Here is a 224988-nt window from a genome sequence, read left to right on the forward strand (position 1 = left end):
ATGTTCTCTCCAAGTCCTGGAGCTCATGGACATGCAATGTGTTTTACACACAACATCCCATTCCTCCTCGGAGATATGTTCCCCAAGCTCCTTTTCCCATTTCTCTTAAATATTGAGAGATTAACTAGTTCTGTATAACATTAAATCTTTGTACAGACCTAAAATTACTCTGCATTTTCCCCCCTCATATGCTTTCTGAAATATCTCTATTACTTTGTTTGTTATATCAGTTTTTATCTTCTTTTCAAAATAGTCTCTAGTTTGCAGCTATCAATAGTGATCATGATGTTGTCTTTGATGTGAAATATGTAGGATTGCAAGTTAACAAGTTAGTAAAGCAAAGAATAGGATGCAAGACCCTGTGTCTGTGTAGCAGAGCTAAAGTTGGTTCACTGGTCGATAACTATTCCTAATATCATTATCAATAGAACTCAAACACAAGTAATAGAATCAAAACATCTTCATAAAAGTTAAATGGTTCTATGCATAGCATCAGGTTTCACTACTATTACCAGATCCTTGATGTCTTGAAATAGTTTGGTTGTTTTCCAGGCTTGGGAAGCTGCTGGCTTCTATGGCGTTCGCCTCTCTGTGCTCGCTCTTGTTGGTTACATTCTGCAGGCCGGGGAGAAGACGAAGTAGGTGATCCAGGAGCAGTCTTTCTTTATAGTATCCTGGTTGTTCCCTTGTCCAGACCAGAGGAGCGGGTCATTCGGGTCTGTGGTGCTTTTCCTGCTTGTTGAGGAAAAAGCACAAAGAGGTTCCGCGAGGTGTCATTTTCCAGGTCTCGTCCTGGGGAAACTGGTTGGTCTTCTGTGGTTGATGGGATGCTGGGTGCTGGTCTCTGGATCTGGGGGAAGCTCTGACCCTTGTGTTTGGGTCAGAAGAGGATTTTAGGGTGTTGAGGCCTTTGGTTGCAGGCCTCTTGGTGTTAGCTGTCAGCAGAGTGGGATGCAGCTCCTTTCTCCCTGGTGTTCACAGAGCAACAAGCTTAGAAGAGTCTCAAAGGTGGGGGCATTCCAAGGAGTTGAATCCTGGGGCACCCAACCAATCTGTGACTGGCTGAGCTTGGAGGCAGTCAGTGTCACTGAGGGGGGGGGGGGGGATTTGCATGGGACTACAGTATCTGCAGGACCCCTTGCTGGGTGAGATGGTCAGGCACATTCCTAAATCAAACTCCACATGTCACAACCTTATATCATGACAAATGAAGATCGTCTTTCCTTGGAAATGAATCAAATTTTCTGTGGTCTTAGGAGATCCAACACATACTATTAAAAGAGGCTCAGTGGTCAGCTTCAATTCATCTCCACATATAATTTATTCATTACTATGTGTTATTTAACCTTTTCTTATCAGTGTATAAAATATTCATTACATTCATCTTTAGAATATTAATTAATTTATTATCTTTTCATTTTATTATAGTGGCATTTCAACTAATTTTATAAACTGAATGGAAACAATAGAGGCATTTTCATTTTGAGTCCTTGAAACGACTAATGACATAAAAACTGCCAATAGTGTGAACACTTTGGCCATTCGGACTGTAATATAGCCAGTAACATAATGACTTTCCAATAATGTAATAAAATAGTTGAACATTTTTCACAACTATAATCAAGAGTATTGGAGAGTTTGGATCTTCAATGAATGAATATGATGACTATCAAAATACTTTTTTTGATAAGCAAACTGCAGAAAACCTGCAAAAAAGGCTTTCCCCCATATGAAATTGAGCTATATTTATATATAATCACCTTATTGGCTACAGATATTACTTTCAAGGGATTTGTTTAATGCAACTGCAATCATGTAACAATTTCTTGGCAAAATGTTATTACAGTTAATGGTCGCATATCATTTTACAGTATTGGCAAGTTATTATCTTATGGGCTTTATGACAGCAAAAAAGGACAAACATTACTTTAATGGAAGTATTCTGCAATTGGTTGACAGCCCTGCTCTCGCACATATCAGTACCAGTGGTGTGCAGTCAGGGGCAGCAGGGCTGGCACCGCTAGCCCTGTCAAAAATTATTTTTCTTTTTTTTTTATAATTAAAAAGTGATTCTGGAATCTGTGTTTGGAATCAATTAGTGACTTCAGCAACTTTGTATAGAAGATGACTGATTCTAGTGTGTGGAGCGCAAATCTCCTATGTCCTCTAAACGCATCACATCTCCTTTCCTCTGCTGGGGCAAGCAGAGGAAAGCGTTGCTAACCTCTGATCGAAGCTGTGCGCTGCTATTGGGTTAAAATGTTGAGTGACTGACAGTCAGCTTATTGTAACTTCTGAAATTGTGTGGAAGTTGAATCTCAGCTCACACATGATATTGTTTATATAGATATCTGAATGGTAATCTTCGTTATAAGCCCCATGAGTCAGCTATTCACCTTGGATGTCTAACCAGTTCGTATTAGTTGTATGAGTCATCTTAAAGGTTTACTTCAGCTGCACTTTTTCATCTCACGTTTACAGAATAACGTCAATCGATCAGCCAACTGAACAGAACGTGGACAGAGGAAGAGAAACTGAGTGAACCTGATGACATAGCAAAACTTTTTTTTTTTTTGGCAGCTTGTAGGCAAGACAAATACTCAAGTTTTCCTTTCCATCATCCAAACTTTAGATAAGTTCACTGCAGCCTACTTTGTGTGTGAGTGGGCAGGTTTGGACTGACGGCACACTGCTTTGTCTGGCAGGCAGCCTGAAGGCCGGGCTGCCGTGGTGAACTCCTCACACCGACTCTGACAAACAACATGAAATTGAATCTGATCTGTTCTGTAATGTCAAGGTAGAATCTGTTATTGTGAGCAGTAGATTATAGTTTTTATGCAAAAATAAATTCATCAGCATAAATCTCTGAGCCATTACAAAACATATCTTCAATTAGAATGATAGCATTAACTACGACAAATGATCTAATGATGATAAACGATTATATTTTTGAACTTGAACGTCATGGCACCTTTCCAACTCTCATGCTGGACTTCCAAATGCTTTTAACATTCACAAATATATTGTTGCTACTATAGCTTGTGTTTAGTAGTTTTAATTTTAATAATCTGGTAAGTATTTATATACATAGTCTGCCACTGATGTAAATGCAAAGCTCATTCTGATACTCTTACAATAAATATATGTGTAGGAATGTTTTTTCATGAATATTTTTACCCTGTACTTCCTATTTAAGGAAAATAAATTGAAATCAAGCTGGGAAAAGACATTCCCCCTGACGAGGCCCACTTCAAACTTTGAAAACCACTGGATTAGTGGTTTCCGTCTTCTCCTTGGTGGATGTGCAGTTCTCCCGATACGAGATTGAAAGAAGTGTTTTCAAAGCCTGCAGGTCAATGTTGTGTGTTCTCATTCTGCTGTGTGGCGCTTCCACTGTGACTGCATCCCTTCACAAAAAGGTCATGGCATTTTTTTGTGCATCTCTCCATTTCTGTACAATTCTGTAAGATGTGACATGTACAGAGGGACTGTGAGAGAGAGAGAGAGAGAGAGAGAGAGAGAGAGAGAGAGAACCTTGCACAGTCCTCTCCTTTCGTTTCAGACTTTGAACGATGCATCACTGCCTTCCTGTAGCCGACGCCGCTCTTGTTCCAAATCCAGCTGTTGGTCATTTTCTTTCAAGCGGCAAACAATTGAGAAAACCGAGAGCTGACAGGCGTCCGGCCGCGTTGAGTCACTGCCATGAAAAATGCACTATGTTTAATGGGAAAGTGTGAAGTATGAAATCTCAGGGGCAGGCTGCGGCGTGATGACATCAGTGCCCCTGGTGGGACTCGACATGTCATGCTCGACACTCATCCGTACACGTAGAACATGATGGATTTGGAGTTGCTGCGTTTTGGGTTGAAACTGGAGAGGAAATAAGGTGAGGAAGTGTTAAAGCAGCAGAGAAATAAATTATCATTATGGCAGCTGCTGACAATCATAGACCGGCAAGTCATTTGGCTGACAAGTGTGTTGGTGGTTGGCGGGTTTGTGGCACAGTGTCATGGGACTGGGACAGTGATGTATTGCGCACCCATCAGACTGTATGCTCATTTATTACAAACAATAGCATTGCAGCAGGAATTGGTGTGTTTCACTTTGCACTGTCTTGTTGGCTGTTTCAACTTTCAGTTTTGCAAACTCATATTTGTTTCCATCTTTGGTTTTTATCAGTAACATGAAGCCTTTTTTAATGTGTTAATCGTGGTAGAGCCAACATTATACCTTATTTCTGTATTTAATCTCGTAAAAGACCAATTTTTATTAAACATAAGGTTGCCTGATAGAAACTATATCATTACTCGTCATAGAAAATTGGCCTTTGGTAATGCAGCAGAAAAGCGACTGTGAAGACCACGTTTTAGTGTCAATAATGGTTCTGCGGTCTTCTTAGTTGTCCAGCTCCAGTCAGTGTTCATTGTAAAGCTGATATTCACAATGACTCATGCCCATAATGACTATAATTACAGGCAGCAAAGCCCCCACAGGTAAGGAGTGTGCCCTTTCCACAAATTATAGGTTGCTATTCAAAGTGATTAAAGGATATGAATGTGATAAAGTGCAAAGATGGAAGTGCTGTCACAGAGGAGCAAAGGCTCCTTCTAAAAGCTCCCTAAAAGCATCCAGGCATTTAACTTGTGCTGAGGGCAAAAGTTTGGGTCTTTACTTGAGACACCCTTGGAAGTTACTAATGCAAGTTTTATAAACAACTTTGCTCGGCATCCTCTACACATGTCTTGGCTGTATGAAAAGGGTTGTCCTTGCTGTCAGCCGTTGATTAGCCGTCCGGCGTGATGTGGACATGACTGTCTCCCAGTCTCAGTGGGAGGTCGGCAGGACTTGATGGATGTCTCTCTTTTGAGATTGCACAGCACTGTGGAGAAGGAGGAACCAGCCCCTGTTATCTATTCATGCTGTGTTCCTTTCTGCGCTGTCTAAAACGGAGCAGGACCTCCCTCCACAGCAGGACTCCATCATTTCTATATAGAGCTAAGCAGGGCATAAAAGAGAATAAGAAAAAAACACCTCTTCCATTTCTGATCCCAAAGCACCTTTTAAGTAAAAAATCCACTTAGAACTTGCATAAGTAGACATGGGGAAATCTCTTCATTTCCTACACAAGCTTCGAATTTGAGGATAATCTTCATAGTGCATCGTAGCGGGATGTCTGTCTCACAAAGTCTGGGTACTCTCTCTCAAAGCACACACAGAGAAATGGCAAAAGAGACAAATGCACACACATATACTCTCGTATATTAATTTGCAGCAACATGAAGGCCCCCAGACACACTTTTGTGCACAAACTCCTTCACGTCAGTGAGGCTGCAGGACAGTGTATCGTATTAGATATGAGAAAACAAAGAAAGTAACGACCCATTGAGAAGGGGAAAAAAAAAAACACGCTTGAGTTTTCCCTTTGCCTTTGCATATTCCTTCGTAATTCTGGCAAGACCACGGGGAGATTGATGTGTCTGTCTTTTTCATACCTTCTGTGACTGCTCAGTGAGGAACCCAGCTCCACAAAACTAGCCAAATTCCTAAATGATGAATGCACACTAGTGTGTCCACTGGGACAAGAGACGAATCTAATATCAGCCCGGAGAGGAGGTTGATATTGAAAATCATGTGGAATTTCGCCTGGCCCCATATTGGAAATCTTTATTCTAATTGCACGGATGAATTGAATGCTCTGTTTTGATAAATCCACTCTGCCACCAAGGGAATTGTATAAATGAAGCATCACAGATTCTTTTGTGTTTATCTGCATGTGTGTGTGTGTGTGTTTGTTTGTGTGCCTGCAAGTCATTTTCATACCGGTCCTGTGCCATTGTTGATTGCTTGTTTACTCAAGCAAAAACTCTGCTCACAATGTTAACATGTAATATAAATGGAACTCTGACAAGATCTTCCACCCACTTATTACAACATATCAGATAAGTCATAAGAGGAACATTTTTCAAAATATCAGTCACCATATGGAGGAATGGGAGACAGCATATCAGTATAGAAAACCATTTTTATTTCTCATAAGGCTGTCCTGTAATGTACTTATATCTACTGGGGGATAACTATGTTTCGCAATTGTGACTAAGACTTTACCACTGTCATCTGGAATAAATCATTTCGCTCTCTCTGGCGTGCGAGACGAGGCTCTACGTGACAAAATATCTCGCCCATGACAATGCTCCTCAGTAGCAAGTGACATCTGATTATGACTGGAGCTTCTCTCTACCTACTCCAAATCTGCACTGCCTTTTATTGGAGAGTTCAGGTTTTTTTGTTTTGTTTTTAGTTTAGTGCAGCTTTCATCTGAGAGGCAGTTCTGTACAGTGTTTTCCTCGTTTTAACAGAAAACTATGCACTTTTTTTTTTTTAGCTTACCCAACAACATTGCTGCTTGACAAAAGTGACAAGAACCATCTGTGGGTTGATACACTGCAGAGCAATCCTATACACACTGTATTAGGACAGCATCCTCTGGATTATGTTCAAGGGCTAATCGATATTCCACCGTTGGGATTGAGCTCCAAACAGTCCTGAATATATTTTTCAGATTCTTGGATCTGCCATCTTATTAGTCATGTATTTATATACTGTATGTGTACATATACACAAATTATCTTACATACAAAGAAAACAGGTGTTGATGGATTTACACTGGACATGCCCACCAATAAAAGTCCAAATGTCCATCCTGGAGGATGAGGAAGAGGTCATTTGGTCGAATCCAGAAGCCTCTCAAAGATTGTTCATAAGCTCATAGGCTGTCAGTGGTTTGCTGGTACTAGAAATCCAGTGTTTTTCAGCTGAATCACCTCTGTTTAGCCCCAGCAAAGCCATCCAGCTCAGGGAGCGAGTCCACTACAACAGAAATGAAAGGATATCAAGGTAATTTCCCTCTTTTGTGTCCTTGATTCTGTTATGTTTGTATGAGCTCCAGGCAGGCGGCAAGAATGCGTTCAAATAATGTTTTAACAACCTCTAAATAACCCCCACTAAGCTGTTTCAGTTTTTGAAGGAGGAGACACAGTGAGGAAAAAATAGAGAGCAGGTCGCAAACTGGCCACAGCTGTGTGGAAGAGGAGTCACCAACATGGGGCTCATTGATCAAACAGGGGATTAGTCTGGTTTCAAATCCTGGGCACCACGCGAAGCAAAGCTGTTTTATCTGGGTGGATATCCTTTCTGTAGTCTCAGGTAATCCAGTCAGTACCCATGGATGTAATAGTTTTAGTCCTTTCGGTGGGAAGAGGAAAAAGGGTACATGAGGGGAAGAGCCTGATGCGCAGCCGGGCGACGGGAGCTCTCTGTTAGGTCCTGGGATGAATCTGCAACACATAGGAGGAAGAAGAGAGGAGAGAAAACACACATACACTTAGATGGAACAAAGACATACCGGAGTGTGAGGATTAAACCCAGAGGAGTCATGCCTTCGCGTTTTTCCAAAAACAAGGGGATATTTTTTTTTTTGAAGTAAAGACGCTTTGTACAGTCCTGTCCTACCTTCTCCTAAAAACAGACAGAGATGTGAGTGGAAACCTTGACAGAAATGAGAAGTTGGATTTCTCTATACAATAGAAATTACTGGGTAACCTTTTCTGTGTTTTCATGCTGTGCAAGTCTGCTTCATACTTACACTTTGTTGTATTTATAACTTTATCTTAAAACAATCTTTCAAGCTCCTCCTACTTCGCTATTCCTATATCCTTCTCCACCTTCATTTGGACCGTAACATTAAGCCAGCCAATCACAGCGTGGATTTTCCTCCAACCTGATAAAATGACTTTGGCTTTGGTTAAATGGGTTCAGGGCCCCCGCTGTGGAGTCTGAGCTGTTTCTCCGTGACTCTGGTTCAGGGATTCTAATTCAGCCTCAGTTATAGACCTGGACACATTTCAATGGTGCATCGTGCAGCCTTGAGACTGTTATTGAATGTCCTGCTTTTCAGTGTCGCGCTCAACCCAAAGATCAATACAAATCGTGCATGATGTCTACAGCTGTTGGAGTTGTTGAGTTCATTGGCCTCTTTTAACTATCCGCACAATAAAAACATGCAAGAATTTCATCACTTTATCGCTTTCATTTTCCACTTATTTTACATCAGAATTACCTGAAGTCCCTCACCCACTGTGGGGCCAATTAGAAATCCCGTAATTCTGTTCAACTAAGACGTGCAGGCGTGACATTTTCAGCAGGCTTGGCAGGTGGTAGCCAGGTGTGCGGATTTGATTATGGAGGTTTGCACCATGGCATTGGATTAGCTTTAGCACGGAGCTCCAATATGTTGGACATCATAGATAGCCAGCCAGGAAATTCACCCGACCTTTATTATGTGGGTAGAGTACTGCCCACCTGTACTCGACAACCATATTGTGGATTATTGTGAGACTATTTGAGGCAAGAGGTATTTAATTTAGCCACGACTCCAAGTGTGTCTGTATTCATAATGCAGCGCAGGACACTGCTGATACCGTTTGATTTGACAGAATAATTTGATGCTCTGCAGTCCTAATTTTATTGGGTCAGTTATTTCATTTTGAAGTCATATTCGTGGTATTGTTTCCTCAGTTCTCAATGAAAAGCTGAGGCTCTGAATCATTCACACAAGTCAAATAGGATTAGTAGCTTGGTCCTCAGCCTTCTTGTAAAAGTGGAATTTGCCTCCCTCGTCTCTGCCAATTGTCAGCAGGACCTTAAAATTGTGTCACATGAATTTAAGGCAATTAGTTATAGAGGTATATCAGAATTACTGGATATCTGAAACACACAAGCATCATGCATTGTATAACTGGAATTGACAAGCCTGGTGACATACAGTTGGATGAAAACTTACCCAAGTAAGTAAATGATTTTTGATGCTGCAGTATAATTTGGAACATAACCAGTATGCCTGTTGCATCTGATGCTTGGAAAAAATAGAAGTTTGAATATAAATTGAAAGAAATAATGTAATCTCATGTTTTAGCTGTCAGACCTAGTTCAGCTTCTCAGTATGAAAAAGGTGTATTATGAAAAGAAGTTGTTCCTGGACTTAAACAATTATACTTTCTTTTAAATAACAGATGGCTTTCGTGCAGCTTCAGGAGTTAGCTTGCCAGCACTGTTGCTGATATATATTTTTTCTACATAAGTATGTCCTTAAATATACTTGTTGCTACTTCAGGTTAATATATCTCACTTGGTAACACACATTGTGCAAAATGTAAATTCACACAAAGTGCATTGCAGTACAATGTGCAAATGCATCGAATATCAGTACATTACATTTTTATGAATAGGCATAAATTCTGTACAGCTTGTTTGTTTGCATTTTTAAAATAACTGTCACCATACTTTGGCATGGTGTGACAGTTAATTGAAACCGTTTTACAGTTTTCATTGGACAGACTTAACATGTAATAGTGCTATCAGGACATGAGATGGTTTTGAGTCAAATGAAAAGTGAGCTGGGAGTTAGAATATATAGGTTTTCCTTCTATCTATTCTTTTTTGGACCCTCTATATTGTCCTGTATGTTGAAAGGTCCGTTTGAAAGCTCTAGAGAGCTCACACAGCTATAAAAACCTGTCTCAAGCATCCTGTTCATTATTTTTCATAGAAAATTGAGGTTAGATGACATGTTGAACCAGATGTTATAAAACCTGTCTGACACAGCCTTCCTAAAGAGGCAGCAGTGCTGATGTATTCACTGTACCGACTGCTTGGCACTGTTTAGGAACCGCAGCTGTTCTTCTGTTTGCTTTAAATAGCTTTCACATTGTTCTTCTGGGTCTTGTCAGTGTGCTTTTTGCTGTGAGAAATTTGCTCTTTTTTCCCTTCCTATCATCCTTAAAGAGTAGTCCTGTGGGCTCATCTGTCCGGCATTTGCATCTGTATCATCTACCTCCTGGCAACATTTTAAAATTACCTTCGCCAGAACAGGAGCAGTAACAGGTAGCACCGCCGAGGATGGCTCTCTGTCTCAGATGCAATTCACTTGAGGTTTGTTAGCAGAAGAAGAGGGGCTTGTATGCAAATGTTGTAATTTCAACCCACGTGAATGTGTGACTAACAGTGTCCTTTGTTCTTTGTCGTCCTCTGCAGCTGAGCGGTGCAGCAGGTAGTGGCGGATCGCTCAAGGATTTTCTGCCTGTCCCACCTCACTGGCAACTTAGGCATCTGCATTCTAATTTGCGGCCTGCATTAAGCTGCAATTTACCAAGACTTCAGTTAGTAAAACGACCCAAGGACAATTGCCGAAGCAAAAGAATTCATTGGAAACACAACCTCTCCTTTCCCCCTTTTTCTTGTTTAGTGCAGAACAAATCAATCATGCCGGTAGAGAAACCTCTTCAAACAGCACCCTCTAAAAACAGAAGACTCCAGACAACAAAATACATCAAGATCCATTTAATGTGACATTGACAATGGGAAAAAAAAGAAGAAAGAAAACAAGTATAAATTAATCAGTAGATCTTGGAATGAACTCTGTCAGCCTAAACCTGTATAATATGTCATAAGGATGACAATGGGGGCACTTTTGGGACTTTGGGTTGCATTTTCAAGCTCAAAGTCGCAGACGATTAACAATTTTAGAAATAAAGCAAAACCCTTTCCCACCATTTGTGAACAATTGTCTATTTGTCATCATGATGACTGCATATAGGGCTGAAGGAGAAGTGTTGTCAGGCAGAGGTGGAACACATCATTCCGGAGTGAGGTTACACTGTGCGTGGCACGACCGATTCGAGTTCATTTTGATCAAATGCAGTGTGCCTTCCAAAGATTTGACAAATGAGATGGTGATGCATCTGCCGGCAGGTCACGTTTACTCTCAGACTATCTCAAAGATGGGTTACATCCCGTCAGAGAGTGTTATTTTGCTTGAAAAAGTGCACTGTGCTCTTTTTAATAAGGGACATGTGGCTCTCCGAAAGGCGAGTGAATCTTGTCGGACAAGCTGGTGTGGAAAAGTGGAAATGATGATGGGATAAAAAGACGGATCCACTTACATTCATTGCTTTGCACTCACTAATCTCAACAATTTCACGCTCAATAGTGGAAATGCTGTATTTATGCTTTAAAACAACTATAATACACAAATAACCGGTTATGTTGCAGTGTGAAATTGTCACAAAATGTGGCTGAAATGTATGTAAAGTGTAATGAGGGTTGTAATAGGTATCACATTCCTCCCTTGATACTAACAACATATTTACATTCATTTCTGTACATTAACAGTTAGTCTGTGAAATGAGCATGATTTGTTTTCCTCTTTAAAAAGGAGGAGAATCAGAGAGAGAAGATTTTTATATTACAGAGTCCCTCATTCTCCCCATCTCTCTTAAGTTGTATAATTGTTTGGAGGGAACAGAAATGGACTGATCTATTTAGCCAGTGGAGCGGGTAATGCGGATCTATGGTGGGCGAGTGTTTTGGAAGATGCTCCCCAGCCTCGCTCTCACTGTGACTTCCACAAACAAAAGGGCCTGCCTTGTCTGCTGATACAGAACAGGCAATGAAGGGCTCCCTCTCTGAAAGACATAAAGAAAGAAAAAGAAGAAACATAGGTGTCAGGAAGTAGATATTGTTTGGCTTCCTACTTTTCATGCCAATTTGTTTTTCAAGAAAGATGGCTAAGAAGTCTGTGTATGTGTGTGTGAATGTGTACGCGTGCTGTCCCGCAGTCTCTCGTCTATTTTCAGAGCAAAAATGAAACACGGTAGGTGACAAATAAAAACACCCAAAGTACATAAAAAAATACTGCAATATGATTTTGTGAGCTTCTAACAGGACAAATACAAATAAGGCAATTTGGCCAGAGAGGCAGGTGAATGAGGAATGTTGATTAAAAAAGAGAGCAGAGTGCAGGATAAAAGGCCTTTCGTGTAGCCTGTGGGCTATGCTGCGCGCTGATAGCTGCTTGAACAAGACCCTCAGAGGAGGATCCGGATATCAAGTGGCCTCTGATAAGAAGCCCGCAACCACACACACACACAAAAAAAAAAAAAAGCAGGCCTGCCCGGCAGACTCGCGCGTGCACCGGCACAAACACCGACGTATCACACACATCAAACGAGGACGTGCATGCACAACTCGGGGCACACACACAGAGGAGCATGTAGCATGTCACAGATTAGTGCCTAATGGGATTGGCAGACCGGTGTAGGCCACTGTAATCAAATCCGCAGTGACTGATAGCAAAAAGCAGGACATAGAACAAAGGAGGCAATGAAAGGAAACAGCACTGATCCTGCCATTACACACTGATCACAGACAGCAGGCTTCTGCACCGGAGTGGACCTGGAGTGTGACTTTTCACTGTAATCTATGAATGTACTACACGGCACAGTTTAGTGGCACATGCACCACAATTTTCTGTAGAAAACACGGCAACTTCCTGATTATTTATGCGTGTACCGCTTGTGCTGGGTGATAAATATTTACAGTGGGTGGCAGAGCGATCAGTATTTGTGTCACGCCTGCCTAATCATGCACAGCATGTAAACACACACTTGATTATTTCGCACAGAGTATTTGGGTTAATGGGAAGTCATTGAACATGAGTTGGTCCCACTCCTACTGCCCGACACTCAAGCAGTGCTCACAGTAATGAGAGAGAGAAAGCGAGAGAGAGAAAAAACATCTGAAGAAAAAGACTAACCTTTACAGAAGCAAGAATGCAGCTCAATTTCTGTTGACGCATCCTCTGCATTTTGCTTCCGGAAGCTAAAAAGGGGAGTATGGCTGGGTGTTCTGCAAAGAGAGGGTCAAGAAAAAAGGACACGTGTGTATTGCGTTGAAAAGCAGCTTCAGGCCTGACCTAATGGGCCCTCTTCTGTTAAGAGTTCATTAAGAGACCATAGCTTTGGCCTTTTATTTTTTTTCCCCCTTCTGTGTTGCAGGAAATTTAGTATAGGATCAAAGACAATTATCTCTCAATGTTTATTTCAAATTGTGCAAAGGACTGAATAAAGAATTAGAGATGCATTCTTTAAAGGGAACAAAGTGCTACACCTTACCTTGGCAGGCTGGCAAGACGACATTCGATCAAATTCTGTGGGAAATTTCTAAACCTCTGGGGGCAGTGATGGGCCTCTGTGAAAGCTTTATGTCTATTGGCTGGCATATAAATCTACATTACAACCTTGGGAGGCCCCGTGTGGTCTAACCTTCATTGGCTGCTCCCTGTTTCCCTTCCATCACATTAGTCTCTGCCTCTATTCATAGTCATTGTCGCCGGGCTCTAAAAGGGAGGAGGCGGGGTGGATCAATTAAGTGAATACAAATCAGGTGATCAACCTGTCACCGCCGGCTTCGAGAACTTAACTCCCTTCATTATTTTTGCATGCTGCATTCGGAGTAAGTTTACTGAGCCGAGAGGCAGCGGGGGGAGCAGAGTGGCCGTTAACTTTATCTCTGAAAGGAGTTGAGAGGAGTGTGGCCTGAGGCAGAGCCCACCTGTTTGTTTACTGCCCACTTTATCTCTACTCTTTACTACTATGGCCCCTTAGATCGGCTGCTTTTACCCAACAGGACCAATCTTGTTATACAAGTAGCTCAGATGTGCTTCCTCATTAATCTCCATATGGTAGGATTTGTGCTCATCCACATTTTAAGTGCCGGTTCTGTGTACGTTTCATGGATCGGTGACGGCAGAAGCAGCAAGCTCTGTTAAGGCATTTATACAAAATACTTTGATACAGCTAGTTGAAAATTCTAATGTGGGGAGGTTAATTATGGCTCTGTCTGGTGTGAGTGTCCAGTGGTGGGACATGCGGATACTGTTTGAATATTGTCATCAAAAGATGCTCAACCGTACCAGAACAAGCATATGCACAAGTGCATATGGTTTCAGTTTGTGAGTGGAAATGTGCCCGCGCAAATGGACACTGAGGTGTGTGTGAGGTCTCACCCTTGTGGTCTTGATTTTGTTCCCAGAGGAGCACATCCATCCAGAGTTGTCGGGCAAAGTCTTACACTCTTCCCCCTCCAAACACGGCTCCATCTCACACCACCACTTCCCAATTACAATGGACGCTGCAAAGGATGAACAGAGTCATACACAGAGGAGGTTAGTTCAATACACGGCTGCTGAGCTCCAAGTACTGGAAATGAGAAGAAAAAGATTCAGAAGTTTAAAACATAAAAATAAACTGGGTTTAAAGGTACAATCAAATGGACTTTAAATGAGCATTAAACCCTAAATAAATAATAATGACTCACAATTTAAAAACATAAGGATTACACTGTGGAATGTGGGAGAAATCACACATGCAGAAACTTCCCACGCAAACCCATTTTATGTTCATTTCATACGCAGACACACTTTTATGTGAGCGCACGTACACGAGCACCCACACACTACATTATGAGCATCTCCCGAGGAACACCCAGCCGTGTCTGTAAATGAATGTTTTTCCTCCTCTTCGGCCTCAGAGCAATTGTATCGTTGCTGCATGAGTACTTTTGCTGTTGACAATAATGTCTTGTACCCACAGAAATTAATCATTATTTTGTTTTGATATAGCTGCATCGCATGTAGGGGAGCAATCTCATTTTTTAATCAAAACTAATTGCCACTCATTAACATTGACTGGATTCTTCCTCCAGCTATTTGACAAAAACAAATATGTTCTCATCTTCTCATCAAGATCTCCCTCTCCCCACCTTATTTCTCCAGCTACTGTGTGTGTGCGTGCGTGTGTGTCAGTTCTTGGGAAAATTCTAAAAATATAGTTGTTCTGTTTGAGGTTAGAAGAAAATACCCTTCATGAGATTTGAGTCACCCCTGAAGAAAGCCTCCAGACATCATCCAGAGGGTAATTAAATAAATAAACTGTTGTTTATCTACACTGTATGCCCATCTAATTAACTTACCACAGTACATATGTATTTAACCAAATCTCCTCTTAACTGTGTGGTTTACTGACTCAGTAAAAAAAATATCCTCCTTCAACCTCGAGATTTCTGATAAGGACTTTTAAAGAAAATAGAGTTCATCTCAAACATCTACATTCTCTAAAATATGATGCTAGAAACTGTTAAGGTTACATAAACACAATATTTTTGTTGTCAACAAATATCTCCAGCTTTGCTTCAGCTTTAATGGCCATCTGCTATTTTAGAAACGCAAAAAAAATCTACAAATAACCTATTAATGGCTATCCATAGATGGAAAATATACCTTCAAACTGTTCAAAAAACACAATAATCAGTCATTTACCGACCAATTTCTGAGTTTAGTTCATCTATCAGAGAAAGTTGCTCCACTGTGCAACAAGATGTGACAAACATTAAGACTTTTTTTCACCATTCCTTGTGTGGCCTGAATCGAAAATCTTTTCAAATGAACAAAATGAAAGATAATTAATTTGCTTTGTTACATGTACAGCGATTCAGTCCTTTATTAGATACTTATTTTAAAACAAACATTCCATAAAATTTTGACAAAATGTACAGAGTATGTCAAACGTATAAAAATGACTCTTAAGAGTAAGAAATGAACTGAGAATGAATTCCCCTGTATAATTAGTCAAAGCCCATTTTGCTGTGACTAGTGGAAAAAGACTTTCCAATTTTCTTAGCAGAATCTCTGTTTTACTTAGTTCTATTTCCAGAGGTGTTTTTATGGGCTTAAAGCAGGACATTGGCCATTCACAGGGCTTTTCTTGAAGCCTGTTTGCCACTTAACTGCCACAATTTGCATCTAGTTGTCTATTTCTATCACGCAAAATGCAAGAACATCCCCAGATAAGCAACAATTTTTAAATTACACTAAATTTGTATTTCAGGTTTGGTCCTTGAATGTTGCAGGATTGTTACACTATCCAAGTGAATTGGGTCAAAATTTGCCTGGAGTTTACATTCCTGTCGCAAGACACTCGCTCAGTGTTCGCAAGAGCTTTTGCCAGATGTAACTGGTGCTTGCGAGTATCTAGCAAAAGATGTGCAAATGTTATGTGAGACAATTGAGAACTCATGGTCATATAAATGAGATCTTTCACTCCATCAGTAAAGACTTTGTCATCAGAAATTAAGCAAAGCAACACTAACAAAAAGTGTCCAGAAGCAACTGACTGAAGGCCTGACCTGGATGAAAACCAGACTCGCAAAGTGAACATTTTTTTTATTGCATTTATTGATGCATGGAAATTAAATAGGAGGATTGTTTGAGATTTATGTGCAACATCTTTGAAGCCATTTTATGAAAGAGACATGTTTGTACAATCATGTGACCGCTGAGGAATTTGCAAATGTTTTGAGATATTTGGAAACTTTTCAGCGTTATTGTCCATTTAGATTGAAAACCTTACACCAGTCTGCCATCTCAATTGTGGAGTAGCAGAATTTTACAGTGGATGAACACTTTGCTTCCCTCAGCTGACATTTAACCGTCACCAGCCCCCATGTCTCACCAGCATTATCTACGTTACACTACCAGATTTACAATTTGGGTAATATTTGGCAGGGGACGAATGCCACTTGGTTTCTTTCTGAGAATAAATTAATTAAAGCACGATTTGTCCTTTAGTTTGATCTGACCAGAGAGTTTCTCTCAGCCTGGGAGCTTTAAGTTGTTTCGATACGTTTATTTCACTGAGGTAACGCTCCCGTATGGCCACTTTGTGGTCCGGCTGAGATTGGTGAAGTGAAGCAGTGATCGTTATCCCCTCTGCAAGTTATGGGGTACTAAATGTGGACCGATGAAGGGAAAAATATAGGCGACATTTTGACATTTCCAAATAAGGTTAGATAAGAACAACACTCAAGGGCATGAAGGCACCTCGACACACCTGACAGCACTCTTTTTAGTTGCTTCTATGTATATTTTATCAGCTGTTTTGTTTGCTGTTAAATCCATACATCTCAGAGAAAGTTCCTCATTTAGAGTCACAGCACACGCCTGCACCGCTCCTTCAAAGTCAAATTCAGTTTCATTTATTAACCATGATGTTTGAAAAAAGTTTTTGTTTTTCTACTCCTCCTTTGCAGCGTTCAGACGGCAGATGGGAAAACTTCAAAGCATTTTCTTTCAGGTAAGTCATCTGTTCCCCCAACAGGTTCTTTTTTTTTTCTTCCTGCAGCCAGTACATTTTTTAAAATTTACGGTTAAAGTCTGCAAAGAGCATCTCTCCTTTTATCCTGTTGACGTAAAGAGGATGTGAAGGTCAAATTACTGTATAGATGCGATGAGCTAAACCAGTATCATTTCATTTTCCAAACCATTTCTTTTTTCTTAACCGCTTGGAGAGAAAAAAAACCCCACAGACTTTTCTTTGGTCTACAGCATTTGTTGCCAGGGTTACAGACCAACTACCAATCAATTGTGAGCGTGAGCAACATGCAGCCTCTAACTGATGGAAGAAGACTGTTAAAGTGCAGTACCTGGCAGCACAGAGTGTGCTCACACACACACACACACACACACACACACACACACACACACACACACACACACACACACACACACACACACACACACACACACACACACACACACACACACACACACACACACACACACACACACACCCACTGCTATTCACCGAGTTCTGCGTTTTGTTGCTTCCTGCCCTGCTTTTCTCTCCGTGAGCCTCAAGGATACTGAGGATGCCAGAATGAGGGCATCCACTCACCAGTTGTGAATCTGGCCTTTGGCTTCCCCGAGGGCTGTTTACTTTATCCACTAATTATGTGTTGGGCCATCATCCACTGTGCTCCCTCTAGCCTTTTTCCCCCCTCTTACCAAATTCTCATTCATGAGCTAAATATGCATTTCACATCTTTAATCATGTTTATACTGAGCTGTGTTCCAGGTGCAACAGCAAAACTGTGCAGGAAGTCCCTTTTAAGTGGAAAATTATGACACGGCGAGGAGTTGTGTTTAATAATCTCTATTGAGGGATGTTGATGTGCTACTGCTGCATCTCTGTTTAGCTCCATTCCTCTCAAATCTGGCGAGCGAGCGGAAGAATGGGGGAGCAAAAAGTTGTTTTTCATTATACCACCAACCCGAGAAGGATTTATTTCCAGCAATACAAATGCTGAGTTCACTCGAAATCGAAAAATGGTAAAGTGGTACCTGCAAAACAAAAATCTATTCTTCTGAATGGAACCAGAAAGAAAGGGGAAAAAATGGGACTGGGAGTTTGAAAGAAAAAAAAAGAGGTTGAAGATTAAAATGCTGCCTTGCATGAGAGCCGCTTTGCATGAAAGTTGAATGATATTACTGTACCTTGCAGAAGTGAATGCATCTCATTCTTCATCCTCCAAAACAAGTACACATGAAAAATAGATCATGTGTACAAGTGCACAGTCTAAATAAAGGCTGTCTTGAATGGATCAAGGTATTCCTTTGATAGAATTCTTTTTTTTTTTTTTTTTTTCACATTTCATCTGTTTGGCCATTGCTTTGCTGCACAGTGTTAATAATTATCAAGCAGTTTCTCCCATCAGGTAAACAGTCCACTTTTCATTCTTGGTTATTGACTTTCAGCACTTGTACTTGATAGATTGTACATTTTTTATGATTAGCAATTTAAATATGTGAAAATCAATTTCTACAGTGATAGCATTAAGTGAAGATGTATAACTGACGTATTAACCACTGGCAGACGCGGCAAAATATCCCGAGCAATGAAGGTCAGTAGTGACAAGACAAAATAAATGTGTGTGAATGAGAGGGAGGCAGTTGCAATGGAGTTTGGAGTCAAGTGAGTGGAGATGAGTGTCAAACCTGATGTGTGACAAAATCAGCAGGAGTGGAAGGGAAAGTTTACCAGACAGAAGTGAGACCTGCTATGCTGTTTGATTTGAAGACCATGGCTCTTTGTAAGGAACTGGGAGCTGCACTGGAGGTGCAGATGGTGAAAGTTAGAGAAGTCAGGTTGAGATGCTGGGACATATATTTGACAAAGCATGTTAGAGATGGAGCTACCAGGGAGGAGGAGAAGATGGAAACCTCAGGAGATTCTCCTTCTCATACAGGAGATAGAAATTGAGATGGCAGCAGACAATCCAGTGAGGTGACCTCTGAAGAAACTTCCATTCTAAGGAAACTTCCAAATACTTGTGTAAAACGTAGGACCATCAACCTGAGACCCAGTCAAGACCAAAATCAGTCAAGTCAGGATTAACATTAAGATCCGAGACTGAGCTGTCCAGTTCATGGGGCGTTGGAGCCGATCCCAGCATACTGTGGACAGGTCACCAGTCTGCCACAGGGCAAACACAGAGAGAGGCAAGCACACACTTCATCACAATTTACATCGCAATTTAAGCGCATCAATTGACCTCACGGCATATTTTTGGACTGTGGAAGGAAACCAGACGACACAGAGGAAGCCCACACGGCGAACATGCAAACTCCACACAGAAAGGCCCCAGGCCATACCCACGACTATCTTGCTGTGAGGTGACAGCGCTAACTACTGTGCCACCATGCAGCTCATGACTGAGCCAAGTCCTTGAAAGTCTAAAGAACATAGAACACTAGTTAAAAAGTGACTCTGGAAAAAAACAAAAACAAAAACCTACTCAGTGAACCAGTTTACCTCAATAACAGGAAGACAATTCAGATTTTTTATATATATATAACTTGAGTGCAAAAGCTAAACTGAACTGACTCTGGGCAAAGGCAGAGTACACTCTGGACAGGTCACCAGTTCATCACAGGACAAACAGGCAAGTAAAAGAATCATTGGTTAATCTCAAATGCATTTTTTTTTTAAAAGTTGTATGTGCATTAAAAACCTAATCCTATAAATTGTCATCAATCATTAGGAACAAAAAAACGTGAATCAACTTGGAACATCGGTCAGAAACTAAATAAATTTTCTGAATAACAAACGTAATGGTAATGTCAATGATAATGTTCCATTATTCAAACACTGAATCACATTCTTGAATTCCTCCGAACATGGGAGGTTTTTGAAAGTATCTCCCATGATGTTTATTAATACAGCTTTTCCTGTTTGTTTTTTGGTACTCGAGCTGTGTGCTGTATGTGGAAGTGTTATAAAACATATGCACAGTGTACTTATTGGGAATGCACATCAAAGCCCAAGACTATGAATATTCAGCTCGGACATAAATCTAAACCACACTTTCAGGCAATGATGTGTTTTTCAACATAACCCTGCATAGTGAGCATTAGATTTAACCTTCATTCTGCAAAAAAAGCCATTTTCACTCAGACAGTTTTTCTTTTTTCATTAATTTTTCACAGGACAGAAGCTTCTCTGCTCAGTCTTTATTACTAATTTTACAGCATTTCAGGCCTGATGTAGAAGTCAGTGCAACGAGAGAACAGACTAGACTGGACCTTAATTTGAATTCAATTAGGAAGGAGAATGTGTAATTTTTAACAAATGTTAAATAGGATATTTCATTTTTGGGACATACTAATATTTTATTTTTGATATCAAACATGTGCCAATAACTGATGTCCCCAAAGGTATGGATATGAGTCTGACTATCGGAAGTGTGTCCTGCCTTGACATAGTCAGCTGGAATCTGCTCTTGTACTCGTTCAAAGAGCAGTGAAGAAGATGGATGCATGAAATGTGTGTAATAAAACACCAACATACGTTAAAACAACTTCATTGGCATAACATTTGTCTTTTAATAATGCAGAAGGCTGCTTTATTAAAATACCCTAAAAACATAACTGTGTAAATTCATGAGCATCTATAAACATAATACTGGTAAAAAAAATGTAACATAACATTTTAGTAATGAAATTTGAATGGAAGCCAAGATGCATGAACAGTTTATGCATGCTTATATGAAATGAATGTGTACACATGGATGCATATGTACGTACACATTTATGTATGTGTCGATATGTATGCATGAACACATGTGGTGTGTGTGATTTATGGTGGATGAGTGTATTCTGATTTCCACCACCACGACCACGACCACTACGACGGCAAACCTGTTAGTAACCATAAAAACCAAAAGGTCTTCTGGGAATACATTATACCTTGTTCCATGTTTTATTAATGTTCCTTTTGGATGTTTTCTTTTAAAAAAAACAAAAAAAAAACAACCAAAAGCTCAAGCAGGTTTTTGGAGCTGTATTAGATCCGCAGTTAATTAATATTGAGGCAGTTACGCATCTAATTGTTCAAGTGAAACCTGAATGAGCAGTGACTATAAAACACAGTTCCAATATTACTGCTCAAATTTAATCTTTGCCGTCATTATCTTTATTACTCCATTTGAAAGACTTATAAAGCTTGTCTGAAAACTCTTAATGACCAACATTTTCTTCCAATTACAAGAAGAAAAAAAAGGAGATTGACTGAAACCTTGAGTGTTCATGGCTGTTCTCAGGCCAGGACATCTGGCTTTGACCTTGACCACTGGAGAGGAGCCATCTCTGGGCTGGGATCCATGCATCACTCTCTGGTGACCACTGACCTCCAGCAGTCGTTTCACTTAACTACTCCCTGTGCAATCGTCAGCATGGAGGGTATAACCTTTGTTCCAACATCAGCAAACTTTACTCCTCAGTGTCTGAAGGGGGGTGGGGGGGGGGGGGCTTACAGCTGACCGTTGTCCTGAATCTCCCTTTCAGATGAACTTTCAGACCCATGTGTATACAAGATGAAGGTCCTTGATGTAATTTAAAAGACCGGCACCAATTAACACAACTCTCTCATGTAAGCACAAAGTCACTGCCGCAGGCTGTCAAAGATGACAGATGGGCTCGGCATAATCAACAAACAAGGAATGGAAAGAAAAAATGTTTGATTCAAGATGTTAGCAATGTAGCAGGCAGGAGTCTTTATCTTTGATGGACAAACAACTGAGAGGAGGACTTGAATTGATTGAAAAACATGAAGCGATGGACCCTTTTACAAGTGCATCTGTCAGATCAGCGGTGAGTGGGTTTTGTGATGGATTGAACTCACTGACACATTCCTGCCAGGTAGCAGGATGTTTGAACACCTTGATGAATGAGAAGGAGAATTGATTTCTGTCTGTGTCAAAATGTGAGGATGTGTCTGTGGGCTCAATGAATAGTTAATGTTTTTGGTATGCCTTTTTTTTTTTTTTTTAAACTTAAACTTAGAGCGACCACACAATGCTTGAAGCACTTTAAATTAATTCACAGCAAAGCAACAGCTTCGTCACTACGTCAGCGGGTCTGAGTATTTTTTTTCTGATGAGATGAATCACTTAAATCACCACTGGTGAAGAAGATCTGAACCTGAAGGAAATGTCACTTCAAATTCTGACATTTTGCTCTTGAGCTAAAATGTACAGTTTGGGGAGAAAAGTCAAACATTATTTCTTATTCTGTACGGACTGGTTCAAATCCAACATATGTAAGGGCTGGTGAGTTTTAACTGAAGTAAAACATCGACCAGAGGCTTTGCTGGCCAAGCATATGGCTAAAGTGGGTTGCTGCAGTAACTGAGAGGGAAAAGCTTTTCAAGCATGCATGCAGCAGACACGCTATATATATATATATATATATATATATATATATATATATATATATATATATCATTTTCACCTGCAATTGTGCAGTAATACTATATACAGTAAAAATCAGCTGTGAAATGTATTGTATTGTGTATTGTGTTTCTGAACATTTAATCACATTGGTCTGAATGTTTAAAATAATGTTAGAGTTCTTTGACTGTAAAAGCTTTCACAGTCGCTTCCTAGATGTATCAATGTATGAATGGATGATTGAATAAATGAAAACAAAGAAATAACACAATCCTCTTGATCTCCATTTGCATGAACGAAAAGGAGTAGGAAGAAGTAAAAACACATTTACTCTTCCCCTTCAAACACTCCTATATTTCTATCAACCTGGTAAGACAGCTGTAAAATGCTTAACAAGCCATACTGGCTATTTTAGTTTATCATAGTCTAGTTTACCCATTTCTTCTTGTGTATTTGCCAAAGAGCATCAAAGTTGAATTGTTTCAAATGCATATGCAGCTGGATCCCATTTTTATTGTTAGTACACTTTTTGTATTTCTAAAAAACTATTCAAAGTGTTGTGAAGAGATGTGCTGATTTTCAAGTTTCTGAAAGAAGTTCAGAAAGATTGATGTTACTATTGTATTATGCAGGACTTCAGATGAGCTTCTGTCAGCTGAAACAAGCTTTATATTCCCTCTCAATAATGAACTCTTGAACCAAATTTAAAAAAATTTCTGATTGGCCCGTTGACTTGCAGCGTTAATTGCGTTTAATTTGTCTGGTTGTACTTCCTGTTACTGCTCAGCCTGAAGCAGGTGACCAAACAAGGAATGTTCTTGTAAAAAATCTGGTTTGATATGCAATTGACTCTAAAGTCTGAGCTTTCAGCTTATAGCATTACATTTAGAGTTCACCTCTGCAGCCTACTCTACATTTTGATCATGTTTAGTTCAAATATTACCTGTAAAATCATAAATGTGATTGAAAATACAGAGAATTGATGCTTAATAAATATTACCGCATTGAAATAAATTGTATTCTGCTACAAAATCCACTTAAAAGCAAAAACAAAATTGAAACAGTTTCTCCGACAAATTGTGCAAAGTCTTCATGCACAGCGAACAAGTTTTGCTAAAAAAATACAAAGCTTTTTCATGAAATGTGTTTAATGTTGTGCTTATAAAGTCATCACTGCAAATTATTCTTCTTGTGGGAAACACTGATTTAGTTGTTTACAACCTCCCCGAATATTCAAAGGTAGCACAAAAAGGCAAAAATATCAGCCATTCATCCCTCTTACAAGTGTGTAAATGAGAACATGCTGTACAAGTGTTCCTCATTTAAAGCAGGGAATCTAGTGAACTTGTTGGTTAAGAAAAAGAAGAAACCATCTGTCTTAATGAGACTGCCGTACGTGGGCAAGTATTGCGCAACAGCAGTAAAGTACTGGAAGGGGTCACAGGAGCGAGGAGCAAATAAAGCAAGCGTATAATTACAGGAGGATTGAGATGTGGACCCCTGACCCAGGGGTCAGATTGGGAGAGTCATTATTCTGCGTTAATCTTTGGCCCTTTCAGAAAACACAGAGCCGGGGTTTGATTAGCCAGTCAGAGAATATTGTTTAGCTTTCTAATCACACGGCCTTTCTGAATTGCTGAATTAGTAATAGATACGGAGAAACCTGCAGACTTGAGGGGGACTGTCTTTTTGTGTATTTCATGAAATAAATTCTCCACAAAAGGCTTTTGAGCTTGTATGACCTCAGTTTTAATGGGATGAAACTGGAATTATTATAGTTATTCCTCTACAGAGAGAGATGAATACAAAAGCTGATGCAACAATAAGGACTATAGCATGGAGGTATTTGATACTAATGTTTTACAACATCTTGCATTTTATGTTATGATCCATTATTGAGATAATTTAAGTCCCCCAAACCATGGCTAATGTCAGTGTTGTGCCAGTTACTGAAGGTTAGTGCTTGATTTTACTGATCAGATACTTGTTTAAAAATAATCATCATATGTGGTACCAATTTGGATGTCAGCACAGTTAAGTCTAAGTTATCATTCACTTATTCGGCCAAATCTGTTCCACCAGAGGGTCAAATCTAGCCATGAGAAGGACATTACAAAGTCTCCAAATTAAAAATATTTATGTAATTTCTTGCTTTTCCTAATTTATTTAGTTGGAACTGTAGTCTTCCAATAATAACATAGGATCAAGCCAAACACTGAGACCAGAGCTGATACATCAGTGATGATACATCATTGAAAGCTCCCTATCTTATTGATGAAGAAGCATGAGCATCACAGGCGTACTGCGAGGGTTCATTTGCAGCATTTAACAGCCTTCAGCATGCATCTATTTATCAGTTGAGGACATGGTTTATTCACCTTCACTAGATTGACATTGTTATAGATGGCATTTTGTTAAATTGCTCTCATCCTTTGGAAATATTATCAATTTGTTCATGTTTCAAAAAAAAAATGTATGTAAATGTAAACTTTTTGCATTGAGTTGTTACTTTGCCATATTTATTATTTATTAATCAGTCTCACTCAAGATTAAATGGACTTGTCCGGGGCTCCTCTACTAAATTGGCTGGATTTCAGTGGTTCATAAACAGACTTGTGAATGTATGACAACTTGATAAGGCAGCAAAAAAAAAACGAATGACTGATACACTTCTATACACAACCAAGTCTTTATATGATAAGATAATGTGTATTTCAGGGTGTTAATTTGTCAAAGCTACAATGGATAGAGGTTGATGGTTCAGGATTGTTGAGGAACTACACCAAACAGGACTTTAGCAAAATCTGCTAGAAACAGCAGCTCCATCTGTTTTTCATGTATAGGTGTAGTTGTTAGTTGCTAATAACTCATTATTTTAACAAGTAATTTCTCTAATGCGGGAAACATAAATGTGTTCATTTTGACCCACCTGGTGACATGTTCTATAGATATATTTCTTTACTTCTCCTGAATAACTGCAGACATTATACTCCACCATCATAAACAGACAAATCATGTGATGTTGCTTAAAGAATAAAAAGTGGAGCTCGCAGAAGAAACAAAACTAAGGGGACCTCCCGCCTCCAGCTGAGGGCCACATCCTCACCCCTCGGGTTAAAGGTCAGAATCTAATCAGGTCATTGTTGGTGGGAAGGCGCGGTGGGAAGTTGGGCTGAGATGGAGAAGGAGTGATTATTTTCCAGTTCTCCAAAGAGGAAAAAACATCTTACCCAACACAGGAGAATTTCAGGGTTTTCTTTGTGAGTGTGTTTGTCAGTGCAAGAAAAGAGCTATTGTTTTCTGTTTTTCAGTATAACGTGGTCCTTCTGTCTGGCCCCTCGGGCACGAGCTGTGGCAGGTTTGCAAACTGCCAATCACATACAGTAACAGAAGGCTCAATATCAGCACATTAGAGGAGCTGAAGTATTCTACTAGAAAGATGGGATGTTCACGTAAAATTGCTCTGGATTTTGCATCCATACATGCTCACCCTGACCAGATCTATTTTCAGACATACAGTAAATCCAATGAGGCAGATCTATCCTTTCAATATTGAAGATGACCAAGGCCTAATAAAGTGATACCACTCGAACATATGTCTAAAATTCTGACTCCACTCATAATGTTTGACCAGTAATGTATCTACATAAACTGCTACACTTATTGCCCCCCTTCGCCTCACCGCTGGATGTTTCTCAAATGTACCATGACAACCTGTCATGCTCTGCTATAGACGCCTGCAGCCAAACAGAAGGGTTCATTCCCCATCAGTGGTCAGCAGCGAGCGGCCATCTGCGTGTGTCTCTTGTTGGAGGAGTTTAGCGCTAGCAGCTACATGACAACACAAAGCAGTGTCATACGTGCATGTTAGGGCATAGGCATGCATGTGTCGAGTAAGCGAACCCATATGCATGTGTGTGCATGTCCGAGCTGTGGCCGAGGAGCTTACATGTCTCATATACTGGGATAAACGCAGTGGTGCGGGGATGAGCGCCTAATCTGGGTGCAAGTGATTGGTCCGGCGAGGCTTCGGAGATATGAGCGTTTGACTTGTTAAAAGGGATGTTCTTCACTTGGAGCCTCGTTGGCCCTGACATAACTGGGACATAATTCTCCTTGTCAAAGCGAATAATCAATTCTCACTCTGAGGATAATCTGACAGCAGACCCCCGCTGAGCATGGCGCTGGCCGTCGTTACATTAATAACCGCCAAAACAGTTACCAGTAGCAACTGAAGTAACCCCATGTGGCCTGTTTACACAAGTCAGTAAACACCCGACAATGAGGGCGCTCTTCTCTGTGTGCTTTGATGTTGGAGTTCGATGCAAATGACCAATAATACAGCACGTTGGAGAGATTGCCTGCTTCTGCAAATTTGGCTGGAGATAAAGAAGCATTCATTCCCCCAGGCTTCGTATGAGCATCCAAACATAATGACCTCTGAAGATGTACTTTTGAATTGTTCTATCAGAGCAATGGCTATTCTTTTTTTTTTTTTTTTCTGGGTACATAACCTATGTATGGTACAGTGGCAGCAGGTGTCCCCCAGGGGGTGTTGAGATGAGCCGGGCTGCGGCATCGTTCCTCATCTGGACGGTACATTAATAACGCGAGGACCTGGGGAGAAAGCTCCATCTGGGCCAGGCTGGTGCACTGCTGAGGGGAGAGACCACTAACTCCACAAGTCTATAATCCCTCACATAGTGCGGAGGAAGCCCGAGGGGATCAGTTTACAAAACACACAAACTTTTAGGTGTGGCTCTTCATGCGGGAAGCACAAAGGCTTCATTACTGTGCTGAAGATCAGTTTGAATTTGAACACTATATTTTGTGTCTCAATATCTACAGATGATGTAAGTCACAAAGGGAGAAAGTTAACCAGTGTGTGAGTTTGCGACAAATAAAAACAACAGCAGTGACAAGAGTGAACTTCTTGTTTTTAAAAAAAAATTATAGTAATTTAAAACTTAATAATTCAAAACAACTTTATAACAGGATTTTCACATTCTGGTTCTGTTATTATTTCTAACATTAGTTTTTAGATTTAAAACTTTATATATATATACACACGTTTAAATTGTCTTCATCACTTGTATTATTCCTAAAACATTGTGTAATTGTGAGAAGTGGTAGTTTAGAGGTTGGAGAAGAGAACTTGATGTGGAGTAAACGGAGGCTGATGTTCGCTGGTTTGATTCCTGCAGCCTCTGTGTTACTTTGCAAGTGAAGGTGCCATTAAAGTTTGCTTTGTATTGAGACTGTAGACATTTTATGTAGTACTTGTTAATTTTTGTGAAGATATGGACATTTTGATCAAGTCTACTCTGCTCAACAACAAAGAAAATTTTAAAATTTTAAATTTAAAGGTCATAAGGCCACTATTTTATGGGTCTAGCCCCCTCAAGTTGAAACTGGGCTGTATGTCATTCCTGAATTCAACTTTGATTGAAATCCCCGCATTAGAGAGTGTTTCTGATCTGCTAACATTTTGGGTCACTGGGATCATCTGATTGAGACAAGTTTTACATAGGATGATACTTCTGAAGCAGTTTAAACTCCTCGCTCAGAGAGTCACAGTAGTGACACGTTGTAACAAACCTCTGCCTTCAATGTGTATCACTTTTGGGGGAAAAAAAGGCTTTACTTTAAAAGCTTTAAATAATATATAATCATTTTTAAGAATTGTATTGAGAAAATTATTTGTCACTGAAACCTGCATGATATAAGACAAGTTCTCCTATCTTGTACCATTAATGATCCCACCTTTGAATTCACTGTGGCAAATATAGTATATTTTAACAAAGCACAGACTTGTAATGTGTGTATGCATACAGCCGATTCCAAAAACTTTACTTCATTAAATTTTAAAACATACTTTTACTTGTAACTACTTTTACATGGAACTCGACCTGAGGAAAGAAAATGAGCACCTTTTTTTTTTGCTGCTTTTGACCATACGAGCTGGACTGAAATGCCTCGCCTTCTTCCTCCTCCTTCCATTCAGTCTTGAAAAAAAGATCCCCCTAATTTACAAAATGGTGTGTGTTTGGATCCTCCGACACTCCTGACTACAAATGAGCTTTTATAAATAATCATGCAATTCAAAATATTCTATATGCCCTGCAGCCTTTATTCTGCACTGGGTGTTAAAAGCAAACACACCAGTTCACCTCCAAACAGGTGAAAAAATACGAAAAAACTGGAGGATAATTCCCAAACTAATGGAAAAATTAAAAACTAAACAAAAATAAAAATGGTCACGTCACTGAATGTTGTTCAATGTTGTAGTGGTGCTGTTCAGTGGCTTGTCATCTCCATTTTTATTACCACTCCTGCTATAGGTGCTTGTTAATCAATACGCTAACAACGAGGATCTGCTCACAGCTTGAACTTGGGGCATGGAAGCATGAAGTGTTTACCCCTGCCCTCAGTTCCTCCACCTCCACGTCTCAGCCAGCGCTTTATTCATTTATATGTCTCCGTCCAACTTCTGCCGACAACTTCTGTGGATTTTTCTCTTTTCATCTCAGATGAAAAATACATCGGGTGATACCTTTTTCATCATTGCATTCAGACAACATTTTTAACCTCCAGGACCCAGGTGTTAATTTAGTTGTGAGGATGATACGTCTCCGATTGATGTGAAGGCTTTCAGGTGCTATATTGAGTTTGTCTAGGCCACGTACGCTTAAAGAAAAAAACACAGTGTGAGGCGATATAAAATGAGTCTAAACTCTCTTGTCTGCGAGGTGATGTAGGGGAGTGATTCGGATTCACATTCTTGGGTATTTTTGAATGTCGGCTGTGGCTAACCAACCTTATGAAGCCGGCTGAGCAGGCCTGTCTGCTCTCTGGTGTTAACGCGCTTCATAATGAAGATGTTTTGGTGTCATGCCTTTGCAAGAGGGCAGTCAGAGATGACTTTGATGTTGGTTGAAGGTGAAGGTGAAAAGATCGAGATGGAGGAGCAATGAATAAGCTCTGTGGAGTGAGAAGGCATCACAGTTCTGTCTCAGTAGGCTTGTGACTTCCTGTCAGGTTTTGACCCCCCCCTCCCTGTATGAAGCTGCTTCTGCCTGATTGTTTTTCTCAGCTGAGGTAATTCAGGTGCACTAGCCTGGAGCTTCCCTGACTTGTGTTTATTAGTTATTCATTTCTATCAGCCTGTGATGCCTTGGGCAATGTGATCTGCATCGTGCTCCCGGTTCAGGTGTTCGGCAGCCCAACTGGATCATGCTCTATCTCTCATGACGCCCGGCAGCACAACACCGAGGGGGTTCTTAATGGATGACTGTACCTTTGTTATTAGGAACATCACAGGCACGACTGAGGAAGTTATATTTGAATGAGCTGCAGGATATGCTTTCATGTTTGTTATAGCCTGTGATGTGTTGTGAAATATTATGAACAAAAAATTAATTCAAATTTTAAATTGTGTGGCTCTGACGTACAGGTGAGAGCTCTGTTGCACTTGCTATATTTGGTTAGAATCTGGACTTTTTGTAAGCACTCCAGGTTGAGAGACATGCAGATAAGGTTAATTAGTGGCTCTTTGTGTGTGTTAAGTATCTTTTGTTGATCCCGCTTATTCATTTGACCCTTTATTATACATCTACTACACGTACATATGTCTGTCTGCCTTATCTCTATCTCTCCTTCTATCCCCTAACCCCAGTCAGAACAGCAGAAAGCCACCACCTCTGAGTCTGGTTCAGCCAAGGTTTCTTCCTTTCCACTGTTGTTTTTGCTTTATCAAGTGGAATTGTTAATCATTTCTAGTCACAAGACAAACACCCCCTTTCGGTACGATTTGGGTTTCCACCGCAAGAATTGTGGATTTTACGGAATTAACCACTCCAAAGGTTGACGCCTTTCCGTCACACTTCCGTTGGGGTACTCGGGACCACAGAACAGGTCTGATTTTGAGGAGCTGTTTGCTGATTGGTCAGTGATTAACTACATGCACTCAATATTTTTATATGTCAGCTGTATGACAGATTCCTCTGTTGTTAACATATTCAGTTTTGCACCATTTTTAATTTTATTTTTTTTAGAGACCGGGACTCAGGAGCAGACGCTACGGCCATAACCGATGCACTACCGAGTCCGCTCATCATGTCACGTCGCTGGCCGGAGCTCTGATGTGAACTTGACGACTGGACTCAGACAGTGTCCACACATGGTGTAACAAAACAACTCGTGCAAAGCAGACTATGTAAACAACAACAGCAGAGGATTCATAAGGTCCAGATCAGCCACCCAGGTTGAGATTACTGTTGCAATGTCACATATACGCGGAGCTTAAACCCGGCGTCATTTTAAACGAACTTTCTGCAGAGGAAACACACACCAGATTCGGCTCCGGTTACGCTTTGCCGTACTGCTCTGTTCCATCTCTATACTTTTTGTGCGGTGGAAACGAGGCTGAACTGAACTGAACTGAACTGAACTGAACTGAACTGAACTGAACTGAACTGAACTGAACTGAATTGATGCGCAATGGGTTGTCATGGTGCAACACTGCTGGGGATCAGCGGTTATGCTCAGGGCCCCAAAACTGCGAAACTCTGATTTCAAGTCCAGTTTTATAACTGTGTTTGGCCTGTGTTGGACTGGCAATGTTTCATGGAAACATTCATTATCATTCAGAAGAACGACACAGAACCCTAATGGACAGCCAGCTTTTCCATTATTGTACAACTTATTGACATATTTTGGTAACTTATTATTATATGAATATAAATAAGATTGTCCATGCTGTATTTAATTTAAACAAACTAAACTGAAGTGATCATACTTTAACATAATATTTCATTTGGGGAAATTCCTTTTTCAACATTGACCCATCCTATTTCTAGGATGTGATGAGGAGTCACATTAGGGTGCTCCAGGTCAAGATGGAGGTCAAGGTTCTTGCTCAGGGATCCACAGTGGTGACCTGTTTTGCTGTGTTAAGCTAACCTGCGATCTCAAGTCTGCTTCTCTCCCCTGACCACTGCCCCCATTTAGATGATATCCATGTTCATAATATATGCTTGTTCTGACTTCATTATGTTCCCTTTCAGCAGTGCATTTGTTGTATATATCTTATAGCCAGTATGCTCTCAATTAGAATGTTAATTGTGTACAACAGCATACATACTACAACGTGATAGAAAATCAAAGCCTAAATGGGGGAAATCTTAATTCTGTTTTCTATTATCTAATAGTAGCAAAACCATGTCAAATAAATATTTGATATCACAGAAAACTATTTTCATATTTATTCACTTGTAATGATAATTAACAAATAATCCTGAGAATATAAACTTTGCTATTGGAATGATAAAGTTACATGTAAAAGGTTCAACTAAAACATCATTACAGCTTGGTGAGATCAGATACATATTTTTGAGATCCGTCATTGAAACAATTGTGTTTTGACATAACACCTGTGGGAAAACTCAAAATCAGACCTAATCAAGCTCATCACCTGAGTGTACCCCCACCAGGGAAACATTCAGATATTGCCTCAAGTCTAAAACACTGTATCACGACAACTGATGTGTTGTCTGTAAAGTCAAGCAGATAGTTACTAATACTGCCCCATAACTGTTGTTGTGTGAGAACAAAAAGGGCTCTTGTTCACGCTGACAATGAAAATGTAAATGAATAAACGTGCAGACAACTGCAAATTGCCGCTTTGAGTCAACTAATGTTTTAAAGTCTCTCAGGTTTCGTTCTATATTTTAATGTGATAGGCTCAGAATCCCTGAGGCTTCCTTTTTTCATTTAGATTTGTTTATGTAACATAATCCTGTAATCATTTATTTTCTGTTTTTGCCTCCAAATGATTTTGACATAAATGCATTTACTATTGTTCTGATAAACAAATGGATGAAGTGCAGAATAAAGGAAGTTTCTCAAAACACGATGCGTACTTTTGCATTGCGCATTGTCTCTTGAAGTCACTTTACATTTTTTCAAGTCCTGAAAGTATTTTTCTGCAATAATCAGTGTCAAACACAAATTTTCCTCTAACGATAAAAATATATAGTGAAAATCCTCTCACCATCCACACAGGAGGGTTTGTTGCGTGTCGTTCCAGCCACTTTCCCTGGTAAACAGGAGCACTTCACTGTCTGAGAGCGCTCCTCAATGCGATTCTTGTTACAGCACCGGTGAGCTGCGATCACCTCACACGTACCGCCCTCTGTAGAGACAAACACACAGACATTAGGAGAAAGCACGACACTGAAATCATATTGAAGCCGAAAGGTCTCGCAAGCTGCCGTCAGCTGGTTGTACACATTTTTTTTATATATTAGAAATAATACAAAGAGCGACAATGATTTGAATGAAAGATGGGCTCAGGTGAACCTGACCACATCTCGGGTGAAGCAAGCTGCAGTACAATCACTCGGCACTTACACTGTAAGTATGCGTAACAAATTGGCCCTCAAGGCTTCTCAATTATGTCATCTAATTGCCTCTCACTCAGCGCCAGTTGTTCTCACTCCATACCAATCAGCCCACTGTGACTCCTTCAGGAACATCACAGTGTCCTAATATTGTGCCTGTTATTCATATGTCGTCAATAAGGCTGATGAGAGATGAATCATTATGTCCCAGATTGTCAGTGAAGACTTGACAGTCATGAGGATTTTAATATCTAATATATTTGACTCATATCGGGGTACCATAACACTCCTTGGCTGTACAATGTGATACGATAAGGTATTAACGCCAAGGCAGAGGTGACATCAGTCAGAGCAAATGCAGTACAATAGGGCCCCCTGTGACAAAAGAGAGTGTCAAAAAAGTCTCTGAAAAGAGAAGGCGATATGTGCCGATGGCAGTAGTGGGTCAAAATAACAATAAGGAGGATTGCCCAGGGGAGAGTGAGGGGGTGATGGAGCTGAGGGACATCCTGAAATGAGTGAGACGGGCAGAAAAAGAGAGCGCTAGAGGACAAGGTGTGTCTGGTTGCCAGGGACTGGCCGTGCCAGTGAGTAATGAGGGAGCCACTAGAAGTGCCCCCTTCACACAATTATAAAGCGTGGGGCTAATGCAGCCAGCGGAGCTGCAGGAGAGAGGCCCTCCATCACAGCTCTCCCCTTTCCTTACGCCCCAGGAAAAACTCTTTATCTTCCCTTGACAGCCACCGCAACAGACACCAGCGTCCAACAATTAAACTGGAGCTCATCCCAGGACAGGAGAGAGGCGAGGCGAGGAGAGGAGAGTCTAACTTATTCCCTACAACATACACGGCCGATAAAGAACAAAAAACAGACAAGAACTAATGCCACATTTCATCTTGTTTGCGCATTACGTTAGTGGGCTCCACCAAGTTTGAAAGAGAGCATTCTGTTCCGGTGAGAAGATGTATTTTCTTCCACTGGCATGACAACAACTGGTGTGTGTTTCTCTCGATGGGGTTGGTTGTGCAAATGTTTGAAATGGCTCGGGTCATGAATTACGAAACGGAGCTTCCAGCAGCCCAGACAAGTTTGGCAACAGTTTTCTTCTCCTATTCCCATCAATGTCTGCATTGGCCAGACCAAAGGACGACCAGTTTCTGGATTAAAAGGCAAACATTTGCAGTCCTGCCGTACTGTGCTGTCGTGCAGTATTAATGTCACTCTCTCAACGCTTGTTGTTTTATATTTCTGGGCAGGAGGAAGCAGAACACAGAGCGTGAAAGTACCGGAAAATTCCCCAGAGAGTGCTAAAACTCCAAACCCCACAATATGTTGGCCCGTTGAATATTTTACTGACAGCTGCCTGACCTACAGACTTACTTTCAAGTCAAAGGCGATCACTAAATAAATGAGCACTTAAAGTTGCATCACAGAATACTGGATTGGGTTCAATCCCTTCAGCTTGTTACGGTTCCTGATTGGAAAATGCTGAACTCTTATTAATAAACATAAAGATAATTTTTTTTTTTTTTTTAGCAAATTCACACACCTTGTTTGAAGGCTTCATACAGGGAGAACAGTCAAGGATAACTGTGAACATACATGATGATCACAGCTTAGCGAGTCAGCAGTAGCAAAGCTTCATAAGCAGACTACAAAGGCCACCTTGAAATCTTATGCAAAACAGACCCGTATGCGGGTGTCAATAATTGTGGGCATGAGGTAAAACCAGTGAGGCTCAATCTCTAGATTATATGCACCATAAGCATTTGTCATTTGCTGCATTGCACCATTAACATGTCTCAGGACGTTCTTTATTTTATATTTAAGCACTTGTTTTGAGCAATTATTCAACTGCATGATCAAAATAAATTTTTTATACCACTATATATATATATTCAAAATGTTTAAAAATGTTTTTTTCTTTATTTTAGTGTAAATAAATATCAGTCTTTTAAAATTTAATAAACACACATTTTCACAATATTTTTGTCTTTTAAAAAAAGCTAAATCAAAAAAAAAAGTCACATGTCAACAATATGCCACTTAAAATGATCCTTCCTGCTGCAAAACACATTGAGGAGTCAAAATGAAAATATTCACTTTCATTATGGTGCAATAAATGAATCAATACTGTGGACCAGCTTTTACCTGCTTGCCATATATTTGATAAGCTTGCTTTCAATGTTATTTTATAAACCTATACCAAACATATAATTTTGTAAAGATTTTAGAAGTTCTAATAACCTACAATAAGACTTGGATATACTGATAATTCATTCTTATACAGCTTTGCTAGCTGTGGTATTGTTCAAACTTTTGACTGAATACATTTGTTGGAAGGTCATGCCATATATATTGTTTTCCTTCCAATCATAAGAAGGATTAGTAGAATTGCTGCTAAATGGGAGGCGTATCCACCACACACACACACACACACACACACACACACACACACACACACACACACACACACACACACACACACACACACACACACACACACACACACACACACACAGGAGTGGGTTGCAGCATATCTCATTCATGTGATAAGGTCCAGCCATCAAGCAGGTGGACGTTAGGCGTGATCGCCATGAACCATCTGCTCTGCGGAGGAGAGAGGAGTGTAAATGAGTTTCTGATGAATCTACTGGGCCAGTCACTAGTGCCACTTAAACAACAAATAGCCAGTTGGACGAGAGATAATCCCATTCAGGTAGCTGGAAGCTCTGGGTGAATTAAATGACCATCTATTATCCGTGCATTTAGCTGTTGGTGTGTGTGTTTGTATGCACGGGGTATCTTGTGATCTATCATAATTGACACTGTCTGCTCAGGTTCACAGCAGTAACTGTGTGGGCACTGTGGCGTAAGCATGGGATCACAAGAAGCTCAGGCTGCGCCGTGATGGATGAAGTGTTCGGCGCCTGTCAGGTAGTTGAAGGGGTTAAAGCAACCCGCGAAGATGGAGTGGGTGGCGGTGCACTTTAGCCTTTGGTGAAGGGAGGTGAAGGGCATCAATGGGACCATCGACTGGTCATTTTTCTCTCTGCGGCCTACAGTGACAGCAGCCATTAAATGACTGGATGAGGTGATTATGTTTAAGGAAATCAATGCTTCATTGTTTCCAGCTTAGCCCAAAGGCCAATTAGAAGTTGTTAATGAGAGAAGGCTCTAAAAGGGGGCGATAGATAGGGGAGCAGGAATGGGAGCACGAGATAACAAAGCCAGCTACATGTTTTTAAGTATTTTCAAGCAAGTCGATTTGCGCACACAGGGAGACACACCGGCACTTTGTTAAAAACCTTAACAAATAAATAACAGAAACACATACTATATAAGGATATACAGTATATATATGTAAGACATGTTTTTAGAAACACTGGACTTATCCAACAAATGTGTCTTCCTAACAAATATAACACAGATGTGTGAAACACATTTTAGGCCATATACAGCACAAATTAATCTTGAGGGGGCCGGACTGGTAAAATACTGTTGAGTTTCATAGTTTAATGAAACGTTCTGGTACAACATACAGTGAAATGTCCAAATGTCCTATAGCTGTTGCATTATGCATGTTTTTACAATCTCACCCTGACACAATGGCTTAGAGGCAACTTTGATGGAAACTAAGCTTTCATGGCAGCGTCTCCGATATATCTCAGCATGGGTCTCAGTGTTTTATTGTCTCCGCTACTCAAAATAAATGTTTTTTGAAATAAATCAATGTCTTTTTGAGGAGTGGTCTAAGATTTCTTTTAATCTGCAATATTTTCTCAAAATGTTCACCAGACATTTCAATAAAAATGGAACCTGATGTATTTGATCACAGTACAGAATTAAATCCAATTGCAATGTAGGCAATTCTAATTGTAAAATTAAAACAAATTAAAATACAGATCAATAAGCGTGAAGGTTGCAGGCCTTAACTTTTTTTAATGTTAAATATTTTACCTTGCACACGCTTTTTATGGTCTATAGATCTAAAAAGATTGGACTTTGAAATACATTTATTTTATGGCCTTCCGGTGCAATCGCTATGAGAGGTAAAACAATTTTATATCCTCCTGCTAAAATTATTTAGGAAGACAGGGTGTGTCGACCATGATGGGTTAGATCCCTCCCACCGCCCTGTGTAAATCACACACTGGAAATGATCATGTTTTGGTACAGCAAATATTAATTTGCAGGAGAGAGGATGGGCTGATTCCCACTTGCATGTACACCACAGTTTCAGCCTAAATGCTTCCTCATATCAGAAGTTACTGGAGCTTATGTGACAATTTTTGGTTGCTGTGAAGTACATAAATGTAGTTAAAATAAGTGTAAAATTCCTTCCACTGTATTTTCTGCAGAAACGGACTGAGGACGTGTATCATCAGTCACACAGCCTAGAATTACTGCTGTCACAGTTACTGAGGATCTCAAACAGACAGAGAAACGCTAACTGCAGGAGAGAGTAATTCTCCTGGAGCCTCCCGGCATGAGAGTGTGCGAGTATGTGACTGATGGGCAAACTGCTCAATTGTAGGGCTTATGTTCTGCTTTAGTGGTGTTATTTCATCTTTAATTTTACATGAGAGAAGGTTTCAAGGATGATGTCTCTTTGCGCAGGACTGAAGTGTGTAGTCCCTTCAGGAGTGGTTTTTAAACACACTCCTGAAAGTTCTCGTCCTTTTTGTGGTCGATTTAAATTTGAGTTGATAAAGTCAACCAACTGGATTCATTAAACAAGAAACAATCAAGAAACACATTTTAACTTTTAGTTATCCGTGGTGGAGTTTAATGTATTTAATCCTTTCATTCTCTGCTCATTATTCATTATAACATTTACAGAGGCGAACGTGATGCAAGACAAAAAAGAAAATCAAAACACTGACAGCAATAGATTAACATCCTGTGGTTTTCAATAGAAGACTTTAAACTGGGTATGGTGTCTCATTGGTATCTAATGTATCTGGTTGTGGGAGACATATGCTCAAAACTGTAGGGAGTCTCTACAGCTTACAATTTCACACAAGTGCCTATTTTATAGGGGAAGAGCTCAAATGATCTTCCAATTCATCCTCATTATATCATGACTGACATAAAAAACAGTCGTAAAAATGTGTGTTTATCAAAAAAGTAGATGAAGAAGGCAACTGGGAGATGTTAAATTATTCCTCCTTTCACTTCCTTATTTCTTTTTAACCTCTAAACCAGGGACATTAAACACATTTGAGTTCAAGGGCTACCCTGTGCCATAATAACCTTTAAATTTAAACTTTACAGTTTTTGTTTGTTGTGACGCAGGTTATACATGATGGAAATGTCTATTTTCGCAAAACCAAAGATGACTATGGAAAATGATGATCTCAACATAAAGCCACTATTACTCAAACCTTCTGATGTAAACAATGTCAAAAAACCCAAAACACCTCTATAACTGTGATGCATATTTTCTGTGTCCACCACTCTTAAGAAATCTGGTTTATATAATCAATGTTTTCTTGACATTTTTACCATTTGCTTGTTGTTTTTGGACCGGGGCCTTATGTTTGACACCCCTGCACTGAACTCCTTCCTGAGTTAAAATGGTTATATCGCTCGAGCTGTTTTCTCTCGTAGGTTTTTTGGTGTGTTTTTTTAATACTAACCTTACATTGGGGACATCATCATATTTGTTTACTTCTGAATTCTCTTGTTTCTTCCGAATTGATAGTTGTAAATCAATGAAGATCAAAGAAAACATCACTGAATAGTTATTCTGCACATTGTTGTATGTCTTTCACTTTGATTTTGGTTAGCAGATCTTTGATGTTATGTCGTAGTATTATTTACAGTTTTACTTTGCAAACAATACATTAAGTAGTTGCATCATGGTCTTTTACAGAAATCCAGTACACAATGTATTAAAATTTGAAATGTTTTATTTATTTTATAATGGTGAATAGTTTGTCATTTTGCGTAGTTTAAACAGCTTTTCTTGTTCTTCATATAAACAGCACACGAGGGCCTTATTCACACATTTATGTCTAATAGTCATGAAAAATCCTATAATCACCCACTGGGATTGAACTTCATTCATTTTAAGAAAGTATACAAATACTTTGATGAGTGCCCTTTAAAGGGTTAAGCTAATATTCCCCAAACACTGAGGTGGCAGGATGAACTTTGGAAGAAAACGGCTGAGAAGGAATTTGGACTTAGTTGGTGTCAAGATGCCTCGAAACAGACATCTCGTTAAATGAAATGTGAAGATTCTTTTTTTCTTTTCCTAAAGTACATTTCAGTACACCTTCCTACTTCACTTGAGCAACAGTTTCTTCATTTTTCACCTAAGTTCCTGTGCTCTTAGTTAAGGAAAGAAAGTGTGTCCTCTTGCCACCACTGCCCACGCAAAATCCAGGAGGACATCACCGCTGTGCATATAGTCAAGGTCACAGCAGCCTGGCAGTTTCTTCTTCAACAACAAAAGACTTCAAGCTCGCAGGAATCAAAGTGACAGTTTCTTTTTGTCGTCTGAGTGACAAAGAGTGCTGGCAACTTGATGGTCGTTTGATGTGACTGCATAGGAAAATGTTTGTGAGGGGGACAAATGCTGGTACTTGTGACAATGTCACCACACTATGCAAAAACAAACGCTCTCGACTACACCTTGGCTCGGCTTCAGCGTCAACAAGTATAATCTATGCAGAGTGGCCAGAAGCAGTAATCACTGGCTCGCCATCAGCAAGCATTTCTGTCACCTACTCTCCAGCTCTCTTTAGCTCCCTCACATCGCTTCCCTCTTACTGCTGGAGTTATTAAATAACGGCATATGGCTGAGGAAAGGGACCCGGCAGTCGGGAAAACTTAAGCCTCTCAAGGACTCGTCACAACAAGTTAATCAGTACACACTTGCCGTTTCCGCCCGCGTGCTCAACGCCTGTTTTGTTCTGCCAGGCAGGCAGGTGCAGCATCAACCGCAGTCCATCTTTCCATCCAATTTCTCTCCCTCTGTGGGCTTGTTGTTGTTCCTCTGCACGTCTGTGTAAATGACAGCCATCCACTGCCTGAGAGCTTCTAATTGTCAATTTACATCTCGCGTGGCCCCCGAGAATTATGGTTCCCATTGTCAGTGAATAAATGTGGACATGTGTAAAGCTGAGAAATGTAAATTTGGCACCAAGTGTTTCCTCACCATGCTGCTGTTCGATATACTGCTGAAAATGATGCACATTTGGGAAGACAAAAGAAGACTCTCGCATTCTTCAGATGCCTGTTTGTTAACAAGTGAACAAAGTTACTTTGTACTGTGTGCCACAGAAGTCAATTCAAATCCTCACAAAGTTTTATCAAGAAGCAGATTGTTTATTAAGTTGGTTTATTTCTGTCAACATCTCATGCATTATGGAAAGTAACTTTTTTTGTTTTCATCACTTATGATGCTCAGTTTTCAATGAGACGTATTTCATTAGATTTAAAAGTTGTCAGATTTGTGTGAATTTAAAAAAAAACAAAACACTGTTCTGTTTGTCATGATTTGCTTTATGTTTTTGGGGATTTGCAGAAACGGGGAGGAAATGGCTATTAATGATTTGTTTGAAGAAGAAAAGGCATCAAAGTGGCTGAGAGCCAGCTGTCCCGCTGCATATATGTTTAATGATGCTCATCAGAATTTAGCTTTTCATTACTAAAACATCAAGTTGAAGCTTCTTGAACAACCCCCTGATTACTTAGGATAATGTTTAAACACGTTACAAAGCACCGTCAAGTGGATTCCAAATGAAGGCCTCAGAGGCTGTGCCAGTGAACAACTTTTCATGTCCTTCCTTTTGGCAGCCGATACGTTTTACATATTTCAACAGAAAACACACAACCCTCATCAACAGCAGACATTTCTCTACTTCACGAACAGCACTAGTGAGTGAAAATAGGTCCCTGGGAGAAGTAGAATTAAACCTCACTGCAATATTTTGTGGCGCAGAATAAAAAACCTGTGATGCAAATGCTTGTTGAATCACACATTTTGGAGCATTGAGGATATACACTAATCAGCCAGAGCAAAATAAAAGCCAACAGATACTGTACATTTTTGTTGTGTGCGTGTGATTCTTTATGCTCGGAGCATAGCACAGATGGTAACTATGTGTAATCCGTAAAAAGACAACACAAACTACTTTTGTTTGGATTGTGATTATTCTTCTCTGTGTAAGGGTGATAATTTTTTTGACCTTTCGAGAATTAAATCGTCCACTCAGGCTTGAAAGCAAGCAGCTGGAAACAGTGCAAAGTGGTGTGGCTGTTTGGTAGCTAAACTGCACACTACACCTTCAGCATTCATTACAGTGAGGCACACTGAACCAGCACATAACTGTAGGAAAAAGACCATCTGGAAAATGGTGAATACATGTGTTGCTGACCCCAGACAACGATTCCTGTATGATTCATTGTGTGCAATAATGTTTGCAATGTGATTCATGTGTGCCGGGTCTTGTATTTCTTATGCATTTGTGAATGTACCTTTGCAGAGGCATGCACAACATGCAGGTGTCTCATTGAGGAAACCCACACTAACATGCGGACCACAACATTTCTGACAAATTCAGTTTTACTTCAATGCTCGAACGGCAGCCACTTATTCTCACTTTGAAACCCAAATACCAAATGAGACACTCATTCCATACATTTAAAGCAGTGGGAACCTTGCCAGCTTCGACTCCTCTTCTGGCACAGAGCACCATTAAGGATGGCAAATACATTTATCTCAAGCATTGTTAACCATTGTTTATCCAGTCCTCAATAAACCTATTGACCCACATGTCACTGATGCATCAGGAGCTGGAGTGGATTCACCATTTAATAAGTGCCCATCAGCACCCTATTGCAGTGATCCGCACGGTTTCTCTGACCTCAGCCAGTGTAAAGGCTTCAGGCTGGTTTCTCTCTGACCCGTCTGTGGCCTGGATTTTACTTTCCTCTAGAGGCGGCATCACCCACAGTAATAGGAGTAGACAAACAAGTGGACATAGCGGCTATAGTAGTGCCTGGAGCGACCACAAACCTGAGGGAGAGAGGGGCGGCTAAGGGGAGGAAGATGCTCCAGAGCTCAAGCTGACTGACAGGAACCACTGACCCAGCTATACAGGAGTCACACCAATGAATGTTGTTTTTTCCCCCTCTGCTGGTATGGCTTACTTCTGAACCTGGCTCGCCTCACATAGAATGCTGAATATCTCACCAAAACAGATCTAACTAACAGAAACCTTCTGTTAAGACAGGAAAAAAGAGAAAAGTTATTCATAATAACATGTAAATAAGCTCCAGTTTAGTGAATGAGAAAACTACGATGCAGCAATTGCACCATTGGTGGCAGTAGTCTTGACATCTTTAACAGGTAATTCGATTAGTACGAATAATAAATGTGAGGTGCATGCTGGCCACAGCCCTGGTCGATTCTTAATCACCTGTATGGGTTTCCTCTCATGGGCCTGTATGACTCCAATGCTCACATCTTTATGGTTATTAAAGTTAACGATTGCTGCGTGCCTCATTTACCAAGGCTCTATCAATACCAGTTCAGCACCATGAAATTACCCCACTCCAGAGGGAGCAGCATGACAAACCGGATTAAGAGGGGCTCTGTAATACCCTGGCATATATAACTCTCCGTGTCATGGACCGCCGCAAGAAGACCCACTGCCAAGCTCGAGCCCTGCAGAGGGAGGGGGGGATGTCATCTACAGGGGCGACTGACGGCCATTACGGCTTAAATGTCAATTCAAGCTTTTATTATCCACATTGTTGTTCAGAAAAAAACAGTGAATGGGTGGGGGGGAGGGGAAAGCAAAGGCAGAAACAGAAAAAGAAAGAGAAAACACACACAGCTTTGGAGAAAACACATTAAAAGTTGCAGAAGTTACCAGACAGATTGATGGAGGAAAAAAAAGAGGAGGTGGGGGTGATTGTGGTAAATATATGCAGGATGTAACCTACTTTCGTGGTCTTTCAGGTGTAAGCATAACTTTGCTGCGTACTCTTTTATAAATGCGATTTTGTAAGGACAAGGGCCTTTACTGCATTTTAATACGGCATCAAAATGAATGCATGCAGTAAACGCAGAGATAGCTTGTATCTCGTCACTTACATCCTGCTTATCTTCCCCGGTGACAGGAGGGCGAAGCGAGAAATACTGCCGTGCAGCAGCAAAAACACAAGTGCAGAGAATTTACTGTACCCTGTCACACTCCTATAGATGTAGTCGGCAAACATCTATTCATCACATCTCGTTTCTGCCTTAATTCCCCTTGTCTGTTGTGTGTCTGGACTGGTGCAGTGACAAGCTGACACAGAGAGTGAGTCCAGGCCGGCAGATTGCAGCTGTACCTCTCGGTGTTTTACTGCACTCTGCAGTACAGTTAGCGGTGCCTGACCTCTATTCAGTGTCCATATGACACAGGTCACTGCTCAGTCTAAATGAGAGTCGGATGGAGAAATGAGTAACTAAATTGTCCATTCAAAACCACAAAGCTGCCTTTCTGAAGCACTGCATGGAGCAGCCTTCAAAAAGTGACATTACCTGGAGAAAACAATTGGACACTGCGAGCCCTGCAAAATGGCCTGGATAGTGGCCGTGAGCTTGAGTTCACCCCCTCCTATTAAGAGGAGGAAAATCTGAAAAGGGTGAAAAGTTACAGAATCCTACAGAAGGTCGTTCGGTGCAACACAGCAGCTGCATGGCCACAGATTTATTTCAAATACTTTAAGGCAGTAAATGACACATTGCAGGAGGTGTGATGCTGAGAGCATGGTGGCTGTATGAATCACGACACGCTGGGGAGTGACGTGGCGTGCGGTTTCTCAGGTGGCATGAGGGTTCAGGCGAGGTCTTTCTGGAATTACACACAGTGCATTATCTAATCTGCATAATGCATCGGCAGGCGCTTAACATCAAATTATGGATGCATGCAAAAACTTTCCCGGAGTAGAATATGGAGAGAAAGAGCACTTTACTGTGCAAATAATCTGCCTACTTTGTGTAAAGCTGAGCGATCGGAGCATCGCGTGATTTCACATAAACCCGGCCCCATATGTAATATATGGTAATAAGCTCATGTCCCTCTCACTGGCGTGTTTGCATGTTTTAATGCTGCCTGCAATTTTTTTGAATTAATTTATTTAATTGCAAACCCTCACAGCCACAGACAACATTTTGAATGCACAAGCACGAGTGCTGTACAAAACCATTACTACATGCTATTGTGCGAATGTCATTATATTGTCATGCAACTGGTAAACGTTGATTTGTATATGGTCAAAACCGACTGGCCTCTTTTTTTTACTGCTATTTCTGTATACATGCCAGAGGTGTCTTTTTGAACAATGCTGAGTGGTTTTACATGCGTTCCACGATCCAGTGCGTGCGTCATTTTATTTTATTTCCCATGTCACCCACTGACATGTATGTGATGGAGTGTTTTCAACCGTGCGCATTATTAAAACGGATATTGGCTTTTAAATGATGCATTTGTGAGATGATAATTGCATGGCAGAGCATTGATCACTTTCCCAAAGACCAACCTCCAAGTGATGATCAATTTAAGTAAGGCTGAAAAAAGAGAAAGAAATAGGAAAATCAACGTGTTAACCACTCATCTCCTGTTTGACAATGCAGAGTAATGATGCCAGACTCCGTGTTTAGCAGCTGACCTTGCTGTTCAGTGGCATCAAGGACGAGAAAGTGCTGCGGACGATGAAAAGAAAGGAGCATGAAGCTGTCAGACGGAGATATAATCTATCATGAGTGAAGAAATTTTCTTTTAAGTTGCTCTGTAACAACTAGGTTTTTTTCCTTGCCTACTGGAGCATAGGACACACACTCCAGTATCAGCAAGATCACATTTTTTCATCTTAACTTAAAAGACATGTCAATTCATATAATTATATGAATAAACTCAAATACAACCACTGTTTTTCCGATTTCTTTGCCCTATCTTAATGATTCTGAAAAGCTGTCTATTTCTTGCAATGAGTGGTTTTGATTACATGAGTTCATGTAGAACCATTAGATTTTTCCATGGGGTTTGCACAGAGTTAGTCACTTCTTCAACAATCATGTTTATGTTATATCATTATGGGTAACGGTGTGAAACAGAACTGTTTTATAGCAATATTTGACTCCCTCCTCTTCAGTTGTGTGTACGATCCAGGACAATAATCTGAACACTTATGGGAAAATGATGGCCTTGACATCTTAAGTGTATCCAAACCACTTTTGTTTGAAGTCAGTTGTTCTTCCAGCTTTCTGAAGGTGATAAACCCTGGACAAGTACACATAATTATTATTATTTCCTTCACAAGTTTACGCACTTCAAGCTAAAGCAACATCATAGAGATGCAGCCAATCCTGTACATTCATAACACAATTGATTAAACGTAATTATAGGCAGAGACTGTGTAGAAATGTTTTGATGAAAGTGGTTCTCACTGCTAATACATGCCATCCTCCGTGGTGTTTCTCCACTATAGAAGCCAATTATCTCTCAAATAAAAGCTTTGTACATAGTGTACAGCAGAGTTTCAATCACCATTAAAAATACAGAAATGTACACAATGTAAAAAAGATTACCGGGAGACCAATCACACGTCGGACACTGACAATCCATTTTTGTGTTACAGAGCCCTGAAATGGTTTAGCAACCTTTTTTTTTTTTTTTTTTTTCACCTGTGGGACAGAATCACAGCTATGACAAATGACTAGACGGGAGACGAGAGATGGGGAGGGGGTAAGAATTAGAGGAGAATGGGAGCGTGGTTATTTGCAGACTCTGAAATCGGAACAATATGAAAACTGGAACACAATTTGGTATCAGATTACTCACAGCGATATCCATCAAAACACACAATTCAGTCACTCAATATCATTATGGTCTGGTTGATAAGCTTTTAAGCTGGAGATAACATCTTGATGTGGTAACCCAAGTGGGAGATGAGCCTCAGCGTCATCTATTTCTTTTGCTGAGGCCACAACAAGGAAAGAAAAAAAAATACTCACATGCCAGAGCAATGACTGAGCGGATTCATTGTAAAAATGATTGATGAGCTTATCGTTAAGGAGCTACAGTCTTGCCATCCTACAGAGATGGAGACAAAAGCAAACTTTCCACACTCTTGACATCTCTTTGAATCAATACTCTTCTCTTATGAAAGTATCTATTAAGAGCACCGTTACATGACTCACATGTTTTTTATCTATGCTCAGGGATAATACCGCAATCAAATGTTTTCAGGCACCTGTGGTGTCTTATCAGGCATCACAACAGCGGGAGGACACTGAACTGACTTGCTCGAATGATGGAGCTCTGTGGAGGACAGAAAAAAAAAATCCTCTAACTTTCACTTTTCCATTGTGAGTAAGAATGATTACTTCATCTTCCCGAGCAATTCTCTGCAGAGGGGAATCAATCATAAATGGAAATATGCTTTGATTCAGTCACAGAAACTATCGCCTATCTACGAGATTAAAATCAGCCATAATGAATGACGCAGGCTCTTGTACCCATTAATTATAAAGATTGGAATCATGACTCTGTTTTGAACTGTTGCCTACAGAGACTCTCAAGGTCACACTCTGTTATCTCAGAAAAAAAGAAGATATAGACTGAGGTAAAAGTAAAAAAAAACAACCCAAAACTCGATTTTCTTGTGCCTCGTAACTTACTGATGTAAACTTATTGTGACAAAATGACCAAATGATTGTCTTGTATCAACATACAGTGTTCACATACAGTACTTGCGTTCGCCTTCTATTGCTTTATATCTGTGAAGACCTTAAGTTCAGATCAAATGAAACTCTGAATCTCCTCATCAGTCTTGCTCTTACATACCTGTAAATTTGATCTGTGCCACCAGGGTGGACTGTGAAATCGTGTGGCTGCACATCCAATTGCCACTGAACTCAGTGTGCATACTAATGCAAGCACGACGCATGCAGTCAAGCTCTCTGATGGAAACAGAGAGACAGAGACAGACAGACACACAGAGAGAGAGAGAGAGAGAGAGAGATAGAATGCTACCAGAGAAAATCTGTCTTCAAAGAAGAATAAATATAAAAGGAAAAACTGAATTGTGTTGACATTTTAGACAATATTTTACCCACAGAGAAAAGTGAGGTTAAACTCAATTTACAGGTACATAAAGGTCCACCTGAACTACATTTCCACACAAGGATGTACCTGTAATCCACAGACTGGAAAGCTATTGGCAGGTATGTGACTGGGAAGCTGCCAAAAGCAGCAGTATGCATCCGATTTATCCATCATGTCCACTGCATCATTTCCCTGGTCATTGCCTGTGTACTGGTGGTGCACACCAAGTCGTGACTGTGGGGATCAGAGCGAGGAGATAAGTGATTGTCTTCCTGCAGACAGACACCGCCTTGACAGGCAGCATGGAAAAGAGCGTGCGCACTGCACTTCACTGGGTGCTCTTGCTTTTCTCTCCATTCCGTCTCTTTCCATCCATCCATCCTCTCATCTGTCCATCCGCTCATCCATCCGTCGCTCGCCAAGGTAGGTCAAAAGAAAGATCCTGCCTAGCAGCTCATTCCTCACTCTGATGAAGCCGCTTGTTAGAGACTTATCAGCTCCTCTCTGTGTCCACACGCACGTGCACACATAGCCACGTGCACGCGCATGCACAAACTACAGAGCACCATCTTTCACTGTAATACTTTTCTCCAGATGTCTCCATTTCAGTTTTCTCTCTGACTGCCTTTGCTTTTCAAGTCCTCGGTCTCTCATTAAATGTATCTCCCACAGTGGAGTGCATGAGTCAGGTGCGCCATCTGACCGGACTGGAGTGTGACGTACTCAGAGAGGGCAGATCACACCTTGCATCGGTTCTCATTACCCCGAGTCACCGACCAGAGGTCAGGGTTCTACACCGGCCCCTCAGGCTGGGAGTGGCCGCAATAAAACCGCTTATTTGAGACTGTGAAAAAGCACCGAGATGCAGAGAGGGGACAAAAGTGTGTGCCTAAATGAACACTCTCCAAACTACATGTTGTGATAATTATTACAATTAGTCCTTGAGGCTGTCATACAAAAGAAGCACAGAACATAAAAATGGTAATGTTTTCAAGTGGCACCAAATGGGATTGTGCCGCTTGTCTTTTGCTTGACACTGTTGCAAAGAAGTGCATCATTGATTAATTTCATCGGGGGGAGTAATTTGTACATTAATTCTCGCATTATTGCAACGATCTGTCAACACCTATGGACTCTAAATACAAGAAAATGCAATAACGATATCTGCCAGCTGTTTCTTGCACACAAATCAAATTAGAGTGCAGCTCTCAAGGCTCAGCAACAGATGGCTAATCACAACAAGAGGGGAGTAAAACCCCAATAGTTACTGTAGTATGGCAATCATCTGTTTATCTTCATGGACAGTATGAAGTGTTAAAAATTATTTACCCATTTTCTCAACTGATGCCGTTTTGTGGCAGTAAACTGCTGCACACATTCACCGTGACGCACTTACTCAAACATGTTTATAGTGTCTCCTATCTGTCTTGCTCCAGCCGAGGCAGATGCCAGCTCCTTTCAGGGTAGAAATGTCTTAAGACCCGCCTGCTTGCTTTGGAATTCAATTAATCACCTTCAAATTTGGCATTCTCTGAGACTTTTAGACTCTGTGAATTAAAAAACATTTTAAAGAATTTTTTTCCAACATCACAAATGGAGCCCAGTACACCTTCTCTGGCCTGCACACCTCTGCTGGCATCAGCTGGGGAGCTGTGAGAAGAGGGTGTTATGTGGTGAAATATCGACTGTGATGTATTGTCAGGTTGAGTTTCTTATCTGCACATTGTATATGTAGCAACTATTTTGAAAACATATCTTCCAGAACAATCTATGAAGAAGGAACAAACCTGTCCATTCTGATCCTGGCTGATATCTGCAATGGCAATAGTAGTGTTTTCGCGCTGGTCTTACCTTCAGCTAGCGGCTTTGGTTCGAAGGCACAGATTCTGAAGAATTAGTGGGGAATAATTCCTGTGTGAGGCCATTTAAAAAGACTGTTTGGAAAGGTTTTGGCCAAAATTTGAATTCAGTTCTGGTCAATATTAATATATCACCTGATAAAACGCAGTATGGGAGTTCTTTTTAAGTTCTGTCGAAGTAATCCTTTCTTCACCATCTAACTACATTGCCACATACAACCTCAGTAAACAGGTTCTAAAACGACAGGATGTTGGAAACATGGACTAATGTTTGTTAGCTCTGCCAGCCAATAAAAATGCAGCATCAGCCTGCACTGAAAAACACAAAAAGTCTTATATCAATCGTGTACATTTTTTCCAAATAATTGCTTTAATTGACTTCAGATGGATAATAGGGTGCACAGTGTCCAGATCTGGTCTGAAGACATGCTTGTTTTGTTAATTGATAACTGATACATGATTGGTGAGTATGTGTGGTAGTACCTGTTTCTGATGTTAACCTTGTGAAGGACTGTTAAAGAACCTTGAGTGGTGATCATTGTTACAAGTCAAATAAATGCAATAAACTGTTCAAAGTGTAAATTATGCTGATGTTGAATGTGTCTTAGTTGTATGGGTATTTGATACACTAAAAACTAGTAATTAAAAAAAATGTAATGTATTGTTCCTTCTAACTAAATATTCCCTTGGAGATTATTGCTATAATTCTTTAAATAAATCGTTTTTGTTTTTTTTTAATAACTGAGACCTGGACAAGGTAGCAGCCAAATAAAATTGAGAGTCAATAATAGTGAGTTGTTTTGATTTCAAGAGTAAAAGCAAAATGTTATTATAATTCATCCTGAAGAAAACCTCAATGCTGTACAAAACCCCATGACATCCATGTGTTCATTTTGCAGACATTTCAGAGGAAACAAAGGATCCAGGGATCAGATTAAAGGATCAGCAAAGTGAACAGGCTTCATCCTCTGGTGACCAAGAATATCATTACATGATTTCATGGCAAAATGCATCCAACAGATTTCAAGATATGTCAGATAGCTATTCCCTCGACAGCCATAATACTACAAGAAAAATCCTTTGGTGGGTGACTGATTTACATTTGACTCCTCAGACTATTGTAATTGTTCATATTTGCGTTTTCTTATCCATGATGGAAATAACCAATAAACAAGTGAATGCATTTTTCCGTTGCAGCTCAGCGAGAGTGGCAGATAAAAAGGATGAAACGAGAAAAAGAAAGAGGCATTTGGATAAGAAGACAGATGGAACAGGTTGCCAGCCAGCAAGCTCACCATACTGTTATGTCTTCTCATATAACTCATCACAAGGCACATCCTATTCCACCGTTTCTTCATCAAGATGAGAGTTCACAGTGACCTTGTCAAAACTTCAGGTAGAACTTTTCTTGGAGGACACAGCTTGATGAAACTTTTTTCCATTGTATTTGTTTCCTGTCTCTTTTAGGACACAAACAGGACCATGAATATGGGTCAACCCTGCAGGAATACTGAAGACTATTGATGTACAATCTGTTTGCCGGGAATGTGCTGCTGTTAAACGTTTTATTCGAAATCATTACATCAGATCAAAACCAGAAAGCCAATGGTCCCCCCCCCCCCCCTTCGCTAGTGCACATAAACAGGAGGAGGAAAGAGCTACAGTTTTTCTTTTTTGGATAAAGTTTCTCGCAGCATTTACCTGTCAAGAAGTAGAGAGCCTAAAGGGAGGCTGGAGAAAGCTTTAACATCAGCTATCGTGAAATCACCTGTCAAATGTCTTCTTAAACACATCATTCCTGACATGCACTTTAGTAACAGTGGAGCCTTGGAGAAGACACACTTTTCTCATGAAGGCCCATGCAACCTCTCTTGAAGGACACATAGAAAATTGAACACATTGGTATTTCTCAGCTCAGTCAAGCAAAGCCTCAAACTATCGATCAGCGCATAAAATGTACTGTACTGTAAAAGGCATCCATAACTGTCACATGCGACTGAGTGTTGGCAGAACATTGGATAAACCCAGCAGAAGCACTTTGGTCCTGCGCACGTCTCATTGCTCGGCCAAGCCAGAGTTCCTTGTCATATTATGAGATATTTTCCTTTCTATTGGAAGGCATATGGATGGACTAATTACGGAATGCTCCGTTCTTTGCCTCAAAGTGCCCCCAGCTCCAGGCCATCGACTACAGTGGCCAGGTAATGAGCTGAGCTTGCAAGATAGGAGCCAGCGTACGCTGCTGCAGGCGACGCCCAGCCAAGACCTCCAAACTGGTGAGACGTGTTCTTTCAATGCGTACGGCGACGCGCAGCAAGGTACGGTGCGCTGCCCTCACAGCAAAGCACTGTTCACTCGGTGTTAATGAATCAATCAATTTCTCCCAGATAAATCACAGTGAACGCCTTGCAACGGCCAACTGTCACCATGATGAATTCCTTCATTTCATGTAATAAGCTAGCTGGGAAGTGATTTATCCCTGTTGCGCAGGCGGCTATATACCGCAGTGGACAGAGGCGAGAGATACAAAATGAAGTGTAATATGTCATTGAAATATTCCTCATGCAGTCGGTGAATGAGGTTGAGCCATAGGAAAAAAACGACTAAGTTGAAAATCTCGCCGATATCATAAGATTTCACTCAATCGCCAGTTGAGGCAGCCAGGTGGGATATTTGGTAGAGAAACTGATATTGTGCTGCATTATGGGCTCCTGGAGCAACTGTGGGCCAAGCTGCATTTCCCGACATCATACATACAGCTTACTGACGATTGCCTCGTATTATGTGCTGAGCTTTTCAAGGTCTCTGTTCTCTGTGCTCCTTATATTTCAGAATGAGACATGGATAAGTGGGAGTAAGAACTACATTCTAATGCTATTGATTTCCTTTTGCTCCACCTTCATTCAGGGCCAAGATTAAGAGCTGTTGTGATTTTTTTTAAATGCAGACCTCCACTTTGGCTAAGTAGTCTCTGCGTGTTAATCAATGTAAACCACTGCCGAGCTCAGAGCATCACACAGAACAGCCCCAGCCCAGTTTATTTTAGAGGACGAAATAGTTGTGCTAATCCTGGTTAAGTGAGGCTATTACCGGACCATCTATCTGCCATCTGACTTGCACAAAGTTAGAATACTACATCTATGGCCAGCAGCTCTTATTAATATGCATTATTTTCACTGGACAGATGTTTTGATCTCTTTTAATCTTGGGCGAATCCTCCCAAGCTAATGGACAATCTGTATTAATAAAACTGGCCACATCCATAATTGTTAATCATATTCATATTAACACTGCTGAAAGACTTATACTGACCAAACCACATTGACGATTCCATTTGCTGAAATGAAAGCAGGCTCACGGCAGTTTTCTCCCTGTTTCACATTTCTAAAAACTCCTCGCTTTAATTCATGACTCATTAGAAATCTATAGAAGTGAAAGTAATCATGCTGGTTCTCAGATATCCGCACAGCCAGATAATTGGAATCGAGACATTCAGTAGAAAGTGGTCAGCAAATGAAAATAATATTAGTTGGTGAGGATTTTCAAAAGACATTCCACAAGTCTTGCCCCAACTAATCTGTTCCAGCTATGCTTTGACCCCAAAAGACTTTTGAAAATATCCACAATGTACTCTCAACTGTTTGCCCTTCCTAAAAATAGACTTTCTAAATTGAACCCACCTTCATAAGAGCAGAGAGCAAGAATTTTTTCACTCCCCTTCACCAAAAACTCAAAGTTCACATACTAAGCCCCTCAAATTAGCCCCCGAAGAGCCGTCCAACCCTTGTCCTCGTCATTAACACCACCTTTATGGTGTCGTCTGATAATTAATTAAAAATAAATGAGATATTCCCTGAACTTATGGGCTGCAGAAATCGAAAGGTGATGCAGAAGGCTGTGCTTTAACGACTGAGGCAGGGTGATAATTAAGAAGCTGTCACAGTTTGTTACCTTGTCATTGCATGTGTGTGCGGCGTTGGTGGTGGGAGGGGGGGGTATGTCTGCTTGTATGTGAATGGATCCAAGTCTCCTAATCTCTTAATATGCGTTTGAGGTCTCATTGGGTTCAAAGGTTGCCGTTTAATTATACTGCTGGCAAATACTTAATTTTCAATTATGATGGCGCCAGGGAGTTAACCTTGAAAGAGGACAACTCAGAGACAGGCCCTGCTAACCTTTTCAGGGATGATTTTTATTTTTTCTTAAACACTGGAGATTGCCGGTGCAGCTGATTTGCATGGGGCTGCAGCATAATGGAGGTCTTGTGTTGGTGACCCTTTTTAGTTACGACTTCAGGGGTCATGGTCCGGGGACGAGCTCTGGCTGTGAAGGAATCTGCCTTTCAGTGGGGCAATTAGAGCACACTACAGCACACACAAGCAAATGTTTGCTTTCACAATAATTCAATTCAACTTTATTCATAAAGCACCAGATACAACACAGTCATTTCTAATAACTTCTCATAAAGAGAGACCAAAGCAGTTGTTTCAATACTGACATTCCTCTCAGGAGCTCTGTTATCTTAAAAGCTAATATCGTGACAATGTAAAACAAACTAGTTACAACAGTCCCCATAGGTTGAGGAGCCAAACATGGTCTCTATCAGCTTTTGCCATCTTGGATATTTATGGAGAAAAAAATCTGAACCAAATGTTTATTTGTGCACAAGCTTAAAAAAAACATGAGCAGGGAGCAATGCACTAGGAGTTACGTGGTAAAGACTCGCCCTCTTGTCTATCCATACCCCTTTTTGATTCATTATTTTTAATACACAGGACAATAAAATCTATTTCACCAAGGCACCGATGACAGCTGCTTCTAAAGCAGATTGGACCAAAGAATGTTAACTAAGGCCCCATTTTTCAAGTGAAAACACAAAACTTTTGCAGCATTTTGGATGTCTGTTTACACAACAACAGTGCTTGGACTCAATGAAAATGTTTTTTTTCTGTCAACAGCTCCCAAGGTGGAACTTGAAAATGCTCTGACTCACAACTTTTCTAAAACACTGCTCCTGCACATAGTATATAGTTCTTCTGCACATGCGTAGATGGACAATAGCAACATCGATATTCTCCTGGGACTTGGTAGTTTGCTATTTGGCCGTAGTAACAATACAAGTTGGTTGTCTGTCCATACGAATGTCTGTGTAATGCACCATTGTTAATGTTTCTAGTTAATCTTACTGTTAATGTATTGTTCTCTGCGTGCATTTGTGTGTGGTTTTATTACAAAAACAAACAACAGCACCCACCAGTGGCCCACATGAAAACGACATTGATTTCAACATTTACCATATCCGTGTAAAAGGACATCGTTTTCAAAACTGCGTCGACATGAAACGTTTCTGAAACAAAAACATAAAACTGATGTGTTGTAATTTGAAATGTTGCTTAAACGGGGCCTGAATGTCTTTAGAATTTAAGTGAATGAGCTGTTGCCCCACACACATTGAAAGTGCAATTTAAGCAGGTCTACCAAGCAGGCTCCCCATCATGCAGTTTGTTTGTTTGTCTCTTTGTTTCACACTATGAGTAAATACTTTCGGCTCAATGAAATGATTTCATTTTGAACGACTGACTGATAAGCCATGAATCACATTTGTTGAATGATGACAGGTAGAGGTGTTTACCTCGGGAGTAGAAGCTACAGTAAGTGTTTATTTTGTCCATTAATACAGTTTTTATGAAATTATTAAATTGAATTAATATGAGTGTGCTGGTCTCCATCACTTAGTTGACAGATGTTGCACTGTTGGCAGGCAGGCCAATGGCAGCTAACATACTAGTTAACCCAAATTGGATTTGAGTTATTAGCTCCAGTTATGAGCTCCAGTGCTCTATGACCTATAACAGGATAAAACAGGATGGATGGATTACAGCTAAACATCATAATCCATCATAATCCATCATAATCCACACCATAAAACAGCATAATTCCAATCTGTCTCAAAGAAAACGAGACAAATAAAGGAGAAATTAGTGCTAGGAAGTCAGAAAATAAACTAGATTGCGCAGTACAGCACCTGTTGTTTGAGTCATAATTTATAATCAACTTTTCTCTATGGAAGGTGACCTGCAGTGGTAAAAACTGTGACTCAATTAAAATGCCTCTTGTTTGAATTTAAGTTGGAAACAGTTGGCAGGAACTGAAATGCTGTCGTGTGGCAGGTTTCACAATGTACCTTTAACTTCAGCTCAGTTCAGTCACATCAGCCGAAAGAACAACGTCCAATTGGCTCAAAGTGGCAGTCTTTCTTGAAGGTTTGGCTTCAATGTACGGTTGAGGAGTTTGGGGCTTAAAAAAAATCTCCGGCAGAAATGAAACGAGCATGATACAGAAACTGTCCATTTTTGTTTCCCAAATCTTCTCTGAGAAGCAGCCAACAGACAGCCCTCAGCAGGTTGCTTTCCTTGGAGCAGTTGGCATGGCTGAGTCCAAGCGGTGGAACGGTCTCGCAACACAATGAGCGATGAAATGGTTCCCAAACCTGAGCTCCGGGCCTCTCTCACGTCCCTTCTTCTCGGTCTCTGTCGGCTGCTCTCTCTCTATCTCTGCTTTCTCTTTTGAATACTCCATTTCAAGTGAAAGGTTCCCTTGTTCTCAGCATGGAAAAGCAGATGCATGTGGAAAGACAGTTTCTTTTCTTTTTCGTCTCCGGGAGAAAATGAGCCTGTTTCTGGCATCGGTGCAGATTGGGCTTTCTGCTGCTTTCTTCTATTGAGAGCAGGTACAGTATGTGAGTGCCAGTCCTCAACACTATTTAGTCAGACATAAAGATCTCCCACATGGTTCTCTCAACACCAACCACCTACTTAAGTTTTACTTGCAGAGACAGACGAGAAACTGCTTGGACATCTGCTGCTCATTCATCATAAAAGTACTTGCTAAACAGGAAGGAAATTACAGAGGAACACAATCCACACTGAGTAATGAAGAGAGGATGAAGAGGAGGAGGAGGAAGGAACTAGCCCTATTCTTATTGACTGACTCACTTTTGTCATAACTGAACCCAGTCATCCTTTCTCTCTCCTTTCTACACACTCCTGAATAACACCTACACTTTACCACCTACACTCATTCTTAGGTGACATCCGTCTACATCATGCAACACAATCTGAACACAAACAGGAAATCTTGGCATGGCTATTGAGTAAGTGAGACTTTTTATATATGTAGGCTCTGAAAATAGTAGTCATTGGAGTGGTTGCGTGGTATCTTCTTACTTTTCAAACCTTAATATAATTTTCTCATGGCTCCTGTCAAAGTCACAGATGTTGAAAATGTTTATCCTCCATAACAACTCTTCTAAATGAAATCACAGGTTCAAAAGGGCCATTGGGAGGATTTTTTTTTATTACTTTAAAATTTTAGAAAAATGTATTCAATCATTTGCAAGTTGATATTTCGGTAAATCATTATTTCTTCAGCACAGTACAAATCACATTTTCTGGAATTTAATCCAATGTTATTTTCAGTCATGCAAACAAAAAAGAACACTCAAAAACCCATATTATGCCACTTTCTTTGCAGGCAACAGGAAGACAACGTTAGTGATCAGCTGAAGAACACAATGGAGCATTTTGCAGCTGAAGAACCAGGTGGCCTTTTTTTTTTTTTTTAAAGACTTCAGCTTCAGAGAGTAAAATATTCAGACTTCTACTCACCAGGTGGTCAAAATATGTCCTCAAATGTGTCTGCTGGATGTATAAGCCTTCAAATACTACTTTTATGAATCAAAATTCATTATTATCTATGTTAGCTAAAAGCCCTGCTTTTTTGAGGCTAAAAACTTTATTCTAACACTGATATTTCACTTTCAGAGCCTCATATCAAACACAATAACAATAACTTCCTCAACACACTCTGCATATGCCATGGAACCTGGAGTGACTTCAAAATCCTCAACATATCTTCCACATTTGAGTACATTTGAACTTGCCAACCCTGTATTTACACTGTCCTCTCTGACAGAAGCTGTGCACCAGTTCTCATTTGGAGCACAATTTCACTCGAAGATCTGCTCTGCTAAGTACAGCTGGCACTTAGCCAGAAACATTCAAGTATGCTTAATACAGCCCATGTTTTTGTCTAACTTTGTCTCAAAAAAGTTTGTCGAAGCTAAAAAAAATATGGAGAACGTGTATATTCTTCTGGGACACTTTCATTGCGTTGCAAATGATTGAGCAGACTGCTGCTTATTTCCTTTCTCTGTTACTTCACTAACAGGAGAGGAGATATCGAGGTTCTGCTGTCTCTCTGGCACCCTCAGACAACAACATAGACCTGAATAGCATACTGAACATGAGGCATGAGCTCAACAATTTAACATTTTAAGGTAGCGTGTTACATTTATAACGATAACAGTTAGTTATTCAATTTTAAGGGAACCTTTTTACTTGTTCCATTTGTGGTGCATGAGAGCAGCTATTGTCATACTCTGTCTTAACTCTGTGAGGGGAATTTCAGCTTTTGCATTGCGAGAAACTGCAAATAAACAGGAGTGTTGTGAAATTGTAACCTCCAAAATGTCACAAAGCTTATTCCATAAAATATCTCACATTGCTGTATCCTCAGCCCTTATGATGTAATAGCACCCTTACTCACCTCTTGTTTTCCTTCTTGTCACTAGTTCATAAATCTGCTAACATCTAGACTTTAGAATATATTCCTTCAATTAATCGAAGTAACTTCAGCTGACTCACTGAGTGCTGACAGCACTGTTAACGCATCACAGAAACACTACAATGATCCAAATTTGGCCACAATATTAAGGCCCCACTTACACAACGTTTAAGTGAAAATGCATGTTGAGTTTCCGTTTGAGAAAAGTTTCATGTTGACACAGCAATATTATGCTGTCCACTGGACACCAGATCTGTGATTTTCTTGCACAAGACTTTTTTTCTTTTTCTTTTGCAACTCATGCATGGAAATCTGCAGTAGTGTGAAATGTGAAGAGGTAGGGGGTCTGACAGTATCTCTCTTCAACTGCAAATTGAAATGTACTGTTTAATACAATCAAAGCAAATAGCTGGAGTTTGACGGCGAAGCAAGCACACTGATGGAGAAGGCTGTGTGGGTGGTGGGTTCTTGTTAATTTCCCACAGAGGTTTATCGCTGGGTGTGCGGAGCATCCCAGGGAGCGCTCGTTTCCTCCTGTTAGTGGCTTAATTAGAGATTCAACAGCTCTGGAGAAGATGAGAGAGTGCAGAAGAAGGGAAGAAGGGCCGATGTGGTGCGAGATTGAGAGGGGTTACTGAGCAGAAGCACCGTCTGTGCTTGTTCTTCAGGCACAAACTCCAGTCCCTTGTTTGTACTGGATTAATCAGCAATTGTCCTACAATTGAGAGCCAGAATATTTATTCTGCAGACATGCTGATAGCACTAATGATGATAATAATAACAACAATAACAACAGTTGAGCCTCTTGGGAGAGCCTTTTCTGTGGGCATTTCTTCAATAATTATACGATGCATACCCATAATTCAGCATTAATGTGTTTAGAAAAATAGCGGAGGCTGAGAGGCAGGTTATACAACCGGGGGAGGATGGAATCTGAAAATAAACCAGGCAGGGCCTACATGAGGCTATACTTGCTGTGTATTTAAGGGATAAAACAGCAGGGAGGCAAAAATACCCACCTGATAAATGTGTATTTAAAAAAAATAAATAAAAAACCCAACACAAATGAAGCTCTTGGTTCAATGAATGAGCCTATAGGACCAGCAGCTGGTGACCCCTACACTGAAATCACATTAAAAGACCCAATTGTTTTTATCTCATGTTTGGCTCATTGAAGCATATGATTGAGGCTGGTCTTCCTGAAGCAGCAGTACTCATTGTTTTAAGACCACATACCTGAGTTATGAATGTTTCATTCAAGAGTGAAGATGAACTGGCTCAGCGAGAACCTCCCCGAGAATGGAAAAACTCATGCATGCTAATAATGACCTTGGAGATCGTGGCAAATGGGAAGGACCATAAAACAGAAACCAGACATCTTCAGCCGGTCAGCGACTGCAGTGGGAGGCTTGAGTATGTTTCTTCTTTATGTTTCTGCCTTCTGTCAATCACTCTTTGTTATTGTTAGCAGCAACATAGGCTCTGCAACAAGCCTCCAAAAATACAGAAATCACATGATTGGTTTTGACAAAACCAGCACAGCTATAGATCCATCTTGTTGACTTGGAAAACATGTGGGAATATATTTTGCTGTAGTGACATGCTCGCCTGTCACTCCTCAATTTGGGAAAGATTTGTCAATGGAGCATGTGCTGTAGTGGGCCAGGTCAAGTCCTGCTGTTCCCCAGTGAAACATATGCATAGGGGGGAGAAAATCCACAAAATAAGCTCGTCTCGCCTTTTTATTTATCCCAATCCGATGCCCCCATTTCCCTCGCTGTGGGGAGAAACTACAGACGTACTCCATGTAAGGAGTTAGGAGTAGAATAGATTGGAAACGCAGTCATCCATGTGCCAAGAAATGTCATGACTGCAGCAAGAAAGTGATGGTGCGACATGCTTGGTGCAGGAGGTGACACAGATGGAAATTCCCATTGGTTGCCTTGTAATGTTGGGACAGTGGCTGTGATTTGTGTTCGGTGTGACACGCAGGTAATTTTGTTTGACTAGCTCTTTCAAAGGCACACACAGTTCTTTAAATTCAATGTTACTCCCTGACGCCAGGTCCCATCCGCTCTGAATAGTCCTCCTACCATGAGCAGATTATGATTTGTGGTGAACTGAGGCACACTAGCTGCTTAATGGAGTCGAACAGGATGGAGGAGTCTCATTCTCATATGCCGGTAAGAGACATATGCATTCATGGAGGGAGACTGATTGAAAGAAAGGGAAAAGAGAAAGAGAGGGGGTGAGAAGGAGGAACAAGGGAGACAAGACAGAAACGGAGGAAGGGAGGGATCCACTGGGATGTGTCAAATGTTGTATGAATCACTAAATGCTTCCTGCTCTAATTGGCTGTATTGAGTGCATCAGCGTCCCCTGTGTTGGGGGCCAAATGCCTCTTATTGTAACTGTGTGTGTGTGTCTGTGAATGTGCCGGTGTGTGTCTCACTCCCAACACTCACAGCGATGGGGATCAAAGGATTGCCACTGAGTATACAGTGAGTCATGAGGTGATATTGTCAGCCTCGCTAAAGCTCAGATCTTTGTACGCAAACGTATGGCAGAGCTCAGGGCTAGTGCACAAGCGATCTACAATGTTTTATTCCAACAGTTGAAAGCCGGTCATCGGTGAACAGACATTCAAAGTGAATACCAAAGGCTCTTGTCCACGTCCATTACACAGAACGGGCGAATCAGACAGAAGTGCTCAAGTATGCGTGACAAAAACACAGACAGCCACGTGTTGAACCTCACTCTAACTGTTTTGAATTTCCACATCTTTGAAGCACAAATAAGACTCATAAGAATCTTACAAGGAAAAAAAAAAGATTCGAGCAGAAAAAAAAAATGCTTCAGGTTTAACGGTTCTGACTAATGGCTTTCAGTGACTTACATCACCATTACATCACTTTTACCAGACACTTATTAAGTATTCATGGATTCTCCAATCCCGACATTGTTAAAGTAACCATAATCTTCCTGCTGCCTGTGCAACAATTGAAAGTGACAGAGAGAAATGCAAAACTACTCGGCGTGGAACTCAAACACTTATACTTTGTGGACAAGAGATGCAAGCAAAATGACAGTATCTATGAAATATCATAATCAAATAACATCTTGGGGCAGCCATGCATTTATCAATTGTGTAATATATTCATGAATGTACAACAAATGCCATATTCAATGATTTTTGCTATAATGGACTGTATACCGAGTTGGACAGTGGTTGCTAATGTACATTTAAACACTGAGACTGCTTGTGATAAATAACTATTTGCTGCAACATTTTGATGGCTCGTATTCCATATTTTAATTAACCATTGCAGGATTTATATAATGGCCTGTTGGTTGTAACCGAACTTCATCTACTGCTGGTGTAGAAGACTGTTCACAGATCTTACATAGAGTCTGTAACATTACGTTATGAAACTTCTTAAACCATCTCGTCTCGCGGTCAAACATAAGGCCTGTGGGCCAAAACTGACTGGCCCACCAAACCACTAACCAAATTGTAGTGGACACAACACAACACTGAGACCTGAGCTGAGATATTGGTGACTCTGCCATGAAGGCGAGCTCCCTCATTCTGCTTGGTGAACTCGTCCATGGACAACTCAGTCTTCAGTTGCTTGTTAACATGTCGGCAGCCTGCTTTGTGACATGTTAACCAGCTGCGGGGCTCATACAGCAGCATCGTTATTGATATCAGGGCCATATAGCATATTTTTGATGGCTTATTAAAGGTTTTTGTCATATTTTCCTCCTCTGAACTGCCGTAAGATATCTCATGGTCGCCGCCATCTTGGATGTTTTGCGCTCTCCTATTGGACCAGCAGCTTCCATGTGACTCTGACGCAGCACGCATGACAACAATATCCTTACGCTAGTAAAATTACTACCGACTTTGATGATAGCATACTAGATACATATGGACATATACTAGATATATGAAACATATATTAAATATCAAATTGAAATAATATGGAATTTTATAGTTGAAAAAACTGACAAAACAACTTTAAGGTTTAAATGTAATTTAAATTGTATTAGGACAATTTGTTACTGGACCGACTCACTCGAGATAAAATTGAAAAATGTGGGCCTTGACATTAAATGTGTTTGACACCCCTGATAATCCAAGGCCATGGTTCTCAACCTGAAAAAGGTGACTTGCCTCCTTCAGGTCAGTGGCGAGCCCTTGCCCCAAGTGGAGGAGTTCAAGTATCTCGGGGTCTTGTTCACTAGTGGGGGAAAGATGGAGTGTGAGATCGACAGGCAGATCAGTGCAGCGTCTGCAGTCATGCGGTCGCTGTATCGGTCCGTCGTGGTGAAGAAGGAGCTGAGCCAAAAGGCAAGGCTCTCGATTTACTGGTCGATCTTCGTTCCTACCCTCACTTATGGTCATGAGCTTTGGGTCTTGACCGACAGAAGGAGATCCCCGATAAAGTCGGCTGAAATTAGTTTCCTCCGTAGGGGGGCTGGGCGCACCCTTAGAGATAAGGTGGGGAGCTCAGTCACCAGGGAGGAGCTCGGAGTAGAGCCGCTACGCCTCCACATGGAGAAGAGCCAGTTGTTTCGGATGCCACCCGGACGCCTCCCGAGGGAGGTGTTCCGGGCATGTCCCTCTGGTAGGAGGCCTCGGGGCAGACCGAGGACACGCTGGAGGAACTATGTCTCCCGGCTGGCCTGAGAACACCTTGGGGTCCCACCGGAAGAGCTGGAGGAAGTGTCTGGGGCGAGGGAAGTCTGGGCAACCCTGGTGGACTGCTGCCTCCACCACCCGGCCCCGGATAAGTGGTGGACAATGGATGGATGGACGGACTCCTGATATAGTCTGTCTGTTTTGCCTTTTACAAAAGTATACCAACAAAGTGCCATCTTTAAAACAGGAATAGTGTGTTATTTTCTAAATTTTTGGTATATTAAATGTTACAATCATCTTCTGTAGCCCAACTATATTGACACAAATTCAGATACTATATCAACCAGGGTAGCAGGCCTCTGTTTAACCCCCTTATCCTAAAAAAAAAAAAAAGAATATCCCATGCAAACTTTCCTTCATTCTCTTTTTGGTCAAAAATAAATATAGCTCAATCCCTTTGTGCCAAAGCCCTTTTACTGTGTTTCATTAATTACTAAAACATTAGCGAGTATCACTGCGGCTCTGGGTTACTTGCATATGATTTATGAGGGCAAACGATTCAGGTTTTAGTTAGTCTATACTCCAGTGTGTTGAAGACTAAAAATAGTGACAATAGTTCATTTTTTCTTAATTCATTTATCTGTTTTCCTACATAGACTTGCTGTCATTTTAGGAAACTATTGAGCTATTCTTGTAAAAATAAATGTAACTGTGTTTTTGACCATTTTTTAAAGATCCATATCTTTTGCAGAATCCCACAGATTATCTCTACAGCTCTCCCTTTACTTCTTTAATTTGCCCACAAAAATGGCATCAATCACACAAACTCTCACAAACATACAAAAGCTTTTTCGAATAGAAAAGAACATTTTTCAAGTTTACCCCTGACTTTGGAAAGCATATTTGATATGTGCAAATTAGTGCTGTCAAAAAGAATGCGTTAATTTAATTAATTGATTTCAAATGTTTAACTTGTTAAACATTTTTTACGTAATTAAAACAATTTTGTTTACTTAAACATTTTTTCTTTAAACTCCCTGATAGGTGCGATGGTATGTGCAGCATCTCTGGGCGCAGCACCGTGACAACGGAAAGCGAATGTGGCAGATTCCCTGTTCTCATATCAACATGCAGCTCCATCAGCCGTCACAGTGGTGGTCTTGTGGAATGCGGTGCAGTGGTCATGGGGGCATGTGTGTAGGTGTAGGATCAGAGGTTGCATGATAGGAAAGCGTGTATGACGCTAATGCAGCGCACACATTCTGATGGGCAAGTGGGCAGAGTTCTCAAATAAAAGGAGTCACATTTGCAAGTGTTTCGACCACAAAATCCTCATACCTGAGAACTGAGGCACATCATATAAACTGTATAACTGTATCTGTGCAATTTGTTAAAACTTGAAATAAAAATAAGAAATAAAATCCACAACATGAAAATTGGACAAATAACAGAGGCGTTTGACTTCATATTTCTAGTATTTCTCAAAATGTTCAAACTTTCAGTGGTGTGGAATAAAGTAAAGTATGCAGCACTGTTTTTGACTATTGGTTGGCCACAGTTGAAGGAGTGCAGGTGATTGAAAATGAAGACAGATTCAAAAGGATATGGTCTAAATTGGAGACAGAGAGTACCCTGTTTTTCTGATGGCCTTGTTTCAGTAATATTTTCTGTTGTCCAGGTACAGATGAATCAAGGGAAAGGATTTGTTGCTTTCATGAGGCTGTTTCACCGCAAAACATAATTGCTCAAATATTGTACTGTAGTGCCTCTGAATGAATAAAACCAAAATTTCAGCTTACAATAAGCCCACAGCGCGCACACACACACACACACCACACCCTCCCCTGCTTTCTCTTGTTAGACTAGTCTCTTTATCTTCAGCTAGACCGCAAATAAAGCTCTGAGCAGCAGAAAGACAATGATGCGTCATCTGTGGAATATATCAGCCGTCAAAGCTTCACTGAAAGAGTCTGTCTGTGGTGGCAAAGAAGTGAAATCAAACTGCAGGTGAACGTGATTCAAACAGCGAGTTACAAAGAAGATGCAATCCTTGCTTTCTTTGCTACCCATATCAGTTCAATGATTAAAAGTCAGTCTAATGACGACATGTGAAAAACCAAACATGATAAATTCATAGCTAATCATATATCATTATTGCAGACATTAAAAGAAATATCACAGATGATAACTGAGCCTCTGACTCATCGGAGCATCTTTTTACAAGACAGATTTGCTTTTGTTAGTGCTAAATAAACTGCCATTTCATTTAAGTTCACACAGCGCATTCAACTTGAGCACAGATGGTACACAGATTGCAATATTTGAAGCGCACAGACGATGGAATAAATGTAGTCCCTGCCTGAATGTCGATAGTCAACACGCTGAAGTCACTGCAAAACTGAAACAACTAAAAACATGGCGACAACATCAGGCATATCCATGTGTCAACAGAACACATGATATACTGCGAGATCCAGCAAAGAAAGTGGTGAAGAAAAGAGGCATTTGAGGTTAAGAAAAAAAAATGTTCTCCAGCAAACTCTTGGTAATTCTCAACACTCTGACCTTTCCCCTTTCTTTCACGTCCCTCTTGAGGCAGCTGAAAATAAACCAAGAGGACTCATGGTGTACCCTGACCACTCTATCTTAGCTAAAACTGCCAGGGCTCACCTCGGGGGAGACCTGACATCCTCAAATGTACAAAAACGACACCCTCTAGGCATTTGGCTCTCCTTTACCGATCGGAAAGCCTTTACAGTCATCAGAAATTTTCAGTAAAAACAGCAGTCCTTGGGGTAAACACTTGAGCTGCGGTAAACACTGCCAAACCACATGTGTACGCCATAACCCTGTTTTCTGTGGCCATCAACCTCTAAAACTCCATTTAGTCAAACTTTGCTAACTCAACTTGGCTTCCCTCAAGCCATAAAGCTGGCAATGATCAGAGTGCAGTCATTAAAGGAATAACGCTCAGGAAACATCAATAAATGCCCACAAGGCTCGAGGTTCAGGTCAATCATTCTAGTCGGTTAACGGGCTCCAAACAACAGGGCAAATTCATCATGGGAACAAATCACATTGGGCAAGTTCACACTTCGCCTCAGAACAATATCCGCTAACAACATTAGCGAAGGGCTAGTAATATGATGTGATTTCCTGCCTTGGCAGAGAGGTGCTGATCGATGGCCAGGATGAGTGGCGCATATTTCAGGGAAACCCCTTGTTCCCATACAAAGTGCTTATCTCCTGTACACACTGGAATCGGTATGTTTACTGTCTTATGTGTGTACCATGAGGCGCTGGATTAAAAAGTGACAGAACTCAGTTCAGTGATGAATTTAACAAAAAAAAAAAAAGAGAGAGCGAGAGAGATGGAATCTCGGTGTGCTGAAATTTAAAGTCACTAAATGCTACTCTGGATTGGATGGAAAATGACCATATACTGCTCCGAGTTTGTCTATTTTTGCTCTTTGCTGCAAGTGAGACTAATATGTTTTTCCCTCCATAGAAAAAATAAAAGTATTTTTAGGGTCAACAGATTCAATTAACCTTTTAGAAGAAAAGCATCATACAGAAAATAGAAGCAAAGAAACCCTTCACTGAACCCATGGATGCACGCACAGTATACAGTATGAGCTCTCTGTGTATCAAGCTCAGTTACTATGTTTCCCTCAGGAAAGGACTCTCTCCCATGTCCCACAGGGTGTGCATCACTTGTGGCAGTAATTGCAAGGTTTGCTGTGGGATTCTCTGGGGCTCCGATCAGCTCCTGCACCACATATATCCCTGGTTTGCTCAACACAGACAAAAGCTCTCACAACAGTTCCCCAATACTACGGCAAATATTGAACCCAAAGCCATCGTGGTGGAACATAAATGATACATTTGATGTCACTGATAGAATCAGCATTGTGTCTTTATTTTTTTTAAATTAAAAACGACTGTATCCCAGGCTAGAATTATTCATTTTTGGAAGGAGAAATAAATCGATTGATATGTCTTTCTGTTTCACACAACGGTAAATACAACCAGCAGGTCAGTTATTTTGAAGAGAAAAATATTTAATCTCAATATTCAGTGGGGGCAAGGACTTTCATCTGACCTGTGGTTTGTCAAACCAAATACGAGCAAAGAGCATTTTTCCCATTGTCGTCAGTTTTGAAATAGGTGTTGTTGGTGAGTACATTCATGTATTCCCTCTTGTATTAGTTACACTTCACTCTGCTGAGCCGGCAGTCATAACTGCTCAGTTAGACCACTCAGACGTACAGTCCGGGCAGTCACTGAGCTCTAATGTTTTTTGATGTTCGGTGATGTTTAAGTGTTTCTGGGCACATAAGCAGAGAAGGCTCAGCAGTCTGTCCACTCTGCCACCACGCTGACAGGCGAGCAATGGTCCCTGGATTCAGGCTTCCACAGCTCGCCGCCTCCTCTTTTTCCACCAAACGCCACCTACGCCTTTTCATCTATATTCACAGCCGCCTGCTTCCTGTCATATTCACCTCCCCGAGCTTCCACTGCTGCCCAGCCTTATTGTCACTCAGCTGGGGATCGGTGACCACGCAAGCTGGGGAAAGGTCCAGGGCCTGAATAATGGCTACTCTATCTCCAACCAAGAGAGACCAGCAGCCCGTTTAGAGGCAATCTCACCATTCGTACGAACACGGACACCTGAGAAACTACTGGCACACACGCACACGCACGCGCACACGCACACACGCACACACGCACACACGCACACACACACACACACACACACACACACACACACACACACACACACACACACACACACACACACACACACACACACACACACACACACACAGTGTGAAAACATCGGGGGGAAACAACAAAAGATCACAGAGAACATAAAACACAGGAATGTGTCTTTGACCTCTACCTATCTCAGCAAGTTTTAATATCTGTGGCTCTGTGCAATTACCACATTGAAAAAGCTACTCAGTAAAGCAGAACATGTAAGACTCCTATACAATACACAACACTGACACTGCATGCTATATTAAAACTATCCTGCCCCACAGTCAGTGACACAAGTGCATGTAGTACGAGTGCAAAACCACATTTCTGTGCATATCAAAATGTGTTAACTTACAGTATAACATGTGAAGCCACTGATGTGTAACAACTGCATGTAAAACAAGCTAATCTGAGGTAACAATCTAAGGTATTATTTGACTACACACTAGTATATATTAGTATGATATTTGGTAATGTGTTTAAATTGCTCCAATCGGCCACACAGATCCTGTGTACTCTTTAGTACCACATCACAACTTTTGTCTCTTCCACCTTATGAGATATCTGAAAATTAATGCTGCCACTGGTGCTTGACATTGTACATATTATGTTCACTATTTTTAATGCTTTATTAAACCAAACCATATTCCACATTTTTCTACATTTCTATATTTCTATTGTCTCCACCAAAACCACAGAACAATATTTTATGCTTTCACATTAAGTTGGTAAGAATAACAATAAAGCTGCATCTACACATCTAACATATGTTAAAGGACAGAACATGAGCAACAGTCAATAGTAAATAGTTATGGAACAGATACAAGACAGAAAGTCTCAGAAATATGGATTCAGACATAAAAGACACTGATATGCAATATTTCAATTTATTAACATGCTGGGTTTGGGGACCGTTAAGCTGAAGGCTTAAGTTATCTCTCAAATATCTAATGAAAGCAATTTAAAGAAGTACTTTCATTGTTAAACAAAATTACAAATATAGTCACGTTACGTAAGCATGCCATGATTTTCTGAGAAAAAAAAAACCATGTACATGTACAACATAGCACATATACACTTCATTTTATCAACATGCTAAAGGTGCATTAACACGTTTTAAATTAAATACGACGAGCCACAACTGCCTGCCTTTTTTTCTTCCCCTTCCATTTATTCTAAAACTAAAGCACCTCTATTGCACCTGGAGCTGCTTTGCGTAACGTGTAAAATAGCTCTGACACCGACTTATCTAAACATATTAAAGTCAGAATTTTGTGACAATCCTGCATGGACTGACACCTAAAAACAAACCAAAAACAGTATGTGGGATCCCTTCAATTTTCTTGCCCTGGATGTCTGATGTTGCGAGCTGCATGGAGCTGGCGGTCCCTGCAGTTCTTGTCTGAGACCTGCTGCCCTCTGATGGCGGTCCCATGCTGACTGGCGAGCATTGTTGGCCAGACCCTGGCTGGTTCCTCAATCACCACAGCTCATTACGCATCATCCTTCTTGCAGACAGTCAGCAGTGTGGTACCATCTTTACATAACTTAGGTTAACTTCAGGCCTTTCCCGTGACTATTTACTCATCCCTGTATTTTTTTACAGATGAGCTTTGTTTTCATTAAAAAAAAAAATTTTTTTTAAAGACTTCCTGAGTATTTCAGGTAATCTTCATTTTCTGGTAACGGGAAGCTCTCCCCTTCCTAATCTTTCTTTGTGCTTTGGCCAGAAAGCTGTCACCTTCAGACTGGTCAGTTGGTGGTCTGGCAGTTAGCAGCACCATGCCAGAGATGGCCCACTGGAGTTAACCCGGGCATTCAGGCTCACACCTATCCATCTTCAGCATTGAGTTGTGGGACTGAAATGTGACAGCAGGCCTGTCATACCTCAGAAAGAAGGGCATCCTTGATGGAGGGCGCCTTGCAGCAGGTGCCCTCGAAGATGGGCGAGGTTAATGTTCCCTCCTTCACTCTGGGGTACACCGCCTTGTCAAAAGATACTGTTACAGAGGACAGCTCAAAATAGGAAGCAGATTGTAGACTGGCTTGCATATTCAGATTGATGCATGTTGTGTTCCTTTAATTTTTCATTTGTATACTATCATGAACTGGTGTGATATATTTTATATTTATGGTACAACACTTGAATGGTTAAGATTTGTTTTGGGTTGGGTGTTTGAATACAAACAAGACCATTAATAAAAGATACGAGTGAATGACTGAGCTGCTCGAATAAGAGAGAGAAAATAAGGAAAAAGGATAAAAAAGGTCATCGACACTCTGCGTGCTTCACAGTGGTGTCAGAGCTGCAGCAGCCATAATTGGAAAGGTCTGGTTGAAAACTTTCAGATCTCCATATGCAGCTATTATGACTGAGAAAATAGATAATATTGGCCAGTTGTGCCTGCTGCTGCTTTCATTAGGGACTTGTTTAAGGAGCAGCTGGACAACTGCTTGTTTAACCGAGAGGATGCTGAGACTCATTTTGCCGTTGAAACGTTTACAGAGTTCATCAGGGAACTCTCTCAAAAGACAGCAGGGGCCTCATTTATAAAGGTTGCGTACACACAAAATGGGTCCTGAAAGATCTGTATGCCACTTCACAAGCAAAGTTTGTGATTTAAAAAAATGTACTTTCCGGGAGAATGTGTGTAAGAAGATGTGTGTGAGAAGTACATTTAATGTCTTCACATATCAGACGTACAGATCCACATAATCATAAACAACCAAGCTGCAGTGGTATAGATGTGTTTTTTTAATGAACCATTACTACTAAATCAGCAGCACAATGTTCATATGTCAAACTTTCATCTTCAAATGATACAGAGCAGATATATAACTGATTGATAATCAATTGTGATAAAGTGTGTAAAAAGCAGTCTAATTTCAGAGTAAGCACATAAATAGCGCAGTAACAGCCATGCGTAAAGCTGCAGTGTCGGGAGCGCACACTGACTGGCTGTCGCTGGGGATGTCTGCTCTGTTCCAGCTGCTTTTATTAGGATTTACAGCTATAACATACAAATATACTAAACTGTAGGTATATAGTAATGAAGTGAGTCTCTGGGAAAGTCTCAAGCAAAATACAAATTGCAATTAAGATGATTTACCATGGGTTATATGTGAAATAAAGAAATTCTAGTTTTGTGTTGCTTTTTTTATTATTATACATGCGTGATACATAATACAATTCAGTATATTTTTAGGTTTATGGCTGTAAATCCTGATAAAAGCCGCTGACTTTATGGCACCGGTCCAGTCATGTGCTCTGGATGCACTGCTGCTGGAGACAGACGACCTCCTCCACCCTCCGCCTCCACCCCTCGAGTGACAGGATAAAACACAAAGTCCACTAAGCCTTTTCACAGTCCCTGTTTAAATATGTAATTCAAACATTTAATAAACAGATAAAACTGAACTTTATTGGTCTGCTGTGTCTCCAACAAATTGTCTCCTTCCCTGTCCGACACTCTGACACACGCAAGCCGTCACAACCATGTTTTGGGGTCCAGCCTCCATGATGTTGCACTTCTCTGGCCTCCACCTTATTATTTGGTGGTCTCTCTCTCTCTCTCTCTCTCTCTCTCTCTCTCTCTCTCTCTCTCTCTCTCTCTCTCTCTCTCTCTCTCTCTCTCTCTATATATATATATATATATATATATATATATATATATATATATATATATATATATAAATATATATTGTTTTTGTTTTGTTTTGTTTATTTATTTTATTTTATCACATCAAATCATAACATAAACAGTTAACACAGAGATGCTTAAAGGTCTTTGTTCTATAAACAAGGTGTCTCAAGGAAGACACTGTTCTAACATGGTTTTCTCACTACATTCTATTCTGGTCCTGCCGATCTGCTAAAGTGTGTACCAGCTTGTCTATTAATATAGCTGCCAAAAGCTGGAGCTATGGGTTAGCAGTTTTACAAGAGTCTCTGTCACACTGTCACACTCAACAGGCCTCCCTGGGACCTTCAGAGTAAAACATGACTACCTCATTGCACTTGCACATTTTGCCCCTCGAGATGTCTGGTGCCAACATCATTATGATTATGCAGGCATGTGCTGCGGTAAATTAACACAGCCACAAGAGCAATAAAGATGGACCATGTCAGTGATATACTCTTTTTTCCATTTCTGTTGCTATCTTTACAAAAAAACTTTTATATGTCATGCGGCTCAAATGGGAGACAAGTACAGAAAAGGGTGTATTCTCCACAGTGTGCTGGAATGAATGGTAAATATTGCAGCACCAAGTCAATGAAATGGATGTCACAGTTGGACTTGTGTGTCCACAGCTGTAGCCTAAAGGTACAACAGTGGAGTTCAACACCAAGCGGAATTCACTCTCTCGCTCCCACTCTGAAGTCCAGTCTGCTCTAAATAAAGTACCATGTCAGTGAAATTCACTTGGACAGCTACACGTTTTTTTTTTTTTTTTTCCTAGGGCTGTATCATACTCTCAGATCATTTATAAATGAGCTGGCGGGATGTCTGCATCACGAGACGTGCCTGAGTGTTGCAAGAGCACGATAATAGACGCACTCGCTCTGGCCGGGCTTCAGTTTTCTCTGGTGAAGTGGGGCTATGGTGAGTGTTATTATGTGGAATCACGCTACCAGTGATGTAAAGTTCTCTCCTTGTGTTGGGATGTTGTGCCAATATTCAGTGTGAAATGCAACAACACCAGGAGATATAATGATTTCAGTCTCACACAGTTATTAGTACACACTTAACAGCACACACATATTCAGGGTAACTATTCAGCTGAATGTCTTTCATTAACAGCCAGTGCGAAGTATTCCAGGCCAATGCTGGATAAAAGAAAAGGTGAAACAGCTGTAAGAGAAGGTCAGTGTAATGACTTCCGTAATGTGGCGTTACGATGAAGAGGATTAAGGCAGTATCAGTAAGACTGCTGAAGGCTGACTTGTGTAACTCTATATCTGCACAGTCACTGTACTTTGCAAGGTTTGAGACACTAAAAGCAAATTGGGGATACATTCAAAGATAATGACCTGAATATGTATTATTTATTCACGTTATTTTTTCTCCAAAGTGTAGTAAACAACAAAAAAATTCTCCATCAATCCTCCATCAATATTTTATGCGACTTTAAAACAGCACAGATTCACAAAAATGAAGATGCTTTTCAGATTTTAGACATCCTCAGTGCACTTGTGTCAAGTATTTAGTGGATTTGGGTGGTCCAAGCTGATTTGAGCTCACTAATTTATTTGAAGTCTTCTTTAAATAATCCAATGTCTCCATCCTTTCATACTTGATTTGGTCATTACAGGACCTGCCAGCCACATATGGAATCTCTGGTTTTCTTTCCTGCAAGCTTGAAGTCATTAAAAATTAATTCAATGAAGTGTACAGTATATGACACATTCAATACTGTTCCTTTGTATTCATTATTTCAGTGTATAAAGTTGCTCTTGTGGTCAAATCCATCTGTGTTGGCAAGCAGAGCTAACAATACCCATATTGTTGACTCACAACGAAATATAGGGGAATTAATGCAAAATGTAGAGTTTTCACTTAGACATGGATGCCTGAGTACTGAAATAAAAGAGTTAGGGTTAAAGCTCTGCGCCAAGTTTGTGCGCAAACAGATTGCTGTGTCCAAGTACTACAATTTGAATTGTGACTACCAGAAAAAAAAAACATCATACATCATGCAAGAGATATATTCATACCAGACAGAACTAAGGTACATTTTTTGTCTGGGCCCTCTGCACTCGTTTCTATTATATTTTTTTTGTGTGTGGCCCCTCTGGAATTTTCCACCCTGTTTTATACCAAATGTATTTAAGTGCAGGTTGCGTGGGGAGTTCATCACGTGGCTAACCCGCAGGCAAACACACACTCGCACCTTCCGGCAACTGAGAGTCAGCAATCAACTTCCCAGTGTCTGATTTTGACATTGTTCCAATATTTCCTGCCCTCAGTGTTCCCATAAGGTATTTATGCCTTTATATCATGTTTCAGTCATTTTTTTTTTGTGAATTTCTCTTCCCTTAGCCTTGGTATGGTTTTGTCCAGTGTCTAATGTTCTCATTTCACACATGAGTCTCATTCTCCTCCCATTCCTGAGAGTGTGTGTATGTGTGTATGTACAGTATCTGCGCTCAACCCTTGTGTTTATTAGCCCCATACTGGATTTTTCCTGGTGTGCGTCATTTTCCTGTCTGTTGAGGCTTAAGACTCGTGCAGGCTGACATTTTAGCAATGTTACGATTTGATTACCTGCTACACGGTGCAATCCTGACTTTAGCATGACAGACTGCACAATGTCAATGTCCACCACCACGATGTACATCAATATGCAAAAATAATATTATCTAAGCATCATTTATATACGCCCCCAGCACCTGCGGGTGATAAATGACACTGACCAAGACCGGAGCCATTATTCTAGTGTTATTTATGCGCAAGGGAAAGGCTTGGTATGAAAGTAGATGGAGAATGTGGCTGCGGTTCACCATTTAAACTCCTCGGGAATATGCAAACTGTTTTTTTCTGTCTAACATTACTCTTGCTTCAATTGTTGTGACATTTACTGTTGCATTTCTGTTGGTTGTAAACAGCTCAGGGTCAGAGCAGCGGTCGCACAGTAGTGTAGCCATTGACAAAACCCCTCTAAGTGCACATTAAACCAACATTCTTAAGTCACAACAATAGAAATTGTCAAAACTGTTAATTCTTCATCTGGGACAGGATGAGATCATACAGTCTAAAACCGCCTTTAGTACTTGTGAATATGTCAGTTTATCACTGTGCGCACCTGTGTTTTCCATCTCCAGCTTTGGATTTTGTTGGCACTTTGATGATTAAGGATTTGATTTTTGTCATCTCACTGGTGTGATGTCTGATTTTGAGGCTCGGTTCCACAGCACTTTCTGTTGCAGAGCGTTGCGAGGCTGGTTGATTTGTTAACAGGGTTTATTGAAACGTCGGCGCAACACAACACCGTGGTCTTTTAACAAGATCATTAAAGGACCGCGGTGTTGTGTCGCTCCTCTCAGGAACAGGAGGAGGAGATTCAACAGGAGCTGAACACTGCTGTTTACAATGAGAAATTTTAACCTGAGTCACAAGAGAACGACTTGACGGCCGGCTGTTCTTCGCAGGAGTGTCTCCGAGTCATTCACAACCCCGCCTACATTTTTACTGTACTTTCTGTTGTGGGATCGCACGACAGAGTTGGTCCTGGGTGTGCTTTGCCGTACCCTTACCTCCCGCTCTGCTCCGCTCCTCCACATACTGTGCGGTGGAACAGTCAACTCAGTCCCATAGCAGTGCCAAAACAAGTCTGACATCTGTCCATACATGAACACCTCCAGCTCTTGCAGCCAAGGTCATACATACGGCCTTGGCGGGGGGGGGGGGCAAAAAAAAAAAAAAGGTCTTGAAGAGGAATATGTGGAACTTGTCCAAAAAAGCTGCCTGTCAGCAGTTTTCCTTCACTCAGGAGGGGTCAGTGCATCTGGACATGCTGCTGGTGCTGTGACTTCTCGCACAGAGGGAAAAGACAGGGAGGGAGGCAACGTGAAGGGCAAGCGGATCATCTTTGGATCATGGAGTGCTCAACCTTCTGATACTAGTGTGAGAAACACGGGGAGTGACTGGCTTGAAAATGTGAGAGAAATGTATGTGCTAATGCTGATTAATTAAATTCAGTCATTTTTAATGCAAAATATCACTGAGATTTAAATATCTTGTGTTGAAGTGTTGACAATTAAGGACAAATGTGTTCTTCAATGGCACAACAAACTTTCATCTGTTTCCAAAGTAGTATGTTAGTCCACTACAGCAGCAGAAGTAAACCAGTTGCATAACAATTGATCGGCCCCCTCATTCTAAATGGCTGAGCATTGCTGTCTTGCCAAATTTAACTGGAAGCTTGGGACTGGAGTTGTGGGTGGACGTAGGGCCTCTGCTTCCCCCTGGCTCTGACAGGGGCCCGTGGGCTGCTCAGGGCCACTGGAGATCATTTCTTGCCCTTGTTCTCTTTCATCTGCATTATTTATAGTCTCAGAGCAGAGGAACAATCTCCCTCGCGGCGGCTGATTGGGCCTATTTCCCTGCCCCCCCTCCCTCAGCACAAAACTTTTATTTACACAGACATCACTAGTTAAGCACTGGCCTCAGAGGGACAATGCTGTAAGCCTTCCTCTCCTTGCCTTCTGTGTGATATGAGGGAAAAGAACTTAGTGTTTGAGCTATTCACAGTGAGCGGCAAGAGAATTATTCAAGTTTTGAGAAGCCACTCTCTGCGCATTGCATCCAGCAGTTAAGTAGATGTCATCATATTGCCTTGTCCTCTTGTTTTCAGAGCGTAATATCCTTAAGGGAAAGCAAAATCAACTTTTAACCTCAACTTGTTGTAATGCGGTTTCATTTTAAATTGTTTGCCAAATTAAGATACTACAGACAAAAGCATCAAATAACTAGACTTAACTTTCATACAGAGAAGAAATACATAAATAAAAGACTGAGGAAGAAGAGTTTGGTGTAGCAGGTTGATGTATTGAGGACGGATTGTCAAACCTCTTGGAAATACCTTAGATGACATAAACCTTAAAGCCAAAACATGTGATGATTGCAAAGGCGGTGGAGGGAGGTAAACAGGCTGAAGAAGAACATTTTCAGTGTGTGTATTGTGCATCCACTTTTACCTTCCTCTGAAATACCAAAGGGTAATGTTTAGAGCTTTTGTCATCCTGATTTTAATACGAAGCAGTCTGATGACTTTGTAGAGCAGCAGGAAGACGTCGCTGTCCCCCTCAGGGTGACACATCCAAAGCCAGCCCATCAATCTCCAGAACCGGTGTGCCTGGGTTGGCTCTTTGGGAATTCTGTGAGAAGGCCAGCACTGATGAAACATGATGCTGGGAAATTTTACTTTTCCACTTTGTATAATCAGGTAAAATTGTGTGACTGTGTGATGTATAACGTGCCAAGAGAAGTCCACACAAGTGTATATGAGTGTGCACGGCACCTCGGTGTGTGTACATACTGTATGTGTCAGTGGCAGCATGTGTTAAACCATGTATGAAAGTAATTACATCCCTGGAATGAACCAGTGTAAAAACTTGAGGATGCAATTATGCTCCCATTGAATAACTCATCCTTCCTGGCAAGAGCTAATTGCATTAAAATGGATTGTGTATAGTCCTCTAGCATGAGGCATTAAGATTAACGCCAGGAGAGTTAATAGTGTGTCATCTCGGACCAACTACTACACCCCCCCCCCCCCCCCCCCCCCCCCCCCCCCCACACATTGCTAATATAAGATTAGATGGAGAGAGAAAAAGAGTGCAGGAGGATAGAAAAACATGTTCTGTTTCTCCTCTCAGCATCTGCTCTCCCAGCTGGGAAAAGACCCAAGCTATTCATCAGGCCCCACGCTGCTGTCTACATGTATTCAGCTCACTCAAAGGTCACACCGTTAAACACCAATCTGAAATTTTCTGCCCTTTTTTTTAAGAGCTCTGTCCCTTCAAATAGACCAAACCTTCAGGCCACACTTATTTCCATACAACACAGAGGGGTGTGGGTAGATGCATCCCTGCATCATTTATCAACTTCTATTTTTCGTCTATGTTTGGTGGCCCGGGGTCCTGTTGACAATATGTCTTCTCTTGTTTATTAAAGCAGCTCCAATATGAAAATGAATTCTTTTTCTCCACATTTCTGAGTGGGAACATTTAATTTTTCAAGGTGAATGCAGGATGCTCATTTGACTGAGGCTGTGCATGTTTGCCAATGCACAAGAATGCATCAGAGCTTTTGTCCCTGTCGTGCTGGACGTGATCGGTGTGGCAGCTAGCACACGCACACACACACACACACACACACACACACACACACACACACACACACACACACACACACACATAAAGACACTCAGGGTCCAAGAAAACGTGTGTGTGCTCGGTTGTAACGCTCCCAAATGGCTCAACACGCTGTGTCATAGTTCCCTGTCAGGCCCTCAGCGCTCCACCAGGCAGCTAATGCCTTGAAGAAATGGGCTTCCAAGCTCAACATTAATCCCTACAGCATTTCTGTCCTCACTTTCCTCCTTCCTTGCTGTCAGAGCAAATTTAATGTGACACATATTCACAAGAACAGGGACCCTTATAATTGTTCATGCTCACGTCGTGATAACGCTGGTTAGCCATTTGGCTATAACGCTGGCATACCAAAACTTCTTGCAAGTAGGAGTAAATCCTTACTAATGGGTGCTGGGATATGTTAAAAAAGAGAAACACATTTTCTCAGTTAAATGATGTGTAAAGCAGATCCCACACAGGGGATGTTCTTTCCTTTTCCCCTCCCTCTCTCACGCTCTTCTAAGAAGAACCATCTTAGAAGTTCTTGGCTCATATCCACAAAGCATTTTCTCACTCATAAATACTGTATATAACATATGAAATATATATTCTGGATAGTATTAAATTAAGGAACTAAGGCTTTTTCTGACGTTATGTGCACAGCTGGTGATTTTTAACAAGGAGTTCTGACCTGAACGATAGGGATTGACTCTGACATTTCACACATTGATGCAAAGACTAAAATGATTTTTAGAAAAGAAATGTTGTCAGTAATTCATAATTCTCTCTTCAGTAAGAACATCAATCATCCTGTGATTTCAGTTTCACTGCACATTTAAGGTCTCCCAATTTCATTGCATTCAATAGTTCATCTAAACTCAGAAATTATGGTTGGAATATTGAGTTAACATATGTTACAGACTACTCACACACAATGTTTTAAGCATTTGATGACTCAAGTAAGTTATTATCATATACTTGACTGTTTGAAATCATCTAGAGATACTGTATTATTTTTCAAAGAGCAAATTACATTTGTTTCAGCAAAAAATTATATCTGGTACAAATCAATGGAAGGAAAATGGGAGCTCATCATCATGTTCTGTTTTGAACTGATATAAGTGTAGACAGGATTGGAAAGGGACATGAACAGACAGAAATCTTTCATAATATAATTCCAAATGGTCTTTTCTTCAATAACAAGAAAGGGGATGATCACTTCATTGAGGTGTGTTTTGCAAATATGACTGTCGGTATGTCTTCAATCTGATTTATTAGCAATGTGTGTTCACGTGAAATAATTTAAAAACAATTTTTACAAATAATAAACCGTCTGTATATCGATCTGGTTTATAATTGTAATACAAATAGGATCAGGGCAAGAAGGTGAAATCTGAATTCAAAATGTTATTATAGTGTAAAAGACATTATCCAAATTAAGTGTATCAATTAATTAATTATTAGTTATATTTATAACTAGTAGGTTTGAAAAACAAGAAACATAGATTTCCTATCATGATGGCAATAGAGCTGGACAACTATTTATTCTATAATTAAAAAAAACAAAAGTAAAACAGAAAAGTCCAGCCTTCTACAGGGTGTTAGATGTGTCGGACGGAGACTTCGCTCATGTTCATTATTTCTAAGTTTTCATTTCATATTGTATAATTGTTGGCACAATACCCGATGTTCAACTTGAATACTCCCGAGTTCAGTCAAGCGATTTTCAACTAAATGCAATGAGGATCTTATGGATGTACAAGAATCAATCAAAGCTATCACAAGATGAGACACAGCACAGGGCAGCTGCTATAGCTATGGATTATTTATAAAGTGATGATCTGACAATATATATATATATATATATATATATATATATATATATATATATATATATATATATATATATATATATATATATATATATATATATATATATATATATATATATATATATATATATATATATATATATATATATATATATATATATATATATAGAGAGAGAGAGAGAGAGAGAGAGAGAGAGAGAGAGAGAGAGAGAATTTATCAATTCAGTATCTATGTTGAGAGTGACGATTTCAGTGCTCCAGGCTAAGGCTGATTTCTAACTGTCAGGGCTGTCAGGTGAAGGAAACACCTGATACCGCGGCGATACGATCCTCCACTACTTTTTTACTTTCATCCTTATGAGAGCCAAGCAGACTTGTTTAAAATGTTCTGGTTTGCTGATTGGTGCAGACAGCTTCGGCACTCTTTGAAGTCTCAGGATATCCATGTGCATGCATCACACAGTACCCATAACTGAGAGCATTCACCTCTTAAGTGAGGATAAAAAAACGCACGGCGAAAGAACATCCTGTCTGCAGCCAAACCAAACTAATTTGTTGCATTTAAAATCCGTGGGGGAGTGTGATTCCTAATAATGTCTGTGAAATTATTTTTTCCAGTGTGCAACAACAACCTAAGGAAGAGACAAATTGTAATGTGTTGTTATATCTTGACTATTAAAGTTAAGAACCTCTTTAATGAATTCGAGTTATGCTAACGCCTTGCTACAAATCAGGCTTTAAGGTCGAGTGAAAATAAACCACTAAAAATGGTGAACATTGTTCTCTCCTGTTTTAGTTGTGTTTTGTTGTAAGATTTCGACTGTCTCTCTAATTGCAGGTTGACTGCAACAAGACCACATTACAATATCTGTGCCTTATGCAAAAACACTGTGAATATAGGAATAATACAATATTATTGTCCCAAGAAAATATTGCCTATGCGAGTGGATTCTACCAATTTGAGGGAATAGAGTATCCTCAAAGACATTGTTTAATGGGGGCAAACAGTAGCTGTCCCGTCACAGTTTGGGCTAATTGTTGCTCATGAAATTGTATTTTTTTCCCCTCATGTTGCTGATTAATTTAGGAAATATCAATTTCATCCATCCATCATGGTTTCTTCAACTCCACATTCCTGCCAATACTGGGTGAAGGCAGTGCGGAGCCTGGACAGGACGCCAGTCAATCTCAGTGCAACGTTCACACATCACATCCAACCTTAAAGTCCCCAATAAACCTCAAAAGCAATGTTTCTGGCATGTTATTGCCAGTAGTAGATGTCGATATAACATTTTTCTGTTTTTGGAGAAGAATTCATCCCAATCTTGTATTTTCATCAGATTGTGGATTTTACAGATAGCCAGGCAGCAGAAGATTTTATAATGTTCAAGTGGATCGTGGCTTTCTGAAATTTGGAAAAAGCTGCACTCCATCATCAAGCTGTCCCTTTTGTGATTTCCATGTAAGAGATTCAATTCTTAACACAATCAGGATTGTAAACATGGATTACAAGTTGATCTGAGTGCACCTATGAGTCACTCAAGGTTCAGTCAAACTTTAAACACCTTCAGACAAAACATACTCGTTCAATTCCAGTCATAGATGAACGATCAGATTTTGCAAGATGGCTTCCAAACTACATGATATTAAATCTTAACTACCTACCAAGTTTCTCTGCTGTACTTGCACCCCACCAGAATGAATATTATCATTTGGGTAAATTAACTGACCAGGTAATACTTAGAAGAAGCTGTGTTTTCCTCTGCGTTTTCTCTTACTGATGTGTTGATTTGAATGACCTGACAGCAATCACAGCCAAACAGACACAGGGAAACAACAGCTATAGTTTGGGGCAACAAGGCCGAGTGATGTAATGGTTTCCAGAGGAGACATTTGCAGCCCACAGCGTGTCACTTTCATGTCGCTGAGGCGGAGGTGCGTGTGAATGCACCGCCATGAACGAGGAGTGGCAAGTTTTTGTGCGATTAGAAGGATCTTGGAGCCAGTGTAGAGGAAAACACACTATTGATTTGGGCATTGGGTTCTCCTGCTGTGGTTGTTTATTGGCCCTTGACTTTTCTTTTGTGCTGAGGAGACACCTGCAGAGTCCTGACTGCCAGCTGACAGACCAGATTCCTAAACTCCTGGCTGGATGGCGGCCCACCCAGGAAAACCCACAGAAGTATGCACGCTCTAGAAAAGTGCTAAAACTGTCCACCGGCATGCGTGCGGCCCCCAGCCGCCAGTATGTGTGACCTGACAATATCCTGACGTGTGTGCAGGCGTGCGCGTGCTTATGCGGGCTGAATGTGTATCGACTGACAGCGGTGTGGTGAGAGTTAAACATAAGCAGCCCAGGGAAGTGTGGATTAATCGAAAAAAGCTGGCAGACAGACTCCACAGTGGCTGCAGACAGCTGGTTAGTCAATTCTGCTTTTTTCAATACATATCCACCATGTATATGAGTGTGCTTTGAAAATACCCCTTTTCCACGAACCCTTGTTTCCGTACGCACCATGGGGGTGTAATCTCAGTGTTTCAGTCCAGATCGAGCTCCGTTACTCTGAATAAATAATGCTGTCAAAATGTGTCTATTAGTTAAAGCGTGGCGGTAACCCAAAGTGAAGGCGAAACTCAATCCAGCATTTGGAACTAGCTCAGGCAGGAGGTTCATGTTTTAAGGAGCAAAGCGTATTTACTCGCCTAAGAAAATAACTTTAAGTAAATTCCTTCTCTTTCTTCACACACATATGTTAACTTTTAGAGAAGAAACCCATTAGACCTGGGACAAACAGCTGATGGGACAGGAAGGACTCAATAATTCAGCAACCATTGTTTCCTCTGATGTGCACCACACTCTCAATTGACCTCTGCTTCTGTTGTTTTTCCTGCACTGGGTTGATGGATCTCCTCGCTACAAAACAACTTTAGGAAGACTCTGAAGACCTAAAGAATATAAATAAAAGTGTAGCTACAGGCAGCGACTGCATTATGCATAAACATTCACACACGTGTGTTCGCTAAAATAAAACAACACATACACACGCGCACACCCACACACACACACACACACACACACACACACACACACACACACACACACACACACACACACACACACACACACGCACACACACACTAACACACTGTGCACTGGACTTCATAAATCAACTCCTATCTGGTTATCAATGATGCGCGAGCTCGTGCCCCACAGCTTCACTGTCACTCACGGATAAATTAATTACTTGGGCACTGCTAGTCTCTCAGCTGTGGCTGCAGGCTTTATCTGCAACACACGAGGATCTTGGCACACATGCATACCTGAGCACAAAAAGGTCCACAGTGATGCGACCTCACTCTAAAAGCTGCTTTGCTTTCCATTGAAGAGCTTATTAAACAGTGGAATGTGTTAATCCTGTTGATTTCACTGGTCTAATAAACTGATCGATATAAAATAGAACTCAGAGTGTGTACCGACAATTAGCATGCATGACAGTCCAACATCTCACCTGAGGAATGTGCTTTTCGGAGGCAGGCCATTCAGAAATTACTCGCAGGTTACTGTTATCCAACAGCCATAAATATCTGCTAACATCTGTCCAATTGAAGAAGCCATCTTACAAGATCAAGTTCTAATGACTGGATGGATGATCTGCTCCTGTAACATTTGGCCCTGGGCTGCAAGCCGGGAACATCGACTACTATAGGGAATTGGAAAAACTCAACACTTACCTCTGAGAGGTGTTTTGTGTGGGCAGTCTCCAAACTGCATTTACTCTAAGGGACCTTAATCATGTTTAAAATGGACTCAGATGAGAACTGGGGGTTGATTTGGGCCTTTTGAGCTCCACTGATTCTGTCACAGTATTTTTAATTTGTGCAGGAAACAGAATAAAGACGACCTGTGAAGTTACTTGCATGTCCTTCAAATTGCATGTTCACTTCAGCACTTTGACAGTAAAATCTTATCAGCCGGCTGAATGTGATGCAGCACGGGGCTGGTGTAATTATTGCTTTGAGTAATTATTTTTTTTCTCCTGTAGGCAAAGACTAATCCATCATATTGATAGTCCACATTGAGCCCTATGGGGAGTGCACGTTGCCTGAATATTTAAATGCTCTGGAGTGAACCACGTTTCACTGAGTCATTCATTCAAACTGAGTGATTTAAAACTGTTTTACTATGTCTTAAATACTTTTTTTTTAAAAGCAGGGTGAATGAAAGTACATTTTTCAGCACAATGTATTTACCTCACTGAGGATTTTTCTCGCTCTATGATCTTGAGTTATTACAAAATCTGCCATTTGAAAAAAAATTAAAAATAAAATGAAAAGTGGAACAACGGTTTTACTTTAAATGTTTAAAATCTTTTCTTTCTCATTTGGGAATAGTTTCAAGGATTATTCAAGGCACTTAATAAACCAATGCCTTCACTGGGGATACATGAAAGCACACTCTCCCACACAGCCCAAAAGTTTGGATCGCTGAAGTTCAGAGCTCAAAGAAGTGCACAATAACACAGAGACATGTTTCTGCTCCTGTCGAGCTGTGGCCAATTGGATTAGTTGAACTTGTGAGAACTCCAAAATGTAAAAGTATTCCTCTCTGTCGCACCAGTATGTGTTAGGCAGATTAAAAGCTTCTTTCTCTTTATAGAAATGCAAAAAGGAAAACAAGTAAGACACACCAAAAAAAAAAAAATCCTTTTAGGAAGACAGGCGCTGGGTGTCTCTTTAGTGGCAGTATGCTTGCATAAGACCACTTGGCTCCCAATACATAAAGTAAAACAAGTTGACTGTGGAAGCTATGCTATCATAGGAAGGCGATGTATGACGGATGGAAACAGTTCGCCGCCTTACAAATGCTGAGAGGAAGGAGAGGAGCTCTGTGCACGTGGCATCTTAACTTCCGTTCCAGTGTATCTCAGTTGGTTAACAATTTCTTTTTCCTCCACTCCTGTGGGAACTATTATCTACATACAGAGGTCAAATTCTTTGTCTGGGCCCTTAATGTGCACACCAATGAAACCCATTGTGATAGAACCTAGACAAGCTCTGGCAAAGCACTCTAACTACTACAATAGCAGCCGGCTATATATGCTTCATCACACACACTCAATGTCTGCAGAATATTCAGTCCATTTTTTTTTTCCAAACAATGAAAAGAGAGTAAAACAAATGCATTTTGTTCATTAAATTCTGTTAAACTTTAAACTGCCTGCATGTTACGACATTAAAAAGTACAGTAATGGCTGGTGTTTGTCTGTCTCTATCAGGGTGTCTTATTAAAGTGCAATTAGCTGTTTTCCCGGTTGTCAAGAAATACTATTTTTACATCATTTTACTTTGACAATAAAATAATAAATTAATATTAGAAGGGTAAGCAAATTCTCTACAGCAACAGCCAATTATTTTCTATATCATTCAATCTAAAGTGCTGTCTATAAATGAAGACTAACAATTCATCTCACAGGAAAAACTCCTCAACAGTAGAGTCTGGATACAGTTGTCATCAAAATCATCTTATATGTGAAAAATGTTAATACTAATACTGGTGTGTGAGTCCTAATATTGATCTTAGTTGTATTTAGATTCAGCCCCCATTCACACATCTTTTCATCTGAAAACTCATAATTTTTCATTTCAGAAAGGTTTGAAAATGATGTCTATGTACACAGAGACAGCTGAAATGATCAAAACACACCCACATGAATCCAGAGAACAGCATGCTATAAATATGAATAATAACGAGTGCACAGAAATTTGTGTGGCCCGATGATCAAGTTCGAATCACTATTACGGGTGACTCACAAAAATAAAACGACCAGGTTCCAGGAGAATATGAACTAGACTGTCATGTAAACAGGGCCTTCATTGCATTAGTTCAGTTATTTGGAGGAAATCCAGATCATGTTAGTGGTTCATGAAAGAAACAGGTTTATGAACAAATGACAATTGGGAAGAAACAGCTGAGATGAACATGCAGCCAGAAGGAAACATCTCTTGTAATAAGTAAGCCAATAGGTCAGCTCCTAGGATGTGCAGTCAATGTTACTTATATTAGAATGGGTTAAATGCACAGACCTAACATCCTCAAAGGGATCAATAGAGTGTGCTTCTCTAATGAATCATATGCACTGTACACACAAGGTAAAGTGAATGTGAGCAGTGTTCCTTCAGGATTAATGAGGTCATCATCCTATAGTAAACAGGAGTTTAATGTAACATGATGAAAAGAGTGCTTGTTAGTTCAGTCACAAGACATTCAGTAACTTCAGTAATCGTAGTTGCATCTTAATGACAGAAACATAAAACGTGTGGCATGACTTAATAAGTTGTTCTTACTGATGAGAGCCAACCACACTTGATGTAAGGATTCATATCATTTCATTGTTTTATATAATAATGCATCCAAGTACTGCTCATCACGCACGCACGCGCGCGCGCACACACACACACACGCACACACGCACACACACACACACACACACACACACACACACACACACACACACACACACACACACACACACACACACACACACACACACACACACACACACACACACACACACACACACACACACACACACACACACACCACCATGTGCACCCACGCTTGCATACACCCAGGCAGTGCGTGTTTCAATTGCACACTTTTTTGCTCCCATCCTCTGTTTTCCTCTCTGCTGTAATTGGAAAGCCAGAGAAAGCATTCTGGGAAACATGACCATATAGTCGGGCAGATGCATCCAGGCAGATATTAAAATGTATAAGTTTCACCGCCACAGCAGTTCACAGCTGGGTGGGGTTTCACGGTGCAGCGGGAGCGGCGGAAGATGCTCATCTTCTCACATAGCCCTCCGGAGTCTCTCCACGTCTGTCCTGAGCGGTCATCTCACAGGCATGCTCAAGTTTAACACTGATGAAAGCTGACTGACATCATGAGAAATTAATGTTACACTTGAGCCAGAGTATTCCTGCAGCTCACAGTGGAGGAATTTAGATCTTTTACTTCTCAGGAGGAGGTGGAGGGGCAGGAGTGTGGTTGGTTGACAGCTGTGTGTGTGTGTGGGAGGGTGCAGTGGGATGTGCTGTATTGTATGCTATTTGTGTCTGAGGTTAAAGATCTCTGGAATACCTAATTCTTAGGTGAAGTTTTAACACCTCCTTATTCATACGACTCGTGAGCTGTAAGCACATTTCCCACGTGGTTATATATGTTTCTTGTTTCAGCAAAGTAAATGGACTCACTAGTAACACTGGCCACAGCCATGCCAATGGTCTCTCCTGATTAATTACAGCAGAGACATCTCCACCTTCGAGCTAACACCTAACTTCGTTCTTGTTATGTGCCAAGTCTTTAATTAGTCGAGAGGCTTTCTGTTCTCTGCTATTTTTACAGCCAAACACTTTTTGTTTTGTTATCTCCTGTTTTATGCAGTGTCAGCCGGCACAGAAGCCACACAAACAGTTCAAACGGCAGAAGTGTCTGCTAAAGATGTGTCTGAAAACCTTGAATGTCTGCTGCTTGTGGCTTTTTAATCTCTTTTTCTTTTCTTTTTTTTTTTTTATACAGACCTCACTTCAGAAAAGGAGCATTACAAGTCATTTTTGTTAAGCAATTTATACACTGGACTTAATTACTGCAGCAGCCAAACTGCCCGTCGTCAGCATTAAGTGGGAGAGATCAGAAGGTTGACTTCTTTGTTCTTCTGGCTAATTAGTATGTATATACAACAGCAGTGGAAAACAAGTGTTGTAAAAATCATTATCATGGAGGTGCAGAAATCGGAGAATGCATGATGATTTCACACAAATGCTCCAGTCTGCTCAGCCTCTACATCTTAACTTCACTATGACAAATGCAAATTTGTATCCACATACTCTTAACTGTCTGTCTTTCTGCTTCGCTACCTGTCAGTCTCGCCGCCGCCTCCTTCAATTCTACATCTGGAAATCACACGGAGGAAGGAAAAAAAAGATGCTTGTAACCCTTGTTTCACCTTATTAATTCATGTCCTGTATTGTGGCAGCTGGAGATACAAGAGGGTGGGGGTTGCTATCTCCTCTGTTTATTGTGTTGCTGTCTGCATATTACTTTGTAATCTGTTGGGTTTATTTCATGCTATCTACATCAGGATGGGGCAGCGTTGTAGGGGGAAGCATTGAGGGGCGTCGGGTTGGATGAAAGCTGGTGGGGACAATTTATCATTCTGTTTCCCCCCCTTGTCAAGTCAAACCCCAAAGCTGTTCTTCTCTTAGCCAAAGAGCAGTGATAACAATAGGCAAACACTGGAGCCATTTCTAACATCTGTATTTCACACACAATCCCCTGCTGACTGGGGTTTGAACATTCCCCCTACAGCCCTTGACACAGCGAGCTGCCTGCCTCCTCACTTTGGCAGTTTCCTGCACACAAGCATACGTAGAGGCGCACGCCAGGAGCTCGCACATACCCCAGCAGAGATGCAGATAAACAGCTGAATAGATAAGGAGCCAGTGAGATGAAATGTAAAAACAATTTGACTTGACATACCAAGTGCTCACATATACTCCTACTCCTCCCTCTCTCTCCTCCAGCCCTGTGATAAAAGCATCATCTTTGTTGTTGCCTTTGTCAGGTTGCGGTGCTGTGAATAGATGCTTTTAGAAATTAGACGAGTAATCACAAGTAATTAAGACTGAAGATGCACAGTGGGGAGAGCTGCTCTCCTTTATGGTTGTATGGAAAGAAAAAAAAAATACCCACAATTCCTCCCTGGTAGGTCGGCTACACAGGAGTGAATAACATGTTCAAACACACACACACACACACACACACGCATCACTATGGATCGAGTGACAAGCAGGAAGATTAGGACCCACCACAGAGTGGGAAGAAAGACAACTTTGGTCAAATTTGAGTGTAATTTTTCTAACTGTGCAACTATATTGTTTTCAGTGGGCATCATTTTATTCATTCACCTCACAAAAATACGCCCGGAGTCATTTCGCTTCCTCCCACATGAGCACGCAAGTTGCTAGAAAACTCAGCCTTGGGTGTCTGGATGTTTGTGGCAACTTGCTCATGTCAGAAATTTAACTTACAGAGGAAATAGAAATTCCCACTCAAAGGTTGTGATCCAACACTTTTTTTTTTTTAGACATTGACATTCATAAAAAGGCAAAAAGTTTGTTCTGCAGTGGGGAATTTCTGCATATTTAAAAATGTGACTGGACAAAGTTACATCTGTGGTCTTACTATTGATAGAGTTATTGTGATTATTTCAGATCAATAGTTAAATGTAGTTAACTGGGGAGTACCTTTTCAAGACCTTTAATATCAGCAAAAAATTCATATCCTGGATTAAAATTCTGTATATTACCCATCAACCACATTTGCAGGGATGCACCCCATGCGTCAACCTGTCTTCTTTATAAAAAACGTAAGGACATTTGAGCTTAGATCATTCCTTGTTTGTCACCACATTTCTTGGCCTGACATGTTATAGTATTGGAAAACCCCCATCTTAGATGGGTTGTAGTGTTGTATAAATCACGATTGAATTAGTTGCATAAACCAATGTGTTCATCACAAAAGAAAGCCATTTCCCATTTCATGAGAGATATTTGTAATTGAATTGCAGAAACATCTAATAAAGGATTGTGAAGGGGGCAGCAGAGGACTGGAAAAGCAAGGTAGTGATTCAAGAAAACACATACCAAGTGGAACATTACGCAACTAAGTGTGTTAATTAGCAAAAGGCCAGTAGCTTGACTTAGTATAAAAACAAAATTTTATAGATATGTTTCCTTCATTAAATTAAAAATGAACAATTACTCACTGTAAAAGTGTAAAACTCACTTCAAACATTTAGTAAATTGTTTATACCCTATTCTCATTAAAATATGGGTCTGCATTATGACATCAACTCACTGTAGAGATTATGATATTTCATATGTACCACCTTCCTTGTTGTCATTTCAGTAATTTGATGCAGCACAAACGACTATGACAAGACTTAAATTTGTGCAATATTTGTACAAGAGAATTGATGACATTTGTATTCACTCACTCCGTTTAACAATGATGCTTTTTCCTGTAATTCACAGATCTGAGTAGGTGGAGGTAAAACATGTCAGTCTTTTTGGATTTTTTTTTAAGTTTCTTTGTGTCCCAGTGATGAGAACAAGGAGGATTATTGTATTTCCAAACTCTCACAGGTGTCTCTTATTCATTGGGCTCAAGGTTGTTCAATTTAACATTACCACAGCGTGGCTTTTAATAAGTGAATTGGGTTCAGTTTTTCTCCTTGAGGAATATAAAAAAAAGAACAGTCTAGTACTCAAGAGGGTTACTAAAATTTCTTAATATGTCTTGAACAACAGCCTAAACACTTTTAGAATTAAAAGATAAATAAATAAATAAATACATTCATGGAAAAAGAAATGTAGTGTTTGTAGTGCTGCTCCCCGAGCTCAAAATGACCCAGGCCTGAACTGCACTGTATAATATCTTTCCCTTATCGCTTAATGTTGAACACACCTTTGTTTACAGGTAATATGCTACTTAAAGAGGGACCAAACAGTGCAATACCTCAAAGCAATAAGGGAGCAACAAAGGGGAAGCCCTGTGGCGCTTTCACTCGACATTAAGTCCTATCAGGCAGATTTCTTGGCTACATAATGCCTCCTTAGAGGTTTAAAGAGGAGGAATGGTGACAGCACATGTGCAGTTAGTGGCAGCAGATCCGATTCATTATGAAACTAAGGACTCGTTGACCCGTCTATCTCCAGCCTCGCTCACTTCTTCTATCCTTTACTCCTCTGCCAGGTCCCGCCAATAGCAAACAATCTTTCTTGTTGTTTTCCATTCCACATCACAATATTTTCCACAGTTACTCCTTTATTCATATTTATTTCTTCACATATTTATACTTTCCCCAAAGTATCTAAACTATGCAAACACTTTTCACCACCTCAGGCAGTCTGGCTGAAGATTGCCTTCCTTCACGAAAGTGAATAAGCTATATACTATTTTTTTGTTGTCGTTGAAGCTGAAGCATGAATTATTTACACACTTTTGAGTTAAGTAAGCAACCTCCACCCATAGACAATGATGGGCATCAGAGTTTATAATAACAGGTCATGTCGAATCATTTGCAATTTGGCTCAGACTCTTATTGGAAAGACAGATTTTCACTCAGCAGGACTTATTTACATCCTAATTTGGAGTATAAGTCATATCCTCTTTGACTTTTCACATGTCATTGCACCATTTACTTAATAAATATGCATCTGGAGATCAAAACAGGAACCCAAGTTTCCCTTGGTCTCGTATCCCATTTTCCTATATTTCACTTCCCTCTACATTGCATTATTTTTGAAGTCAAATAAACAAGCCGGAACCTCCAGTTAGCTTTGTGAAGTCATCCCATCAAGCGGACCGGCTGCCTCCTGCCAAATAGATGAACAACGCAAATGGTACAAGTTTCTGCCAATTTGCATGAAGCGAAAATGATATGCTGGGCAACGGCCCTGGTGTTGATGAAAAGAAATATGGAAAATGGTTTCTATATTTAGTGTCCCAGTGAGCGTTGGGGTGGGGGTGGCTCTGGCTCAAAACTCATGTTGCTTTCTGTGAGCGGTGCAATGAAACACTGGTAGTGGCTGTTTTTAACCACCATTTGACAGCCATGGTAATCAACATGCTCGCTTCCTTGTCCTCAAGTGGTGCCGAATCAAACAGCAGAGAAATCTCAGCATGTGAGATGAAGAAGAACAAAAAGGAGCCGTGTGAAACATGTAATGCCCCAATTTTCAGTTTCATGATGGATTTGGCGGAGTGGGTGTGAAGAGTGTCCTGCACTGGGGTGTAAGGACCTAGGAGCCAAGCCTTAAGTGGGCTCCGTCAGTACCATCAGGTAGTGATTACCACTCAGGCCTTCATCACTGCAATTTTTTTGCTTGGTCCAGCCCCTCTTTTACCACTCACCCTGGGAGAGAGCCAAGTAGCCCGATTATAAACTGCACAAGAGCAGGTGCCATTTATTCATGTCTGTATGCTGCATGTGTGTGTTTAGACAGATTATAGAGTACACTCCGGCTGACGCACTGCTGTAGCCTCCAACTCTGATTAACTCAGTGGGGGCAAAATGACTGTGAGGGCTGCATGGGGACTGAGATGAAGAGTGCTCGGAAAGGAAAATAATAGTAGAGAGCAGAAGTGGGGCTGGCTGGGGGAGTGGGAGGACAATTTGATGAGATTGTTCACTTTAGACTTGCGTGTCTGAGTTGAGCTATACAGTGTTTTAGTAACAGAGGTGTGTCATGCTTTAGACCATGTAGGTGTGAGAAAACGTTATGTTGTGTGAGGAAACTGTAAAGACTGATTAGTGAACTACAGCTCATGACAGAATGCATTAGGTTTGTCACAACCCGCGGAGGTCTCCTGCTGTGTTTTTGTTTTTGTGTGTGTGTGGGCGTAGGCGGAGCGGACGGAGCAGGACGCACACCTGAAGCGAATGAGGGAAGCCAGTATTTAAGGACCGGGATCCCAGGCTCTCATCGCCAGATCGTCACGTTTACCCTGCGGTACCTCGAATCGGCCCCTCGAGTCTCTAGTTATGAGTTTGTTCGCTTCGTGTAAGGAAGCTGCTCTGTGTTCTAACCTCTGTTTGTTCTCCCGTGCAGTCCCGGTGTGCGCCGCTCTGTCCAGCTGGGAAGATCCCGTCTCCGCGACGCCCGCCTGCGCTCCTACGATCCCTCACTACAGATTGCCGCTCCATTCGAGAGACTCAAATAAACTGTATTTTTTATCATCCAACCCGGTCTTGTCGTCGCTTGAATCCAGCTCACCACCAATCCTGACAAGGTTTTGGTAATTACAAAAAAAAAAACAAAGGGCAGCCAAGGAGGTATGGTGATAAACACATATCATGTGTATTTTTAAGAACTGGCAATGATACTGTTTGCAAAGACATACTGATTCAGATATTTTAGTCCCAGAAACCTGTTAGCATTGTAGTGGATTTACACCCTTTCACTGTAAAACACAGTTTGTTAATGGTGCTACTACTAAGCTAGACCTCATGTGTCTGGGTGGTATTTAAACCAGGAAGATCTCTTTAATTTTGTGGGATTGTGTAAACCTGTGGGATTGGAGGACAACTATGGGGGCAAAGTGTTTTATGTTCTTTAAAGACGTGGGGTTATCTTCCTACACTTTTTAAGCTCTTACAAAAATAACTGATAGCAAAACACAGCTTTACGACAATGTTTCCTCAACCTGCAACATATGTACTATCTGCTACTTTCTATATTATGTGTGCATAGGAATTCATCGATCCAACATCAACATCTCACTTTTGTTTTGCAACATTCTCCTTGTAGAGGCAAAGACTTGATGGAGTGACTCAAAACTTTATAAATATTTTCAGTTGCTCCAGCTGTGTAAAACCATCATTGTAGAGTCTGGCATTTTTCATTACAGCTTGACAGCTTCTCTCTGAAGTTTGAAAACATTGCTTCATATTTTTCTCAAGCCCTTTGGTCCTCCGTCTCATATCGGCACCAGGAAAATCCAAGGCAACAAGTTTAACACATGAGGCAATTAGCCTTTCAATAAACCCTACTCACTGTTATAACTAGACTACATTAGTCTGTAATTCACATGGAGAAATGATTGCAAGCGAGATGACCACAGCCATGTTATTAGGTTTGACGCTGTCAGAAGTATTCAGCCTATGAAAGTGGAGCTTATAAATGAGGAGTATCCATTTGTAAATAGAAACAAATGCGTATCGTATACACTGAATGTTTGATGTTTTTGATTTTATTGTTGTTTATCACAAGGCCAAGACCATAGTATTCCTCCTGTGGTGCTCAGTTCACGTTCATGTCACATATTTGGTGTTGTCACTACACAGTAACCGCTGACACGGTCCTTCCTGCTCTCATTTGGAAAGACTTCATAGTGCATGCCTCTGCTTCTCGGTGTCCCTGGCCTCTCCTTGGCCCCCCCATCTCTTCCCATTTCCTTGCATCAGCTCCATTTTTGTCCCAAAGTGTCTGTGAGAGCTCAAGTCGTTCGCCCCGCTCCAGGCAGAGCCAAGCAATCGATGAGTGACTGGGCCTCTTACTGTAATCACTGACCCATTCCCCAGCCACCATTTGGCCCCTGACCTTCTTTTTTCTCGCTTCTGAGCACGGAGCTTTATTTCTGCGGAGCCGAGTCCAAGAGGTCGTAATGATTCCAGTTCACTCAGGTTACAGCCTCTAAGCCGACTAGCACTCACAAAGTCAGACTTTTTCCCTTCATTGTCCACTGTTCTCTCTTCAGATGCATACTGATCCACCATAACATTATAACTAGGGATGTACCAATGTCACTTTTTTTCTAAAACGAGTACTGTATGAGTACTTGCATTTGAGTATTCACCGATACCGATACCGAGTACTTAGGCCAATACACACATTTATTTTTTTTCCACAGATGTTATTTGAACAACATGCCTACATTGTGATGCACTGACAAATGTCAGAGCATCTTCAAAACGCAGAGTGTTCTCTCTATTTATTACCTATAGAACATGGTACGTGTGCCTCAGAACTGGGAAATGGAGCAATTGAAGAAGTAGACCTGGTTTGAGCCCTGTGACAGACTGGCGACCTGTCCAGGGTGTACCCTGCCATGGGTTGTGTCACTTACTTAAGAAATTAACTGTAACATTCGGGTGGCATGGCTCATTTGCTAGAGCGGTTGTCTCCCAATCGGAAGGTTGCTGGTTCCATTCCCATCTATGCCTACATGCCAAAGTGTCCTTGGGCAAGACAAGTGAGTGGTTGGTGGTGGTGGTGGTCGGCGGGGCTGATGGCATAGTTTGGAAGCTTCACTTCCATCAGTGTACTCCAGGGCAGCTGTGGCTATATACGTAGTTTACCACCATCGAGTAGGGAGCGAATGAATAATGCAATTAAAGTGTCTGAGTGTCCAGAAAATGGCTGTATTTGCATTATTATACAAAGTTGGCTCAAAAGGTGTCATGTTTCAGAAAATGTTCTGCTAAAAAGGAACATTTCATCTCGGAAGATGTTATATTGACATGTTGCACCTATGTAGGAACCAGCCACGAGGCACTGTAGCAATCCATGTATACCATTTCATGGAAATAACAGCCCATTTCAGAAGAATCATGTTTTTGACCAGCCAAAAACCAAAATGGTTCAGCAATGGTTTGAGAAAAACAGCAATGACTTTCAAGTGTTGGCTTGGCATTGCAATTCCCTAGATCTCAAACAAATCGAACATGAGTGGGTGTTTAACAAAGAAGTCCAATCCACGGAGGCTTCACCTCTAAAATTCCAGGACTTGTAGGATCTGCTGCTAATATCTCTATGCCAGATATCACAGCACATCTTCAGAGGTCCAGTGGAGCCCATGCATGCTTCAACAGTTGGGTCATAATGTACTGGCTGATTGGTGTAACTCGGACTGGTTCGTTTGTTGATTGTATAGTTTTCACTCTTGTTTTAATCCACTGATAAAAAGAATTTCTTGTAAGTCGACACTCAAGCCGACCTGTGGGTGTCAGTCGATCACAGACTGGCCAGACGTGGGTTCTTATTTAGTCCACCTGAAAGCTTCAAGTATCTGGGCCATATACCTGAGGGGTGTTCTGATGAATCATAACTTAGGTAGTCCAGATGTCTGTCTCCATGGCAACCCTCAACCCTTATGCATCAAATCTGCAGCTCTGCATTGTGTTGTGCGATTCTCTGTATCTAAGGGCAACAATTATTACACGTTCTTACTCAATAAGGAGTCATTTTCACATCTTCTCAATGTTGTTGTAACTCACATCACTTTACTGAGCTTCCAGCTTAGCCAATCATGAGGGAAGACCTTCTGGGATAGCAATGTGGTGTTTGCCAAAAATCTATCATGCAGTTCTGGAAATATTTATTGCTCATAAGCTGCTGAAATTAAACTGCAGACAAAGAAATTCTACCTAATTATTTTCGTCCCGAATGCAACCATGCCTTTTAAAGGAAACATGATAATGATAATGATAATGGCGATACAAACTACATCAATCATGCTCAACAAAATTTGAGTGTATTGAAAAAGGTTGATGTGGTCGTTATTTACAATAACTACACTCTCACTTAGGGGTTGACTACTTCATCCATCATCTATGACACACACACACACACACACAAGTGTCAGTTCACGCAGCTCATCAACAGTGATGGCTGACAGCAATCATATTAAATCCTGCCGGCTGGAAGACATGCATACTGTATATGAAGCTATGTTGATAACTGTTCTATAACGTGTGTAGTGATTCATTAAGTTTGAGTGTGGCAGGAAAGGACGTGCAAAGCAGTAATGTGTATGGATGCAGTGTGTGCGCCTTACGCTGGCTGCCTGTTGCACATGACTTAATTCAACTGGAATCTTCAAACAGACTTGGAAATACAGGATGAGCTGGGAGATGAGTCTGAAGGCCTCACATGACTATGAGTATTGCGATGCATGGCAGAAAATTCAACTCCACCTGAAAAAATCTGATGTGGTTCAGTTGCTTCATTCATTTCACAATTTTATTTAGTGAGGGGAATCAGTGTATAGATGTGTGTGTGTGCGCGTGTGTGTGTGTGTGTGTGTGTGTGTGTGTGTGTGTGTGTGTGTGTGTGTGTGTGTGTGTGTGTGTGTGTGTGTGTGTGTGTGTGTGTGTGTGTGTGTGTGTGTGCGCATACATGCGCACGTACGTTGCAAAATATGGCCGACCTGTCCAGGGTCTGACCTGCTTCTTATCCAGATGTATCTTGTACTTTAATACTTTGCATAAACCAGATATGGAAGACAGATGGAGTAACGGAAAATAAATACATCTTTTTTTTTATGTTGTTTCCAATTTAGAATTTCTCTTTTGTTTTCTACTAACAGGAGCCATTTTAAATGTCCTGTCAGACTTCAGATGAGCAGGGGACTATTTATTGTTTCTTAACCTCTCAGGATACATTCATCATATTGATATGTGGATAATTATACTAAACATTCTCAATATCTGCACACTGAAAGGTTTTCAAGTTCAAGTTTGAATACATTAAGAGATAGAAAAATATGTCAAACCACATCAGTCGTGTGTGATTTGCTACAGTGCATGCGCCTATTGGTCAGGCTATTATAAAAGATATGAAAGAACAATTTTAGCTGTTGTTTTGTCTCCAAGCATGTGAAGGGAAAGCCCTTTTTAGCTCTCAATAGCTATTGGGTTGTTATGTCTCTCAACATTACCATCACAGAGTGTCCACAGGCCCTCACCCAAAGGTGATTCACAGCCAAAGCGGCCATTTGTTCCTGCTGAGCCAAGACTGACTCGCTTCATGTTTTTCCAACTATTTTTCCACACTTCCCATTGACCTTCTTTCAATACTTCTCTTCCCCTCACACTCTTATGAATAAGTCATATAATTGCCAGCAGCTGCAGACAATATTCTTTGCTTTGCAGCACGTTTTTTTTTTTTTTTTACATTTTTGGCTTAAAGAGTGCAGTGAGCGACGAACACAATGGGAGGGAATCGTGAAGACTGGATGTAAAAATGGGCTAAAACCAGCCATTGTTTACTCTCTGAGGAGACTAGCTTAGAGGTTGCATTAGGTGCTTAAAAAAGATTGTGTTTATCCTGGTGTATAGTCAGTAAATAATAAATAATGAATTAATTGATTCCTTTCTTTAGGGGTCCTTTGCTTTGAAGCAGGGCGGGCTTTGAAAACTTTGGCATCAGAGGGAATTTTGCCAGGTAGCTGCCTAATTACACTTCCAAGGCCTAGCTGTCTCATAGATTTTAGTTTTTAACTATCACAAAAGCTGCAGTCTGCCCTCTGAGGCATGTATGTCCTTTAGAAAAAATAAACATACCAGGGATTAATAACACTTTTGTTTGCAAAAGTATTATTTTTAACTGATCTGCTGAATGTAAAAGTAAAGCTGTGCATGTGTGTTTTTTGTACACTGCATTGTGAAGCACAAAAAGACACATATGGTTATTTCTTAACCCAATATATGAGTTCAGATGCTGATAATGTATGTTGTTGATGCCAACTGTGTAGGTCGGGGATCAGAAGCAAAAGTGTTATGCTGAGCAATTAATGTTTACATCCCAGAATCAGTGCAAACGCCAAAGAGAACTGTGCAAAACTCATTTGATATTTAGCATTAGCAATATTAGTACTTGCAAACACACTTTTAATTTAGCATTGTTTACTACCCTCTTTTTGTAATTTTCTGTTTTCAGTCATCTGTGATCAGCTCCAGTTATTCAAAAAGTTACACTACGGAAATGTTTTGTCGTCATTCTAGTGCGAAGTGAGAATTCATAGTGTCCTCTCTGGATAATTCAGTCATTTGTGCCTTCCTGAGTGGGAGGATTGTCAGTATGACGACTGGGCTGACTAATAAACTGTGACATTCAGGCACAGTGACCGGGTGTACGTATTTCAATAAGTAATCATCAGTAAAGAGAGTCTCGGCAAAACATTCACAAATGTGACTAATTGTATGTAACACTGTGTCAAGGCACATGTCTCCAGGAAGTAAAAATAGGGGGACTTTTATGGGGGTTTGCATAAATCACATATGAACAAAAGGAGGCTGGAATTCAAGTGTAATGACTGTGATGTGACAATAATCAGAAGTAATTATATGTGGATGAGTCATAATTTTGATTTTTTTTGTGTGCTCATGTCTTAGATATGGCTACTTGCGAGGTCAAACAGGCCGCCAAGTTTAATGAGCTGGGAGCCACAGACAGACAGAATCACCAGCTGAATGAGAACAACCTTTTGGAGGTCAGAGGACTTTTTTTTCCCCTGCATGGAAATGTTGCAGTGTGTGAGGATGCATGCATCAGTGTGTAAAAATGTTTGACATTTACCATGAATTTGCATTCGTGCACGGGCGCTCCTGCATGCAGACACAAACACAAGCCACAGCCTCACACGGGAGACAGCACAGCATGTCCACTTGCAAGTAAATGAACCAGCAAATATCTCAGTGTGCACACATCAATGTTAAGTGCTTTTCCCCAACAAGAAAAGTTAACTCACACCTCCTGGCTGTTGTAAGGAGTGAGTGAGTAAGTGCAGCTTCTTTGAACTAGGTCTGAGCAAGAGAGAAAAAAAATGAAATGATACGTTACTGCATTTTACAATAGTGCCAGACATTCCATTAAGGCTAACAAGCATTCTTGACTTTCTCTTGACATTGCCCAATTCGCTGCTCTGACTCATGCTAATGTGAGCTATTGTGAGGATGCCAGTGTGGGCGTGTTTAATGTCCCAGCAGTTAAGGCTAGTAGTGTAAACAGGCAGCCTTGCACCATCTGTTACTTTATGATCCCTGATCTGATCGTGCCTAACTTACTACTGCCTTTTGTTACTTTCTTAATGGCAGCTCGCTGGTGACGACTCTGAAACTGTGACTTAACTTTCACAGAAACACCTCTCCAATGTCATAAAACGTCAAGCTGTATCCTATTATGTTCATCCTCGCTCCATGTTTCATGCCTTCTATCAAAATTGGCGAGCATATACGGAGGCATTTTGAGAGCTTTGTGCATAAAGGCCTCCATTATTTACAATTTGTGCATTAAATGACTCAGTGTGTCAAGAATTGAGAACTGCATTTCACATTTCTTCTTGCACAAGCTTTATTCCCATATGGAAGCAAATGCGCCTCAAAAATCAATTTGAAATATATTAACAGAAATACTTTTTCATTTTCCGATTAAACGGCATTTTTTGACCCATATACCAAAATTAATAATCAATCATCCAAATTGCATTTTCATTTTCTTATACAAGGCTGCTTATTCTGTGACTTCAGCCTCAGCTGTAGCATTAAGTTCTTCTGCACATGTGCCAGTCAATGTACAATAACAATAATAATGGCGGCCTCCAGAGTGACATGACTCTCTTCAGTGAGTCATGTCAGTGGCATGACTTCCAGTCCATTTTTTCCTGGGACTTTATACTTTTATAGTTGAGAGTCACCCGGAATAGCAATCCGACTTCATCGTCTGTCCAAATGAATGTCCTTGTACATGCCATTGTTAATGTTTATAGTGTATTGTTCTCCATGCATGTAAATGTCATTTCATGACAAGAACAATCAACAACATCCACTAGTGACCAAACAATAAATCTAGAGTATGTGCTATTTGTGTGTAAATGGACAACATTGTTGTGTAAATGGAAAACTCTTCTGAAACGTAAACTTGAAATGTTGTCTTGCAAACGGGGTCTTAGATTGACCAATTAACCTCATTCACAAGTTGTTGCACTTTGGAAGGAAACCAGAGTACCCAGACAAAACTGAAAGACCTATGAAAAAAACAAAAAAACAAAAAAATAACTCAGCACAAAGTCTGGATTAGAAGCAGGGATCATCTCACACCGAGGCATGTGTGCTGTCCACTGCAGTATAATGTGGCCGTCTCACATCTTCTTGAACTGATTTTGATTTCACTCACAGTTCTCATGAATCTGCCCTCTCCCCTTTGCACACGAAGAGTCACCTTGTTTAATACACCATTAAAGAGCAGCTGTTAGAGGAAAACCTGTTAGAGAAAAAAAAACAAAACAACAACACTACTCCAGACCACTCCAATCTTACCTCTTGAGGGTAATTTTTATTGGAGGGATAAAAATCTGCTGTGTTCGCTCACGCTTTTCCGGAGGTGCCAGGTTAAGTATGTTAGCAATGATTTGGCATTTTAGAGAGCAGAAACAGGAGACATTAAAAGCCTTCACTAGTATGCTACATATTAAGATTGGATTCCTTTGGAGTGAGTTTTATTGGCGGCAAAAAGGGATCAGTGGGAAGAAATGCAGAAAGACTGTAGGTCTAGTGAAACTGGAGCTGCACAGGAGGGTGTTGCTGATTATCCTGTAGTTCTGTTCAGATTTCTCATATCGAATAGATTTGCAGCTTATAAACTTTGATAGCTATGTCGCTCACATTATGAGTGAGCAAGCATCACTCAATGTGAATATGGGTTTGGGTGCCTGTGTGAACTTTGCTTATGTGACTTCCAGGTTAAATATTTTCTTTCATCTCTGAGGGTGGCTCGTATGTCTCTGCTGTGACGGACAGAGCCCAAGTGGTTTTCCCAGCGTGCTGCTGATCCCGTCACATCAACGTGAAATGTTGATAGTGCGGCAATCGGGAAATCAAACGCTGTTTGGTTGGGTGTTCCTTACAGGCAACGCAGCTCATTGATTTGTCCCTTAGTTTTTAAGGGTTTGGATTTCGTAACGATTCACCTGCGGTTCTTTTCCTCTTTGACCAGAAAGAGTGTACCCTTGGGATGTTACCGTATGCTATATTGCTCTGTTTGGTCTGCCTCTGCAGCAGCATGGTCTAGACAATCCTGCACACTGTAAAGCAAAGTCCAATCCTGCTTTTCTGTAGTGTACCATTTTTGTTAACAATATCGAGGTTCGTGTTGGAAAAATGGTGGAACATGCACAGAATTATTATTTTTTTTAATCATGTGGCCCAAATGGCTTCTTTTTCATCACAATCATTCTGGATATGAATGCTTCAAAAACACACCCAATTACCAGCTTTTTTCCAGCCTTTTGCAAACGTTGAGGTCCCTGGCAGTCACATACATTTGAATGACTGGAACTGAGAAGTGTGACTACCTTTCATATAAGGGAGCTGTTGTGTTTAAACAATGATAGCTGTGACGTGCAGGTTGAAAGAGGAATTAGGTATCTGGGAGAAAGGAGACTGACTGACATCACCGCAAGAGCCGTCTGATAATTGCATCTGACTCCTTCAAGAAACACAAAGACAAGGTGTCAAGTTGGAGGATAATAGCAGAGGACATCAAAGCATTAGTGGCAGCTCGGCAACTTTGTATACAGAGTGCTTTTCTAGTGCCGTTATCAGTGTTATGTTGTTCACATGGACTGTGCCCATTAACAGGCAATCATGCTATAAGCTGTGCTCTGATTTGAGGTAACTGTGAGGATTATTGACTTGAAGGCAATCATAGATGAATGCTGTCTTTAAAAAAAAAAAAAAGAAAAATCCTCCACAGAGTAATCATCGTGTAGCACGCAATAGCCAAATAGCCCCATTTAGGTGACACGACCTCCGAGACCAAAGACGTTCTTTCTTCTCTGTGCTATTAGTTGAACAGAAAGAAGTCTGATATAAGGCTGTCTGGTTTGGTAATGGCTTGCCGCCACAGGGACATGGGTTTGTTCATTGGAAATCTTAAACAAAGCACAAGGTCCTTTGGCCCTGTCTGATTTGGGAGTGTGGAGAGCTGGATTGGCTATTATCTCACAGGTGCGGCCATCGAGGAGCTTCGGGAGGCTGCAGCCAGACCTCAGGTGCACAGTTGTACACAGAGGAAATTGAGCAAACAGGAGATAAGTGAGATGGAGGGCTGTCTCTGTAGGGCTGCGTCATAGAACTATTCCTCTCTATTAGGTTTTCACTCTTGCTTCTCCTTCCCACAATGCTCCCCCTCCCAACCCTCTGCTATCTTAAACATGGGGTAAAACATCAGTCCAGAGTAAGTGTTTGGTGCTGAAGGACATCTTGGGAGACTAGTGCTTTTTGATTCTCCCTCTATACATAGCATCAAAGTGAATTACCCTGGGACATCAACCTAATCAAAAGCAAGCACTTGCTGTTACGCTGTTCAGTGCTTTCTCTGAAATGTGACATACTGCCGCGGTTGGAGGTGGGAGGCGGGTGACAGGAGCGGTAGGGGGAAGGCGATTACAGTCAATGCAGCAGCTCGTGCTAGAACACCCTGAGGCGAGTGAATAAACAGACGATGCTCAGACGATGCTCAGTCAATGTCTGCGTTGGCAGTACAGAAATGATGCAGACAGTCAAGTCAGAGTGCAGATAGACAGGCCGCACCACAGTAGTCTCCAACCATTTACGGTGACAGGTAAATGAAGGGAACATTATTAAAAACAGCAGATCTGCGAGTGACATCAGCCAGTGGACATGTGCCCTCGCTCACCACCATGTGGTGGAGAGGTGGATGGGGCAGAGTGTGAGGGGCATCCCCACGAAGCACAATCCTGCTGAAGTAGATGTGGCAGGTTCCACATGTGGAGGCGACAAGATCCTCGGTTTTCTCCAGCTTTGAAACTCGATAGAAGGACTCCAGGAAATGCTACACCTCCTAAAGCACTGCTGACTTTTGGAGGAAAATACGGAAAATGTGGTGGCTGTTAATGACTTGTGCTTTGCGCTTGAGAGAAAGCAATCTTACATTGTGCGTGGAAGTGGAAATGTTTTGTTAAAAAAGGGAATGTAAAGGAAACTGGTGAGTTAATAAAAAAAAATGGAGACTGTACCTACTGTATTGGGGGAATAGCTTATGTAAGGAGGGAAAATAAAAATGTCACCATGTTGCATCATGCTGGTGGCCGGCCAACCCAACTTTTGTCCCAATGCAAAAAAAAAAAAAAAAACCAAGACAAAAAAAAAGGCAACATCCCCACGAGACCTCTCTTCTCTTTCCCTGCCAGGTTCTCTTTTAGCCTCATTAAAAGTAATCACATTAAAATAAATCTAAAAAGACAAATTCTATGTAAATGAATGGGGTGGCAGACTCTGTCCAGCCCCGTGCATGCCCAAAGCCCCGGAGAGAATCTTGTTTCCATTTCCCCACTCTGCCTGGTGTTAAATGCACCAAGGAAGTAGTTGTATGTTCAAAGCCCAATAGTGATCATTACTCTGTGTTTCCTTCCTTGGCAGCCATGTTAACTTGTCTGGCTCATGCGTGGGTGACATTATCATGAAAACACTGAGCATGTGGGAGGCTACTCAGTCTGCTGTGATATGTGTAGTGTAATGACAAACTGGTGATGTGCTCATTATGGGGGTTGTATTTATCAATGATACATTCTCTGTCAGACCATGTCAATATGTCTTTTTCTTTTCTTTTGAATTTATTTCCCCAAATGTTTAATGTCATCAAACCTTCCAGCAGCTATCCTGAAGCAAACACCTCACATCAGTAGTTAGATTCACAGCTATTCTACACCACTTTCTTGCCACTTCTTTTTATAGTTATTGCTAATGTCTATTTGTATGACACCTACACAGATTACGTTACAATCATAATAAATCTGAATCAGTCTTCATTAATCAGTGGTCAGCATGGGTTCAGGTAGAAGTAAAAACCAAAACAAAAACCTCCTGCCACGAGCAAAGATATCTGGGGTTGGTCTTTGAATAGACTCCCAGGGGAACTGACCTTTGCTGCAGTCAGTAAGGTGAGGAGGTGATTGAGGATCCAGTGGAACCTGCTCTATTGCGCGAGTCTTGGTCAATCTTCAGGTTGGTTGCTCAGAAACACTTAATTTCCCCCCAAAGTTTGGTGTAAATCTTCTGAATATTTGAGTGGTACTTGTTCAATTAGTCTTGCGTGTCTAAATGATTAATGATCAGCAATATCCCATGTGTTCTGTATGCATGAGGGCAATAGAAGAGGAATTTTCAGCTGCCCGGATGATTCCTGATGAATCCATGGGTGAGAGTGAGCGTGACTGAACATACACGTGAGACTTTATACAGTATACTGTATGTCCTTGGATCAATATCTGCATGGTGCTGTGAGGTTTTGCAAGTGAAATCCCTCCATTTCGCACAAGCTATTTTATTTTTACTCTTCTACTTATGCAATGGTAACCTCACCTGCTACAAAAGCTTAGCAGCTTATTCCCCATTGCATGCATGTGCGTGCACTAAAAGAGATTACATAGAAGCTCATTTAAAGCTCGATTGTGTGCTTTCACTTCATGTCGAGATGTCACCGTACAAAGCCAATCAGCTCTATAAATTACAAGAAAGGGCAGTGAGAGAAGCTCTATGGTTTATTACTTCACCTGTTATTGAGAACAAAACATCCAGCGAGAACGTCAGATGAGCCAGTCATGCCACTTTGTGCATGAATGCATATGTCACGAGGGAGCATGCCAGTTTTCTCAGAATGTAAATGGACTCTTATCCCAATATTATCTTATCTTAAGTTTATTTCGGGCGTGTGTAGGCACAAATGAAATTATTCAAACCATAACAACACATTTACATAAAAAACACAAAAAAAAAATAAACAGCACAAGCCAAAATTAAGTAGGTCAGTAGATAATGCCCAACCATAACCAAAAAGGAGTAGGATGAAGCCAAAGCTTATTTACGCCTACCCCCATTCCACCTCAACAATTAATCATTTTATACACACACATACACACACACACACACACGTATACATACCCATACCGACATAACAAGAAAAATAATAAATACATCATGTATAAATAATATCAATAAATAAATCTTTTTGCACCAATGCCAGTGTCACAGCCCGTCCTCCTCCCTTATCCTTAGTGAAAGCCATTGTTCTGAATAGTTTTTGAACTGGGTTGTGCTTGGACACTGCCTGTGCTCCACCTACAATCCATTACACAACCTCACTTCGCATATTGAAAGACAATGATTTTAAAGTTGTTTGAAATCTCCCATGTTTTATCTTTAAATTCCCTCTCCAGTTATAACCCCCGTCTCTGCTAAAAAACAGTTTAAATTATAGTTAAATTATACCAGGTCAGTGAATTTTAGTATTTTGGATTTGAAGAAGAGTGAATTTGTATGATTTCTATACCCACTTTTATGAATTATTCTTATTGCTCTTTTTTGTAAAATTGTTAGCAGCTGTAGTGAACATTTAAAGTGTTTTCCCAGACCACAGCACAGTAATTTAGATATGGTAACACCAGTGAAAAGTACAATATGTGGAGTGATTTGTGATCCAGGAGGTTTTTTTGCTTTATTGATTACTGAGCTGTTTGTTGATATTTTGTTTTGAATATGTTTTATGTGAGATTTCCAATTCATTTTATCATCAATTATAACACCAAGAAACTTCCTTTTGCGAACCCTCTCAATTTCCACATCATCTGCCTTTAACTGTGCATACACCATTGCCAAATACCATGAATTTAGTTTAACTTAATTCAATGATAATTTATTTATGTTAAACCACTTTTTTAGTTTGCACATTTTACCACTGATTGTTCTCAATAGCATCTGTAAATCTCCCCCAGAACAGAAAATATTTGTGTCAAAGAACAAATTGTATTACTTTTGATATGTTGTCGATGAATATTCCTACAGCAAACTGTTTTTGATCTATAGCATTTGTAATTTCCTCAATTAATTCTGTTAATGCCAGTGATGTGGAATGTTTTGTCAAAATCCATATTGACTGTCAGAAAGTATTTTATATTTGTCTAAGAATTTATCTAATCCATGTATGAATGGTACAAATCTTATTAAGTGCTATTGAATCAAAAAAGGAAAGGTGCAGAATGGGTTATTGAGAGAAGCAGCAGACAAAAGAAGCCATAGAGTGAGAAGCTCATTTTCTTTTCATTTAGTCCCGAGTGGTGATTCTGCGACTCCGATCGATGCTGGGTGATAAATAAATAAAACAAACATAATGTGAATGTTTCTTTTAGATTAGCCCACATTAGAATGTGGCCTCACCATTTCTTGGTGTGATGAGAGGAAGAAAAATACTTTCTTCTGATAATGGAGGGTTTATTACAGTAAATAAAACAATCCCGTGTCTGTCTGCACAAGCTAATGCTTTACTGAGGTGTCACTGCCAATCTGCTGCAGTTTTTCCAAGCAGACAAAAAAGAATTGCCTGGCGCTAATGTTTGAACGACATTCCCTGGGTGAGTATTTGTTCATGGATACTTTCAGCTGACACTATGATCCCTCAGCACTTACTTGTGTATACTCTGTGTGTCATGAGATGTGTGACGACAGAGGAAAAGCTGATTTCTATAGCATTCACCACAGTGCACTTCACATTTGTATCTTGCTCCTTCTCTTTTCTTTCTTATTTTTGCTCCTTAACCAAGCCAAGACGAGAGGCAGAGAGCAAGTATTGGAATACAATTTATGAATCATTAAGAGAAGGGAAGACATTAATATTTCATAGCCTTCAGACCACCAACAAGTGTTGGAAGACTGGATTTAGTAAACAAGAGTGTGTGTGTGTGTGTGTGTGTGTGTGTGTGTGTGTGTGTGTGTGTGTGTGTGTGTGTGTGTGTGTGTGTGTGTGTGTGTGTGTGTGTGTGTGTGTGCGTGTGTGTGTGTGTGTGTTTACATTATGGTGCAGGGTGCGGTTGTGCATGATTTCATATCATGCTGCATGAATGCAGCTCAGGATACTACTGCGGTGGACACACACACACACACACACACACACACACACACACACACACACACACACACACACACACACACACACACACACACACACACACACACACACACTAATGTCTCTCGAGTCATTTTTGAATTTCCCTGTCTGTGGGGGGTGACAAAGTGAGGAGCCTGAAATCAACCCCCCGGAAAGTGCTCCTCACCCTCTTTTTTCCATTGGCTTCTACTCCAAAATGCTCCCTTCTCTCCCTCCACAGCCCTTGAGCATAATTACTCCTCTATCCACAGACAGAGTATTGGTTTCCTCTAACTAAAGAGCAGCAGGCTCCTGCTTCCTCCTATCACTCTAGACCTTAGCTCGGTCGCCTCTCCTAATCATCCACTAAAAGCCTGGAACTATATCAAAGGGGATTCGTGTGTGTGTGTGTGTGTGTGTGTGTGTGTGTGTGTGTGTGTGTGCGTGCACTCGAGGTGAGCCATGCACTCATTTGCTTGTGTGCGTGTGCATGTTCGCCTCTACCCCCCCACACTCTGGGTATTGTGTTTTAGATCAAAGCTATAAACCCCTCTGGGCTTGACACACTCTCACTAGGCTGCTGCAGCGTTGAATCCAAGCTGCAATAATTCTGCTGATACTGTATGCTCCCATTAAAAAAAAAAGTTGAGAGGAGTGAGGATTTTTTTTGCACAATGGGGATCACTGTATTCTCTCATTGTTCTGTGAATGTGGTGTGTGTGTGTGTGTGTGTGTGTGTGTGTGTGTGTGTGTGTGTGTGTGTGTGTGTGTGTGTGTGTGTGTGTGTGTGTGTGTGTGTGTGTGTGTGTGTGTGTGTGTGTTAGTGTGTGTTAGTGTGTGTGTGTGTGTGTGTTGATAGGCGAGAGGAGATAGCCAGCCGGGGGAAAAAAGAAAGTGATATGTGTTCAGTTGTAGATCTCACCTCTCATGCTCTCTTTCCTGTAACGTTCCCCTGGTAGAGTTCGCTGTCGGCCGCTGCAAAGCCCATGCCCCCATGAGGGAAAATAAATAAATATCTGAATAAAACAAGTTGGAACAGCAACAGCATATACACTCCATGGGGAATACAACACACAATGCCGAACAGAATGTACAACAAGGGCTCAAGACATATTTAGATTTCAGAGGGGGAAGTGTGAATTTGTTTCTCCTAACCCTCCTCTCCAATGCCGGAGATGGGGAGAAAAAAAATGTTTCCAGATCTTTTATATCCTTTACAAAGAATACGAGGCATGTGCTTCACTGAAAGGGGTGAGCTGACCCAATGACTGGTATTGCCACTGCCGTTGATGGGGGACTGCACAAACATTTCACGGAGCCTGTATCAAATGAATATTTTTTTTCCCCGCGCCAAGTGACTCCGCTGCAATCCTGGCCAACGGTCGAGGGTTTAAGAGCAAAGTGTGGCTGCGAGCCACGGACATCAAGGTGTCATTGTAGGTGTGATTTCAGGGCAGATAAAGTGGACCTTTTCTGTTTGAGTCTCCTGGGCAGAAGGTGGTGGAGGGTGAGACGCGAGGTGGCTAAAACCAGAGATGTCGTCTTTGAGGCTGTTTCTTCAAGTCTTTTTCTTTTGCTCCTTTATTCATTTTTGCCTTCATCTCCTTTGTTCCTTATCCACAAGAGAGCCTTTGGAGGAGCAAAGTTGCACTTTAGGCAGGGAGTCTCTATGGGAGTACATGTATACCAAGAGGGATGGCTCTCTAAATCAATCTTTCAATCGCACACTTTCTCTCCCCCTCTTTTCTTTCATAACACTCTCCGGCTTTAAGCATGGGAGCCTGATGAATAATGGAGTGAACCGTGACCTTTGCAGCTCGGGTTCAGGCCGAGCTCTGGCATCCTTCTGATCTGATGATCGCTTTTGATCTAGCCCACAGCGGAGTGCCCGGAGACCCGCAGAAGTGAAGAACCTCTGATAGACAATACAGTATGCAGTTTGTAGCTCTGATCCCCTAAAATGACGGTTTACCTCAAAGAGAAACCACTGAAGGAAATCGCCTATTTTACTTCAGGTAACAGAAAAACAAATAAGTTTTAGCTTGAGATGTCACTGCAACACCAATTCCTTGTAACTTGGAACAACATTTGTTTGTTTTCTGTGCCTCTGAATTGTTGGCAAGGAGCTAATATGACAGCCTTGCACCTCTAAGTGAAGTGTTAAGGCAGCACAGCGCGAACATAAACTAAAATATGACACTTTCTTTTTTTTTTTTGTTAACTTGAGCATCCTCACTTGTGCTTTTTTTTCCAAAGGCGTCATGGTCTTCTGTATAGAGAAGAATGACAAATTAATTCATAAGGGTAAAATTGGACTAAAGTTGACAATGCTGTGCGTTGCCGTAATGAATTTCTACAGCTAAATTAAAGTGCCATTTGCTTTAACACTCCATTCTGCAACACGTAACTGACCCAAGTCAGAGCTCTTCCTCTCTTCGCTCACACCATACGCCTTCTCTCTACCTTTTGACCCTCTCACAAGAAAGTCTTAAATAACACGCTCACACTTCAGGGAGAGGTATATGGAAAAGTGCAAGACAAAAGGTGATAGAGGGAGAGCAAAAAGAAGAAGGTACGCTTGTCTCTGCAAACCCCGAGTTGGGAGATGGTATCCTGACTAAATTGTGATGTAGAGCCCAAAAAACATTGATCACACCAAACACTCCTCACCTCGTCCCAAGGTGTGTTTGATATAAAAAAAAAAAAAAAAGGGGGGGGGGGGGAATTATGAAAACTCTGTTCTTCTCAGTAATATCAGGGCCAGAGAAGGCGGAGGTGTGAGCGAGGGGGAGAGAGTATGAGGAACGGATGGAGCGGAGGGCTTTAAGTGTTCCTGCCAAGCGGAGCATGAAGTAAGGTCAGGAGAGCCATGTGCAAGAGCGCAGAGAGGAAGAGAGGTGAGCAGAGGAGCACGCTCGCGCCAGCACTGTAAGAGAACTCACTGATCCTCTCATGATACAGGCACATGAGCAAATCTGCTGTTAATCCAAATTCATGATTAGGCCTAATCACAGGTTCACACTATGCCAATATCCAAGAATCTATTTTCCATCCATACATCTTCTATATCTGTTTTGTCCAACTTGTAAAAGTAGATTACAAGGTACACGCACGCACGCACACACACTTTTACAGTCATATGATATTTCTGGCTACTCCAGCTTCTCACAGTAGTCCAAACAGTCTTGAGCAGGAGTGTCAAACACATCTTAGTTCAGGTTCCTCATTCAGTCCAATTTCATTTTAAGTGGGCAAAACTGGCATAATAGCGCCATGATAACATTTAAGTTTAAACTTTAAAGTTTCTCTTTGTTGTGGAGCAGAGTATACATGCTGAAAATGCACACGTAAAGCTAATGTGAATGACACATTTTGATGTAAAATATATATGGTTTTTTTTAAAACTCCCCCTGACAGCATGGCTCTGAGGCTAATGCTAGTTTGCCAGCTTTCATGGCAGCATCACCGACATCCCAGCTCGGGTGTCAGTGTTGGCGTTGTGCCCGCGAGTTTTCTTTGAAAGTTTTTCCATTTGCTTGGTGGTTTGGCGGGCCGGATTGGAGCATCTTGTGTGCTGGTTTTGGCCCACGGGCCATTTATTTGACACCCTTGAACTTGAACCTTTGCCAAGGTGTAACCACTACAAGTCCCACCTTTCAATACAAGCACAGGCTGAAGTCTTTTCAACTTTGTGAGCTCTTGAGTGAAAGGTGGTGTTGTTTGGTAATGTATTGCAGCTTGTCTGACATTAGCTGATATTGCAGCAGTACGAGCTCTGTGACTCTTTGTTGCTTCAGGTTGTTCTAAAGAAGACTGATGAGTCATTTGGTGCAGATGGGTTCATTCTCTCGCACTCTGCTCTCCATTTGAAAAACGTGCACGGGTAAGCAATGGCGACAGAGTGAGACAGCGTTGTACCTGCGTTCTCCTGTTCCCAAATTGCGCAAGGTAATAAGTTGTGTTTTGAGAAATCTGTGCAAATGGTTAATGGTATAAATGCATTGAAATTCCTGCTATAAATGTCTGGTATTAAAAGTCTTTAAACGAAGCAGCTCTGGGAGAAAACATATCCTTTTGTTCGAAATACAATTCATCTGCTCGTGTGTGCCATGCACAGACATAAAAAACACACGTGCCATTCACAAATGGGATCAAAGGCAGAACGGAGTTGACAGAGTGCCCAGTAAATGTAGCAGGCCCCTCACTAAATGAGTGACAATTTATCAGTGTTGTTGTTGTTGAGCCCTGTGAGCTTTGTGATCATGCTGAAATGCAGGGAAATGGAAGGGAGCAAATGGATTTCAGGAAATAAGGATTGCTCTTAAATCTCCACCGGTCCACTTACATCAGCTGAAACCTTGACCATTGAGCATGGCTGATCCCTGACAGACAATGACGAGCTGTATGGAAACAAGCAGTTGTTTCAGTTGTGGCTCTATGTTACGTGAAAACGCATGAAGGAACTGCAGAACAGGCTTGCTCCCAAACACTTTTGCACAGCTCTTCCTTGCAGTGGAATTGCAGACGCACATTGGTTGAGGGTTTTACCTTTGGAGTCAATATCACACTGCTCAATGTGGGAGCGTAATTGATGTCAATTGCTAGATTTCAGCTGTTTTGTTCGCAGATATTCTCAAGAGAGAAAGTTTGATTTCTTAGCCAATCATTCCAAGCAATTCACTTTCATAGAAGAAGAAAAAAAAAATCCATTAATGAATTAATTTATAATCCTTGAGGGTTTTTCGCATGTTGATGATCAGGTCTGCAGGACCCACCTCTTTTATTCTGTGTGCCATATGTTTCCACTCTATTCCTGCTTAGTCCATCCACTGCTTGAGTTAAGATCCTAGAGAGACAATTTGTGCAGTCCATTAAGGGCTGATGAATTGGATTTAGACTAGCAAACTAGTGTGAATGGAGGGTCGAAATACACATGCTGACAGCACCCACTCCCCACTCAGTCCTGAAACTCTGTGAGTAATCTTGGCTCTGTCCTGGCTCCCGTTTCAAACACATGTAAGGTACCACAGACCGGAGCCGATGGCTGTATCCATCACAGAAATGCACTTGCAATTCCACTATTTGTTGCCCAACAAGGTAGAACAGAGAGCATGGAGAGACAAAACACACTTTGATCTCATCATTGTGTCTTTGAATGACTTAAAGCATCATAGACGACAAAACTGCGGTCATGTTGCCAAACAGGATGTCATACATCCGGCGAAAAGCTTTTCATCTAAAATGAGACACGATGACGATCTTGACACTTTAATGCTTTTGATATAGCCAGGTTACAAGCTGCTGTTAGTTTTAACATTGCAGATGAGTGAGAACAGAAATATAAAGTTACAAAAATGCTGAAAAAACATTACAATCTAAAAAAAAAAAATGGCGTCATGCTCCCATTTGTGTCAACAACAAATATACTGGCAGTGAGTGAAAACTCATTCACTTACAGATGTTTGCTTCAGACTGCTGGAGATGTTGATTTATTAAAAAGGATAAGTTCTTGATCTTAAAATTCTGATCTAAAATTGAATTATGATCCCCCTCTAAAGTGCTAGATGCTAATAAATGGGACACGTGTGATGAATATTGAGTCATTTCCCTCCCAGCTCTTGTAAGTGCAGCTCTGTATTTCATTTAAACCCATTGAACTCTCGCTACACGTCTTTGTATGTTAACGGCGTGTGTGGTCCTGCTGCACTTATTGGGGAAATGAAACATAAGTAAATCCGCGATGTGAAACCTGCCATTAATGTTCATGTGGTTTTACCTACAGTGTAATAAATATATCTTAATTCTAAACTAGGAAAAAGAGGCTTCTTCAAACAGTTTTCATTAATATTTCTGCTGGTCACACTTCCTAACAGCATGAGCCCTCTTCTTAAGTTTACATCTCGAGCTGTGAACATTGCTAATGTCATATATTATACTATACTTTAAGGGATACTTAGTTTCAGGGTTTAATATCTTTATCTTTCCTTATATTATCACATATGAGTTCCAGATTGCAAACATGCATTGAAGCTGTATTTTGGATGCAGCTGTAGGACTGGTTCATCCACTATGGAAACACTCACCGAGAATGTTGATCTTACATGAATCTCATGTTGAATGCAAGCCAATCCTTGCTTACAGGAAAGAGCCCGATACTGTCAAAGCTCCTGGAATTTTGATGCAATCACCCAGGAAGTGTCGGTAGCACTCTGCCCGAGGTATTAAATATTAATTTCTCCACTTAGGATCTACTGATTCAGAGAGAATGTGGAAGGCACGGGGCACTTAATGGGATACTTATCACACTTACTCCGATAGGCTTAGTGCTTATCTTGCTATTTAACATTTGCTACACTTGATATCACGCTTTATAATTTTTTATCAGCATGAGAATGAAACACCCAAAATTAGTGTGTGTGTGTGTGTGTGTGTGTGTGTGTGTGTGAGTGTCTTTGAGCACATGTTTGCACATGAGTGTGTTTTCAAGTCTTCATTGAAGCACATGGCTGGTGTGAAAGCGAGTGTGTGGGTGAGTACATCTGTCTGTGGTTTAGCTGCCAGTTAAAGCTGGATTTTTTTTGCAGCGGACCGTTAAATGTCCAATATCAAAACTGGGCCCAGCAGAGCTGTCAAACCACACTGCGGGCATAGGACTAATATCACGCACAGGTCATGGATTAGTTTCTGTCTGTTGCTCGGGGTGAAATGCGTAATCTCATATCTGAGAGGTGGGAGAAAGAAGAGGGAGGAGGAAGGAGGAGATTCTCGCTATTAATGCCTAACCTTTTAAAAATGGATTTGCTAGTGTGACGAGATAAGGGGCCAAATGTGATCCTGAAAATATTTCCACCCCATGACAACTAACAGGGGTGAAGAAAAAAAAAATGATAAGAAGACAATCAAGAGTCTTAGGAATGAAATCAAACATGCTGTTCTTAAATATATTGCATTTCATCTTCCATCACATAAGGAAGGAGACTGCATGTTTTATAGTCCTTGTCACTTATGAATGTGTATTTCTCTTCAGCTTGAAATGTGTGTCTCACACACAAAACCTAAAATCCACAACCATTGAGTCCCCACTTACACCCTTTTTCATTTAGGAAAAGTTTTGCGTTTACATTGCAACATTTTCTTTAAATGGAAATTATGGAAGCGAATGTGGCTCAAAAATCTATTTGAAATGTATTAACAAAAAGACTTTTTCATCTTCAGATTAAACTGCATTTTTTGACTCATAAATAAAAATAATGATCAATCATCCAAACTGCATTTTCATTTTCTTATACAACGCTGCTTATTCTGTGACTTAATTAAAATGAAAAAGTAAATGACATTTAAGTTTTCCTTTTCAAAATATGCCTCAGCAAATAGTGACCAAAATTCATTTTGAAATGTCATATTTGAAAATGAAAATGCATTAGCAGAAATGCTTTTTCATTTCAAGGTTCTGGCTGCATAGTTTGACTCATAAATAAAATTATTAATTCATCATCCAAACTGCATTTTCATTTTCTTATTCAGGTTGCACATTTTGTAACAGAACTCAAAAGAAAACCTAAAAAGGGGATTGCTTTTTCCTTTTCATGCCGTCCATGCAAAAAAGGGGTCAAAATTCAATATGACTTCTCATTTCCAAGCGACGCAGGAAAGTGACGTCAGCAGCCGCTGTGCTTCTTCTGCCTCTCATCTGACGGTGAAACCAGGAAAGTGAGAAAACAGTGTGGCAGAGGCATATTGTCAGATTCTCTCATAGCGAGGGAACGGTGCTTGTTCAGTGATCTGCTCACCTACTGTGAGGTTTTGCAGTCACTGAACGTGCGGTGGTCGTCGAACGTACCGCAGCCATCGAACGTGCAATGGTCGTTAACATACCCCAGCCAATGAATGCGCTGCGGCCACGAAACGTACTGTGTTCCACAGTCGGGGCTCCTCCCAACAAGTATTGAACAATTCGGTGAACATATCTTTTTAATGAACTGATTCTCGTCATTCAGTAAAAGTGACGTGCGGTGAGGTTCATGGCTGGTCAGATTTACAATTGTAAGAACTGAAAAGAGCATCTTATTTCACTATTCAGCCAACAGCACGCAACTGGTAATGTTTCATATCTCATCAGCATTCCTCTTTCAATTACACCAATGCAAACATAAACACAGGAACATATTTGTCCTACAAAGACAGTTTCTTTTATAGAGATGGATAGAGCACCTTCTTGTGTCTAAGCAATTCACATTTTCTGTAAACAAATTAAAGTATAGAGATGTGCGCAGCACAAATTGAATTTTGACCTTCATTAAAAATTTCTGTTATTTTTTCTAACTTTAAATCCTGGTGGTTTTATCAATTTTTTTTTAAATCAAAGTTGTCTATCAAAATGAGCTTGAAAGCACCTGTCAGTTCACGGACGCCCCCTTGAAGTGAGGCAGAGTACTGCCTGCCTCACTGCTGACTTTTCTCTGTACTTTATTGTACCATCAGCAGGAATGATTCTCTCACACATACAAGACACTACACAGACTGAAGCGAGTCATGCTGCGTAACAAATATTTGTGTAAAGTTCATATTGGCTATGTTGAGGAACAGAAACAGGCAGCGTCATGTCCAGTTTGTATTGGATCGGTGGATAAAATTACTAAAATGTGTAGAGTCTGTGTCTTTTTTTATCATGATGGCACATCACACATCACCGTTCAGTAACATTTAAAGAGCTGCTTCTCATGTCTTCTCTTGTTCAAGCTCAAATATGCACAGAGCCTCCTGGAGTATTAGAAGCGCAGTGCAATCAGAAGAAGTAGAGAGTCTCTGACATCACTCTCCTGCGCCACTAAGTCGAATTGAATTGTGATCCTTTTTTTGCAGGGCGGACATGAAAACAAAAAAGCAATTCCATCTTTATGTTTTCTTTTGAGTTGTGCCTTGAAATGTGCAACCTGAATAATGAAATGAAAATGCAGTTTGAATGAACTATAATTAAGTTCATTCATGAGTCAGATAATGCAGCCAGAACCTTGGAATGAAAAAGGCATTTCTGCTCATGCATTTTAATTTTCAAATTTGACATTTCAAAATGAATTTTGGTCACAATTTGCTGGAGTGTCTTTTGAAAATTAAAACTTAAACATCACTTCTTTTTCATTTTAATTAAGTCACAGAATAAGCAGCCTTTTGAAAGAAAATGAAAATGCAGTTTGGATGATTGATCATTAATTTTTATTTGAGCCAAAAATTGCAGTTTAATCTGAAAATGAAAAAGTATTTCTGAAAATACATTTCAAATAGATTTTTGAGCCACATTCGCTTCCACAGGAAATCACAGGAACATTGAAAAAGATGTAGTTCGCTATCCAGGCCATGAGTTAGATAACAGAGAACAATACACTATAAAATTAGCAATGGGAGTTCACAGACATTCATAGGACAGAAATTGAAGTTGAATTTTTCATGTGGAATCTTGACTGTAGTGGGAGGGGTTGGGTAGAAGTGTCAATGTCGCTTTTAAATATTAAAATCAGAGCATATTTAGTGGATTTACAAAGACATCTCTTGAAGTAAAAATAATAAATGTCATGTATGATTTACTGAAGAAAATGTATCAGTTTAAATAGATTTTTGTATACAGGTTTAAAATAATGATGAAATGCCAAAAGTCTATTACCATTTCAGTCCACATAAAACATTGATGAATAAAACAACAATCCAGCACATAAGCAAACACATCTGTGACAAGAACAGCAGTTTCGCTCTTTAAAAGTTTTTAAATTTCCTCCAAATAGACAGGGAGTGAAGCAGCCTCATGAAGACCCAATAACAGCCTCACTTATCTGCTTTGGGCCCATGATTAGTGTATCCCTGATCAAATGGATGCCATCTGTCTGGCCAGGGTTCATCAACAGCACTGCTGCAAGTTGCTTTACCGGGCTCAACCAGATACATTGGATCCTGTTCCTCAGCGTACACATAAGCTCATCCTCATATGTTGTTAAAAAGGGGCTAATTGAGCCATATGTGCAAATATCTGTAGGAAAAAGTCTTCAGAATGGCCACCGGGATCATGCTGTGGTGGAGCTATGAGAGTTACATTATGACTGATAGTAGTTCAGTGAGTGGGAAGAAAGGGGGTGAGTAGCTGCGTATTTTTTTCTTTCTTGCTGCATTCTCCTCCAATTGGCATCAATTCTTGAACAAAACCCACAGAAAACACGAGCTGAGGTGCCACTCTTGTATTCAGCCTCAAAGCATCGCGCTGCCTGGCTGACAATAAGAGATTAAAAAGATTAACAAACCATTACCTTGTGGTTCCTAAATGTTTCACACTGTTATCAATGCTAAATCTCCAGTTTATGCCTGTAGTGTTTATTTTCATCCTACGCACTTTAGGATGACATAATCCCCCTCTCGCTCGTGAAAAAACAATATGAGGCTGTTTTGTTGCCTCTGTCCCATGTGTGTAAGACACCTATTACGAGCGTCCTTGCAGAGGGAGCGGTGAATCTTGGAGGGGACTTATGGGATCTGCACTCTTTTCTTATCCAATTCACCTCAGGATGAGATGGTGTGTTCACAAGAGCCCTGTAAGACCTTACAAGGAGCTCGTATTCACCTGCCAATATCACCAATACCACTAACATTAGCACAGCCTGCCCCTGGCGAGAGAGGGAGAAAGAGCTCCCCCTCCACTTCAGTTCCGGCATTGGATAACATCTGTTTAGCACAACTGCAGGGCTTTCATCTCCTCCAGCTCAAGAAAAGTCTCCCCTCATTGATTCAGTGCTGAAGTGACACTCAGTTTAATTCCCAGTGTGTGTGCGTGACTTTTGAGGGGTTTTTTTGTGGTCAGTAAAGCATTTATCCCACAATCTGTTGACTATTTGCTTGTGGAAAGACGCCTGGTGTGTTTCTTTTCACAGTGAAAGAGTTTTTCATGTGTCGTATATGTTTTTGGTATTTTACCTTTTTAGATTAAACTGTACAGGGTTATAGTTCATGTTTATCCAAATTAAACAATACATATAAGAATAGATTAAGTCAAAAGTTCAGAGCGCTACCACCAATCCACCCATCCAGGGAAGACCATCCATCGCAGGACTAACACAGGCACACAATCAGAACTGCTGGCAATTTAGGCCCTGTTTACACAACTTTTCTGAAATGAAAATGCAATGCATTTTCATTTCAGAAAAGTTTTGCATTTACACTGCAAGGTATTGCAAGCATTGCTTTCTGCAGATGTTTGTCTTTGCACCATTGTCATGTAAACAGACTCCCAAAAGTTTTACTTTTTCACTTGAAAATTTGTGTAAATAGTATTTTTACTGTGGGGCGAAATTGCTAATCACAAAACAATTTGCTCAAATTTGGTTCCATATCACAACCAACTATCCATCAATCACATCCACCACTTTATAAAGTTTGGGATAAAGGTGCAGACTGACTAGAACCTGGATGGCTCTCCAGTCCATCAAAGCTTTGTATCTAATTAGGGGCGGCACAGCTCGGTCCCATCTCTGCCATCTCTGCCGACATAGCGAAGTGTCCTTGGGCAAGACACTGAACCCCAAACTGCTCCCATTGGAGTGACAGCACCTTGCACGGCGGCAGCCTCCAACGGTGTGTGAATGGGTGAATGTGATGAATCATGTGTAGCACTTTGGGCCTGCTCTCAGCTTAAAGATGCTATATAAGTGAAGTCCATTTAATCACATTCATTCAATTTTGATTGATAAAGTTGGCTACATGAAACACATAAAAATACTGTTAGAGATGGATCTCTAACAGCGACAGGATCACTTTAGGTCCATGCTTTGGGTTACATCTAACCCAAAAGAGAGCTACTGCTAATTATCATGAAAAAAAAGTGCTACAAACTCCACTAGTGAGGAAGACAATGAGAGCAATTTCATGCTTCAACACCCACTGAACAAGCAGAATATATCTTAAACAATTCACTTTAACTGAAGCAGACGGCGAGAGTGAGACTGACCATCCCCTCCAGACCAGCGGCGTCTGCAGAACACAGTGTCGCTTCACATTAGCAGCGCAGGGAGGGAGAACAGAGGAAGAGATGTATGATGCCTCGGGGCTGTTTGTCGGGTTATTTGGTCTGGGGCTTTGGGTGGCTATTAATTGGTCTGACAGCATGTGGAATTATGCTAATGATTTCTGTAGCCTATAGCTTACATGCTTGTAAACGAAAGAGATATAATCTGCCCGGTAATTAGTTCATATATTAAGATAATAAACAAGGTAATTATAATAAATAGATCTTTTTGCAGATGATGTTTATCAGTTATTTTTATAACAAATAAATGAAAAAGTCTCAAGCATTTAAAAAAAAAAAAAACTGAATTGTGACAATTATGGATTCTGTTTTGTTTTTGTTTTTTATTATTTATTTTAAAATTTTGTGACTCTCATCGATCCAATCTCAACACTGTTTTTCTCCAAAGGTGTGTTGATGGAGTCGATCTCGGGTCTCCATGGGTAAAAGACAAGTACCCTGTGTACTAGTCACCAGTCTATCAAAGGACAAGAGAAACAAACAGTTATGGCAAACCTATAAAATCAAATTTTCTTAAACTCGTGTTTCTGGGCTATGAGAGGAAACCCGAGTTCCAGGTCAATGCACATGCAATGAAATAAAGGAATCAACCAAAAAGTCTTGAAATCTTTCATGTGTAAATATTGAAAAAAGGTATGAAAGTTTCACAGTTTAAATTAAAGTGAAGGAAACTCAACTTATCCACTGTCATTTTTTTTCAGATGCACGTACAATTATTTTGTCAAAATAACATCCAACTTCAGTGGTGATAAACAAAGTACTTTATGGTGAATCTCTAAATAACCCCTGGGATCAAAAGTGTCAAAACCTTAGTCCCACATCCTTTTATCTTTATTTCAGACGTGAGTCAGAGCCACGGTAAACATCAAGATTGATTTGACATTGTAAAGTTGGTCCTGTAAAGCTGCCGCCAGATAAGTAAGTAAAAGAAATGGCATCGGATACGTCCGTCGTTCACTGTAAATATCGGTGAATAGCAGGAGGTGACGCACAGAAAGGAAAACAGAGCACCGCCGCACTATTTTCCTTTAAGTAAAGTCAACAAAGTCAGTGTTTTATGGAACAGGCAGGTGTAGGACACACATATATCACAATGCTATCATGAGGTGAAGGTACAATCTAACAGGAGGTTCAGGGTTGAAGATGTGATAACACTGTTGCACCTCACCGGGAGCTTGACTGGAAATAATGCCGCTCTGTTGAGACGGCACAGAACCAGACTCGGCACAGGTGGGTACACTTCGGTTGGGTCGATGTCACATTGCCGGAGCAAAAAGGAACTTTTCACACCTAATGATGACTAATGAGCCAAATACATGGGGTTTTCCCTTTACTTTACCAACCCGTCTTAGCATGTATTCCTTTACCCTGCAGTACCCAGCTACATTACAGCAGTGGAACAACTAGTCGTAGCCCTTTGAATTTGTACCGCCCTCAAGCCTGCCCCAGCTGCAGCTTTGGGTGACATTTCTCATTTGGTGAAGAGCTGAGAGGGGAAAAAAGAAAAACAACAACAGTGGGGGGGGGTATTGCCTTGGCCTCTCATGTGAATCAACCCAAAATTGTAATAACATCACGATGGCAACATGCTGCTGCACACAGGCCCGTTGTGGTGTGACTGCCCTGACAGCACGCGTGCAGATCCTCAACACCCCAGCAAACTGTGAGGAGCAGCGGCTCCTGCTGAAGCCGGCCTACATGTTGAGGTGATTCTCCGTCACACTCAGAGAAACACTGTCATGCTAACAGGCTGCGAGCGTATCCAACATTCAACCGGGCCGCAGATAAACGTGCACAACTGTGACATAAGACGGTGATTGAATAATACTACGGAGTGTGACTAATATGAGTGCTGAGACAGAGCCAGCTTCATCCCCTTTTCTGCCAGCACTCTGCCTGACACGCATACTTAAAAAAAAAAGAGCAAAATGTTGCAACAAGCCAGACAGAAGTGCTGCTCGCTGCACAGAGCGCCACACAAAACATTTCTGTGTTTTATTCATAGTTAAATCAAAAGACTGATGCTTTGATTGCGCCTAAGAGAAGAGGGGGAGTTGTTTTGAGATGTGAGCGCAGCGCCGTGCGAGGTTTGCACTCGCAAAAACAGGAGAAGAGTGTAATGTAATACTAAAAGCTTAATGTACAGTAAGCGAGTGAGAGGCTCTCCGTCTCTCGAAAGCAGAACTCGACACGGTTACTGTGCTTTTTTGGGGGATCGGCTGAGAGGCAACCTGAAGCCTTTGTTCTTGATGAGAGCAAAGTAGACTTTTTATAAACACTCTTATGCTGAGGCCACGAGTGGAGCAGTGAAAAAGGATGGCGCAGAAGGTCGGGCTCTTTGTCCACTTCACCTCTGCAAGTATCAGCCAGCTGCTGATGAGGATTTTATGATAATAAAGTTGAATAAAGACCATTCGCTTGTGAATTTCCATGAGGTGGTTTTTCGAGGGACCCGATTACCCAATGTTTCATAATTTTTCCCGTTTTATGTTTGAAAGGTTTTGCGTTCACACGACAATGTTGTTGTGGATGCGATCAAGTGTGGTGCAGCAGGGAGAGACTTGCATGCAACAAAACATGCAGGACCGGAGTGCTCGGGGTGGGACACCCCTGTTCTACAGTAACTGTCAGTGTGCAAAATAAGAAGTCATCCAACTTTGTGGAGAACAAAAACCTGTTTTTCTTTCACTGACATCTGTTGCTTATCGCTCCAGAAAAAACACTGAATTAGTTAGATTACTGTGCAATTTGGCCTTGTTCTAAACAACAATAATTATGTTATATTTAATTGAATTCCATTATGCTCTACAAGGTCATTAATCATCATGGAGTTCCAACAGTGTATAAATAACGTGTGCTACAGTTGTTTACAAAGAGGCTTAATCCATTTAGAAAATATATCTTCTTGGGGATGGAGTCATAGATTTTAACATGCAAGTCAAAGTTGTATGTTCAGTAGTCATCCAGGTTCCTTCATGGCCTAATTTTTAAGCTTCTTTAAGTGCACGCCATTTCATTTATTCAATATTCCTAGCAGTAAGGAGTAAAGCTGTGCTCCACTTCCACTGTGCTAGTGTATATAGTACAGCTTTGCAAGGACAAAAAAAAAAATAAAGATGCATTTATTTCATCTCATCTTCATTTACACATTAAAGCCTCGCCCACGCTAAGGCACTATGTTCTGCTGCAATTTACAGTGCTGCTTATTGACAGAAATAGTGTTTTTAATAGTCATGCAATTCAAAAACTCAATATTTAATGGTTTAGAGAGTTGTGAGTAAAGTTATTACCAACTACGACAAGCATCTTAACCAGGATAGCATAATATATGAGCCTCGTCAGTACAAAATCACCTAGCACAAAACTAAGCATGCAGATCATATACAAGAACATATAGAGAGCACCCTTACAGGTTACCCTAAGGCTACTTAGTGCCTGTGGTGATGAAGCCCTGAGGTTTCCCCCCCAATGCCAATACACCCACAATTGTAATAATGCAGATCTTCAAATGGAAAAAAAAACATTTTTAAAGTACAAAATATATGAAATGTTAAATATCATCTGAAGATAAAATGTGAATGTCCTTGATGTACTAATAATAGGGTGAAATTACATATACAGTTGTTATTTCTGAGAAATGATAGCCATGCTCTTATAGTGTCACCTATGTGTGCGCCAGAAATGAGCTAACAATGTCAAAATGCATCTGCGACACAAAAAGGGATGTATTTGTTTGTCTCTCACAAAGGAGCTGAAGCTCACAAGCCTTGATCTGGACTCTGCGAGGATTCAGGGGGAAAAAAAATCTCAAAGATGAGGTAAGGGATAGGTTTATGCATCAGTACAGTTCTTGTGCTCTTTATTTAGCATGCATGCATGCTTTTCAGTTTATGCCTCGGAGAGGGGCTGAAAATCCACAAGGATGGGTAAAAAAGATGTTACGATCAAAGCTAGCGTGCAGGAAAGGTATTCGGCTCCATCAGCTCAGTTCCGACGCTTCTGTTTTGTACATACATATGGCAACCTCTTACTTTTGTGGAGGCCTTCAGGGAAAAAGGTTGAAAAACTTCCTGTGAGCAAATATTAATCCTCATTTAAACTCGACTCACAAAACATACAGAAAGCAGGTCAAAAGGTCTTTTTGTTGGAAAAGCTCAGTACCTCATACTACTTAAACCCCTGGGATGTGAGATGGAGGGAGGAAAAATCTTTCATAGCCTGCCTGAGGTACTAAATTATATTTCCTAGCAAATACACAGTGCAAACTTTTAGATAATAGAAGTTCAGCATGTCTTCCGACTTTTTTTTCCCTTTCTTTCAGAATGGCACAAAGAAAACCATGGTATAGGAGAGTTTGTGAGTGTCAGGCTGAGATGACACTGGCGGCAGACGAGCTGTGTGGCTAACAGACAAACGAGATGTCCGTGCAGTGACAAAGACAAAGAGCCGAAAAAGAGAGGAAGGAGACCGTGTGTGAGGAACGAAGCTCCTCTGGGTCATTAGGCTACAGACAGACACATGCAGGTGCCACCTCATCCGTCATTCTCTCCTACTCCTGGCCAACAGGCACCGGGGCATTGAGCCATGTTCAGTGAACCTGACATGCGCTGAAGATACTGTAGCAAATGAAGATACACTGCGGGGCCTGTGGACACTAATTGTGCTCCCGCATTTTCAACAGTCTGTCACTATTCTCACTGTGCACAGCTATGAGTGATGGGCACATTTAATATAAGATGCACAATGGTGAGAACAGCATGGTGGGCACCGCAGGTTGAATGACGATTTCCCGTCTGTTTATTCTGGCATTTGCCCGTGTCCATCTCATGTGTCACATTCTGTAGAGCTGCGATAAAACAGTTAGCTATGACATCTCAACCTAACTTTACATTATTGGAGCGTCTGCTGTCAGATAAAGCCGTGATAAGACAATACGGTGCTGCCTCGGCACAGCAGCAGCATAGATTCACCCAGACACATAAGACAAGACAAATAGACCCCGGCTAATGCTGACAGAGCAGCCTGGGTGGAAAATTTAGACAGACTTTCAATCATTCCTTTGACAAGTGGGGACATATTCAAGCAAGAGGATTTCTGTTTCCATAATTTCAAACCCATAATCCATTTTTGTCCCCTGTCAGGGCTTGAATGAGTGATTCACTGGACTGAACTGAGAAGACATGTCACCTTGGCAACAAATTGAGCATATGCATCGAAAACCTCCCATTATTAGCCCTGTAAAAATGTAAAGTGCAAGAATGGCATGGACTTCAACATTAGATGAGTATGTAACCTACACAAGTATGTTGTGCATTATTGGAGAAAAGAGAAGTCCTTTAATCTTCCATTAGAGTGAACCCCTCCAACCCCCCCACCACCCCCATCCCACCACCGCCATCACCACCAAAACCATTCTAAGTAGATGTGAAGCCCCTGTTATGTCAATTTTGCACATGCCACTTGATACCAAACAACATGAGCTTACCTAGTCTTTCCGCTTGATGAGTGCAAGTTCAATATTAATTTGCTTTGTATCCCAGTTTTTGTCTCTTCCAATTCCTGAAGGAAATGTCTTGTTCTTTTTTAGCTGCCAAATCCTCCACTAGCTTCACAAGCTGGGAGCAAATACTGTTTGTCAGCTTCTTGGTGTTAGGCAGGTAGCAGACAAGCTGCCTGCTAGTGCTACTAAAACAACACTTGGAAAATCCTTACACTGAAGCTAAAATGGCAAGCATGTGAGCTGGAAAACCATAAAAACTAACTTTAAAGCTCTATTGAGCAGAGGGAAACTGCAGGTCAGGGTATAACTCCCTCACTTGCTTTTTTTTTTTTTTGCTAAAGCAGAAATACAATTTCTTTAAATAAATATTTAAGCACCAAGATGCCAACGAATGAAAAAAAATAAATTAACACAAAAGATCAATTCAGACATCAGGTAAAAGCTGCTATTTTGGATCAACATTTTTATCCGTGGCTATTATATACCTAGCAAAACAATCTGACAGAACACATGATGATCTCACATCAGCAATTTTGATTTGGCTATATGATGGGCAAAAAAGTAAATGCTCAGAAATCAGTTTACTATATATATTCATTCTCCAACCAGGGTAAACGACTTGGTGGGCAAAGTGAATTCACTGCAAAATAAACACTGAATGAGTAACATTTGTCCCCTGCAGTGGTTTTAAATGGTGCAACAGAGTGGCACTTTTGCATCACAATTACCTGCTGGCATCTCAGTCTGCATTATTAACAAAAGCAAGCTATGTCACTTCAGTGAGATACTACCGAAGGACATGAGGTGCTTTGAAGCTGAATTACACAATGTCAGAATGAAAGCGGCAATGACTCATGATGTAGTGATATTCTGTGTGCTATATGGAAATAAGCAAAAGGTGTTGGAATAAACACGAGAAGCAAACATACGGTACTGTACAGCACAATGTCTCGCATTGCAGTTCGACAGCTGGATGGTTTGAAGACACTCCGTGTGGTTCGACTTTGTCTATTTTAATACTCTTCAGTTTATTGAAAATAATTGCTGGGATGAGTCACTTGCGTTCAATAGCACCTGTACACTCTGTCTGACACAATTATCTGACATCTGAAAAGAATGGGATCGAATCCACCGTCTAATCACTCAAGCGAGAGGGAAAATGCAACAGAGCTTCAAAGCTCACACTTTGAAGGAGAAGGAAGGAAGAAGTAAATAAAATACTTCTCACAAACGCGAATCCAAGACGTATGAAGAAGTGGCCAAAATAAGTTGAGGCTGACAAAAGATACAGTTTAGGTTAAAGTCTCCCTTGGATGACTTCTTTCTTTTAAGCCACTTTTACATAATTGCACAAATTAAAGTTTAAGAATAGTTTTTTTTTGTTTTATGTTTATGCAAAAACAATGTCCATTCCCACAGAAATGGCAGAAACACTGAAAATGATGTAGCGAGCCTGTTGGGCCACTAGTGGGTGCTGTTGTTTGTTTTTGTAATAAAACACAGACAGAGAGCGCAGAGAACAAACATTAACAATGGCGAGTAAATAGACATTCTTATGGACGGACGACAAAGTTGGGTTGTTATTACGGCCACTCTTAATTCTAAACCTACCAAGTTCCAGGAGAACATGATCCTGGAGTCATGACACTCTGGAGGCAAACTTTGCTGTCATTCTCCATCAACTCACGTATTTGAAAAATAACTAGTTATTTTACTTAGTTAGCAGCATTTCAGAATAAGTTGCATCTCCTTGTTTTCCCCAGTGACGGAATCAGAGCATTTTTGAAAAGTTCCACCTTGGGAACCGTTTTTAAAAACTTGCCTTTTCAGTTATTCTGAGCATCGTTGTGCAGACAGACACCAAAAACTAACAAACGTTTTCGGTTTTCACTTGAAAACATTAACAAAAAGGGCCTATTTCGAGAAGAGACTATCATAAAAATGCAGCTTTACATTACATACAAAAAACGTGTTTCTACACATCAGGATATACTTAAGATTGTCAGGAGAAGAAGAAGAAACTTTATTTATATAGCACCTTTCACAGATAAAAATCACAAGGTGACCCTGGTGTTAACAGAAGCTGCAACATTTTCGATTGAGTGGTGTCGTCGTAAATAGCCATATTACGGGTATGACTTCAGCACCTTCAGTTTTAGTGATAAGCAGACTAACGTCGGCATCTGGATCCATGCTGACCTGAACATCTTCCTTGGTGGTTCCACAAATAATCCACATGCACTGCTATACCTGGATGAGTCACCCTGATGCTATCCGGCTGAATTGAACAGAGAATGGTAACGCCACAATTACAGTGTTCAAGATGTCAATCGATTTACCGTCAGGTCGTGGGAAACATAAGTTGACAATGAGCTGGGAAGACTGACACTCGAGTAAAATGCTACACTTTCTTACAGCATGTTTTCAAGGACTCTTGCAAAATGTCTTTCTTGCCCCAACTTTAAATTTAGAAGGGGAAAAAAGGCAACAGCTCAACAGATATGAGGTCTGAGATCTGTAATATGCTGAAATGAGCTGGTAAAACTGTATCATCTCTAACCTAAGGTGCGGTGCTGTTTGTGTGTGCGGTGCAAAGACAAAAGGCTTTTGACGGGCATAGCAACGACGACATTGGAGGTAAGACCTGGCAAATGCCCAATTAAAGGGCACCATGCAGCCTGTAGGAAAGGGTACATCAGTAAAAAATATACAGATGCTTGTCGACTCTTGCAGCTTCGACACATCGCTCGAGCTCACCTCTTAAGTGAATTTTTGATTATGTGCTGAGGAAAAGTCAAGGAACAGAACGCAAGCCACAGAAAGTGCCAATTCAACCTCCACCTCTTTCTCCCCTCTCACCGGCCATAAAACGCAGTGTAATAGGATTCCTAAGCTTTTCCAGTGACTGCTTCCACTATCACACAGACATTTAAGTGCACTAATCCATGACAAATTGTCTCATCTGATCCATGACAAATCGTCTGAGGGGCCGATAGAGAAGAGGAGATGAAGGGGGGGGGGGGTCGGCTGGAGAGGAGGATGAGGAGTTGGGGGAAGAGACCCGGTGCGGCGGGAGCGTTGCTCGACACCTGAGTGATCAGGCAGCAGTTACTGCCTAGTTTTTCAGAGGTTGCTTTTATTGCCTTGAAGGGCACGCTGCGTGATAAAGAGTGAGAGATCACACGGCGCTGATGAGCTCTCTACCTAAGCCCGTGGTTTTCAAAGCAATTATAATCCCATGTGGAGGTAGATTATAGGATTTCAGCTCCTTTGTTGGCGAAAGACAGGATTTGCAAATGTCATGTTCACAAAATGAATGTTTCTAATTAAATTTACCTGATATATAATTTATGATTTCACTCACCCTGTAGTTTCAATTAGCGTAAAACCTGTCATCTCAGGAAGGTTTTTACATGGAAACGTCAATATGTAGTCAAACATAAAGGAGAGGATAAAAGCACAGCACCTTCAGCGTCACAGGAGGCTATTCCACAGCCTTGAATAGCAGTGAACTGAATGCACCCGTGTGTACATGGCAAAGCATGTTTTCATACTTGCTTATATACCAGAGCTGCTAACAAGACCAAACAATTCCCCTTCATCCACTTTACAAAAATACAATTAGGGCGTCATCCATTCAAGTGACTGTAATTTAATTGAATTCTCTTTCACAATCAGTTCTCACACTAATTAGTCCCCACAGTTTAATGAGGGTGTAAATAAAGCTGATTTAATGGCAACACAAAGAGACTACGTGGAGAGATGCTCTTGTCGGCAACATTGATGGGGCCACTTTTCATCCTGTTAAACGTCTCATACCTTCTTCCAATAAGCGAGGCAGCCTGGATGACCGCTTTGGAGATGACGGTGGGGATAAGGCGCATCTTCACCCCCTGTGTATTCTGCTGCTGGGCCGTTATAATGAGCAGTCTGACAACTATGGAAATGAGTTTAGAGTTTAAAACCATCTAAGCGTTCAATTTGAGAGTTAATTTCTTTGCTTTCCCAAACACTGCTTGAAAAAATTTATAAATAAATCATAAATCTTCTGGACAAGTCAGCCACTCTGCAATGGAAAAAAAAAAATCAATTCATACTATAAGTATGTATAGCTTGCACACTTCGAGACTGTCCTCATTTACCAAGAAGACAGCTATCCTAAATCAAGCTCCAGGGTTTAAGTTTAACACCCTGTATCTTGTCAGATTTTCCTCTCTCTCTAGAAAACCTCTATCCTCAGATCTTAGCGGAGCTTCGATAGATTCATAAAGTTGAGCCCTGCAGTATTTTGACAGGAAGTGCTTTTCGAACTGAAGTACAAAAATTTCACAAAGTACCCAACGCCCCTTTTACTTTTGATCATGCTGTTGCTTTTATTTGACCATACGATGCATCGTGGCTAATCAAAGTAATTACATGTTTTCTTCCACCTCAAAGAGTTTTCTACACTGAGGGAGCAGCACGGCACATTGAACAATGAGCTCGTTAAAATGCATTTCGATCATTTGGGATTAGACTTTACACACCATTTCGAATCAATGGATAAAAAAATAACGGAGGGCCGCTGCATTCGCTTTCAGCATTTTTCAGCAACATCACAGAGTACTTTGAAGAGTCAAAAGGCAAAATTGTGAAGTGCAGATCTGGAATGGGCTACAGAGCAGAGCTTATGGCTGGAAGGTCGCTGGATTATTGTGAATTTCTCTTGGAGATCATTAAAGTATTTATCTATCCATCTATCTATCTATCTATCTATCTGGATTAAACCTCTGCAACAGAAAGTGAATGTTACTGATTCACTTTTGGGCCCAGGACAAGTTACTATATGAAAGTTACAGTTTCAATGGAGAGAACTAATCAAGAAACAGTGACTAGATGACAGTTCTAATGACAAGGAGTCTGTCTTTTCCAAATATGCTCTACATGACTGAAAAAGGAAATAAACCAAGTTCAGTGGCAGTGGTCACCAAGAGGTTAAGGAACTGGACTTAGGCTGGAAATTCACAGGTTCAAATCCCTGTGCTGAAAGGCAACAACTGTGGGTCTCTAAGCAAGAAATCTGGCATGACTTGCAATTCTTTGATACTAAATTTAAAAGAACAAGGTTCACTCACATACATGAAAGTTGGCGGACCTGCTTTACTTATGCTCTGTTTTCACTATTTTGAAGTGAAAACATAAAACTTTTGTTACATTTTGGGCATTTTGGGTGTCGGTTTACACGACAGCGGTGCTGGTAGCCAATGAAAACGCAACCTTCAGAAAACGGCTCTCAAGGTGAAACTTTTTGAAAACACGTACAGAAATGCTGGTGCTGTGAATGTGTAAATATTTCTTTTCCACATGGGAAAACATGGACAATAACAACAATGGAGTGGCATAACTCCCCATTTATAGTCACCTGTAATACCAATCCAACTTGTGTGTGTGTGTGTGTGTGTGTGTGTGTGTGTGTGTGTGTGTGTGTGTGTGTGTGTGTGTGTGTGTGTGTGTGTGTGTGTGTGTGTGTGTGTGTGTGTGTGTGTGTGTGTGTGTGTGTGTGTGTGTGTGCGTGTTTTCATCACAAAAACAACCAACAGCGCCAACTGGTTGGCTCAGATGTTAACTACATCATTTTCTGTGTTTCTGTTGTTTTAAAAATATCGCTGCCTAAACGTGACTCTTTTCTGAAACGATAACACTAAAAAGTTGTGCCTTTTCACTAAAAACGCTGCTGTGTGAACGGGGCCTTGAACACTTGATGTATTTCTCCTGTCTGCTGGTGAAGTCGCTTGGATCTGCAGGGGGAAGCAACTCCATCATTACAGCATTAAAAAATAATTAAGAGGGGTGTGTAGACAAGGTGGGAGTACTGGAGTCCACCCTCTCCACTCTAAAAATAACACTTGACTAATAATGCACGTGCAGTATATATTGTTGTGATGTCACAATGCAAACCCCCCCAAAATAAATGGTCAGACAAATTGTCAGCAACAGATTGTTATCAAAGCACAGGCGAGAGCGAGTTTTACAGCTGCAGCTGTTCTGTTAGATCCGAGACTCTTTTAAACCGCCCTGTCAAAGTCATAATAAAAGAAAGCAGCAGCTAAAGTGTTGTTATATGCAGACTGGCCCTCTGGGTATTGATATACTGTGAACTGTATGCATATTTCAGCTCCTATGCAGAGTAAATACAGCACCTGCTAAGTAAAACTTAATGACAAAAACACTCGGCAGACAAGACGTCGGAACACTCGTTCATTTATCGTTAAAAGACACTAAATCCACGTCTACTTCCACAGTGGTTTGCACATTTCCTGATGTGTGATGGAGTCCCATGTCAGGAGTGGCCTGGTTTATGCAGCAGCGAGCATGTCAGCTCACTGTGTTGGCAGGTGTGGAGAGTGCACGGCCGCCGTGTGTGTGTGTGTGTGTGTGTGTGTGTGTGTGTGTGTGTGTGTGTGTGTGTGTGTGTGTGTGTGTGTGTGTGTGTGTGTGTGTGTGTGTGTGTGTGTGTGTGTGTGTGTGTGTGTGTGTGTGTGTGTGTCATGTCACATTCAGCTCATCTGTCAACGTAGTGGATTATTTCTTGAGAGACCAGAATTGGCTGCCCAGAATCAGGGCGCCATCAATCTTCAGCCACACGAGCAGGACGCAGAGCGGGCCGGAGGAAGGGGAGGTGGTCGGGGATGGCAGACTGCGGAGCCGAGGCTCATGGGAAAGAGAGCGGCAGCACCGCTTCCTGAGCAGGTGACGAAGCAGTCAGGCTACTCGTTACTCAATCCCCGCCTCAGTGGTGACTATGCCGATTTGTCATGGAGACGCTAGGAAATAAATAAATAAATACCGACTTGAAACTTCAGCCACCCTTTTTTTTGCGTTTGCTGTCAGCTTACTGTTGCAGGAAGCAGATAAGCTGACTTCTCAAACACTGTTAGATACTTCAACAGGCTGGAGGATAACATGACCTTCACTTCCCCTCCTCGGCTACCCACACAGCCCCTTCGCTCTGTATTTTTGTCTATGTTGGATTTATGTTAGCTTTTGTACCACGTTTCTTCAGACAGTCTGTCGGGTTGTGAACCAAAAGCCACAAAAAAAAAAAAAGATGATTTCAGCATTTCTTCAAAGATAAAAACTCCCGATTTCTTACTTAGAATGAAGATTTCCCAGAAGATGATAGAGCAGTATAGCATGACAACATGGGAATGCAGCTACAGCTTAAATGTATTGTTGATTAACTTCAAACAAATGGGATCAAAAACCTTAGTGAATGGTTGGCAAGTGTAACTCGGCGATAAATTGATTTTTCAATTCTCCTTTTTCCCCCGACATGAAATAAGTTCTAATGCTGCATTTCACATGCTTCATTAGCTGAGTAATTGTACAACTTCATTTACAGTACTGCAGCCAGTACATCACATCATTCACAGAAACACAGACACATTATTTGATAATGAAAAACAGCAAAGCATGAAAGATGATGGATTTTTTTTCCAGGCAAGACATCTCTTTCTTCATCCTTTTTTTTTTTTTTTTTTGCCACGTCCTACATAGCCATATCTATTTATATCTGAGGGTTCTGGCCTCAATGAAACCAGAGAGCCTCTCAAATTATAAAATCAATTCTAATTCAAATATTCATCATAGCATTTCAATTCGGAGAGAGCCGCTCTGGTTAGATCGGTTAACGCCACTCCATGGCTAAGGAAGATTGATGTCAGCTTAATCCGCTTAAAAAAACATAATGTACAGTAAATCATACAGTGACTGAGCAGCAGAAGGGGGAATAAAACAGGAGAGATGCGTTCTCCTTGACTGGCTACCATCACCCCTGGAAAGCCTGCTGATTTGTAAATATTTTCACAAATCTGTAGATGAAGATAGTTGGCATCAATTAAGGAAGTTTCCACTTAACTATAAAAGTTTTTAGAACATTGCTCGCATTAAATAACACTATAACTGATCAATGTTGACACAAATGCTTGTGCACTGTACAACATCTCTCTTTTAATTACCTTTCAGGCGTGTTATTCTGAATCTCGCAGCTCAGACTAAATCGTTCCGATAATGTAAATGAAATCAGTGCCTTTAAAAGATTAAATCAACAGAGCGAGTATTTATCATCCATCTGCACAGTGTAATGCTTGCATCCTCTCAGACTTGATGTGTCCTGAACACAGCTCCAGTGTTCCCCAAGGATAAATGAAAATGCTACACAATAATGGCCCCAGTGAGAAAATAGCGTGTGAATGTGCGAGCCTGCACATGTCTGACCCGGCTTGGTGTACTATGTGGTGAGTGTGTGTGTCGATCTGTCTGATGGGAAACCTCCCAGTACCCTTACCCATCACCATCTTTTAGTTGGATGACTCCTCTACGACAGGAGGGAGTTGAAGGAAAGTGGGGGGGGCAACAACTATTTTTTTTCTCCCCTCTTTCCCCTTTGAGACCACTGCATTATTCAGAAAAGACACTTACTGAGCCTTGCACTTCCTTGTACATCTTTGGCACCAAGCTTGACTTGCCAACCAGTCAAACTCCTTCAAATATAAAAAAAAAAATGAAGGGAGGGGAAAAAAAAAAAAAAACAGCAAAACTTGGAAGCCTTTAAAAATTCATTCGGCGCTCTCTGTTGCTCATCCCTTACCCACTTGCTCCAATTAACGGGGCCGGGATACTTTGAGAACTTTCTATCTATCATAGCAGGGATTTTCATGTGTCAGCTGTTCCACAGTAAAAGTAAGTCGCTTCACTGACATGCTGCTTAAAGTCACCAATGTTCAACACAACATAATTCAATGCATGATTTTACATTTTTTCTCCCTCTGTGCTTCAATTACTGTCGTTTTTGCAAGAAGACAAACACGCACACAGAGCGCGCGCGCGCGCACACACACACACACACACGCACGCACACATGCACGCGCACAAGATAGCATCAATGTTTAACAGCCGCTTGGCACCCACAGAAAACAGCGCTTCGCGTCAGGATTCGGTATGGAAGTCACACTCATTGTTAGCAGCTTAAGGGAAACGTTTGCTTTGCTGTGTACTATTAAAGAGGGGGGGGAAAAAGAAAAAAAAATCCCTTTGCTTCCGCTATAACACTCCCGCATACACTATAAGCAATTCTCATAAGCTTTTCTCATAATCAGAGAATTAGATCCGCCTCTGCGTCTACCCTTCCCTTTTGCCCCCACGGTGCAGAAGGCGTTGGGCTTAATTGCCAAACGCTTCCAGTGCAAGAGAGGGAAACATAATTGTCATTTCTATCCAAGCCACAGTGATCAAAGCTCCCCTGGCTACCAGCGCAGTAATAGGGATTTTTGCCTAAAGCTTGTCCTACTCGGAGCAGTCTGCCAGCAAGATTCAGGGTGCAGTAGGCAAGAATTCCTCGTTGCGCACATGAATCATCTCACCATGAGCTTACTCACAACGTTCAAAGACTTCTAACAGGGCCTCGATGTCGAGATCTACACAGAAGCAGACAACCCAGCCACAGAGCCAAAGTCAAAGCAACCACGTGCTCTCCCAAAATAGCACATTGTAAATGAGTACATACTGTAGTTTTGAGTATGATTACATCCAAGTATGTAACATGGAATTAAAAAGAATGATTAGAAGTCTTCTCTTCGGCTCATCCTGATCGACCACAGTGAATCATCATGTTACGCTACCTGAGGAAATCATTCTGACACACTGCGGCAGTCTCTGGATGTTGCTTCCAAACAGCTGAAGCCGCCCAGAGAAGAAGGAAACACCTCATACCATGTGTTAACAGAGTCGATATCTTCAGAAAGAGGCGCACGTACCCAAGGTGAGGATGTCGGTGCGGCCGGGCCGGGCCACATGGTGCTGCTGGATGGTCTGGTAGAGTGTTGCCTGGCACAGCAGCAGGAAGCCCAGGCTAATCCACATGGCCAACAACCAGGACATGGTGAGGCCGACTCTGCAGGAGAGCACACAGTAGGGGGGAGAGAACAGAGGTAGACTTGTATTACATCATGTTGTAATACATATTAACTTGTATTGAATTGTTGCAAACCTAATGCACAAATAATCAGTGTATATTGTGCTATAAATACTGTAACTGGTATATTTATTAGTGTAGTTTATTTAGAGCTATGTATTGTGCATCTTTGGATGGACAAAACCCCTGCAGGCAAAAGACCAAAAAAAACACCATCAAACACAAACTCATTCTTGTTAATATCTTTCTTGTCCATAGCGCTGTGGTTTACTGAGACTTATGTTACGAGACGTAAAAAAAATTGTAATAATGAAATGAAATAAAACATTTTCAGCCAAAATAAAGAGTTTTTTTATGAAAAACATTGCCCCCTCTTTTTTTTTTTTTTTTTTTTGGGGGGGGGACTTGATTTATCAATGACAACTGTAAAAAAAAAAATCTGAGACATTAATATTCCAAAGATTGCTTTTCTGAGCACGAACAGCCTTCTTGCAGATTTGTTCAGCGACTGCCTAATGACTGGTGAGCGCCAGCATATGGAGACACGCCTTAGCCCTTATTGAATAATGAGGCTCTCCTCCTTACCAGGTGGTATTAGCACTTTTCTCCAGTCACAAGCATACAGTGAGAAGTTGATATAGCATCACTCTGCCTCCTCCTAACACTGTGATCCGGTGTTCAGGGTCCTTGCAGCACACTCTTCGAAATACACCCTTTCTCCTCATCTTGAATTAAGAATAGATTAGATCATTATAAAGTTTATCATCTCTTCAGTAGTGTATGTTTAACCTTTAAGTGGCATCTTCCAAAGCGAATCTAAAGTTTTAATGTCAAATTCTAGATCTGATATATATTCAAAGATACATTAGAGAATACAAATCTAATTTATCTGCAGTATGATCCTCATACTAATATACATTATATATATATATATATATATATATATATATAAATTCCCCTCTCGCCCTCCGCGGGCGGTCACCTATTTTTCTATTCCAAGCTCGGGTCCTCTACCAGAGGCCTGATATATATATATATATATATATATATATATATATATATATATATATATATATAAACTGTGGCTGCATTAAGTGTGAATGCTGCAAGTGGCATTAAAGGGTGTTGAAACAAAAATAGATTATCAGGAATCCCCAAAACACTGCTTGCTGCCACAGATTATGCCTGTTTAGTATTTTGATCTCCACCCTCCATTAAAGCCATTTGGCGAATGAATGTTTCCCGCGTGTTCTGCACCCTCGGTGACATTGAAGCTGCTTAATATTCAGTGAAAATTAAGCATATCATTAATAGCCCATTGTAAATCCCCACCCCTGAACTAAATCCACCCTAATCCGCGGGTTTTGGGTAGAAATGTGAATTGGTGCCGGCTTGTTTTACCGCTCTTCCTTTTTTTTTTTCTCTCTCCTTTCTTTTTGTAACTGTGCAGGATTATGATCTCCTGGCCAGGCTGGTGTTTATTCATTCGGTGTATTTTGTACACAGAGTCGGTGCTTCTCCCGGTAAACGGTGAGCTTTCTTACAGAGGGGGACGCAAAAAAAGATAAGAAAACGCGTGCGTAATCGGTCGCGACAGAGCAAGAAGCAACAACAATGAACAAGCGCAGATTGTTTTGGGCAACTTAAAGAAGGGGGACATATTTCGTAAAAACAAACAAACAAAAAAACAACAATAAATATCATAACTTGCAATCGCTGCTTTAGACTAATTTCCACGGCGCCCATATGCTTTCCTTCATGTCCGGTTTGTTTCCTCGAGAAATAAAAACACTGAGTGCAGTTTACTTCTTTGTCGTGTCAACAGAGACAAGAGATCATCTGTGCATGAGCGGCGTGTCCAGCGTAAGACAATAAACACGACCGGAGTGGAAACAGCGACAGGCACACCTGCAGGCGCCAAACACAGCGACGCACCTGCGCGTGGATAGAAGGAAACACGCGTCTCCTCCTGCAGTTCACCTCGTGTGATGTGGAGGCAACTTCTGCAATGATCCCCTTAACCAGACCTGCGTGATGGTTACTGATCAGACGGGAACGTACTTGTGTAGAATTATATGCAATATCCCTACACATACAGTGCGTCTGTGAGCATGCAATCTGCAAAGTGTTTCATTAACATTGACCGACGTGTTTGCAACTTGTGCAAGGTATTGGTCATTAGGATTTCCTTCAAGAATCACAGAGTGGTTCAGGAGAAGCTGTTCAAGTGTTTCTGTGGAATGTGATCCCAAATGCACATCACAGAGGTCTTTTTCCTAACTTCCTAGACCCCTTTACTAGACCCCCCCTCTTCTCATTCACACCACACCCACCCAAAACAGCAGATGTAATCATGGGAGGTTCCACACCCTTACCTGAGCAGAGTGATCAGAAGGAAAAGAGTTCAGTCAGAATCAGTTGCCGCCTGCCCCCCCAGCAGACTCACTCCTTGCGCTTAAATCCATCCATACTTTGAAGCCCGAGATTTCTGCCTGGAAATCCCAGTAACCACATTAAAAGAAAAAGAAGAAGAAAAAACGCAGTTGAAAGCTGTCCTTTTCGTCCTCAGTATTTCCTCCACTGGACCTTCGCTTAGTTCCTTTTTTCTTTTTCTTTTTTTTTTTATTCCTTGGCAAACACAAACAGTCACCAGGCACAAAATGCCCACGAGTCTGTGTCAGAAACTGGCCGGGATTTGAGGAATGGGAGGCGGATCATGTCACTGCTGTATCAGCCACATTCGTGCAGAGCTCCTGTTCCTTCCTTCAGTGTCCCTTCTCCATCAGTAAAACTCCTCTGCCGTGATGACAGGGAGCTAATTTACCCTCCTCACTTGTCGTCCCCTTCTCACGCATGCAGCTGAAGGCTCCTGTGGAATGACTGCTCTGTCTGCTCTTGGCTGCGTCCCCCCATTGAGAAGCTGTGCTGATAGTGTGAGCCTCAGTCCTCTCTCCAGCGCTCTAAGTAGAGAGTCTGTGTCAGACAGGCAGCGCGAGTGTGAGTGAGCGTGCATGTGTGTGTGTATTACAATGTAGCCCAGCTGTAGAGAGAGAGAGAGAGAGAGAGAGAGAGAGAGAGAGGGAGAGAGAGATCACATGTCTTAAAGCAAGACTACCCACTTCTGCATCAAGACTTTATCAGCAAATGAAGCATGCTTAATTAACCCAACCCTCTTCATATCCCAGCCTCCCATCTACAACATCAAGAGACATGTTAGTGTAGCCCTCAGCTCACTTTTGAACGTGTCAGGATCCATGTGAGTGTGTTGCAGAGGGTGTGCCTCTTTTAGTCATCAGCCTGCGGCTTTGTAGGGGTGAAAGCAAAATGCTCAGAGCACAGTACTTTTAATAGAAGGCAGAGTGTCTCATCAGAGCTCTGCAGTCACCATATGATCCATTATGAGCTGTCTCTGCTCTTTCGACCTATTTCTGCAATGCTGAATGAGAGTCGTTTACTCTGACGGCCAGCCTGCTGGAGGATGTTCCCCCACTGTTGAGACCAACTTGTGTCCACAGCGGCGGTGTGAAAGAGCCTGCGAGCCGCTTTTTGTCACTTCCTCAGAAACCAAGTGTGCGGTCTTTGAAGGAAAGACATTTGCTACACTTGTGTGCATGTGTGTGTGTGTGTGTGTGTGTGTGTGTGTGTGTGTGTGTGTGTGTGTGTGTGTGTGTGTGTGTGTGTGTGTGTGTGTGCAAGCACGTGAAGGCAGCCACTCTTGTTTGTACAAAGTGTGTTTTCCTCCAACATATTTCCTTCCATATGGAGGAGCTCCCCTTTAACTCATTATACTGTTAACCTGAGATTCAGAGTATATGCCAATCCCACGCACCTGCCAGCTGACTCACTCACAGTCTGACATTTCACAGAAAACCAACCCTATGCTACTCACAACAATGCACAGACGAGGGGCTAAATAAACCACCAGACAGTGAGGTTGGGTGTTGGTACTGCGGAGGAGTAAATTATCTTGATGATGGAATTTTTTTTCTTCTTTTCAAACTGTTGCTCAAACACAATTATTATATTAATTTCACAAAACACAGCCAAAATATTACGAGCTTCGCGATTAGCCTTCATCATCTACTTATAGCTTTGTGTGTGTGTGTGTGTGTGTGGCACTAAACTCTTGAGCTGCTGGTCACAATAGTGTGACACAAAGCATCCTGGACCATCTCTGCCTCTCCCATCACGGTCGCAGCGCCATGTGACAGCCAGATGTGTTCAGAGTTGCAGTCTGCGACATGGACGTGGGAACATGCACAGTGTGGCCAAATGGATAAAGTGTGTATGCATATTGGAGTGAGGTTGGTTTTCATTCTCTCCGCTAGGTAACTCAAAGTGTGATGTGAGTACCGGAGAGGGTGAAATGCCTGCTGTTAACACACCATCTCTTATGTAGGAAACTGGGTAAGGAAATCAGCACTGTGCATTTCATGTTGATGTGGGTTTTTTTTTGTTTTTTGCTTTTGGACTGCAGCCTTTGTATTCGCACATAGCTCTAAAATAATCCAGCGGAAAGGCTGTTATTGAAAGGCAAAGCTGCCATCTGGATCTCTGTGTGGTAAAGCACACCACGTGTTAAGTGACCAGATTCACATTAAGTGGAAACTGCAAAGCAATTACCGCATTGATTAGTGTTGTCACTGTCAAGACATATTTGCACAAAAGGACTTGATTACCAATAAATGTGGTTCTTTGTATGCACGTGTGTTTGTTGATACTTTTGTGTGTAAAGAGCATTAATAACATGCAAGCTTGAATTTCTTTATGTGTTCACCGCTTAATGTCTTTATGATCCCTCCCATTGGACCAAGATGAAGGCGTGAAATGAAACAAGGCCCACAAACAAGCCTCTGAGGAGAAGTTAAGATTGAAGACATCCAATTACAGCGTATTCCTTTCAGCGATGTGCAGCACAGACACAAGTCACTCGTTTGTATCTTCATTTTTTATTTTTTTTTGCTGTTGTTGATTTGTTGCCATGTCCTGTTTTGTTGGGGGGGGGGTTATGATTTTTTTTTCTGATTCTGCGCCGGTGTGAGCTGTGTTGGGAGGAACGGACTGTTGACGACAGAATTTCACAGTAATTCTGGATTGTTGTCGTGGTCTCGCTCTTCCCTCGTCTCCCTTCTCAGGGGTTTCCATCATTTCCAAACAGCTGTCGCCGCAGCTCATGCCAAGACCTAACCGCAACCGACCAATCACTGGCCAACTCTGTGTTTGGATCTGGGCAGCCCCGTTAAACAGCAGCGTTTGCCAATATCGCTCTCTCGCTGCACTTCCTTCTTTCTCATTCTGCTTCTTTTCTTTCCGTTTCTCCCTCTGGCTAATAAAATTCTTCCTTGCAGTGCAGCAATCAAGTCTCACTATGTACCCGCGAGCTGCACCGAAATACCAATCTAAGCCTCTTCGTCTGTGATTTTCTGGGTCCCTTTAAAAATAAAAATGCGCACTATAGTTCCTCCGTACTTTTTCGACATTTTGAACATTGAAAGAATTTCTTCATCTGATGCAGAGTTGTGTTAGTAAACCTTTTCTCTGGAGTTATTCGAGAGTGACACGGAGAGGGAGAAAGAGAACGAAAAAGAGCGAGAAAGAGGGAAAGATTAAAGCAAGCAGGGGAAAATTCATTTGGAGGAAGTAAGTGGCAGCACACTGACTCACCGGTGGACGGTGAAGGGAGGAAGATGATAAATGAAACAAGGGAGGCCTAATCTACAGTAATCATTTATTTTGCATTTATCAGTGCATCCTTATTCTGCTTTCTCTCCCTGCAGTTCCTGGCTGCGATGGCAAAATGTAAAAAAGTGTAAAAAGTAAGTTTAGTGGATACACAGCACCATAAGCTACAGCTTTTCTATTCTGTCAGGAGATTCAGCGAGAGTAAAGGCAAACATGTCAGAAGGAGCTTTCAAAAGGAAGCGAGGTTCTGTTCTACAAAAGCAAAATGGTGTTTTATAGCCATAAAGTTAATCGATTTTTGCTGTAATGATCCTACTTACTTTCTCATTTTGAACAAGGGGCAAATTAAAGCCAGTTTGTCATTGACATGTTTCACTTCTGGGTAATTGGATTATTTTTCATTTAAAGGTGTTTTCTGTTTCCGTTCAATAGCAAAGTCTTTATACTGTAAGTGTGATATTATACCCAGTATAAATTCTTAAAGAGGTGGGGCTACACTGAATGCAGTGAGAGACTTTCCTGTAAATTGCAATTTGCACTTACCAAACTATCTACTACTACAAATCATATTTCCACAGCTCTCAGCAGAACTTCACAGTGAGGTGCAGGTGAGCAATCCTGGTAATGGAGGGCCAGAGTTCTGCATGTTTTCAATATCTTTCCTTTGAATGTGTCATTTCCTTCATATGCAATGACACAGAGGCACATCATATTATGCAGGACCGTGATCCTCTAGGACTCCAGGTGCACACCTTTATTGTAAGGTATTAATGTAGTTCTGTCATTGGCTCAGCTCTCGTGGATGATTGTGTTGTGCCAATGCCAGATCTAAGGACTGATTCACTGGCTGCAGTTCTTTATATTTGTTTCCGTGATCTGATTGCTTTAACGCTGCCAACTGTAAGCCAAGAGCCTGTTTTCACTGCTCCGGCCCAGTCTGTAGTCTGATCTCTCTTTCTAATTTTACGATCCATTTCATTTTGCAGCTGGATGATATTTGCACTACATAATATAAGCAGTTTAATATTTGAAAACCTACAGTATATTTGGTTTCACTGACTTTGGAGTTTTAGGAACACCCAATTACCAGGGCTTGAATCTTTGGTAATCTGTTCTAGATGTTGCCCAGAAGGTTCAGCACAATATGAAAGCTGCAAAAGCCCTCAAATACAAATGAGTAAAACTAAAAACTAAAACTAAAAAGTTTTAGTAGAAGTTTTTTTTTTTGCCAGTGAATTTGCTGAAGAAATTTGAGGGAACAGTTAAGAAATTAGTTTGTCAAAGTGAGTGAATGAGATAAGTGCATTTGTGAGCGTCTTGCCTGTCAAACTTTTTTCAGTTTGTCAACATTTGTGTGTTTATGGCACTAGCATTGTGGATTTTTTGTTGAGTTCCAATAAAAACATTTTTATTGTGGCTTTTTGTGTTGTTGCTTATGCATTCATGTTATGTATTATTCATTGTGATGACCCTTCCGGGCCAAAATGCTTTGACGTTGAACCATTTACTATATGCGACCAATACAATCTTTGGTGAAAGAACAATTTTAGCACCCATTAGTGCTTCTCTTCTCATCACACCTTCTGTATGGAACAGCACAATTGCGCTGCAAAACATGCAATCAATAAATTCTCAATATCCCTCCTCTCGGAACAGCAGTCAGTTCTCCATCTCAACTACTGACTTTACTCCGCCAACCTCTGATATTTGTCTGTTTCCTTTGATATCTCGGCCAATTCAATTCTTCATACTCCCGGGGCACACCCAGCTAAGACATGGACCCCTGCTTTGAGATTTCACACAGCAGGACATCAACTCTCACTGATGTTGTAACAGTGCCGGAGAACCTGCTGCATGCCCATGTTTCCTTCCAGCCTGCTGTGGTGAGCAGGGCTCTTGTCAACCTGGACTGTAGTTGTGGTGTTGCTCACCTGCTGGCATCAAAACAATCTGCTTTCGAGGTGGGTGGAGATACCTGCTTTTATTGACAGTCGATAGGATTTGCTCTGGAACTGCCTGCAGCAGCCGTTCCTGGAACCAGTCTCTCTCTCCGTCAAGACTTCTGGACAGTTTTTGTTCTTCGTCTGGGCTGAAGTGGACACATTGGTTTCTCAGTCTTGCTCCAGGCTTATAGATTGAATGTACTCCACATACAGTATCCCATAGCCTCCCAGCTGGTGTGTGCCTGCCATCTTTGTGTTTGATGTGTTCCTACACCTCCTCTTAGACCAAATATGATTTGCCTCATGATATTTTCAAAATATTTACAGAAACAGCGAGGTCCAATCACAACTTGTTTGTAGAAATAAGAAAAAGAGAAGAAATAGTTTAAAATCAGAAATAGCTATTTGAGTCCTTTGGTGATTCACTAATAACATATTTTCATTAAGGCTTGTATATTGTTGCATTTTATGTCTACATGACTTGAGAGGGACTTTTAAAGATCAGATGCTTGAGATTTTAGAGGTGTCATTGCTTTGAAAGCATTATGTCCCTATGTTTTTCTTCTTGAGTTTTTTATTATAGTCTTGGCAGTTTTTCTCTATTTGTTACTTATTGTAATCACGTTTTTAAATAATCTGGATGTCAAAAGGTTTACTGCCATATAACATTCTCAGAAAGATGCCTTGGATAAAGCTAAACCAGAAAAGTATTTTTTAAGCGGTGGTGAATTATCTTAAAGTAGTCATCAGTCACAAAATAACATTTTCCGGTGCTATTTGCATCTTTTGGTCTACTCAACCCCTCCTTCTGCTAATTAGTGTAAAAGGGAATACAATTAGTTATCAAAGCTACTTCTACTGGAGATGAGACAAAACAATTTGAATGATAAGGTATGATGTATGACCTTTGGTTTTGTGCTTGAGTTTTCCATCCATTAATCTTCTATATTAATAGAAGATTAATATATGTGCTTTTATCACACTTGGATGCATACCCATCTAACTTTGAACAAATGGAGGGTCTATCATGTAGGGTATCTATCTATCTATCTATTTATCTATCTATCTATCTATCTATGAGGTGGTGTTTGATAACCATTTACTACAGCTTATTGCTCAAATGTGTATTTTAATAATGGAAGTATTCATTTTAAACGTATCTCTCCTTGTTCAAAAACATCTTTGCTCCAGTTTTGTCAAAAATCACACCCTTAAGACATGCCCTATAAAACTGCACATGTGAATACTTGTGCGACTGCTGTAAAAGTTCAAATCCTCACAAACAGATGAGATGAATCACAGATTTGTGTATTATTCCAATCTGTACAATTACTGTATGTTGTTATTTTCCCAATATTTTCACAATTGCACTTCTACACTCTTTCTTACGGTGGTCTGACATGTGCGACATTTATTCTGATGAACATCTGACAGCTGCTAAAAAGGCTCACACATCACCCTGGCTTTATTGTCGGAAACTGTCAGTCTTCGTATATACTCAGCAGCACTTAAAACCTGAGGTGATGCCAGCCATTTACACTATTAGAGCAATTTGTCTTTGTCGACGTGTCATTTGAACGTTTTTGACCCAAGACATGTGACTTCACTATGCCTATTACAGTACGTGAATTCCAAAACAAAAAATGGGTAAAGGTAAGATTTTCTTTCTTTATACATATTTGAAATAAGTCAGCTTTATGTAGTGTACAAATTGTACATCAATGCAATTTGAAAAATATTAGTTTGAGGTGGCATTGAATGCTGCAAGTAATCGGTGAGGGCTTATATTCCCAATTAATTGAAGTAATCATTTGATTCTGTATTTTTATGTCTTACATTGGAAAGTACGTATTTTAAGATTTACTGCATTTGTGTCCCTGTATCCAAACCCAAACTCTAGGGATGTTACTCCCCTCATATTAAATCACACAGTGTAGGTAGCAGTGAAAATAAGTTGTGGGATTTTTGTGTTTGAAGTAGGTCAGAAATTCTGTGCTGGTAATGCGCTGGGACACGCTGGGTCTCAGCAGGGGACATTTTCTTTCTCTCGTCGGTTCGGGATGGAGGAGTAATTGAGCGCTAGACGACTCAACTCCTGGAGATGATGGCAGCCATGGAAATGTCCCCTCACAGGCCAATAAAAAAGTCCTCTCCTTCTTGCTGTAATTGGACCGGGGACAGTGGGGTTGGGCTCGAGCCCGAGGAGACCACCTGTGGAAATGCTTTACTCAATACACCGCTATTACACTGATGAGACAGGGGAGTTGGTGAGAATGGGGAGGAAACACAAGAAAAAGAGTAATGCTGATGAGGTGACAGGAAAAAAAAAACTGCAAACAAATGTGAAAGGCAGCTCATATTTAATGTGATTTATTTAGCTGAGGATAAAGGCAGACTGATTAGAGACAGACAATATACTCATATATTAATTTGTTGGGCCAACAAATGTCAACATTAATGGTTTTTAGTTCTTTGTTCCTCATATATCATTATCAGTGTTGGGAATAACACATTATAAGGAAATACAATTAAGGGGCACCACTATGATTTGCACTAACATGATTACTGTTGTGAAATTAGTTGCACAGTTACAGCTGGTCTTTCATCATGAATGAAAATACATGCAGAACTGTCATTTCCTTCTGTTCTGCTGAAGCTGCCGTCTCAACACTTTTTCACTAAACTCCTGTTAAGTAGCTCCCACTTATTCCTACCAGAACCAAATATAAGTGGTCTGACTGCCATTGACATCACCCTCACCTTCATCATGTGACGGAAGCATGCATTATCATTCCCTTGAGAAAATTGTTTGTCTGCTTTCAACCCATTTTATTCATTACTGAACTGAGGAGCAGTGGGCTGCTTCCTCTGATCCCAAGTCTGCTTCTGTAACTGCTTGATCAGGTGTGTCAAACATAAGGCCAAAACTGGCTTGCAAAATGTTCCAAACAACCAAGCAAATTATAAACCTTGCAAAGAAAACAGTGATTCTTTAACAGCACTGGTCACAACACAACACCGAGACCTGAACTGAGATATCAGTGAAAGTTATCCACCTCATTGCACCCGAACCAACCCCAAAGCCATGCTGTCAGAGGAAGCTTGTGAAAATGCAACTGTCATAGGAGATGTTTGACGCTGTATGTTGCAGCAGAAGGTTTCAATAAAATTGGCTTGTTGAAGATGATATTGGTCTGCATGTGACCCCTAAACTAAAATGTGTTTGACATCCCTGATCTGGACCTCCACTGCTAACATAAAAACATTCACAGCAGCGTTAAATAAACATGCCTACTTTCTAAGATACCTCCACTGTTGTAGTTCAGCTCAGCTGTTTTGTTCCTCCACCTTCCCTCTCTCATTATTTCATGCGTTAATTTCATTCAAGAATCACTAAAATACATACTGTATTAAAAAGCATCTTCCTCCAAATAATTAATTTAACTTGACTGATGTAACTTTGTCAATTTATTAAATCAGTTGAACTAACACCAGTGTTGACAGCTCAGCTAAAACATCACAGCATCAATACAGTAAACATTATTAAAACAAACTGACAGAAGGAGAAATAGAAAAAGAAAAACAAAACTGGTTACCGTAGTTACAGTATTTTTAAGTAACCAGTAAAGTAACTCCAAATCTACTTGTAACCAAGTACTTTTTTATTGTGCCTTCCACAGTATATGTACACACACATTTTGCACCTAAAATGTGTATTTTGTCTTATCTTGACATTCAACAACAAGTATTGATTTTTAAAGTGAGGGGTCATTGAAATATGCTGTAAACAACATATTCGCAGTAAAAATGCCTTATAAAGTTGGCAATTTTTTTTTTTTCTGCTTACACATCCAGCAGATAAGGTGCAGCTGAGCCATTTATCTGAAGACTCTGTGCTGTGTTGTTTCCAACAACTCCAACAACCCACTGCGCAGATAGGGTACAATAGGTTTATTGGAGTTTTTCCACTGAAAATAAGCACCTGCTGTGTTTTGAAACAACTCTGATGAGAGTGGTTAGAGTGAGCCCACACAGCAGAGAAAAATATAAATTGTAAAAGGTCAGTAAGTTTTATTTCTTACCCTTCAGTGTTTTTGTTTTGCCATGACCAAGAACCCTTTTCTTGTTATTTCAGTTTTCATAGCTTCAGATTCTAAAGCCAACCTACCTGTGAATATTTCAACAAAACCTTTGGATAACATTGTCAAATCATGAGAAATCACGGAAATTATTGTAGTTTTGCCCGTGTCTCTCAGGATTCACGGACACTGATCGATGCTGGGACATTGATCCATAGCGTAGCAATACATATATGTCTCTTAAGGGCTGAAGGCAATGAAGGACAGAGTTCTGTGTTGAATATTGTGGTGACATAAGACCTAATGTGAAAGAGAAATCACATAACCAACCTTAAGTAACAACTATTATACTACAATAATGGGTGAAGTATTAGAGATAACAAGAAGAAATGGGGCAAGGAGAATAATTCAATATGGCTATTAAAAAGGCTTTGTCACATAATTCTGAACTACATAATCATATTGAGCACATATATGACACATGCTCAATAGATATATAAGACCTATAAGTACCATTCAAGCACAATCAGCCACACAGTCACATCTACAATTTTATGCCCCAAATTAGCCTGAAATGCCGGTCAAAGGAAATCAAAGCACCCATGGGAAAACACGAACAAACATATATGCAAAGGTAGAACATGCAAACTATCGGTATATGTTAGTTAGCCTGTGGGTTCTGGTTTGGTGGTTTGCCTCTTTTGCTGTGTTGGCTTTCCAGCGGGTGTGTGATCTTGAGGACTGTGATTTTTGGTCCTTTGAGGTTGTTTTTATTTTTTGTTAGTTTAAAAAAAAAAAAAAAAAAATTGGGGGGGGGGGGGGTAGTTTTCTGTGCAAACCATAACAAATATTAGTTTCGTCAGTAACTACTGAAAATAGAAAAGCCACTAGTCTCCCTCTGTTAGGTTTGCCTTAATGATATGCATTATTGTAGTGTAGCCGGATCATCAACACTGACTGATGATTGATTGATTCATTAAGTTCAGTTAGTGGGTGGAATTACTCTATAATCTGGATGTTAGCGTTATTATAAAGAATCAAATTTAGGAACTGATAAGAAAACCAACAAAACAGCTGCTGAGAGGAAGGGTCTGAACAAACTAGTGAAGAAGGCTGGCTCTGTCCCAGGATACAGTGTCAATCCTGTGGAGGTGGTGGGTTACAGGAGGATGATGACAAAGCTGTTATCAATCATATACCTCCCACCCCCTGCATGGGACTGTACAAGCACTGGAAAACTCCATCAGTGCCAGGCTTCTTCACCCACGCAGTACCAAAGAGTGGTACCACAGGTCCTCTCTCCCCTCCGCTGTGAGATTGTAGAAAAGACCAACAATGTGCAATATGCCCTTTCTACTACATCAATACACAATACCCATATTCATATTTAGAAATATCTATTTCTATTACACTGCTTATATGCACTTTCATGACATGTATGTACAGTATATATTTGCATATGCATGGTTTATTATTTTTATATCTGGATGTGTTCTGTTTTTGTAATGTGCATTTTTATAATCTGTGCTCACACTATTTTTTTTATGAGTATTGTTATACTTATGATAGCACAGCTTTTTTATATGCACATTTTACTGTTGAGTATGAATCAATTAATCAATCATTAAAAGAACTGCTCAGATAAAGCAGCAAGCTTTTTTATTTATTTATATTAGAATTTTAGCATTGCTGAAAGTAGATTCAACTGGCTTACTGCAGAATTGATGGGTAAAGAAGAATTTAGTGAATCTGTAACCATTAAGGCAAAAGCTCCTGGTGATGCTAAAGCTAACAATTGGCTCAGAGGCAGGGATGCTACAGCGTTACAGACTTTCAGTAAGTAACTGGGTTACTTCTTACATAACGATCATCCCTTCCAGCTCTTGACTGCCAAAAGTAGTGGTGTAGTAGTCATGTTCTACTTCATGATAAGTTACTCACAGAGGACATGATTATAATGTCCAATATTAAAGCACAACATTCTTGTTTGACTGCTGCTTTGGTTTCAGGGAAACAGTTCACAGAAGTTCAACAAATCCTGACATGATGAATCATATTAAATATGAGGAGGTTGGTGAACAGAAGATAACAGATGACGCCACGTTAACTGACAACAATAATCAAGGCACACAACCTTCTTACACAAATCAACCATAACCTGTATTCATTTGGACATTTTTACATTGGCTTTTCCAACTCAGGGCCTTTAGCATGTAGTTTTGGCTCGCTGTGATAACTCTCCACTGCTTGTCTTAGACATCTCGAGGGAGATATGCTTTCCCCGTGAGCTACGCTGCACCCACACAGGTTACCAAACACACCCCCATCCTTGAAACACAAGCCAACACTTGGCTGGTAACAGCAACAATTGAATAACAGTTTAGCAAGTAATACAATCTTATTTTCTTCGGCTGCTAATTTCCTTCTGCCCAAGTGAAGTTTTTTAACTTCACATTTTGAATTCAACTTCTTTTTGACTTTGGATAGACTTAAATATGTATCAAAATTTAATGAATGCCCATAGGTCATATGCATTTTCAGATTTTTGTATAAAATGTAAATGTACAAAAACATTTCCCAACACTCAAAATATTGTCAGGTCTCTGTGTCTCTGGCCACATTTACACAAACCCATGTATTTGACAAAATTGTCCTATTTTTCTGCATTTGGGTCATGCATTTACACTGTTTACATTGTTTGTGTTTCATTGTTTGTGTTTCCCCCTGGGGAGGACTAAAGCTCTCTCTACACATAAGCTACAACTAACTACAAACGATGATTCTTGAAAACTCCAGCCACAGTGGAGATCTGGATAAACTCCATGTCTACGGTTGTATCTAAAGGAGGATAGGTGGATAGTTACATCAGAATTTGTAACGTTGTGATTTTTTAAAGGATTCTGATTGGCTAGCTTGGCTTCATGCTTCTTGTTACACTGCCCCCTACAGGTCTGGCTGCTCATAGTAGCTCTCAACCAGGTGTATCTGCAGGTCTGTGTCACTTAAGATATTTTTGTAAAAATAGAAGTTTTTGGTTTTTTTTTACAATTAGCAGCAGCAGCAGCACAGCTGCTTTTCCCACAGGGCGACTAAATTGAGTAATGTGATGTATTTATACAGTTGGAATTAGACTAGCAGCAGCACAACAGTGACATTTATGTTTTCCTCTCTGCAGATGGACGTCTGTAGCAAGAATGACGTGCGAGTGAGTGTACGAGTTAATGAATGTGACAACTCATGAGTCACCGTACTGTAAAGTGACTTGCGTGTTTTGAACGATTCGTTCAAGCTTGATCATCTCTAAAACGGCACAGCGGTTGGTTCTGTGTAATAATAAAGTGGCTTTGCAGACAAGAAACTCATCTTGTGGGACACTATAATAGTAACCCACAGTGACTTGGACAAGTAACTTTAGTCTGATTACTGGTTTGGAAATAGTAATGGGTTCGATTACTCGTTTCTGACAAAAGTGGTCATACAAGAGTAACATGTTACTAATTAACGCATTACCGGCATCACTGCTCATGAGCTTCTGATTAGCTTTGTTAGCACAAGTAAAGTAAAATCTATGATAGATTTAGCTAGTTTGTCACAGAAGCTAATGAGTTACATGGATAACAAACACCAGCTTACCGTTGCAAACATGTAAAAGAGTGCCGAGAGTAAACCAGGCTATGGAGAAAAAAAATTACAAGCATTAGAAGTGACTTGTTGAAGACATTATTACAGTATAACTGGTTCAATTCAGGGCTGACCTGCACAAAAGGGCAATAACTCTTTCAGCCTGTCATTCAAGTCATCTCAAAAGTCCACAGATCAATGGCAGGAGATAGATTAGCCTGCACATAAAGCTGGTGAATGTGCGGAAGAACAGATAGAGATAAAGGTAAGTGAGAGAGAGAGAGAGAGAGAGGAACAGCAGATATAGGATTGAGAGGCTGGCAGCAGATAGAATGAAAAAATGGGAAGGCATTCACTCTCAAACCCCATTTAAACATTCATCTGGCTTCTCTCCTCTGCTGCATTCATGCTGCACAGCCAATTCCAGGGCGATAAGCCAGCTGTGTGCCTCTCAAGGTAAGAGAGTGAATAGAGCAGTACAATCTCTGGCTGATGCTCAGGAGGGACAGAGCCTACATGCTGACCTTCCTTACACCAGCTTTACTTCAGTGAGAGAGGAGGGTTTCATAAACGGATTATTCCGCTCAGCCACCTTTGACCTGTCTGGCTGCCTTGCACAACGACTCAAGCTGCCTGTCCATCACTCAAAGAGAAGCAGAAAGAGGGGTAGATAAGAGGGGAGATGGTTTCAACCTGCGGAGAGGGATTAAACCCTCTGTTGCTTTGCTATGTGAGGACAGGACGAGAAAAAAAAGGGGGGGCGAATTGGACTTCGGGGCGATAGTACACAAGTTGGAGTTGTCAGCTGCTGGAGCTGCCACCGTCTGCGCCGGTGACTCAAGAGGTCGGAGTAATGTGAAGAAACTGAGGTGACCTTTTCATCAACCATGAGACAAGGGTGTTGGACATTTTCTCTCTGCTGACAATTATGAGCTGTCAAAAGTGACATTGAAGCCCCGAGGAGAGTTACTGAATGCCAAACACCCAAAGTTTCACTCACAAAGGACTTCACTTTCCATCGCAATGCACTGCAGTCAGAGAAGAACTTCCACGTCTTCATCCAAAAGTAAGAGAGATGACTCAGCCTTTTCTTTGTCAAAGCATAGTCACAAGTGACAGATGTACTCAAGTTTTCTTTCTGGTACTGAAGTTGTTGTAAAGGAGTTTAGCTATAAATTACAACAACAGGCTGCATGTGAGAATTGTTTTATTGTCAACTTCTTTTGAAAAGAAGTATCCTCAAGTAAAAAAACAAACAAAAACAAAACAAAACAGCGGCCTGCTTCAGACTGTTATCTGTGGCTCAGTGCTTTAATGCTTAAATTACTTTGATTATATTTAACTGCTTTTGGTTTGTTGACTGAGCTGTGGGAAAATGTTTAAACCGAGTGTTTAAAATAAATGTTAAAATAAAAAAATCTCCCCATCTAAATTGTTGTCACTGTGAAATGGAGCCATTAATACAATTTTTGAAAGCAGTCGGCATTTGACAAACAGCTAACCTGAGACAACGTTTTCACCAGAATGTCCATAAAAAAAAGTAATTATCCTGTTGGACCACTAGTTGGTGCCTTTTTTATTTAATAAAATCCCCAATATATGCACACAGGTGTGGTGTAAACATTGAAGTGCCTTTAAACTGTCTTTCTTTGTCCTTTGGCCCAATCAGGAATTTCATAAGGAAAAAAATTATGATGGAGTAAATGGAAACTTTGTGAGAGAAGCGCTGTCAAATCCATGAGTGAAGAGCACACATCATTGTCACGAATGAATCCTTCACACACAATGGGCAGAACTATTTACAGCATTTCAGAAAAGTTGCATTTTGGCTATTTACATGGAGACGGAGTTCCACTTTGGACACCGCTTTCAAAAAGTTCAATTTTCAGCAGCTCTGAGCATCGTTATCATGTAAACAAACACACAAAACTCAACGAAGGTTTTCCATTTATGATAGAAATCGTCATGTAAACACATGGGTTGACACTTCATAATGTTATCACTGAAACCACCCACACCATGAGGATTAGTGGGTTGCCAGTTCAGTTGGAAAATGACTTCAGGAGGCAGTTGGTGCATGTAGCAGCAGTAAGTGAATGTCTGTGTGGGAATGTGTACATCAGAGGTAGAAAAGGTAGAATTGATTGCTCTTGTTTGATATTTCAATTGACAAATCATGTTGTTAACATGCCCCTCCCCTAATATTAACACATTACGCCAGAGTTTTAATACACAGCTGTTAATTTGTTTTCCTTGCCCGCCCGAATAAATATACAGGAAAATCATAAAACTGCAAAGGAATTTATAAAAGCACATCTCAGGAAAAATGACATATCAAGCTTCAGTGTTAAACCACAAATGTAAATGTTGTGACTACATATTAACACTTATAAAGTAAGCTTTACACTTTAGATGGATGGATCTGAACAGCCATTAAAAATATCTTGTGGCGTGAAAAACAAACAATGCAGGTGTTCAACCACGAGTTACTACCGAAAGTGATTCAAAAAATGTGATGCGTGAGAGTTCGGGTGTGGGCAGATGAAAAGGGGTGCAAGTTCTTTTTGAAAACCTCGTTAAACATCACCCATTGTGCTTCATAGAGAGATCACTACGCCACACCATTGGTGCTAAATGGTAATATGACAATATGTGTTTCCTCAGGTGCTTTGAACTTATAAGGGCCATCGCCAGCTGTGAGTGACAGTTGATGTTCCGGATGACGCTGAGCCAGTGAGCTGTAACAACTCACTCCAGCAAAACAAAATCTCCTACAAGTCTCAAAGGAAAGACTCTGTGAGGGAGGCATCCAATTCCACCTTCCTTTCAGCAGTCATCCGCCAGGCACACGGGACTGAAAGAGGACGGATTGAGAGGCCAGAAAACCAAAGGAGATTGAGACGTACAGAGGAGTGATGGAAGGGGCACGGAACGGAAGTGGGCCACAATGAATGCATGAAGTATTGTAAGCAGGAAGCAGAAAGAGAAAGAAAGGTTGTGAGAGTACATGGGGACTTGCTTTCTCCTCTCTTCACTCCTCTCCACTCCTCCTTCGGGCTATGTAGTGGTTATTTACTGCAGCCTCTCCTCTCCCCGGTGGGATGGGAGGGAAATGGGCTCTTAACCGAGTTTCCATACATCACCCACTGACACTGATGCTTGTAGTTTTAGAATGCCTACATCTGATGTTTCTTTTTAAAATCAATTATTTACAGAGTATCTTAAGAGTCCCACAATTCATCACAGCTAATTGCAGCGCATCACCTCCGTCATCGATCATGCCAGCTCCATCTTGTTCTATTTCAACTTTGTTTTAAAAGGCAAAAAGGTATCGAGTCGTTCTCCAAGTGTCAACTATGAAACGTTGAAGCAATTTAGCTTCCATCAACCCCATTAGTGATGAAAAAAAAAAATGAAAAGCCTCGCATTGAAGAAACTGTCATCAGTTTTACATTGTTTGTTCTGCTCTGGGTATCTAGAAAGATTTGTCATGGCAGTAAACATTTATTAATTCAAGTGGTTGACTTGAATATGCCTAAAATCAAATCACATGAACTAAAAATGACTGAAATCTTAAAAAAGAGGAAGAAAAAAGAGGACAAACACACATATCGTAAATGTCACATTAAAACAGACAAAATATTAGATGTTGTAACCAATTCTCAATTTCCAATTCTCTTCAGCATTTACTAAGAACTTTATTTCAGGTGAGGTTTTTTTCTGAAGCCAGCTGCCAAATTCTTTGTTTCTGGGCTGTTGATTGTATAACTTGTGAGCAGAGTATCTTTGAACGACTTATAGGCATTTCTTGAGCACACATACGCACACACCTATTCAGTATGGGTCATTAATCATGATCATTATATTCCTATTCTTCTTGCTAATAAAACGTCTAAAGATCAGTTTTAGGATATGCCTTTAAACTTGACATAAATATTTACTGTACTCCACGATGGACCTTTTACGTAATGATTGTATCACATGATCGTAACACAACAAAGAATTGAAATACTAATTCTATTATAAATTCTTATAAATATTAACAGTTATTATACACAATACCTTTTTATTTTGTTCCCCTTTAGTTATTTAATCCACACAGGCAAAGAGAGAACATGCAGGCCCCTCAATCCTGGAGGCTAACCTCAGGCTGCTTCACGGTGAGGCATAGCTGCTCACCAGTAAAGCACCATCCTGCCTCAGACTGAAGATAATCATATAATTTCCATTCATAAGCACAGACATGTTGGCTCAGCTTGTGCCTGCAAAGTTGCACATTTGCTTTTTGTATGGTTGCGCTCAATGAAAAATCTGTTGATTGTGACACTAGAGATCTCCACCCAGTGAACAGCAAAACTGTGCTTCTTTTTTCTTTTCTTTTTTTGTCTCACCAATCATTTTTATGCAGTCAAGGCAAATACATTTTATGGATCAAGAAAAGCATACCTCGAGGGATGTGAGGGCTGTAATTATATAGGGGTTGTTTTCAGGCCTAGGAGGCATTGGTTTTTTACTTACGTCCTTAAGTGGCTGGTAACAAATGATCGAGCTGGAGTCCAACCATATATGACCACATGGCATTCATCTGAGACAATTACAGCACAAGGACACAACTTCATGCTCATCCTTATACATACAAAAACTGGGTATTTTGCGGGACACACTAATGAGACTCACAAAGGAGTCACTCCATTTGCAAGAGAAACCGGGTGCACCTGTAGCCCACAGGATGGATTAAGTTGTCAGCCAGTGTGGAAATATGTTTTTTTCTATTTTTTTTTTTTTTTTTCATTGTGCCTGCCCCTCAGCGAGAGCGTTCACAGTCGGATTGCTTTTACACGAAGCTAATGAAATATGATTGCATTATGAGCCAATCCAATAAATACATTAACCTTTACAAATCAAAGCATGTCATCTCCTCCCGGCTGCTTCTATTTGCCTAAAATGGTGGTTTAAACAAAAACATAATTACCGTTTTTTTGTTTTTTTTTCTGCACTGCCCAGTTTTTATTGAGTCAGTGGACCTTTTGCTTCTTCTGTTCATTTCTCCATTTACTGGAAAATGATGGGGCTTTTTTGTCTGATTAGAATGCCACAGACGCTCGCACCTGGCACAAACATTCAAGAAGGTAGATGGATTTTGAATGTACATAACCTCCTCTGCACTTGTTATGTCAATGAAGCTGGATGAGGTTCAATGTGAATATGTTTGGCCAGTTCGAGATAAAACGGGAAACCAGGAAAGTGAGACTAATGTGTAAAAGGCTGTAAGCAGATGAGGTAGCAGGTAAGAGCAAGGTGTCTGATGGCGAGATGATCACAGGGAACGAGGTGCAGACAGCGGCAGAAGAACGGGCGAGATACACAAAGAGAGAGAGAGAGAGAGAGAGAGAGAGAGAAAGAGAGAGAGAGAGAGAGAGAGAGACGGCTGATTGACAATTTGCATCCTCTTCAGAGGGTATCAGGGGACATGATTGAATCCAGTCAGGCTGAACCCATTAGGGGTGTGGTGCTGTCGGGGGCCGAGCAGAAAGCCATTCACTGGCACCCGGTACATGCTCAGCGACTGTCTCCATTTATATTCATGCCGGAGTTGACTTATTGAGGGAGACCAGTGAGAGAAAGTGAGAGAGAGCTGGGGAGAAAAAAGACTGTCTGAAGCAGGTCTCGTCCAGTCATCCGTTTGCTTTTTGTAAGACGCTGAGTTCTTACTCTCTGCCGAGATAGCTCACTTAACCTGGGTGCAGCTGCTCCTATTTGCATGTGATTTTCGTGGGTCGATATATCTATAAATTGGATTCAAATTGTGGACATGTAAAACCTCCAAACACCCGAAAGCACCAGAGAAAACCATTTAAAAGCTTTGGGGTAAATTTGCATTCTAAGGAGTTTAATATGTCACTGCTCATTAGTCAGCCTTGACAATAATGCTTGAAGTGAAACTTACTGTAGATTGTGTATTTTTCTGGAAAGCATCCATGTATTTGATCTGCAGCGAACGTTTCACTGAAGGGTCTCTCTCTTGCAGATCTTGGTTGATACTGTAACACACTTGAGGGTGCGATAATCCGCTGTGGCCGAGGGGCTGCCGAGACCGGCTCCTGTCAGCTGTCCCACTGCTTCTCCATTCACCTCAGCCTAGACAGCTGATCCGGAGCGGCCCGGCAGCTTGACTCGCTGACAAAGGAGTTGGAGTGCTGCGGAGAGGCTTCCATGTGTTGTTATTTATCTCACAAACACAGCACACACGCCCAAAGCAACAATATTACAGCGGCTTTGGTTTAGTTTGTTACAGCCTGCTGTCAATGCGGAGGCAGTGGAACCATGCCCAAAGATTTCTCTTTATTCTCCAACATGTACATCTGGAGTTCGTGCTGAAGATTTTGTCCTTTGTTAGTGGCAGCTTCTGGTGGACCATTTTAATATATGATGCCGAAATAGAAATAACAAAACAGGGACACTGGCATTTGAAGATAACTGGAGTTATATTTTAGTTTTTACCTTACAAGGACACTCAGGCTGCCAAAGTGCCTATTGGTCTGTTTTTATAGAATCTACCATGGCGCCACTAATCCACTTTTCGTACATTCACTCCTTGCTTTGATGTAATTATCAAAACACAAATTTGATAAACCCATTTAGAGTATTTTAAGAATCCAGATAAGACTGAAGTTGTAATTATATTTCAAGTCATACAGTTACTTCATAAAGGACATTTCGAGTAGACAGTTAACTGGGTACTCTTGGGAGTACCGTGTAGTGAATTGGCTCTGTAGACATCATCATTTTTCCTTGCATGCAGCATTGCATTTGTTCCTAATGTAACTGTCTGTTTTCAATTCTCTTTGTCTTCTTTCTCTACCTCGCCCCCGTTCTCTTGTTCCCTTTCCCTTGCCTCTTCCTGGCCGTCCCTGAGGTTTAAAATAGTCACAGAGGGATCATGTTCGAGTTATGAATGTCCCAATTAGCCGGAGGTGGAGGGAAAGGGTCTTGAAAGTGGTACTCAAGTGACTGGTGCAAAAACATTGCCAGGCTATAGTTTTTATTTAGGCAGGCTTAATGCACGCTATTGACTTCTCAGTGAGGACCAGGATTAGGTCAAATATACTTCACTCACTAATGCATGCCTAATGGTTCTGCTATAGATTAGCCATAAAAGTGGATGATCATAAATATTGCTGGATTTTAAAACATTTATGAGTGAAATCCAATGCCCTGCTTCCAAAACTGTGAGTCACTAAGCAGCAGCGCCAGTTTTGCAGACATATGCTTCATTTTGAAAAGTAGCGTAAAATATTTGGACTCAGCAAAACTACATTGATCCCAGTGTGATTCAGTATCGCTCTGCGAGATGTGTTTCCGTTTGGGTTGTTTGTCGCACTTTCTCCAGCTGGTATATCCATAACAGGGTAATGAAAGAGGAGGAGCAGAAGTGTGTCTCCCGGCTTCCAGGGTTGTTATGTTCGCGCCAGATTGCCGCAGTTCCCTCTGCGTCTGTGGCACAGATGTTTACAAGTGCTTGATTCACCTGTCACAAACCCATCCGTCACCTTTGACTGATGGCAAAAATTTGGAAAGAAGCCTGGTGGGCTTATGAAATATTTCTGAAACCCCAATCACTTATACAGTAGTTCTGTCAATGCCGTATGTTGTTTTTACAGAGTCCAAGACATGACTTATGAAAAAAATATCTTTATATTGTGGACACAAATTTCTATTTCATGAATAATATTTCATGACCTCAACCACTATTTTGTTGTTTAATTATACTATTTCATGGCTACATTTGTTTTAAACTTTGTGGATACATTATAGTATGTCTTGGCCACATTATACAATATTATGGCTAAAATTACTTTTTCATGGCCTCAAATTCTTTTTCCGTGATCTCTTTATATTATAAAGCCAATCCACTATTAATTTAAGGTCACAAATTAGAATTTTGTCGCCTCAAATTACTATTTTGTGGTCACAATGTACTATGTCATAGCCATATTATTTTAAATTCATGGCCTCAAAATACTAATTTGTGGCCATAGGATATTAATTGGTGGCCACAATTTAAAGTTATAATTCAGATTCTGAAATAAGGTTTCTGAAAATCCCTCAGTGACTGATAGAGTTGTTGTCAGTGAGAACTTCCAATGGGGTATGGCAGCGGTCCCCGACCTCTTTTGTGCCACGGACCGGTTTAATGTCAGACAATATTTTTCATGGACCGGCCTTAAGATGTGGCAGATAAATACAACAAAATAAAATGATACAACCAACACAAAAAACAATTGTATTTTGTAAATATAATTATAAACGTGAATCCACTGTGTACTTGTATGTTGTTCTACTTACTTTTATGTTTTTCTTCTGTCTCCCCACTGGGCCTTTTCCCCTTTGCAAAGAAATATTCCTTTTTTTTTCTTCTTTTTTTTCTCTTTACCTTGTCCTGTTCCGCAGCGTGGGCAGACAATATTATGTGATTGAGAGCCTTCCGGTGTCAGAACAGTTTTTGCTCTTGCAACAGGAAGAGACTAAGAGTCTCCCCATGTTGCTGCCTTTATTAGAAGTTGGCATGGCTATATATATATATATATATATATATATATATATATATATATATATATATATATATATATATATATAATTTGCAGTTATCACACTGATCCAATTATTTGCCAACTGTTATGAGATTAAACCAGCCTGAGCAGCTCTAACTAGACCAGGGGGTGGGCAATCCTGGTCCTCGAGGGCCGCAGCCCTGCACGTTTTAGATGTCTCCTCACACCAATACAGCTGACAGCAATTAGTGGCTCCTTGTCAAGCTTTCTGCAGAGCCCCATCATGATAACAGGTGTGTTTGAGCAGGGAAACATCTAAAACGTGCAGGACTGCGGCCCTCGAGGACCAGGGTTGGCCACCCCTGAACTAGACAGTAACATGATTTTCTAGATTAAAACAGCCTGAGCAACTCTGTCTAGACAGTAACATGATTTTCATGGTAATTGAATGAATAATGAAATAAAACAAGAAACATCAGCAGCAAATCTCAATGATGAAGTGTGGAAATGTGTGTGGTTGGAACTGTTATGGGGGGGGGGGGATCAAAAACTAGTGCAATTTGAATACAATACAGTTCAATCAGGCTGTGGAGGTGTTAGTGCAACCACACACAAGACTTTCAACAACTATCAACTTTTGAAAAAATGTCCTTGTGATATTTGACTTCCACATATTTATGCATTTCTGATTTTAAAAAGGCTTTAAAATAGATGCAGTGTGTTCCCTGTTTGATGGACATTTTCTGAGACCAGCCACACCTAGTATTTTGCACTTCACACTCGTGCGAGTTGTAGCCACTTTCTGCACTCCTGTTGATGCAGAAGGGACACCAGGCTGCATTCACGTTTCTATTAGATTTAGAATTTGAAAAACTCCTAATTGTGTAAAAAGTCCAAAAGGGCAAGATGTCTTCACACATTTCACGCTATTACGAAATGAAAAAAATGAGATAATTTAATGTGAAAATGACTTGGCAGTGATAAAGAGCAAAATTAACATTTGTTGCCTGCGAGGCAATTAATGATGGTTGCTTCAACCACATTTGAATCTGCGATCACTTACAATAACTCCAATTATTGGATTTATTTCAGGGTGCAAAAAAAAAAGATGCATGATGATTACAATCAGATATAATTAGTCCTTTTCATTAAATTAGCTTCCACAATTCTCATAAGTCTTTGGAGTGGATGAGCCCAGTCACAATTTAGTCCACTTGTCGTGAAGATGAAATTGTTGCATCCTTCACAATGATCTGCTCTGAACTGACCGACATGAACAGCGAGCTACAGGAGCTCTTAGCAGTGAAGCTCCCGTCACCGGCAACTGGGAGCACAGTTGTGAGCTCAGTCACAACTCACAGTACATTACTTCCTCATTAAAAGCTTATTAAAAGACCATGAAAGCCATTCAAATAATCATAAAATAGTTTAGTTGCTAATAGTAGGTTCTTGAGCTATTAACCTTATGTGCAGGGTTGGTGGAGGATGTAGATCTGAACATAAAACTTTCAGAATCAGAACTGATTCTGAACACTTTATTAACTGAAGTGATTTCACCGACACAACAAAGTGCACTGCAGCACAGAGTCAGACATAATAATCTTATATGTGGCAAAAATCTATGAAAAAAACTCAAGTCAACATTAACACATAGTGTTTCTTAATCTATTTGCCAATCTATTGAGAAAGGCTTGATTGATTAAAACGATTAATAAAGATATAAATATAGTTCTAAAAATCCTGAAAGGCAGCAGACTTATCTGCTTGGAAAAGCAGTTGCAAGTTATTGTTTAGTTAGCTAGTCCAATTAAAACATATGCAATGAAAGTAGGTGAAGCCCTACTTCATGGCAACAGCAGTTATAGTTGGTGGAACTTTTTTAAGGTTTGAAGTAACTAGTAACCTTGAAATATTAGGCCGTGTTCACACAACAACGTTTCAAGAGAAAACTTGTTTTAGCATTTTTTTGGGGGGAACGGTTTCACATTTACACCGGAACAGTTTGAAAATAATGTTCATTTACATAGAAACTGCAGAAATGCTGAAAACAATGTCGTTTACATGTGGGGGCACAAGTGGATATTTGTTTTTTGTAATGAAACCATGCCCACATGCACACAGAGAACAATACACTATCGACGTTATCAATGGTGAGTACGCTGATGTTCGGATGGGCAGATAATGAAGTTGGATTCCTTTTTCTGGTGGCTCTCAACTGTAAAACTACCAAGTCCTAGGAGAATATGGACTGGGAGCCATTATACTCTGGAGTACACCATTGTTGTTAGTGTCTATCCACTTGTGCAAGTATTGTTTGATTGGTGAGACATTTGAAGTACGCGTGGTTATTGTAGAGAAGCCAACTCCATTCACTTATTTTCCCCATCTCCTCCCAGGAGATCTCCACTTGAGTTTATGGTGAAATTTGAAATGCTATGACCAGAACCAACTTTTTTCTTATTCTTGCCACCACAAACAAATTGTCTCTGTTCTCTATTCATGTATCCACTTTAACACTGGGCAAGTTGATTTCTGCTCAATATATTTGCCTCTGCTTGTCATTTCAGACTTATGTTCATACATAAATCTTACATCGAAAATACGCTCAAATTGGACCAATGGTGCAGTGGGCCAGTCAAATTTCTCAGTCTTAATGGCGTTTTCATAATTGTGGGGTTGTCTTCCTTTTACCACTCAATATGAACCAATGCATTTTTTACAAGACTAAAACAAAAAAAAGTAACAAGACAATCATAGCCCGCCATCTCATCAACTTTATGATGGTTATTACACAACAGGTCTTTCACAGCCTTCATAACAATACTGCTTTCCAGACTAACTACACTTGTGGGTTTGTTGTGGTGTTTTTAATCAGCCGAGAGCTTACAGCAAGTCATATCAGTGGCATAAATTTCATGCAAGTGAAATATGTAGCAGGGAAACTTTAGTTCAGACACCTGTCACATCCTGTGTTTGGTTTATTTGGACATTTTTTGATCTGTGCTGGATTTATAGTTAAAAGGAAGCCCACCAATATTTATTTAGAGGGGTACTGAGTGACCCCTGTGCCGGGTGTTTAGAAGGCTGCGCTCACACATCAAAATGCTTCTCATTGTGCAATAAGTTACAGGCACTAATGAATGTCAGCACAGGAGTCAAGATATTTTCCCACTGAAGTCAAACAGTGATGTTGTCATATGCCGTGTGGCTTTGGTGAAGAGTGTCACATTATTTTCTTTATTTCCAAGATACACCTCAATATCCAATGAAGACTCATTTAAGTGCTTATCACTTAAATTTCAATTAATCAGTTAACAGACCTTAAATCTCTGTTGTGATCAAACTATCCAGACAAACAATCATTGAGAAACCTTCTAAGTTCAGCAAATTCACAATTTAGAAAAGTGGTCAAGTGGCCTTCAGGAGCAGTGGGATGGTTTTGTCTGGTTGATATTCAAAATAATGATATCGGCAGCAGTGTGAGGCCAGTGGTGGTACAGTGGCATGGGTGCCTTTCTGACAAGAGACTGCACGTTATACCCCTCCTGTCTGTCTTTTTTAAATCAAGTTCCCTATAAGTGTGATGTGTGGATTTGTTGATCTGTCTCAGAATAGCCTGCCTTTCGCCCAACATCTAGACATTCACTGTGATTGGGTCAGACCACTTGTGATCTGATGTTGAATAAAGTGCTAAAAGATAGAATTAAGATGGATGGATAAACAGGTGTTGACCACCAAAGTGGGAGTGTTTTTTTTTTTTTTTTTTAATCTCCCCCATGGTATGCTGTAATATAGTGAAATATGAAAAAAATGGACCCCTTCTTGAGTTGAGTCAGATGACTATTATCCCAATTGCCCATCCAAGTCCCATTCCACCTCTGGTCTCTTCTTCATTTAGAAGGTTTCTTTTTCACCGTGTTGCATCTGTAGCAACGATGCTGGAGGATTTGAGTTAGAAGGACCATTCAAGCAGTTGTGATCCTTCAAATGGTTTCATGTTGACTCGTTTCAAAGGAGGACTTGGCATCATATAAAGCTTTCCCTACTTGTGGACCACGTTGATCCTAACTAACAGAACTGAACTAAGCGCGAAAGGGTGGTAAAATAGGTTTCATCTCAGTATCGGCTGAATAATGCGCAATGATTCTAAAACCAGTGAAAAGTCTGCTGCGGTCTATGTATCATTGGAGAATTAGACATGTTCATAGCACATTTTCTCCTTTTATAGAGCTATGAATCAGCTGCTGACTTATATTAAGCACATTCGCCAACTGACATCAATCTTCTCTGTAACTTTCTGCCGGCGTCCTCGTCTTCCTGTTACTTGTCCTGCACATTATGCCGACAGCAGATAAATGCTTCTCCCCCTCTCTCTCTCTCTCTCTTTAACTCCCTCCATCCTCCCTCTATTTCTGTCTTATACACACCAAACTACACGGACAAAAACAAACAGTTTGCTTAGGCAAGTGTGGTTCTTTTGTTCCCCGTCGTGAGCGGGGTCAGAAAGAGGTTGGCAGCAGATAGTGTGTGTCCAATGGATCGCTGCTCAGGAGTCAATTAACTGGGGTCTGTGCAAATGAACAGAACAAGGGCATAATCAGCTCCAATCTCCCGCTAAGCCCTGCCTCCTGACTCATCTATTAAAGCATGCTGGAAAATTGACTACTCTGGACTTTAATAGGATGAATTTTAAGTGGCAAAGTCTGGAGATGGTTAACAAACATGGGCTGGAGTTCTCCTCCAAGCAGTATATGATAAGAGCAATAACAAGGTAGCGAGAACATGTCCAGGTCTTCACAAAGCTGCTGGATGTAGTCTGTGCTGATAAACGTCTTTGGTAGCTTTGGGGAAAGCTGCGATACATGCATCTTTAATTAATTACCTTCCTGTTGCCACAGACAATGCTTTGTTCACTCTGCACCACTGCCCTTAAACGCTAATCCAAAGAATCCATGCTGACAATCCTCTTGAGGCTGCTGTCCTCCTCTCTTAGTGTTCATTTGTCTCGCCCGTTTTACCCGTGAAAATCCAGTGGTGACGTTTTTGCATGAATGATCAAGGACCACTCCTTGTACATGTGAACAGATCCGTGAGTACACTGCAATGCTACAATGAGAGGAATTTTATAGTACGACAAACAACTTGCACTTCCTCCGCTTATGTGATGCTAACATACTGTATTGTGTATATAAAGCAGTGCCCCGAGCCAGACGGCGACATCCTCAATAATTTGTTTATGTTTAGAGAACATGAGGTCTCAGTAATTGTTTTAATATACATAATGTGCATGTCATCGGAGGTAGCTTTCAAACGGTTTTCTTCCCATTTGCCTCACCTCCAATACTGTAAGTGAGTGCATCATAACCGCAGAGTATTGGCATCTTGTCCTGAATAAATATATATCAGACCCAGCTCCTTTTCCTTCATCGACGACTGTGTGTGTGTGTGTGTGTGTGTGTGTGTGTGTGTGTGTGTGTGTGTGTGTGTGTGTGTGTGCGTTCACATTCAGTTTTTTCTTGCCTTCTGGGACATGAAAGTTAGAACATGGTCCACGTCTGGGCACGGCCGACATTGTCTGTTGTGTCCAACGTATTTACTCTTTGAATTTTAAGATACAGTTTGGGTGTGGGTTTAAGTTGGTACATTGTTTAAAGGAGGGGTTAGAGTCAGGATGAGTCTTAGAAAGTGGTCCGAGGAGTGCATTGCATCACTGGAAAGGCTTTAAAAGTGTGAGAATGCGTGCCTGCGCGCATTAACCCCCAATGGATTTGACTGATGAGAAATAAAAGAAAGAACAATAAAATGAACATGGTAAAACTTTACATGACCCTCTACATTCATCAATGTCCGTTAAAAAGCGGGGACGTTCGTTATCTCCTCCAAAAACAGTAAAGTGTGTTTTAACTGCATTCATAAAAGGAAGCTTAAAAAGCTACACCAATGAAAGTGGAGCTCCTCACCGTGTACCAGCTGTGACAGAAGTGAGTAAAACTTTCAAATAAAATATGTCTGCCTTGTTCCCCCTATATTTCATTTCTGCTATGTTCTGTTCAGTGAGCGGTGCAATAAAAGTTTGAATCATTTTTAAAGGCCTGTAAATCGAATCTGTGGATTGGGCACAATGGGGAAAAGAGGGAAGAAAGGACACAGTCATCAGCAGGCATGGAGGTATTAGGAGCTCCTCTTATAGGAAGGCTTGGGGCTTCCGTCAATGTCAGCAGGCACAATGGAACAGGATCTGGGCTGTGAGCTCCTTGGATATTTCATTGTTATTCAGTTCTATCTGTGTTCTTATTCTTCTTTTGGCAAAGCCCCAAAGAAATGGAAGGTACAGACTTGCTGTAGTTGTCATTCGATGACATGCTAAAGGGTGTATGTATGTATACATTTTGTCAGGTGTGTTTACACTGGTGTGTCAATTTGTTACAAACCCTTCTCAAAGAAAATACTGAGACCATGGAAAGTTGAGTTAGAATAAAGCTTTAATAGGTTATCAAGAGTGAAGCCAAGAACAAAAAACGAAACGCTTAAATGAAGAACACAAAAAAAAACTCTTGAAAAAAAACTGTTATTGGGTGGCTGAAATGAATGAAATCAAGCTTTCCACCCTGATATTTCAGGATTATTGAACAGATGAGAGGTCTAAACAATAGTTGATCATTAATTTCGCCCAATACCCTCATTTTGCCAAATTGCACTGTTTTTCCCCCATTTTGGTCTATTAAAGTTCATCCATTTATTTAACAAAGTCCACTTTTAATGGGAACAGAGATTGTGACTTCGATAGAAAAAACAACAATAGAGCATTCGTACAGCAATATGTTGGATGTAAATACAGTCATTATATTGCAAAGAAGATCGCAGTGATAAGTTGTTTAGTTGAACAATTTTATAGTAGCTTACAGGAATCCAGCAACCAGTCAGTAACTGTAAAGTTTTAAAGCAATCTACAGAGCAAATATAAACAAAAAGCAGTGTACATAACTTGTATCAGTGCCAACATTCTGTCTAATGATGACAAGGTAGGGCTCATTGTCAGGATGTACTGTGGCTTCCCAAACACCAGCCAGTAAAAACGTTGCTTTGTGGTTTTTCATGAATCTGGCACACACCATCACAGCATGTCATGTTTTCATGTCACTTAAGTCAAACAGTGACACAAAGATACTAACTGATCAAAGCCGGTGCAACCGGCAACTCCGCTTTGTCTGACAGGTGAAATTACTGTTTTTGTCTCTGGAGACTGGTGGCCATGAATTGAAGAGAGAGTGGTGTAATTGCTTCAGTGTGTCTTCAGAAATGACTGTCTGAAGGCAAAGTGAAATGATTAAAAAATTCCAAATATTCTCCACTCTTAAAATTATGATGACTTTTTGAGGTTTTATTTAGGTGCTTTGTGGGTTTTTTGGGGGATTTATTGCGCAAAACAAGCAGATTCCACACGGCACTATAGGGGTCAGCCTGGTTTGAGTTGGGGGGGGTGAGGCGGGGGGCGAGGCAGAGGGCTCTTCTGCAACATTTTCTGTGTACGTAAGTTTCTCTGTTAATTAGTTAATCCCATTGCTCCTAAGACGAGCATCGGGCTCCCACAAAAATATGCCTCTCCAAACAATCTTGAGCTAATCTGGTAATCTTATGCCAATCTGACCCAGTTTCATGCAGTTTTGTTCTCCTGATTGTTTCCAGCTCAGTTTGGGGCGGCCCCGAGTCCTGGGATTTCCTGAACTTGTATCCGATTCACCTCCACTTCCTTCTATGTATTTGGCATGCCATTAATCCCTGATTGGTAATCTTCCATAGATCCTCATAATGGATGACCAAAGGCCATCAGGTCCCAAGGATGGAATGCAGGCACCGGTTGAGAAACACCTGGATACTTTCTGTGATTTGTTTGATTAGGCTCCAGCTCTCATCACAGTAATGCTTCGTTTCCACTGTGCAGTATGTGCCAGTACGATACGGTATGGTACGGTACAGCAATGCATACCTGGACCCAACTCTGTTGCATTGTCCCTCCGCAGAGTACATTTAAAATGTAGGCGAGGTTGTGAACGGCCGCGTAATGACACAGGTATGTGACGTCATTTCGTGACAGTAAACATTGCCAGACCTGCCACACCCTGGAGGAGCATCTGCGCCACATCAGCTTATGCACCTCCTCAGCGCACCGTGGTGCTATGCTGCGCCAACATTTCAATCAAAACAACCAGTGATCACAAAGCGGAGTATGTAAACAACGGGATAGTTTATACAGCCGGTGAGTTGGTTAATATTGCTGCTTGTTGAGAGTGATGTAACTCACTGACCACTCAGCAGACGGCTACATTTTGCTCCTCAAAATGGGAACCGTTCTGTGGTGTGCAGTACCCAAATGGAAGGGTGATGAAAAATGGTAACCTTTTGGTACGGTCCTTTTGGTACCATCCACAACTTTTGCACTGGAGACACATGAAAACATGAACTGTACCGTACTGTACTGGCATATTGTGTGCAGTAGAAACAAGGCTGCTGACTACTTTGATGCTGCTATTTAAGATTTTCAGCTTGGTCTTAAGACTTAAGTTTCTGGGTCTCCATATTGGTCTTCGCAAAGGAAAAGCAGACTGAGCTGCATTACTTCTTTCATCTTTTTCAGAGCCACCATCGTTAGAAATCAAGCTGCCTCAATAGGTAAAGAAAGGTAAAATCTCTCAAATGTCCTTGTTGATATGAAAATGTGTGTCTCTGCATGTTTGGCCTGTGATGGACTGGTGACCGGTTGAGCACCTTCAATCCTGGTCAGCTGCGATCAGTTCCATTGGCCTGCAATGGATTGACCACTTATTTCCTTCTTACCCTCACTCTCTACAAATACTGTACCTTGACCAATTCCCATGTAAATAATCTGAAACATCCATGAAGAACAGCAGAACTAGATCTCACTCTCCAAGGGCATTGTTGCTTATCAAATATGCTGATCAGGCTCATTTTTAAATCTGCGCATTAAAAACACAAACACTTCATATAACTCTCTACCATCCTGTTCCTGAAGTAAACACTACAAATAAAGCAGACGTGGCAGGTCTGAAGCCAACATTACAAAAGGGAGACAGAAAAAGTAAACAGTAAATTAGAATGTGTAACATGAACAAAATGTTAAAAATACACAGAATAATACACACACATGCTGCTTTTGGTTGGGATTGTGTCCACTGTCAGTTTTGGTCTGTTTATTGATTTAATGTGATGAAACTCTTGTGTGTCCACATAATGTTTATGGATTTTTTTTTCTGCTTCCAAATGTCACAGCATTCATAATTCAGTCAATTGATTTAGATTTTTAACTATAAAGACTAAAAGGTTTCTTGAATATGAATGAAGTTAATAAAAAAAAAGAAACATTTGAAAAACAATTAGAAACAAAAATGTCCATATTTGAAAGAAAAAACATTTTGACCAATGTTTCTTTCAAAATTTGATCAAAGCTGAGTTTTATGCCTTTTATTGTTCTCATCCAAGAAATGAAAAATGATATCAGGGCTCATATCTCACAATTGTCCAATTATGCATTCATTCGGTCAGACAGACTGCAGACTCATCTCCAGTCCGTCACACAGCTAACATAGAGAGTCAGCAAAAGCTTGACAAACGTGTGTAAAGATGGTGAAGAAAACAGGCTCAGGGCAAAAATACATACTCTGTGTTATTGCATGGCTATAAAAAGTTTTACTTCTTTATACCCCTTTTTAGATATTTTCTAGACTTGTCTTATACTGTATGTGTATTTCTATGTGTTTGATTTAAATATATGTTTAGATAGATTTAAGCTCCAAAATAAATGTATTTATTTATTTACTTACTTACTTACTTACTGTATATTAATAAAATACAGATTATTTATTTATTTATTTATTTATTTACAAGGAGTTTATTTACATTACCAGTTTGGTCACACCTTGTCATTCAATGTATTTTTATTGTTAATTTCACCACTATTTACATTGTAGATGCTCACTGTAGGCATCAAAACTATGACTGAACATATTTGGAATTATAAACAAAAACATGTTAAATAATACAAAATATGTTTTATATTTTAGATTCTTGAAAATGGCCACCCTTTGCTTTTTTTCATATTATATTAGTGTAAATGCATATTTTTCTTAATTTTTGCACGTATCTGTTTTCGAGCCCACTCATCCCCCCCTCCCAATCCCAACAGAAGAAAAAAAAAGTTTAGTGTCTACTCATGAGCGTTTACTGTAGCAGAAGTCCTGTCCGACAACAGCTCCAGGAAGAACGGTGCAGAAACATCCAGACATATTAAGCTGGTCTGTGTCGGACCGGTGTACGCGAACCTCACAGGATCCATCTATCTGTTGCGCCGGCTCCCCGATGGGCTGTGCATCTCCGACCCAATAAAAAACTGTGGGAACTCCACTGACAGCTCTGCACTGCAGAGGACCCTGATCAAAAAGAGCTACAGCCATTCTAATAGCCACATCTCATTGCATTATATTTCACACAGTAAATACGGCATCAACCTGTCAGGGCCCCAAGAAATTTAGGACACTGAGCTGGCAGCCAATTTTTCCTCATCCTGGCAAGAGTTTCCCATGTAAAAATGGAACAGAGTGATAGATTTCTGCTCACCTGGGTGAGAGTGTTTGAGGCTCTCAGCTTCACAAGATCCTGTCTCCTTCCTGAAAATATTCAGGCCATAAGCACACTTAACGTGTGTTAGATAATTTGTTGCTTTAAAAACCCCTTTCATCTAGTGCTGGTGCATGCCTTTGAGGAAGTCCACCTGAATTTTGCGCTTTTGGCACCAACTGTTTTTTTTCCCTGAGAAGGATTTGACTGAATTTATCATAACTCACCATATAGCACCTCTCTCTTCAGCTTTTGCTGCAGAAGCAGGCTGAAAATATTTCCTGTTTTGTGTGCCATCATCATCTCAGGGGTTTTTTTTCTTCTTCTTCTTTTTTTTTTTAGGAAATTGAGTCAGACATAGCAGATATCAAGGGCATAAGCAGATAACCATATAATCCCACTTGAAGCTTCATTCTGGTGAGGAAGCACACAAAATGTTCACTTGTCTTGAGATTCGACTCCGAAGGAATCCAGCTGCTCCTCTGACAGCTCAGCTGACACAGCTCTCTTGTCTGGGGAGAGTGTTAGGGTTCATTTATTGGTTGGGACTTGACACTCAAAGACAATGTTCCTTTGAGAAGCTGCGAGTAACTCTACAGTGATTCCAACTGACATGTAACTTACAAAAGGGAATGCATGCATTAAACTTTTTATCAGATTGTTTTATACTGTATGAGCTGAGTATCTTAATTAAATACATACATAAAGGATATTTTTGTTGTTGTTTTTACTTCATGTTTTTGTCATGGATCCTAACCTTAAATATGTCAATTTAAGGCTTTGAAGTAGCCAAACTACAGATCAGGGGTATCAAACACATTTTAGTTCAGTGCCCACATACAATTTCAGCTTGAGAGGGTCGGAGCAATAAAATTGTGCCGTAATAACCATTAAATGTTTTATTTTGGTTGTTGTGGTGCATAGTTTACATGATGAAATTGTCTATAGGTACACAAAACAATACAAAGTACTCAAAATTACAACAATCTCCACATATAGACAATTTTAATTATACCTTCTGATGTAAAATACAGTGGATTGCATTTTGCACGGTTTTACCAACCCACCGCAAACATGACTTTGAGACTAGTTTGATAGCAATGAGGAAGCGAGCTTTCAAGGCAGCATCACTGCTATCTCACCTCAAATCTTGATGTTTTGTTGTGTACACTACTCTTTCAAATTAATGAAATAATCAATGGTTTCTTTGGGAAAAAAAACACTCTTGGAAATGTAAATGTGGGACAATTCATTCCTTCATATCATTCACAGTGTGTGACATTATGGATGTGGAATAAGCAAGTTTTGTTATACATTATGTTTAGGATAAGAACAGCTTATGCTGACTTGTAAACTGTAAGAAACATTGCCAAGTATACCTGTCCAGACCTGCTTTGTGTATCTGCTGTGATAAAAAAATGGGTCATGAACAGGAGACATCCATCTAGTTTTGGGGGTGACCCATTTGAGATTAACACTCAATTGTAATGAAAATACTTTTGACTGTTATGAACGCTGCAAAACAGTAACAACTACAATTTTGTAAGCTTGATTTACTTTTTACTTATCTTTTTTTTCCCCTTTTTCCATTATGGGCATTCAGAGCTGTTGTTTCACTTTGCTCACCAGCCAAGTGTTAACTTTAGAATTAACTGATGGCATTGGAAGTATTCCAACTAATTCAATTAAAATCCTGTACTAAAGAGCAAGAGTGCCTCATAATTCCTGAACTGAAACTCAGCCACAATGCCAATAGCCTGAATTCACAGTGCATATGATACTACTACTACTACTACTACTACTACTACTACTACTACTACTACTACTACTACTACTACTACTACTACCTTTCTTAGACATGTAGTGACTGCTCACAGTGATTGTAGAAATGTGATTGTGTCACATTTCTACAAAAGCAAGCACACAAACAAACAAACTTTATTCATAAAACACTTTAAAAGCACCACAGTGGGCAAAAGTGCTGTCCAAAAAAATGTGGGTTTATAAGCCTTAATACGCTCAGACAAAAAGGGTATAACATTATACTCAACTAAAGCTGACACTTAAAATTAACCCTTTCCCAACATGTTTGTTTTTGTTTTGAATAGCTAGTACAGTAAAAAAAAAATAAATATATATATATATATCTGCAAGCAATTTTCACATTAGATGACATTATGATGGAAATGAAGCCTGGTAGACTGCTTAAGGCTTTTACAAAAAGTTTGAATAATTTGATGTGAGAATCAGTCAGAAATGATATTGAAATGTGCAAAAGTCAAAGCATATTGTTTAGAAACAGGGCTTCAGGGATAAATAATGCTGCTTTTGGGTCTAAAAGTACGTAGGTACAATTAGTTGGATTAACTTTGTGTTGCGAAAAGTCTTTGCATCGAATTATGAAATTTTCTTTGACTGTTTACCAACAGTAAAATTTAGAAACATTTTTATTCGCATATGTAACAGGGTTTTTTTTTTCTCCGACTGTATTCTACCTTGATTTGACCACTTACCAATCACACATGACTTTCATACTTTCAAACTATACATCTTCACAAAAAAATATTGAAAATTTGGTGGTGTGGATGAAATATTTTCTAAGCTGAGCTGAAAGCGGGTGATTCTGTCCTTTAATGGAAGCGGTGAGGAAAGCATTTCTCTAATGAGGCAGGAAAAAGGAAAGATGGAGAATGGAGAGCTCAGTCAGGTGTGTTGGACTTTGTGGGAGTCTGCTTACAAGCACTACTTTGATTATCATCTTGAAATAAACAAGGCTGTGAAATATGAGGCAGATCGATCAATCCAGAGGAAACGGTGGAAACATCTTATTAATTACATAATTGCATTGTATTATATTCAGTCTATGATTGGAGTGACAGCAGATGAAAAATTACAACTAAATGAGGGGGTTTTTTTGGGCCCCGTTGCTGCACTATTTTTGTTAAACATGCAATAGCAATGATTTTGTAATGCAATTGTAAGTGACTTAAGTTAAACAATTAGTTAATTCTTTAACAATGCTCCTTTTCTTCTTGCATTTCAAGCTGATGGATCTGCTCCATATTTGTTTCTATTCAATTTTTTTCAATCAAATGTGCTTCTTCTGTTCTCATCAATGGAAACGGTTCAATCAAAGCAGAACAGTTGTTGTTTTTAGTCATTTCTATTAGATTTTTATCATTTTCAGCATCTGTTTTTGGCCTGTAGCCACCAGGAACTACATAATGTTGAAATAGTGATGTGAAATATTATCCATGAATTCATCATGCATATGAATTCATCGCAGATCAAGTCTGTCTTTTACAATATACATATTTCAAACGTTGCTATCACGATGGCAACAAATTTGCGATGCGTCCTGCAGCTCTGCTGGTTTACGGGTACTGGCGAGGTGGGACCAGTGGTACCAAACTGATTTTATGTCTCACACTGACGACCAGACAGTCCGAGGAAATGGTACTTAAGGAATCCCGCGGGTGCCCCGTGCTTCCCCGCCACGCGCCCTGCACACTTAATGGAATCTGTGCACTTGTGGTTTCCATATCAGTGGAGCTGAAATGTCAGAGGAGTAATGTGGACATCCCCCTCCGACACTGCAGACTTAATTAAGGAACCCGGACACATGTCAAAAGATGCCAAGAGGAAAAACGTTGTTGGGATTTGGACGGTCACATATTCACACGGCAGTTGTAGACCTGACTTGTACATGAATAATAAGCCAGTGTCACAATGGTCACAGCACTAATGCGAATTGCCTAATTCTAATCAATGGAATATAATGTAACCAGAAAACAACTTTTCTCAAACTGTTGCCTTGATTTAATATAGGCAGTTCTTTGCTTACAGGCCACTCATAAGACATTTTCAAAATTAATATCAGATTGGTCTCACGGTGAGGGAGGAAAAGGTATTTCACATAAACCACCTTGAAACCAGATATTGATTTTAATGACTCTGGAATTACTGAATTAATAAATGTATTTTCAGCTGACATGTTTGTTTATTCTATCAATCTGAAGAATGTGTGTGGTTCTTCTCATTAAAATAGCAGCTATATTACTCAGGTTAGTGATTTGGTGTGCTTGTTTTTATTTTGGCTATTGTTTATGACTATAGTTTGTTTGTCAAAATGTTGAACATACAATCCCCATATCAACATTTCATGTATACATGCACATGTTTCACTGTGTTCATGTTTTTCATGATGTCTCAGTTCACGTTCATGTCTGCATTCATGTTGCACGTCTATGTGTTTTCATGTCTCTTGTCTCTCGTGTAAAGCTCCGCCTTGTGTTCTCCTCCTCCCTCTTCCTCATCATTTCCTGAGTTCTTCACATAGCCCTCCCTCTTGCTATGAATATACTATAAGTCCAGTTTATCCATATGTTCTTGTTGTCTGTTTGTCTTCCTACATAACCCCGGTGTTGCTCTTGTGTTGCCTTGCACAGCCGTCTCAGTTTTTAGATTTTTGGGTCCATCATGTCATTTCAATTTGACCCTGATCTGCATTTGAATCTTACATCAACACACCCTGACAGTATATCCTTGTTGTAGATTCACATTTCAGTCCCTCGAGGTGAGAATAAAGTTTTTATGGTTCATGGTATCAAAGTTGCTCATAAACCAAATCATTTGGAATAAGCTCTGGCTGAGATTCTATTTTGTGAAATAGATGCTTCAAATAATAAATAAAATCTGCTTGTGTCTGGCAGACTGATGCTGACTCTCTAGTTTTTTTTTTTTTTTTTTTTTAATGATGTTGACTTTTAGGAGTACGGGGTATGTGAGAGCTGGCTGGCTGAGCAGCTGCTGGACACTGACTGCACTGCAGCAAACACCCAGTGCTTTGCATACCTGCGGTGCCAGCTGATGAATTTGCAGCTCCATTGATATTCTTCCACTCACACACGCCAGGATACTGGAACACCTTTCAGCATATGGTGGGAGACCAGGAATAGTTCTGACCTAGTTGAGGTTTCTGTACTTTGCAATCCAACTTCTCTGTCCCTCCAGATTCTGAGTCCCAGATCCAAATACATTAAAAAACATTAGTCACTGCCTTTATTTTTTTTACATTTTATATTTTTAAACTTACACAAAGGTGTTCCATTAACGTTCCGAAGGCTAATAATCAACGACACATCCTAACCCTTCCAACTACAATTGATACAGTCACATAAAACACGATTGAATATTTGTGCTTCACATCACACATGACATACTGTAAATACTGCTCGACTCCTTTCGCTCAGTCAAATATCTCAGAGTATCAGACTGATGCTTCGAATTCGACAATATAGAAAACGTTTATTAAAACAATATCGATATGCTTAAAACAGTGTGGTCTGTGCCTAAAATAATGGATGCATCACTATGTTTCACATATACATACAAAGGGTCTGATTCAGTATAATAGATTGCACTTTCTGTGTATTTTATGAATGACTAACTAGAAATTATCGGATTGTTTTCACGTGCAAACAGGAGAATTAAAACAATGGCTTTGTTTGCATTAAGCTTGCTTATATGAAAAGGATCCGCTAGAAAATATCGTTTCTTGCATCATTTTCATGGAGTCACTGTCTGGAGTGCTGATGCACTACAGGCACCAAATGAAATGTGATAACATGGAGGAAGGGTGAAGCTTTACAGCGAGTTAAAACTGAATTTGACAAGGACAAAAAGAAAAGGAAAGCAAAATGCAACAGGGGATGCAATCTGTCACATGGTCAAAACTGTGGGAAACAGAAGAAGAGATTCACCAAAGACTATAAAACCAAAATATCTAATAATAAAGTCCACCTCTAAAAGTTGTTGGGAGCCAGCCGAAGAAATGCTTCTCACAACAATAACTTTGAAACCAACATGTTGGAAATAACACTGTGTATTTTACATTAAGCAGATAATAAGAACTCGTGTATTTTCTGCAATCCTTAACACATGCCAGACATTCCATATTTATGAAAGCAAGCAGACAGTGTGTATTATCAAACCTCCAACCTCTTGTCCCACAGATTGAAAGGCCGTACATACCTCTCTCATCTCTGATTTGCCAAAACATTACATTGGAGATGATACAGCCACTTACACCAATATTTTTTAATTAATATTAATTAAGTAATTACAACCCGTTGACGACAAAGTGTTTACTATAGCAACATGGTAAAAGTTAAGACTATTCAGTAGGGAGCTGGTGAGGGACTTGTATGCTCGAAATTTACCATATATACATTGGGTCCCCCAAGTCACAATCAAATCATATTTGAAATGTATCTGCAAATGATTTGTCATCAGTATTTTATTCCTACAAACCTTTATAGAATACATACTGTAGAGATACATTATTTCAATATATATCAAATTATAATAGATCAGATTTTTATCATTTACTAATACACTTTGCTATGTGTCAATGACCTATTTACACACTGATATTTTAAATAGTTATAAACATAACTAACTAAGCCTTGAACTGTCCTTAACCGATGTTCTGAAATTTCAGTGACATATCTGATATACAAATGTTGCTTCTGTAATACTCTTTGATGAGAGGCAGTAACACCTTGCAATAATGTCTATTTTTGTTTTAGAAAAGGCCTTGAACAGCACAGCTGTTCGCCGCTTGCACTTCACTGTGTGACTGACTCCACTGTGCCTGATACAGTTTTTTTCATTACTTTCTGATGTGGATCGAAGCGTATCCCCATGCAGTTCTGACTATTGATTGACAAGGCAGGAGTTCTAAGAGCTTTGACAAACAGATAAAAGTGGAAATAATCCATCGTCGGGCACATTAAGGGTAGTGTCCATTTATATACATGAAGGTCAGCCAATTGATGGTTTGTAATAAAACAAGAAACGCAAGCTGATGCTTTGATCAATGTGCAAGCAATCCAATGTCACGGCTTCACAAAGATCAGACCTTTCAGGGCAAATTCTGAATCTCTGAGGATCGCTTTGCACTTTTTCATGCATGTTTTTCTCTATAAGCATCAATTATGAAATGGGCCTGATAGCATTAAAACATGGATGTCAAACATAAGGCCACTGGGCCAAAACTGTCCCACAGGAGGATCCAATCTGCCCCACCAACTAGATTATAAAAAGGTCAAGAAAAAACATTCAATTTTTTAACACATTTCTCAAGATTGACAAAACGTAGCAGTGAGACCCGATCTGACGCTGCCATGAAAGATAGCGACGCTGTTGTGAGAAAACGAATATTATCCTCAAAGCTATGTTTGTAAAAAAAAATAAAAACAACAACACGCATATTGCAACAGCTATAGGAGACATTTTCTTATACATTTCAATGCATTTTGCATTAGAATTTATCATTAAAAGTGGTTTTATGGTGAGATTGGCATCATTTTCAGGAGTGACTGTTTGCAGAAATACAGACATTTTCATCACAGACACTCTGCACAGTGAAAATAATTTTACCAGTCCAGCCCACTCGAGATGAAATTAGGCTGAATGTGCCCACTGAAGTAAAACGTATTTGACACCTGTCATTAAAACATTTGCTTATGTTTACACCTTCATACTGAAATATGCAGGCGACAATCCAGACAAACTCATGGTATATGTTATATTTTATGTTAGATCCCACAGGAAACAGAGCTCTGCCGTATAGTTATTTTAGTTGGCTCCTGTCACTGTAGACGAGCCTCCACTGGATGCTGCTTGCTCTTTCAGGACCATGGACAGCTCTCACTGCTCTCTGCCTGCTGGGGGAAAAAAACAAAACATGAAAAATGCTCTTTTTTTCTTTCAGCTGTTCTCATGGCCTGTTACACCATGATAGCAGACCTTGTAGCAAAGTTTTAGATTGCTCCTTGTGTCCGAGTGGCGCTGGAATCCTTTGACCTAGTACACGACCTCGTCATCCAAAGTGATCTGACCTTTTCAATGTAAATATGGCACCTGTTTCAAGGGCGACCGCCGAATGTTTAACGTGGGATGTTAAACTGACAGTTGTTCTGTGGAAAAGTTTAGAAAGGTTTTAAGATTAAACTCTATATAATTTCCCTGTGTGTGATGTGAATGGCGTCTCCTTCACACTGCTGCAGCCTTGTCTGATTCACCGTCTTTGCAGACACCATGAGTCACAGAAACGATCCTCACCGCTGAGTGGTGCAAGCTATTAGAGAACTTCTGAATACACATATTGTTGCATAGCAATGTGTACCTGTATTGCATAGCAATGCATTTAATGCGTGCTGTTTTCTAAAGCTGATAAAAGCGTCCTCCCTAGGTGCTGCTACACACTATTCTCGATAGATATTCTAATTTCCTGAGCTCTCAATCAAATGCTAATGAAGTTGTTCTAAAGACCCTAAGGCTTGTCGTAAAAGGAACGCCATGTTGTGTATATCTCGTGTAAATGGTCAGTAAGTAACCTGGAAAGGTGGAAAGAGGTCTGGAAGTTGATATGAACCCCGGGTGTAATGCAGGCTGGAGCGATAAGGACCTGTTTGTTTTTCCCTTCCCGTGCCGTGGTAAGCTAAAAATTGACTGGCACTATCTGAGCCTCCGGCGATTATCTAATGTGCCAGAGGGTTCATGCCGCAAAGACTAATTAGTTTCATTAACTTGCACTCAAGATAAAAAACAATTGCTTTCATGTAATTGAAATGCTGATTTTCTTATCCCGTAGCCCTTCCCGTCAGCCCCGCCCGTTCCCATTCTTCTCCGGGTGTGATGTCGGCGCCCCGACCTGCCCCCCGTTCTTCAGTGTGATTTTACCGTCACCTCACTTTGAGCCTTCTTTCTTGATTAATTTCGCGACAGACTTACAGCTTCTCAGGTCTTCGAGCACCTGTGGGAATCACTGCAATGTGTGAGCTTTTATTTTTTGGCATGTCACATTTAATTTTTTGACAGTTTCAAATTTAGGAGTGACACTCCAGAGGTACTTTGCACATGCCACAATCTCAACAACAAAACTAACACAGTGAACCTGCAATCGTTTGATTTGATATTAACATATATTTTGTCGCATGAATATCAACATACAACTGCTGTGTCTCTCTCTATTGTGTTTCTGTTTCCCTAAAAGTTCAGCTTGTATTCACAGTGAAGCAGCTGGAGGATAATTACCCCGAAGAGGCCTGTCGGCAGAGGCCTGTAGTTTGATTTGTTTTCTAGCCATGTGTCCATAATTCATTTTATTTCTGAAACTTCTAACAACCACGATATAGAGCTGGGATGTCAAACTCATTTTAGCTCAGGGGCAGTCAACCCAAATCCAACCCAACACAATTCAACCCTAATCTTAAGCGGGTCAGACCAGTAAAATGACAGTAATCTATTAATGTTACAATAACCACAATTCCAAATGTTCCTTTGTCTAAGGCTGCGTTTACATGGCAAAAAGGGAAAGTGAAAGCACGTAATTTTTGTGTTTTTGTTTCAGGAAATGTCTGTGTTCATTAAAAAAGAAAACAGCAGAAACGCTGAAAATGTCACTTTCAAGTTGAGGATGGATACTGTTGTTTGTTTTTGTAATAAAACCACACATACATTAACACAGAGAACAATACGCTATAAATATTAACCATAAAAAGTACATGGGCATTTGTTGGAATGCTATTTCAGGTGACTGTCAACTATAAAACTCCCAAGTCCCAGGAGAACATGGACTGGGAATCATGACACTCTGGAGGCCACAATTGTTATTGCACATCTACTCATGCATGTGCACGACAACTATTTATTACACTAGCAGCATCTCCATTGTCAACATAGAGATGAAGCGAGAGCATTTTCAAATAGTTCCCAATTTCCCCTGTTTACACTACAATGGAGTCTGAGTGTTTTTGAAAAGTTCCACCTTGGGAGCTGTTCTCACCCAGCAATTCCACATGAAGAAGCATAAGTGATGGACGAAGAGAAAAAAAAAACTCACCCTTAACAGAAAGAAAATCTGTGAAAACCAAGCTCAGAGGTGGAGACTTTCTGCTGTCTCAGTTGGGTTAAGACAGTGGTTCTCAATTATTTTCTGTCACGCCCCCCCTAGAGGACAGAATTTTTTTCAGGGCCCCCCCCCCCGAATTGTACTACCATTGAGAACTTGATAATATGTATTTATTTATCTGTATAAACCACTGTATGAGTTGCTGGCACCAGCATTCTGCATACAATCGCCTGATTATCAAAATAAATCTGCTATGGTGTGAGGTTTTTTGCACCTTGCGATGTGGTGGGCAACTTTGTAAGAGGCTAACAGGCTTTTTTGTTTACTGATGCCGCGCTGACAAAATGACCGGCTTGTTGGCGATACTCATGGAGTTTACCATGAAACAACTCCAGTGGCTTACTGACATAACGGGTGTATGGTCTCCAGGTGTATGGTCTCCAGGTGCCGTCTTCATTTATTTGGTTTCATGCTCCGCTGCCAGAGTTTTTAGGCATAAAACACAAATGGGTGTTTCCTCGTTTCCGACCGTGTTCACGGTAAACCCAAGGGCTATGTAGGCATCGTCATATCTCCTGCTCTCACTAGGTTTATGTTTACTCTCACCTGTTTTCTTTTCCTCTGACGCCTCATCCTTTTTTCTTTTCACTCCTGTCAGAAACTTCTCCACCTCCTCCTCCTCCTCCTCCAGCTCTGCACACCGGTGTTCATGTGTAGTACTTCTTCTACTCTACTGGGTTGAACAGGCAGCCTGTTGATGAGTTTGAGCACTGCTGCCACCTAGTGGCTGGAGGCCCTTTTTTTATTGTTCAAGCATGAATAAAGACACTAATACTGAAAGTCGCGCCCGCCTCGCGCCCCCCCTGACACCCCACCACGCCCCCCCAGGGGGGCGCGCCCCACCATTTGAGAAGCACTGGGTTAAGAGAATAGAAGGAGAGAGGAAAAATAGGACAGACAGACCGATTGTGAGGAGGGAATCAAACCCTGTAGGTTTCGCAGGTCTCCCACTGTAAACAGACAGGCAAAATGTAATGAAAGTTTTTCACTTGAAATCGTTAATGTGGAAACATGGCTTAAATTCGTTAACCTCACAAAAAGGTCAAATTTACAATGCATTTGTATTTTAATAAACAAACCATGTCTTGTGCACTTTCTCTATCAATGTCATTGCATTGTTGGACGGAGTGTTAAATAATGTCTTTCTTACTATAAATTTGCTAACCACTTGTGATTTTGGTCAGTTTTTATACCATAAGAGATGTGATAAACCAGGTATGCTCAACCAGGGATTGTCCCAGTGTAGGAGGATAAGCACTCTTCATAAAGCTTCAACTACATTGCAAACCTCCTACATATCCAGTCTTTACACCAACCGAAAACTTGGTAGGTAAATACTGGATTTTTTCATCTTCGTTGCCTTTTAATGGTATACATTAATAATACCGGCATCTACAGGCAATAAAAAAAAGCACAATTTGGAATGATGTGTTACATTTGCATATGTAATCTGCTTCAGTAGTGGTTTTAAAGGCATATTTTATAATATTATGAATATTTTATGTAAACAGTCAGTCATAAAAACATGTGCCTCCAGGTGCAAATAAAGTTAAATAATCAGTGTGCTATGTCCAGTGTGTATTTTCACTTAAAATTTTGTTGCAGCCAGAAATGTAAATTACTCAACTTTTGCAGTTTTTTTTTGTCTTTCCAGAAGTATGGAAAGATCTGATATCTTCTCTGTTTTTCTTCTGGTTATTGTTGGCAAAAGCCTGACAAAATATATGACTTCAGCAGCCTTCAGCATGTTGTACAGCTTCATCTTCACAGTATGCTGAGAATAAGAGTTTCTATGATTGCTACTTTTACTAAAACAGCCCCCAATAATTAAGCCAAAAGTACCAGTAAAACATACTTAAAATGTGATGTCTCTTTTTGTTTCGCACTTTTGTTGTGTTTGGAGTGCTTGGAGTCATTAAAAATGCACCTCTTCAAAAATGCACCTACTCCATATCTGTGGAAACAGCAAAAAAAATTATTTTATTCATATTTCTTTCATCGATAAAAAAATGTCAATGAATGTGAAATCACAGATTTCTGACCTGCACCAAGGGTCGACATGGACACAGGGAAATCACACATATTCCACATCCGCAACCACCTTTACACATCTATTTGCTTTGGTTATCCCATGAATACATTTTATAATTTGAAAGAACACAAGATAAGAGTATATCGTTACTGTCTTCCACATTATGGTCCGAACCGGAGCTGGGAAGCCTGGCTTATTATGGAGTTTCACTCACTGACTGGTCTTCTGGTAACAACAAGCTGTCTGTTTTGGACAATTCTGATGTGGAGTTGGATGGAAAGAGACAGGGAAGATGCCAGTGGCTGCAGAATTGTGGATGTTTATTCCTCTTTTAGCACTTGAGTGCAACGGTACGACAACAAACTACACTTCCCAAAACTAAAACATGCTATGACTCCATTTTTTACAATGCCATTTAATGTCATTTAAAGTGACCGGCTAAGCATGCAACACTATAGTGAAATGAAAAATTGTAACAATAATTTTTGATCTGCATCACCTCCAAAATTTTATGGGTTCTTCCTTTGGTCAAAATGCAAACGTGTACCTATTTTTATGAATATCAACCTGTAATTTCTTGAGATATCTTGTTAGCAGACAGACAAATGCAGTTGATATTATAACCTCCTTGATGGAAGTGAAAAAGCTACAGTGACCGACGGGTGCAGATGGCAAGTATATACACAAACAAGCTGCTTTAATAACAGAAGTGTGCTGCAAAAAAAAAAAAAAAGACGCTTCAAAAGGAAAAATGTTGCATCTATAGAAGTGCTATATTAATGAAAACAAATGCAAAAAGTAGTTTCTGTTTATGTAGCTCGTTTGTGTATATGCACATCGTTTGCTTCCATTTTTTTGTACAATACAAAAAAAAGAGTTTCCAAAGTTATGAATGAAAGGGAGGTAAAGGAATAATAAATATATGTCCGCATAATCTCCATTGTGACGTTTTAGATGTGTATTGTTCTCTGTGCGTTTGTGTTTGTTGTTTGAAACATGAAAGCAACATTATGTTCAAAATATTGCTGTTTGAATGTTAAACTTTTCTGAAACGAAAATAAAGAAAAAATGTTTTCACTTGAAAAGTTGCAATGTAAATACGGCTTTTACTAGTTTGAATGCAGATTATATTCTGTCACAGATCAGGCTATTTTGCTATATATATTTATGATATCTTGAGCTATGTTTTCTAAAATTAAGATGCTACTTGTTAAAAATTAACAAGCTCTTCAAATGAATAAAAAAAACATACACTAGAACTGTAAACAGTTAACTTTCCAAAAATAGAAATGTCACAGATTGCTAATTAAATTAACAACTGTGTTATTGTCATTTTATTAGATCACGTATGAGTTATTATTGTAGCTGTTACCATCACTGATCAGCACCCCTGCAAGCAGCTCCACCATCAATCAGCATCATCATTATCGTCTCCATAAGGAAGAGAAACAGCAGTAAAAACTTGCTGCTTTCACGGCGGCGGAAAGTGCAACAGAAACAACACAAGCCGCTGTTAACAGCTGGTGTCTTCATAATGACCTGCCACTCTTCATTCGGACGCAAATCCAGACAATCCCACATCACAGTGATCCAATAGGACAGCTCCAAATGTGTGACTCTGGCTTTAAACACGCCTGAGATGCACACAAGAAAGTTGCAGTAAATATCAGTGGAGCTGTCTTCAAGGACACTTCAAACACCCTCTGCTTCACTTTAAGCATTCATAGCTTCACAGCTTGTTTTTTTTATTTTTTTTATTTTGTTCTCTTCACACCTCTGCTCCTTTTATAGTTTACAGTTTTTCCTTTTTTCCTGTATTTCCTTAACCTTTCTGTATTTACTTTCTTATTCTTGGCCTTTACTGGGGATCTTTAACCGGCAGCCATGGATTTTAGGGATTTGCGTGTGAAGAAATGACTGAAAGGTCTGAATAGTCTTCAGACTTCTGGGTTGCGTATTGTAATTATTACAATAGCATTTAAAATAACTGCGTTTCGGGGGTAGCAGGGCTGACATGAACCGCTGTCCATCTTTGGTACTTCTCTTTATGTTTTCTTCAAAACTAAAAATGAGTCATTGAAAGAAAATACTAGGAATATTAATGAATATTTTTTTTAAATAGCATTAACATTACATTGCCCTATCTGCTTGTTAATATGAACCTCATTGATGCATTTGCCCGATAAGTCTGACATTGTTTCTCTGTAAATACCACATTGTATTGGCAGACAGTGGTGCTCAATAATGTCTCTCCTTAACTAGAGTTTGTGAAATGTGCGTTATTTAGGTCAGGTTTTTTTTTTTTTTTTTACACTTTGCGAGAGATATAATGTTGAAGAACATTGAACGCATCCAGCCCAAGTAAAGGTTGGGGAGTGAAAGTCTTTTTTTAAGACATTAATAACATCGGCATCCACAAGTGATAAAAAGTACAACTTTTCCTGTGCTTCTTCTTGCGCTGAATGTTTACATATAGAGTCTGCTGCTGTTGTTACATTATGTGTCGTTGAAGCATATTTTGTTTTCGGAATTATTCTATGTCACATCTACAACAAAGCCAGTCCTGAAACCAAAGTTTTCAAAGACAATCTTGATGGTTGTATGTTCCGGGGAATTCTGTTCATAAAAGAATGGGAGGAAATACATCCTGCTGGAAAAAAGCTGTTCTCCAAGACCACTCAGTGAGGCAACGCTGTACAGGAAATACAGTTTAAAGATGATTGTAAATATGTTGACGGACATGAAGAACAGCCTTTGCAGAGTGGTGACTAACTGAAGGTCGGCCAGCGTCAATACATTTCTTTGAAACAGATAAATGGTGTTGTTTGGTGCTTGTGGCTGACGGAAGAGATTTCAGTGCATTCGATTGTCGTACTGAAAACTATTTAATTAAGTTTATTGTTTATTTAACCTTGCTCTAAAAGATAGGGGTCCTGATATCCTTCCCTTTCATGGAATCTACCGATGCTCACTACATCATATAGTCTGAAACAAAATGTGCCATGTTCATTTTATTGATAGTATTAGGATTTAATTTCTTCTCCTCCCAAATATGTGTGAATGTGTGTGTTGTTCTGCGTTATGACCTCTACTGGCAAACTGCAATATTAGAAGAGGATCGGTTGGATGGAATTGAATCTTTTTGAGGTGAGTTTGCATGTTCTCTCTATTTGGATGGACCGTGAATGGGTGTGGTGAAGGAAGGAAAGAAAGGAGAGAATTAGACTCATACTTTTTTTAGTTTCTAAATGAAAATCACATGTTGTTCATTATTTGTTGTCTTTGTTGTGATGCTATTTTCAATCTGAAGAGCGTCAGTTGTTAAAACATCATCCATCATGTCCAGGTAAACAGTGCTTCTTTTTTAGTACGCTATTAGGAGAGTCCTTTTAGTGCAAGTGAATCACAAGGTTGGTGAGTAAATGTGGTTGTTGCTCCTCCAGCAGGGTGTCACTCATCCCGCCCTCATTTTAGCGTACCTCTTTTACTGAATATGAACTAGATATAGCGTTTCAATTTATTTGCCAGGTTAGTTTATGGACGACGTTAATGACATTGTTAATCGAAGGGTTGACATGAGAGCAACTAATATCTGAAAGATAAGACTAGTTTTACCTTCTGAGCATCGCTATCGTCAACATGTTAGAGTTTTGACCTCAAAGCTTTTTCCTGCCCCATAAAGCAGCTAATATGGATGTTGTGGCTTGTTTCACCTTCAAATAACCAAACCTGCGCTCACCGCATGTACCCTCCATCTGCCTCTTGTCCTAACTTCACCTGCTCTCTTTGTTCACTTCTTCTCAGCAAACAGGGAACGACATTGTTCGCTATGGAAATAAGCTCGCTGCCTGCTGAACCAAGTGCCCCCTTTCCCAGCTCACTTTGCATATAAACTCACCTTTTCCTCCCCCTGTTTGTGGGATTCTGGCCTTGTATATGCGAGTAGATGACAGATGATGTGTGCGGTTTTGTGTGGCATTGTTCGGAGAGTGACCCGCGCCGTGATTTGACACAGAGGCACAGCGGGAGCTGACTCAGACCTGTTTGGTTTATAAAGAGATATCGGCGTTTTGTCCAAAGGGGTCCGCGCCCATCATTAATGACCTTTTCACACACACCGACTGAATACAATGTGTCGAGACCACACTATCAAACCTCTCGCTCGCCGAGGGCTGCTTTGTTCCGTCCACCAAAAAATAAAAAAAAAGCGGAGCTGCATAAATCAACGATTTAAATATTTTGAAATATTTTTATTGACTCCACAAGAATGACAAAGTGAGACATCAGCGGGGTACAAGCTACAGTGCTGTTCCTGATTTTTAACATGTGTAATTTGCCTGTAGCCATAAAATGAACATTAACATAAATATCTAGGAAGCCAGAAGAGTCTTTATTTATTACCAGCTGCATTCAACATCATATTTACAAGTTTATACTTCCAATAAATGACTTAATAGTATGTCATAAACATTTATGGGCTTTTTATGAGGTGGGTTTGAAGATGATCACAGCTGCTGTGTCGGATCAACAGAATATTTCTCAAACTGTAGGCATATCAAACTGAAAAATACTGAAAGTTTACTGGTGACTTCTTCAAAAAAGGAAAAGGGTGCCTCTAGTTGTCGCTGAATATGAAACTAGATTGTTTCTCTGGAGATTATAACACTTTTAATTGTTTCTCTATTAAGCTGTTGCAGGGCTGAGTACTGAATAGGGTTAGGGTTAAAAACAGATTTCTGATGCTGATTTAGGCCGTGTTTACATGATGTTTGAACATTGAAAATGGAAAACTTTCAAAGTTTTTTTGGGGTGTCTGTTTTCACGACAACAGTCTTTTGAAAATGGCTCCGTGTGGATGGGGGAAATCACAACTTTTTGAAACTGCAGCTACTGAACATGATTCTCGGACAACTCGTCTACAAAACTGCAACCCCAGACCCCCAAACTCTTTCATGGACAGCACTCTCAGTGGACAACTTGTACACAGATGAGATTTCAGAATTTTGGGGACAAAATAAATCCTGTACAATTTTACGTATTATTTCTAATTTATATTTTATCTATGTTTAATATATCTATATATGTCCATATATATTTAGTATGGTATCATATGGCTTTGTTTCTCGCACAGAATGGTCTTATTTGTACACATGATGCCCCCCCCCAGCTGAAACTTCGACACTATCGTGTGCTGCGCTGCATATTCCAAGTCGCTAATGACTATCAGTCATGTTTTAATCATGTTTATCGAAACCCTGCAGCTCGTCAACATGTTGGAAAGCCACTCTGACATGATGCACCTGAACGCGTCACTCAAAGCGTTCCCCTACGAAGCGACATTCCGACATCGGGGCACTGCAACGTCTTTACGCTGTTACAAAGATAATTTCACATATAATCCTTCAAATCAATAATGCTGAAAAAGCATGTAAACTCGCTACTGCATGAGCCCCGCAGCTCTTTAACATGTCAGAACGTGGGCTACCAATATGTTAATGAGCACCTGAACGCGTCACTCAAAGCCGTCATCTATGAAGCGGTGTTTTAATTTTACCGATTATTATTTTCACAAATACATTTCTGAAAACCGTATTTCTGAAGATCGCATCTGAGCCAGGGCACATTGAATTTGTGCTCTGGGCACTTGCCAATGTTTGTTTTTGTGCCAAATACACTTAGTATCTTGTGTTTTTGTGTCAAATACACTTAAAATCCTTCCAAATGTGTCAAACATACTCTGAAATCCAATCCTTCAAATCAATTATGCTGGGAAAAAAAATGTCGTGGACGAGTTATCCGGGGGTTGCAGTTTTGTGGACGAGTTGTTCGTTCACCTCAGCTGGCTCCCCACAACTTTGTTGACTTAATTGTTAGACATTTTCTATTGTGATTTTTTTTTGTTTGTTTTGTTTGCATAATTCTAAATGACTTTGTTGTAACTCTCTGAACTTTAATTGATGCAATATTTTCTACCAACATGTCTAACTCCATAAATCTGCAAATCTAAAGCTGTGAGAGCAAAAAGAAACTCAAAGTAAAACTGAAGGCAATTATTCTTCAGTTCATAATAGTAATCAGTTAATAGCACCAATGAACTATTCAATTCAGATGTTTGAGCAGAATTTAGATGAGCAGCTATTAGCTTTTTTTTTCTCTCTCTCTCTCCCGTGTCATTGTTGTGGGGGAAGAATTTCTCAAACTAAAGAATTACTCTTGATAGGAATCAGTGGAAATTTCTCCGCTCCTTTAATTTTTGACACTTGTACGTGGATTTCCGAGCAGAACATACTGAAAGTGATTATGTGCCAGGAATGATTATGGGTTAATGTGAGCAGAAAGTGGCAGTAATAAAGTGCCGGGTGACGAACAGACAGGCTGAGTGGCAGGCAGAGCCAGACACACTTCCCAGTTTCTGAAGCATTACTTTCCCGAATTACCATTTCAATTGGCAGCTCTCCTCCCAGGAGCCCCCCACCCCACCCCACCCCACCCACCCTCCAGGCCCTGGATGGGAGGACCCAAACCCCGTATTTGCCAGCAGTGGTGAGCATTGAGCAGCACAGCCTGATGTCTCTGCGCCTCTTTCACACCTGTGTGGAACCACGCAGAGTTTACATGCAGCACGCTGTACATATCCCACCACTTACAACCCCCCCCCCCTTTGCACACACCTCACTGTCTTCAAGCGCCATGCGATAGCACCAAACTTAAGTTAGAAATCCCACTTAACTTTATTTCACTTTCCTATAGTCATCATTATACTGAAGGCGGAATAATTGAAAGCATCAAATTATAGGGCCTCCTCAGTCGACTCCTGTCTGCCCCGGAGCCTTGTTTCCTCCTCACTCAGTCATGGGTCATTTGAGTTGGTCATTACACATTATGTCCTCTAGCCTTGGAAATGGAGAACCTATTTAGGGGTGTAATCTAGCCACATAATCTGGGTTAAAGGGTGGATGCAGCTTTCTGAATATGCCCGTCTCTTCTGTGTTTGTGCGTGCCGAGCAGTCGAGGCAGCACTTTCTGTCTTTAAGTGGGATGCACTGATGCTCACTGACATAAATAGGTCCTGCATATTTGGTAACACATTGCACGGATATATTTGGATGGCTTGCAATACAGCCTGTTTTTTGCTCTCTCTCTCTCTCTCTCTCTCTCCTCTGTGTTTCATATCATCTTGTCACAATGACAATGTCTTATCTTTTCCGCAGATGAGTTGTGTTGTAACAACTTTCTAATATTGACATTGTGTAAGTAAAGGAAGTCACATGTATTATCCTCCTGAATGCAAATAGGCTTAAGAGGAATGTAGATAAAGTGATTGGGGGAACAAACTTTGGCTCGAATGAGCGTCTGACTGGCTCCTTCCACGTCTCTCTCTCTCTCTCTCTCTCTCTCTCTCTCTCTTTCTCTGTGTGCCGTCAATACTGTAAGTAAGATGAAAGGCCTGTTTAGGTGAAATACAATAAAGACATTTCTGCCTCCGGGTCCAATAGCTCTGGATCGATGGCCGCCAGGCATGTTTTCCTGTAAATAACATACATGAATACCATCAGAAGATGGAACTGTACTTAGTCACAAAGATTTTTTTTTCCTCCTATGATTTGAGCTCTATCATACAGTGGGAGGACATTGCCTCATTGGGCTGAAGGATATGTGGAACACGTCAGATTCTTTGCATTCTATTTAATCCATGTATTAGTCAACTGATCTGGCTTCCAGTGACTAGTCATAGTTGTTAAAGTTCCCAAGAGAAGCTTTTATTTTGACAAATAAACATCCAATAGGGTCTCCAAGGCAGGACAACACTTCACACAACACTTTCTTCAATCCTGGTTACCCACCCACAACGAATGAAGCAAATTAAACTAAATGAACTAATTAACGACATTTACTAAGGAAGAAAAACACAACACATCATAACCATATACACACTACAAACCTAATAGAACCCTCAATACCTCTAGAACACGACAAACAGAACTCCCATCATGCACTGCAGCAACCAGCTCCGTGATTGGAGTCACATTAGCTTATTTGCACTGGGACTGATTTTGGTAACTGGAGCCCACTTATCCTATGGCCTTTGCTCGTTGAATTAAAAACTCAATCAGCTGCTGTGCAGCCAGGTTGTTGTACATCTTTCAGCACCACAAAAGTGGTGAGGAGAAAAAAAAAGAGAGCAGGGAGGGAGGGAGATGCGCTCTGTATGTGCATCCAGGTCATTTGTGATGTAAATAATCAAATATATGAGGCCTACACAGCTTAAAAGTGCACATTTTAATGTGCAGTTGACATTCTTACTAATCAGGGCCTGGCGCTAAGATGCCAGAGGTTCATGTTACAATGTGTGTAGCCTGTGGTTGATAGGCTGGTTGGAGTGAATACATCTCAGAAAGGATCATTGACACACTTGGTTGGAGGATTCATATAGGTTCATAGGAAAAAAAATTGTATTCGGTATTTCAAGTTCAAACAGGATTATTTTATTCAACAAAAATTACTACTTGGCATAAATTACAGCATGTTCAATGTGAGAATGGTGAAGCAAAATATATGCGCAATACCAATAATAGTACTAATATTAATATAGATGCTTCATACCTGAACAGGAGTTGCAGTAAAACCCAGCTGACCCATCAAGTCGTCCCCCTGTGCAGTTCATTTTAATCCGCTCAAATTAATTAGTAACAGTTGTGTGGTTGTGTTAATTAACAAGACACGATGCATTATTTAGCAAACAAACGTGATAAACATCCCCATCTGAATTAAATGGGAAACATTTGTGTTTGTAATGTGATAATGTATTGAAAGAGTAACTCAATTTGGGTTTCATAGTCGCTTCTCGGAGAATGTTTTAAGTATGTTTACGTTTCTTTGAGAAGCATTTTCACAAGAGCCGCTGCACTCTGTTGCACTGTGCATATATATAAGGCATAAAAATTAATAAAGTATTGGTTTTCTTTTCATGTTAATCACTAATGAAATGCTATCACTAAAGGGGACTTAATGTTGATATTTATAGAAAGAACAGAGTAGAATTTATATTGCACTAACCCACACAATGCTAAAAATGCACAATTCTAGAGAACTTTATTCTGCGACATGGCTTTTAAAAAATTGTGTGCTAAGGTTGAGTCAGGATTTTTCAAAGTTTTTTTTTCTCATGAAACTGTTTGATGCATCACATACCTGAAAGGTTTGAAAATTGGTGGCATGCAAACAGGCTTACACATCACTGAGTAAGGACCAACCCACTGCTTCCAAGCCAAATAATGTGGTGGCTGCCACCTCAAAGAAAACATGGAGCCTGAAAGACACAATCCATCTCTGCTGTAAGATAAAAACTGGGGAGAGTCACTTCATATATATTACCGCCAAGAACCCCACAGTATTTGAATATTCATAGCATAAATGCATAGTTGACCCCATATTGGCATACGCTATAGTTCAGAGTACCATTTCTACGTATGATGTGATCCTTCGTATTTAGTTCTAATACATGCATTTCACCACAACCCACTTTGCTATTAATAACCATTAATTCCCTACACCATGCAGCTTCTACATATAAAGATCTACATGGCTCATAAAGGCATTGGCAGCGTTTAGTAACTACTCATTTCCTGTTTTCTTGCTGGAGTGAGTCATTTATGAAGTCGACATGCAGGTGGCAACGATCCCGGTAGAATAACTTACACTTGTACAACTGATCTTAACTACAAAGGGAACAAGTTAGATGTTGGCAGACCATACTCATTAAAAACTACCGAACCACAGAAAAACATGCATCTTTCTAAAACATTCACTAATCTGTTCTCTTGGAGAGAGAGAGGCTTGTTTCCAATGAAATGTGAGTATTGTCGCAGTCTCTCATAGGAATGAGCACATCCAAACATCAGCTGGCTTTGGAGGTAAAAAAGACAAAGTGCAGAGACTTTAGAAGTATTTTAAAAGAAAGTGAAACAAGTTCTTTTTATATAGGAACTTTATTTCAGAGGAGTGGAACTGTTGATAACCACAGAGACAGACAAAGGACAGCCTGAAACCAGTAGTTGGTAGTTATGAAAAGACAACCAACACGTATAGTCAATTTTTCTCACTTTCAAATGAAAGCAGAAAAGTTTGGTTGCGTTTCTGTTTACATGACATTGGAGTTCGGTGCATCTGAAAATTAAACTTTTTGAAAATGGCTCCCAAGGTGGAACTTTATGAAAATGCTCCGGCTCTATCTCCATAGATATGGGGGGAAAACAAACTTTTTGAGAATGCTCAATGTTGAGACAATGTTATGTTGAGACCTTGAACTTTTTACAGTCCCTGGAAGTCAGGTCAGCTGGCTAATACATGGATGAATCAAACCTTTCCAGCAACTATCAGGGAGGTATGACAGTGATGGACGTCAGTCCGTTTCTGCTCAGGTAGAAAGTGTTTTTTTTCTGGATTCTGATTGGCTATCATGGCTTCATGCTTCCCGCAACACTGCCCTCTACAGGTTTGGCATGCTCCTTTTTAATTTTAAATTTTTTTAAGGTAGAGTGGGAAATGTCCGTTTTTGTAAAAACCCAAGTACGTGTAAATGTGGCGTTAGTGTGTGTGTGTGTGTGTATGCGTGCGTGCGTGCATGCGTGTGTGTGTGTGTGTGTGTGTGTGTGTGTGTATGCATGCTTGTGACATTGCCTGTGTGTCTGTGTGGCATTCGTGTGCATCTCCCCTCACATTTCCAATTAACTCATCCTCACGTTATCACCACAATGCGTTCCACCTGTGTCTCATATCCTCATGTATATTACTCCCCTCTCCCAGTGTGTCTGTACCAGATCATCTTCGTACATTGTGTGGGATATCCAGCAACTCCGTATTGTCCTAGTGTTCCTGCTTTGTGGTTTTTGGACTTCTGCTCTTCTCCTGACCTTGGCTTGGACTTCCCCTTGGAAACCTTTGTTTGCTGCCTCGCTGAGACTTTTTAATAAACTCTTTTGAACTTCTCTGGCATTCGAGTCTGCATTTGGGTCCCGTCCTGGCCTCTGAAAATAAGTTGAGTGAATTTTGGTCTAATACTATGGATTTTACACATTATGCCAATATTATTTGCTCATTTTGACTTCAGGATATTTATATGCTTCCAACCAAGCTTTTCATCAATAGAAATTCCTAGAAATGTATTTATCGCATCGGTCAAATCCGTCATGAGGATGAAGAAAACACAAGTTGCTCTGGACTGTGTCACATTTATTTGGAAATGTAATTCATGATTCAATCCGTTAATCAAGTTACACCATACCACATAGAGGTTGAATGGATGTCCTGCATCATTAATGGGGTGCTTATTATTATTGAATACCTGTGCGGGATATTAACTTAACGCATTCACCATTAATCAGATACTCGAGAGCACACGAACAAAATGTGGGATATGTGCTCTTAACTATTAATCTGCCACACATTAGCACACAGAACATGTTGAATATGTGCACGTCCACGCTTTGTATCTTTATAAAGCATGTTTTTAGTCAGACATCGGGAAATATGATGAAATATGATGAAAATAATTATAAAAGTGAACTAATGGAGAGGAGCTTCACAGCGCAGCTGACGTCAGTGGTCCGTGGACGAGTTGTCCATTCACCGCTGCGAGAAGGCAGCCATTGTTGAGCTAATTTATGTCTTTATAAAACATGTTTTTAGTCTGACATTTGGACCTGGCAATACATTTTTTTCTTTCCCTGGCTGTTGTTGAGCTGCTTTACACGTGGTTATAAAACATGTTTTTAGTCTGAGGTGTTTTGTTTTTTTTCCTTCCCCCACCGCATTAAACTAATGTTGAGCTACTTTTTCAAAGGAACCATATATCTTTATGTGTAAAAATACATTACTATTCCACCTGGGTCACTGAAACTTTACATATGATTCACTTATTATACTAAGGTGTCGAAATGGGAATTATCTATCTGGGATGACACCTGATTAATAATTAGTTCTTCTGCACATGTGCAGAGAACAGAGAATCTCCAAATAAAAACAACAGCATCAACTCGTTTCTAAAAGTTGCTGTGTAAACTGCTGTAAATTTCTTTAATAAAAGTGCAAAGACTACAAATTTACTTGAAGCATTGTCACATAAACGGAGTGCACGGACGCATGGAGAAGACTTAAGCGAGAGCACAGGACATCTGTGCAAGCAACAACATGTCTCAGTGTCGGCACCATTTCCACATTAGCAGGGCCAGTATGAGCCTGAGGATGTGACTTTCGAAGGACAGCTCTTCGAAACCTGAACGAGAAATCAAGAAATCACACTTTGAAATGTCAGAGAGGAAGAAACTACAGTGAAGATTTAGTATCGAAGGCAAATATTTGCCTGTCTGCCGTCTGACTGATTGCATTTGTGTACATACTGTATCTTTGTGAGCGCAATACAGAGCACGTCTTTGCTGCTGCTCGTGTTGATACCTCCCGGTGACGCTACGCGCGTTGCTGTGTGTACATTCAGTCTGCGAATATGCTTATTTTCCCTCCTGTTGGCAGCCGGAGACGTCTTATGAAACACCAGCCTTTTAAATAAACCCAGCGAGTGTTTGATGTGTAAATGTGCATTGCAGACATGTAAATAGAATGCTATCAGCTACTCAACGTCTGTCTGTCAGAGTTTTGACTTGTCACCGCTGTTCTTCCTCCTCATCTAACGTGCTCCTCTCTCTTATGCACATTTCCTTTCAGCCTTGACAAGAAAGCAAACTGGCAAGTGTAGCCCGAGGCAGAGCAAGAGGGCCTTTGTTTAAAAGGTTATACGTTTGTGCTCATGCTGATAGAGAACTCACGAGCCCAGTGGCTTACCAACTGCCTCAAATTTCTTCATCTGGCATGAAATAATTAAACGTGTCTTGATGTGACAAATCAATAAGATGATATGCAGAAGATGTCAACCGAGGAGATGCTTTATTGTATGAACTATACAACTATTTTTGTTGAAAAGCAAAAGCTTAAAAATAGGTCTGATCAAATGTATGTATGTGTCAAATGGTGAACAGACAACTTGTCCACAAAACTGCAACCCCAGACAAGTCGTCCACGAACATTTTTTTCAGCATTATTGATTTGAAGAATTGGATTTCAAAGTACATTTGACACATTTAGTACAATTATCAAGTGTATTTGACAAAAAAAAAAAAAGCACAAGATATTTGACAGAAAAACATAAGCAAAGGCTGATTTTGCTCTGGGCGCAAGAGCGCAAGCCCAACAGGGACGCACCGGCCCAGATGCAGTCTTAAGAAATACAGTTTTCAGAAATGTATTTGTGAAAACAAATAGGCTGTGGCGTTGAAAAGTTAAAGCACCACTTCGTAGCTGACAGCTTTGAGTGATGCATTCAGGTGCATCACGTAAGTCTGCCCTCCGACATGTTAACGAGCTGCAGGGCTCCTGCAGTAGCGGCGTTAATTGATAAATATAATCAAAATATGACTGATACAATCATTAGCGAGCTGGAACGTGCAGCACACAGCAGTAGTCACGTGCGCGAAGAAAACCATTCTTCGTGAGAAACAAAGCCATATAATACTGTGCTAAATATAGATGGACATATACTAGATAAAAAAAAAATTGAAAATATGAAGCTCGCACTTTTATATTAGCAGTTTAAATGATGTAAAAAGCCAAGTAGATAAAAGCTGATTTTTTTTTTTTAATAAATATTTATTCTTAAATGACAACAAAATCAGATTTTTTTTCTACCCAAAATAGACTAGTTTCTACGGATTTATACCTTAAGTCCTAGCAACCATCTTCCCTGCAGCTAATTCTGGTTTTTCATTATTTTTCATCCTTGTGGTGTGCCTGGTGGGTCAACTGCTCCTTTGAATAAAGCTGCCACTGCTCAAATACAAACAATTTCGTGATTATTTCTTTTTTTTTTTTTTTGGTGAAGAAAAACCTGCTCTTTTTATGTTGACCTTACAGATAACACTCACCTGACCTCCTAATCCATAAGAGATTATTGGTGTCGGGGTTGGAGAGTTCAGTTGTGATGACCCCACGACCCGAAATATAATAGGCTATGGGATTAATTGACACTACTCACGCCAGTGTTACAATACTTTTCATTCCTATAGTTTCATGAATCAGGCTTTGTTCTAAATATACGTTTGCTCTTGCAGACTACTACAGTATTACACGCATTCATACACAGTGGACATTTAAGAGGACACGAGTGAAGGAAATTGTAATACAGTTCAGTTCAGAATTTCTTATTACTCATGGAACTTCTTTGCTCTCAACCTTCAACAATGTGTGACCACAGCTCTGTCGCTTTAGCTATTAATTCACACAAACAAAATGATCAATATATATGTACAACTCAGGTTTTAGTGTTCTTTTATACACAAAGCCCCTGTTGTTTGACACAAATCCATTTAAAGGTCACAGCCAACCAAATTAAAATCCCTCATTTCCACTACTGCAACATTTGTTTAATTCATCTGTGGCTTTTCGAGCAACTAAATATCCCTAAGATGTCTCTTAGTCCTCCTCAAACTCTGATCATGCATTGAGCTTATTAAAAATACATGATCTGCAATCTAGCTTTGGTTGCTAGATAAGTTTGTTTGTGTTTAATTTCTTCTAACATCTGATGGAATTAAGATGTTGATATCAAACATCACTAATTTCACCCTCAAGGGGATTTCCGTGCACACAGCATGATTGCAACTTGGCAGGGCCCACTAATCACTGGCTACACCATGTCACTGTACATATTCAGTACATACAGATGTTGTGATGTATTTTTTGTCATGTGATGTCATTTGAAATGCAGCATTTCAGCATTTCCCGTGTAAATTGACACCGTAATCAAAACGTTGCCATGTAAAAGGTGCCTAAGACTGTGTTGGTTCATATCTTGATATTTATTTGTCTCTTTGTTGGTTGTTTTTCTGTTTTGTTTAAACTTTGTTTCTGTTGCGTTATCATGTCTTTCTGGATTCATCATGAATACAAATCATCTTTTGTTTTAAACCCTACAATACACCTCAATCACAAGTTGCTACTAATGATGGATGAGCTTACTGAGATATCACCATTGATATATGAGTTTATGTGTCTTATAACTGAATGTGATTTTCATGTAAATCCTTTTCATGGCTGAAGTAGTGAAAATGCTGAGTAAATAAAATCCAAGTAAATTTGAAAGTGTTGTAGTAGAGTATTGCAAATGATGAATTCATGATCACAGAATAAACAGTTTGTGTCATTCCTCCTTGGACTCACAAAATGTATGAAAATATAATCACCTATTCAATAGTAGTGAAGATGTTTCAATCTGTTGCCCTCACCAGACAACAAACACACAATACTGTTCTTGGAGCCACCCACCGACAAGGAGGGTAAAAACTCTTGGTAACCTCTGGATTTTGACTGGGAAATAGCTGTGCCTGTAGTTTACGGTCACAACAAGAGCTTCAAATAAGCTCAGAGGGCAAAGTTTGACAAGCAAACCACTCAAGTTCAAGGTAAATGCTTACATCAGTGTGAGAGTGTATGTGTGTGAGTCAGAAAGAGAGAGAGAGAGAGGGGGAGAGAGAGAGAGAGAGAGAGAGACAGAGAGAGAGAGAGAGAGAGAGAGAGAGAGAGAGAGAGAGAGAGAGAGAGAGAGTCCAATTTCAGTATTGATATCACAGATTTCACACACCAGGCACCAAAGTGTCTGAACACTTTAAAAGAAGCCCCTTGCAGCAATAAAGCCTCTGTCTTATGCCAACAGAGACTCGTATGTGTCCTATCAGTGGCTGAGTTTTCTAATCATTCCAAAAGCTTTTTGCTGTGCACTATGCGCGGGATGGATAACCTCGCTTCTGACATTGATTCCAAGCAAACACTCTCTCATTTATTCATCATATCTCCGTGGCTGTTTGTGCCTCCCCGTGCCCATCCGCCGCACAAAGAGATATCAGGTCAAAGGTCCAAGATCAAATGTTGAAGGATTAATAAAACAGCGGAGGGCAGGGAAACCTTTCCCAGTTCCATGTGCTGTTGCATTCATAATACATGACTCAATATCAAGGACCATCATAGTTGAGAGCGACTGACTTGGTGCTGCGCAACGGTCATTTCAGGTCGCAAATCCAGTAATCTATATTTCAGGAGTTATCTAGTGAAAGCAAAGCCCCTCTGTTCTTTATGATGAGTTATAAAAGATTCCTTTTTGTTTTCCTCTATACTTTTTTTAATCTTAGTTTTAAGTGCCTCATCAATCTTTCATGCCGTCGGTCTTCCTGTCTTTTGTGCGATGGCTTTGATGTTAGCCTGCACTTTCTCTACCTGAATCCCATGTATTTTTGATACCCTCTCTGACAAGCCGTTATGCATTCACCATGCAGTCTACATTGTGCCGTCAGAACTATTAGTTTATGATAATGACACTGTGCATATAAAGAATGAAAGCAACCAGAGATTAAAACATGTTTCAGTTACAGAGAGAAAACTGGGTCGAGTTCCATCAGACAAATCGTATAAATCCATTTCTGGAGCCTCAATTTCACAGCAGTTGCCTTTTAGAGTAAAAAGCTGTTTTCCCATCATGGGGATGATTTCGCCCCTAAAAGTTTTGATAACTTATTACATGTACACGAGCGATCACGCAGAGAATATGAGGCCGATATTACAGCAGTAAATTGTGCCTCATTTGTTCAGTTCAAGGATGAATGCACAAAGTTCAGATGATGCCGGGCAGGTGGCTGCTCGAGGCTCACAGCTCTCTGCCTGTTGGATGTACGACACAAAGTAGCGCAGGGTCAGGTGGGGGTATCATTAATTAAAAGCATGTGCTCTATGGAAGCACCTCTCTGCAATGCAATAAAACAAGTTTATAGGCCTCAGCTGCCCACATTCTTTTTCCTCACTTTTCATCTCCATGATGAAATGCCCTCTCCCTGCTCAGAGAATAACTCTCCGCTTGCTGACAGCTCCAGGATTATGACTGTGGGGAAGAAGCCGAGGTGAGAGGGAACAGGGGAGTGACAACTGCCCCCCCTCAAAGTCGTCATGGCAGCTATAGATGGCAGCTATAGATATGCTCTCCTTCACTGTCCCAGGCAAGTGGACAGCGTGCGACAGGGTGCAAGCTAATCAGTGGTGAGAAAGATGAAGGAGGAAGGACTCCGAGACAGGATCGGATGGCCTCAAGGCCCCGGTCAGGAAAGTCACCTGATCTCATAGTTGCTGGTGAAGCCCAGGCGCCTCTCACTCTCTCACTCAATAGATGTAGACGGGGAAGGCTGGTGTGAACTGAGTGATGTGACCGGCGCCTTCGCTGTGTTTAGATCAGCGCTTTGTGTCAGAATCACACTGCTGGCTGCTCACAACCACTTTCCTCCAACAGCCAATGGCGTCAGCTTTACGGCACACAGCATCACTTGTCAAATGTCATTGCATCTGTTGCGCTAATCCTCCTTTCTTACACATCAGGTGCAGTGTGTGTCTTTAGCAGCTGACTGAACTGCTGAGGCTCTCTCTAGTAATCTTTTTAAAGGCAAGACTAATCCTTGTTCTTGTACAAACTCTCGTCACAATTGGCACTTGAAGGGTAACTGTAAATGTTCTCAAATATAGTGTAACCGAGTGAGGAAGAGATATTTTCTCAGTTATTCAGCCCTATTCTGTCACTTTCACACCTATGTTTCTGTAAAGTTTGCTCACATAATCTAGTGGGAAAAGGCTGGAGTGCAATTCAAAACTTTCTGATGTAAATGTTGAATCATAGAGCTCCAGCATATCATATTTTACCAGTTGATTAAACAGAATCACCATAAATATATAAATCTCATCTGGCGGTTCATTGGGTGTAATACCTTCTTTGACGTCAACAGCCCAACTGATTGTCTGTTCATCCATCATCCATCCGTCCATCCATCCATTGCCTTGCTTAGTAAGGCATTACTAGTAAAGCATTACTCTCAAACAACCACTTTTTCAGTTACTATTTCCAAACCAGTAATCAGATAACAGTTACTTCTAGAAGTCACTGTGTGACTATTGTAGCATCCCGCAGGACGTTGAAAAGGAAGATGACTTTCTTGTCTCCTCACCCTTGCCCATCTGACCCGCCGCCCTTCTCCACTCTCAGCCAATCACAGGCCAACTCGCTCTAACAGTGCAAAAGAATCAGAACTGACACAACATCATGTTTATGCCTAAATATTGCAACAACAGCACAACTACTGAGATGTTACACTATTTTTTATAATTTTCATGAATAAAAACACATATTGGCGTGCACAGCCAGAAGATAAAGCCATCATAAATTTAGCCCTAATACCACAAGTCACTATGGCAACAGACCAAAAACCAAGGAGAGAGATGGCATAGGAGAAAGTTGCTGCACGAATCAACGTATACGTTTGAATGCATTACTCCATTGACTTAACACGTAACTTAAGACTGCAGCAGACAGGTGCAAATAAATCTGAATTTCATATAGGTGCAATCTAACAGGAGAAAGTGAACTTGGAAGCCCTAAAAATTTTACATAAAAACATCTTTCAGAATTAAAAGACTTATATGCTCTGATTGTACCTCATTTAGATTAAAATTTTAGTATGGATGTAGACTATTGATGTAGACTATTAAATTACAAAAATATACATTTTTATGTTATTATTAATATGTTTATTGCAGTTGAGTCATTTAAAATGTGACGATGTGTACAGCAACATTTAATAAATAAAAATACTACACACACACACACACACACACACACACACACACACACACACACACACACACACACACACACAAAAGCACGTAATGCTGTGCATAAAATATGCTCTGATGTGAGGCACGGGTCGATTTTGGAAGAAATTAATACAGTCACACAAAAAATGTTTTTTAATCTGGACCAGAAGACTCCTCTGTGATATAAGTTGTCTCAAATTATTTCTTATCCATTATCGATCGGGTTTGGAAATAACGGACAATCCTTTTCTAGGAACTGCTTCAGGTGGGAGAAGACAGTAGAATTTGGTTCAGGTTCAGGTTCAGGTTCAGGTTCAGGTTCAGGTTCAGGTTCAGGTTCAGGTTCAGGTTCAGGTCACAGAGTCTGTTACTGTAGTGACTGAGGCTGATCTTAACTCAGCTCTCTTTCTGGAATGGAAAACTCAGAGTTTCCCTCATTTTAGGGTTAACATGCACTGAGTTTTCACAAAACCCGCTTTCTGTAATACCCCCTGGGAACTGTGGACCACGTAAAGGCTGTGCTTAAGGGCTCACATTGGTGTCTAATAGGACGGTAACAAACAATGGCTTTCAGTGTCTCCATCAAAGTCTCTTCGAACCATCACCCTTCTTTTGACAAGCCTGTTCACATATTTATTCGGCTACTGATTGATCCACTAGTCAAATTACTTGTTTTTATTCTTGGCTTCACTTGATAGCTTACTAAAGCTGCTTTTTATTCAACTTTCCATAGTCTGTTTATTTTCTGTGGGCTGAGTTTGTAAGAATATGACATACCAGAGGCAATACACCTGAAAAAATGCATACCTTCCACCCTGTAGCATGTCATCAAATGACAACTTACAGCAAGTCTCCACCTTCTAATGTCTGCCTTTGATTGAATAGAAGCAGCACTGAATTCATAAATCCTATCTGGTTGAACACAAATGGCCTAACTGAATGGCTATTGTCAAACCTTCGCACGCCTGGTTGACACTTCTGTGCATCACACTTTTGTTTTTCAGGTCTATGGTCTATATTCTTACCATGTCCTAACTTTTCTGGGTTCCAAGTGTTGTATTGTTATCATTGCATGTGTTGAAAATAACTTCATATCTCCTGTTGTTTTGTATATGGTCCTGTACTCCTCCCTTGTGTTGATCTTGATTGTACCAGCTGTGCGATTACAAGGATCAACCATGCCATTATGGCCACCTGTGCAACATTGTGGGCTCTTTTGCTACCCACCTCTGAGATGCCAAGACGTCAGCTACAGGTTAGAGGCTGTCAGTTTTTATATATATAGTTTGTGGAACCATTCCATATGGAATACTGTTTCCATGAAATGGTATATATGGCCTGCAATAATGCTCAGGTTGGTGATTTGTGTTAAAGAATCATCCATATGGATGACAGGGACCAAGATTTTGCATCTAAAATGTGTCTAATTCTTCCCCATGTCACCCTTACACATGTATCCAGCAATCCATGAGATGTCAAAATGAAAAGAAATGTCTTTTTAATTGGAACACACAGACCAACTTACTCTTCCCATGTGCTTCAATGGAGAGACAAAGGCTTTGGTCATACATGACCTTGTCGCTGGTTCACCACCTTTTATTCCACCCACAATTTTTGATAGAATCAGATCCCTGCAGATCAGTAAAACCTTTTTTAGATTACAATTTTTGGACTTGTGCCGTTCCAACTGTCTCGCCATCAGAATTTGGCCCTTGTGAAAGTCACTCAGGCTTTATGACTTCCCATTTTTCCTGTTTTTAAGAGCCTGGGGAGACATTTCTTGTTGCCTGATATATGTAAACCGCTAACAGCATCCATGATTAAGAGATAATCAGTTATATTCATTTCACCTATCAGTCGTCATAATAATCTGGGCAGTCAGTGTCATTCTTATGAACTTTATGTCTGTCTTCTATGTTAATCTGCCCTGTGACACAAAATGTGTGTAATTATAATAAGTGCATTAATTAAAATAATAATTAAAAAAAACAAAAAACTAGCTGTATCATTAGTCTTTTTTGAAAAATCACTGCTGAAGTGTATGAAACCATGTACAATATCCTACCCACCATGTCTCCTGTGGCTGGAATCACTATATTTCACAAACTATACGAGCAGCCTGAGGTGAACAATAACAGTTCTATGTTATCTTTATTTGGTAGGTCTGCATCATATCAATTGCAGCATCCCTACATATGCTGTGGTCACATTCATGGGGAAGCACACACCACATTAAGCTGTGTGCATTCAACCCATTGAAAAATAAAAACCTGCAACTTTTTCATTCAAAACTTACATTTCCTTGCTATCTCAGCTGAGCAGGCCGAGGCAAAATATTATGGCAGCTGTCTCAGGTGAATTATATTCTCCTCATATTGTCACAGGGAGGTTGCACAAGAATTATAACTGGATTTTATAAACGTTTATTCATTTGCCCACTCTACAGGATCTCCATAAGTAAAAATCGTGCAGCTCTTTATAAAACTTGGAAATATCCGATCTGTGCCACACGTGACAAACGACACAAATCAAGATGAGAAGCTTTTCAGCTGCACAGTGAATGTGCCATTGTCTCTTCATCTGTCTCTCTTGGATCTCTCCTTCTGTATCCTTCTGGCTATGTGTCTCTACCTGATTCTGTCACCTTTCGATCATTTTTCTCCCCTGACTGGTCTTCACTGTCCCGGTTTCCCTTCTTCCTTTCTCTGACTCTCCGTCTCTCCTCCTCTCGTGACACTATTATTTTGTCCCCTCTGCCTCTCCATCTCTCCGCCCAATCCCTGATGGATTAACATACATTACACATTTCACAGTGGCTTTGTAATAAAAGACTGTATTCAGCTTGTTTCGCGGAGATTCGGAACCAGCAGCACATCTCCCCAAGGTCAGGACAGACCTGAATAGCCCACCTTAATTCAAATTGGGGGTGTGCCAGTACTTTGGCATGTCGTCTATTTTGCATTGCCTCGTGGCCCAGGTGTTGCTTTTAGATTACACTGTGTGCTTTCGAAGGCAAAGAGAGGGCCTGTAATCAGGTTAGCTGGATAAAGACACAGCTCCTCTCCCTCTTTATAAAATTACAACCATTGTCAACACTCAGGACCATTTATCCATGAAGCACTCCGACAAGCAACATGCAGCCCAGACTGGCTGGGAGCGTGTGAGGGGCAGACATGATGGTGGGTCGACTGGAGGCGCATTGAGTTGCAAAGAAATAGGATAGTGGGCTGCAGCAGAGGTGAAAATAGGTTTGGTGTATCACTATTACGACATGCATCAAATGCAAAATGTCATGTCTCAACACTCTCTCCATCCAGCCTCCGAGAGCATCTAGTATTATCTCTGAATTCAGAAAGGTTTCCCGGGCTCTGTCTGCCTCAGTCAAGCAGCAACACGTATAAATACATTACAGCTCACTTTGCTGTCTATTAGGGAAACCGTTGAAACTGGAGCGGTGCCATTTCACAGCCTGACCTCACCACCCACAGCCAAAAAATAATTAATAGTGTTGGAGGAAGACATGGCTCACATTATTTTTTTATCACCATGTATTTTTTTTTTTTTTGTGGTTGGAAACCAAGCAATCAATAAAAAATACTTCCCATACATAAATATATAGAAGAATTAAGTCAACAAGACAGTAGGAAGCGTGCAACCTCATAACATAATTTTGCTTTTGTTTCCTGTGGACAATATGTCAGATTTAGTTTGGAAGAGCCTCTATTTCTGTGATTCCCTTTTCGTATTCCAATCCACAAAGAAAATAAGTACAAATTCAAGCTATTATAGTATCTGGTGTCTAAACCCTACTCTCCCGGAAAGTGCAGAAAGGGTTAAATCCCAGAAAGGGCAGAAATGCTGAAAATGATGTACTTTTCATGTAGGGCCACTAGTGGGTGCTGATGGTTTGTTTTTGTAATGAAGTACTGGTCCTCTGGAGGCCGCCATTGTCGTTATGGTCTATCTACATGCACCTGTGCAGCCGAACTATTTAGTACTGCCACGGTGCGCATGCACTCTCGAACTGTTTCGGCCATCCATATGGAGACGGAGTCATAGCATTTTCAAAAAGTTGCACCTTGGTAGCTGTTTTCAAACAGTTACATTTTCAGTGGATCTGAACACCGTTATCATGTATGTAACACGGCCATGTATTGACATTTCAGTGGGATTGGTGATCCATACATTATAAAATGTGTTGGAGAACCAACATCATGCCTTTATGACAATTTCTAAAGCTGTTTGCCTATTTACTGGAAGATTAGAGCCTCATCAATAATGAACTGACTCCCGACAGTAACATGAAGGACGCTTGACTGAAGTTAGCGTTAGAGCAGCTTGGTGCATTTTAGTGGTTTATATAGTTGTGGCTGCTACTTTTTACTCTCGTCAGCTCAAAAATCAGTTTTGTTTCTTAAAATTTGAACATTCGGGTTACAAAGTATCTGTTTCCAAATAACAGATGGAACTTCAGGTGAAATCAATGGGTCAATAGCTGATCAGACTGATCCTGTGCAACACTTGCAGGTTACTTTCAGATTTCCATTAGAAAACAACTCTTTGATTAGTCCTTGGCTTCGTTCATATTTATGTCATTGTTATTGTTATGTGTTGAAGTATGTTTCATTGGTTCACCTTCGATTTAGTAGAAAGGGACACAGTCAAACTGTAAAAACTTTATGAATTTCACACAATGTAGCAGCTACAAACCTTATGAGACTGGTTCAAGAATCAAATCAATTGGTTCTGTGTATAAATAAGCAATCATTTTCCTTCAGTGAGTGTCACAAGTTCCTCTCATTGCAAATGTGAAAAAAATATATTTTTCTATATCTATATAAACATACACAACTGTGAAAGGTATTTATTACTTAGTCTTCAGCTCTCTAAATGGGCCCCCAGTTGGTTTGATTCATCACTGTAAAGACATGACTAGAAATTGAGCAGTTAAGCCATAGATCTGTCACGCTCTCATGCTATTGACCCTACATCCTGTAGGTTTATAGGTTGTAGAGCTAATTTAGTCCGGCTTATAAACTAGACTTCTGGTTCCTGGTGAGAAATAGCACTTTATAATTGTTCTACCTGTAAGCAATTACTTTTTCTCTCATATAAGCGAACTGTTATTTTAGCTGTTAATGTATTAGGATTGTATAACAAACAATAACTATGCTGTTTTATTCAGGGAAAATCACATCAATGTGCTTGGATGTGTTCTGTGAATGCAGGCCCTGATGTTTTTTTGTCCAAGGTTTGAAAATAATTCAGGTTTGGATTGTTACATTTCTCAGGATTTTGTAGTAATTGATACACTTAAAGAGAATATTTCAATCTATCTTTGCTTCTATCTTGTTGATTCAATTGAACAAAAGAATTCCTCGTCCTGTGATATAAGATTAAAAGCAAGAGGCGTTTAGTAGCCACATTGAGGCTCATTAGACAGCAGTTTGTTCAGTTCTTGGCTCAGTTGTTTCACAGCTCTACCTTTGCAATTTATAATCTGCTTAACATAAATGTATAACGTTCTGAATATGCAGTGATTAAAGCTTCAGTTTGATTTGAACTTTGCTCTTCTCACTAAGCTGACTGCTTTATCATATGTATTATTCTAAATTATTCCCCCCAGCGAAGAGCTTTGTTACTATTTCATTAAATTCCTCCTTAACTTAATGAAGGAATATTTAATCCGGGTATGTGAAACTCATTTTAGTTGAGGGGACACATACATACAATTTATTTTGAGTAATGCCATAATAACCTTTACATTTAAACTTTAAAGTCCTTCTTTTTTTGTGTGGTGCAGAGTATATGTGATAAAATTGTCTATATTTTCAAAAAAGACAAACAATTATTATTGAACATTTCTACAATCTCAAAATGAAGCCAACTATATGCAAAATACCATGAAGTGTCCAAAAAAACCTCTCTGCGTGTCTTTACAAACTCACCCTGATAGCACGGCATTGAGGCTAATGCTATCACCAATATCTCAGCTCAGGTCTCAGTGTTGTGTTGTGTTGTGTTGTGTTGTGTTGTATTCGCTACCATAAGACATTTGTTTTAAAAAATCTATGTTTTCTATGAGATTTTTAAAATTAGCTTGGTGGTTTGCCGGGCCAGATCAGAGCCTCTTGCGTGCCGGTTTTGGCCCACGGGCTTTATGTTTGACCCCCCCTGGTTTGCTTAGTAACTGTGATATCTCCCCTTCATCATTGCATATTTTTATTGTTTCTATTTTTGCTTCAGCAACGTACCCTGCTGTATGACATACACTCAGAAACAGGAGGTGTCCATCAGACACATTCAGGCTCATTAAGCATCAGGATGTTCAATTCATGGGACAGTTGCTTCACAGCCTCTACTCACCAGGTTGTGTGGATAAAAAACAAAACAAAAACAAAACTGAGTTAAACACTGACGTAAGCACTCTGGTAAAGTAGAGAAACATGACACCAAGAGGAAACAAATCTTGAACTATTGGAAATCTCTTTGCATTTGTGGGATGAGGAGCAGAGCTGAGCATGGAAATGAAACCTGTCAAACATAATTCTGGCTGTGCTGGTCATGTTTGGTGTTGTTAATGAGGAGTAGCATACTGGCAAATCAACAATTTGATGATGTTGAACAACAATGTTGTGAGCTATATGTTAAAGCATTTGTGTATAATCTCTGTTTTCACTCCTTGTAAACATGTTCTCCATCAGAAATTCCATTACGTCCATAAGCACATGATCTGTATGCAAAACGCCAGGCACACAGTCGCTCATTAATTGGCTTTATGTAATAAAACTTTTCCCTGAAAGTATTTCTTCTCCTTGTGCATGCAGTGACCCAACGTTATCAACCCACAAACAGACCGGATTGGGGATTTAAGATGAATAACCCAAATCAGCTTACTCACAGAAACACAAAAGGTCCCGCCTAATGCAAAGAGGCCCCGTCAGCACTTTGCGAGAGGCGACTACGGCAGGAAACAAGCTCCACTGACAGAGTAAATCATAGATCGGTTCATTAACAAAATGGCACTGATGGATTTACACTGAGGTCAGAGCATTACCATGCGCCTGGAGGAGCTCTCTTCTACAACCTTGTGTAATGTTCCACCACTGCATCCTTTGTTGCTGAACAATTTAACATTCTGTTCGACACCACGGGTACTAATGGAAGAGCTTTTTCCCCAAAAAAATTATGAGTCAGGAATCCTTCCTCCATTGATATACAACACCGACAGAAATAATTAACGTGGTGAAACAATACGGTTAAACCATATTTACTGATTTGGCCAAGCAACAACACTTTGGTGACCCGCTGACAGTTTTCTATACATACTGTTGGTCTGTAAATGAAAGCTTGTATTTTTTTATCCATAAAATTTGCCTTTTAATGGCTTCATGTGAAAGAGAACTTTAATCAGTGTGTGTTTACAGAGGTTGCCATTGGAAATGGCTGTAGAGCTGCGTTCTATCATTCCACACCGCCATTCTTCCTGATTCAGACACGTCCAGAAACAGTGAAAGGAGCACAAATTCACAATGTAATGCCCAAATGTTGGAAAATAAGCTCCAAGCTCATTCACATGTTACTTATTTAATAATTTTTCTCTTTGGCCACTCCGGGGCTCCGGACTAAATCAAGACGGACGTGAAAAAACACAATAGAGCAAAGACGAGATGCAATGTTTTCTCGCTTTATGGTCTGCATCCAAGATTCAGGCCAGACTACCTGGAGCAACCCAGACCAAACCGATGAATACAGTCTGTCTCCACATGCCTGTATGAGCGCTATATTGGTGAAATCAGTGACGCAAGACATTTTGGAGTGACGCAATGACGTGGCTCTTGCTTGGCTCCGTTGACGATGGAAAAAGAACCAGTTCTTTGGCGGTGCTCATTTAAGAACTGGCCCTGGCACCGGCCCTGAACTACTTCCTGGTTCTTTCTGGTTTTACATGGCATTTAACCATTATACATTTAAACAGAAATGGTAAACATTCTGAAAAAGGTGCAGTTTTCCTGCGGGGTCACAAGTGGGTGCGGCTGTGCATTTTGTAATGAAACCACACACATGCAAGGTTCTAGGTCTTTATCGTCATACCCATGCTTCCACATGCAAACAAAATTTGTAACCCAAAAGGAGGATAAACTAAAACAAAATAAAATAAAACAAGACTAAGACATTGTTATTGTCTGTGTACCTGTGCAGGTGCATTATCAGCTATTTACTCTGCAAAATATTACTCAGAAACCATTGTCGTGTTAACAGGGCCTTGGTGGTCAGGACTCACCCCTCCATGTAGTAAACTCCGGCATTGTTTGAGCCAAGGTCCTTCCTGTAGGGGGTTTGCATGTTCTCCTTCCATGTGCATGGGTATTCTCTGAGCTCTCCAGCATTGTTCATCTGATTGTAGTTATGGATCTTTGGTCAATTGAAGTCTATAAATCGCCTGCAGGGTTGAATGTGTGCATTAGTGATTGTAGTGTGTTTTAGCCCTGAGATAAAACTGGTCAGTTGTTCAGGATGTCACCTGCCTTTTGCTCAATGTCAGCTGGGATAAGCTTCAGTCCTAAATGACCCCGAGTTTAATAAAGGACAAATGGATGGATGGATGGATGGATGGATGGATGGATGGGTGGATGGGTGGACGGACGGATGGACATGTAGACTGTTAACCTTTCTCTGTCCCTGTTGGCTGAGCATGCCGCGGTGATGAGCATAAATTCCTGAAACAGCAGACTAAGGCCGTAATGAATGAAAAGCCGGAGCCGATGATTTAACTCAATCAGTCATAATGTGCCGCTCATACGCAAGAAGCCAGTTAGGATGAAATAATGGAATATAGCACTATGCATGAGTGATTTGTTCCCCGGTGGAAGAAAAAAAAAAAAACCTCTGTGTGTGACAAGCAGAGAAAAGTAGACAGTGAGTCAGAGAATACTTCGCTCCTTTCCTTCTCCACCCTGGCATGAATTACCTCTGCCTGGAGCCTCGTCTATTGAAAGTCAAAAGGGGCACTCATGTGGCATTCAGAGACGTATCAACAGAATTACATTTCTGTTTTGAAATAAATTTTTTACTACATTTGACCTTTGGGAAGTTTATCATATTTGATAGAGTATAGGTTTTATTGAACTCGCTGTGATTCAGGGCCCATTTAATTGCTAATAGTTTCTGGTCTTACATTTATCCAGAGCAGAATGAAATATTTCTGCCGATATAATGACATAGTTCTAAAAGGCACAAAATGCCCAGCAATGTTTTTGCCAACAAATGTTCTCCTGTGGGGAAATGAACATGCAGTAGTGGCATGCGCAGCAAAGTAGATTGCTGTATTGCATAAAGTGTGCTAAATTTCAGTTCCTGTTCATTTTGCTGATGACTAACGAAGAATAACACTATGAGTGACATGAGTGATAAATCCAAACAATTACTGCAGAAGATTGCAACAATCTCAACATAAAGTCAATTTTGATGAAACGTTTAGGTGCAAAATACAGTGAAAGGTCCAAAGAACTTCTCCTTTACTGTTCCATTTTGCAGGTTTTGGCAAAGTCACCCTGACAGCAGAGGCTAATTTGTTCTCTTTCATAGCAGCATCACCAATACCTCAGCTCGGCTCAGTGTTGTGTTGTGTTAAATCCCATTCGTAGAGAAAATTATCAAACATATCAGAGCCTTACAGCAAATAAAGCTGAATTCAGCAAATGTTAAATAAAACAAAAGCTATGTTGAAGAGTCAAAAGTCAAAACTTGAGGTACGACACAAAAAACGTAAGTCATTGGGAGCCAGCTGAGGAAATGCTGCAAAGTTCAATGACAGCAGCATTGAGCTTTGCTGAAGGCTGGAACTGGATTGCACCTTTTATAAGCATTAAAAACATGCACCAATAAATGACATGTTTTCGAAAGGAATAAACCGTATTGCCCTTTCCACATTCAGTTCCCAGTGCTTTGCATGATCTAGGATAATCTATGACAGCAAACATGCTAAATCAACTGTGGGCGTCCAATGAATAGATCCACAGTGTTTTCTCATAATGCGACATTTGTGTCCGATTTTAAAATGTTTATTGTCTAAAATCTTTGATAGATTATGCCTTATACAAAATGGATTTTCTTTTTTCATTTTTTAGCTTCTGCCTCTTGTTTGGTGTCATGTGATGGATTGGATGATTGAAGTTTGAAGAAAACAGACATATTGGCAATTCAATAATTGAGTCATTTAGAGAGCAGGAGTCTGCAGGAAAGCAGGTATAACAACATGACTCCTTCGCATGCTGGTTGTTAGCCTGCTCACAAACATAATTATGTTAGTTTCTTGAACACAGTTGGAGCAGTTGATCCAAGAAGCTTAAAAGAAAAGAGAGCACCAGAAAAATGTATTTGGCATTGGTACAACTTTTTCATGGCTGTATTCCACAAAATTAGCTCTAATGCTCTTCCTTTGCATGGTCTTTAGGAGTGCGCTACTATATAAAAGTAAAAAAAAACCAACCTTTTTTACTCCCAAAGAACACATTCCAGACCTTCACCTGTGTTTAAGCCCAGCAAGTATTTTCATTGGATTGCCCTGAGATGCCATGCGTGTTTCATTACTAGTATCAGTGCAGTGTCGCGTTGACTGTGTGCTGGCAACAGGCGTTTCTTTTTTTTTTTTAAAGCATCAGCACCAAGCCACTGCCTGCTGAGTGCGACTTAGTCCATACAAGGTCAAGTAAAGGTGAAGCAGCAGTCTCTCCGGCCCCAGTGTATCGTCTGCTCGACTGCTGTGTGTGAGAAGTGTATTCTGGGCTCCACTCTCACTTCTACAGACTAGAATGAGTGTCACTCCCCTGAGAGGGGCTGTCATGGATGGGAAATGTGCTCGGAGAGGAAGAAGACATGGCTTCCACCACCGTCGGCTGACCGAAAGCTGCACAACTGTGGGGAAATGAGGAGAATGGAGAAAAGCCTCTTAATTAGAAAGGTTTAGCTCAGAGGGCTTTTACACAGTTTCGTGGCAGGTGTTTATTAGACATTAATTAGATTTTATTCAAAGCTGAGAAGTCGCTCCTTAAGGACATTCAAGAGCTAAAGGAATTACAGTTACACACCTGGTAAACACTGTGTGAACAATGAGTAAACACACTTAAGAACATTAAGAGAAAAAAAAATGAGCTGGTTTTAATTTTAATTTTGGAAACCCAAAGGGACTATTATAGTGGATGTTAAGTGAAATCTTATTTAAGAAAAATATCATCATTATATAATGATGATGATAATAACAGGCTTTATTCATGTCGTGCAATTAATAACAAAATGCATCTTCCAAAGACAAAAATACACAAACACATACGCAATAAATTATAATAAATACGCAATAAATAGCAAAAGCAGCTTAATATAAATTAAGACAAGAGGCAGTGCTCGCCCATCCATATCCATCCAAAGTATTCTAAAATTGAGTCTCAATGTTTTAGGGTGCCAGTACAGAGATTGTCACAGCAGCATAGTGGACAGCTACTGCCTATATATGTTATTGTTTGACACCTCAGTACATCTGTTTGGTTCTGATTTATGTTGCATGGTTTGTTTTGGTATTGGGGCCCCCAACATCTCTATCTCTTTAATTTCCAGCATCTTGTTTTTGCCACTCTCCATGTGTCTCATCCTGATTACCCATGAGTGTTGGCAGCTGTACCTCATTGTCTCTCCGCTCTCTGTGTTCATGTGTGCTTCCTCAGTCTTGTCACTTGCCAACTCACAGCACTACAATTCTAACCACGTGTTGACTTGTATTCCTTACAGCTGTTCCTCATTCTTGGGTTTGTTCTGGTTCTGATTGTTGGATTGCACTTTTGATTGCTTATTATTTTTGCATAAATCTTTAAACATGTGCTTTTTCTATACTTTTGTTGTCTGTGGTACACTATATTGGATGAAAACAACAAAACACATACTAACAATTTCGAGATGCAGAAGCTCAGCATTAAAAAGGTGTTTAACAAGCATCCTTTGTGTATTAGTGACAAAGTACAAAAGCCTCAAAATTAACATGTAATGTGAAGCTATTTTGAACCTATGAAGTCTTTTTTTTTCTATTAGATTGACTGGATTTGCTTCAATTCTTATGGCTGTGGAATTACAAAAGACATATGACAACTCAGGCCTTTTCCCAATTTTCTCCAAGAAGTTTTTCATTTTCATTTTCATCAAGTAGTTCTTAAATGAGAATCATGTCATTAACCTTGTCACATGTGTCTCTTATCTGCGATTATCTTAAGAAATCCTGTCGGCACAAAGACTTGTGTATGAGCTGCATTGGGCACATACCTCTGTTTATTTTGGCGGATTTTGACATTTCTGTCTCGAGTGGCAGGAATGGAGTAAAAAGGGTTAAAATGTCCATTTATGCATATGAAGTATCCAGTTAAATTGTAACATTAAAACAGGCCAGCTTTATCACAATATAGCCACTGTATTTTCTTTTCCAGTTCAAAACAGGACAACAATGCATGGTGCTTCATTAATAATTAATGTAAATATATTTGGGCAATAGATTTCTAAGTGTATTTATTATGATCTGATGCAGTTAAAACCCCAACCTGTGAGGGGCACATGACAGTGAGCCTTTATGTTCCTCCAGCACCAGCGTATCTCATATCCCGCAGGATGAGGAATACAACTTTGATTGCCATTAACTCTAAATAATTAAATTGATTTAATAATGCTCTCTATTTTAACTGTAACTAATGGCTGCATGTTATAATGCAATCAAATGATTTAATCTTACAAAGTTAATTTTCAAGTTAATGAGCTTAGAAATTGTGTGCCTGCTCACTTCAAGTGACATGATTTTGAGTTAACAAACTGCGTGTTTCAATCCTTTAAACAAAAAAAACCCAACAAAAAACAAATCCAATTAATGTCGGGTAATTTTTTGATTTAACTGTAATAGTAGTAGTAGGTCAAATGAAATTCATCTATCTATTTAAGACCTGATGTTTTGATGTTGAAGGCACAGTTTTGTCTTCATTGCTGGTTTACAGTGTTCAAAAAGCAAGCAGGAGATTGACTGCTGCACATTTCAAGCCTCTTTAAAGAGCAGGATTCACATTGAACATTGTATGCGAACAAAGGGAGGCATTGATGTCAGTTTGCCTGCCAGGTTACTCATTTTTCTGCTTGTAAAGACACCTTCTTAGAAGGATGGAGGGATTAAAAAAGACAGAATGCACAGTAGTGAGTCGGCTTTGGTGTTGTGGGGGGTCGGCTCCAGTAAAAGGATAAGTCATGTAACATCCTCTCCTGGGCACCTATAGAACGCTGTTATTTTCCTGCAACCAAATGCTGAGACACGCTTGCCCGCTGAGGAGGTGGAGCTTCAAGAGAAAGTCTCTGTTGAATTAGAAGGATGACCTATGCTCCATGCGCTCTAAATCCAAGGGACATAAATGGGAAAAAAAAAAAAATCCAAACAATCAGAAGGAGGTAAGAGCTTGTGAAGTGTCTCAGATAGTAGTCCAAGCCAGGACACAACCCTGACACCAGCACCAGGCTTTTCTATACCATCAGAGGGAACAGGTAGACATGAGGAATGCCCTGCCTGAAAATGGTTGCATGAAAATGTAGATTTTATCCATTAATTTCCTTAATTATCACACTGCTGCAGGGGCGCAGGAGGCCAAAGTAGTGGAATTTTTTTTTTTTTTCTGTGAGCATGATGGTCACATAGGAAAACTCAGTGGTCTTCTTATTACCCCCTAAAGTCTAGAAATAGTAAATCGTTCTTCCAGCAAATAGGACCAATCTCAAGTGTCCAAAAGCTCTTTAGAGTACCTGTCACCTTGTAAGGATAAATAAAAAATACTCCTATTTTTTCAATTAGGATTCCATATTTGAAACAACATGTATTTAAAATGTGTTGAAATTTACACGGCAACGACGCTCAGAGTCACTGAAAACACAACTTTTCGAAAGCATCTTCCAATGTGGAACTTTCCAAAAACACTTTGACTCTGTGTCCATGTAGACAAGGGAATAAACAAAAGTTTCCGCTATGCTTCTATTGCACACCACTCCTGGGACTTGGTAGTTTTATAGTTCAGAATCTCCCATGATAGCAATATAACTTCACCATTGTTAATGTTTATAGTGTATTATTATGAGTGCATGAGCATGTGTGTGTGTGTCTGTGTCTCACAGCTGACAGTTTCATCACTGTGGCTCCTTGAGCAAGACCCTTGACTCCCATCAGCTCCGGGGAGCAATTTAATCTGACTGCACATCTGAATCCTCGAACTACGATTGGTTCATGTGGAAAAAAAGGAATTTCCCAAAAGGTTTGGTTTTGCTTAGCTTGGCTTGGCTTAGCTTAGCTTAGCTTCCCTTAGTTTAGTTTAATTCATTACAAAAACAACCAACAGCCAAGTACATTGTTTTCAACAATATTAATATTAACTATATTAGTAGACACATAAACAAACTGAATATAATGTGAATCCTGAAGTCATTCTGGACAATCAGTAGAGCAGCTACATCAGAAGCAGAATAAGCAAATAATTAATAAATAAATAAATAAATGTCTATATGTAAAACCCCTTCAATAACAACAGCAGTTTCCAATAGGATCTTTCATTGGGAGATTCCTCATAAAGTGTGGCGCCGATAACAATGTTGTACTATAAGTGTCACATAAGATGTTTTGAGTTTATTATGTGACTCACTCTTTTTTCCTGAGTCCTCAGCTTTCTTGCTTGGATATAAAAACATTTTTTAAATAAATGAGAAGAAAAGAGGATTTGCTGAAAAGGGCAAGGGGGATATCTATATATTCTACCTTGTCTATATCCAAAGTCAAAGTCGCATGTCCTCAGTACATCAGAGAGAAACCAATATACACATACACTTGCGGCACATGGAGGAAGTCCATGCAATCACGAGGAGAACATGCCAACTGCAGGCGGAATATTCAACACATAATCAAACAAGGATCTTTTCTCAACAGTGAAACTGGCAACCGTTTTGTGACTGCAGCATACTCTCATTATTTAAAGGAACATGCATGGAAATATCTGTAAGGCTGTCATACCTATACCTGCATGTGCACAGTATATAGTATCTATATGTGTGTACGTTTTCCTCCGGTGGATCTATATATCCAGGAATATGTGCCTCTTTGTATGCATGTGCTTGGTACTGGAGCTGGAGAAACGTGCATTGGAAGCAGAGTGATGGAGGCGAGGGCAACATGACAGCACGCTTGGCTTGTTCAGCCGGTGACCCCACTCATCACCTACCTCCAGGCTCTCCCTCCTTGAAAAACAATAGAATCTTTTACTCTGCCTCTCCAAGCAGTGGGCTGAGACCTGGCAGCTACCCAAACTAAAAAAAATAAATAAATTAAACAAAATGCAAGTTTAATAAAGTATCTGCATGTGGGACACCTGCTGCAAAGAGCCAAATTAAAGGCATTAAGTGATAGATTTGGCACCATCAAAGGTTTTGTGGAAGCTTTGTTTTGATGTGGGTATGTGTACATGAGGGATTGTTTCAGTGGTACCTACATTGTGCTTTAAAGCAGGGATTATACTGCTTTTTCATTCCTCATTTCCTTTTTTTTTTCTACCTGTTAGTTTGAAAAATAACGAGATAATCCTCTTAACATCAAGGAACATTGGGTATTTGATAGTTTGGCCAAGATTCACGAGGTTATTTGATGTATACCAAGGTGTTGACAATGTTTTATAGTACATGCTGAAATTGTGCCTGAGATAGATCTGTTGATCCACTTTGCTGCTATGAATTATGAATGCTTAGATACCCTGAAAGTAATGCATTAGTTGCACTTATGAGACAATTGCTCTATGGTAGCAAAATATAAATAAAAGTACTTATGTGTTGCTTTTAATTTGATCCTCCCTGCAGGACCTGCTTCTGTGCTCTTAAAAAATTAACTACTGTACTATGGCTTTTTGTTTTGGTTGTCTCAAATGCATTTTATGTTAATCACTGGATGATTATAGGAGATAATATACAGTTTAGTTTTGTGCATTTACTGGTGTTACTATTTTTATTTATTACTTCTATTCTATTCTATTTCATTCTATTCTATTCTATTCTATTCTATTCTATTCTATTCTATTCTATTCTATTCTATTCTATTCTGTTGCATATCTATTTACCATAAATTTTCATTTTTGGGTATACATCTTGGAAACACTAAAACCAGCCCAGTAAACTGCAAACCAAACAAAGAAGCCAAATGTGTTCTCGACACTATCTCATACAATGGAAGAAAATGCTCTCTGTTGTCACATCATCTGTACCGGTCCTACAATAGCGCAGTTTGTTGAAATGTCAGCCCGTCAGCGTGACGGAAGCTGAGTTTGCATGAATACAAAAGTCAAAAAATGTGAGACAAATAGACCGGGAGGTGGAGCGTGAATGGGAGGGGTAAAGGAAGGGTGCACAAACACAAAGCAACAGAAGAATGACAGAAGTGTGCTGGAATCTAATTTAGAGGCCGAATCAGAACAATGCTAAGAGAAAAAGACACACAGAGCTGAACTGGAGAGGCGTGTCCAATGAGATTCTGCAAGCATACATCAGCGCTCATCTTACTCAGCATCATGGATGAGACAGAGATTGTATGCGAGGCTGAGAAAATCTCAGTGCAGTGATATGAATCTGGGATTTGATTATTTACCGTTAGAGGGAAAAAAATATTGTTAAAATGTTCCTGAGTCACAGCTTTCCCCTTGACAAGTCTTGACAAGTCTTGCAACTATCTTTTTAAACATGGAAGATGATTTCTTGGAAGGAACAAATCCAGGGTCACGGAGTGCATTGATATACCGTACTTTGTTTTTCATTTTACATTTGGTGCCATCCAGTATGCCAGGCTTTCTAGAAAATAAAGATGCTAATCAAAATGTCCTGGATCATGAATTCCATGATACTTGATGCCAAGTACATAGATTCAGCAGTTTACTTCTCTGAACAGTCTGCCTTATATCTTCTACGTTTTAGACAAATCCATTAAATGTTTTGGTGCAGCGGTCTCCATTGTAGCTGTCATTTCAATTCAGAACCTATTTTGTTGTTTTTTTTGTTTGAATGGATCCAATCTGGCAGAAATATTGGAATAGCGTAGAATGATGAATGGAGGGTCGGTAGTTTGATTCCATTGTTGATTCATTCATCCAGGTTTTAAAATATTCTTATGCTCTTTATGAACATATTGTGGTGTGGATTGAATGTTCTCTTTGGAGAAGCACCATGACAGCAATATCAGCAGAGTCTGAGACGAAACCAGTTCTTGAAGTCCTTTTGATTTAACACTCCGCTGTTGTGCTGATTGTGCAAAGGCAGCCAATGCCAACAAATTGCTCTATATTTGAAATGTAAAACACTTAAAGAAGGATTTGGTTGATTTGTTGCTCGTGATTTGAAGATGTTTTAATATTGCTTTCCAGATTTAAAGCATCTAACATTTTGTTTTTTCTCAAGGCCTTTCAAAAATGCTGCCATTTTCTTTTTCTGTTGATTGTATTGTTGTTTTTCATCCTTGTTTTAGATTTGATGTAACAATATAGGCTACCTCACCATGAAATAGGTATTGAACTCGGCTTTTTCTGTATTGTCATTGTTCCGAACCCCTTTTCTTTGCTGGGGGAGGGTAAAGGGAAGGGAAATGGGTGTGAGCAGAGCAATCAGGAGGAGTTGCTACTGCTGTGACATATAATTCCTCGCCAACTTTGGATGTTGCATTGGGTGCAGCCAACCCAGACACACTGCTAACTTGAAGTGAACCCGAAGTCTCTGAGGTGGGCAAGCTCTTTGTTCACATACATCGTCTCTATTCCCTGATCATTGTACAATGAAAGTGATTACAGTAACTGTGGCTTAAGTTCAGGCTGAAATGGAACAAATCTGTGCTTTGAACCATCAAAGCTGCTTTGTACCTGCATGGTTGATAAAAGGGTCTGCAGGAAGGGAATCCATTATGTGCCTGCTATGGTGCATCTATGACAAATGCACCTTTCAGTATTTGAATGTACTCCTCTTGTGCCTCTATTTTAGAGTATCAACCATCTTATTTTCACTCTGAGGTCTGAGTGTTTGTGTGGAAACCGTGTTCTTGTTTGTCAGACCAAATGTTTACCCACATTCAAAAGTCATATCTCATGTTCACAGAGGTCTTACAAATGTGAACTTAACATTATACTGGTTTGCATCAGAAATGGTTTTGTTGCCGTGCCCTGACCCCCGAGAACACCTCTTGTTAATGCTCTTGTAAGTGTCTTTCAACTCTCCCGAAGCCAAATCATATTTCATGTTTTTATTGAAAAGAGTGCCCATTTGAGTTCATAATCGCTTCTGCATTACGCCAGGGGGGCCATTCTTCTCCCGCTCGCCTGATTTATGTTTCACTAATCTCTGCTTCTGGGCTTGCATTGAGTGTGAGTGTAGCCAATGGCTGACCTGCATATCTGTCTGCATCATAAAGCACTACAGGGAGTCTCAAGCTTTGAGGAATTGTGTCGATGAGGCAGTGCAGCAAGTTTACATCTATTGTTAATGTGTCCTCCGCCCTGAGGGCCATCTCCAGGGGCAAGTTATGGGCTATACTTATCTATTACCACCTACTTATTGTCAGTGAAAGAGCAAACCACAGAATCTTAAAACCAGGTGCTTCAGTGAATTCTTTCAGAAAGTTGTCCTGTGACAGAAATGCAAATTTTAGCAATTTTTTTTCTTTTTTTTTTATGTATTTCCTGCAGCTCATCAGGGGCCAATTTTTGAATGCTTGGATCCTGGTTTGGTGTGGACTAACTTTGTTTGGGGCCTGGTTGTGATTTGCACATCAGGGAGAGCATTCCAGCTGTGATGAAAGGAGACTGATTCATAATTCATTAAGTTGTAAATGTGGGCACAACGAGCTAATGGGCAATGTGCTATTATGTAATGGAACGAAGCGCGGTGAAATTTAGGAATATTGTATGACCTTTGTGGAGAGAACTTGAATACTCTCCTGAATTCGGAAGGCAACCCATATCAGGAGAGGTTCTGGTTTTTTTTCATGGTTTTATACTATGATATGTTTCAAAGAGAAAAGTGCTTCACAAATGTATATCTTGAAAATAAAAAGGTGGAATACACAAACAACCCATAATTGTAAGATATGAGACACCTGTCACTGCTCACAATGGAAATAATTGACAAAAATCTCTCTTTTAAAGTAACACTGAAAACACAGTTCGAGCCCGGGTTAGACAATCTCACACAATTAATCATTAAAACCCAGAGATAAAAGACAGGTAGATGGACAGATTTGGGAGAGAATGAAGGACAAATAGACAGAGAGAAAAAGAAAACAAGAGCACTTTAAGGAAGCACAATGACTTTGTTCTCATGCCTCCCACGGAGAAAAAAGGCCACATCAAGTGATGTTAGCTGTTTCAAGCAAATAGCACAAAAGACACGAAGGGGGGGGATGATGGGAGAGAAGAGGGAGAAAGTGAACATAATCCATTTGAGATTCTGGAAGGGACTCAGTCCTCGCTGTCACTCGTCCATCCTTCCCAGGAAATACAAAGAGCATTATGCATGAAGCCCAGAAGGTCTGTGAGCACGCACCCATGCTGTCGCCTGGCCCAGCCACACAAAGTCACTTTGACACCATTTCTCCAGGAATTCACACTGCGACATAACACAATAAAATACGTTCAAATCAATGAAGGGTTAAGAGGTGATAATTCTTACAGCTTTCAGCCTTGACCACCCCCTCACAGTTCCCATTGAAGTGTGACTAACAGCTAGTCACCTTTCAGATATGACATCTCTTTCCCTGTGGGTAAAGTTTGAATAAAAAATGGCATGAGGGAGTTATAAAAGATATTCAAATGCATTGTGTCCTTTTCTTTTGAAGTCTCAAAGTGCTGTCTTGGATTTTTCAGATTTCTGTGGATTTTCTCTAGGGTGGAAGTGCAAAACTTCCTTATTCTGCTGTAAAGTTTAGTGAAGAGATACAAGATAGGGATGTGGCAACCATCCAAACATTTGCGCAGGTGCATTTTGCAGATAAAGTTAGAGTAAAACACAGTGTGGGGAGGGAATATAAAGAAGAAGATAAAGGCTGAGTCAGATCATACATAGAACAAGCTATGCGATGGCACATCCCGATAAAGAGCTGCTGAAACAGAGCCACATTCAGCTTTGTATATATTTTTTAGAATGCAACAACTGGCAGAAATCCCAGCATGTCAAGCAATCTAAGATAAAAACCAGTCACAGGTCCCAACTTTCCACTGTTTGCAGACATGTATTTTTCTGCTGACAGTTTTCAATTCTTCGAGGGAAACATCTCTTTGCTTCCTTTATTCTGTAGTATATGTCAGTATGATCAAGATATGCATCGTGGAAATTGTATATTATTTAATTGCTATAGCAGGGTAATGAATGCTGATTGTTGACCATGTGTGGATGCTGAACACCCACGGCACCTCCCAATCTGTAGAAAAAAATTGTACTCTAGAAAATGTCAAATATGTGTGGTTCCAAATCATATGAAATGAAAATTATCACTCTAAATTTTATCTTTGGTCAGATTTAGGCCCCATGTACACGACAACGTTTCACGTGAAAATGTATCATCTTCATTTAGAAAAGTCCACATTTTAGGAACGATGTCTGTTTACACAAAAATGGCAGAAAAACTGACAACAATGTAGTTGGTATGTAAGGCCAGATGTGGGTCCTGTTGGTTGTTTCTTTAATAAAACCACACAGTAGTAGGGAGCACAATACTCATTCTTAATAATGGTAAGATATGGACAGATGATCAAGTTGGATTGCAATTCCAGGTAGCTCTCAACCATGAATCTACCAAATCCCAGCAGAATATGGACCGGGAATCATGACACTCTGGAGCCAAATATTGTTGTTATTGTCCATCGACTCGTGCATGTGCATAAGAACAATTCATTACCGCAGTGGTGCACATGTGGAGAAGCAGTATTTCAGGAAACTTGAGGTTTCCCTCATTTATAAAGAGACAGGGCATTTTCAAAAAGTTCTCCATTGGGAGCTGTTTTCAAAAAAGCTACATTTCATTTGCTGCAAGCAAGCTATTGTCGTGCCAACAGAAACCCAAAATGTTGTCAGGCTAATTTTCCACATTGTGTGCATTCATGTGTACACCATTTACAGTACCGGTAGCATGAAAATGACGAACTGTTGGGCTGCATCGGGAGTATAAACTATGTGGACATTGTGCCTTTTAGAGGTCTATGACAATGTTACTCAAAACGTATACATCATTAAAGCTACACCTTACTTCTTCAGTCAGTTGGCCCTGAAAGCAAAAAAATACTACTTAAATTAAGGACAGTAACTCTTTTGTCTCAGTTGTGTCAGGCACACCTGTGCAATATTCATGCTGTCTGATCAGCAATCAGCAATCAATCCATATTAGTTTGTACTATATTGTTTCCAACACATTTCAGAAACAATAAAAAGAAGGTTTTTCCCAATTGACTGCACTCGTCAAATGTCAAACACAAGTCTGAAATGCATGAAAGCCAGACTGCATTGACAGATTCTTAACAGTCACTACTCTGAGCTTCCTGCAAGATCCCCTCCCATCTGTTTGTTTGACAAAGCTTTCTCTGTTTACACCAGTTTCCACCCACGGTCCAGACATACAGGTCAGGAGAATTATTGCCTCCAAATTGCCTTTGAATTGGCTGGTGTGAAGGTAAACGCGGAGCATCAGTGATTGGTATATCTGTGTAACAACGCTCTGATTTTCACAAAGAAATCATCTCATGAAAGAGCTAAAGAGGAAAAGCCTGGGTGATGGCTGAGCTGTGCAAGCGGATGAAACACACATGTCACTTGGAATTCAGCTGTGTCACACAGCGGCCCAAGCCAGTGCAGACAAATATTGGTTTTGTGTCAAAAAGCTACTTGAAAGTTGGATGTGTTAATCTTCCTGCTAATGGCCTGGCAAAGGCCTCCTTATTATTCTGGTCCCAGCCTCCCTCTACTGAGGGTGTCTCCACAAGGTTAATTAGTGGAGGGTCCCCTGAGGTTCCCCACACGATGTGGGCTTAGGATAGTGGAGGTGCCTCTACACAAACAAGGTTAATGGAGCCTCAGATAACTCCCACCTTCTCCTCTCGTTCACATGCATCCACATGGAGAGTGTTACCGTGCCTTAGTTATTCATCAGCCTTTAGGGTGGAGAGCCTGTTTGCCTTGGGAGACTGAACTGTAGGTATTAGCTATTAAGATGACATTTTCGCCTGCTCGCGGTCATTGCCTTATTTAAGTAATACTTCAGTTGGCAGCGGGAAATAGCAGTATGGTAAACAAGCAACTCCTATTTCCAGCGTTATTATGTGATGAAAACCAGGAAGTTTAATCATCATGCGTCAGTGTGCAGAAACAACAACACCAGAAAAACATTTTCACTACTGAAAAATGCATTTGGGTATCATTTTGCCCCGGAAAACCATTTTCGGAACCATCATCCATCAATGATCTTGCAGCGCAGCAGCTTTTCTGATGTAGGCAATAATGTCCTATTGAGCTAATCTCGGGTCCGTGGGTGTATCTGTCATCATTTCCCAAGAGAGCACAGCAGCAACGCCGGGCTTAAATCAACAAAATAACACACACCAAGCGCAGGGCCCTCGGAAGGTCACCATGTCACAAATGACTTTGCATCAAGAGCCACACTTTGACTCACACCCTTGAATAAAGTGTGTCTTCAAACTATTCTCAAAGGTGCAGGGTTGAGCACGCTGTACCTCGACATACATGCCTCTCTCCTCACCTTACTCTATCCCACCCTCCTCCTCCGCCTCCCACCTCTGTGACCTTCATCAGAAGGAACATGATTTATCACACCAATATCCCCTTCAGCACCATCCTGATTACTTTGATTTCTATATTGACATTTCCCACCATTGCACCTGCATGCATTTTTCATGCTTGCGCTGGGATGGCGAGCATGCTTCCACACATCAGAGCCATGACGACACTTCCAGTAGACACCTTATCTGTCATAACATGCCTGAAGGTTCATGTGTAGCAATCATGTTTACTTTATGTTCTATAGCTTTGGAGGCCGGCCAACACGGCCTTGTTTGTCTGCCTACATATCCTGTTGTCCATGTGAAGATGCCGCCTTCAGAGAGAAAGGGATGAGAGGCATCCTGCTGCTTCTTCGAGGTCACAGGCAGGGAGGGTGCTGATGTGCTGGAGCTTTATAAGGGGAATGAAAGGCGGATGACAAGAAACTAAAAGTTTTAAAGCCTGACCCAGTCCTCCTTTGATGACGAAGGTGGCACTGCATGTGCAGAGAGGCTTGTGAAGGAATCTGGCTCCTCTTACTCTCATATGCACATCTAAGCGCTTTCTCAATGTAGGGTACTGCATGTCCGTGGGTGACTGTGGATGTTTGTGTGTTTGTTAGTTGTTTTTTTTGTTTGGGTTGTGCTTTCTTTGCTCCCCAGTGCAGTGAGCCATGCTGTGTGTGATACTGAAGCCTGAAATATAACAGGGCCATCCATTGAAGCCAGCATTTCAGATGTCACCTCTTCTCATGCTGTTAAAGTTGAGAGTTTGTCAGCATTAGTTTTCCTTTGTGTGAATACAGGAAGAAAAAAAATCCCCCCGTAGCCTCTCAAACAGGAGTGCAGCAAAATGCCTCAATGCACAGGCTCTGGAGGGGATCGCCACTGTTCCGATGGGCCCACCGCTGTTGCTACATGTTTAACCATGTGCATACATGATTACCAGATCAATCACCTCCATGAGTGCTCTCTCATGTGATATCACAATGCTATATCTTTCCCACTTTGATCCAAGCTATTTGAGGTTATTTCCATCGAGGGAACTGCAGCAAAACCTGCTGGAACATCACAGACTCATAGACCAAATACTTCACAAGGCCTGTTTGATGCATCTGTCTCCAAACATGGGACTGACTATGTTATTCCACAGTACATTAATGGAGGGCCTCCAGCTGAGTATGGCTGACAGACATCTGGGGAAGAGAGATAGCTAAGATGTGGCAGCTCCTGTCGCTGTATCGATTGACACTCCAGCACTGACATCGGAACAGACACAAGCCAAGCTCTGGCAATCTTGTGTTCTTGGGCCCTCCTGGATTTTACAGTGGAAAAGGAAAAATTGTGGTGGGCAACGCTGAGGGATGGTAGACAACACTGCAGGGGGGATGTCTGTAGTGTCGCACTTTCTACTCTTCAGAGTAAAATATGTTTACTGTGTCGCAATCTCTGCAAACTCCATGGGAACAAATGGGATACTAAAGAGGAGGGCTCAGACTCATACATATGCATAGTTATGACATTGTGAACTCCAAGGGTTAGTGTGGAAAATGATGACTAATTATGTTTTCCGTCTGTCATATCAAAAGATGTGCTGAGCACAGGGTGGCAGTGACCCCTTCCTCCCTTCGCTCTCCGTCTTTGTCCGGTCTCTGTCACTCTCGGCGGCTGGTAGCATCTTTCTGGCTTATTTTAATTTTGCTGTCAGGCAATCTGCTCACTGTCTCTGTGACTAAGCCGCTAGATTCTTTGCATGTTGACTCAGCAGTTAAGTGCATTAATTCCCCGTCTCTTTTACTCATTTGGTATTCTGTCAGATAGAAAACAAAACTGTTCTCTGGCTGCCAAAGCCACATAAATCTATACGTAAACATACAATAAAACTGAATCTATAAGCTCAGATTTGGGTGTGATCATAGTTTTGTATCAGTATATTTTCTTGTAAAACTTTCATGCTTTTGCTTGACTGTTCTTTTGGCCTCGGTGCATCGTATACATATATTCACTGAGGTCAAACCCAGTAAGTTGGTGCTTGGCAGTCTCTGCTTTGCTTAAAGGCTGAGAGACGAAGTCTAAGTGCAGGTTGAATAAAATGAAATACACCCATCTGCATTCAGCCAGGGAGAGGGCCATTAAAGTGTCCAGGTTCTGTGTGAATGTGAGTCGGACAGATAGATAGACACAAACCTTTTGGACGCTTGTGAATTCTTCTGTCTCTCTCTGGTGATCAGCTGTGCTGCCCAGCCAGTCACATTAATGAGATGGGCAGCAAAGCCTTGCTGTCATGGTCTCATTGACGTTTGAAAAGGGTCCTGCAGTCATGGAGACTGTGCAGAATTCACAGAATCCACTGCTGGGAAGTCTGGTTAACAGGCAGGTCAGTGAAAAGAACACACACACAGAGGAAGGAGCAGAGAAAGTAAAAACAAAGAGACAACAGAGGGCAAGCAAAGAGTGAGAACATCACCGTAAGTGGAAAAAAAGAGAGACACCCGAGACAGAAGTTTTGAAAAACAAAAGGAGAGAAGGATGGTGGGTGAGCAGAGATTGACAGCGTGCTCCAAGTATCGTGCAGACCAGCATGAGACAGTGCTGCAGGTTTTTCCCCCTTGCACTCAACCGCCGTTTAGGCTGTGAGGGAGAAGTCAGAGCTAACCGCATGGCCTGCTGGGAGCTGTGGCTCGGCAGCTCTGGTGTTCTGACGACTCGCAGCACATCGAGTGGAAACTGACAATAGATTACTGAGGGAAACCACAAATTAGTGGCTCTGCCGCCACATTCACCCCATTTCCTCTGGGGAGGATGGGGGAGGGGAGGAGGCCGAAGAAACGGGACAAGAACAAATGAAGAAAGGCGCCGTTATTTTTACCTAGAGAATCGTGAGGAGATGTTACGAGACATTACGTTCTGTCACATATGTTGTGTGACTGAACTCAAACATCTTCATATTCACAGTAACAGTGAGGATTGTGAAAATGATACGTGCTGAGGTTTCACTCTTAGTGTCTTTTAGAGTTTGATGTATTATTAGTAGAACTCTTAATATTTTATTATAATGTACATATTTGCATTAGCTTTTCCTTTTATATTCTCATTCTCTGATGAAGTGCAGTTGTAAAAAAAATCTACTAATATCTGTTTTTTATGGATTAATAATGGATGAATCAAATTCTTTGTGGCCATTTTTCAAGAATATATAATATATTGGTTAGTTTAACCACTTGTCACAGTGTCTCATCTGTACATGCTTATTTAATAGTAGTAAGTAAGTAGAAGTAAAGACTGGGTTTGAATGAAGATGGTTTGTAAGTGTGTTTTGGACATGGAAGAATATCGTACATGTGGATGATGAGAGTATGATCTGTTAAAGAGGAGTGATATCAACACCACTATTACTATCATGAACAGTCACAACTATAATACTGAGACTCTAGTGCCTAATCTGTAATCACCCGACCACGAACTCTATTTCAAGATTATTGGTTTTCCTGAACTTCACAGTTGATTCTTTGCATCAAATTTGTATGTACTGTATATAAAGGGGACATGTGGTGGT

General features: G+C 40.5%; 1 protein-coding gene across 1 annotated transcript; it reads right to left on the reverse strand.

Annotated features, from left to right (window-relative positions):
* Positions 1 to 7277: 7277 nt before the first annotated feature.
* On the reverse strand, positions 7278 to 135863 carry tafa1b (TAFA chemokine like family member 1b). Its single transcript, XM_080495081.1, has 6 exons — positions 135721 to 135863; positions 133188 to 133324; positions 32507 to 32647; positions 13901 to 14025; positions 12650 to 12741; positions 7278 to 7334 (listed from the first exon to the last, which is right to left on the reverse strand). The coding sequence occupies exons 2-5, from the start codon at positions 133309 to 133311 to the stop codon at positions 12715 to 12717; spliced, it is 417 nt and encodes a 138-aa protein (XP_080351207.1). The 5' UTR covers positions 133312 to 133324; positions 135721 to 135863; the 3' UTR covers positions 7278 to 7334; positions 12650 to 12714.
* Between the last annotated feature and the right edge of the window lie 89125 nt (positions 135864 to 224988).

Source organism: Blennius ocellaris, assembly GCF_963422515.1.
Source record: "Blennius ocellaris genome assembly, chromosome: 4".
Taxonomy (NCBI): Eukaryota; Metazoa; Chordata; class Actinopteri; order Blenniiformes; family Blenniidae; genus Blennius; species Blennius ocellaris.

Excerpts from the sequence above, each read along its gene's own strand:
- tafa1b (XM_080495081.1), bottom strand. The coding sequence starts at position 133,311 with ATGTCCTGGTTGTTGGCCATGTGGATTAGCCTGGGCTTCCTGCTGCTG. Across the intron at positions 32,648-133,187 it reads CACCGACATCCTCACCTTGG|AGGGCGGTACGTGTGAGGTG; the intron begins GTACGTGCGCCT and ends TTGTCTCTACAG. Across the intron at positions 14,026-32,506 it reads CAAACCCTCCTGTGTGGATG|CGTCCATTGTAATTGGGAAG; the intron begins GTGAGAGGATTT and ends CATCCTTTGCAG.